Consider the following 288,358-nt stretch of genomic DNA (forward strand, 5'->3'; position numbering starts at 1 on the left):
GTCATGCCACTCGTGGAAACCGTGGTTCCGGCGCGCAGTCCACCGCCGGAACATTCTTGGACCACGCCTGGCGAAGCGGCATCCTTTAAGGCTTGCACAGTGGGTTTAGTAGAGGCGAGCCCCAAGGTCCAGACTGGAGAGATAGATGGCGCTTGCGGCAGCATCATACGCAAGCCCGTCATCAACCACGCTCTGCTTTTAAGTAGATAGTGTCGCCCGTTAGAGCCACCTCGATTTTTCTTGCGGCGCAGTGCCCTGTTAGGCGCCAGATAAGCTCTTCGCGTTAGCGGGCAGTAGCGCTACTGGCACCGAGGTATTTTATTTGGTTCTTCTTTCAATCGGTTTGTTACAGCTGCCAGCTTTGATGTTCTGAAAGGAATGAACTGGTGTTTTGACCTGGGCAAGTGGCACATTATTTTCAGGACGAGATTAATGACGCACGCACATTTTTTATGAGAAGGCTTTGTCTTCAAGTTGTCGTGTGGCTACATACGAAGCGCTGACAAGAAAATCTATGTCCGCAAAGTTTCTGCATCTGTACTAAAATGCGTAAAAGCTTATCGAGGGCAATATATTCAATAGGGGGGCACTAAAATTTGTAGGAACTTCGTCTTCATGCAGAAAAGTGAACCAAAACTATATATTATGGTTGAGGAAGTTGACAGCTTGAAGAATGGGTCAAGGAAAAACCACTTCGCAAAAAAGGCGTTGTTCAAATAGGCAGGCTCTAAAATGAACAGCCATTCATAAGTTGCTGACTAGATAAGAAAACGTCAAAGGAACTAAAGACGATATATTACGGCGCAGTTCATCGTATACATTAGGAGCTTGCGCATTTCAGGGTAAATCTGTGCATACGCGAAGCTAAGACCATGATGTTTCGCGACTGTTCATTCTGTGTTTTTATGCCTGTCCTGGCATCTTCTGGTTCTCTCTGGCCGTTTAATGACTTCCATAAGGCTAAACCATTTCTTTTAGGCCGCACTATATTTCACACGTTTTATGCTGACTGCAGGTGTACCTACATGAAGGAAGCCAAACAGTCACCGAAACCAAAAAGCATGCCGGCTGTCTTTTTATATTGTTTTAAATGGCTTTGACAACACATTTGAATTGCCGTGAAGCGCTTTTTATGTTTTGCCTTTTTATTTGCTGGTGTTCTATCTTTATAACCGTCGGGAGGTGGCTGGCTCATTCTTTTTACCCACAGGATACTCGCCCAGATTGCTCTGGAAAAACTGAGCTCTTTGGGACTGACTCCATGTAATGAGATGTTTTTGCCTTTTTGTGAGGCCGCTTAGTTTGAAAGTTTGAATCTGAATTTCAATAAAGCGCGGCTGACAGGCACTGATCGTAATCGCCTTCAAGTGCCGCGATCACTTCAAGCTATCACCGCCGATTATATCAATTTTATTTGTATGCAAAGACCGCCTATTGAATATAATTAGGATTTGGCACTGTCCTCATCGCATTCCTTCTGGATCGCCTGCCGTGATCTCTACGAGACATTTTGTGACCCTTATGTAAAAGGGAAGTAAGATGGGCCTCGTACAACATCTCTGAAAGATATGCCGTCGAGCCTGCTTATAACTCCCAGAGTTACAGCAAACGCTCCTTATTACGTGCTAGGCCTGTACTCCAGTCAAAATGTGTGTTGTGGCTATGGCGTCGCATCGAAAATAAAACGAACAATTCGGACGCACAACTCGGTTATAACGAACGAGAGGCCGCAGAAAACTCTCCAGGAAGAAAAAAAGCTCTTGCTTCCCACAACACCGCAGGTCTAAGGCCTTTTCTAAACTCCCGTGAGCTCCCCAAGAAAAAGCGCCGACCAAAAAAGAACAATAAAAATGCGGCATTGAAATTGAGTTAACCACAGGCCAAGCGCGCCTAGACAGGCTATAAGGTGAATCGGTGTGTGCGTGTGCCCATCGTTCGAGGCTTTATGGAAGCGGAAGCAGAAGTGTGCTAACAGCGACACTGGTGCTGCGTTAACAGCGAAACCATTACATACGGCCGGGGGACAACCTGTGAAAATGAAAATGAAAATTGGTTTTGGGGGAAAGGAAATGGCGCAATATCTATCTTACATATCGGCGGACACCTGAACCGCGCCGTAAAAGAAGCAATGAAGGAATGACAGAGCGAAAAAAGGAAGAAAGAGGTGCCGTAGTGGAGGGCTCCGGAATAATTTTGACCACCTGGGGATCTTTTGCGTGCACTGACATCGCACGGAACAAGGGCGCCTTTTAACGCGACAGCGTGAAGGTGCTCGTGTCGCAGAAAAGCCGGTGTCGTCGTTGTCGGCGTCTTTGGCCGTGAGCGAAAAATGGCGCATCTCGGTGGACACCTGAACCGCGCCATAATAAGTAATAATTGGTTTTTGGGGAAAGAAAATGGCGCAGTGTCTCATACATCGGCGGACCCCTGAACCGCGCCGTAAGGGAAGGGATAAAGGAGAGAGTGAAAGAAGAAAGGAAGAAAGGTGCCGTAGTGAAGGGTTTCGGAACAATTTCGACCACCTGGGGATCTTTATCGTGGGGATCTTTAACGATCTTTAACATAAACGACATGGTAAAACTAGACGAAGAATGCGAGTTCATTATTCAGGCGGACGATTGTACTATTTTTTCTCTGGGAAGGACATGGCAGAAATTGAAAGTAAAGCACGGGCTTTTTGTTGTAATCTGAAAGATTGGTGACAAAACAATTCATTGATTCTGAACGAATCGAAAACGAAATGCGTGCTTTTTCGGGCTCGTGGCTTATCAGTTGATGTTCCGAAGACCGTTGTTTTGGGACCGTATGTAGTAGAAATAGAAAAATATGTTAAATCACTTGGGGTGATTTTTTCGGAACATATGTCATGGAATGATCATGTTAACTATCTTTCATCAAAATTATGCAGGGCTGTAGGAATGATAAACCGGTGCCGCCATTTCCTTCCAACTAAAGTAAAACGCGTGATTTATTTTGCTCTATTCCAATTCCAACCTGTGTTATTGTGTTTTCGTGTGGGGCAACACAACTCTAACGAATTTGCAGAAAATTACCGTTCTCCAGAAACGAGCCCTCCGAGCAGTTGAAAACGTGTCGTTCTCAGAACACACAGCACCATTTTCTCACAAGCACAAGATCATTAAGGCGCAAGACATGTACGTGCATAAATTACTCTGCTCATACAAAAGTGCCAATGCAGGTACCTTAGATATATTATTTTGATTTAGCGCAACTAAAAAGACCTTTCATTAACTACTGCTTTCGTCATCAATCACCTTGGCTAGTTCCATCATCACGAACTAATTACGGTAAAATGATGACTCAACATACGTTACCAACAATATTAAATCACTATTCGGATGCTTCACAAATAGACATTGAAAAACTATCCCTTAAACGTATTACCGAGCTGTTCATATAAATTTTGTATACTGCTACCACTACATATTGCACTACATGCCTTGTTTGTTTGTTTGCTTTTTGCTGTTTTTTTGTTTTGTTTTTTAGTTCCAGTATTTTTTTATGTATGCTTCTCTTTTTTTCTCTCTCTCTTTCCGCTGTCTATTTTTTCATATAAGAGCATTGTTCGTCGCTGCTAATGGGTGATGGGTGACTGGAGCTTAGTCAAGCCGCAACAAAGCGGCTTTTTCTTCAGTCACCTTTTTTTCGCTGTATTTTTTCATTCGAAAAATAAATTGATTGGCTGATTGATTGATTGATTGATTGATTGATTGATTGATTGATTGATTGATTGATTGATCTTTAACGTGTACTGACATCGCACAGCACGCGGGCGAATTAGTGTTTTCCCTCTATAAAAACGCAGCCGCCGCGGTCGGGTTCGAACCCGGGAACTCCGGATCAGTAGCCGAGCGCGCTAACCACTGAGCCTCCGCGGCGCGTAAGGGAAGGAACTTTAGCGCGAAAGCGTTAAGGATAGATGGATTGATCGGTCGATTAATTGATTGACTGATTGACCTATGGATTGGTTGATTGATCGATCGATTTTTTCTTCCCTTACAGCGCGATCTCGGTGTCTAGCGAGGAATTTGAGACAGGCGTCGTTACCTTTCCTTAAAAGCAATTGTTCATTTCATTTTCGTTTCTTTACGGCCCAGTTTAGGTGTCCGACGAGATATGTGAGACAAGCGTGCTTTCCTTAAATTGCCCAGCGGGCCACGCGTGGTGCCGGACGGGCGATGGCGTACTCCTCGGCAACACTGCGACACGCTGTCGAGTCTCACTCCTAAAGACGAAGCTTAAGTGTCCTCCAATTTTTGCGTTTCGCCTGCATCGAAAAGCGGCCGCCGCGGTCGGGAGCGAACACGGGTACTCTGGCTCAGTAGGCGAGCGCTAGCTAGTGGCAGCAAGCGATATGAGAACTTAGAATACCAGCTGGGAGGTGTGTGTGCTGGCGCATTCCTTTACGTGGCTGCGTCAGTTATGGAAACGGATTCTCACCTGCTGCGCTGCTGCCGCATGCAGGCAACACGCAGGTAGAAACTAGTAAGCCTCACGCTTTTGTAGAACGGTGAAGGAGGCCGCACCTATCAACGAAAACTGAAATCATAGAACACGCAATGTTATTCAGGTAAGGCGCTAGTTACCTCCTGGTTTGCAGTTATATGAAGCCTCCACGCTAAGGTTGCTTCAAGAGCCTAGTAACTGCAGCGAAGTTAAGCTTTATTTAAGATCCATTGTTGCGGTTTGATCAAGGTTGGCGCACACTGTATGTTCTGTTCACACGCGTGCTGTGATCGCTTTGTCGCTGCAGCCTTAGAACTTTGTTGACGACTGAAGATATGATTGGCGCCCTACCACTAGTTGTCGGGAAGGTCTCAATCGCTGTCGGCATTATCGCGCCCCTAAGCACCCCGACCGGACCTAGGGTCTCGGCCAGGTGCACTTGTTCTCTGGAGAGCTTGGAAATCTGCTTGACACGGCCTTCTTTGTTGAAAGAGGCTTGCATAACGAATATTTTAAATAAATATGCGAAACACTTGTCTAAGTATACTCTGACAGGTTCCAAAACTCTATCAGAGCTCTTGAGCCCTGTAACGCAGTAAATCACGTGCAACCGTTCTTTGCGACAAGCATAATGTGGGTCTCTTGTATCAAGAGGAAATGACAGCAGCTGAAGATGACAGCGCGAACTGTGAGGACACAGAAATCGCCAATGATTCCGATGGTCCGCTAGTTATCTCAGGTATGAAACCTAGTGCGAAAAAAATCACTGGATGTTGATTGGAGGGCATTGGTGTGATAAGAAACGGTAGGCGGCTTATCTTGGAGTTTCTGCAGCCTACGGGGCTCTGCACCACTGACAATAACGGGTGTACCATAGTTAACATCAACTGTCTGTGAGTACATGTTGATAGTCTATGGGCTTTAAGTCTTAAAAGCGACGCAGGCTATGGGGAACTTGCGATGAAGTTCGCGGTGCTGATTGCAGTACCATACCACACTGCCTAGTGAGAAGAGCAAGCAGATTTAGGTTGTACTCTTAGTACTTTTCTGCGCCACCTTCAGGCGCTTACTGGAGAGTGCCTCCGCGCTCTGTCGAAGGCGCACATGCCGCGTGTCAGATATCTGGGCTACGCTGAAAGCAGCTAGGCAATGAATGCTGTCAGCCAAACGCTGGTATCTAGTCGCGCAGAATGTGTTCTCGCGTTTGCAGCGGCCCAAGTGGCAGACAAAAGCAGTTTTGAGTCACCGAATGGAACAATTGCAGTGCCACCTTGGCAGCGCAGGTTCCTCATGAGGGACCCGAGAACATGTAGAGACACAGATTAACCCTGACAGCAATTTGAATATACTTGCTAGGGAAGCATTCAAGTCGATTGTGTGTTTCTTAAACTGTTTCTGTTTTGTGGAAGCATGCTTATTGGGAGATCTCTGAAGCCATCACAAAATCTCCACAGGGTCCATGAGCAACAATTATGTATACGGGCTCTACATAAGGCAAGTTAACGCTTTCGCTGCATACAATTACAAAAATGTCTTTAGGCAGTCTATAGACTGCCCATACACTTTTTTCTGTAAAGTCTATAGACAAATTCTATAGACTAGTCTATCAGTACTAGAATTCCTACAGTCTATAGACAATCGATCGATTTTTGTCCCCAACCATTTAGTGGACAATAGACAGTCTATAAACTGATAAACGCAAATATCTATTTGAAGGGAATGGAGCCTTTAAGAAGTCATTAGACTGTTGTCGTAAGTGTGGTACGGAGATTTTGTTACGTGACGGCAAGCCGATGAAGAGAGGACTGCATGACAATTGCGATAGAATGATTTAATGGCCGTGGGCCTAGCGCGAGCGCTCCGTGCCGCGCAACTGCTTACTTTGTCGTCTTCTTCTACGGGACACTACCCGGCGCAGCCGAGCAATCGTCCCGATCGTGCGACCAAGAGATTGCAGTGAAGATGAAACGTAAGACGTGGCGATGGTCGTGGTAGAAATTAAGAACAGAAAAGAGAAGATGAAGGGCTTGCCGTCACGATAAAAGAGGTGAGCCGATGATGAGCGAATGAAGCCAGGAACACGAAGTCTGGGGAGCCACCGGTATCCGGAAGTCAACGCCGAGGCCCGTGTACGCACCCAACAGCAGGGGCAGGGAACTGTGTTCTCATGTGTGGTTGGGTGGTTAGTGGGGTCTCTGGTCAGTAGCGGCGGTCTCGGTTGAGTCGGGTCGTAGGTCGTAGGTGTGTGCGCGGTCAGTGGGGTCTTTGATGGCATTCGCTTCTTAAAATTATGAAGACGGGAAGCGGTGAAGTCTAAGTACAGTAGTCACGCGCGGTCCTGCGGTGTCTCCAATTAACTTTGCGCCAAATTTGAACGGTTAGTATTGGTATCTATATGACTTCGGTAGCAAACTGGTAAAAAATGTACGAAATTTTGTAAAAAGCGGCATTGCCAGGCGTTCCACATGGTATCGAAGTTTAATGCTAGCCACTAAGCATGCGCAAGTCAGAATGCTTTCCTTCCTGGATAGGAATCCTTTCATAGGGATTAGTGCCCTTCTCACATACGATATGACAATATACGACATATTAAACGAGCAATTAACGAGCAATTAAAATTGTACAATGCCTAGCTGCGGCAGACACCTCTTTTTAAACTAACATTATTTCTCTCTGCTATATTTTGGTGCCTAAACTCCTCACACCATGGTTAATTACTGCCTGCCGTAGTACTATCGTAGTCACAGCCTGTCGTAGTACTGACCTGTTCTAGCAGCTTTAGGCTGTGTTTTCGTGGCCTTAAGGGAAACTTCTAGACAGTGAAAGTGTATTTTTTCTTGTACGCGTTGCTCCGGATTTAGTACTGTGAGATTGTCCTTATTTTTTCGCCACATCAAAAAGGTATATCGTGCCTATAAAAGAAAGCTGAGTAACCACCTGTCCTAGCCCAGAAATATATCTCCTGCATTTTTTAACAAAACAAAACGAAGTTCTACTGGTTTGTGCACTTTATCATTCGTAACGTTACTAATCACGTAGCATCTGTTATCATCAAGAAATTCAAAGACACCGCAGACATGAGTGCGATAAGGCCAAGCCTGCTGTACACGTCTCCTCTGGCCCATTAGTCTTGCTCTCTGTTCCGACTGCTTCCAAATTTTTTGGCTCAGCATGTCGGCCCATAACGTATCTTAGAGCGTACGTCCCCTGTCAACTACAGAACCGGTAATGCCTTCGGACCATCGCCGCCGTGGCCGCGACGTCGTTGTTGTTGTTGTTTGCATCACAAAATGGTACATACGCACAAGGGGCATTGGCCATAACCAGGCGGTGATGTCGTACACGTCAGCCTCCTCAAACCTTATTACAAACACGTCGTCGTTTCCTCGCCTTCAATCGCCATGATGGCTGCCTCTTTTCGCCGGGGAAGTTGGAATGAAGAAGACCATGTGCCGACGACAACGAAGCTCTGGAGGCGGCCTGCTGACGCTCGTGCAGGAGAACTGCTCTTTGTGACCTTGCCTCTTACCCCGAAGCTTCCCCTACTGCGTGTGCCCGAGTCATCGCTGCCGGCGCGGCTCACGTTCCCAAAAACCAGGCTTTAAACCATCCTTTCCTATTTCTCTTGATGGCGGTTTGTGCGCCTTCATGCCCGAGTGGTCGAAAAAGTTTTACAGTAAAATACTAGGTGAGAAACCTAGGCGCTCTTAGCCCCTGGCTAAGAAAAAAACCCGCAAATACAACCAGGAACCAAGGTACAAAAAAGTCAGTGCCATAGTCTTACTGTCCGTGCGCTCCAGGGTGAGCGCTGCTTTAAACCCCAAAGACTCTCCCCCCTGAGCCTCATCTAGGCGCGTCTCATTTCATACCAACGACAAATACGTGACATCATTATTTACTTCGTCGCAAGCTTGCAGAAGCAAGTCCGTGTGCTTTCAGCAGGCATACAGAAAGGAATGAAAGGTAATTCCAAAGAAGTGCTTTTTATCGCCGCCCAGAAGTCGCGTGCGTCTTCTAAGCTAGCTATGAAATTGCTCTACTGCGGCGGCTTGCTCGATTTTATATATATATATATATATATATATATATATATATATATATATATATATATATATATATATAAAAAAGTTTCATCCTTCCGTCTGTTCCTGAGAGAGCGCATAATCATACACGGAATGCTCGCTTCAATTCTGTACACTACCACGCAGCAAGAAAGAGCGCCAACGTATTTTGCTCAGCCTATATTTTTGCAACCACACTGCGTACACCTTCAAGTAAAGCTCATCTATTTTCTTGTAGTACGGCCGTAGGCGTAACACAAGTAATCGCAAGCGCCCCCCCCCCCCCCCCCTCCCCAAGCAGATACATCGCATTCTTGGCATACTTCATGGTTTTACACCACTTATACTTCACTTTTATGGGAGGCCTTTTGTGAAGGCAGGTAAGAGTCTTTTGGTGAGTGTCGCATATTGCAGTACTTTCCTTTCTCCTCCGCGGTAGCCTAAGGGCTTTGGTGTTCGGCTGCTGATCCCAAGGTCGCGTCTCTGATGCTGGCCATGGCAGTCGTATTTCTGTGCAAGCGCAGTGCAAAAAAATAAAACGCCTCTGTGCTGTGTGATGGCAGCGAACGTTGAAGAACCTGTGATAGAAATTAATGCTGAGTCCTTCAGTATAGTGCCCCTCACAGCTTTGCTCGTCTCGGAGGTTAGAACTTGACAATTCATAATCCTTTTCGTTGCAGACACGGCGGTGTTTTCATTTCGCGTTTCGCACAACACTGGTCGCGGCCACTGAAATTGTACTTCAAGAAAACTATACAGCCAAATATTTCTAACATACAAAAATATTTCCACGCTTACAAATTTATACCATTCTAAATATTAGATTTATTATGAATTTTTTAAATATTTCCGCTCATAAGTTTCATTGTGTGTGGTAGGCTGTATGCAAAATAATTATACTTTGAATGCTTCACACTGCATTTAAAGTTGCCGAATTTTTCAACGAATAGCAACATTTCGGCTGTGCGTCTATAGTAAACTACCTTTATATATTGTAGGGTATAAATTTTCATACGATTGCAACACAGTATACCTTGCCATTACCGTTCGACCAGCCGCTTATCATATTACTTGGAGAACGCCCTTTGAAGATTTTTGACGCAGATTCCTAGAAGATCCACCTAACAAGCCTGTTACGATCCAAACATTTCTACATTTCAGACAAGCTAAAACGAGGGAGACACGGTCCATGGCTTGACCCCTTACTTATCTAGCCTTTGGTTAGCTTCGCGTCTGGAAGTCACGATTGTGAGAAATCTGCGCAGACTGGGCTATGACGTGAGATTTGCTTACTCTGGGCAAATGCGCGTGGTCCTAGTGTTTCTTAGATTGCTTTCGTGCACCGTCGTGTGAAATTTGAAGGGTTAATATTGAAGAATACCAGAATTTTCTGCTCGCAAACTAGGCAGAACATATGCAGTTCGCCGAAACTCTGTTTCAAGATGTTCTCATTATGCCTAAGTTTCACGTTCCCTTATATGTATACCTCGGCAAGATAGCTATACTTCCTGGATTGGAATCCATTCAAAGAGACCAGTGTAGTTACGACAGATATTGTAATGGTATGTCCGAGAAGAGAAATTTTAATTGCAGAAGTGATGAGCTGCGATTGGCAGCTGTTTCTCAAACTCACGTACGCTTCTCTGTGCAGCATGTTTCTTTGCATAACTCGTCACTGATTTCTTGTTTTCAAACTGCGTCAGAAGCGGTTGCAAAGAATACTCGTAGGGCTTGATGGGCCTAACAGCTTTATACTTTGTTTTCATAGCTTCGAAAGAAAATACTTGACTGTAAAAGTCTATTATCTCGTGTGTTGGTTGCTGTGGATTTGATACTGTGATTGGATTTTTATTTTGTCTCAGAAGGGTTTGTTTTGAGGCTATCTTCATATTTCTTTCGCATCTAGACAATTCATTGATGATTCTTCTATTTTTCCTGATTTTTACTTTTGGCCAGCTCAGGAACATTTAGTGTCTTAGTAAGATGATTAATTTTAACTGAGAAGTTTTCTGCTTCATTCTGCTTGGTGTCATGAAACTCTTGATTCAACCTTCGCTTCCTCTACTCGAGTTAATTTACGTGTTTTTACATAGCTTTTACGCCAGGTTTTCTTCGTGGTCAAATACTTGCATCTTTGTCTTTGAATTGAATTGAAAATTTATTTCTCCACACACAATACAGTGGAAAAAGGGGACAATGGGCAAAAAGCTGCAAAATGCAGCTTGAAGTAGCACCCAGTGCCCCATGAATACAACGACAGCAGTGTGTTTCGCGAACATCAGGCTGAAGTTGAGCTGAATATCCCCATCAAAACAAACGAAGAAAAAGGACAACAATAGTGTAACCCTGACCGCGTACACAACAGAGATGCACATAAACAATAGGAACAATAGACAATATAATACACCAAACCTATTTACATTGATGCCATAATAGATTCGAAAATGCACATGACAGATAATAACTGTTTCTTTGAGATGTCTTCTATACAAACATTATTCTCTGCCAATGTGTTGAGGTAATTTCCTAGGTTATAGGATAAGGACTGTTTACGGTATAAAGTACGGCAAAAGGGTAGAAGCCAAGGTAAAAGACATCGGGTATTGTACACTGGTGTGTATTGATGTAGATTAAAGGCTGCAAGGAACAGTTGATTGTTTGTTTTAAATGCATTTTTTATGCACATAACAATATGAACGGGTGCAATATATAAACAGACAAAATACCATATTGTTTATAGTAAGGAAACGCATGGGAATGCCATTGTATATTTGCAATCAATCTGACGGCACGCTTCTGTGCAACTAAGATCTTGTGTTTGTTATGTTTCGTTATAGTACCCCAGACACTTATACAGTAGGTAATGATTGGAAGTATGCATTATATATAAGAATCTTTATCTTTGTTGGAAGTGTGTATCTATGTCAACACAGGGCACCATTGACTTGGTTCATTTTCTTGCGGATAGTGTTTATATGTTTGTCCCAACTCAGGGTTTCCGTGAGCACCACACCAAGGCATTTTATAGTGTCTAATAATAATAATAATAATTGGTTTTGGGGGGAAAGGAAAATGGCGCAGTATCTGTCTCATATATCGTTGGACACCTGAACCGTGCCGTAAGGGAAGGGTAAAGGAGGGAGTGAAAGAAGAAAGGAAGAGAGAGGTGCCGTAGTGGAGGGCTCCGGAATAATTTCGACCACCTGGGGATCTTTAACGTGCACTGACATCGCACAGCACACGGGCGCCTTAGCGTTTTGCCTCCATAAAAACGCAGCCGCCGCGGTCGGGTTCGAACCCGGGAACTCCGGATCAGTAGTCGAGCACCCTAACCACTGAGCCACCGCGGCGGGGTTTTTTTATACAATTTCAATTCTAGTGTCACCCAGCATGAGGTCAAAACTCATTGAGATAGGCTTGTTCTTTGGACGGAAGATAATGGCATTAGTTTTCTTAGCATTTAATCTTAAGCAATTCTTTCTCGACCATTCGCACAAATATTCTAAGAATTGGTTTCCATACAGTAATAGATTTCTTTCATTATCACCGGGCAAAAGCATTGTGAGATCATCGGCGTAAGCTATTAAAGTCACAGGTAAGGGCATGTAAAATATATCATTAATATAGATATTGAAGAGTAAGGGGCCTAAAATGCTGCCCTGTGGGACTGCAGAAAAAATAGGTTTTAATGTTGACGATGTGCGGTCATTGACAACCATTTGCATGTGGTTTTATAGGTAGGATTCCATTAGGAATAAACCTATTCCTCTGATTCCATAATGGGGTAGCTTATGCAGTAGTAGACGATGGTGGACTAAGTCAAACGCCTTTGTAAAATCAATATAAATTCCAAGAACAATTTTTCGGTCCTCAAAAGAATCTGTGATCAGTTCCTTTTGTTTATTAGGCGCGATCTCTGTTTACCTCCCTTGCCTGAATACGTATTGACAGTCAGAAAGCACGGAGTGTTTTCCTAAAAATTTGGTTATTCTGGTATAAATAATTTTTTCTAGGCCCTTGGATAGTACAGGAAGAACTGAAATGGGTCTATAATTGGACAGTTCTGTTTTCGCACCACACTTATATATAGCCACAACCTTAGCGATTTTCATTTGGTCTGGAAAAGTTCCGGTGGAAAGAGCAAGATTGTAAATGCCTACCAGTACCGGTGCGAGTAAGTTAATCACATACTTAAAGGGCCTGATTTGAAAGCCGTCTTTGTCCTCTGCTTTACTAGTTTTTAGGTTTGTGAATACTGTTATTATTTCGTGCTCTGTTACAGGCTCAAAAAACATCGACTCAGGAACACTTGGCGTTTGATAATCATACCCTGTGGCACCAGTAAAAGGACCGCAAAGGTCCTTGATCTTGATCTTGTTATTAACATAAGCGCTACACTGAGATCACGGAGAACATATCTTGCTAGAATGCATACCCCTCGAGATGAAACCATCATATCTATAGGTTATCACTTCAAAGTTGCTGTACCGCTACAGCAAAAGTTCAATGCCCACTTGCTCAACGTTCTGTAATGCTAGCCCACCACAACTGCAAAAAATGCGTGACGGTTCGGTCATTTCGTTGACAGCCTGTTATGTCAGTAAGTTTGAAATTAGTTTAAAGAAAGTCAGCCCGCAAGAAGCAGTGAATAGATAAGATCTGGGACAAGTTCCTGGCTATACACGAGCATCATCGTTCGCTGTACTTGTTTACAAAGGGGTGCTACAAAACACGTGACCGCTACGGGAGACGAGAAAAGGGTCCAGTAGCCTTCATGGCAAAGGAGATAAAGGTAAAGGTACCGTAAGAAGAGTTTGGCGAGAGCTGTGGTGCGATGTCTTCGCGCCAACCGTGCTAAGGAACGCTGCGCCCTTCAAGAGTTTGTAGAGTGCGTGCACTGAAGGCGGGCTGCCGATGACTGCAGCCGTACGAGGTGTGTGTGGCTGCATCGCCCCTCTTCTGTCATCGACACACTGTATTTTCACAAGTTACCGTCACCCGCAGGATTCGCCCCCGATTCTTTCTTTGCATTGCATAGACCTAGTAGGAAAAGAATAAGCTCTCCGCGTTGGTAGGCTTTAGGGCTTCCCTCACTGTGTTAATTTATTTGGTTTCTCGCAATAAACTTGTGTTTTAAGCAGGGAAAGTTGCATATTTGTTCTTTGCCGAGACCATGGCTGGCGAAATCTTCCAGTTAGCGGGTTTCTCGTTTAAAGTAAGGCGCCAGACCTATCGGAGTAATCGGATATATAGATCTATGGCGTCGCTCCAATGTGCATAGAATGCAGCATATCAAGTTGAAACGCCTGAGCGCTTGCGGCGTGCAGCATTTTTCAGCAAGACGACAAAGAAATTTGGGGAGAATATTGCTCAGCACATAGTTATAGCCATAGTTTATGAAAAATTATGGCATGTAGAATGGACCGAGAGACAACCACTTTCCTTACAACACCTGCTCCTAAAAAGCCGATTTAAAAAGAACACAGAGCCAAAATTCAGAACAAACGCTTGTTTTCAAAATAACTTTTGCTTGTGAATGCCGTTTGATCGCATTCCATTAGATTGCACAATAACAATTCATATACCCGATTATCCCACTTAAGGGCCCCATTTGTTTTCTTGTGTTTATTGTGAAAATTGGTTGCATGGACGATTTCACTTGTAGGTGCAAACGAAGGTAACACTTTAAAAAGAAATTAGCTGAAGGTTTAAGATGGCTAAGCGCGGTAGCGTGTAACAGCAAAATGTATTGTGGGCTCTTAAATTCCTTACGTTTTAAAGGCATCTCACTTAAAGAGCTTTACCATAAAGGCATTTACCCTGGCGGCATTTGTCTCCCACTAAGGTGTACCTTTCACTAGATCTCCAGCCAGGTGAAGTCTGTCAGGTGTGCACATCTGGTGGGTATAGCCCACATCCCAGTGGGTAGGTGGGCCACGTGCCACAAAGCTGGCTTTAGGGACGTACTGTACATGCGTTAACGAAAAATCGGAAGTTGCGCCCAGCAATGCTACGTCACTAAAAATTGGAGGCGATACTTAAGCTTCGTTTTCAGGTTATGACGCGACAGCGTTAATGGGTAATTGCCCATATATGCGGAATTGGTTATTCACGAATTTATATTCATAAATCCCTGTGAGTCCTCATACCACTGCTGACGAAGTGACGATGCGCCACTGCCCTGCGATAGCATGCGCTTCCACTGATGGGGCTTGTGCCACAAAGGTTGCTCTTCCAAAGAAACCTCGCGCGAGCAATCTTTAATTTAACTGCTACCTGCCACGGTCGTCAGTTTTTTCACAACCCGGTTGGTAGGCTGTGATGACGCCGCCAGGTCACGTGACAAAGGTGGCCTACCTACGTCGCTCACAACGCATCTTCTGCACAAAGAGAACTTTAACGCTATCGCATTAAGAGCAAGATTTTGCTTTCTGATCGGAAGATTAGGCTTCTCCCACATGTAGGTTCATTACTTTATCTGACGATATCACACAATCGTAAGAAATGACGCCAGAAACACACCCCATTGCTTCTGCTATGATGATGATGATGATGATTAAAATGATGAATATTTATGGCGCAAGGACAGCTTTAGCCAAAGAGCGCAATAGAACAACATAGATTTTAGTGCATAAGGAGGGGTCAAAAACCCATTTCCCGAGCATTTCACACTTAAGGAGCCGAGCACCAGACATGGGAAAGCATTTACCCATCGTATCTCCTGCGGGTACCCGGCGACACTGGGAATCGAACTCCGCACTTCCCGCATGCGAGCCGGATGCTAAAGCCACTAGACACCGCCGGGCTCCTACTGCTTCTGTATAGTTTCCTTAATTGCTCGGCGAGAGCACAGGAAAGATATTGTAAGTTGTTGGTGCCCTTCTAAAGATTAGACTATTCTCACCAATACGTTCTTAAAGGTATCTTACAATATTTTACAGTTTCCTCAAGATTAAAAGTGAAGTTAAAAAAGATGGACGTGCCCGTTTATGAAAGAAGGCCTTTCATAACGAGGAGACCAGAAAGCAACGTACTCATATGTTCAGATCCCATGAAGGTAGCGGGGCATCGTTTATGCATTATTATTCATTTATTGCTTGTGTTCATTCAAGGTCAAAGCTCTGCCCAGAACTTGCACGAATGATGACAGTCGAAGGTAATAGAGCGAAGAATTCTAAGAAATAAAGCAGCAATTAGATTGCCTTATATTACGGTATGGTCACTATATTGTGACTCTCTACAAGACGATGAAGCATGCAGTGGCGAGGTGAGGAGAACTGTGCTAGGCCCGCAGGCAATAAATCATGAAAGGGAGGATTGTTTTCGGCATTAATTAGATCATATCATCACCATCTGTCATAACATAAAGTTCTTCGGATTGCTGTCACGTAACAGTATGTAGCTTTGGCTAGCAGTATAATCGGGACGCCCGGTAATGAAAAAAATTGTCGCTATAAAACCTTCACATGGCAGTAGTGGCAAGAAACTTCTGCATCAAACCAAGAGCTAATCTTGCTGCCGGAGGACCACTGTACGTGACCTGCTTTCAAGTTGTTGACGTCTTGCTTTAGAGAACGCCGCAGGAAGCCGGCACAGGGGCGTCAGTGGACATTTCGGTGGCTGACTCAAAGTACACCTCGGCATGGTACAGATGAGTGAAGTTTCTAAGTGCACTTAACGAGACCTACTTTCAGAAGGAAAGAACCAGTGGCCTCGCTTGGCATTTATTTTGTGAGGGACTGCACGTAGAGCCCCAGTAGCTGCTTGTGACCGAAAACACTTTCAAGTCTAACTGTATTCTGGACGCGTTTGCGTCCTCGTGAAGTATTGCTCGAGGCAAGGATTAGCGAGCATTGGAGAAAACTACCAGCGAGAGGATTTGCGGTGATGTGACTAAACTTTGCTCGCACTTTCATCCGGCCGACACCGTAGTCTCGTCTTGAGGCCGGATGTTTTTTTTTTCTATGTCTCGCTTTTCAACTTTTGCTTCCATGGATAATCGCTAGCGAGGCTAAGCTCTTTCGATGGCATTCGAAAAATATGTAAAATTTCCGTTCACACTGCTTTTTGAGGTAAGTATTGATTTCAAACTCGGCAGCGATGAACGCTGTCTTTTCACATGCGCATTAAAGAACACAAAAGAAGCCTGTCCCGATATAAAACTACATCTATTGAGAAGGCCATGCCGCTTCTTCGGCGGCACTTGTATTGCGCTATAGTTGGCTACCAATGCTTTTCCAAGAAGGCTAAAATCTCTCCGCCTTTCGGCAAGCATTGCAAGAATTTCGCCTTTTGGCGATGTTCAAGCTATGCTGTTAGTTACGGTGCTTGATAAGGGATATATAAAAGCAGAAGAATCTCTCCGTCAAACAAGACTTCAAACATTTTTAATTAAAGGGGCACGCGTGAACACAACCGTTCATTACGCACGGCTAAGAAGCCTTTTTTAGTGTCGTCAGCGCTACAAAAGCACCGCAGTGAACAGCGTAAAGTGGCTCGTATATCGACCCGACCATAGCACTAGATAGCAATTCAGCCCACATCTGTGTTGCTCAATGTACTTTGGATTCCTTCTCCAGCGAGACTTATTACTCTCCGAAAGTCAGTGGCCAAGATCACAGGCAGCTTATTTGGCTTCTTTTTTCATGGCTGTTTAAGAAGCAGGCATTATTTCCAGTGCGTGGTGTACGCTGCTTTGCCGTTACCGTAATTTTTGGGCGTGCTAGCAGACCTCCCCCAGAAATGGCATTGTAAGGCAAGATGGAACTTTAGCTATCCTCGCTCGCTTGGCTATCACAAGGGGAATCTTTCGGTTGTAAAGCGTTTGGCAAACCATGGGGGCTAGGATTTTAATCGAATACATAAGGCAGATCTCTAAGGTAAATGGTTGAGGCGAAGCTTTTTGGTTTTTACTTGCAGCCTCACCATTATCATCAGCCTGACTAGACCCACAGCAGAACGAAGGCCTCTCCCATGTCTCTCCAATCAACCCAGTCCTGTGCCAGCTGCCGCGACCCTACCCCAGCAATCTTTTTGATCTAATCGCCCGTCTAACTTTCTGCCGCCCACCGCTACGCTTCCCTTCACCTGGAATCCAGCCTGTTACTCTTAAGAACCGGTGGGTATCTTTCCTTCCCATTACATGTCCCGCCGAATCCCATTTCTTCCTCTTGATTTTGACTAGGATATCGTTGACCTCTGTTTGATCTCTGAACCAATCTGCCCTCTTCCGGTCTCTTAACGTTACACCTATCATTTTCTTTCCATGGCCCGCTGAGCTGTCCTTAACTTAAGCTGAACTCTATGCGTTAGCCTCCACGTTTCTGTCCCATAGGCGAGTGCCAGCAAGATGCAGCTGTTATATGCGTTTCACTTGCAGCAACGTAGAATAAAATTAAATTTCCGCTTAAGGAGGTTCATGGGCCTTTAAATCGTCCGATGAAGTCATTATTGAATTAAAATATTCCAGCCGCCTCACCTCACTGTGCAATAATTGTTGAGCGCTAACTTGACTATAAAGCAAATACTACACTGATGAAGCCACGCGTGTCTGTCACTGCAACCTAACGCGCACCGACGTCACACAAATGGCCTCAGTAGCCTGTGAATTATTCTGCGAAACCACGGCTGAAGGGAAGTACTACGAACAAATCATTTTATATTCTGCAGAAAGCACAGATCTCGATAGGTCCAACGTTTCTCAAGCAGGTAAGTAAGCGCAAACGTCACGAAGGCTGAGAGCGGTTGACGTCCTGTCTTCTCTGCTTATATGTTCGCAACGTTTGCGTGCAGCCGTACAATTATTACTGTGAAGTAAGCCGTGGAGCGCATTTCAGGGTAGAGCCTTGGATCCAATTCGGTCGCCCTTGCTGTCTTTCGGCGGAAAATCTAGGTGAGCTCTCATAGCGGGAGGTTTGTATCATTTTCCAGGAGCCTTCCAATACTAATGCTTCATTGCTTTAGTAAATGGGGCAGTTTAACGGAACGGCAACGCCAAAGACAACGCGACAGTGCAGAGACAATTGTCTACAGCGAGTGCGACTAAATGATCCTGTAATGTCCTGATTAGTAGCCTCTGCGGCAACCTGATCAAGTGTGCACACCTGAATCAGCAGACCCAATGAAGACCTCATTATCGCACCAACGTTCCATAAAGGTGTCCGCAATTCAATGTTTACGTAAACAGTAAGACTCCTGTTCCCTAGGATCGGCAGGACAACAAGGTAACCAGCTGCTGGAGACAAACGGCTCGTATCAGGTTGCTCTTCCCGAGAAATCTCTAGCGATCAGTTGTTATTCATTTAACTACCACCTGCTACGGTGCGCAGTTTGATCACAATCCGGCGATCACGCTGGGATGGCGTCCCAAGGTCACATGACCTAGGCGGCCTACCTTCCCCTTAGCAAGATTTTCGAGGATTATCCGTGATTTTTTCGCTCAGAGTCGACGAGGCCGGCGCCCACTTTTCTTCGAGACGGGCGCTTCAACGCTGCTTCGTTAAAGATCTCCAAGAAACTATACGCTCTCACTACTTTTTTCTTCTTTATTACGTGTCCAGGGTAAAAACAATACCACCATAGCATGCCACGTGTTAAACTGTCAGTTTCTGGACCTGTGCATTCGATTTTGTACCCTTCATCAGGTTTCATCCCCTTCCAAATGCAATGTGTATAAACGGTGCGAACCACCGCAGCAGGGGGCATCAATCAAGCAACACTCAGGCCATGAAGTGCATGCTACTACGCTCGGTCGCATCAATTACACATAACGGCAGCTGATGTTTTTTGCCACCAAGTCTTTCTTGCCCGCTCACTAAGATATTCATTACCTCAAGATACTACCCACCATTTATTATTCCCCCTGTAAGCCATGTTAACATAAAATGCTTGCTTCGGTTTATCTATGCCTTTCGGCGCTGTGGTTCATTTACGCTTGAAAATTATTCCTTCGTTTCTTTGGCTATAAACTTACCAGAACAAAGAAGGAGAGGTGATATTCCAAGAAATGGAGTCAATTCCAACAGTGGACAGCAACAATAACAGCAATAAAGTACCTTTTTGGGCAATACGAGAAGCTCACTTGGAGTAGGTTCTTCCTTTATCTGAGAATCCCTATGCTCCGTTCGCTTCCAAGTGAATCGTACTTTCAAGGAAAAGAACCGTAATCCTGACGCGAGCGGCTGCATGAAAATAATGCCGAACACACGGTACAATCACAGGCAAGCAGTTGGAAAGAAAACCGCGAACGAAGTTCTTACTTCACCCTAGTGTAGCAATGCGTGTGGTGAGAACCGCGGAAAGCCCAACACTAGCCGCTGCGCAAGCGGGCACTGTCGCTAGTAGGAGTTTTCCGGGTCGCACTACACGCTCTTCTCGAGATCAGGGTCAGCAAGTCTGAGCAGCGAACATTCTCGCACTCTTGAAAGCTTTAAGCATGGTAAGGGCGGCAAGAATGGCAGCATGCGTGAGAATACAGCCTATAGAGTGAATAAGAAGCAAACAGCAGCTGTTAGGAGAGCAGTTCGCTGATTCCAGACGTGGGAAGTGCAAAGAAGATGGAATATGGGGGCAGGGTGTTGATGCGGAAAGACGCTGTGCGCTTGATAGCGGATTGCATTGTTGCTGTAGACCAGATAAATTTGAAGGGTTCGAACCTGACCGCGGCGGCTGCCTTTTTATGGAGGAAAAACGCTAAGGCGCACGTGTGCTGTGCGATGTCAGTGCACGTTAAAGATCCCCAGGTGATCGAAATTATTCGGGAGCCCTCCACTACGGCACCTCTTCCTTTCTTCTTTCCCTTCCTTCGTTATCCCTTCCCTTACTGCGTGGTTCAGGTGTCCAACGATATACGAGACAGATACTGCGCCATTTTCTCCCCCCCCCCCAAAAAAAAAACGATTATTAAGATGCAAGACTCGCAGGTCACCCGCACCGCAGCTGGTATGTAGGGAAGCCGCCATGAGAGAGAGGATTGCTGTCGAACTGCACTTCTCGCTTTGTGAGAAGCTGGCTTCAAATTATTTTATTTTTTGAAGCGAAACGCTTTGCTAAGAGCCAGTGTATTCTTATTGCAGTATATAATTGGCGTTCTGGTATATCTTGTCTTAGTATCTATTTTATATAGTAACCTTAAAAGTTTAGATTCTCTTTCGCGGCTTGCTATTCTTGAAAAGCTTAGGAGGTTTAGACAATTATACCTTGTAGCCTTATTATGCAAGAAAATGTTCATTGGAGCGAAACGTACCTGCAGGCTTGTCATTATTAAGGCATGTTTCTCTCCTTGAGAATACTGTTTGGGCCCTCTTTGTATGTACACCTCCTTATAGCTCGTAATATTATCATAGAGACACTTATAGGGCCCCCACAGGTTTAGAAATAAAAAATGTTTCATAAAATCGAGAAGGAGCAAATATTTCAAGCGTGAAGGTGACGTGTTTATTGAACAGGAAAGATGCTGTTCAACCGTTGTAAATTATTAATACATGGTCCAGTACTCCATCTTTGTACTTGATCCTGTGCTTGTGCTTGATGACTCTCCGCCTCTTCAGGCCGATGCTATCAATTAATGTACTCCAACGCCCAAGCCGACCTCCGATCACTTGTTTTTGCGATTTGTTGACGACCACATGTCACATGCTCAGTGCGATCGGCTTGTGGCGTTGATCCAGCGTTGCAGTGCTTCCTTCGACTTCACACTGACCTCCTTCAGCCGCACTTTCACCGTAACTAAGTGCATTGACACCGGCACGCACTCTTAATTGCGACTAAGCCTATATTGAGTGTCGGGCAGAGAACGCCAAGTGTTAAGAGAGCAGCTTCATCATGTACGTCACCGCCCCTGTGGTCCTGATTAAGAAGAAGGACGGATATACACTGTTCTCTGTAGACTATCGACGGCTTAAGATGATTACGTGGAAAGGTGTGTACCCTTACCAACGCATTGACGATCCTCTCGACTGCTTCCGAGAAGCGAAATTCTCTTCACGTCCTTGCCTTTCAATCTGCTACAGGCAGGTGCTGCTGCCGACCGCCAGAAAACCATATTTGTCACCCAAGATGCACTTTAGAAATCTTAATGTCATGCCGTTTTGCTTGAGCAACGCTCCTGCAACATTTTAGCGTATGATGGACACGGTTCCCTGGAGGCTAAAGTGGCCCAGTTCTATGAAGCATGCAGTAATATTGGATATGATAAATGAGGTATGGCGCGGTAGCTGGTTTTAATGAAAGCTGACACAGAACCTTCAACGCAGCGAGCGCATAAAGGATGGCGACAGAAGAGAATAAGCGCTGCACTGTAAACAAATGTATCATTGACTCCGAACGAAAATATGGCTCACATAGTCACTGTGGAAACGCAGATTGAGAACATGTTTCTCTCCATGCCGAGTGAGCCTACTGATGAGGCAGTGGTTGGGGGGAGTGGATGTCGTCTACATTCATGAAAAGGACACGTACAAAAGTCACGGTGATAAAGTCGGCTACCACAGCAAACGCAGAACACTACAGCATAAATCCTAAACAGCAATCAAGGAAATAATTAATGATTTATTTGTCACTACTGCGCGTATAAATAGGTACTGCAACGCTGTGCAGCTAAGTGTTTCGGTGAACTCCAACATCCGATGCGGCGTTGCGGCAGAGAATTTGTTGAAAGAGATCAACAGGTTTCCTTAATTTTCGGCTTCGATTTTCCTGCGCATGCTGCATTTAATCAAGCGAGTTTCTTTTCACGAAATTTGCATGAACAAAGCCAGAACTCGAACAACAGACCCAAACTCAATACTACATGACAAGGTGTCCCATCGCTCTTTGGGAACGTTTGTATAGGTGCCCACGCAGATGACTGATCAAATATTTATCCAGCGCACCGCCACTTCTGTTTACACAGCATCACTGATCTGTCATTCACTGCGCGCTCTCATTCTGCTCGTTCGGTATTCAGCACTTTGCCGCATTTGTTATTTGCACACTCAGAAAGGAAGGCTAAAAACGGGCAAACGGGGCAGACCGCGCCCGCCGCAGAGCACATGGTTGTCGCTGAGGGGCACAGTGATACGTGTCAGAGAGGGATGAAGCGCAAACAAGGGAGCTGGCTGACATGCTTTCGAATGCAGGACATGGCAGAGCGGCAGGAGGACCGCTAGTCCTGCTCTGTGTTCCTAATGCAGCCAAATCCAGTAATGGCTGCTATCTTTGTTATTAGCATGTATGAACGACGAATTTGGGAGCTGCGGCCGACCAGGCATCACAACACTTTAAATTAAGCTTCAATTCCCTAGTTGTTGGAATTAGTGGGGCGAAAGTATTGTAGATCACATATCATCCGTAGAACAGTGCAGAATGCAACTGTCATGTCATGAAACTGACCGCAGCTTTTGCACAAACTTGAAGGGCACTTAGATTCTTTCAGCTGATTGTGAGATCTTTAAACTCCTAACCAAAACATGCATTCCTGATATGGAACTGTCTTACAAGGTAACATTGTGCCGATCAGGACTCGTGCCACTGTACGCAATATGAGATTTTCAGTGATTTCTTCTTTACTGCCATGACTTGGGGTATATCCCTCCGCGAGCTTTCAGCTAGTATGCAAACTTTCACGGCAGAATCTTAGCTTTTATCAGCGCTCTTTTTATTGTGTTGTGTGTGTTCCTGTGGTGAACGCAATGACACTCGCTCGTTCTACTACCCTGTTTGGTATCCTTTAAAAAAGTAACGAAGCATTTCTATTACAATCAGAGATATAGAAAAAGAGCGGTAGAAAGTTGGTATCACGTATACTACTTTCCCAGTCTTCGGTAGCAAATTATTAACGAAGACTGATTCGGGCTTGGTGTTACGTACTGACCAACGAGCCCGTATCAGTCATAGCACTCTTACATCCTTTCTATCATTTGGTAGCAACTGTTCTCGACAAGCATTAGGGTTTCCCGATGACACGTATAATCCCGTCATAAGGAATATTGCAACTGCAGCTATGGTTTTGAGGAGGTTTTCAAGAAACACCCTTGGATGTGAGTTAAAAAAATACGTGCAAAAGTACCCGCGCGCAGGTTAGAATACGAAGTCTATTTTAACATTGTGCAACGGGTTTTAAATAGATAGTACCGGGGTAAAAAACTTGAGATGGGTAGAAGCATTTGACTAGCCGTCCTATTTTGCTACATTTGTTCAAAATGAATTGCAAGGCTATTTGGTTGGGACAATCCGCCTGCACGCAGTTCCCCCCGCATTAGTCACCCCCTTCAAGTTGCCCGGCCTCGTACGCGCATCACTACATTTTCATAGTCCTTATTTCCACGTTCAGCCACGGACTGGAACAGCCTTCCACACGGCATCGCCGCAATCACCTGTCCATCAACATTTGTGAATTGTTTAGCGAGTATATTTAAGAGCGAATAATCTATGTACCTTACTTGTTTTCTTTGTTCATTTGCCGCCGCGGTGGCTGATTGGTTATAGCGCTCGGCTGCTGGCCCGAAAGACGCGGGTTCGATCCCGGCCGCGGTAGTCGAATTTTGATGGAAGCGAAATTCTAGAGGCTCGTGTACTGTGCGATGTAAGTGCACGTTAAAGAACCCCAGGTGGTCGAAATTCCCGGAGCCTTTCACTACGCCGTCTCATAGCCTGGGTCGCTTTGGGACGTTAAACCCCCATAAACTAAACCAAACCAATCTTCGTTTTTAAACATGATTTATACATGTAACCCACCCCTTATGTAACACCCCCAATCCCGGGGGCCTTTAAGGTAATAAAGTGAAGTGACACAACAAGGCTGAGACGCAACAGCGCCAAATTGATGTCTTTTGCATTGCCGTTAGTCCTAGTTTCTTCATTGTAATCACCACAATCAGCTTCAGCCAGACTGCGCATACTGTAGGCGCTCTCGGATTTCTTTTTTCGGAAGGAACTAATGGCTTTTTGTTCACTCCAACATTTAGCCAAACCGGCACGTCATCCCATCTTTTCTTTTGGTCGGTGCCTTCTTCTTTCGTCCGGCATCATCAAGCGTGCCAGAAGCAGGAGCATTAAATGACGATGATACAGAAAGTACGACAGCAGGACCGCGTGTGGTTAACAACCATTGACGTTTTCGCGTCCAAAAAATGATCCATCCGGCCGACACTGAATATCGAGAAGCGCCTCAGCCCGTTTTAATCTGTGACAGTGCGGCCGGTTTTTCTAAAAACTTCAAAAATAATTATGAGAGCTTGCCACGCGTTTATGGCATGGTTGCGCTGAACACTGGCAGGTTAACCAACTCCAAAAAAGAAGCATCCCTCGGTAGCATCCGGTATTTTTGGCAAAACTAATGTTCAAGCATGTTTTTGTTTCTGCCGGTGATGTTCCACCACTCGACTGATACACGCCCCTGTGATCGCAGGCCCGGTTGATGCAATGTGACTGGTAACTTATCTGACTACTCGCATTCAGTGCACATCCTGTGCTGTGTTCTCAAGTACCAGATGTTTTAGGAAGTCCGCCACTAATATTCAAAAATAGAATTTTCAAGGTAAAGAGAAGCTTTTAGCGGCACGTTAGTGCAAGCGTCGGCACACGACCAAAATGACCGAATCATGTTAAATGCAAACGTGAATACCTGAAGTTCAGCAGTCAGCTTTCCAGCTATTATCGATAGGCACCAGACTGAAATTGAAGACTTGTAACAGGCCGTTAGTAATAGCCATACCAGGTTTTAGAATACCGAAAACGGAATTACCTCCCCGGTGTGGCTCAACTAATTTGGGCAATTTCTTGTGTTATTTGAAAACCGCGCGCCCGTCGAAGTGCCTATAGCGACGTCAATCAATTCGCGTCACTCCGTGATGCACATATCAAGCGGTAGTCTCGAATTTCTATGCTACTCCGTGCGACCATGTACCACGCTGTGCATTCCTGTTTACAAGAAAATTAGGTACTCATAAGGGTACGTAAAATGCCCCTCTCTCCGTATATCAAGACCTTTTTCTATAAGCTACATAGCAAGACATTGCCCTTTAACACATGGTAAGCAAAGAGGGCATTTTTGTGTCCATGGTAAACTGCCGCCTTTGTCATTCTCCAGAAATGATTGAGCCTTGTTTCATCTATTACAAAGATACTGTTACGAGTTCGCAAGCAAAGAGACGGGGCGACGTGATGACAGATGAAAATATGATGTCATGGCACAGAGCTTAGCGCAAACGCTCCGTCCCGTGCCACTGCCCTCTTCTTCGTCTTCGTAACATTACCCGGGTCCTTTAAGCGATCGTCCCGATCGATTACTTGAATTCTGAATGGTGAGGTGACGATGAGCATGATCAGCAAGGATATAAGAAGACGAAAGACTTGCCACCAAAATAATCGAGATAACCTGATGAACGGTTGACCCCGGAGCTTATCGTCCAGTGGTCGGTCGGCCACAGTCGAAGGTCAAGGGTTAAGGAATCAGCGGTTAGCTTGGGCGGGGGTGGCATCTTGGTTCGGGTCGTCGTCGGGTCATGGTGCGTCTGGTCCTGGTTGGCGTGTCTTGTGGTCGGGGCTGGGGATGGGGCGGGAGAATGCGGCTGTCGGTTCTGGTCAGGTCGAGCTGGGGTTGAGCCGGGCGGCGGAGTCCAGGTCCCCTCGCCCGACGACGCAAGCGAGCAGAAGGCAGCGATGCTCCAGGGACCAGGATGACGAGGAGGAAACCGCACCTCTACCAAATGTTACGAGGTGGCAAGCCAAGGGACGGGACGACTTGATGACAGCTGAAAATATGATTACATGATGATGATGATGTTCTCACTGCATGGCTCAGGGCATAGGGCGGGAGCTCCGTCCCGCGCCATAGCCCTCTTCTTCGTCTTCGTAACAATACAATACTCTTTTGGAGATCATGCGATGGACTTTGAAAAAAATATTTAATTTGACCCCGCATTCAGTACGACCTCTCTCTGCACTGCCATCTGTTAATGAACCTTTGTACATGTTCAGTTTGATTGGACTACACAGTCCAATCACCCATGATGGACCGGCATTGCGAATCTGTTGTTTCTGCAAAAGACCATTTCAGTAGAAAGATTGTTCATTTAAAGCACTTGTACAGTTTGAACCGGAGTGGCCCCACTTATGGCGATGTGGTCTGCACCGCCCTTTTTCTATTGCATAGTTGCTTCAGATTGTCGTATTATTTTGTAGTAGTGAAGTGCACTGTGTTGGTGTCTTTTCTCGTGCTTGGTTGGTTTGGTGCAGTATTATGTACTGTGTTGATTTGCGATTGTTTTCTCCATGGTTTGTACATAGTCCGTGTGTATAGAAAACTACATCACTGTAATAAATACCATGTCCACAAAAGAAAGCAGCGATAGCCTGTGAGGCAAAGATATCCGTTTTTTTGTTGTCTTTGGCAATGAAGTCAAAGTGCTTGCCTACGCCGCTGATTTGGCATTCATCTGCATTGATAATCCTAGTATTGACAAAACTATAACCACTATTCAGCAGTTTGGCATTGTCTCTGGCGCTCACAAGAATATCTCTAAATGTTCGGATCTGAAGTTCGGTTCATGGAGATCAATATGCCGACTCATTATGCTGGAACTGAATGGTCTCGTGTCCCGAAATACCTTTGAGTTCTCCTTCATGCATTCAAGTCTAATGGGCATTACTGGAGAGAGCGGCTCACGGCCCTTCAGAGCTATAGTCAGATTTTTGTAACGCACCGTCTATCAATTTTTGGCCGAGTGCCGGCCAGCTGCGTTTTTCTGTCACAAAAAATTGTTACGTTTTCCAAGTACTCTTCCCCGAGACACTGCACACAAAGCCTTCAACGAACATTTGCGACGTCCATATCGTCCTCCAGTTTCGAGCCGATGCGGCACGATAACCTGTTTCTACTGGCGGACTAGGTTTGACACATCTTTATGTGAGACAGTTAGTGGTACGTTTCTTCTTTTTGAGCAACAACTCCCATTCAATTATACGAGCATTCCTGCAAACTAAATTTGTGAACCTTCTTCCCAACTGAGTGGTCTCTTCTAATTTTATCGAGCGGCCCATATTGTTTCTTTTTTATGAAGCAAGTCGAGGGCTGAATGCGTTTTCTGGAAATTCGCTTTTCTTATCAGCATTTATTTTCTGCTTCACGTAAAATTTATATGAAGCATTCATATCTATGCTCTTTTCACCTCCATTTTATCGCTCTCTTTACTGTAATAGTATTGGCCATGGTGTGCTGAGACGAATGCTTAAAATGCTAATTTCTCGTTGTACTAAAGTGTTTTTCTTTAGACTTCAGCCGAAGTTCTACCTGTTAAAATGTGTATTCACAAAAAAAAGTATTTTTGTTTCTTTTTTTTAATTGTTGCCACTGTGATGCACCTGAAACCATCGAACATTGCTTTATTTATTAACGAAAAAGACGGGATATTATTGTGGCACGTTCTACAAAGGTCACTGAACAAACACTGTTTTGAATTCTCACCGTGTGCGTTACCTATTGGCCACCCAACATGACCACAAACCATATGACATACTTTTCCTCCTCGGACTGCATAGCCTGTTGAAAACGCGCCTGTTGGACCGGAATGCTGAGGCTGTCGACTGAGCCCACACACATTTCTGCCAGATGGTCCACTAACTGAAAGACACTTACGAATACAGTGACTATCAACAGGACTGGTTCCCATTATTAATGCCTTGTCTTTTCTTCCCACTGTTTTAGTTAAGTTGTGTTAGGCCGTGGGTTTTAGTTGTGTGGTGTCATGCTTCATTTAACTTGCTCAGCTACTGGCTGATTACATTTTAAAAATTGTATATAGCACTTTCCTGCATATATATGCGTGTAGTAAATAAATGCCATGTTGAAAAAAGGAAACAAAAACGGCGATTTCTGCCATTTCTGACCTTATTGCTCAGATATCTCCTTGGCCAGATGGTATCACTAGCGCATTAGCGAGTTCTATAAAACATTCTCTCTAAAAACAGTCTAAAAATAGTCTCTGAAAAAGTCGCATGATGAACCGCCACGCAGAATCGCCACGGTCGTCGAAATCTTTGTTTCGTGAAGAATGCGCTTCGGCGCGGGGAGTATATGCTGCCCTGCCATGGCGGCTTAGCTGGCTCCCCTGTCTGGATGCATATGTGTGCCTCCCAGGCTTTTGATGTTTTGGAAGGTGGGGTCATGCAGGAGTATGGTGACCAGGTGTTGTGTGGCGTAAGCATGCTTTGGTTTTTTTTTCTTTTCAGCACTATTTCCGTGCAATAAAGAAAACATAAAGCGGCGATAAACGTAGTGGACACGCGCTGCTGTAATATTCGTGCCGCAGCGGGTTCCATTCCCAGTCGTGGTCATGGATATAATTTTTTTTCCGTGCGCTGAGCCTCCGGACGTGAATCGGCAAGACGCAATTTTGCTAGGCTGTGAACCTCCAGATTAGAGCTTTCGCACTAAAGTGAATGTCTGGCATCTATCTATTCCATCTTCTGTGTGCTTGCTACTTCCTCAAACAGAGTTTACGACAGCAGCCTAATCTGTATTATTTGACCATGCCACTTGGCTAACAAAAATACGCAGCATCCTCACTGACAAGACAGCTCTACAAGCTGAGTGAATAGGCAAGAAGCTGAGTGAAATCAAATCTGGGCGCAGCTCTTCGCGTAATATGCTGATATTTCATGCGGAGTGGTGCTACTGCGACTATACTGAAACGCGCCATCGCCATCACCACATTAAAAAAGGAGTCCACCCACCAAACGCTACCCTCGATCCACCTCTTTATCTCACCTTGGATGGTTCGGTGGTGAAGGCCGTCCACAAGGCCTACATTTACTAGAAGCCAATGCAGTTGCGGAACAAAAAATTGAAGGCGAAATGAAATAATATTCGATTTCTAATGTGGACATCATGGGCAATATCTGCAGTATTGGAGGTCTTCTATACTTGAAGAAAGCGTGTTACCTAAAGTGCTATTATTGATAACATCCTCCAAGACACGTGAAAAGCAATCTAGGCGCATAGAAGCAATGTCCGCCGACGACCACCTGATTTCACAATCAAAAATTTGTGGTTATTAACACTCCTTTCGTCTCCACAGGTTCGGTATGAGCCACTGGCTATTAGCAAACATATCGGCTTTGCTTCCCTTCAGGCGTCCTGGAAACGTTGGCCTCCGACTCTACAATCCTTTATACTGACATTCACTGGAAAAATCTTATCGGTAAGAACGCACTGGGAGTTATGTATAGCTAAAAATGCTGAATGCAAAAGGATGAGAAGAGAGCTGGCCCCAACCAAGCACCATTCACGGCCATTCATCTCTCAGGAACATATTTACTCTGGCTGAGGGTCCCACTTTGTTCGCCAGTCTGCTCCAACGCGTCATTGCACACTACATCCTGTAGCTGGAGTGCAGAGTAAGCAGGGCTGGGAGGTGGGCATGCTTTTCGGAGTATTATCCGTTAGCTGCGCGGTAATGGACGGGGAATGCGAGAACACATTTCTTCCGTACTAAGAGAATAAATGCGCAGAGAGGGTGCTGAGGAACGGGCGCGCTGATCGCCATCTTGGAAAAGAAAAAAAGAGGTGGAAGGAAAACGCTGGGGAAGAAAGGCCGCTGTGTCCACCTGGGAATTGCTTTCTCGCTGCGGACAAGATGTATTCCGGCTTCCAGATCACAAGTCTTGTCACCGCGACTTATTATGAGGGATTGGTTGTTGCTATGCCTTCAGCTTGTGTCAGGACCGCCGACTTGTAGCTCCGCGAACTTTCCGCTCGGAGAGAAGTATGCACGTAATGAGCTCTGTCATTTGTCCTACGTTTTATTTAATTGTGTAACTAGTGTTTCGGTAGAGAAAATCTTTCACACTGGCTCGTTATATTCTCCTTGTTTGGTGCCTTTAAGAAGAGAAACAAAATCTTTTGATCCCATTGGGAAAGAATAAGGCAGTGTGGCAGTGGGTGGTATGACCGAATACCACTTGTCGATGCACTGCCTAGAAAGGTAGGGTTTCACGACAGCAAAAAATAACCATAACAATCCTGTCATCGGGAATCTAAACAAATGCAGGTAAGATTTTCAGAAGGTTTCAGCCACTGCATTTGGGGATTATTTACAGCGAATACGTGGAAATGTGTCTCTAAGAGGTGGTTAGGAGACCAAGTTGCTAAATGTCGGCAAGGAGGTTTAAAAGTAAGGTACGCAAAGAAAAATGTATAGATGCCCTGATGCATGCGATAAATGGTCTCGCGTTTTCACAATTGTACAAGACGAATTGCTGAGCTCGTTGGTTACACATGCTTCAATTCACCACAACGTCGTCAAGAACGGGAGAAAAGATAGTTGCACAGCCATGAAAAAGGAGTTGCTGTGGAAGCCTCTTGCTTCTCGAAGAAAAGTACGACTTAAGCTTTAGTACTTTATATTTGATGAAAAAACTGGAATTAACCGTGAATTATGGTTCATAACTGTTTTATATTTCGGTAGTTCGACAGCGGTGCACCTCTGTGCAAGGTCTCTTAATTTCATATCTGCTCTTGGCAGGTAAGCACTGCTCTTTGCTATCCTAAAACCATACCGGTTCACCGCTGCCGAATGCACCTGCCGAATGCACATGTGACCTAGTCTGTTGCTGGTTCATGTGTTGTAACTTTTTTATCTGCTTTTTCATCGCTGCAATATGCCAGCGGAGACGGCTAAAGTTATTGAGAACTAGCGGCGGGAGATGAGAGCTGAGCGCAGGGCAACCAAAGATAACTGGCAAGATGTAAAGACACTGAAAGATGACGTTCAGAACCTAACAACACTAAAAGATGGCATTCAGAATCTGCTTCAAGAAAATAAATATCTGAAAATTGACAAGGAGCGACTGTCACGTCGCATCGAGGAACTGGAGCAATACCAGAGGGGAAGTCACCTCGAAATCAAGGAAGTGCCACTTGATGGCGAGCCAGTGTTCATAATTACAAGGACTGGCGGGCTTGTGGAAGAAGAAATTACGGATGCCGACATTGATGCGTGCCACATTGTGCCGACTTCATGACATGATAAGACAAATATCATCGTTCGTTTTGTCCCACGCACAAAGCGCAACGCTGTCCTTTATAAGGCCAGGAAAATCAAGATTAACACCAAAAAATTGGATTTTGAAGAATCAGAGCCAGTATTCGTAAATTAGCATCTTAATCGTCATGGTAAGCAGCTTCTGGGTGCGGCGACAAAGAAAAAGCGTGAAGTAGGCTGGAAGTTTGTATGGACAAACGGGGGCAAAATCTTTGCTCGGAGGGACGAACAGTCTGCAACTTTGCGGGTACACGCTACGACTGATCTGTAAAAAATGTCTCGTGAAACTGAGTGAGAGTGATTAACCACGTGCCATAAATAGCAACAAGCTAGAGTATGGCGGCTTTAGACTCTTCTCACTACTGTACCATGAACACCTGCAATTCTTTGGCAGAGGCTACTAAGAACCAGTTGCGAATGTCCCACTTGAACGTGCGCAGTATAAAAAACAAACAAGAGGAATTACGCGACCTTTTCAAATAATTGTCCGTTAAATTTGATTTGATGTTTTTTCTCGGAAACGTGGTTAAGAGTACATGAACAACCTCTATTCTTTCAAGACTAACCTTATCAAGGTGCTGCTAAGATTCATAGATGGGGCGGTGGTGTAGCCACGTACATCAAACTACCCACGTCGCATGATGTTTTTCCTCATTTTTCGGTCGTACAGAATGATTTTCAATGCCTTACCATACGTGTAGAAAATATTATAGCAGCCGTTGTCAATAGGCCACCCACAGGTAACAAAACAAATTTCTCTGAGTTCCTAGACGTTCTACTGCGGCACCTTACTTGTACTGGTCTGTCTTTTGTGATCATGGGTGACGTCAACATAGACGTGCTATCGCACGATGCCACTTCAAGACAATTCACAGAATTAGTTACGTCTTACGCATGCTTAAACACTATCGTTGAAGCAACAAGAGAGACACCCAATACTGCATCTTTACTTGATGTATGCATTACGAACTTATACCCACCAAATTGTGCTGCCGGATTCCTGGCACTAGGAATTAGTGACCACCTTCCAGCATTTTTTTATCCCTTTCTTGCGTGGTAAACTTAGACATGAAGCAAAAGAGATCATCGCCAGAATAAATGATTAGTCGATGAAACTTTTCGCGTTATGGTTGCTGCCGTTGACTGTTCATGCGTGTAAAAAGAAGGCGACCCTAACAAGGCGCGCAACGTATTTCTTGATAAACTTATCATATGCTATAATCAAGCGTCTCCAATGGAACTGAGTAGCCAAGGCGTAAAAAAATACGGAAGCCCTTGAATATTATCTCGTTATTAAATAAAATAACAAAAAAGAACCGTTTGTTTGATGCATTTTTAAAAAAGCGAGAAGATGCTCTAATTACTTTCAAACAGTACAGAAACAAACTGAGCAGTGAAATTAAAAATGCTATGGTAGAATATTATGAGAAGGTTTTTGCCGAAATAGGAAAGGATCCCAGGAAAATATGGAATGAAAAAAAAATCTAACTGGGAAGAAAGAACTATGTACCGTTCTAAAGATTGTCACACCCACAGGCACACTAACCGGTCTCGAAGCAGCCAGTGCCCTGAACGCCTATTTTGCCACGAGCGCAGTGTACGATCAGGAAAATGAAAAACAAAACCTGTTTGATAACAGCGTGACGATAGTGAATTCTATGGTACTCGCACCAGTGACTCCCTACGAGATCAGCAAACTCATTAATGAGATTAGAAATGACGTTGCTTCTGATTTTGATACAATGAAAGCAATTCCAATTAAACATGTGTCTGAAATCTTATCCCCCATCATAGCAGACATAATAAATAAAATGTTTCAGACTGGAATCTTTCATGACTCGTTCACGATAGCTGGCATCTGTCCTATTCACAAGGTTGGTGCTGAAGGAGACGTAAGCAACTATAGGTCAATCTTGGTCCTGCCTGTTCTATCGAAAGTATTTGAAGGAGTCATAAGTAAAAGACTAGAAAAATTATTCGCAAAATATTGGGTAATAAGTGATATGCAGTTCGGATTTTAAAAACACAAATCTACCGAGGACGCGATCCTCACTATTAAGCATGATATTGTGTATAACTTTGAGCACAGCTTTTGAACGCTAGGATTGTTTGTCGATCTACGGAAAGCTTTTGACTGAGTATGTCGCGATGTGCTACTAATTAAAATAAAAAGATACTGTGTTCGCAGCGTTGTCCTTAAACTGAGATAAAGTTGCTTAAGAAATAGGCTTCAATATGTAAGCGTCCACCAAGAAACGACTGCAAACATATAATTAAACAAATTGTTCCCTAGGGTTCTATTCTTGGACCGTTATTATTCCTAGTCTATATCAACGATCATTGTAGCATCCACAATTATCTTAAATTAATAATGTACGCTGATGCCACGAATATTTTCTTCACTGCAAGCACCTTAGGGAGCTTCAGGAGATTGTTAATAAATGTATGGAGTCACATTCCGACTGGTTACCTGCCAACAGGTTACAGTTGAATACTAATAAAACCAAATATATCATACTCTCTCCAATTTATAAGCCAATGAAGAATAATATTCATATTACCTTTCGAGGCACTCAGTTCAAACAAGAGGTGAAGCAAGAATTTCTGGGAGTATGGTTTCAAGGAAACTTGTCTTTGAACACCCACACTGATAACCCAGCTCTGGAGCTGAGTAGATCGCTCGGCTGTCTGTATAGAATTAGTCCACTTACACCTTTGTGGCTTCAAATTTCACTTTATATACTCTCTTTTATTCCAGACTTTCCTACTGTATTCTGGTTTCCGGTGCAAGCTCTAGTAAAAATTACCTCGGAATACTAAAGTTACAGAAGCGCGTACTTCGGTTACTTGAAAGATATGCTGGACACCCACAAGACTTATCAACTGGTCCACTGAATGTAAACTATTCTCTGCTAAGAGCTGATGAGCTTTATTGTTTCAAGTTACTGCAGTATGTACAAAAACATAAACTTAACGTAAGTAGCAGTCCCGCTGAAACAGACACGCTCGCCCTTCGGAGGCAAGAGCGCAGAAAGCCTCGAACGCGCACCAATTATGACAAACAACATTTAAATTACCAAATTCCGGTGCTTCTGAACAAATTGCCAGACGATGTCAACCTAAACAAATCAATGACAAAAAGTGTGAAAACTCTGGTTACCGAGAAAGAAATTTGTTACCAGTGACTTAAGTCATGCGTAGCGTCTTTAAAACAGTGCTTTTTTACTGTGTTTTTAGGATGTCGCCTTTCCATTTTTTCTCTCCTTTTTATATGCACATATGTTCGCCACGATGACTGAGCTTTGCATCTATATTTATATTTTTTTCCTGTTGTATATACTTGTGCATTGTGATATGTTCTGCATCCTGCATAACATAGAACTATGTAGAGTCCAACAACTATTGTGTGTGTGTGTTTTTATGCAGTCGACACTGTATGCGGACGGAGAGCCTCGCCAGGCTAGTAGCCTTGAGCTTTACCTTCGCTTTTTCCTTGCATTGGAAAGAAATCAACCAATAATAATAATCACAATCACAATCAAACGGAACGATCATTCATGCAAAATTCCAGAGTACCATTCAAAGACGAACTTTTTTGCCAGTTATTTATTTGTTAAAAATGTGCGTCAATGGAAGTTGTTTCCAGATATTTGCGTGTGTGCTACAAATGAAGATGTGGCACCGAAAAACCACTGAAGTTACTGACAGCTGCGCTCGCAGAGCGCGCTGTGGTTCATCACGGCCTGGATTTTTTGATCTGCGCTAGGCACATTTGCTTTGTGCCCGAGCAACGTGGGCCTTTCACCTTCACCTAATTTTGTGTAGATATTCCAAATCCTAATAGGTGTCATCTATTTTGCTTAAAAGAAGAAAACAGAAAACATGAATGTAAAAGCAAGGCTCTGCAATTCATAGCGCTTAGGTGCAGAGGCTATCTGAAGCTACGCTTACTGGCACAGAGAGACTGCTCATGTCACAGAATATTTCCACAGGGAAAAGCCCTGACTTGTTGAGTATATCGGTTTAATAGCATATCAACGCTTCGTAAGAACTAAACGTCTGAGCGGTAGCGAAGCAATGCTTCCTATTCGGCAAACACTCGTAACATGAACATAGCAGTTCCGATGTGCAGCCCTCCATTCACTGGTGCTTATTAAGACAATGTGGAAGGGCATGATCGGTGCATATTCGTTGATACATTAAAGCACACTTTTCAAGGTGAATTCGCGATTCCAGCTAATAAAAGGGCCGTACGTTGCGAAGTGGCATAAGGTTGCTAGCAGAAACTTTTTTCCTCTGAAAGCTTTCTTTTTTTTTCTGAAACGAATTGCGTTACCTAGGAGACTGTTGTGAACCCTGTGCTTTTTACTGTGCAAACAGTGTTAAAATACCCGCCCCTGTCATTCCCTGGAATCTGTGACGCTTGCAGACTGTGGGAGGAGCCTTCCGGCTCCAGACACACCGCCCAGTACCCGTCACCTCACAGACCTTAAAGACCGCACTTTATCCACTAAGCAAACTTCACCCAAGGCCCGCCTCTCAAACCCACCTCAACCCCCTTCATCTCCGGTAGCCCCTCTCACCACGAACCTGCCTAAAATCATCCTCTAGGAAGCCTCCAACCAGCTAATCGAAGAGGCAAAGAAATCTACTAAGACAATGGGAAATTCAGCTCCTCCAGAAGCACAACAATTTCAGCAACCTCCGGCCTTTTGCTCACCCCTGTAATTAGCGGCCTGCCCACCAGCCCACCGCCACCCTCGCCCCGATTCCACCGGCGTTGACATTCCATAAAAAGCCTTTCACGTATGTGAATCCTGGGACTTTATTAAAAGAAATAAATGAAGCAAAAGGAATTGTTGATTGCTAGTCCAAATGCTTTTGCAGAATTGCTCAATTAGATAGCTCATAGCCGCGTAAGTTTTGTATTTTTATGGCTGCCTTAGGAAATTTACTGAACACCTGAAGGGGGACACGGCTTTCAGGAAAATGTAATGCGATAGTGTTAAAGGCCGCTTTCATCAGAAAATCCGCCGAAAGAATGGAGTAATTATTCACTGGCATCAACCCAAGCGCAGCCATGCGCCTACAGAGAGAAGCTATACAGCTATACCAGCTGTACAAGAAAGGTATATCAGTTATTAGAGCGAAAGCTCCGGTGAAGCGGTTATCCCGGGTTGGAACCCCGAACCAGGACGAATTTTCGTTCACCTGCGAAGTTTCTATGAAAGCTGTATAGCTTTCCTTTGCAGCAATATGGCGGCGCTTGGGTGGATTCCAATGAGTAATTACTCCCTTATTACAAATGTACTCCACCTTTGGGGATTCCCCTAAACATTTCACCATAATCCAATGTTGGCGTTATCGGCGTAGGCGTCAGCGTTGTGAGCGGAAAATCAAGGGCATAGCTCTGGCAGGTGGTATCCAGAGAGCAGCCTGAAAGCAGGTTTGTGTATGTATGTATGTATGTATGTATGTATGTATGTATGTATGTATGTATGTATGTATGTATGTATGTATGTATGTATGTATGTATGTATGTATGTATGTATGTATGTATGTATGTATGTATGTATGTATGTATGTATGTATGTATGTATGTATGTACGTACGTACGGACGGACGGACGGACGGACGGACGGATGGATGGACGGCCGGACGGACGGACGGATGGATGGTAGGCGCGTCTCCTTTCAAACGGGGTGATGGCAGTTGCCACCATGCTGTTTTTACTTTATTTTTGTTTAAATGTCTTGTAAGTTATTAAAATTCGCCATTTTCTTTAAAATACATCTTCTTACACTTTTAACCTTATGTCACCTCTCCGCTTTTGACCCACTAATCTTCCAATCGCTTTTTGCTAATTTCCCCCGTAGATTTATTTACATCGCTATTGTTATCTCTAAAGCCTAGGGCCTCAGGAAGAGTTACTGTGCCTGCACCGTCATCAGGATGGATACCATCACATTTTAGAATGAGGTGTTCTATTGTTTCTACCGATTTACCGCACACAGCACATGTGCCACCTTCTTCGTTAAATTTCTTTTTGTAGCTGCGCGCTGTAAGACATCCTGACCTAGCTTTAAAGACGAGGGCACTGCCTCTTGAGTTATCATAAAACGCTTCCTTCCTGATCTGCCTTTTCCAGCATCGGTATAGTTCTACACTATGCTTCTTTTCATTGACTCTATCCAATTTTTACCTTCGACGTTTTTAACTTTCTCCTTCCTCGTCTCTGGCAAACTTACTGGCCAGCTTTCTAGTTAGCTTCCGCCCCTGTGTGTCAACGCTCTTTCTGTACAGGTATTTAAATACCTTAGCTGCCCACCTGTTATCGTCCAATTTCCTCAGGCGTTCTTCGTATAGTACTTTACTCTGAGCTTCACGGTGGTCGAACTAGTTCACGTCACTTTGTGGCGACATCACAACCTACACAACGAATAATCAGCTAACTGCCAACCATGGCAAATGACAGTTAAATATTAATGATTGGTCCCTCGGGAAGACCCACCTGGGCCGCATAATACCCACTGCTTGGAGCACTTGCCATCGCAAGGCAGTGGCGCATCCCTTAAGCGTTGCCCTACTTGCGCCAGGAGGAGTATGAAGACTTCCAGTGATCTATGATTGTAATACAGATAATGACAAGTTCCCCATATATGGGAAATAAGTCATTATCGCTATCCGAAGAACTTCCTTCCATGAGCACGCAAGCCTTTCTCGGGATTGTCGAGGCGTTCGGAAATTTTTACAAATTTTATTTAGTCTCTGACCAACGAAAATTATAATGAACTTTAATGTTCCGTTGCGATTACTTGTTTCGCCTTGTTATCTGAGCAGAAGGTCGATACCTTCGAGCACAGCAAACACATTGTCAAACGGACATACCTTGCCACCACGCACAGAAAACGCAGGTTATACTGGACTAGGCGCTTGGGAACCACAGCGTGCTCAGAGTAAGCAGTAAGCTCAAAGTAGGCTTTGGCAACTGCAGAACTGAACCAAACCTGGGACGCCGCACCTACCGCTCTGCGCCGTATCGTTCACCGGGCCACGAACCTGACTTTCGGTGATGTAGGTTCAAACGTTTTTCGCGTTTTAACCGCAGTGATCGCATCGTGCGAAAAAATGCACTATGCGGGCCCCACTAGAGTTGAGTTCTGTGCAGTGCTCGACAATGGAAATTATGCGCTGCGGTTCGAGTTGCCCGCAATACTGCATTAAGAAATATATAGCGCCGTCTGAAATCAAGATATCCAGCACGAAGCCGCCAGTTGGTCCCCTTGATGCTCGTTATGGCCATGAAAAAAAAAAGTTTATTTCTTAGAGACGGAGAATGAAATGCATAGACTTCTGTGTGAGCTTTGATGAAATGGTAGTCATTGATTCCATTCATTCGTATGATCGATTATTTTGTTACGCAGGTTATGACTGCATATGTTATGTGCCGCCGTTGTGCTGAATGGATCGCCGAGGTTTTGCCTGCGACGTGGCGTCTCAGCAGTTACGTAATGACCGAGATCATCAAACAGCTCTAATTTCACCATCCTGCTAACCTGCCCACATTCCATTCATTAACTGCATCTGCTTTGGCAGAAAGCACTTGAGCTGTGTATGCACCAATCATAAACGCGAAGAACAACGCCAAGCTCATCATATTCATGGCACGGCGTCCCACCTGTCATTGGGAGGAGCAGTAGAGATATGCACGAAAATGACAAAGCAAACATTTAGCCGGCGCATGTTCTCTTAGGTAAAGGCTCCGCCTCTGTCGGACCTTTCGTCCCCTGTGCACTCTCACTCTGCTCGTTCTGTATTCACCGCAGCGCGGACGTTGTTATTTGCACATCCCGAGAGTAGTTTCTCGTGACCTGAGGTAAACAGTATGGCTGGACCTGCCTTGGCACGAGCATATGCCGCGTAGAGAATGAAAGCAGCAAGCGTGGCCGCTGTCGCTCGCACGGCCTGGGTACCGCACCCGCTGGTGAACGTGGCTGCCGCTAAGGATCTTCATGACATGCGTACAAAAGGGAGGAGATAAAAGTAAGGTAGCTGGCTGGCACGAAATTGTATGCAGGGAGGCACGGCCGAGCTGTACGCTTACCACGAGTCTTCTTTTTTTCCGTTAGGAAGCCCAGTGATTTATACAATAATTCCAGTTCAATTGTTCGACTCCACGAAAGCTTAGGTCTTCCTTCGGCATGGAAAAAATTTCAAATTTTCTAACAGCTGCAAAGGGCGCTGCTAAACTTTATAACTCATCATGTACTTCAGATATATCTTTATACAGTGCAATCCTAAATATGTAAAACAGGCCATAGTTTTAAACCAACCTGAAGAATGATTTCTGGTTCCTTGCAATATCCTGGAATCCATACGAAGAAATGTCCTTTCTTCGCTCATATGGGTTGTTCTTTGGAATGCATTTCTTCTTTTTGGCTGCTTGACGCTAGGCGGTCTTGGAAAAATTATTTGTATTATATTCCTGAAGCTTTGGAGCAGAAAATAGTTACAGAAGAAATTATTTAAACAGGTGTTATAATTACTAGAAAATTGTGATTTTTTGTACCCACATCGTTGGTGCCTTCTAATATACACGAAGTTTTCGTACTCAGCCTGGTGAGCTTTTGCGCCAGTGGCTAATGAGCACCAAATTATATGTTTCACGTTCTCTGTTCCCCCCCACCATTTCTTGTACTAGTGACAAATCCATGAACATTGTGCGCGGAAGAATTGCCTGATGGTGTGAGTACTTAGCTATCGGTAGTATACTACTCTATTTTGTTAACGGTAAGATTTCTGAGCCCATAGCGTTAAGTACTTTCAATTTTTCTCTTACTTCGACTCCACCCAGCAACTAAGGCAGTTATCAGTACTTGGAAATGTAGGCTGTTGTAATACCCACGTCGCGCCTGGGGTGAAGACACACTTCACTTTATCTCGAAAAATTGCTCTCTAAACATTGCATCTGAATTTGCTAACGCTCCAAATTCCAGGCCTTCATTTATTTCCATATGTGTACCTCCACCTTGACGGGAGCAACCGAATGCGGAGGGCCCGTGAGCAGGAGAAGTGAGAGAATCAGAAAGCCCACCCTTACCCAGCAGCGAGGAGATACTTAGCGCGCTACTGATTCTGTTGCTGGGGTACGTAAGAGCAAGGAGGTAGTGTGAGTTTTTCTGACCATGGCGGAAACGAGTATTGAGAAATAACTACACACACCCATCCAAGCCAGCTGTCATCCTCATTGCCAAGCCATCATACCATAGCGCAGTCGCCAGGTTATAAATCATCCTATGACTGCGAGAGAACTCTTGGCGATTGCTGAGAAGTTGGGAAAGCATCTGGAAGAAAGCTCTAACGACAATAGTGAAGTAAATTACAGGGGAGTTCACTAAATTTAACCAAAGTACGTCGAAAACACATCCCGCTCCTGCTGGTGCAGAACGCAGCACGTATCAGATACGGGGTCCTTAGCTTCGTATTTTTTTAAGAACTTATCTTCAATCGAGAGGATGCGCACAATTTGTGAAACGCCACAAATTTCACCGCAATAACAAGTGCAGACGCCGCATCTCTTCTGCTTGACTCATGGCATAAGAGGGCAGCATAGACGTGGCTTTCCTTCAAAACTCCACACGAAGTGGCGAGCAACCAGGTACGTTCTGTACCTCCTTCCAAGTCCAGCTTTCTACGAAGGCCAGAGGCGATAGTTGCTGGTCACTCAGTCTTTCAATGCACCCGCGCTTCCTTTTGTTCAAGAAAAATACTTGCCGCTATTATGATGGATAGCAGGAAGTTTCCGTTGTAAAGCCACCCATTGCTCCTCATCTGGTCACGCGCCTCGAATGATTTCACCATACCTACGCAGGCCACTTATGTTTCCGCGCCCGTGCCGCCTTCCCGTGATTTTTTCTGCCTGTCGTTGTCGGTCTATTGGCGGTGCGGGCTGGGCAACATTATTTTTCTTTCTTGTTCTCTGCCGACACTAATATATATGTCGTTGTCTGTCCCCACTCTAGTCATAAGCCTAGCGCTGTCATATTACGATTTCTGTGAACTCCACAGACTGCATGTACTCCCTGAGGAAGCGGGTAAAATAACATACTTTCACGTGTAGAGAGTAGAGGACGCCAGCATCTCCAAGGCATGCTTACACCCAGCAGCGGGCTGCACGTCACTGTTAACCCCTGTGCCTTGAAGTCGCAGCCCGTGGCACCTTGAATTCCTCACGACGAAAAGGTACTTCTCTTCTCAACATAATGGCCAGAGTAAGTTATTAAAAAATACCTTCCTATAACCTGCAGATATGAGTTCAGGCTTAAGTTATTTAGAAATACCTTTCTATAACCTGCAGATATGAGTTAAGGCCTAGGTACTGACATTTGAATGCTTAAGTATTGAATAAATGATGACGGTGATGGTATGGAACGAAAGCCTATCGCTTCAAAATAAGAGTGGAACGTATCGTTGCTGAATGGGTGAAAAAAAGTGCTGTGGGCACTTGCAGAAAAATAGAAATCTTGTGATAGAACACCAAGCGTGCTTTTCGATCTCGGCACATGGGAAAGGTTCGATTATACATGGCCTAATAAAGCGCATGTTGTCGAGCTTAGGCCAGTCTTGTCTAGTTGGATGTATTTTCTTTTGTATTAACAAGCAACTTAATATAGCCTGCGAAAATAAGGTCGGTGCTCTACTTTCTTTCGAACAGCCGCAAAATTGCATCACCTAGGCGTCAAAACAGACAGAACACCCATGCGCAAAGTAGAGGCTGCCAGGAATGTGCAATGGACTCTTCAACGTTGTCATATATTTTGGGACGAATTTTGAGGTTACCTGCCTTCATGTACTGTTGACCATAATGGTTGAAGACTAACATGAAAAAAACAGTTGCGAGAAAACTCTTCTAACTGATACTGTCTTAATGGGCACGTTGCGAACATTCAGATGGCGTCACTAATTAAAGGGCATTAGTAATTTTTATATGCAGTTTTCTTGGGGGCTGAAAAGAGCGTCTTAGTCTTCACTTCCCTAATGTTGTCGTCTCCGATGGCCATTTGCGAACAGCTAAAAGCAGTTAGCTAGAAAGCTGGTTGACTAAACAGCAGCGAAACATTTAAACTTTAAAGAAAACAGAAAACCTCGATGAAACAGCGGGATTCTGTAATCGACGCCGCTTCGAAATTACCACTATGCGTCGATAAACTTGCCGGGGCAGAAAGACAGGCCATGTCATGGAATTTAGTAAGGCAGAAACTTGGGCTAGTTGGATATTGTTTGAACTCATATTTTCTAGCGCTTAGTGAACACAAGGGACAAGAACACAAATACACAGAACGTACGCTAGTCTTAAACTGTCGTTTAATCGAAAAAACATTCAATATAAGACATCTCAAATGCTGATATTCACACACGCGCAGTAGCAACGCCACGTTTCAAGAACAACAATTCTTTTTTTGATAGATAAACAGATGGGGTGCTGACACATTTTGAACCTTCTTTATCAATGCACATAGCTTCGAAAATTTCCCGTTCCGATTGCGTTTTTAGTGTTCCTAGAATGCTTGTTTCATGCAAGATTGGTGTGCAGGGTACAGGGTCAGGGTCGCCAGGGTACCGATCGATGAGACAGCGTTTGCAGTGCACCGCGAGATTCCCCCCTGCCGATATGGATTCTGTTGCCAAGCGGTGCTCTCTAAGCCTTTCATTAACGCATCTTCCTGATTGCCCGATATAAGCTTTGCCACAAGTTAGCGGGATTTTATAGACAACACCCATTTTGCATGGTACGAACTTCTTTTGGTGGTTCTTAGTGCACATTGGCTTCCTTGCCTCGCTGTTCACGAGTGGGCACAAGCGCACTAGTTTCTTTGGGGCAGTCAAAACAAGATCGACGCCACACTTTTCCGCCACCTTTTTTAGACGGTGCGACATGTTGTGAACATACGGCACAGCCACAAGCTGAGTCCGCCGCTGGGGATCGTCACGGTTATGTTGCTTCCCAGTTCTCACTTCTTTCAGCAGCTTTTCCGCAACAGATGTCAGAGTTTCCTCTGGAAACCCGGCGTTCTCTAGGCGAAGCTTTTGCAGTCTCACACTTTCTGTGATGCAATGCTCGCACGACTTGTTGAGAGCAGCGCGGAAGGCATTCATGGCAATACCCCTTTTTACAAGTTTAGAGTGCGCCGATTGATAACTGAGAATTTCTTTTTTTGTTCTCGGCTGATACATCCAGCAAACACGTGCCTTTTCAAACCTAATGCATATATCAAGGAACTGCAGCCTCTCGTCGTTTAGGATTTCGGTTGTAAAGGCTAGACCCAGGCTACAGGAATTAAAAACATCAAGCACATTTTTCACCACATCGTTCGATTTGTCAGACTGTGTTAGATTCATTACTACAAAGTAGTCATCAACATATCTAAAAATGCGTTTAACTTTGTCAGTGTTAATCCGCGCGACAATGCGTTGGTCAATGTATGCTAAAAAGAAAGAACTAAGAACGGGGGCGATGCAGGACCCGATGCAAATGCCATCCTTTTGTACATATTCTGCACCTTCATGCTTTATGACAGTCGATGACAGGTAAAATGAAACAAAGTTTAAAAAGCTTTCAATTGACATTCCAGTAAAATTCTGAAATGACAAAGGGTTTCCACTTTCAATACAGTCGCGCAACGCAATCAAGATTTCCCCCTGCGGCATCGAGTAAAAAAGCTCTTTTACATCTACTGAAAAGGCAAAATTAACGTGCCTAGAATCTTCGTGTTTCTTAAAATAGTCCACTACTTCATTAGAATTACTAACCAGAAACGGGTCCTCAATTTTCAAGAGACGTAATTTCTCTTGCAAGAATCTAGAAAGGACGCCTTGCCATGACCCTTTCTCTGTTACAATTGTCCTCAGTGGCACGTCCGCCTTATGTGTTTTTGCGGAAAAGAAAACGCTTAATCCCACTTTCTTACTCGCCCCTATCTTTTTGCCTAAATTATCCAGTCCCTTCTCTTTACATAACCTTAATGCCTGTTTTTTCGCTTTCTGGCTGGACACCATCGGAGCTACAAAGTTCTTACTTAATGCAATTTTTACCTTTTCATTGTACACAGTGTTTGACATGACCACAAATCCTCCCTCCTTATCCGCTACTAAAAGCTTCAGATTGTTAGTTCTTAGATACTGAATAGCAGCTTTGATGGGTTCACTCACACTTTTTTGAGTTCCTTTTTGCCTTATAAGGCGATCGAGGCCTTCGGAAATGCACCATCCGTTGTCATCGTCCTGTGCTTTGCAGGAAATCCTTCTCACTACTGACAGTTGCTCGACAGAAGTCATCTTGGGCTCCGTGCAGAACTTGGGACCGTAGTTTAGGACTTTTTCCACTTCCTTGGGTACCGACGTACCGAGGCACAACACTTGCCCTTGCTGGCATCCCTTCTTTTGTTGGCGTCTCTTCCATTCACACAGTTGTGATACACATTTTCCCCAAAGGTACTGCGTCTTAGTAGATGCTTCATGGTTCCACGATTTGAATACATCTTCTCTTACCCCGGGGTATAAATCCTTTGTTGTCGCTTGCAATCGTAGTATACCTTGCAGGTGACGTACTTGCCTCCACAGTTCCCCTCGCATGATCTTCATAATCCTAATAGCATGCCTTGTAGAAGCAGTTGCCGGGTTGAAGAAGGAAGAAACCTCCGGAAGGATAATCCGATTCTTAAGCGTAAACGAGCACATTCTAGCGCGGCACATTGCTACGGCGATGTAGTTGGTGATCACAGCTGAAAAATTCTGAAGTAGGAGAGGATGAAAGAAAGGGCCCATTGTACTAGAAATGTCGCACCGTCTAAAAAAGGTGGCGAAAAAGTGTGGCGTCGATCTTGTTTTGACTGCCCCAAAGAAACTAGTGCGCTTGTGCCCACTCGTGAACAGCGAGGCAAGGAAGCCAATAGGCACTAAGAACCACCAAAGGAAGTTCGTATCATGCAAAATGGGTGTTGTCTATAAAATCCCGCTCACTTGTGGGAAAGCTTATATCGGGCAATCAGTAAGATGCGTTTGCTGGATATATCAGCCGAGAACAAAAAAAGAAATTCTCAGTTATCAATCGGCGCACTATAAACATGTAAAAAGGGGTATTGCCATGAATGCCTTCCGCGCTGTTCTCAATAAGTCGTGTGAGCATTGCATCACAGAAAGTGTGAGACTGCAAAAGCGTCGCCTAGAGAACGCCGGGTTTCCAGAGGAAACTCCGACATCTGTTGCAGAAAAGCTGCTGAAGGAAGTGAGAACTGGGAAGCAGCATAACCGTGACGATCCCCAGCGGCGGACTCAGCTTGTGGCTATGCCGTATTTTCACAACATGTCGCACCGTCTAAAAAGGTGGCGAAAAAGTGTGGCGTCGATCTTGTTTTGACTGCCCCGAAGAAACTAGTGCGCTTGTGCCCACTCGTGAACAGCGAGGCAAGGAAGCCAATGTGCACTAAGAACCACCAAAGGAAGTTCGTACCATGCAAAATGGGTGTTGTCTATAAAATTCCGCTCACTTGTGGCAAGGCTTATATCGGGCAATCAGGAAGATGCGTTAATGAAAGGCTGAGAGAGCACCGCTTGGCAGCAGAATCCATATCGGCGGGGGGGGGAATCTCGCGGTGCACTGCAAACGCTGTCTCATCGAACGGTACCCTGGCGACCCTGACCCTGTACCCTGCACACCAATCTTGCATGAAACAAGCATTCTAGGAACACTAAAAACGCAATCGGAACGGGAAATTTTCGAAGCTATGTGCATTGATAAAGAAGGTTCAAAATGTGTCAGCACCCCATCTGTTTATCTATCAAAAAAAGAATTGTTGTTCTTGAAACGTGGCGTTGCTACTGCGCGTGTGTGAATATCAGCATTTGAGATGTCTTATATTGAATGTTTTTTCGATTAAACGACAGTTGAAGCCTAGCGTACGTCCTGTGTATTTGTGTTCTTGTCCCTTGTGTTCACTAAGCGCTAGAAAATATGAGTTCAAGCAATATGATATCATGGAATATTTCCAAAGCCGAAAGTCACCATTTTCTAGCAGCATTGGGGACAAGTCAAAGAAACACAACCCGAGAACTATATGCTCGCGTGAGAGCGAGGCAGTGGTCGCAGTGACTGGGCATATACTTGCACCATGTACGTAGAAGCGCCGCTGTGCGGCACTTCAGGCACTCCTGTGAGGAACGGTGTGACCAATGGTGTTTCTAGAAACGACTGTGCATACTGGCACTAGCAATAATACATCACTTTGGAACAGAAATTGCGCTAATTAATCTTAAAAGAACTTAGCGAAGAAATTTACGGCACATTAGTGAGCTTTTTTATGCGGGAGCTAATATTGGAACCAATCTTCAGTTGCCGTGTTATTGAAGCTTTTTGTAGTTAATCATTCTTGGCTTTGCTTGCTTGGCTGTGTTGGTGCCCAAGATAATCGGCACATGGCGAAGGAAAGCAAAACGAAGGACCAAGGAAGAGTGCGCAGCACTAGAAAGAGTGATAAGGGGACAAATGAGAGATGGGAAAAAGAAAAGGTGATAAGGAGAAAGAGAAAGAAGAATATGAAGCAGAAGATGAAGGAAGAATCTAGAACAAAATAGTACGAAGAATTGTCAAACACGAGGAGTAAAGTGGTAGAAAATGAGGGGACGCCGTCGGCGAAAGAATGAAAGAAGAGAAAGAATGTTCCTGGCTAAACAACGCTACCCTTAATTCACGTAAACTTGCCAGAGAATCACTCAAGAATACTGTGTGGCTACATATACCATACCAAAAACTTTTGTAGAACGCTTTAACTAAGCGGTAGCCTACCTTTAATTGTTTTATTTCCTCAATGCTGTCTCTTTCTGAAAGGCACGCAATGTTTTTCTTATAATATAGCGGCCCCTTAATCATTTAATGTACCTAAACTTCATGTGAATTGTGGAATAGATTTAAATTCTGCAAGAATTGCTTGAGGCTTGCTAGGATTTCAGTAGGAAGCTACAGTCATGTGTACGAAAATACTTGGTACTTAATTTGTCGTCAGATAGATAAACACGTCACTATTACAGCCTTCATGTCGTGGCCTGAAGGGTTGCTCCCTTATGTTCGTGTTCATTATTGACTGTAAGCGTTTTTTCGACCTCTGTTTCGTGATATGAGACAAGCAGTGTATGTTGCAATGAAATTGCGTGGACATTTGTTTGACTTGTGTAGTCGTCAATCTGGTCATTTTTTGTGGTTGCGCAACAAAAAGCAGCGTATTCAAATTTTATGTGAAGCATTTCACTACTTGTCGATTTATACTACGCCACTGACGAATACATAGCTTCATGCGTCACATTTTTTCAAGTGGCCTAGCAAATTAATACATTTGCTCAGACAAGTTTTGCGTGAGCGCAGATGCCAGCCATCATACACATAAAAAATTTTGCCATTCCCCAAATAGTAATTTCCTTCAATTTTTTTTATTCCCTCAATGTTCATTTCATTCCCTGTGGGCCAAACTGGTTAATGGCATCGAATTTCTGTTTTTGGAGTCTCATGCTAGTTCACCTAAACTAACCATTCGTTGCAGTAATGCTCTGCTAACTTCCTTTCAAAAAGTAACTTTTTTGACTTACAGATTTGGTTAGAAATGATGGACTGAAAACAGAATTTGCTTCGCACCCGTCACGCCGGCAAATTTTCTAAACGCGCAATCCAAAGAGAGACAAACATTTTTGAACGCTTTGTGTTCAGCGTTTCGCAAACCACTTCCAAAAATAGGGGACCTCCGGGACACAGACTGAAAGGGCTTTTTATTTCCTGCAGGAGAACTGACACCTGTCTGAAAGAAGCTTCCAAATCCCACTGAGAAGAGAAGGACGGAGCAGCGTTAGAAGCAAGAATTGCTACTCCCCAGGAGCTTATATATAGTGGCAGCGATAAGGAAAGCAAGAAAGTTTCTCCGCCCCCACATGAATGACAGCCCATGAACATAAAAGGATGGGCATTACCCTGTACTGATGTGGCTCTGGATGGGAGTTCTTTCTTTTCGGCACCGAACCACTTGTAGATGGAAACAAAGATGTGACTGGATCAATATCTGAAAGCTTGCTCTTTTTTCCTGGTCCTCGTTGAAAACAAGAACGTTTGCTGTATTGTTTCAGCCAATTAATATAACGTTTGCACAGCAGTGTTAGCCCTGCCCCTTTGTTTTATTTTATAGAACGGTTATTATGGCCGATAACATATATTTCAGAGCACCAAAATTGACAGAGAAATATCGTTGTACGAACGCAGTTGATTTTCGTGTCTTAGGTACCCAGGCACCGAAAATGTCATACGTTTAAAATGATGACCTCTGTTCGGTCACAACTTTACCCCTGTTTTATTTTACGATGCGCTGAAAATTTTATTCGATATTATAGAGGGTGTACAAGTGTTGCTTTGTGCCTTGCAGCTCACCTTTTAACAGACTGCGCATCTGTCAACCTTAGCTGTTATTCCTCTGCCAGTAGGAGATGTGGGTGCACTAATTGTATGTATGCGTAATGCCGACGGTGGCAATATGCTTCCCTGTTCATTACAGAGCAGGTGTGGGAGCAGAAACGCAGCTCCATAAAAATTGCAATGAATTCTGAATGGCTATGCGGCGACCATTCAAACTATAACGACAGCACAATTTTACACCGAATTGATTTTTTAACCATGATTGCCCTGTGTGGGACCCAGGGTCTGGAATTAATTATTCCGGGCACTATCTATAACTCTGGGCAATAGAGCAATTGGCATCACTCAATACCCCTTAAAGTAAAGAATGGGGCCATTGTCGCCAATCAAACGTGCGTTCTGTTTCTTCATAAAGTGGGTATTTACGCCCGGACCAGTTTTTTTAAGCACTACCATGGGGTCCAGGCGTGAGCAAAGAAAGTTACTGAGCCACGAACTTGTTCACTTTCGTCCCTACAAATACAGAATAAATGTCTAGGCACCGAGTCGATAATTTATTCAGAGTTTGTAAGTGAAGCAGCGATGTAATGCGGATTACGACGAGAGTGATTCCTGGAAGCAATCCACCTGTTTAGCAAGGCCACTCTGCGCATGCACGCCTCTTCTCATCCAGCTTCACTGATTGAATATGAAATCGTGTGCTCTTACTGCGTATGCGCGGCTCATGTTAGTGACAGATACATGCGACAGATGGCGATAGCTGTCAAACACACACACACCCACACGCACACTCACACGCACACACACACACACACACACGCACACGCACACACGCACACACGCACACGCACACGCACACACGTACACACACGCACACTCACACACACAGGCACACTCACACACGCACACACACGCGCACGCGCACGCGCACACACACACGCACACGCACACACACACACACACACACGCACACGCTCACACACGCACACACACACACGCACACGCTCGCACACGCACACACATACGCACACACACACACACACACGCACGCGCACGCGCACACAAACACACACACGCACACCCACACACACGCACACAAACACACACACACACCCACACACGCACACGCGCACACGCACACACACGCACACACATACGCACACACACACACACACACACGCACGCGCACGCGCACACAAACACACACACGCACACCCACACACACGCATACAAACACACACACACCCACACACGCACACGCGCACACGCACACGCACGCACACACGCACGCACACACACGCACACACACACGCCCACACGCCCACACACACGCACACGCACACACACACGCACACACGCGCGCACACACGCGCACACGCACACGCACACGCACACACATACACGCACACGCACGCACACGCACAGACACGCACACGCACACACCTACACGCACACACACGCGCACACGCACACGCACACACACACACACGCACACACACACGCACACACGTGTATTTCTTTTCAACCAGTAGCAGACGGATTTTCGCCCCTCCCCAGAGGGCGCCACTTGTGGAAAAGGCGGAATCGTGTCTACTATTGGCGCCGCCCTATCCTCGTGTGCCTAATGTCATTCAGCACCGTAGGCTCGTCCTGAAATCGTGTATATTTCGATTATTGGTGCACAGATTTCGCATAACAGCACACAGAATCCAGGAACAAAACTTTTTTGTTAAATAACCGTGGAAAAAACAGGGCTGATCTGCCTAGAACGCATTCTGCATACATTGCGCGTCCGGCACAGCCTCCATGGTAGACGCGTGTAATCTATCGCGGCCCTCATGAATAATCCAGCCGACCAGGCCAACATACTCACCGCATGCGTTATGCGTATATCCGAGTGTAGAAAGCGAGAAGTCATTCAAAACCTTCCAGAGTATGCCAGTGGAAGCATGAGAGTAATCTCTATCTATGTGTTCGCCAGCCAATAAGCCAGACTGTTTGCTCCTAGGCTTTTATTTTTCGCTGCCGAGACGAAGTTTTCTGGGGCTGCAGTATTAGACGTTTTTAGCCTACCAGGAACGTGCTACCGCAGACGTATACCGGTTTACCGGACCCCTGCTGCGCATGCGCAGTGGCTCCGCCTGACCACATCATTGCCACTGCGCATGCGCGGCAGGCGCCCGATAAACACGTACATGTCTCCGGTATGCTAAGAACTCTACATTGCTGCAGGCTGCATCCGTTTAGTGCGCACGCCTAGACGCAGTACTATACTGCCTTCGGACGTATTTTTCATTTAGAATGTTTGAGTATATTTTTTTCGAGGTGGAGGGATGGCACTAGGCCATTGCTTCAAAATTAAGAAGGAAATGGATTATGATTTGAGGGGTTGTAGGCATTATGCAACTTCTTGTCTGTTATTTTCCTAGTCTCTGATCGGCAACTGCTAGATTTTAAACAGAAAATGCGTCATTTGGTTGAGTCGTCGCAGTAATTAGACCCCAAAATTTCTTGTTCCGACCTTTTTCGTCCCTGGAAGGGAGTTGTCGAATTGCGTGGTGGTCGTTGTTAACATTTTCTGTTGTTATCAAGGGGGCGTGGCCGGTACTTGTGGGCAGGTCCTCAGCTAAGGACTCCTGTAGCGGATGGTCTCCTGCGGGGGCCACACGTACTGCTTATAGAAGGTTTATAAAGGCTATAAAAACTCCGTTTTCAGTGGGCGTGGTTTTTTGCGATTAGAGAGCAGACCCTATCGATGCAGATCAATTTCAATTTCTCCTCAGTGACTTTATCAGTAAATGATGAAGCAGATAGATATTAGCCATTATTCTCCCATTTCAAGAGAGAACAAAAAACTGAAAATATTTAATTCAAAATTAGGCATACAAAAGCCAATAAAAGTGTTTGGAATAGCCTGGGTAAGATTTCAGAAATCACTTGTCGCCAACAAGCAACAATGAGCATCTTCTTCAATTTCTGAAGCTGATCTCAGTTCTGTGAAGGATGATATTGATGACCGCAACCCAAACGCTTAACCCAAGAGCTATATTGTGTTCGTTAAATGGCTTTCGATTCTCTATGAAACCTTTCTGAGGAACTCAAGGACGAGGATTTTTCGCCATTGTTTGGAGGTCTCATAGTTGACACGGCTTCCTCTCCAGCCAGGCTGCTCACAGTGACATCGAACAATCTGACGGGAAGGCGTCGGCTAGTCTGAAGTAGTGATTGGAAGCCTTTTATTAAAGCTTCATGCAGTAATAACTACACAGCACGCGAAGAGCATATCGCGAATTCGCAGCACTACAGGGTTAAAACACTAAACATACCCAATTTTTACGTTGTTATTTCCGAAAAACCCGCCGCGGTGAATCAGTGTTTAGGGCGCTCTGCTACTGATCCGGAGTTCCCGGGTTCGAACCCAACCGCGGCGGCTGCGTTTTTATGGAGGAAAAACGCTAAGGTGCCCGTGTGTTGTGCGATGTCAGTGCATGTGCACGGTAAAGATCCCCAGGTGGTAGAAATTATTCCGGAGCCCTCCACTACGGCCCCTCTTTCTTCCTTTCTTCTTTCACTCCCTCCTTTATCCCCTTCCTTACGGCGCGGTGCAGGTGTCCAAAATTATTATGACAGAGATACTGCGCCATTTCCTCCCCCTCCACCCGCCAAAAAAACCAGATTATTATTATTATTTTCTCCGACAGATATAACGCAGGTTCCTACATTATGTCGCCACTTTGCAGTTGTGTATCAGTGCACTTCAAGGCAACAAAAACGTGATGGGTCTTTTTTTCTTCAGTGCAAATCAGTAGGCCAGTACGTACGCATTGCTAAATTGCAGTGGTCCTGTCTTTTTCTTCTTGTTCTTTCTAAATGGGATAGAACTTCTACGTATTATTCTAACGTTCAGCGGTTGCTTGAGTTTCACAGCGATCTCAACTTCAGTTGTTTTGCATCTCAGGATAGGAGGAAGGCGCGTGAAAAAATGGCTATAGGAATAGGAAGTACATCGTTAGCGTTTTTCTCTTCTCCGGAACTGACTATTTTGTTTGGCGTAAGGCAAGATCCACTTCCTTATCTCTATTTTGTGAGCCCCCCTACTCTCTATTCTATATAAGTATTTTCGGTGGCGTGATCTGTTTGCGACATCGCTATGGCATGTTCCGGTCAACGCATTGTCGGGACGATAACCCTTGCGCTATAAATTGAGGCGCTAAGGTAGAGAACGAGGGATAACAAACTTTTTTAAATGAAAGAAACTGGGCTCAATATCAATCTCGATTATGCACTCCGCGAACAGCATTCGTCGTCATACCTAGCATGTTAATGATGCAGTTAACGAAAGCCATTCAAATTTTCCAGCGCAACACTAAGTTGTGATGTGCTTGTTAAGGCTCTAATTTCAATCTTGTGTTATTACTGTATGGTAGAGTTTGATACTGAAAGCAGTAGTAATCATATGCTTGTCAACTATGTACAGAGTACTGCATCTAATAAAAGTTGCATCTTTTAATGCCGATATAAACACTTAAACAATACGCGTAGAAATGCACAGTACAACGCCTGATATTCCCCGCGGCAAAAGTAAGCAATATTTTCCTGCCCCTCGAGGCAACACTCCTTTGCGGGAAGCGCCGCCGCACACTCTGTTCTGTATGGAAGGTGTGAGCCTGGGGATACAGATAGTTTATTGATCACCAAAGACTAGCGTAGGCTTCACGAACAACGCTACAGACGCGCGCACTGCGTTCGGCGAAGCGGGTTGCCCGACGGTCATTATTCCTGCCAGTGCAACGCCCCCTACTATCGACCGTCGGCCTTCCAGCGTTATATAGAGACCTCCACGTGGCGCTCTTACAAATGGCCGGGAGCGCCGAAGTTCGAAGTGCACCGAAATATAAAACACGGCGCACTTCAGTCTTCGCTGGTAGTCAAACAGAAGGTCACTCGAGTGCCGGTGTGCTTCCACTCAGACTGCACAGACATTGCGCTTACTCTGCAAAATAAAGTGGCGAGAAGGAACTTTCAGCAGCGAAAGAAGTGAAGAGATGGAATGTGAGAAAGCGAGAATAACGCAGAGAGCAGAAGAAAGACGTCAGGTGTCTCTGCGGTTACGTTTTAAAGTATGCAGGCCTACAATCAGGACCGACTGCTTTGCTTTCCGCGCCACCATTCAGAAAGGCGGCACCCGTGAAAATAAAGGGCTAGAGAGAGAGAGAAAAAAGTCGGCGTAACGAGTGAGGCGTGGGAGTGAAAGCAGACAATGAAGGCGATCCGTATTGAGCGAGAATAAATTGCAACTTATCAGGACGGAAGTGTCGCGTCTTGGCCGTCCAGCTAGATGTTTCATTGCAAAAGCTCTACTTCACGGCAAAAGCAGATTCATCACTGAAGCCTTTACGTTGAATAAATAAATAAATAAATAAATATTGCCTTGAGTGAGATAGGAACCCGCGGTGGGTCGAACAGAACAGCTTCGCTGGCCGCTGCACTGCAGCACTATGCTATCGCCAGATTTGTTTTCTTTATTGCATGGAAATAGTGCCCAAAAGAATAATCTTAGCATGCTTACGCCAGAAAACACCAGGTCACCGTGCCCCTGCACAGCCCCACCTTCCAAAATCGCTCAGGCCTCGTGTTAAACAAGAGCACATTCCCGCGCAGGGCATTGCACATCGTCATATTCATCAACTTCCATTTGCGGCACGAACAAGTAAGGTCAGCTTAACCTCTACCAGAGGTGAACCTGAGTCTAAAATCGTCATCAGATGTGCCCATGACCCAGCAAAGCAATACCATGAGCCAATCAAAGTAAGCACATGCTTTTCCATGTCCACTCGATTTAATTGCGCTCAAACCCTGCAATTTTACTTTTTTGCAGCAGCAGCAGCTTCTACTTTCTCGTTATTACCTTCATTTTTACAAATGTGCGCTTTCTTTGCATAGGCAGAATTTTTTTCCGGGTAACAATTCATTACAGTGAGCGTCGCGAAGAAAAAAGTACAACATTTAGCACTCGCTTTTAAGCTATAGAGATTTATTTTGTGTATCTGATAAGCAGGCACAGCCTGTAAAACTCGCCTAAATAGCTTATACCGCTTCACCTAAACTTGAAAGCGTAGCCATATTTTGCTGTATAGAGACTTCAGAAACGAGAACTGATTCCACGTACGAGAAGAGTAAAAGTAATTATTGCGGAGAGCACTTAAGTCTATATACTTAAGTGCTTTGAATGTAAAAGCAGTGCTACTCTTCATTTTCAATTTACTTTTTTATTATTTTTGTTGTTATCTTCCTTTTTAACGAATCACATGGTCGTTAGCATACAGTCGTCACGTCCTGTTCGCAGTCTGAATTTCCTGGGTGCGATTTTGCGCGCCTTCGGGTGATATTACGTATTTTATTTATTATTATCATTATTTATTTCATTCAATAAACCCCTAAAGGCACTCGGTCGTGGGCATAACATAGGGGGAGAGTTCACACAAGAATGCAAAACAAAAAATGTGCAAGCACCAAGGTGCAATAAATAAATACTGAACAAAGCACAATTAGAAAACAAAAAGAAATAACATGTAATATACATTATAATTCACACGAAAAGAGAACAGATAGTGCATTAGAGGCCTAACATAACCGCTGGAAGTAAACGAAATGAGAAAACAGCTCAATGAAGCATATGGTACAAACAATGAGTAATGCTAGACAGACATTTGGGTTAGTAGATCCTGAAACTTGTTAATGTTAATATATAGATATTTTTTTGCCTTTTGTCCTGGTCTTTGCAATGCCATTTTTCTTGTAGTCGGGTTTTGTTGCCGGTGAGATATAGAATGTTTTCGCGGAAATATGATCCGTTCACTGTTCTACTTTTGACATGCGGCCATCTACCGCAAGGCTGGGCTGTGCCTTTTGTTCATTTTGATTCGATAGCATTAGTGGGTACACACCAAAAACAAGGTGGAGTGTGTCCCGAATTTCACTGATTGCTCGAGAGAGGTGACATGACATTATGGCGTCATCACAGCCTAACCTCCGTAGCAAGTGGCAACCAGTCCACGTGATTAAGATGTCTCGTGATGTTGTGACGTCATCACAACCTGCCAGCCGGGCACTTGGCACACCGTGACTGATGGTAACTAATTTATTGATTTCTTGAGAGTGGTAGCGTGAACTTGTGATTTCATCCCATCCGGCCACAGAAGAAAAGAGAGAAGAAAGCGAAGCATAAAAAATGACATAAATCATCAAAGCAGCTATCATCAACATGTTGTCGTCAGCCTGACTACGCCTACTGCAGGACAAGCGCCTCTCCCATATCTCTCCAATTACCCTCTTCTGTGCCAGCTGCGGGCATCCTATCTTCACAAACTTCTTAGTCTCCTCCAACCCCCTGACTATAATTGGGATCAATGTGAACGATGCGTCCCCTATGTGCTTTCTAAATGTTCATAGAGAAAAACCTCAATAGAAATCGACGAATTAGCGAAAAGCATAGAGTGTTTTTCTGTCATTTCAGGCGGTTTAGAATGTGCACAGCGAGTTTAAAACGGGACATGCAACGTCCCAGAGTTCAGCAGAGACGACAAGGTGAGCGCTGCAGCTATGCATTTGGTGACCAAGATTCAATATGGTGAATTGCTTTCCGGAATGCAAGCATTGCTCGAAAGCGTGGGTGAAAGCGCTTGAGGTAGCGGCGCCTGAGCTGAAAAAAGTTTGTGCAATTTTTTCCTTCTCAACGTTTCATCGAGGTTACAAGACTGGTCTAATTATATTTTGCTACTCCTTGTAGGCTAATGTCTTTTTTTGCTTTGTTTCTTTTATCACTCATGAAGGACAGAGCTGAACTGTTTTCATACGTTACAAAACCTCAAAAGACATACACACTGCATCATTGCGTATCAACATTTAGAGATGAAAGTATCGTTCCTTAGTGCCACTTTCATATGCTAATAAATATCGGAAGCTTATAGAGAGCGGGTTTTTCTATTCGCTAAATTCTAAAGAAGGTAATGAATAATTGCTGTGTGCAAGCGAGAGTGATAAGGAAATAGAGTTCTCTAACATCTCTTGTTACGTCCCGAGAGATCTAGGAACTCCTGGGAATTAGCCGCAGAAAAGTCGCCACACTTCTCGTCGCCGTTGACTCGATGATCCAAAATGAGTCTTCAGGGACCACCAAGACCCGAAGCGCCGCTTCATTATTTCGAGCGCGCAGTTCATCGAACATCGATCCAGGTCCTCGCAGAGTTTCTCCATAGGCCCGGGGCACAGCCGTGACCGAAACAGATCGTCTAAGGCATCCAAGGGTGACAAAGCGCATGCCACACTATGCGCCCACATAAACCAGCCGGTGGTTTCAAATGAGATGCTTGTTTTGGCATGAGGTTTGCGAGTGAAATGCTTCCAGACATTAGTAGAGGGGAGTAAGATTAATTTTAAGGCGAGTCTATACACTTCAGATTAGTGCATAGTGTTCCATCACCTGCTGTGCTGCGGTGCTGGAGTAGACAAATTACTCCACTTCTTAGATGGGTGTAGCTACGTTACCTACACAGGTATGCTCGCGTTCTCCTCGCAAAAACAAATTATGTAATTAATGCTAAACCAGTCCCACAAATGAGGACACTTAAGTCCTTGTAAAGTTTTTTTTTTGAAAGTTTTTTTTTTAATCAAGCAATAGCTAGCTTTTTTTGCACAAAATAGATGAGAAGAGAGGACAAAAAGCTCACATGCTGGTCAGGTTTGTTCTCACCTTTCTCAACAAGTAATTACAGCAGAGAAATGGCAAACAAAATATATAAGAGCGAAAGCTCTACTTCCGGACTATAGCTGCAAAAGCCGGGCTATCGCTGGATCCTTGACATTGATCTTCATCTTTAATACATAAGTAAAATACATATTTCCGCGACCGTCATTCGAACCGGCGGCAACGTGAACATATCAGATTCGCTGGCCACTTCACGACAACGCTATGATATCGCCGCAGAGGATCACGCCTCGTATTTAACCACAAAATACTCTCCCGCTGTGCATTGCACATCGTTGCCCACATCAACAGATCAGGTCAGCTTAACATCAATCGCAGCTCAACCTGAGTCTGATATCGTCGCCAGACGTGCCGACGAAAAGAAAATTAACGGAAGTAAACATACTTACAGGCACTTGAATTAAAGGCGGTGTTATTTTGTAGCCTGTAACTGCGAAATGAAGTGTATTACCTGGGCTAAACCTACGGCAGAAACTGATTCGCGGCTTTGGAAGGACCATATATGCATGCCTTGATCAATTTGCCTAAGGCGAAGAAAGCCCTCAGGACCGATGTGTTCGCGTTGTAAGGCTTACGACGTAGAGATAGCTCGACAGACAGAAAATGCGATGCACGAAATGTCAGTCGCGGAACATACCAAACAGTTTAGCTCGGGATACTGAGGCTGACACAATAATGTTAAATTTCAGAGGTTATCGTTGCATACTTATCGAACATAAGAAAAAATATGCTGTTTCTTTGGGCGTCGACATTGGCGTAATGTAAAGCGAGGCGTGTTCAGCAGCTAGATCACATTGCACTTGTCGTGACAGCAGCTAAAGTAGCTGCAAAATCTTTTCTTCCACATCCGGCTCCCGACACCAAGAAATGGGCGACTGAATGTCCGGATAAGATGCTGTTTCTAGTGTTTTGCTAATCCTTTCTGGGGAAAAATATCGCGCCACTTTTGTAGGACTTGCTTCAGAAACAACGCCTCATTGGTCTGTATTTCGTTCTAGAACTGCAATTGGTCGATCGCTGGAAACATACTAGACCAAACAAAAAAAAAAGCTAAGCTTGCCTGCAGACTGAAATTCGCGACATTCTAACGCTTCTCACTTTGAAGCATCCTCCTATCTCAAATTCTGTCACCAGTCTTGGCAGGTATCCAAGCCCGGTCCGGGTAAATTATCGATGAGAGTGCACATACACCGCCGAGCCTGCTTGACGTCTCAACCAGCATTTGTTAGCGCAAAAAGGAAAGAAAAGCGGCTGCCCGGCCATGCTGCCGTGCGTCACTGTAAGAAGCCATTTTCTGTACGTATCTACGGAGGACAGCGGTAGGAAGTTCAGGGAGCCACCGTTTGCGCAGCTTGAAATATTCTTGGATACAGAGGCGATGCGGGCAGCGTTCGACGGACTTCGGCAGCGACGGAATATGCCTTCTTCGGGGCCATTGTTCAAAAACATGTCTTAATTTCGGGGTTACTAGAGTACTGGAAGCGAGAAGTGGGCCTCTAGGTAACTGCAGCCCATACTCGGCGGCCAAATGCCCGCGCCTCTGTACCGGCACAATAAGTGAATAGAAAAGAACGATAATGAGGCAAAACATACTGCTCACATACCTTTATTACGAGAGCACGACTCTGCACTTTTCCAGTATTTTACTCCAGAACTCATTTGTACCTCTCATATGTGATTCATCAAATGTGAGGCCCGGCATGGCTAAGAACGGCAGCTCTTTACTGGAACTACAGCCCATCCGGAGTTTTTATAGCGGTAACATGTTTTTGACTCACAACAGTATGCATGTGGACCACATTTATGTGCATTCGTGCGCAAAAGTCCTCGGCTATATGGTTTACTTTTGAGCCACAAGTTGAGCGCTCACAGCAGCCTTAATGACTAAGGAGGCCTTGAAAGCTTGAGACAAAGGCTCTTCAAGCCACCAAGAAGTTGACGGCTTTATGGGTGCCTTGAGTGTTTCACAGCATGACTTAAAAGCAAACCTTCCGCCCTGAAGGCTTGAGGCAGGTTTACAGACATTCGTTTAGAGTTTATTTAACACAGCGCTATAGTAGAGATCCATGGTAGACGTAGCTTTCACCATGTGCTGCCTCGGACATATTCACATATTTTGAGCATCAGCGACACTGCGTCAATGGGTTCACTGTCTGCGTTTTGATTGATCGCGAGAGCCGAATTAAAACTTTTTGCCGAGCGCATGGTTCCATCACTACTTTGGCATTCATATAACTTGAATGACCAATCTGATTTATGAAAGAGTACCATTACACACACGTTTTGTAAAACGCTTTCTGGAGATCAGTGACAAGAAGGTCAAACTTACCAGCAACACAAGGCTGCTCAAAATTATGCTCAGCATGTGACAAACTTCCACAAAAGAAGACATCCATGTTATGCTTAGCAGTGGTATCTAGAGGCCTTCTTCGTCACACAAAGTTGAGAAAGAACTGAAAACCATGCATGTGTAGATTGTTCTCCTAGGTCATATTTGAAACATAGATCAAACGTCGTAGAAATTACGAAGGAGGCTGGGTTTATATAGATTGCCAGGGCGTCCTTCTATGTCGTGCTGTGCACAAAAACGCAGTATGTTAGAAACCTTGGCGCAAGAAGCTTTGGGATCGCGGAACTTGAGGAAAACGCAGACAAAAAGCAAACAAGGCTTAACGAGGTCTGCGCTCCCTTACAAGGCATACAGTACAACAGGTACATTTGGTCATCACAATTCAAAGACGGTTCCCATAGAAGTTCATTGCATCTGACAAACACCCGGGTACGCTATACATATACTAAAATTTATGGTACAATGCAAACATACGAAAGCAGTCATACAGCTTGGAAGTGAACGGCCTTTCCTACGAATACGTGCAGCCCAACGCTCGACTCAGGCCTTCATTGAAACTGAAAGGGTGCGAAGAAGGTTTTGGATGTCGTGAGATACTATAGTGCCAGACAGCGCTGCTCGGGACAGTCTCTCGTCTTCCTCGGTTTATGTGTCCGTGGCCAGGTGTGAAAACTCTGCGCAATAAATGAGCGATATAAAGCTACTCAACCAGCTATACAATACATGTTTCTTACTGTGCCGTAGCCTCAGGCTGTTCGAGTTGTGCTGAACTGGCGTAACAACTTGCTTTCATTCACACTCGCATTGTTTTTCTTCGTTAATATTGTAATCCTGTGGAAAATAACTGTTTATTTTTTCTGCTCAACTCTAGCAACACGGTCCCTAAACATTTTTTGTTTTGTTTTTGTTTGGAATAGCATCGTCTTTAAGAACTATTTGACGGAATGGACGCACTTGGAGCGAGGAGTGCTTGAAGTGCAGCTCGTAGCTGGAATGCGGTTGAATGCGACGTCATGGCATTAGGCCGACACTATTGTTTGGAGGGGCTGCTTTAAGGGCAAATCGCTGCTTCGATTTTGAGTTTTATCAGACTACAGGTGGGTGACTTGCGAAAAGGACATTATGTGTCCTGATCAAGCCACTACCTGTCATCTGCCACCTTCCATGGTTGGCAGATAGCAATGCGGAGAGCGAGAAATACAAGCGGGAGAGGGGAGGCGAAGAGAGTCTGCCAGGCGACGGGTTGCAGGTGCAGAGTGGAGAGATAGGCATTTCCCATTCCTTTTCGGTATCTAGCACTTTGTGGGTCAGTAGCGAACAAGCCATTATGTGTCCTGGTGAAGCCTCGTGAGGTCCTGGTGAAGGATAAAATCCGGTTTCGCTGCAGCTGCTGCCACCTGGAAAGCATGGAACACGTTCACACCAGCTGCAGCCATTTGGAATGGAGGGCATCGCACCTGCTGCAACTTAATGGAAAGGAGGCAAAGCGGTACCGTGGCAGCTGCAGCCAAATGTAAAGGCAGAAATCGCGGCACGCATGCTGCCGTATACATTGTGAAACCTTCATAAGGAACCTAAGCAAAGTGTGCATGAATATTGAGCCTGCGCATCTATGTCACATTTAGTGAAGTCAATTATCGTTATCTGTTTGGTTCTAAAGGAACTAGGCTCAAAATGCATTTATGTTGTGCTCTCATCGAACAGCATTCATGAGCTAGATATTCTATGTTGCAGCTGCAATTAAACCACGGGCATCAAATTTTCCTGGCTCTCTGGCAACGCCAAACTAGGTTCGTTATGATGTACTAGTGTATTTCTTTTTTCATTCTTCTGTTCTTAAAATCTGGTGTTGTTTCATGGTGGAAGGAGAAGGAATCATAGCCCTTTCGTCTATGTACAGCAGTTATGAGTCCAAAATAAGGTCAGTCTTTTTACTGCAGATATCACCCCGTAAATAATACCCGGCAAAAGCCCATTAAGGTTATATATCAGGAGTTCATTAATTAATACACAGCATGACGGCACATATTCATTGGGAAAGGCAAGCAAAAGTTTCCTACCTCTCGACATATACAACGTCCACGCGAAGCACCGCACCTTGTCACGTTGAAGGGAGGTGGCAGAGGAGATATATATAGTTTACTGATCACGAAAGACTACAGCCTACGCTTAATGCACAACGCTACGGATGACCGTACACAGCATTTGGCGGAGACAGTGTACCGACGCTCATTATTCCTGCCAGTGCAACGCTCTATACTATCGACCTTCGGCCTTTAGAGCGTTAGAGGCCTCCACGTGTTGCTCCTACAAATGACTGGGTGCGGCAACGTTCCAAGTGCACCCCAACATAAAAAGGTGCGCAGTTCGGACTTTCCGGATACAAAGAAAAAGAAAGATGACTCGGGTGGTGATGTGCATGTGCATGCACTTAGACAGCACAGACATTGCGCTTATGCAGCAATGAAAGAGTGGCGGGAGCAGCAAAAACGATAATACAAAATGAGCGTTCAGTAACAAAAGAAAGAAAGAGAGAAAGAAAGAGAAAACGAAAGGAAGGAAGGAAAGGAAGAACGAAAGAGGGAAAGAAAGATAGAGAGAAAGAGAGGGGAAAGTTAAAAAGAAAGAAGGAAAGGAAGAAGGAAAGAAAGGAAGAGACAAAGAATGAAAGGAAGCAGGAACGAAAAAAAGAAAGAAAGCAAGAAGGACAGAAAGAAATGACGAAAGAGAGGAAGAAGGAAAGTGAGAAAGAAAGAAAGAGAGGAAGAAAGAAAGTAAGAAAGAAGAAAGGGAAGAAAGGAAGAAATGAAGAAAGAAAAAAGAAAAATAAAGAAAGGAAGAGACGGAATAAAGGGAGCATAATGCTCAGAGCTGGAATAAGGCTCCAGGTGTCTCTGTGGTCCCGTTTTAAAGCATGCGGCCGCACAAAGAGGACCTAGTGCATCGCTGTCCGTGCCATCATTCAGAGAGGCACCAACCGTGAAAACAGGGAGTTCGAAAAACTCGGGCTTAGCACGTGAGGCGCGTGGATGAAAGAAGAAATGAAAGACGAGCTTTTTTTAGCGACGTGAAATTGCCTCGCAGCAGTACGTAGAGACGGTTTCCGGCCGTCTAGGTTGAATGTGTTTCCCTGCGGCAACTTCCATTTACTCACCATTGTCTTATTTCACGAATATGTTCTTTGTTTGTAGCGTTACGCTTGTGTCTCTGTAACCCGAATTTCACTGTGGCTAAAAAGCTATGCAGGTGGGCGGCGAGAGGAAGGCGGAATTTTATTCTTTGGCATTCATTTTAGCCCTGTGTGTTCTGTGTTGCGGGTATGTTAAACGTCCAAAGTACGCAAACCTCCCTAAAATAGCTTCTCTCGCTCCACCTCAACCTTCGGGCACAGCCGTACTCCGCTGCCGTAGACTGAAGTACCGTAACGACTCCGCATGCAGGGGAAAGTCCTAAACTGAAAAATGTTGCGAAGGCATGCACGCTTCTGTATTAGACATATTAATACCTTCCACCGGTGTGGGCAGTGTGTTCAGGCCTATTAGCAAAATGCGCAAGACACCATGACAAACGAATACAGAAGGTGACCGTCTCTTTCGAATTCCCACAAGAAAAAAGAACTAGGCCTTTTTGTTTTTTAAACACTGAGATAGAAAAAACTCAATAAATGTCACAGAGTGAAGCAAAAATATTGCGATGAAATTTTACCACTTCATCTGGTTTGCAATCTTTATAGCAAATGAAAAGGAGATGTAACGTCACAAAGCTCCCCAAGGGCGATACGATCAGGTGAGAGCAGCTATATACAGCGGTATACTTCCCTGGCGGATGTTCGTGATAGCGATCAGAAAATGCAGCCCTTATCGCTTGCGCTAGCGTAAATCGCACAGCCAGCACATTCGTCGCAGCCCTGTCACCTTTTAAGTGGCAGCACACCGGGCTAAACGATCGCTTCGTTTGCAGGCGAGGCGTTTGAGAGCGCTGCAATCGCGCCGCGCGAGCGGCCAAGTCACGTGGTACTTTCTGTTTTTCGGTGCACCTGCAGCGAGAATAATAAAACAACTAATACGTAAAAGATTGTAAGTTAGAAACTGTCGAATCGGTTGTTTTTCGGACCGTTCTGCAATTTTCTCCTTGGAATTTTTCGCCTTACTTTGTCGCTTGCGAAGTTGGTGAATTAACGCACTCGAATGATGCAACTACGGAGAATCCAAAAACAGTGTGCCTTGTTCTATTAAATAGCCACCAACACGCATGTGCTTGCATCGTCTGAGATTCCCTTGGGATATTTTTTCTAAACCCTGGCTAAAGTAAACTGGGACAGCCTGTATATGTTGCTCCAGGGTCAACATGGGAAATATTTTCCAGAATCCAGGCTGTGCGGAGAAGCTGTAGCCAAATCTCTCGAGGTACTGGCGCTTACGCTGAAAAAAGAGGTAATGTATACTTGTATCCCTTCTCATATTTTTTTGGTAATAAACAAAACTATTGGTATTACATCTCACGGCTCCTTTTCTGCTAAATTTTCTTTTTTTTTGCATGCTTGTGCATCCCTCAGAAAGGACAGTGGTAAAGAAGTTCATGCCTCATAAACCGTCAGAAAGCCTACACAAGAACCGCACAGATGCAAGCCTATATATAAGGAAGAAAACAGCGCCTCTGAGTACCCTCTACTCGTGCTCATAAATAGCTGACCCTTCATGACGGAAAGTTCTTTTCTTTGCTCAACTGTAACCAAGTCAATATAGATGCGCTGCGGCCAAGGCAGGGAGAACAGGAAAGAAAATTTCGAAGTTCCCACTCTTACTTCTCGAGCGCACTCATAACGCCTGAGAAATAACCGCATAAGCACGTTGCACTTCACGCCGCCCCTGACTAGATGATCAAGAACGGGCCTTCGTGGGCCGCCAACTACCACAGCGCCCCTTCATCATTCGCAGCGCGCAGTTTTTCTAGGATTGATTCCAGCACTCGCAGAGTTTCTCTGTGGGTACGAGAAACAGCCGTGACGGAGCAAAACGTCGGAATAACCCAACGGTGCAGAGAAGCATCCCACTCTATGTGTCTTGGTTCAAATGAAGTACTTGTGTGCAGTAAGGTGCAAATGGGGTGCAAGTGTCTCTCTTCAAGAAGGCTGTCATAAATATGTGGGGGATTTAAGTTTATTCGTAAGGATGACCGTATATATTTCCGGGTTGCAGTGCCAAGATCATGCTTTCCTGTTCCCTATCTACAGTGCCTCGCTTTGCTCCGACGGTGGAGTAGACATACCACTTATCCAACGCGGTTGGAGGATGGTTGGGTGCATAGAAATATTGGGCTTCCCTCTATGAAACTAGATTATGCAATTAAGGCTAAAGCAGTCACCACAAATTAGCAGACATTAGCCCTTAGTGTATGCTTTATTTCTTTACGAGCTTGAATTTATTCCAAATTTATTTTCTCCAAAATAATGAAGGAGACAAGACTAAAATCCCGCAAGCTCAACAGAGGTCCTGTTGCTGTTTTCTTTCTGTCAGTAGAGCCGAGAAACAGCAAAAATAATTAATTATTGCAGAAACCGAGAGTAGACAAATCAGAAATTAGGGAACTTGCTAACAGAAGTGTTATACAGGACAAATAAAGACAAGCACGATATGTTAGTGGAGAGAGAAGAAAAAAAAACACAAAACGTGTTAAATTTATAAATCCATTCGATGTTATTCTGCGAACATGCTCAAGAAAAATTGTGAATTTACATGTATTGAGTTTTTCAAAGGGCCAAACATTTCTTTATCTAACTTATTGAGTATTCTTGCTCGCGACGGAGAGTCGGACGCTGTACGGGGGCACTGAAACGTTACTCAATAGTTTGAGATTGACAAATGCAATTTCTAAGAAAAATTTAGTTTTAAACAGCGCTGGAAGATAGGACACAAAAAAGAACGACAGGTATCACAAGCGCTGACTCCCAACTGATTTTTTATTCTGAGAAACGGATGGCATAACAATAAAAATCAGTCCATTGTTTAACAAAGATTCATTACCCACACGCACAACTCGCAGCATTAATTATTCTGAGGTAGATGTTGAAGTGAAGATTATTTTTTATGGCTTGGGAACAAATAGAATGAGAGATGCGAACAAAAAAAAGGAGGCCCCAGAGCTCGTTCGCCAGTGTGTACTCAAGCTGAAGCTCTTATCACTCTATCTGTCCCTCCCACGTCAAATATTCGAGAACAAAAATTTTGAAAATCGAGAAATTTAAAGTGTCTGGTATAAAAAGAATGAAGGTAATGGTCCATTCTTTCCATGTGTACCAAAACTTTTCTTTTACAGTGTTTCCGTCACTCGCATTGAGCAGTTAAAACTGACGTAGAAAACTCATGGGCAACGCTTTTGACGACGTAAAAAATGTCAATTGCAAAAAAATAGAAGACTGCCGCCGGAAATCCTGCGGATATATTGATTGTTATAGTGAAGGCTTACAACATATGAAAAAAAAAGTTGCGCTCATAGAGTTTTTCCCGTTCAAAAATGCTTTTGTCCTGATTTGTTGCGCACGAGGTGTCGGAAATTTTCATGCGTAGAAAGGGTCCTCGATTTGACGAATTTTTTTACTAAGATTTATATCTATAGAAACTTGGGCTGAAATGTATTCCGAAAAAAAAAACTAAAGTATGTTCACTGCTATCGGCACGGAACTTCCGTTTAGTTTACGGCAGGCAGGGAAGCATTCTTAGTAGCTACGGCATACAGCTACTACGGACAATAAAGAACGCAGATCCGAGTGGAGAGAGTGAAATAACTAAGATTACAAGGCTGAGAAGGAATAGCCTTTGACCGGCACTCTCAAGTGTATAATAACAGCTTACGAGTAATCCTGATGACAAAAATATAGAACTTATGTATACTGCTTACGGGACGAAATTGTGGGGCAGATATTTAGAAGTGAGCTGAAAGGGTTAAAATGAAATTGAAGACTGCGTGGCAGCAATGAAAAAAGGAAATGGTCAGGCATCAAACGCGAGTTAATGACACCATTGTCGAAACCACTGAGAAGGAATGGCCATTTATTTCCGGGGAAGAATGCTCGATGGTCCTGTAGAGCAACGGATAAGAGGAAGCAACCGCAAAAGAGGCGCCGCAGAAACATGCGTAGGATAAGTTTTTAGGGATACGACGGCTGTAGCTGGAACAGAACAGATTTAATTGGAGGCATGTGGAAGGGGCTTTATCCTAGAATGGGTACAGTTCGCGTTACACTAATAAAGATGGCGATGACAAAACCTGCAGTGATTCGTCTCTCTATTCCTTTGTTATTCGTGTGTTCCAGCGGTTCAGTGCACGTTATCTTATTGGGGTTCTGTTTCGGTTGGCAACATATCTTTGTTAATATTTTCAGCAATGGGCGAACTTTGATGTGACGGTAGTTTCCTCCAAGCACTAATTCAGATAGCAACGAACATTCGGACACGCTCACAAGAGCAGTGATAAAAGTGGTAAGAGGAACACAAGCATGTTTTTTTTTACGAAATCTGAATCCATTTTGTTTTCATTCAATTATTCATTATTAGATGGTGTCCATTCAAACCTTATTTTAGATATTTTAATTCATCGATAGGTGATATTTCAACCGTAGTGGTTTGTACTGTAAAGGTATACAAGCTTCCCGCGTCAACCAAAAAAAGGACACCCGCGAATTCCCATCAGTGAGACAGCTTGGTTGGCTTTTCCGTCTTTGGACGTCTGCAATGGAAAGGAGCCCGCTCCTCGCATCCCATGCGAAAGCAAAGAGGGCTTGTGGCTTTTTGCTGTGTGGTATCGCTTAGGAAAGTTCAGCATAAAAGAAGACGAAATGACCAAACATGTGAAAAAGCAGTTCACTGGACGGTACCATTGAAGACAAATGTAGTAGACCCTGCCTACTAGTTTCGAGCCTGTACCGCACAGTGTGCGGGCGCCACCTGACAATACAGTCCTGGTTCCGGTTGCCGGTCCACTGAGAGGGTTGTCAGAGACTTTCGTCCCCAATAGCACATAACATAATCCGGCAGGCTTCATGATTATGAGCCGGTCACATATCCGAGTGTAATGTTTGCTATTTATAGCCCTTGCTTATGAGCGAGCTTCATTTTTAACGACAGCACTGAGACTCCGTGCATGAGGTTTGATAATAATGAGAGCCGTAAGAAAATATCCGGGGCTAAAATTGAAGCTTCTATTCCCCAAAACAGCAGTTGCAGGAATCAGAAATTTTACTTCTTCACCTATACACTTAATCGCTGCTTTATGTGCTTACATAAGCAGTCTTCAACCATGATTGTATTTACGCTGCTTATGAAAGTAAGCCGATTTGCAATCGACAGCCTGGGGATTACGCGAAAAGTGAAACTAACGGGAGAAGATTATCTGGGAGACCGAAAGAAACGTCTGCGTAAACATGAGCTCTTTAAAATAGAGTTATCAGGAATTGAGAATGTACATAAATCAGCACTGGAGGTGCTCCAAGGTGGGAATCTGAGATAATATTGTCCTCGGTTAGCTCTCGATGCAGCCAATTTACACAGTGACGATATTTAGCAGAACTGTGCTATTTAAGGGCAGTGTAATCTCTCTATGTCCGCTTGCTAGCAAAAAACTAAAACTATCCCTTACAAATATTCCTTCAGACAGTCGATAGACTTTCCATAGACTTATGTCTATAAAATTTATAGACTCTCTTTGGATATACCCAAAAAAAGTTGGTATTTTAGCAAAACTCCATTTCTTCCTATTGCCGAAAATTAAGCTACATATCTATAACTCGTTATTCTTGTATCCACTAAAGTGCTGTTTCCGTGTATGGGGTACAACTACATAAACAAATTTAAATCGAATATATGCACTACAAAAGAAGGCTATTCGTCATATAGCTGAAAAAGACTTCTACACTCATACTGCACCGCTTTTTAATAATTTTCAAGTAATGTTAGTACACTATCTCTACTCGTATAGTTTAGCAGCTCGCTACAAACAGCACATAACTACTCTGTTAACCCTGTTAACTGTTTTCGCCAACATAAAGTTAATATTGAAAATATAAATAAGAAAACAATACATTCATTCTTTCTCTCGCAAATGTAATTATTGTAGTTTTCCTGCAGTGTGTTTTTCATGTGTCTGATTTTTTATGGGTTTGTTGCTATGTACAACTGCTGTTATTCGCTGATAATGTCTATCATTCATATTGTGCTTTTACCTTTAACAACAAAAAGACTGAGCTATGCGTAGCAAGAGCTACAATGTCTGTATATATGCTGGGATGTACTGCCTAAACTGTAAATGCACCAAATGTTATTACCGACACCTCGCTGTTTTTGGCAAGTAATGGGGCCCGAGCGCCGTCAAGTGAATTAACGTTCACTTTTTGTCTCCTGTTCCTCATTTCTTACTGAAATGGAAATAAACTTGAAACTTCGAATTGTAAAAAAACTTCAAAATTGAATTGAGAACTGTTTATATAGGCAATAGAAATCTTGTAGAAAATCTATAAATCATCAATAGATTTATGGCCATACACTTTTAGTACACTGTTGCCTATACACAGTCTATAGACTATTAATAGACAAAAAGAAATATATATATAGAAAGGCAATAGAGTCTATAGGAAGTCTGTAGGCTGTCTATGGACCATTTTTGAAAGGGTAAGCCCAGGTGCAGTAGGCAAAACCCTTGCGCAGAACACCCGAACTGCGTGCACTTAGCCGCTCTGGGCTAGACGCGTGACATTTAGCGAAAACGCCCGCTTCAAGACAGCTCTGTTGTGAGCATGGGCAGCCAAACTGAGAGCGTTGCCCTTTATTTTTGTGGGTCGCTGGCTGCCGTGTTTTTGCCACCTGCTTCCTTCGTCGGATACGTTCTCTGCTAACTTTTGAGTTCCCATGCAACCTAGAATAATGACATGGTTATTTCGGTACCTGGCGAAGGCCGCAAAGCGCTGCACGCAACCATGAACTATGACGCAATGAAACAACGCGTAGCAGAGCTCCCGCGCGTAAAAAAAAAAGAAGCAGAGGACTGGGTGTGCCCGGCCGCTTAGTGTTCGTTTCGCAATCGGCATCGCAGACACCGCTCCTGACCTTTCTAACGGCGAAAATAGGTGGCGAAGCCACGGCCTGATAAGACGGCCTATTCTATCATCTTGGCCGTGCATGATTACGCGGAGCCCATCTTAATCAGCCATTATCGCCAGATGTCACGCGCGTATCCCAGAGCACCTCGATGCGCGCAGTTCGTGCGTTCTAGACAAGAGTTTTGCCCTGAACAAGAGCGTTTGCAACGGACGTCATGCACAGGATGTTTCGTGTCATATTTTCTATTTTTTTTTTTCAAGATAGTGCTTTCGAGACAGAAGAGCGCTTTTTTTTCGACGTAGCATTCGCGGCGGTATAGCGCATCAGCTGAGAGCTTAAAATTGCTCACCAGTAGGCTGGTCAGCAATCCAATAGCTAACTTTTCGGCCATTACTGTTAGTCTCGTTATTTATTGAGTTAACTGAGGGGCGTGTAGCCCATTGCACTTAATATCCATATCAGTTTTTAGAATTTAGAAAATGAAATTGGTCATGGTGATGTGAGCGAACAAATTTTAGCTACATCGCCCCAAAATAAATGCGTTCTTGAGAAGCTTGCAGGCAAAACTACACCTTCAGTGCACGTAACAGATCGAAAAAGCCAAAATTTCATGGCCCACAGACCCAAAGGTAACCGAATTTCTCAAATTCTAAAAACTAATACGGATATTACTTGCGGCTGGCTACACCTTTACACAACCGCGCGTTTTTGCTGTGCTTGGCAAAAATATGTATAACAAGGAAAAATGAAACAGGGATTAAAGGACAATAACTTGCTCCATTTGTGGACTGCAGAGCAAACAATTTCAAAAATTCAACAGCCCTTCTGGGTCTTTGCCTGAGAAACTAACTGCCCAAGGGACGCAACCTATTTTCGACCATGTGCTGCGAAACGGTACGCACTGACTTATTGCACGGAACCAAGATGTGAAACGCAACCCTCCAGAGAGGCGGCCGATGTGTTTTCTTGTAACCTGCAATTGAAACAGCGTCCTGCTGTCGCCCAGCTTCCATACTCCCTGAACAATGGGGGGTGCGACACCCGCCTAGATGCACGAGCAGTCATTACTCGACGGACCAAGTAATTCCGGAAACCGAACACCCCGTGGCGGATGAAAATGGCACTGGCGTGCCTCCCAGCCTCCTCGCATAGCGTCATCCAGGTACCGCCATATTAACTGCGCGCTGCGGCAGCTCCACACGCCACGGCTTGCGAATCGTTTTCACTGCTGGGCCATGAACACGCACGCGCTGTGGCGTGTCCTATGCAGCTGGGTTCGCCAGCCTGGTGCCCTATTGTTGCTCGTGCTAGCTCCCCAGCCTGCCGTTAACATTGATCCTCGGCTTCGATAGGAAAAACTAGCTGCCGTGGCTGCCCACCACAACGCCCTTGCCCGCTTTCTCTCTGGAAGGAATTCGCTTTGCATGTACGGTGTTGGCTGCGCTTCCAATTTGGTGGGCCACTGAGTTCGTGTGGCGCGCTGATGCTGGCTTTGCCTGCTTTTCGTTTTTATCCTCCTCCACCTGATACTTCCCGTGATGCGTAGCGCAGAAGCTGCTTAACTTGGTTCACCAGGCGAGGAAAGAAGCGAATGCCCTGCCATTAGCAGGTCGCGAAAAGCTGGGCGTCGCTGCCTAAGCCTCCCCTGCCCATTGCAAAAAGCGTTGTGAGTGTTCTCCTGCCCTGTGTGAAACATCCGGAGAGCGAGTAGTGTCTTAAAGATCAAGTACGTTCCGGCCTCTAGGATTACAGAAAAAGATCGGAGTTTCGTATTTTTCACTGAGACAAGAAAAGAATAAAAAATTGGCGGTGGTTAAGCTCTGGTCAAACCTGGAGTAACGTGATAGCTACAGCTGGCCGAGTAGAACTTGCTCAGTTGAATTGCAAAGTCAGTCTTTGGCCACTCCGTGTCGCTGGGCGTTCCTTCTTCATCTTCATCACCCTTGACACGGCGCATGCGCACAGCTGTTGCAGCTCGGTTTCGCCGGCGCGCCGCGCCGCCGGCAGCAGCAGCTGTTCCGCACCACGTGGCTGGCCACGCGACCAACCACATGAGCAACCGCGTGACCACGTGGCGGTGGCGGCGCTGCAACGGCGTGGCTGCGCCGCCGTCATGTGCCGCCGCACAGGGTGACGTGCCGCCACCACGCTGAATGCTCGAAATGCTGCCGTAATGCAGTTATCGCTAAAAAAAGAGAAATCCTCACCAAAAAACTTGAAGAACATACCCTTTAAGAGTAGAACGCGATAGAGTGATAGTTCCGGCGCCGCTTATCGGCAGCCGCTATTGGCAGCAGCTATCGGCAGTCGCGCGCCGGTTGGCGAAGGGGTTGCCGGTTCCGTGTGTTGAGAGAGCAGTTCCCTAAGGCCTCCGCCGCTGGTGCTTCTGGGATATTTCAGGCACAAACGAAGCGAGGACGCCTCGTCAGCTTTAAACTGTGGCGACGGCAACGACGGCTGCAACGACGACGCTGGCTTTTCCTCCTCACAAGCTCCTTAACGCTCTCGCATTAAAAAGGCACTGCCTGTGGTGGTCGCGATCACATATCGTGAAATACTTCGCAGTACCGGGGTAGAATTCTAGGCAATGAAGTTCGTTGCAGAGCTCGTTGCTGTCACAGCCAAACAGAACAACCCGTGCGCTGCGTGAGAATGCGGTTGAGTGCACCATCCAGGACCGCTACCTTCCACTGCCCTTAATGTTTTCGGCGGTTTCCGCACAACGCTGAAGAATGGCGCTTTGACACCAGGAGGCAGACGAAAGGTTTCGGCAAAGTTCGTTTACGTTCGCCTCCGTGTCCTCCCTTGGGTTCGGCACCACGTTCTCTCTCCGTCATGGCGCTTAGCTCAGCCGCAGCGCAACGACCATGGGAGTTGAAGGTATTTCGTGCTTAAAAACGTGGTATTGGCACTGACCTGCATTTTTGTGAAAATGGCCTATGCCTTCGACTAGGGCATCAAAAATCATAAAATTTACAGCAACGCTTCATTTTGCACTGCGTTCGTAAAATTTAGTTTTGCACAGAGCATTTATAAGACTCTTTTTACAGCAAAAATATCTAGAGCTTTCTATGTTTTGTACATAATAATTTTCGAACAAGAAGTGCATTGCTCTCCAACCATCAACCCGCTCATGGTGGTCTGGAAGCTCATAGCAGTGAACGGTATTTCAAGTGTGAAGAAAATCGTTAAATATCTTTTTTATGACGGTAAAAAATTAGCAGGGGTGGACCTCTTTCAGCAGCCCCGTCTTTGTCATTTTACGGTCATGCAGAGCTAGAATGATTGCCGTTCGGCGCAGGGTTTACATTAGGAAAGAGCTAAACGTAGCACACGGCTGTCTGGCGAATATTGTTGGTGGTGAAGCACTGATATGTACGTGTCGGCCACGGGCGAGCTGCTTTAAGGGCAGAGCATTGCGAGCTAGGACATCATCATGATGAGGTTCAACTCACTCTCTTACCTTCGCCAGACGCTCATGTTAACCCTCATCTTTGACTTTCTAGCATAGTCGCACCGAATAAACCATCACCACGCAGTTGATATTTCGGAAGCTAGTTAGCATTGCATTCAATTTCGATTTCCTCATCGCTTTTTCATGTTCGTTGGGGTCGGAGCTTTTTGGTGCATCATTTGAACTTTTGTCTCCGGATTGTGTACTGAAATGTCCACATCCCGTAAAACGTGAAAACCTTTTCTAGCTATTCGGGTCAGCTGCGAGCCGTTGCATCAAGTGAGCACAATTGTTTTTTGTTTTTTTTGGGGGGTGGGGGGGGGGGGGTTTGTCTCTTCATTGAGGAAAAAGAAGCCATTTCAACACAGACTTTGCGCATGTTCAGTTGGTCGTGTAAATAATGTCAAATTGTCTCTTAATCAGTTTGTAGTACGTCTTATCATTCGTATGTTCACCCCGGTGATGCTTCAGCATCATCATGATTCTAAATCTGACGCCGAGCCTTGACATAATGCTAAAGTTTCAACGTGAATTATACACAGACCAGTGCTCTCAAAAACGAATACAAACGTTGGTTCTCACGAAAAGGTGAACTATGAGCTTTGCTGGGCGTGGAAGAGACATTCCTTCCGAGTTGCAAGTCCTAAAGCCTAGGAATTGCTCGAAAACTCGGTGATATAAAGCGATAGCCATGCAATGACTAACGGTCTCTAACCAACATACCTAGATTTAGCTCTTTGTGAAAGGTCTTTAACCTCCATTACCCCTCCTAGGGGCCCGGAAAGGAAAGAGGGGGGCCACCACGCCCGCGTTTTCCCCCTGCCTTTTGGGTATGTTGGAGCCGGCAGAGTGCTTTGTATCCCCTTAATTGTGTGAGGGTGGCTTTGCCGGGACTCCCTCTGAGGCGCAGCTAACCCCATGGTAGCTGCCAGCGAGCTATCCCTAACATTTAGGGCATCTTCTGCGCAAAAAAAAAATTGATGATAGGTACAGCAGGAGGCCCGGAGGAATCCAGGCCAGGTTTTCTGAGAATCTGGACTTTAAAAAGCAGAAGAAATTTAAAACCCTATGAAGTAAGCACAGCTAGAACTCGAGCTGCGCACGAAGTGTGTATTACCCACCTGCTGCTCATTGGTTCCGAGTTCCTTTGGAGGCCAGTACCTCGCGAGACCTTACTGCTGGGTGAACCAAGCTTGGGTACTGGCGATGACAACTCTTGCGGGAAGCGTTGGAAAAGGCTTATGCTAGTAGTTGGCCAGGTCGGCTTGTAAGTGCTGAAACTATGGTGGAGGCCGACTGTCGAAAGCGAGTGACAGCTAGTAGGCTTGGCAGATATCTGTCTACACGTGCCGTTTGGAGTTACCTAGGGGCTTCGTTGGCAAAAGTGTTAGAAGATGGACGGCGTAATTCAAAAATTGCTCCCTCTTCTTTATAGACTTGTCAGCTGTACTTTGTCAGGCTCAAAAACTGCTAGAATGTTTCCAAAAAAGGCGCGAGCACCTGTGTCCAAAATGCGGGCATCTAGTAACCGTACAGTGCTAGACGAGCAGCCCCTGGATTAGGAGAGGCGACCAAAAATTGCTGCCGCTTTGAGTTTTCCTGTCTCCAAAGTCGGAAACCCGGTAAGCATTCAATCTTGATTAGAGCACACCTCGAGGACGAGAGCTGAAAATCGGGCATAGTGCGAGTGCTCTCCCTCCTCAGAGGCTTTCCCCAGTTCCAATATCCCGGGTTCGAGCCCGACCGGGGCGGCTGCGTTTTTATGCAGGCAAAACGCTAAGGCGCCCATGTGCTGTGCGGTGCCAGTGCACGTTAAAGATCCCCAGGTGGTAGAAATTATTCCGGAGCCCTCCACAACGGCACCTCTTTCTTCGTGTCTTCTTTCATTTCCTCCTTTATCCCTTCCCTTACGGCGCGGTTCAAATGTCCACCGATATATGAGACAGATACTGCGCCATTTCCTTCCCCAAAAACCAATTAATATTATTATTATTTATTATTGTTATATTGTAACTCCCCTAACCATTTTCCTCACCTTGTGCGCCGGTGACATCAAGAATTATCGTAGCGTTGTGCACCAGTGACGTCATGAATATCAATTTGTGTCCGAATGCCATTTGTAGTAACCAAACAGTAGTTGACATACTATATACTCTTTATTCAGCAATAACAGCCTCATACAAAGTAAAACACAGGATTACATTGCAACAGCAATAACATCACCTCGGGAATAACAAAACCCGAGTTAAGTCAACACTTGCACTGCAGAGAGTGAGGACAATAGAGATATCAATGAAACTGTTTTATGAAGAAGGAGGACATTATGGCAAACGATTTCAAATAGTAGCGTGAAGTACATGGTGCGGCTGGTTCGCGGAAGCATGCCTTCTGAAAGTAGCGCGCAGATATGATTCAGTTTTCTTTTATATAACCTACAGGCCCGCCCCAGTCCTGAATTAGTTTCCGGCTTTCAAGCGCCCATATCTCTGTCAATCTCTTTTATCGAAACCGATAAAACCAGGGGCCTTTATTAAAACGAAAAGGAGCACATGTAGAACACATGCACTTGTTCGTTGGCGGATATGTATGCATGTGGCACCAGGCGTATCACCCTGTATTCTCATGACAACTGTACTATGAATCAAAACTAACTTTTTTTCTCAACAAAACAGCTTATTCGTGCGCTTTAGTCGTTGATAAATCATTTATCTCACCTCCCCCCCCCCCTTCCGCCTGCTGCGTCTCTCACTTCAAAGCCTACATCTAACCATGCTTTCTGCATACTCATTGTGTGACTGATGCAGGCTGAGCTACAGGGCAGCTCAATTAGGATAAGCGTGGAGAAGTCTGCAGAGAGATAAGAAGGCAAAGACACGAAAGAAGGTAACAGGCACTACACTTCATAAGAGCAGCCTATGAGTCTCTAGACCTGCCTGGGTACCATTTCTCTTTCTTGAAGAATTTCTAAGACTTTTCTAGCAAAATCGGTAATTGAGGTATACGCACAGACTCTGAAATCTTTCACACAAGTTGGTGGACTGAATAAGAGATATGCATTATCCCCTTTCAAAGAAGATATCCAACGCGTGGCCCGCCTTGCGCTGAATGGATGTCAGCAACAGAAGTGCTACCTTTTGCATATCTTGCTTACATCCTTTGTTGGTGGGCGAAATATCGGCAGCAATAAGAAGATATCCGCTTTCATAGTAATCTATTTACGGGCTGAGTTGTCGGCTGGTTTAAACTAGCAGTTAACACTGAAAATATCCGTGACTAAAGACTCCCACTCAGGCCTAATTCGGTGAGTAAAAGCCTCACGCCAGTGAGGAATTCTTTTTTCATTCAGGGATACTTTCACAATTGCGGCTTTGTGTTGTCAATAAAACTGGTCTGTTTTCTGGAGCGAGTTGGTGAAAATAATTTCTGTTTTGGTAAAGCCGAAATATGGAAATACAACTTATGAAAATCAGTGCGTACTACATCCCCAGACATACAGGCAAATGTAAGATGGATCGAAATAATTAGGTTTAGAAACTCTTGTAGTTTGCTGTATTTACAGAATCCGGATGCAACTGAAGCAAGAGCAACTAGAGAAAGAATCAAAGGGGTGTAGGAAGCGTACTTATGAGCGTCACTAATGCAGCTGCACAGACACGCAGGCCGTCTCATTTAGCCATGCCATTTTCGTGACTGCAAAATGGAACCGTACTTTATAAGGAAAAGAAAAATTTCTAGATTCCTTATCAAGATATTTTTACCACGTTCAAGACCATTATTCTACATCTTTCATGCGCGATCTCGCTGGTCCAAAACAAGACAACAAAATTTACAAAACCATTCACGTGATTCATGCGGTTACTACGTTTGATCTGGAGAGAGAAAAAAAATCACGAGCCTTTTTCTCCAAGCAATGTGATCTGGACAGCCGGTATCTTTAGATCTCACATAGACTTCAGATTTTACACTCATGCGAGTCCTTATAAATAGAATAATTACTGAGTCAGTCCCACTGAGCTTCATGATGGCAGAAGATGAGGTGCTGGCCGATTAGCGGTCACAATAAAAACTACCATGTGCATCTTTACACACCTCGCACGCGGACCAATAAAAACATCTTTTAGAGGTTTTCAGCATCTTCCTGCACTTACTAAATGCTTCCATTTATATACCTTGAGCTTCTATTACGCCTTTATAAAAATCTTTTACTCCTGGGTAGAGCATAGGAATCAATAGATCTATTCTTTACATTGGGAAAGTACAGGGCCTTTAAAGTGACTGGCAATTTTACCTTTATTTTTTCCTCCTCTCAAAGCTGCATTTCTTTTCTCAGATAGAAGACAAAGAGTAAAATATAGCTTGTCGCAAACCATGAAACCGCACAATTGCGAAAAAGTGCGCGCTTGTGGATATGTGGGCATCAGCTAATCTTCGCGTAATACTCTTTGAGATGTCTGGCTACCGCTTTGGAATTTAATGAATTCTGGACGGATTGCGGACTCTTCTTACGCGGTCATGATCATACTTGCTTAGCGCGAGAAATCGCGCATGCGCCCGTGGACGCACTGATATTCGCAGATGAAAACGCGAAAGTGCGCAAATGCGAACTTTTCACGAGCGTGTTCACTCGAACAGAGTTGTAACGCGGTGCTTTAGTAGCACAGCATGAGAACTTGACACCAACCTAACTTTATGATGTGTGCGTGTGCATGTGTCTGAAACGCTAAAGCATACTCGGTATGTCTACGGTGCTCACAACACCTTTTAAGCGTCTCTTGTCAATGGTATCACACGGAAAATATACCTTAGTGTACGCACATCCCGCTGCTTGTTCGTAAAGTTCAAGCGCATTTTAACGGCTTTCGACAAAATACTGGACGTGTTTGTTCTCATGACACTTGCAAATAGCAGCCATATTACGTAGGTGGAAGCCAGAAACTAAAGTTTCGTTTTCAAGGCGCCTAAAGAACCACCGTTACAGTGTGCGGAAGACACTCTAAAATCAACAATCATTACAAAGCTTCTCCTCCGATTTGTAGACATACAATTCATTTCGCGAAGGAAAATGCAGAGGATGTGAAATGTCTGTGTTCCTGTGTCGTGACGGCTTTCGAATCACGCAGCCTAAGTACAGTTGTTTCTGCCTGCCATCATTTTAACTACACAGAAAGATATGCATTTAAAAATACAAACTTAAAAAACAAATTCGAATGCTGTCCGGCTCCGCATTTTTAAACAGGGGTAACGATTGACATTTGTGCGTCTCGACGTAAGACTCGCAAAAGTTTGGTCATAGTCTACCCCTGCGGTCAGGTGCAATCTCGGGGTTGGAATTAGGTGGCGCGTTAGAAGATCTCAAACTGAATTTTGACACAAACGACACGGATAGCTGTGTGCGTGAGTGCTTCGATTACTTATTCATTGCAATTATTTGATGAGCTGGAACATCTAATAATGTATTTCTTGCTGCAATTTGTGGTTGGCTGTGCCAATAAAAATCCTCATTTAGAGCCAATTGATTCTAATTATGCGAAAGTGTACGAAAAAAATTTAATCCAACTGTAATCATTGCATAGATAAGGATGGTAACCAGCTTATGTGGTTTTGTTGCAGTCGAAATGCTACTTAATCATAAGATGCATAAAACCGATTAACGTTTCAAAACTGTACTATGAGGATATAAAGGAGAGGTAAGCGCAAAAAATACGCAAAACAAGAGCACTTTCATATCTGTGCTTTTTTGAACATGCAGGACGCAATATGGGCTGTTAATTTTACACCCGCCGCGATGGCTCAATGTGCTGTTTGACGGCTGTACGCGATAATGAACACCCCTCCCCCCCCCCCCCCCCCCCCCTCCTTGATATAATTTATTCCGAGCTCCACTACCACGACGCCACGCATAGCCGATATGTCACATCGAGATGTTAATCCCAGCAAATCACAAATCGTGTTCCTAAGTATAGACTTGCTGCTGCTTATTTCTCTAGATTATAAAACCATGATATATTTCGTTTATGGCGATAAACAGTGTCGCCAAGAAAATGCTATGTTTCAGGAGGCTGACAGTGTTGGTCGTCGGGGAGGCGCATTCCAGATCATTGACCGCAGAGAGTGTTACACTTTCTTTGAAAGGTTCGTCACCAATCTCAAATCTTAAAGCTCTTAAAAAACGCCTTTTTTGCAGTCAGCGAAATCAACCGGCAAACGAGCGCACTGGCCCAGCGTTCAGTTGTTTCGCTCCTGACCTTATAAGGCCCGGTTTCTTCCCCAACAGCAGTAGAATAGGCGGCGAAATATTAGTCATTGACACGTTTTGAACGATTATTTATTTAAAGAAAACAAGCGATATAGATATGGAGGTTTTGAGGTTTACAAACACTAATGTGCGGGGAAGTAATAGTACTCTAATCGGGGATGACGTTTGCGCTGGAAATATTGTTTGGAAATGAGTGGTAAAACAGAAATTCGCAAGAAAATAGTAGCAGTTTATTTATTTAAAAACGCAAATTAAGATTTTTGCAAGAATTTAAACTCTTGTCGAGAGATTTTACTAGTCAGATTGAGAAAGTCAATGATCGAACGTTTGCCACGTATGTCGCCTTCGGTCTACCAAGACGCCTTCATAACAACAGGTGTCAAAGGCTACTCCACAACGTATATAGCTAAGAGCTATGCTATCTTATGACACAAAGAATGAATTGTGTGAACGATACACGGACTGCGTTTGCGTGCCTCTTTGCCTCTTCGTTGTCCGTGTCGGGTTCCCGTAGTTCTTTTTTTGCATCTATAACGAACCAACTAGCTCGACAAGTTCTGCTGAACATTCTTATGATATCGTGCATCCATAAGCACCTGGCTATCCGCTAACAACAAATCATCTAGACTAGAACCTAGCCAAGCACGTACAACGAAACTTTTAAAATGAAATCAATTATTCTGGGTCCTGGGTTCGTCTAAGGTACACTTCCGCAGAATAATTTGAAAACTGCAAGGACCAACCGTGTGATATGAGTGTTCCAGAAGATAAAGCATAGTGGCGAGTACAAGTCTAGCGTGCAGTCTGAATAAATCCAGAGTGTACAAAAAGATTCTTGTCGAAAAAATTAATACTGAAGAGAAAACAAAATAGGAGGAAACACTTAAGCTATGCCTTGTGGGTATGACTCAAAAGCGTTGACAACCTAATTCCTATATATGCAGAATTGGTCATCCCAGATCTTACATTCATCGATCCCTGGGTGCCCTCATACCACTTCACGAGCAGTGGTGCAGCGGTTAACGATGCTTCCCTGCCCTGCGATGACAGGTGCTGCCACCGGTGAGCCTTGCGTGATCCATGTTGTTCTTGGTATCCTTAAAAACCAATCATTAATTTAACTGAACCCGCCGCGGTGGCTCAGTGGTTAGGGCGCTCGACTACTGATCCGGAGTTCCCGGGTTCGAACCCGACCGCGGCGGCTGCGTTTTTATGGAGGAAAAACGCTAAGGCGCCCGTGTGCTGTGCGTTGTCAGTGCACGTTAAAGATCCCCAGGTGGTCGAAATTATTCCGGAGCCCTCCACAACGGAACCTCTCTCTTCCCTTCTTCTTTCACTCCCTCCTTTATCCCTTCCCTTACGGCGCGGTTCGGGTGTCCAACGATATATGAGACAGATACTGCACCATTTCCTTTCCCCAAAAAACCAATTATTATTATTATTAATTTAACTGCCACATGCCTTAAAAATGTCGCAATAAAATGCGCAAATAAAAGTTGTCCTAAAATGGGACGTAGATTATGTATGGATTCCGCCCCCCCTCCACAAAAAAAAAGAAATTTCTCACTGTTTTTCACTGTTCGAATAACGATGTAGACTGTGCATTCCATGTATAATTCACCTTGGCCATCTTTCAGGAAGCAAGGATGTTTTTGTTGCTGAACTGATACTTTCGACTGTTTCCTGTTTGCCAGAGCGTAAGGAAACACTACGTTCCTAAGAAAACGCGACCAACACCAAGAAGGTTGCTTCTGCATTGACAACTAGTTTTCTTGGTTGCAGACGCCTACGTTATGGGTTTACGACCGATGTGCACAAAGCAGGTAGATATGCGAAAGGCACAGATTGAAAAAGAAAAAACGCCAGTTTACAGTGTTGCGTGCAATCCGCAGAGGTATGTAGATCCAGTGCGCAAGTTTCTGTGAGGCTAACTGCGCTGTGATGACAAGCGTCAGACAAGGAACGCGTAACAACAATGCGTCGTTTAAATTTGGACGGCGCGGAAGCTCATTCGCGATGATATGATGAAAGAACATTATGAAACGTCGGGAAGCGTGTTCTTCGCCTCAACTACCTTGACCTGCATTCTGTCATTCATTGGAAGGCCTTCTTTCAGGTGGGAGGCTCAAGTGTCACCAGCGTGCCTACCAGAATAGGTGTTTAATTTACAGTCGGGAAGCCCTTTGAGGCTTGCAGCAGTTTTCCTTTTCTCTTGGGTATCGCTCCAGTTACTCTCATTAATTTAGACCTTAAAGCCACTTAGGGGGGGATTAAGTATAATTTTTTTACCTTTTGTCTACAGTGGCCTGGCCTCATTTTATCGTACCGTATCAAAGCTGCTGCCGTTTCCTAATTTGGGCATGAAGAGAACGGTAAATATAGAGAATAGTGCTGAAGCCGGCTTTAAGGGTGAATATAATAAGGCGCAACTCATATTTAAAAACTTCTGCAAAAATAGTATGATACCAAGCCATTAAGCTGTATTCGCCATGTGTGTGCGTCCCAACACTGCATTAGATTTCCGAACACTCAGAAAGACAGTCGACACTTCCATGAAATAGAAAGGCAACAAGGTTCAAAGAGAAAGGATGCGTAAAAGAGACTGGCTAGGAGTGTATGAGGATCACCTAAGTGGTTTTGTAGAGGTCTTGAACCCACACCTTTTCTGTATATTGGGATTTCCGCTCCTAAATGATACGCCAGGATTCGGAGTCGTTTTCTTGATGGTATTTATTCTCAGGATTGTTCTCAAAATACGGCTTCTCGAAACTCTCCGTTCACTAATGCCTCGCGATCTTTAGTTAATCGAAATTCGCTGACTATGTTGCTTGACATCCTTTTCAGAAGAACAAACTTCACCGCGCCTCGCATCCTCCCACTATGCAAGCCTTCCCTGCCTTCTACTCGCGAAGGCGAAGTACGTCATTTGCCTCCTGCTCTCCACCAGACCTCCTTCCCTTACACTCCTGTCCAGAGTGAGGACTTTGTTAACCGCTGCCCTGTACGACTGCACATCTAGTCTCGCAAGTCTGTTGTCAAAACATTCATTTGTGAACTGAGGCTTCCAATCATCCCGTCATCCGGGTATTCCACTACGAGCTTGATTTTTCAAAACGACGTTCATATTCGACGTGTATTAAGTTCTCGAGTGCCTGGATTAGGAAAACACTCTGTGCCTTAAAGTCCTTCAGCCTCCATCAATCGTTTCTATAACAACTATCCATGCTTTGTTATGGCCTACAACAGACCTAGCTAAGCTTTAAACTTGTCAAAGCTTGAAAAACAAATATTTTTTTTTTCGGCTAGAAGATAGCCTCAAATTTGATTCTGGTGCTGAAAAGGCGGCAGTACTCTCGAAATATGACAAAAGAAGCCGTTGCCTTTTTAACAATACTGGAACGCATTGCAGAAAGTTGGTGAAATTGGTGGGCTCTAGATATACAGGAATGGTCAAACTTTGCCAGGCCACAAACCTGCTTTTGAGGAGGACAGTCCATAAGTTATGACACTTTAGAAGCTGAAAACCTCTGTTGCTGGTGCGAGAAGTGTCATGTTCTCCTCGGAGAACTTGACAGCTTTAACGGCATCTTAAGCGCCAGGATGTAACGCTGAAAAGCAGACCCTTCGGCCTGGGAACTTCTGACCGACCCTGTACATGCAACAATGGTGTTCTCGGTGCAATAGCATTCACGTTAGCAAGGGCGGAAGAAGTTATTTTGGAACATTGTTGATATCTCGCGAGTTGTTTCAATCATCTTGGCATTTACTGCCCAAGCTCCAGGCAATTAAGAATCCTCTCATCTATGAGAGAAATTTCGTGCATAAAACCAGTTTTTCTTTTGTTATGCGTTAGAGAAAAGTGGCTTTCGTTTTTAACGCCGGGGGAAATCTCAATAAGCTGCAACGGGGGTAGTCTAGCCTAGGTGGTGTAGCCTGGCCTATGCGGTGGTTTGTGTGAACAACAGAGCTTAATCATCGTGAACAGAGCTTCGGCTGAAAACCACCCCGATACCTGTTTTCATTACATGAAGGCTTCTCCCGAGAGTTAGTGAAAAATGGTTCCGAATAATAACGTATTCATCATGTGCTCCTGATAGACATGAACTTTGAGCAGCTCTTTTTTTGTGTCCCATTCTGATGTGGTATTTTAATGAAAAGGATGGATATCACATATACACTAATACCTTCTGGCGCAGTATCACACCAAATACTCCTATAATCGTGCTTGTCGGCATGAGCGCATTTCTGAGGCACCTGGCTTCGCATTGTGTCCACCGAGGCTGTTATTCATGACAGCACAATGAATTATTACGCTTTAAAACAGGTTCCTTTCATTACGTGGCATTGTATCGCACATGTTTTTGCGACTCATTGGAAACGTAGCCCTATCATGCTGCACGTGATCAAGTCATCACAGCTTTCGCAAACTTTTTCTTCGAACAGTAAAACATAAATTATAGCTCTTCTTAGAACGAGCCTCTCACATATATACTTCCGCACCGCTAATCGAAACTTGGTGAAGGTTCCCCCACATGCCTGGGAAGATTCTGTATGATTCGCATCGATGCACCTGCAATGCTTCCACCATCTTTCACTACAGTGACTATGGGATGAACTTTTCTCACTTTTCGTTCTACTTCCTCAAGATATCCCAAAATATACTATACCCGTCCTGCCGCTCAACAAGCCTAGTGGGTCAGAAACGTTGCAGGAAGCCAACCACAGGATGGATAATATCAAGTGCTGCCTGAGAAACTTAGAAATGTTCTGCAGGGTAACGTCATTCTAAGACTCGTTACGCACTCCCATCCAGAGCTACGAGACATCACGTTGCGTTATGCAGATATTGTCGCACTGCAGCCGCTGGCGGCTTCCTCTTCAACGAAACCCTGCGCGCAGCTTGGTCTTCGACTCAAGCAGCGCGTTTGTGGCCGCGCTGGGAGGTTGCTGCAGCGCCTGGCCCAGATTGCAGAGGCGCTCGAAGTCGGCCGCTTCTTTTTCCAGGGTTTCGATCAGCGACCTGGCAGACTTCTTTTCCGCTGCAGAAACGAGCACCACTCTGTTATTAACGTGCACAGCGCTCTAGCAGGCACATTCATATACCTTAGGTTGAGACAGAGCACATTTCGTGGTCCGCTTATATGCATGCTTAAGTTTACTTCATTGCGCTACTCAATAAGTGGGGAAAACATATCAGATTGAGTTGCACACTGATACTTATTTTTCCTCATGAAGTACCCGCTCACATCAATGTAAGAGTCCATACCAACCGTGCAAAATGTATAGGTATATTAACGCTTTAAATCGGTCATTGAGTCACTTCCGAGTGGAGTGGTAAATCCAGGTATACGGATTTATTTGGAGCTTCCCGAAAATTGAAAATATTTCAGAACTGCTTCTGGAATCTCTCCCTTCGTTAGGATTTACAGGGAAAGCACTTGCGACGTTTACTTCAATAACGATACCGACTAGAAATAGTAATGAGAGAAATAAGGCTAGAAGGGTGCAACAACCTACCTCGGGACAACCTTGACTGCAGCCTGCAGTTTTCTTTTCTCAGGGCCTGCATCGCATGATCCTGCTCCTGCAGCTGGAAGGAGCAGTGCATTGCTTGTGAAGCTTTCGGTAAGTGTGCCTCACGTTTTCTGTTGTGTGAACAGTGATCATATTGAAGCAAATAGAATAAAGAGAGAGAGATAGAAAGAGTTTAGTTCATGATGTGCGAGCGAGACAAACTCCCTCATTTGTTTTTGTTGCATCCGTTCACTCAAACATGTGGTCCTTAGTAGCGGCAACTACTCAGAATCAAATGCATTGGACAAGCGCTTTCAAACTACGGTTGTCCTACAGGAGGAACATGAATAGCATTGAACTCAGGCCACTGTACAAATAGTCTATAAGCACCTTTCTTAAGCGCTGCACCTAATGAATTTCATGTCTCTTCGCTAAAAGAGTAGCACTGAAATGAAAAGTCGGGGCTTTAAAAAAAAAAGAAGCGCTATCTTTTTCGTGGAAGTACAGGTAAGAAATTCAAGATCCTTAGTACCGCGCGCAGTTAAGCATTGCAAGTGGCAGGTTTTCTTTCGTTACGTTTCGGTTCATTGTGGTACGTTGAAAGCGTTGTCAAGCCTCTACCTGATTGGTGCTTTTGGACGTGAGGAATAGTGAATAAAGCAAAAAGAAAATGCAACTCATGCACGGTGTGAAACAAAGCACGGAAACCAAAGCGTGTAAGCTTCTTTCAGAGTAAGAATTTGCCAGTCGGCGAAAAGGAGTCCTCGCCCCGTGCACGTTGTCCAGGTTCAGATGTACCGCTTCGGCTTCGTAGGGAGCTTTTCATCGTAATTTTACGCATGTAAATATTGGACAATGAAGAGTTTTAGCATACCGGAGACGTATTAGTGGAGACGTATACCGGTATTACGCAACAGAGCTGTGCCTGCGCAGTGGCAAATGCATGGCCAGGTAGGACTACTGCGCGTGCTGAAACAGGCGTACGAGAAACCGGTATACGTCTCCGCTAGTACGTTTGCGGTATGCTAAATCTCCCTATTAAACGAATACAGGTCTATGTTGGGAGCATGAAACTAAACGGCAGCTATTAAGCCTGTGCACAGAGAAGCACGCTTCAGAAAATGAAGGGGTAGGCAGCAGGCCGAGCGAAACACCCACCAGTGCATGCAGCCGGTGCACCTCGTGCCGGAGCCTGACGAGGCATGTCACCTGGCACTGGTACGACTCCAGGCTCTTCTGCTTCCTGCGCATCAAAAGACGAACGCAGCTTTCGAATCTGGCCACCACTTTGCTACGCGCAGAGCCAATGTGGAAGGCGTGGTTTACCGTCAGGAGGCGTTTACTTTAGGAATAACTAAGTATGACAGGAAGTAAAGGCAGGGGCACATAAAGCTTCTGTCGCTGAGTAATGCTGAGGTCGACAGCACGAAGACTCTGAAGATATGTCACCGGTGCTTTCAGGTTATTGGACGTTAATAGTGTAAACAGCGGTTTACGGCACAGCTTAGACAAAGTGAAGACGAAATAAAAAGATAAAGTGCTGATTACGAGCTCTCATTTCCGCAAGCTGTTACAAATGTACGAAGGGGAAAAAATAGAGAAAGAAATAAGTGAAGCAAGAGCATTGTGATCAGAAAACATCATGGTGAACTATGGAGCTGATGAATGTTAAGTTCCGAATATCCGTTCGTGCAAAAGCCTTTCTCTAGGTGCATGGTAGTGAGGGCTTTATGGTGGCACTGTGACCAAAAACATTTCGCTATGTTTGAAATTCATATGTAAACTGCCTCACTTTTATATTATTTTCAGCATTGCAATAAAGCCTAAAGTGTATATCTACTTGCTCTTCGCCTTTCGCGTATATCTTTTGATTTGAATAAGCTACATGGCTTAATGTGTTAGCTTTGAAACAATGCTTAAACACTCGCATTCAGGAGGCCAGTGTCCGCATTTCTTGTTCCGTGCTTAAACGCCAATATGACGCTTCAATTTGTTCTTTCCCCTCCTCTCTTACCATCGTTCTACTTCATCCTCCATCGCAGCCAGCGCTTCCGGCCGGTTCCACTCCGGAGTGCCGGGTAGGGATGGGTAGTTACCTGTTGAATCCGAAAACACAGGCGGATTGGCGTTTATAAGCAGAACGACATGAAGGGTTCCTAATCAACTTAAATAGGCGTTAGAAAGAGGAATTTGTGCTTCCATATTTGCAAAGAAGAAATGGGGTTCTCGATTGTTCGAGGGACCGGTTTAACGTCATCTCGGCATGCATGGCAAGGGTGGCTGCACATTTGAAGATAGGTATGCACAAAACGCCGATTTTAAGTAAGCGGTATCAAATTTCGAAGCAGCATTTATAATAGTTTGATTTTTCTCTTTCAATATGGCGTCGCTGTAGAACAGCGCCCAAGGACAATGATGTGAGCTTAAGAAGCAAAACTTGATTTACGAAAGTAGTTTCTTTGCCAGCTTTGAACTCGTTGAATCTATTACAAAGCCTAGGATATCAGTCTAGTACGTACTGTGCGACAGTGATCATTTAACCAAGAAATAATTGTTGTCAGGAGAAACGTATGTGTGCATTCATATATCTATGAAAATGGAGATTCGCGCAAGCCTCCTTAGTGCTTGCCTAAAAGCTTGAATAATGGATGGTCTGAGCCAATGATTAATTTTTGTCTGTTTTTTTAACAGCCACACGACTCTGGCGACAAAAATTTTCGATGAACTTTGTGCAATGTAGTAATTGTGCGCCATCAGAGACCAGTTATGAAATACGCTTGTACACTGATAATGCAACCAAAAGAAGAACGTAGTGGGCGTGTGCAGTTTGAATTAGCAACGAGGCATTCGTGAAGGAGCCGAATGCAATACAGGCTTGCATTTTTTCCTCATTGCAAACAGAACTATGAAAAATCAATGTGCGCGCGCAACTATCAACTTCATGCTGTATATAGTACTTTTCAACGCACAATATATGAACAGGTAGGAGAGCTGGCTAAGCTCAAAAGCTAATTAACAGGCATTTTAGCACAGTGAAAACCTGGATAACGCTTCTGAAGCTACGCACTGTGCGCGTAGATTCAGAGGCATCCTTCAGAAAAGAGCACTTCAGAAAGCTCAGTGCTCAGAAATAAAATGTGGGCTCACCATCAAAAGGGGGCAAGTAGCAGAGTAGAGTGCCATCATACTCCGCTTCATCCCCATCCCTGCGAATCAGTTCCACAGGAAAATCAATTGGAAGAATTATTTCGTCCCGCAATCTATTAAATGAACACTGAGGACCACTCGCACCAATTATTGTTCTAATAAATATCTATTCTAATGCTCTTTGCGGGTATGTTCACGTTTTTTCGCGCTGCAAACTACGCATTTATTCGTTATAGAATATAGGTTTAAAAATTTTCCGACAAACTTCTTACGTATGCTCCAGATAGGATTATGAGTCCGTGATCTCGGTGTTGAATTGAATAGTCATGTACACTGGTCTATTTAACAAGAGACTGAAATTCTGTGTAGAAGCACTTGACGAATTGGCCGATGATAGCGACAGCATTATATGTTTTGTTGTTCTTATAAAAGCTCCACTTTCGGTGGTAAAACTCTATTTGCGATCAGATTGCGGTAATCTATGGATACAGCCGAACGGCAATAAATCCTCAGTGTCGTTTTAAATGGTTCGATTTCACGACATGAAGCAAGGTCAGACGACTACAGCTGACTGCATATCTTCGAGCGTTCATGCGAATTGCAAATATGTCACCTGATATATACGTTCACCTTCACGCTTTATGGCATATTCCTCCTGGTCGCGGCTGCATAATACTACTTTTTTATTCCTTAGAACTCTCTCCAGTACAGCACGCGACAGGATTTAAGTTATCTGTTTTAGGGACAGGCGAAAAGATTTGCCCACCTTGGAAACAATATAATAACTAAAGGGCAGAGCTTTTTTTCTTTTAATTATTTTTCTTTTTGTACTCTTAAACTTTTTGCGCCGTTATTAGGACTTCTAACCCTATTCCCTGTCATTTACGCTACTAACTCAGGAGGCATACTTTGCAGGTGCAACTAAAAGTTTACCAACGCTTTACATAAGTTACAGAAGCCAGTTTATAAAACGTTGGCGCACAGAATTTCATTCGTGCATGTTAAATTGCAGCCATCAGTGGAACTTAGTGCAAGACTGGAAAAAAAACCCAATGGTGAAAAAAAAGACATGTACCTAACCATTGGCCTTTTACGCTTCATCTTGGGGATGCATTTAGTGCATGAAATGAATGTTAGCCTTATTTTCTATAGCACCAATATAATCAGAAATCCCCACTGTGTACTCATTTTTTTACAAGAATAATATAAAGACAATTGGCGCTAAAAAGCAGGCGCTAATGGTCAGTTTAAAACTATTTATTTAAAGCATTCATTAATGCCTTTACGCATATGCTTTCGAGTTTACTCCTGCACTCATTAGTTCACGTATTTATTTAGTCGTTAAATCATGAAATCGCGGAAGAAAGCTGGTTTTTAAGGCAAACCAAGCATAGGGTGATTTCTTTGAAACAAATGGCAAGCTGGAGTTTAAAGTTGAGAGTGTCTGTCATTTTTTTTGGCTTTTCCCGCTGTCACGCAACACTTCATAGTCTACCTGTGCTGAATAGAAATAAATATAAGGGATTAGGTTTTGAAAACTGGTACCTCCGAATGCAACCATTAAAACTTATCGCAAAGTGTTAAACGCCCCACGACATTGGTTTTCTCCTCTTTTTTACATTTATACCACTCAAATTAATTAATGTTTTTCTGAGAGAACCTCGTAATCTGTGTGCCCCTATACTTTTTCACCACTTCGATATTGTGTCCGCATAGGGCGACAAAATAAAAGAAACGCAAAGGCGTCACAGTTGATTTAAAAATTGCTTTCGAAGCGACCGTGCAGGAAAGAAAAGGAAGAAACGATGGTGTCCTAGTTTCAGCGTAGTAGCGCAGGAAATGTTAAATGTAACGCGTTTTAAATTGAGCGGCGTTCAGGAAAAGCGCGAAACGCAATAAGGCAAAGCGCTCGTTTTAATTTCTCCTGGTTCGGCCGTCCCGCGTGGGAGCCCCTTTCCAAAGGGTGATGTAGAGCTAGCTCGAAATTGTTCCCGATGCATTATGCATGCGGAACTCGTCGCGTAAGTATATCAGACAGACTCAAACATGGCTTCGGTTCTTCGCTTTTGGCCCAAAAACTTGGCTTTTGAGTTTTGCTGGCACAGCTCTGTCCTCACTGTTTTGGGCTCATTCAGAAAATACCGGCTCGCTGATAGCGCTGCACCGTGGTGCCATTCGTACGTTGCCCTAAGCCATTACCTGGATCGATGTTACGATCTGGTATTACCAGTTTCTTTAGACTAGTAAACCTTTAGTTTTGGTTGCAGTTTTAGGAAACATGCCAATGTATTCCGCGGGTTCTTGCTGCTAGTGCTTTTGTCGCGTCTGCGAGTTTGATGTGGCCCTCAATATAGTGCGCACCGTTCTGTGGTGAATCAATAAAGGGGATTGGTTAGGCGAGGCTGGGAAACCGTTAATATCGCAGTGGTTTGTTTTGTGACAACGAACCCAAAGTTTCTGGAATCACCTTTAAAAATAATAACAGACGATGTTGTGCTTGCGTCTCACAAAAAAAGATATCCGTGATTGAGTTTGCCGTCTTGATTCATATATGACGGAGGTTCTGATTATTAAAAATTTTAAATATTTTTTATTTAAAACGTTTATTACAGTTCACGACTCAGAATCAACTTTTACTGGTTGAAATAGTTTTGTCAACACTGAATTTTGAGGCGTCCTAGAATGTAAGAGACTAGGCAAATTCGCTGACTGTTACGTGTGGTAAAACTTCAACATTTGACATCGCATTTAAAATCAGGTTTCTCATTACGCTCTTTGGCTTTTTTATGACGGTGTGCAAAATATTTTCCCTGCTTGCAGAATTCCAATGCAGTCGATGAGTTGGAATTTCAATGATGAGTTCAATGAATTTCAATGGGTGAGATGGTGATTGCACAAGATGAGATTAGACCCTTTGAACCTACAATAGTGGGTGCATGCTTTTGCACAATAAGCGTTCAGACTTGCTGCGCAAAACAGCGGTGTCCTACATGTTGGACGCCAGTCACATATGAGTTATTGTAGCAAAAGCAAATTATGAACACAATATCTGCCATTCAGTATGCAAGGAAATACAAGATAATCATTGGACAGCAGATAGGAAGAAAGGTATACCAATCAGGTATACACGACATTGGGAGGGGGGCATGGTAGCTCTTTAGAATTTATAGCGACTACTTTACGGGGTTTAGAAAGAAAAATTAAATGCGCGAGAAGATACCTTTCGATGTATTTGGATTCTGGCCTCATGTCTGCAAGAATATATGATGAAACAATAGAGAGGAGCAGCATTCAAAAAGTCCAGAACTCGAATTCTGTGCCCCGTGTCCCTTGAGGTTGAACAAAAGGCAAAAGCTTTGCCGGTATTCTTTTGCCCTATTACGATCAGCACAAATAAATCTAAATTATTGAGCCTCTACTTGATGTAGGAGCTAAAATAAATGGCAGTCGAGGTACGATGAACTGCGCAATGAATAACTACGCCCACTGCACGAAACCGCACCCAAAGATATTAATGTCCTCAGCGTATTAATATTGCATTAAGCGGCGCCCTCATTACACACTTGTTCAATCGTCTTGCTGCCATTTGACGTTAAATGACCCCTTACCTTTGCCAAATATTGAAAAATAGTACTTAAGAGGGACAGGTGTAAGCCTAGTTGACATGTCGAGATTTACCAAAAACGTTATGAATCTAGTGCCATTATTCTGGCTGCTATACACCAGGAATAAGGTTTGGTTTATGGTTTATGGCGGTTTAACGTCCCAAAGCGACTCAGGCTATGAGAGACGCCGTAGTGAAGAGCTTCGGAAATTTCGACCACCTGGGGGCTCTTTGACATCGCACAGCACTCGGGCCTCTAGAAATTCGCCTCCATCGAAATTCGACCGCCGCGGCCGGGATCGAACCCGCGTCTTTCGGGCCAGCAGCCGAGCGCCATAACCACTCAGCCACCGCGGCGCCCCTCCTGGAATAAGGATATCGGGAGTTATATGCTTGAATGCAATAACCCACTAGAGCACCGATAAAGCCCTCTACGAGACGTGGACGTATTTAGCGAAGCAAAAACTATTGGCCGGCTTAAAGGCGTTTGTTTATATGACGGCTGCCCTAGAGATGCCCTTGATTCGCCTTATTTTATCGAGAAACTTATGCGACACTCGTCTGCCCTCTGTTCCTAGTGACAAGAAATCCAACCGTAAGGCTACTCATTTGCATTTCTTGAAACGAAGGTTGTACCTTGAAGTAAAAGAAGATGGGAAATGCTGTATTTGCGCTCACATATAGATATCAAATGGAGAAATTATACGCTATGCCTTGTACAAGCCAGGGCTGCCAATGATATGTCAACAGTACAACGCTCGGCTTCAAGAAGCAAATCGCAATATTCCTGTTATACCCTTTGCGCTCTTTGCACTTGGGTGAACTCAGCACAACCTGTGTCACAAAAATTCGTACAACAACGAGGAGAAAAATTTGCCGCTGAGCACTTGTGCAGCTTCCATACACGATATCAGCGAACCATCGTCTTCTTCTCGTGTCCCGATCTTTTGTCAAAGCTTTTCTTTTCTCAGTCAGAAAGAAAGAAACTGCCCTATTTTTCTTTTTTGTGTATAATAAATTATGTGCAAAAGACGATCGCGATAGATGTTAAGCTATTCGGCAGCTGGTTCTCCCTAATCTTCAAATGCGAACTTTATATAAGGCTTACTAGCTGCATTCTACAATTGCTTTGCGCGGAAGAACTTTTTCTTTCGTCAGATGAAGAAATTGGTTGCGATGGCTTTGAATTTTTTTTTTAAATCGCGAAATGCAACATAGCAATTTCTGTCCATAACCGTTATTTTCATGAAAAAGGGCACAGCCTTGTTAACTTGATATGGCGCCACCACACACAAGTGATGTTTCCTGAAAATGGCTTTGGAAAGTGAACGTAAAAAACTTTGATATACTTTAGAGAGCCGACAGTACTTCCTGAAGCCTTGGGAATAATAGTCGTCATGCGCCGTGGAATAGGCTCTTTCTCACCTGAACCTGCTGCCCAGTATTACGTCGTCGGTGAAGCCCTGCTTGAGGAAGAAGCGACGACTTGTGGTCGGTGCTCTGACCAGCAGCGCGTCATACGGGCCGACCACTGACGGGTTCTTTACTTGCTGCAGTGGACCGGCGTGCCAAAAGTGGAGGCATTGGAAGGGACGGGGACAGACAACAAGCAGGCAGATATCTGTCAGGCATTCACACACGAAGTTCTTAACACAATCTCATTAGGCATGTTAACTTTCGACGCCAATATTGTTCCATAGCCATGGTTTCTAAAGAAAAATGCCGACCTCGCGGCAGTGGTGTAAAAACCAGCAGGAAATAAGCAGACGCCTTGGCAGGGTTTTTCTTTGGATGACTATAAAGTTCAGCCTGGCGGGGTTAGTTAATGCCCTGATTTTCAAGCAGCATTCTGACGTGCAAGAGATATGACAGTTAAACTTCGCTTGCTCTTCGAATGTCATAGCCAAGACCTTTTTCAATTAACAATGGCGATTTTAGCGTACACTCTGTTGAACTCCCAGTGCGGTCTGTGCGTTTAGCTGTGAGATGTATTTAGCTACGACTGGCTAGTCCTGCGTCGAAGTGCAAAATAACAGTATGTTTAGAACTTCCTATTCAGGCTGCAAATTACAATATGTACGCATGATATGAACAACTCTGCTTTTATTTGCGGCTCGATTACTGATTTTGGCTAGTAAATTCAACAACAGCTGATTTGAGGTCTATGGATTACTCAAGTAGATGGCCACTATGGCGGCGCATATGTCTTATGTGCAGATAGTAACAACAATGAGCTGCTTCTTTTACGGTACTGATGCCGACCAGAGCTTCGCATTCAGAGCCTACAGCGGATACGACTGGTATGTTACTGTCTTGTACAATCAATAGCTCCGCATATAAAGATGAGCGCCAAGATTCCCAGACACTTTCCTGTCTACAGTCACCTTCTGTGCACGCAATGTGCATTACTGATTCGAAAGTGATGACAGTCATTAGTGCTGCATTCTATGCCTTTCACGCATTTACAAATTTGCTATTTTAGCTGTTCCTTTAATGAGAACTGTTATGCATGCTCGTTAGGAGAGGTACCTGCGCTTATCCTTGAGCAAGTGGAAGACATTTTGTTACCTGTATAGTACGATGGTGCAGAAATACTAATTTGAATAGAAGAAAGGAGCAGAAGAGTAATTTGCTGAAAAATGTAACTGAACCTGTGGATTTCTGACATGAATTAACCTCTCCGTAGCGGCTAAGAAAGCTTCGGACTTGATTACCTTGAGCAAGTAGGTCCCGATGCCGTGCTGTCGGAAGCGTTTGCGCACAGCAAGCATGGAAAGGAAGCAAGCCCTGGTGCCCGGTATCCTGAAAAAAACAACGCAGTGCTTTAACAAGCAACAAAGGGCTCCCAGTTAGCGTGACAGTTCTTTTAACGGTAACTCTGCAGAGTGAGAATGATGCCTTTGGGCAAAAATAAAAAAAAAACACTCGCCTTGTGTTCTGCCTTCTACTTCCATGCCGGATTGAAAGGCGCTAAGTGACTGCGAGCAAAACAAAATAATTTGCCCTACTACTTTCGGCTAATGTACACAGTTAGAGTGATTCATGCTTCTCTGTAACGGACCAGTGAATTATAAACTCGTGGGGTTGCTAACGATTGTCTCCCAGCAGAGTAAAAAATACGGCATATACTTATTCCCCTTGCAATTTGTTCCGAAGTGTATTCAAATATTGGGTACTATTATGGCCACAATAATTTCTCCTGAATAAAGGAGAGATAGATACGTAGTGGTGACATAAGGCGGAAATCTTTGTCCACTAACTTAGGAATAATAGTAGCGAAACGTCTAATACATATGCTAAACGTATTTATACGGAGGATAGCTTTGCAACATAAGATCAATTTACAGCTATTTTTATCGACCTACAATTCCTTAGACTGCTCTACAAAACCAACTTAAATTTTGCATGCCGAAATATGAAGTAACAGGTTGGAGGTAAAAAAAAAAACTAATAATGAAGGATGAGCGCGACCTGGAAATGAAAACTTCCCTGTAATATAAAAGCACGCTCTGAATAAAACAAAATAATGCTCAAAATTATAAATGGTGCCCCTTTCCAAGACATTCTTGAAAACAGAGCGTGAACTGTGGCCGTGGCAAAAGCATGCATTAAATTTTGTTGCTTTCTACTGTTCCTAAAATTTTCTTGTATAGTAGTTGTTGCCTCAAATTTTGTTTCTACGCAGAGTTGTAGGTCGAGGTCATTTAGGCGCCCACTGAGAACTGCTGTTTCGCTAAAAAGCTTGCTGTCTGTTTCTATTAATCTGGCGCAGTTGTCTCGTAGAATTGTTTTCTATTATCACAGTCAAAGTATTATTCGGCCTATCGACCTTGGTGCTCAGCGAATGGAGATTGATAATGGGCCTAGCTAAGAAATAGCAGAAGAATCTATTTCTAATGGTGTCCGAAGAAACACTAAAAGGTCAGCTAGGTGGCTATTTCAAGTTCGAGAACTAACTAAAATGAATTCTCCTTTCATTTGAGCGAAGGTGTCAGTGCATGTTTTCTACATCTGAAAATGAATAAATGGCCGCTATGCATGCGCATATCTGCCTCACATATTGTGAATACTGTACTAATTGCACAATAGCCCGTTTCAAGCGTGAGCTTGACTACTTCGCAGCGATTGCGTCTTCCTATAAACTGCAAACACCTTCCTATAAAAGGTCTGCCTGTTGCCCCTATGACATCATCAAGGAGCTCAGGGAGCTGCAACGTGGCCGCCCCGCCCGCGGTAAAATAGATAGGGTGCTTAATACCCGTGAGGTCTACCACATCTGGTCGTACCGCATTCCATCATACGTGCTAACCTGTAGTTCTTGACGAAAGTCACGCAGCCTAGAAGCCGGTGCTCGGGCCCCACGTGTCGTGGCGCCAGGCTCCACGACGCGATCGCGCGCGCCCTCTCTCGTCGCCTGAAGGCCACGGCGCGCAGGAAGCGCTGCAGTCCTTCCTCTTCTGTTTCCTCTTCTTCTTCATCCATCTCACTGCAGCAAGAAGAAATTTAAGAAGGAAAACTTTTTTACTTCACCTTATTTAAGTGCATCTCCTAAAAACGTAATCTCAGGGCGGCGCCAAAATGAACGGCACGATTTTTCTTATTCATACAGGTTATAGAGGTTCGAAATGCTGAAGCATACAGCCTCTCCACCTGGATGGATGGATGGATACGGCTGAGCCCTTTAATCGGGCGGTGGGTCAAGCCACCTAGCCATGACATGAGATTTTACTCTTCTCTTGATTTCAGCCACCAATCAGATAACCTTTCCTTGGTTACTTCTACCCGCTTAAAATCTACTTTCCCTTCACGGTCCTTAAACCTCAATGCCTTGGATAAATCAGCCCCGCTGTATTCCACTGTAGAGTGAAGCCCTTTACAGAAAAGTATCAAGTGTTCAGCCGTCTCCTCCTCCTCTCCGCACGCAATGCACAACGTATCTATCTCGTGGTACCTGACTCTATATGTCTTAGTCCGCAAAACTCCCGTCCTGGCCTCAAAAAACAATGAGCTTCCCCTACAATTATCATAGATATTTTCTTTGGCAATTTCCTGCTGAAAAGTTCTGAATGTTCCCAGAGCAGATTTCGTCAGCATTCCTGTTTTCCACAGATCACAATGGCTTCAAGCGCATCTGAGCGGGTGTATTACGAAACGGTCAAGGTAAAACTTAGTAGTAGCAGGATGTCACTGAAACAACAACAATAGCAGCAACAACAAAAACGACGACAACAACAGCAACAACAAATATAATGCAGATAAAGAACGCGAAAGAAGCCTTGAAAACAATACTGAGGGCCAGAAAAATGGCATGTATAATAAATTTTAGGACGTTTCCTGCAAATATATATATTTGTGTTTTCTGATAACTATGTTGTATTCATTAAAATTAACTTCATAAAATTCTAACGTTAGGCTTCAGTTGCGCCGGGGCTCTAGACAGCGTTTTCAACGCGTACCTATTGCGTATGTGCAGCAGCTGGGCAGCCCTTGCTCCTCTAGAAAAATTGTTAGTGGAAAGAGTGTGCACACCTCCAGCATGCGAGGCGAGCGCAATTATTGGGCTACATACCTGTCCGAGTCTGAGAGGTCGCTGAAGACGTCAGAAAACGGGTCGGTGCGTGAAGCATCACGCGCCGTAGCCGAGCACGTGCTTCCGTGGCCACTGGTCGTGGACGTCTCGTCGCCACCGCCGCACAGCGTCAGCTCTACGCCGTCCTCTTCAACACTGCCTTCACCTGACGGAACGCGTCTGCATGCGCACGGAAAGGACGCTTGATGCACTTCTACTAGCAGTCATTAAAAGAGGAGGAGGGGATTGTTAACCAGAAGTTTATTTCGGGAGTTGATCGCAGTGCGGGAAGGGAAGTGGGAAGCTAAAGAGGAAAGAGATAGATGAAGTAATGTGAGTAGTTGATTATAATGCATATCTGAATTTAAACTGAGCAAAAAATGGAGGGAGGTAGAGGTTGTAACAAGCTACTGGTGCTGTTAGCCTTTCGTATTCTGCCGGCAATTGCTCCATGGTAGCGACTCTGAAATCTTAAATAAGGTACACAAATCAGGCACATACTGGGACCTGACTTATCTACATAGCTCTCAACATAATCAGCTATAACAGTGAATAGTCAGCTCCTGCTGTCCCCATCTGGAGTCCAAATACGTGTTCTGGAGGAATTTTAAATGAACGCGCGACACCTCCTATCTAAATGACTGTTTTCCGCTGAAAGAGGCGTTCATACTTCCTCCTCTTTGCTCGCTTGTTGGTTCGTTTCAGCAATGGCGGCGAGCGCCCCTCAGAGCAAGTGAAGCGCAATACATAGTTGCAAAGTAAGCCGCTGAAGGCCATTGAAGATCAATGCCGATAATAAGAGGACATCTTCGATGCCTTCTACACTCGCGTGTGGCCCAAAAGTTTGGCCCGCAATGCCGGTAATCGAACTTCAAGAGGGCACCACAGTTGCGGATTCCCCCGGATTTCGTATTGCGGAAGTTACTGACCGAAAGTTTCCTCTCGCGCCATCTGCCCTTCGTCCCTGAAAACCACCGCCGCCGCGAGTGAGAAGGGTCTATAACGAGCGGTTTGCCTTTTCTTTAGCGGAATAGACTTCCATAATTCCATACTAAAAACATTTTAGAGCTAGGCTTAAAGGCTTAGCGCACTAGCCAGCGAAAGCTTCTATAGCTTTCGTTTTTTCATATAGTACTGCATTTTGCCGTGAAATTGACTTCCGGTAGCGCAATCCTCCGCTCTCGCCATAACCTCCCTTGCCACTAGGCCGCACGTCACCTCAAACCCTCTCTCTCTTTCCTTTCATACTTCCATCTCACTGCTTTGCCCTAGACTTGAAGAGGGGCACACGGGCGCCTTAGAGTTATGCAGGCAAAACGCTAAGGCACCCGTGTGCTGTGCGCTGTCAGTGCACGTTAATGATCCCCAGGTGGTCGAAATCCTTCCGGATTCCTCCACTACGGCACCTCTTCCTTTTTTCTTTGACTTTTTCCTTTATACCTTTCTTTATGGTGCGGTTAAGGTGTCCGCCGAAATGTGAGACAGACACTGCGCCATTTCCTTTCCCCAAAAACCAATTTTCAATTTTCATTTTGTATCCTTCTGTTCAATCTGCGACCTTATCATTGTGGCGGGTGGAGCCCCTTTATCTTATGTGATGCTAATCTTAATAAACTTAGTACCTTAGTTTAGTTAAACTAAATTATTTCACTAATAATTCAACGTGTTACGACTTGCGCTGTAGATTCCCTGGTAGAATGCAGGGCTTTATCGCTGAAAAAAGCTCAATTTATAAGCGCAATATAGGCAGTCCGGCTTAACGGGTCAAAAGATGCTAGGCATGCCGACGGCCTGGGCAGAAACGCATAAACGGCCTATTTCGATGGCAATGACGATGGGGCTGTTCGTAGCTCGATTTCGATTTTACTTTCGATTGTAACCAGCAACCGTTTCGATGTTTGTGTTTGTAGCCATGTGGCTGCGATTGAATGGATGCAAAATAGTTATCACTTGTTCATGTCGAAATATTACCGCCACTGAATCGGGAAATCATATCCAGAAGATAAGTGCCGTCAGAGTAATACAAAATAATTTTTTCCGGGTCATATCACCTGAACGCTGCTTCCCCGCTCTTATTTCTCGGCACATTTTTGGTGCGCCGCTACGGTGGCTCAGTGCTGTTTTGCGCGGTCAGAACTTTCATTGAAGACGCCGGGCCTGTGGCTTTTCAGAATATGACAGGGTTATCTACCGACAATTTTCTAGAGCTTTTAAGATTTTATCTTTCATCCACCATTGTCACCTTCAATGATCGTTGCCTCATCCAAAAAGGAATGTGCATAGGCTCCTGCCTAGCACCGCTTTTAAGCGATATATTTTTATCCACCCTTGACAAGCGCATTCAGGCGTCCCTTTACAACGCCAGCGTGCTGAAAGTTTTTAGATACGTAGACGACTACCTTGTAGTAATGAACGCGACTGAGGCTCGGGATAGGGGTATTGTCGTGGACGACATTATTGACATTTTTGTTTGCAACGCCTTTGGCATGAAGTTCACGCACGAACTGCCGCAGGAAGGGCACATCCAGTATCTAGATGTGTGCTTTATTTTTCAGGAAACGCGCGTGTGCTGGCAGTACAAGCCACGGTCGAGAAAACAAATTAGTAACTACAAATCGGCTCATTCTAAGCTCGTGAAGAGAGCTATTGCAAAAAACTGCATCCGCTCTGCTCTAGCCAAGTCGTGTGAGCATCGTGTCCGGGAGAGTGTCCATGCCCAACTAAGGCGTCTGGAGAAGGCAGGTTTCCAGAGAGAAATCGTGGTCTCAGTGGTCGAAAGCCAGATTAGCGAAGTAAAATCTGGTGGACGGCACAGGCAGGTGGATAACACACGCCCGCAACAGCGACCTGTCGTTGTGCCTTACTGGCACAAGGTCTCGCACCGCCTCAAGATGGTCGGGGACAAGTGCGGCGTCCGTGTAGTGTTTTCAGCTCCGGAGAAGCTGGGACGCCTGTGCCGCCTAGTTAACGAACCCAAAAAGAGGTCTGCCTGCAAAATTAGGCACACCAAAGCCCTCGTCGACTGCAAGGTTGGCGTGGTGTATAACATCCCTCTCGCCTGTGGCAAACGCTACATTGGACAAACCGGGCGCTGTATCAACGAACGCTTGCTAGAGCATCGCAGGACAGTAACTTCGATTAGTGGCGGAGGTCATTTAGCTGACCACATTCGCCGTTGTTCGTATAAGCCAGCATGCAAGGCATTTTTGGAAGAAACAAGTGTGTTAAGAAAGTTCAGGACTCAGAAAAGCCGGGAAATTTTTGAAGCCCTCTGTATTGCCAATGATAAAGATCACTGCGTCAGTACTCCCTCTATTGTGCTTAGAACAAAGGAACTAGATTATCTGAAGGCTAACGGTGTTGATCGTGTCAGCTAGGCACAGAAATTGTGGGCGATTTGCATGAAGGCACGTGTGCGATATGGAACCTGTGTCTCTGGTTGATTGCCTTTTGGTTTTCCCGATTTTGTGCTTTTGATATCAGTTACCTGGTGGTCACATGTGTACATATAGGACTGGTTCCTGTGAATAAACTTCAGTTGATGTCCGGCGATTGTGTGTCTGTTCTTCCTTCGTCCGTGTTTTTCGTGCGCCAGAACGATGTATCATAATTCGACTGCTGACCCGGAAGATGCGCGTTCGATCCCGGCCGCGGCAATCGAATTTCGATGAAGGCGAAATTCTAAAGGCCCGTGTACTGTGCGATGTCAGTGCATGCTAATGAACCCCATGTGGTCGAAATTTCCGGAGCCCTTCCCTACGGTGTCCCTCATAGCCTGAGTCACCTTGGGACATTAAGCCCCCATAAACCCATGTATTTGTGGTGTTCTTTATATGTAAGGACGTATTCAGTTGAGTACTAATTTTGTGCGCTTCTGCAGCGTTTCACTGTGAGGTATTCCTCTTTTAGTAATGTTATATTAATGTATGCTTCGCGCCAACGATTACTGAACGAATCTTGCCAGACTCAGACCACAGCACGGGAATAGTGGAGACACGCTAGTTTATACACTTGTACCTCTATCTACTGACTGCAGCTTTCTCCTCCTGCCTAAGTTAAGGCGTCGAATAAGGCAACATCTTCTTTAGTCAGCCATGAGCGCCTACAATAAGGAAAATCCGTGCCACCGCCATCATAAAAAATATCCCTTACCACTTATTGTGCTTTGCGGTGTTTAGTAACCAGCGTACGGCAACGCAAACGACTCCATTGATGTTATTCAATCGTCACGTGATCAAATCAAACAATTAAAAGCTCGACACCCAATGACATACCACTATGTGGGTATTTTGCAGAAGAAATAAGAAAAGGGCACTATCCTTCTTTAGAATGCTTTGCAGGGCACTAGTGTGCACGAAATTATCTGCACGTGCTGGACAAATCAGTGGTCACGTCGAAAGTTTAATAGAGGTCCAAAGTTTTCATCGCGCTGCTGAGTATTAACTAAAAATTGGCAGTGGCCACTATTAAATGTGCTGATTTGTTGATTGCCGCTAGAGCAATGAAGACATGAAATGACAGGATTATTTAGGAAGTCCAATATATGCTAAACACTAGTTTGATTCTTGTTCAGATGGTTTCTTTTCTTCTTGTCAAATCAGTGCAGGAGCGAATCGGAACGATAAACTACAAGCGGAAGCATGCAACTGAGCTTGTTTTGTAAGCGGAACAACTTACGGCTGCTGTGCAACATACTGAAATTTTCAACTCGTGTTGTGACCAGAACTCGATCTTTAAGCAAACGCGCTTCATTTTGCGCGGTTCTCTTGAATGGCGCAATGAAGACGCGCAGCGCAAACTGAATCATGGCTTAGTACACAGTAACAGCGATGAGAAACATTCACCATTTCAAGAAATAAACGGACATCGTTGTAGAGAAGTCTAAATTTGTAGATATCTGTTTGGTGGTGCTTTATAAAAGAAATAAACCAAATTATATAGATTATAATTTCTTCGATGAGCAGAGAAACACTTCTAAAGAAGTCTGAGCAGTGTTTAACCAAGCCCTTCAAACAAAGAAGCAGGAGGAAACACAGACAAACAACTGCGCAAGATATTTTGGTACGTAACATTGAGAAATGGCTGTAGTACGAACGTACACACAAAAAACATCATTGCAAAATGCTTCTCCTCTCATTGACCATCTGCCCCCTACAGGCGCTCGCCGCCAGCCATCTGCATGGTAAATTTTTTTAACCCTTAACTTCCGTTCCCCTTCTTAATTCGAAATTCTCTGAGAACCTGGGTTAACGTGCTTGATGAACGCCCACCCGATGTGTTGCTATGAAAAGACGGGATGCCTGCCGCAGTCCTTCCGTCATCTATAACCAGCGTATCAGTAAATAAATAAACTGCAGCGAACACTTCATCTCCGCCTTACGGGTATGGCGAAATAGCATTGTAGGGTTATTGTGCATATATTCGGAATTTGTAATTCTGTAGTTTAATTTCATAGATCGCAAGGAGTCGTCACACCATGTGCACTCCGAATGAAGTGATGCGGCCATTAAGCAATGCGCCATACCCTGCAACACTGCCCTGAAGTGCGGCAATCTAAAGTGCGGCAAGGCGAAAGCCTTTGGCCGCACTTTAGACTGCGATTCTAGTGTTTGGCACCTTGGCACACTTTCGATCTAGACGACGTGGTTGGCGCTTGCCCGGTCTGCTTCTCTGGCTTCCTTCTTTTCTTCTCTGGCTTCTGGCTTCTCTGTTGGCGGCGCGCAAATGGCGCCACCAGCGCGCGAGCCGTTAGCATGACGACCCCGGGTGTGACGTCACCCTCTCCCGTCGCTATATCGACGTCTGTGCTATATGGACGCATTTGGTTGTTTCCTTTGTTTTTCTCTATAATTGGCTATAATTAACTACTCACTCTAGAGTCATCAAACTAGGCGTGGGGTTACATTTTGTCCCCTCTGTCTGATGCTACCATTCATTTTCTGCTATCCTGATTGTTTGCCACCTTATTCGTGGAAGACAGCGTTACACCGGACACGCGAGTATGAACCATTAAAGGCTTTCGCCTTAATATCGCTGCAGCACTGCACTGCGATGGCAGGTGCTGCCAAAGGTGGCATTTGTGTACCCCAAGCTGCTCTTCCCGAGCAATCCCTCGCGACCAATCCTTAATTAACTTTCACCTGTCACGGAGGTCCGTTTGATAATAATCCTTCGGGACTGTTGTAATGACGCCAAAGGGCACGTGACTAAGGCGACCCACCTAGGTTGCTACTCCGGGGACTTTTCGCTCACAATGCTGACGCCGTATTTTCTGCAGCGCCGGAACCATAACGCTAACGCGTTAAAAAGAATCTCTTCTAGAAAGAAAATTCCGAATCGGCAAACCTGGCCGACCAGGCGATCCAGACGCGGTCGTCCCGCTCCTCGTTGTCAGCGCGAACTCCTTCCTCCTCGCTCTCCGGCGTCACCTCGTCTTCTTCGGAACCTTGGCGAGGAGCACCGACGCCCTCAGCTGTCCGCTCGAGGGGCACGATTCTCTGCCACGGCTTGGCGGCCACGGGTGTCGCTTCACCCTTGGACTCCGGTGGGTTGTTGTTGATCTCTGTGAGTAGGCGCAGGCATCTTTTGACGACGCCTTCGAAGGAGCCGCTTAGTGAATAAGGACGCTGCCTAACCAAGAGGAAGTAGCCCCTAGTTGATGAAAAGAGAAATCGGGTTTTTTTCCCCTAGAAATTTACCTTGCGAGCTACTACTACAGGCTTTGTGAAAAATGTAGAGCCCACAAGGTTAGCTTCAAAGCTCAGTGGGGTCTTTTTGAGCGTCTTATGAACGCTAAAACTTTAGTGTTTGGGACGAGATTTCCGATGACTTTCATGGGATGTAGTCTACTAGACATGTCTAACAAGCCACAAAGCTTGGCACAGAGCATACGCCTGAATGTTTCCTATACATACTTTCCTATACAACTGCGTTCCCTACCTAGACAAAACTGCTTTCCTCTCGTATGCACGCAGCAAAACTGAAAGGGAGGTTATCGAAGCTTTGCTGATAGCCAAAAGGGGTGACGACTGCGTTAGCTCGCCCTCGCTGTCGCTATCGACACCAGAGCTAGAGTTTTTAGAAGGGCACGTTCGTGTTCACATCGGATCTGATTAACTTGTAAATTTCTGCTGATGTTTCTATCGTTGAACCCTATGGTGATAGTGTTTTTCTTATTTTTTCTTATGTTCTCTGGCCTTATTAACGATGTGTTTTTCACAAATAAAATCAGTTGGAAGTCTGCGCTTTGTTTGTCGATTTGTGTGCCTCTCGTCCCGTCTTGTTCGCGCAGTTTATACCCTTTCTGTACATACTTCCTACTTTTCCTTTTCCTAATTTGTCTCTTTTTCTTTCTCCAACCTGCATATTTCTTAAGGTATCATGGCAGTGTTTTTATATTTCAAGGCCTCTCTACGATTCCTTTTGGTTGATTGAGGTTAACGTTGTATTTCAAGAAAAAAAAACGTTTCAGGTGATGTCGTAACACTTGTGATGGAAGCTGGTGGAACCACTGCCGTTGTCTCAAGCATTTTAGGGCTCGAACTCTAGCTGGGAAGATTTTTCTTTGACCTGTCATTATATTTAAAACATTCCCCTTCCTCTCATGAGGGAGTAGGCGGCAACCCTTCACATTTAGTTTTTTCACAGGAGGCGCACGGACGGTTGATACGCCGTTCGTTCTATTCAAATAATGCTCAGGATATTTGAAAAACCTACCCCAGCTACGTGCTGGTGAGTGAAATGTGCTATCCCGATTTGCATACGCCTGATGTCTTCGTATGCGCTATAATACTACTATGACAAATTTTGTTGTTATGAGCGGGTATTTATTGAATTTAAAGCTGTACGAGGGAAATATTTCCAGAGATAAACTGTATTGTGAAGCGTCTTGCGAATGTCTATCGTCCGTTTTTTACTGCGGTAGAGCTCCTAAGAGATACAAAGCGTGTTATTTCCAATTTCATTCCCGTAACACAGTGTTATGATTGCTATTCGGCGCATACTTCTGCATAACTGTACCCTATTTGTCTCTCTTCGTCCTATATTATAACTACGGTAACTTTTCTTCCTTTTTCGTTCATTCTTTCGGCCTACTCATACTTTCAGGGCTCACTGTATGTAAAAAGTAAAAATTTCTAGCCTAAGATGTGCTGCACGGGCTGGTATTGACACGTCACGTAAAACAATGCAAGCCGTCATTCAAAAATTGATCGACTGGTATCTTTTCAAAACGGATAGCTTTCTTCACACTTCCGGAGCGTCGTCTTACTATCCGTACTTTTCGTTTCATTCGCCGCCAGCGGTACTTTTATACGAGTATCTTAAATGTTATCAAAGTACCCGGAGGGGAGGGGGGAGGGGGCTTGGATTTGTCGAGTCGCTGTCTGTTTGATTAGGACTTTTCGCTAAGGTTTCTAGGAAACTTATCGCACTCATTCCTCTCGGCTTAAAAAAAAAATCAGCATTGTTTACGTCATACCAGGGACGCCATTAGGTGTCGAGGCCGACAAAAAAAAAACAGAGAGCGTAAAGGGTAAGGATAAGCGCTTGGCCTATGGAGTTCAGGGCAGAAATACCTTGCCTTGTGGCAGTTTTAAAGCCTAGTGCTTTAGTCCACCAGTCAATGTTGCCAGTGAAATGGTATGCAACGTAAAATTGCTCTTCCCTAATTACTTTGGCGCTTACAAGGAAATTCCTATGTTCACTTATAGAACATATAACAATAATATTGAGATTGAGTACCACTAGCTCTTGCATCATGTGGTGCCCCATTCCCCAACTGCAAATGCCACCACCCGCTACGCGTACTAACCTGTGGAACCGTGCGGTGCACTTGGCGACAACTCAGGACTGCTTACTGCCTGGCCACGGCCGTTGGACTCCCACTCGTGAACGACCTCTGCATGGAAGATGGAATAGAGGGTAGCGAAAAGCGAAACGTTTCGTTGTAAATCCAACAAGTAGCATCATGCATTCAAAGTGATATATATCATGGAGCGCGACGAGCTGGGACATTGGGCATGCGGAAGTGGTCATATTTTTATCCCGAAACGCAGCTAACGCTGCCTTTAAGTTTAGGTTTAATTAAGCGAAACGGACACTCATGCTGCATAAGACGTAAATAGATGTGCAAATTAAAACTACACATTTTACAGATCAATCCAAAGAGGTTGTCTCCTGCGATATTGTTGTCAATGCGAGAGAGGAAATTTTGATACATACACATTCTCACTTAAAGAATGACAATGCGGTTGGAGTGAGTATTATAGTGGGCACACTTGGTGAACTTTCTGTATTAGAAGACTAGTCTCAGCCTGCAAATGTGATATAGTTGTACCAAAGTTCATGATTCTTGGGCAGTAATTTTAATTACGATGCAACTTTAGAATATTGTAAGCTACTGTCATAGAAAAATTGAAGACAACGATCCCTCCTTCCTATGCCTAGCAAAATATTTTAAAGTTTGCCCAATATATTTATCCAGCAGTTTAAACTGCTGTATAAAACCGATGGACAACGTTTATGACGACATCAGGAACGTTAATAGCAACAAAATGCAAACGTGATTCGGGAACGTATGCCGATATATTGATTGGTATTGTTGAATCTTAGAATATATAACATATTTTGTCCATAAAAAGTTCCAGTTGACACAGTGCGCCTGTCCAGAGTTCGTTGGGATGGCTGGTTTTACATGAAGTTTATAAACAGTCCTGACAAAAATCACGATATAACACGAGAACACTCAAACGCCAGGATGGCCATGATCACACAAGTGACCAGGAGAATATTCATGGCCGAGTAGATATATTACCTGAAACACGAACATCCGCAATGAATGTCATGGCAGATAGCCGCGTTTGATACTTGATGTTGCAGAACAACAAACATGCAGAAAACTTCTCAAAATGCACTTACAGACTAGCTCATTTTTAAAGCTTAAGCAAGAGCTGTAGCTACAGCGAAAACGTGTTCACAAATGGACAAACGAAAAATATTTTGCAACTGCGTCTGATATCATGCAAAAGGATATCTGAGTCAATCAGAGCATAATTGGGCTTTTAAACACTGTCTTGAATGCATGTAGCTGGACATTGGAATGAAGCTTCTTATAGAAATTGAAAGTTATGTTGTAAATCATTTGAAAAATTGAAGTGTGACAAGAATCCCCATTTACCTTTTCGGTTTCGCACCGTATGGCTTACGATAACGTGATGATCTCAATGACCGGCAATAAAAAAATTCTCGCATAAAAGCTCTCCAAAAGAGCGGCAACATACCTTGACGACGCCAACTCTATAACTGGTGGCTGGAAAGACCCGACAACGTGACTCTATTTTGAACTCTTCACATCATGCTTTATTTACGCCACCAGAAGCGGCGCAAATGTGTGAGCGAACATTTCGGCGGCTGACTCGATGTATACATCGCGGGGCACTGTCGGTGAGCCATGTCACAAAATGCACTTAACAAGATCTACAAACACACAAAAAACTAGAGACCATGTGCGGAGCCACAGCTGGTTTCACAACCAAAGAAAATTTCCCAACAAGCAGCGTACTGGGCACGCTTGCCACCTCAAGTAATGATCTCAATAGTACCACATTAACCTACAAAGGCGGGGGCTAAGAGTCATAGGATTTTGGAGTCCTCCAAGAGGTCGCAAAGATTTTTTATAGCCGTTGCAAGCTACGCCTATAACAAGGTAATCGCTTAGCCCCTTGAAATTCGGCATATCGTAGTTCAACCGTATGTGCAACGAGAACTCATATGAACTACCCGGAACGCTACACCACAAATGGTTGCTTCACAATTTAGGTACGAATATCACCAAATGAATGCTGCCAGATGGAGGTCGGCCAGTGGTGGTTATATGTAGACGAATGTCATGACGTCGCCCCATTTTTCTTCACATTGCTAGGACTTTCTGTACCATCTGCGAGCACACACACATGCCGCCGGCCTCTGTCGTTAAGGGACTAGCAGTTCATTCGCATTAAAACAGAACCATGTGCCACCGGTGTGATCCCTACACACCACCTCCGAACTTCCCTTCCGGTGCTCTACCAACTGAGCTACGACGCCGGCTGTCCCATCTATTCCTTTGGGAAGTATTTGCGTTACGTGCAACCAAATCTCTAAAGCGTTCAAAAATGACATCGCAAGTAAGGTGCAACACTGAATCGCTCACAATGAATGGAACATTCCACACGGGATCATTGCATGACTTTCGGTTTAGTAGCTGTGGTGATCATCCCGATTGTTCGCTCAGGAAATGCCGGCGCCCCAGCTCCTTTCATGCGGCTAGTTTTTTTCTGTGCCCTCTCCTGCGCCCTGCGATGTAAAGTCAGTGGCGAATGAGAGCCAATTCTAAGATACCGCAATATTCAGGTGGTAAAGACTGGCAGTTCACATTTGTCTTGGAGTGCTAGGTGTTTAATCTTAAGACACGATAAATATTTGGTACTGTTGCTTGGGGCCATCACACCAAGAGCCCTCGAAATGAGAACAGCTTCCAGATGATTAAAATTTGACTGCGTGAAGCGTTGCGAGGTGCATATACCAGCTCGCTTTGAGCGCTAATCAAGTTTTTGCAGGAATGAAACGAAATTCTAGACTACATCACTGGGCTTATAAACTGGCTTGCATCGGGGGTCTTCAGTCATGCTAGGTAAGTAACAGCTAGTATTGTATGGTATGTGTGCGCCTTGTAGACCGTTTCAAAGCAGCAAGAGCCGATGTCATGTGGCGCTGATAAAATGAGCACGGCACTGAGCATGAGGACATAAACAACAAGCTCTTTACTTAAAGGGACCTAAGGTCGAGTACACGCGTTACATTCAAGTTTATATGTATCTCTGTTTCTTCGGTACCTTTCACACTTCTTGAAAGCAACACGGGTATCAAGCATAGACCTCTGTGTGTATCACATCTTATCTGTCTGATCTGGATTCTCATTTGAGAATGCACAACCGGAGGATTCTGTGTCTGATCTGGATTCTCATTTGAGAATGCACAACCGGAGGATTCTGTGTCTGATCTGGATTCTCATTTGAGAATGTGTAACCGGAAGATTCAGTGTCGGTTGGCAAAATATTGATATACAATGAATGCGCTAATATATATAAAGCAAGTGTTTTAAAGTACAAGAAATGATGACTGATAACGGCACTTTCGAGTGTGCTTTTCTCTTTTATGTGTTATTTCCACTGAAAATGTTTTATTCCGTTTCGCTTTATCTATTTGGAGTATGACTTTTTTTTTCAGGTAATAAACTCGATTTTTTGCCCACAGAACCTTGTCGAAAAAAAACTTTCGTCCTCACAAGCACTATGTTTTAAGTGGTGACAGTACGGTCTTGAAAAAAGTGAAACTTTATTCAGAATTCTAGCGAACGGTCTGATCGTTTTGATAGCGCAGTGCGCAGGAACTGTATTGCGCCTTTCCAGTTAAAAACTGGCAACAGCACAACAAAAATATGATCGGGAGCAAACACGTTCAACTTAGAAAATGCTGCCCGCTGCTCAAAGAAGGATAAAATATGCAGAATCTGCCCCCTTTCCACGTGAAATTTTTACCTAGTTTTTTTTTTGCGTGAAAAAAAAACACTATATTATACTGCGCAAGGGGGGTTTCTGCTTCCGGAAAAGTAATTCTTTCAATTTTCTTACCAAACTACGCTCACAGAAAATTTCGGAAATGTAATGCGATAGTCAACTTGGTTTTATAGCAGATACTCTAAATGAATACATGTTCACAACCCATATCTCGTTTCGAATGGCTAAGCACGTTTGGCCCCCAGCTAAGGAAAGACGCGCAACAACACAGGAAATTTTTGTAGCAAAAAGCGAGTCGTGGGCTACAGCCAGAGCCATAACCACAACACGCTGCAGAGTGCACGCATCTTTAAAGAGCCACAAATCTCCCCGTGAGGAGGTCCTTATAGGCACGCATGGTATCACAATGACCAAGACGTGACAGAAGAAAAAAAATACGACCCCATTCATCATCATTTATTTCGCTGACAGATTAGACGAGATAGAAAGCGAGCGTTTAGATGCAGAAAAGAAGATGCGAAAACTCCTAAGAAGTAGTTTCATCACCGTCCAGAAATCAGGCACGGGTTCTGAACTGGAAAATGTCTGTTCTACGGTGGCTGATTCGCTTTCATTATAAGAAGAAAAGTTTCAGTCTTTCTCTTCTTCTTGGAGAACGCTACCGCCATGAAATGCCCGTTACATCTGCGTAAATTACTGCTTCGTAATAAAATGCGTTAGGATATTTTTAGTAAGGCTCCAGTTTCGTAGCTATCATATGTACACTCCGACTTTTTACGAAAAGACGTCGAAAAGAAAGAACACGTAGAAGAGAACGCAGGCAACATATCCGTAGGCGCTACGTAGCCCACTCGTCCATCAGTGCGTGTGAACCCCAAGGTGATGGTGACCGCAAAAATTACTTGTCATAATTGTTCCATTTGTTACACCAGTGGTCGCAAGTACCTCACACATATAACAAAACGAATACTTCGTTTAGGGCTATAATATTTGGTAGTGAGCGCAGAACTTTTTTGGCGTGCTTGATAATTGCTCAAAAGAACTTCATGATGGCAAGAAGTGCGTAAGGAAGGCGACCAACACAGAGAAACATGAGGACAAGGGCAAAGTCGCAACACGTATGTCTTGCACAATGAAGAAATAAACAACAAACCGATTAACCTTCTATTACTGTTTGTCTATAGTTTTTCCTACTCTCAAGTTTTCTTCATAAAAGTTTAGCAACTTCGCGAATTTTTATATTGGTCATTTGGAGATCGCTATCGCCGGCGACGTTGGTACGTTGATTTCATATGTTCACGGAGAGTAGTGTTCAATCATCAATCATTCTTGGCTTACGTGGTGGCGATTTTCCGCGTTTCTTGGATCTCTCGTCACGTTCAATTATATATTTATGAGGGAAACTCTTTAAAGTGTAAAACATTTCTTTCAAAATACATAGCTGGTCCGCATTTCAATGCCAGCAACGAGGGACGCAGGAAGGAGAGCCAGAACAATGTGAAGACTTAAGCATAGCTTTACTTCACTTGTACATCACGTGGGCACAAAGCAGATGACGTACCGCGTTTACCAAAAGTAACCGAGCAACAAGTTTTTGCTTCTCAACCATACTACGGAACCTTTACGGCACCACTAAATAACGAAAGGTGTCAGAACGCAAGGACGAGCGCTCATTTTACTTTAGAGAGATTCAGATCTTAAGGTCTGCCATAAATGTTCCACTACGCGGCTAACAAGCAAACCACTGTTGCTCGGTTATCTTCGGCAAAATCGCTACGTGCCCCCAGATTTACAAAAAACATCACAGTGTCTTTTGTGGTGTCAGTCACGGATTCATCCATCAAGATGTCTGCGCTCTTATTTCTTGACGAGAAGGGTGCTTTGCTCACATGTTTAACGACTTCATTCTTAAGAGAGCAGGCATCACAGCTTTCTCTACGTACCCTGGAAATGCATGTTTTAAAGTTGCGAACCAGGAGAAACAGAGGCCTCCAAAAATGGCACTGGTCACAATAATCACCTCAAGGCCACCTCTCGCATATTTGCCCACTGCTACATAGTGCTACCGTCTGGCCAAGAGAGCAACTGCAGCTGGAAAAGAGTATTTTGAACAGAGCAGAGCTTTCGCAGGTGACAAATTTGACGGCGTGTTTTTTGAGCTCTAGCGTTTTCCTTACCCTAAAAGAAACGGAGACCTAATGATACAGAATTAACTTCACTAATGCTGACTTCGTGCTAAGATTTAACGCGGAACCACCCCGTTTCAGTGCTCACGCCTTACGTTGCAAGTTCAAAAAGGCGGGAACAACAGGGTGGCCTTTCATTCAAGAAACACCGATCCAAATAAATGCAATGACAAGTAAACTAATTTGCTTCAATCTTATTTTACATTTTTTTCACACGAACCAAACATTACTAAAAAGTGAGTGCCTGTGACACCATTTGAGTGCCGCTAAGTTTTATTCTTTTTACAGCAGTGCCACCTGCAAAACTGAAATCATTGTTGAGTATCATAGAAAGAACTTTTTTGCAAGGCCTATTCTTTAAGCAACGTTACTCGTATTGCTCGGTCTTAGATTCATATGCATCCCCCCCCCCCCCCGAAAAAAAAAATAGCTGAATTAGGATTAGCCCATGCAAGGAGAGTCTCTTCCCTAAATTATTTATTACAATGCCACCCAAATTTCTGAAAATGTTGCCTCAAAGAACTGCTATGCATTGCATATATGCAGCTCACAAAGTGCACAGTACGAAAGCCGCAGGCAATTACGTCGGAAATAGACAGAGGGAAATGAGAGGGTGGTCCTCACCATGGGCGTCTCTCAGCAAGAGCAGAGTTCGTGCCCCGTCGGCGCAAAGAGCCCGGTACAGCGCCTGTGGCTGCACCGCGGCTCCTGTGGTGTTGCCATTGCCGTTTCCGTTGCCGCTGCCACCGCGCAAGCAGCTGGCGTAGAGGGCCACGGCCGCGTGTAAGAGGGCTCCCTGGTCATCATCTGCTGACGTTGTTGACGCTGGCTGCAGTAAAAGAAATCAGGCGAGGGACGGGATCTATAAATCATCGTGATTACTTGTGACTAAGCTTCACTACAAAAATATTTACGAAAGCTTACGGAGGTCATATCGCTCGCTAAATTGCCATTATTTCGCCGTGTTCGCTCAAGAGCGTAGCTTGTTCGGCTGCTCAACCCTTGGGTGCGGGAGAAAGCTTCGGCTCAAAGCAAAACAAGTTTAATGCAGAATGCAACACATAGGTGAAAGGCTAATCACTCCCGTATGATGCGAGTTTTTAGCGCCAGTTGTAGAAACCCATGTGGTCGATATAATTCGGGGGACCTCCACTAGGGTCTCTATTTTCCCATTTCGTTCTTTACCTTGCTCCTTTATCACCACAGCCCGAGCGCGCTTCAGGTGGCCACCCTTAGTAAGGAAGTTGTTGGGCCTTTCGTAGTGCCAGGAGACGTGCCAGTGTTTGGAAGAAGATATAGTCGGACACAAAATTCATGAAGTACTGGGCGCGGTTTCGCAGTATCCGGCTCAGCTTAAGCGTCTGTCAGCTGTCCGACGCTTCTTCACTTGCTTCCTGAGGTCACTACAATTATTACGGATAATTCTGCGTATTTTCCTCTCCTCTAAGTTACAAATTAGTATTAGTATTTATCTTGAATACAGTTTAACCCTCGTCCTCCTAAAAGCAGAAATGAAAAAGTTAAGTTACAGTGATTCGTTTTTTTTTTCATTAGCAGAAGGACAATTTTCACTAGAAGCAAAATTTAAAAACGCGCTCTTTCTCTTTCCTTTGCGTTGTTACGAAATTTCCAGCCTTGTGAGGAATAAATAATTTAAGGCACAGAGCCCAGCTTAAACGAGAGGTTAGTCCTTGAAAAAAACTATTTTTGTTAGGTTTGTAACGCTCTCCTGCCTTTTCTTGACTGAAGCAGCAGATAGAAGTGTTTCATTAGTTCGTAACCATGGAAACCCCGGTGTCTTTCTGCAGAGTTCATGTTTACGCTCTCTCTTATCATGCTTGATAAGACCCACGTTAATTTAGGGCGAACTTTCCAGGAAGCGGGTGTTCAAAACTTTTAAGTGCAAGTGGTGCATTGGAAGGAACCACCCGGCCTGCATCACGCACTGCGATAAGGCACTACTCACCGTCTCCAGCACACACAAAAAGCACAGCAGTGGACAGCGCTCAGTGGGGCGTATATCGACCCGACTACAGCCCTACACTGCACTTCAGTATTATTTTCTTATTTTTCATTAACTCTGGACGTCTCTTCCGCTAGAGTTATTACTCTCCGGAAATTAGCGACGATGTTTTCCTTGTTTGTTTTTGAATGTTCCCTGGTAGCCTGTTTACGACGCACACATGATTTACAGAGCTCACTAGACGCCTGTCCCCCTCCACTTAAACTTTCGGGAGTTGCGACGGCTTTTCCCCCGGAAATCGCGTCCTAAAACAAGCCGGCACATTTTCTTTTCCCTCCTGCTGGGCTTGCGCAAAGCGAAGTTTTCCATCGTAACGCCTTCGGCGAATCCCCCGAACTAGGCCTCTAATATATGGCAAAAAGCGTTTGATTGAAACCTGTGATTTAGGTGGGGCTGCCTTGGTTGTCGCTCGCAGTAGTGATATAAAAGTGGAAATGGCGCTTGACGGACCGTATGCGCCTGGAATCTCGCCAAAGAACATCACGAAACTATTAAAATTGCATCCTTCGTATCAACAGACTTGTGATGCGCTGGGCCGATGGGCGGCCATAAACTAATTAAAAAAAAAGAACTGAGTTTCAAGCCATTGAAGTTTCTTTGTGTGCATTGTGCAATAATATGCGAAGTAGATGGAGAGCAGGAACTCCCGGGACCAAGCAATGAGAAGCTTATTCCTCCGTTTCATCCAGTTTCGAAGCGAATCCCAAATTCTGGAGCAATTGTTAATGATATTGCTATTAAAAACGACGAAGAAACGGGAAGTGGCTTTAGACCAAGTTGTTGTCCTAGCCTTTATCCAAGAATCTTGGCACAATGGTGGGTTATGTTTCCCTGTGCTTTTCACTTACTACAACAAAGCAATACCAACAATGGTGTGAAAATAGTACTAAACACGCAAAGAAACGCGAAACGAAAAGCGCCAGAGAAGTTCTGATGGCGGAGCACACCAGAAAATAAGAAGGAAGACCCCTTGACCTATACTAAAAGGTGTCACCGAAAACGAAAAAAGCAACACTGTGCCTTCGCTCGCCTCTGCGCAAACGAGCTTCGCCTTGGGTAAGGGCTGTCAGCACGAGGGTACATGCTTCTCGTTATTGGAGTAAGCAGCAAGTCTGCTTTCCGAGCTATGTCCAAGGCTCAGGGCAATAAAGACTGTATGTGTGAGACTGCCGGCGACAGGGTTCATAAGAACCGAACAGCAGCTGTTGGGTGCGGGATGGGCTGACTGCTGGCCTGGGAAATAGGTAGAGGGATATAACAACGGGGGCAAGAGACCGAGGGGGTGGGGGGTGGGGGGGGGGGGGGGGGTGGGGGGGGGGGACAAGTTGCTTATTTGTCGGATGATAACGTCATTACAGCAGTCAAGATGAGTCGATGCTGCTTAATGACGCAGGCCTACCGCAGCTCCATTTTATGACACCGCCAAGTGGCATTGACTTGCTTCTGAACTGTATTCAATATTGAGGGAAAAACAACGCACCTTAAGACAAGGCTAGAGGAAGATATACCGACACAGCGCTGCGTCGTTATATCTTAATCTGTCCTTGTCTTAAGGTGCACTGTTTTTTTGTAATATGAACTACCAGCTAGCCCGTTTGACCGCCCTTGCAAGTTACTGTATTCAATACTTCTGTCTTCTCCAGCAGCCAGCTCCGAGAGTCATTTTTCGTGTTGCTTTAAGCGCCTTTGAATGTGTTATTTCTTTCGTCACGAGCACTGTCTATTTTGCAGCCGAACCAGTCTCCATCATATCAGGTCACCGCTTCTATTTTTACTATCATCACTGTGTAATATAATCCTCGTTTTCCTATCCGCGCTGCGTAGTGGGAATGAAGCTTCAATTTAACATGCTGACCTGTAAATGTCTGTCTTTTAAATATTGTTACTTTTATTGAGAGTGGTGTTTCTGCCTTAGCTATCGTGGGCATCTACCATAGCTACTCATATTCTCACCGACCAATATATCTGTCCTGTGCAACTTTGAATGGATAATACCCTTCGGATAACAGAGTAGCTGTAGCAGCTGCCCATCTCAAAACGATAAGTTCTTTAACCGAAGTGGACGCGATATTGCATGTCTTGCCCCCACCCGTCTGTTTGCTCAAATGAGAGATGCTCATTGCATTCGGTGGTGTGACAGGAGGCGACTACTGAGAAGCTTGTAAAACTACAGTCCTAATTGATCTTAAATTGCTTGTGAGTGATGGTTACAAGGAACGCCAGCAAGCGTATGTTACTTGCATAGCGGAATAGTTTTTTATATTGCCTCGAAAGTTACATCCCTGTTAACAATCCATGAAAGTAAAGGGGTTACGTCGATATGCGCATTTCCTATTAGGCGCTTGTACTAACATGAATATTTATTTATTTATTTGAGATACTCTAAGAGCCCTGCAGGGCATTACATACGGAGGGGGAGGGGGGCTGGACTAAGGAAAACATGAACATGATCACAGAAAACGAAAAATAAAGAAAAATGAAGCAGTGAGGTACAGCTTATTTATAGAATTGTAAGCGTAGCAATCGTCGAATTGTATGAAATCTAGGCCATGAGCTTGCATGAAGTTGTTCACGTAAATTGATTGGTCCTTTTCAGTTGATCAGTTCAATATTTGTTACAACATGGCAAGTCGAAAAATAGGAGAGAAAAAAAAACACAAGCGTGACCTACACGCTTTCTCTGTGTTTGTTTGTTCGAGGAGGATTTAACAAAGGGACTATGAGCGATTACAAACGCTTCCCTGCATTACGAGATCATAACCACACATCCTAACGACGCTCGCGCGTCAGGCAATGAGCGATGAAATTGGAGTGATCCCAAATGCAACCAAGAAATTTTGGCCCGCCAAAAGCGTTACAAATATCACAAAATATAAGGAAGAAAAGAGAGCAGCGGCTCAGCAACTTAATTTTGCACAACTAGAATGTTAGTGGCGCAACTAAAATCAATAATAATGGCCCGAAGCTGAACTTTTGGTCAACGCTGTGGGTGGCCTTTGCTTAAAAGCATTTATTCCCAGCAAAGGATCGAATCCGGCGCAAGTTTTCCTTTCTGCTGTTTCCTGAAAGGTTTTACAATTTTACCCCTCATGTAAAGCCGTCAACCAAGGGCCCTTGAGGAATCTGTAATAAATAAAAACTATTGCTAAAGGGCGAGTTGGTTTTACATTCTTGAAGGCAACAGCGCGAACGACGGGAATGACATAGGAACGAACACATGACGCGCGGTTTACAGTTTTCCAAGGTAGCAGACGCTAAATAGGCAGAGCGGCGACAACTGCCTTGAAAGAATTGAGCCTACATGCTACACATCCAAACCTATTCAAAAATTGGCGGCTGCAAAACCTCCTATTGTTGTTGAAAAAGAAAATGAAATTTTGGCGACTAGACACAGGAGTGATTCGATTTCTTGCTTAGATCAATACATTTTCTCTATTTCTACATACGTCGTTCTAGTGCCTATATTTCAAAGCCTAAAACAACTTTCCGTCCTTTCGAAAATATTAGTGGTTTTATTTGATTTTCCCTATTCCCATTACCAACGCTGTACAGAAGAAGCTACGGAGTACGAGGCAGCCTGCAAATTCCTTCAGCAAACAACGTTGATGAGCTTTTCGAATAATTTCTCACAACGGAGGCGCAAATATCTGAATAAAATAATTGCGCTGGAGAAAGTTCCCAATTCACTATGTAACGAACCATGATTTTATTTGAATAAATCTGAGAGATATGAGTAGTATCTGACGACACGTGCGGCCAGGATCCCACGCATTCGTTGAGCCGATGTATAAAGCTCTCTTGTTTTCCCATGTATAGTGCAGTAAAATATGACCATTTTTCAAACGTACAACCTTGCCAAAAGTAGCCAGGCTACATGGTGTGCTTCTCATTCGAATAGTAGAGGCTTTACGGCGTCCTTAAATATGAAAATGTGCTCGGAAGGTGAGGAGAAGCGTTATCCTTACCATACATAGATTTAGAGCTTGAGCGCTGGCATAACAGCTCCAATATACGCATGAGAAGCAAACCGTCCAGCCTAATTAGCTTTGGCAAAGACTGTACATCAGCATGGGTCCGTAGTGAAATGGATCGACGAGCGTGCTATATAACGTTGCTACTCGGAGTTTCTTTGTGAGACGAACAAGTTTATTTGGCATCGTTGCTTATTGTGCGCATACTCGACGCGATCATAGCTTCACAGAAGCAGGCTCACGACGTAAAAGAAATAGCGTTTCATGGCTGTTTTGCGAGTGCTACTAGAACTACTTGCGTCGATAGTTACGCAAACGTTTAGCTGGCACAACGTCACTTCAGCCTACGCTCTCCCTTGCAGTTTCGCCCCATCATGCGCTCGCCAGCTGGTCGCTCTGTAGTCGGCATCAGGCTTCCTCGGTTATTTGCGCAAGGCCAGCAGAAGGCTAATTGAGCAGAGGTAGACTGGGTGGCCGAACCCGCTTTCAAGCAAGCAGCATCTGTCAGCGACCGGCGCGTTACAGAATGGAACCAGCCCACGTGGGCGGAGTCGCTCGCACGGAGCAGAGACCGCGCCCGCCTGGGTTCGGGGTCGTCGCTGTGGAGCATGCTTTGAAACGTGCTCCAAGGGATGAGATGAAAGCGAGAAGGGCTAGCCGACATGATTTCGCATGCAGAGCATGGCAAAGGCTGTGCGCGTACTGCTATTTTTTGTTTATTACGCAGTGAAGGTCAGCAATTATCCCAATGAATGAGGCTTCGATGTATCAGTGGCGGATTCAGAGACTGGGACAGCACCCCTTCGAAAGTAAGTTCAATTTTCGTAATTGCTGACACGTGTGCGCTGAAGGGGCAAAAGAAATGTACCCCGGGCAGAACGAACTTGAAATAAATGATCGTTATTATAAAACGGCCACTTAATGTCGAATAATATCTTGGAGAGATTAAAAAATGCAGGGTCTACCACCGGTGACAGTGAAAGATCTTACGCGTACACATGTCATTTCAGATTCTTCTGCTGATTTTCGAAGCTGGAAAATTGCTTTTTTTGCGTTTGTAGATATTTACGGCGATGCAATGGCCACGTTGCTAAACTACGTAGGCATTCAATAGATTTAGTGGTACGTGAAGCTAAGCGATTCATTTCTGCTGTGTACCAGAACATTCGTATTCTGTATTCTCCTTTTCGCCAGACCTGCCATATATGAAATGTACATCTTTTTATCAGACGAATTCGTAGTCAGGAGGTGCTTAGGCTGGCGAGAGTATCATTTTGTCGGCAGAAAATACTGCTAAGCACATACCACTAGAAATTTACTCTTTGTTTTAATTTTGTACGCTTAGAAAGACTTTGAAGTATCCGAAAAATCAGACCCTGCGTCTTTAACGCTTTGTGCGCAGGATTTAGGTTGACTTCACCTTTGAAAATATAAAGGTAATTTCAAATATCACATGCGAGTGCCATGGCCTTACGAACTGCCAATTTTCTGTTTATTCTACATTGGTAGCTGCATGTTCTAGATGTTTGCCATTTTGATTGGGCGCGTCCTTCTAATCTGCTGCATAGGTTCCTAGATGTGCGCATTTCTTTTCCCTGCACTGCTCATGCCTCTATTGGCTACACGCGATCATCTGTATGTGGAAAAGAATTCATGCATTATGGAGAAGCCAACTTCGTTGCATCGTTTATCACTAGGCCCTTGGTGGAAGTTCGTTCTATTTTGTGCGAGTGCAAATGTTCACTGCAAATGACGTTTGCTTATGAATAATACGCAATTTTTTCACATAGGGTCGCTGGTTGTTTAAAAAATGTTTGTGATTTGTGGCGCTTACAACCGAAGGCGCCACCTATCCACATGGCTAGTATTTCGTTCGTAACTCATTGAGATAAAGCTTGCAGCAGCGAACGCACTAATAGCAAGCTGTGTCACTCCATTCAGCTGTAATCTACATAGAATAAAGCAAGTTCGGCAGATAGAATAAAGCGTATTGGGCCTGTACTCGCTCTAATCACTTCACCAAGTCTGCCTCCTGCATGCAAGGGTTGCGGCTTTCACTTTGAAGTTGGATTATTGGAAGGACGATTTGGCGGACCTACGTGCAACTCTGGGAACCAGTACAGTAACCCTACATCCTGCAAACCTGCACTGGCCTTAGCGCTAATGCCGCAGGCTATCGAAGCTGGAGTAGCGGTGAGCCAAAAGAAGGATAAGGGTAGGGCAGAAGAAGCAGAGCAGACCTTGACGCAGCAGCTGGTAAAAGCGCAGCGCGCGCTGGCATTGTGCCTAGAGTAAGGTCACGCACAGACAAGAGCTTCTAGCATTCGTCGGCAGGCACACATTTGCTGCTATTATTTACAAGAGAAGAAAGGCGTGTAATTAAAAAATTTGCGCGGAATAACACAGGACGGGAGGGAGAAACACGCACACACACACATACACAAACGGTCGCGCGCGCGTTTGTGTGTGTGTGTGTGTGTGTGTGTGTGTGTGTGTGTGTGTGTGTGTGTGTGTGTGTGTGTGTGTGTGTGTGTGCGTGTGTGTGTGTGTGTGTGTGTGTGTGTGTGTGCGTGTGTGCGTGTGCGTGTGCGTGTGTGCGTGTGCGTGCGTGTGTGCGTGTGCGTGTGCGTGTGTGCGTGTGCGTGCGTGTGTGTGTGTGTGTGTGTGTGTGTGTGTGTGTGTGTGTGTGTGTGTGTGTGTGTGTGTGTGTGTGTGTGTGTGTGTGTGTGTGTGTGTGTGTGCGTGCGCGCGCGTGCGTGCGTGCGTGCGTGTTTCTCCCTCCCGTCCTGTGTTATTCCGCGCGAAGTTTTAATTATGTCGCTACACCAACTGGCCCAACGTTCTACCCTATTAAGATAGGGGTGAACGTATTCTTGTTAAGTGCAAGACTTTCAAAACGACGAGTGCACAACGTCGCCGTAGGAATTCAAGAAACTCTAGGCTTACGAAACAGCCATGGCCTTTAAAGTTTTCAAAAATTAAGAAAGAGTTAAGAGGCGCCTAGAGGATTGGAGCAGAAGGTGAAAAGAGTAGCGTAGAAATGCGAAAATGGAAACTGGCCCTTAATCGGAAGATATTGAGCACGCTAGGAATTGATAGCTAGTTGACTTTTCACTACACCGATACAAAGTTGAGGCTCATAACTACTTCTTTATTAAGTGTCGGTGACAAAAGCAGACTCTCTACATTAGCAAAAACAAGCAGGCCCATCAATGAAAACACCCCCCCCCCCCCCTGGAAACTGTTTCTTAGCTATGTTATTATGTAATCTCAATAGTTACCCTGAAAGCCGTGAAGCGAATGCTTCGTGACTGCTGAAGATAGATGTCTTAAAGACGGTCCACAGAGGCGCCTCAGTGAAGAAAAAGCATCTCGGGATGGACCTGTTTCGACAATATCTGAAAAATAGGCCACAAGTTGTCCCCCCCCCCCCCCCCCCCCCCTTGATGCACGCTATGCGGGTAACGTCCAACACTGTATCACACTACATGGGCTTGCCAAATCATGCAGGAAGAGCCAAAAATCCCAAACCCAAAACTTCAGCAGTGGGAGGTTGCCCTGTCGATTTGTCGGGCATGGTGTCGAGAAGAAAACAAGAGGCTGTAGAAGCCCTGTACTTAGCGCCCCCGACTGGAAAGAGGGCGCAATGATGTGTATTCAAAAAAATGTTTACCGTTGTCGTAATTTTCAGAAGAGATTCCAGAGGAGTTACAATAGTGCAGAGAAAGAAATTCCCGCTACTTTCACTTTAGGGCGTCTTACATGCTATTTTAGGAGTCCCTAATTTCGTACGAAAAAATCTCCGCACACGCGAACCAGCTTCAACCGAGTGCTCATACAGCTTGTTAAGAGCTACAGGCTTGGACGAAGTAGTTCTTTTCTTCAGGAGGCCTGCTATTTGGCGTGCTGCGTAAAGATGCCTAAGGCACGGGGCTTCCTTTTAATGCTCCCTCTGAAGTGGCATGCAAAGAGGCACGTTCCGCGCCACCCGCCCACGGTCGACTCGCCTCCAAGGTCGGAGCCGGTCGATGCTGCCCATTCAGCGCGTGCCTGCGTCCTTTAGCTCAGCTGAGACTACTCTAACAGGAGAGGAGTCCTCCATCCAGGCGCTCGATAACTTCTTTATGCCTGGATGCAGAAGAACTGAAAGAAGAAAATCGGCATGGGCCTTCCTACGTTTTAAAGGTTGGATTTGGCGCTGAAGTTGTGACATCCCTAGCAGTTGTGGAAAGAAGATTTTTTGAGCTGGAAACCACTTATGAACACAATTTTTTCGTATAATAGAAAATTTCACTACAAGAATCAATATACCGACAGATCACATGACAGTAGTTTTGTATTCTTTTTCTATAGACGCTTTTGCTGCCATCAAAAGCTTTCTCTCTTGGCTTTCTATGGCAGTGTTAACTGTTCGATGCGATCGATGGAAACACTTTAAGAGAAAGAGTTTGCTAAATATCAGAAGTACGGACTATTATCTTCAATATTTCGAGAGCAGTATCTTACAATTTTCTAATTTTCAAAATTTTTGCCCGAGAATTCTCGACATGGTTGTGTGACAGCATCGCAGTGCGCAAGGCATGGTTTTACCTGCATTATTATCCAAGGGTAATTAGTTGTTATTTGTGTGATTTTGAAAAACTCGAAGCCTGTATGAAGGAGCTGCGCGTCCATATATGGGTCTTCGGTAGCGCTCGTAAGGTTCAAGGTCACTGTAAGGGCAGTGACGCATGATTCAGCCTCTTGCCAACGAATTAGGTATACTGCTAATGAATGTGATCTTCCCATGAAAACCCAGTCTTGTAGTAGGAACATCACTGTGATAAAGTATAAATGCGGTTTACTTCGTTGCACACAAGTGAACTCTGCAGTTCATGAGCAACGAACAACATAAAATGTGTTCAAGGAGAAGAAAAACAGAGAAAGAGCCCTGGCAGCAGCTGCAGTTGAACAAATTACATCCAGTTTTCGTCATAAGGGCATGTGACAGCATAAACCTACACCTGATCATCGCCGATCTCATTCATGTTTTTACCAACCTACAGGACCTAGGTATGCGTGTTGTTCGAAGAGGACTTGTTCCTTTCTAGTGATGGCCGGGCACAGATTCGCGCGGGGATGTAGAATAGACAGCAGCACAGATCAAAAGAGGTGAAATGTTTTCAGGCAGATGGCATGTGCGTACGGTTAACAATGAAAAGCAACAGAAAATGCTTTTTGCTTTAGCACAACGAAACCGCTGCCTGCATGCAGTAACAAAGAAATACGTATTCAAATAAATATCTTCGTCAGTTTCCGCTTAATTGATTTTCTTTGTATGTTTGCCTTTTAAGAGACTGACAAAATGTCAGCGGCGATGTTTCAATTCTTTTATTTCGTAACCCATTTCTTACGCCCCGATGGATCGAGGGCAGTTTACTGTGCAATGTGTTAATTTGTCACGACGCCCGAAGCCTTTGTAGCGAACTGCACCCCCTGCAAAAAAACCGACTTATTCCATTTGTGCTAAAATTTCATAATTAATTCGCAATTTTTTGTGCCGCGAATTTTCTAGGATTGGGAGACCACGCCCCGCGCAATAAATTAAAAAAATTCTACCGGTAGCTGACATCGTTGGCCGAAATTTTTAAGCGCAGTTTCTATGGTTCGGTGACAATGGCGCTGTAGTCAACTGGTTTCACACCGTAAGAACAAATTGTGAGGAGAAGATTAAGCATCTCGCCTTGACCTGTCCTAGATTTTGTCAGCATACGGGTGCCACTTCCTGATATATCTTGACGAAAACGTAAAAACTTGACTGTCGGCCATCTTGATGAGACCTTGGTAACGCAACATAGCCAGGAATCCTTTCAGTGGGAGTACAGCACGAACAGAGTCCAGCCGTGGTAGCACACAAATTTCTTTCAAGTATAGATGTTCCGACAGCTCAGCTCACAATGTCGTTGGTATTTTCCTTTTATCAGAAGGTGTTTACTTCTTTCGTCTAAGCTAATTATGACTGCGAATTTCCCAGCGCAAGGACAACTGAAGAAACAGTACTATGGTCACTATCTTCTAATGTACTGACCATGCGTGTTGGACCATTAGAAACGCAATTATTGTACAGCAGTGCGATGAAGAAAAACTCTTTAGTTATCGACACGTGACACTGTGGCACATGACACACAATACATGCTAAAAATATTACCATATGGAGAACCACGTCATAATAATCATAATCACTGAAAAGGAGTTTCAGTTCTTACAATTGTAAAGTTTCCCACACTTTGTCCAAATTGTGAGCTTGCGCAGGAAGAATGTATTAACGTGGCTGAATTCCTTGCAACAAATCAGCTGTAAGTTCAGCGGTGTTGTGTGCCTCCTTTTTCTTGTCCTCCACCTGTTTCGCTGCTTCCACCATTGCGCACTATGAACCAACTATCACGGCAATCTACTCTATTGAACTCATGAGCAACAATTCACGGGAACAATACGCTGCTAAAAGGGCACAATGAGAAAGGCAGAGCACGACAGCTGGCCCAAACCATGTTCTACTAACAGCCATTCGTCTTTCGCCAGTATACGGTCTGTGACTAAGTGTGGAAGTGCGACAACCCAGGCCGCCCGCCCGACTACTCCCCGGCACACGCTACTTCCTGTCCCAAGCGACCAGAGTAAGCAGGGCTGCGTAGTGGACATGCTCTCTGGGGTATTGTTCGCACGCTCCACGGTAATGGACGTGAAAGACGCCGAGACACACATGCCCTCGAGACAAAGTGGATAAAGGCGCGGAACAGGTGCTGAGGTGCGGACACGCCGATTGCCGTCTTGGGAAAGCGGGAAAGAAGGAAGAAAACGCTCGGGGAGGAATGACGCTGCTTCCAAGGCGAATTGCTTTCTGGCCGCGGGCTAGACGAAGCCAGGCTGCCGATGGGAAGTCTTGTCATCCCGACATAATATGGGGCACTGTAGTTGGGTGCTGTCTCTTCCCTAGTTTCTTAGATTTGTCGCTGTGCGAGCCTTTTTCTCTGAGAGAGGCTTTGCACAAGGAGCCTTTCGGCTCTGAAGGTAAGGTCTGTGTTCTGATGAGGACTGCCAATATTGTATCTAGCCGACACAATGCAAAATTGTGTTCGCCCGCTCTAATATTGGTATTCGTTCGTGTTCAAAATAGTAGCAAAACTCTCCCATTAAAATAAGGAAGAACAAAAATACAAAAGCCGCAGGAGTAGGCACATATTTATACTACTTGTGAATTATTATTAAGTAAGCATTCTACCCAGTAACACAGTTTCATAAAGAAAGTAAAAATTGTTGCAGTGAAATAAAAAGTAAATCAATAAATTGTGACACGTACAGTTTCGGATATAAATTTTCATGTTAAAAATAATAAATAAAGAAGAGGTTACTAAATGTAGAGGCCTAGATACTGTAACGGGCTATGAAAAGGCAGCGTAGTCGTGAACAAATGAGAGGTAGGCAAATGCAAGCAATCAACACGTTTACGTTGTCGTTATCGGTATTTATAGCATCATACTAATGCCGCAAAGCTGTTGGCGTAATAAACTGCCAAGCGTGGAGAAATTCTGACTCTGTTTGCCTTTCCAGAAGCTATCCTCTTAACCCATGTAATCATGTCCTCTGCCATTCCGAGCTAACGCGGGGTCGTTAGCCAGCAGTAATTGCTTTCCTAACCCATTTTATCGCCCTCAAAACCAAAAACTCTGAGTGCAACTTAATTCTGCGTATTTGTTGCCAAGTGACCTCGGCCAGTCTAGATTCGGGATATCCGAATGGCGCTCATTTAGCAGGAATGTGGCAACACTTGGACTTCGCTAACATTGTGATCAGGCTTTGTTTCAGGGGACTCATTGTCATTATCACTGTGGACAGCGAAGTTCAATCGAAAGCAGGACACAGGCCTCTTGCAAGGACATTTGATATCTCCTGCCTTGCACCTCCCACTGCAATGTCGCATCGTGAAACTCCCCAAGTGCTTCACTTCATGACACTCCTGGGAATGCTTCGGTGCTTTCTTTCAGATGGTATCCCTTCACTCGCTTTTACAGCATATCGGTAGTGATATAAATGACAAAAAATGATTAGTCACTAATTGATATTTTTCTTTACAATTTATCGCCAGTGAATCTTGAGCGATTCGCATTTGCTTTTACTGATGCTCCAATTGATATCTGCTCATAACCTACGCACAATCCGTCATCCATGTCAACCAAGCTCCAATGTTGTAAAATAATATACTTAATTCCTTCATCCGGCGGTCATCGTAGAAAATATGACTATTACTTTTGTTGTATGCAGACACATTCCTACCTTCTTGTGCAATTTACGCGCCACTGATGAAGTCAAAACCAAGTCAAGTACTAGCTATAATTGATAAAGAACTTAATAATGTCACATGAATAAAACTCAGCGAATGCAGAGATTAATACTTGAAGAAAAGTGATCTGGTGTCAAATATGCCGGCTTAAGTCTTTAGTCATAGCGGACCAATAGTTTCCCAAAGTCTGATATTGGTGGGAAAAAAAAACAACTGGCGTCCATTGCAAATGCACAAAAACTGTGTGTTCCGTAAACAAAAAAAAAACGAACAAAACTTTCATAAGAGCACATGCGTCCAAAATCAATCTGAATTGGGAAAGAGAATGAGGAGCTCAAGAACAGATCTAATCTCTCAATTAAAAAATAACATATGGGCGGTATCTTGGAATGCTGCGGCTAAAGGAAAATTTTATTATCAGCAAACAGAAACACAGGAAGAAATTGTAGATCTTCTAGACGTGCTCTTCACTTGAAGGCAATAAGCCGCCTAGAAAAACAACCCATTTAAACAATCAAGCAACATGGTACTATATAATTAAATTGAGCAAAAAATAAAGAATAAAGACGAGAAAGAACTTTTTTTTAAGCGCTGCTCTTATGCGTCCGTTCTTGCCTTGCGCGTCGTCATCGGCGTTGTCGGCGACGAAGTTTTTATGTGTTATGTTTATTTACGTTCGTGTTTTTTTGTTTTTATGCTTTTATGTTTGTGTTTTATGTTTATGTTTGCGTTTTTTATGTTTATGGCGTAACACGCCGCTTGCCAACACTGGCAGGTTGTGTGTGAAGACCTCAACCCAAATTTTGCATTGTGGACTGTCGTAATCGTCATGATACAGCAATCTGTATTTAAAAACATAAAAAAAAACACGTTCAATGATTGGACATTTCGTTGCATTTTTAACGGTTGTTTTGACCGCATGTACGAATTGTCAATGGGCACTTTCGACTTTAAAACATTTCTCCAAAGTTCTGCGTTTAAAAGATTATTATTGCCTCTAAAGCAGCGTACAGGTTCTGAGTGTAGCGTAGTTTCTCAACATTCAGTACACATGCCGTTTTTATTAAACACGAACTGTTACGAAACCTCTCTCATGGCTTGGGGTGCTAAGCCTACGCTCAAATATTCTCCATTTGTGCATGTGCTCCACTAGAAGGTTCGCCTAGCTTCTCTAACATTTACTAATTAGCCCTCGTTATTTACAAATGTGCCGTAGCGTTCTACATCCTAGTTGAAGTTTTTCAGTGCTTACCTACGTTGCAAGCGTGGAGAATGTGTGTTTGTAGCGCATTTTTCCACAGGAATCTCTCCACTTATAAAGCTGCCAAGTATTCATTTGAACTGAGAGTCCATGTTACCGGCTCCAACGTAAAATAAAGGCCTTCCATGTATGTCTCTGTTTCTTCCTTTTCGTTCTTCAGATTTTCTATAGGTTTCCTTGATTAAAAAAAGAAAGCAGAGTGTAAACACTTCTCCCCGCTATGATAATTCTGTTACGTGCTTCACGGTTCAGTTTGGTGAAAGATGCTCAGTTCGGTAGAAGATACTCTTGAGCCACGTAGTCTTACTATTTAAATGTTCTCGGATTAAAAACGTCTTTTCCACAAACCTGTATGTGAATGAAAACAGAGCTTGCTTCGAACTCATGATAAAGTCCTGTACTCAGTCCCGAAAAACAGAGCACGGCACACCCCTTTCCTCAAGTTTTGCGGTTTCTCGTTGGGATGCTGTTATAAATTTTAGGAAGCTAACCTGAAGACAGTATACGACAGTTCTGCTTCCTGGGAAAACTAGAAAGAGCGCATTTTGAAAGAGGGTTTAAAATCGACAAAGAGGAAGCAAGAAACCGAAGCATGGCAAGTGAGAACTCCTACTCGCCGGAAACTTATATGCAGCGGAGAGATAAGAGAGGCGAGAGGACTGGTTTCCCCCAGCGCCTCCTCTTTCCTCCATCTGCAATGACAGCGCCTGAACACAAATGGACGGTCGTCGCACCACACTGATCTTCGGGCGGCGGATGGGCGTGCCCTCAGCCTGCACCACTTCCTTCAAAAGTGGTGGAAAAGATGCGAACGGTTCTTTCTCTGAAGATCTCTTTTTTTCGTCTTTGTGCCATTGTTCACTCCTTGAAGCCTTTTCCTCAGGAGCTCTGCACTTCTGATGATTCAGTGGCGCAGTAACTCTTCAAGGAGCGTAGAAGGGACGATACGAGTGGGAGTCGCATGTCTCTGGTGACTGCCAGAGTGGCATGAAAGAAGAGTTCCTTGTCATGTTCTGCACGTGGGCCTGTTTTTTGCAGCGTCTGGTTCCTGCTGCTCTTCGTACGGCAGAAGATTGATAGCGTTCTTTTTGCGAAAAAATCGAATGTTTACATGGCAGAGTTGAGTCAACAGTTGTCGTATATTTTCCAGAAGCCGGTTGTTATAGCCGAAGACATATATTTAAAAGCCTCGCACTTGACAAAGGAATATCGATGTACGGGCGAAGTGCGTTTCGCTGTCGGAGGCACGCACATGCCGAAGACAGTATGCAAAAAGAATGATGGCTTCTATTCGATCGCAGTTTGGTCCCTGCTTTATTTTACGTAGTCATGAAAAACCTACTTCTTTACCTAGTGCATGCGTATGTGTCGTTTTCCGCCAAATGTCTTGCTTGCAGACCGCACACTGATGAGGCATGGCTGTTTTTTCATACACGAGGCTGGAACAGGAGTGAATTTCATTTAGTTATGTCGTCAAGAAAAGAACCCACGGCATTACAATAATTCCTTTCGAACTCTGAACGCGGCTTGCGAAATCACACGGATTGGCACGTTACTTTCAATAAATTTGAATGGTTGTTATGATGCCCCTGAAAATTTAACGACACCGTAATTTTACATGGCAATACTGTCATGTCCAGGACTTAGCACAGAATACCAAATAGCTGCGGGATCCGGTATCTCCTCTGCGTACTGACATATGGAAGGTGCACTATACTATCAGCTTAAATTGAGCAGATCATGAAATAAGGAATAGCGCACGCGGCATAAAAAAAGAGCTTTTTTTTTCGTCGGAAGGTGCGAATCACCAGTGGCCCAGAGTCCTGGGGAAGCCTTGATATTGGATCCACGCACGAAAACCAAACATCCTAGAAGGAAGATAGCATGTGATCATTTGCCCCTCTAGGAAAAACCTTGGTAAGCACTTCCTGGGCTATCAGTACGTGGGACAGCGTGGCAGTACTCTTGAAACTACTGCAACAAGAAAGCAACTCGTCACTATTGTGAGCCTCTAACTCTGGGTGCCGAACGTGCGTCCTGAAGACGTGAGCAAGGTACAGACGCTGCGCGTCGCCCTGCATTAGTAGGCTCGCTGACATGCAGGCAAGTTGTGAATACTTCGGTTACTGTTGCACAGATTACGCCTAACGGAACGCAGAATCCGGGCCCTAACCTTTTCCACTAATTAACTGGCGCCAACCCGCTCTGATCCGTCTACGGTGCAGTCTGCATGCCTTGCGCGTCCGGCGCAGCCGGCACAGAAGCCGGCTTCCGATCGATCGCGGCCCGCATGAATAATCCAGCTGCCCTGGCCAAGATGCACAGCGCATGCATTATGCGCTCACCTAGGCGGAGAGAGCGAGACGTCATTGAAAGCTCTGCCGAGTGTACCTAAGCAGTGCTGCAGGTCATGCTTTTATGAGCGCTCCCCAGATATTTATGGTACAGAGTGCGATTGGTCTAAGGCATTGTTTTTCGAAGCGAAAAGCTTCACTACGCTAGGTAAAGCAGGCGTCGCCTAGGCCAGAAAATGACCTTGAACGGCCTTCAGCTCAACCACGTTAGCCGTGTATGACCATATGTCGTAGTTATGGTGTAGAGCCCTTGACTCCTGACATTGACTCATGGCCTCGAGTTGATCTTTGACCTCTTGCATTGAGTTGACATTTGATCTTTGACGTTGAGTGACATTTTGGTTGACCTTTGGCCTTAAGGACATCCGATGGGGGTGTCCGAAGACCATCTGATACCAGGTCATAGCGACGTGATGGTGTGGGTGCATACACAACGGCTTTCGCGAGCGTATAGCCATGGACGAGCCTGAGACGCTTAGCAAGCGTGTTTGCTTTTCGCTGAATTCGTAGTTAGCCAGCTTAAGCCACTGGCAATTTTCTTGTCGGCTGCGATCATGAAAGAGAAGACGAAGCAGCGCGGAAAAGACACGGATGTCTCCTTCCTGCGATGTGTCTTCGTCCATGAACGGTCTACAAGCACAGACATTCGAATTATCACTAAAAGACCATGAAACAGGAATGTAATTTCATTCCTTCGTCCCGCGTTTTGCGCTGGTTTACCTTTCTCTACAATGTTGTACCAAGTTGCCCGAGGTCCTGCCTAGTGATAGAAATTGAAGATGACCGCTATTGACAGGCTACTGTAGACCAATGATACGGACGCCACCTTTCCCAAAAACGACAATTTTATAAACAGCACGAGGACAAAAAAATGAATCAATGCTGACCTTTCCGCGGGCAACTGACAGAAACAAATGCCTTCAAACGGCCTTCGTTTAAGACAGATTTTTGTGCTTGAATTTCTGAGCCTACGCGGAACTTGCGTTTACTCCCAAAATGTAATCACGGGGCTTGTTTTCGGTCTTGAAGTCACAGACTTGTATCGATTGGCAGGAAACGTTTTCAATTGAATTTTCGAAAGAAGTCCGCCTTTAGCTGCCAGACTACATCAACACAGCGAGAAAAAGGCAAAGTATCGATTCATACTGAGAACGAAAATGTGATGGAGTTGTCAGTTTCTGTCAGAAACGCACCTAGAGAAGCCATGATAACAGCCATATTGATGATTTGGCGTTGTTAACATCAAGTTTCTCAGAAGTGAATGGAAACAATACGGTAATTTTCTGTTAAACCTGATGACACGAGCTAAATGAAAATTCTAGGGTGTCCTTTTCTGTAATCTGCAGTAGTAATCTTTTCCGAAACTTAGCGAGAGAGAACAAGGGTAGCTTGCCAAGATGCTTGATCATATATTGTGAGCACATTTTGCAGAGTTCTGCGTGTGTTCCGCACTCTACGCTGCGTCTAGTTGAAATGCGTTGACAAAATTCATTCACGCTACAACAACATATCAGCGCGTCTTTCTACTTGAACATATATGCCGAGATGCACGGCTTTGACTTCCCATACCAGCGAATGCATGCCCATTTTATTATAAAGGCTCAACATTTACATAAATGTTGGATGAGCAGAGCCGCAGGCGGTGGTCGACGTTCTCTTTCCAGAAACACATCTCAGTTTACCCTTTTGCAGCGGAGGAGAAGGAAAGAGATGACGAATATCAGAGTCAACCCGTCTACCATGGGCTCACTGTTCCTTTTTTTTTTTTTTGCTGTGCCTATCCCAAGTGCATTCAAGTGCTCGTTAGCCTTTCACCAGGAGCTGTGGCTGCGCAATTGAGTCGGATGAGACCGCAGACAGGTGCGTTCGAAAGTGTAGCCAACGAAAGTTTTAAATAGTCCCACGAAACGGTTGCAAGGCGGCGAAGACAGTAGAATGCATAACTGCGTCTAAAGGATGGTTGTTCAGTGCACGGGGCGTAAAGTAGAGAAATCAATGAGGGATAACATGTGAGATGGCATATATTTCAAAAATCTGCGGCATGCGCAGTCTCAGGTAACTCATGTTTATGATTACTCTTTTAAGGCCCCGTCAATATTGCCACGCGCGCAAGCCATTATTAGCTCTGACAGATTCGTATATACCTTTTCCTTAGCACTAAACAAGGAGGTAAAGCCACTTATACCCCTGACGGACGGTATCTCTGGAAGGTCTTCAATGTAAAGGCGCCTCTTTACCTTCAAGAGGCAGCACCACCCCATAGGAGCAGCAGCGCACTGACATAATACAGCCCGACGGTGGTCATCGACCTTTAGCGTTCGCTGCAGTGCAAAAAGTGGGTGAAGTGAGAGCTTTAAAATAAAGCGGTGCATGTAATTCACTCCTCAAGCTTCGACATTTATTTCAGCTTTATTCTTCCATAAACGAACTACCGTCAGTTTCTCTAAATAGCAGCAGCAGGCTTTGGCTGCCATGTCCAACATGGGCAGCCGGTGCTGCTGCAACATTTTTACCGTCGCGAGATCTGAGCATTTTATCTGAGCAAACAAATGTAAATACTCATCCAAAAGTAACAGCACATAAACATTTTTTTATATTTATAATAAGTTTTCTGTCATTTTTAGTTGCCTCAAATTTTCTTGTTTGCTTTCACTTAATACGCTGCATGTCGCTGCGATCGTACTTTCTCGACTGCCGCTCTTTTTTGGCTGCAAAGGGCTAGGACGGGCGCCTTCAATTCTAAGACTCTTAGCATAACACGCGCAAAACTTGTTCCGTGTAGCTGCGCGCATTTGCGTTTGAATACATGGACATGGTCCTCAAACGCGTTTGAAATTCCCACGTGACAAAATTTAAAAGCCCAGCGACAGTATGAGCGTGTGACACGGCTTTTAGAAATCAATTTGGGCTTTCTGCGGAAGCCTCTGCTTCCAGTCCAATTTGTATAAACCCACAAAGTGGTTCTATTGAAAAACATTTTGATTGTAGCGCCCTGTTTTCATGTAAATGTTTATTGCCGCCCGGTTGGTGTTATGTAAACTAGCTATTCCGAACTGTTGTTTTGCAAGAATTGGCGGGGCACCCTACAATTCAAAAGTCAATGTTCGCATCGGCCAACACGAAGGAAATAGTCGCAATATAGCTGAATATACTGTACAAATGAATGGAAGAGTTGAGTACGACAAGGAATTGAAGCACAGAGCAGAAGTTAGGTTCAGCTCCTGTTACGTCATCCTACTTCCAAGAATGCTGGAGCAAATAGTTACGCACAGTTTTTTGTTCAATGTTTTGCAGACAGCTTTTAAATCGGGAAAATTTTGAAATGGCATAATTTTGAAAGCCAGTTAAAATGGCAACGCTGAAACTCATTTTGTAAGCTTCCGTGTTATTAAACAGCAGGTGTGTCAAGATACTGATCTCCTTGTATTTGGTCCAAAGAAAAAGTGTGTGTGGGGGGGGGGGGCATCAAGTGCAAATTGTGCTGCGGTCTTCTTAAAAACAGCGAGAATGTGCGCGGTTTCGTCAACGTTCCTGGATTTGCACCACTCGCTTGAGTCAGCGCAAGCTTTCATCTGAGGCAATGTTCTAAAGGATAGCAAACTATAGTTGTGAAATATTTCTAAACTACATTTTTCTGTCCGTTAGAAAAATGTAGTTAAAAAATAAAACCCATGGTAGTGGCTCAGTGGTTATGGCGCTCGGCTGCTGACCCAAAAGATGCGGGTCCGATCCCGGCCGCGTCGGTCAAATTCCGATGGAGGCGCAATTCTAGAGGCCCGTGTACTGTGCGATGACAGCGCACGTTAAAAAACCGCTGGCGGTCAAAATTTCCGGGGCCCTTTTCTACGGCGTCCCTCATGGCCTATGTCACTTTTAGACGTTAAACCCTCATAAACCGTCGTTGAGAAATAATCTTAATGTATCTTATTACGAAACATCTGAATTCTACGTTCACCATAGCGGTTAGTTTGACATCATACGAGTTTGAAAAGCATGAACACTGCTGTAATTATTGGCGGTAGAATTTTTAAGGGACAATGTTTAGGATTTTTTCTAAGCCAGAACAAAACAAAAATTAAACCGTTGCTATATGAGCCAAAATGTTATAAGTGTTTTGTATTAAGCGGCTGGGTCTAACATAGGCTGCATCATAGATACCGCTACAGTGTGAGTTTTAAGGCGGCCAAAACGTGACCGAGGAAGTGTGAGCCTATTACGCTTCAGGGGAATTTCTATGCGACTGAAGGCGAAGGTATATTACACAGTCGTTGCTAACGCAGTCGCAACGTGAACCAAGCTAGGTGATTCGTTACAAGATTTGTTGACATTTTCCCGTTCCCTTCAGGACACCTCTTAGGTCACTCACACACTACAAAAAACATGAGTTCGAATTTCTGCTGTCAATACTATGAAGAGATCTTTCACTACGACTGCAATGACCTCTCTCGGGACCCTCTGACGCTGCGAACAATTCAAGAGAGCACGCTATTACTAATGATAATAGTGGCTCGAAAAGCAATGGCTCTATATTGTTAACCAACGGACCGCGCTCACCTATGCTTACGCCCACTCGTAGTTTTTCTTTACTTTTTCCTGAGACATGTCAATGGCTCATTTTTCTCATACAATGGACAACACTTTCGCAATTGCGGTAGCCTTGGAGAGAGCTTTGAAGCAGTATGATGATGTCTGGGGTTACGTCTAGAGGCTATGCTTTTACCTAGATAGTATCAGGAAATTCGCATCATTTCACTCCTCTTATGGTGTCTCTAAATGGCAGGAGCCCGCGTGAGGAAAGTTTGTGGTGAAGGAAAAAGCGTAAGGGATAACACGTGCCATTCAACACAACTTGCCATGTTAAGCACTTTTTAGTACTCTTAACAGTGCAGCGAACACACTCCAAAATATTTTTGAGCGAAGAAGGCTCTAATATACCTGCATAAACTGGAAGTTTGACGATATCATATTATACCATGCTCCAACGAAGGAACGCACATTTCGAGGCTTGTGTCTGCTTGGGAACACCCCACATATGCTAGTTGCTATGATCGAGAAAAACACCTGCAATGTTCTCCGATTGTTCCAGGTTCAGTTCGATGTTCCAAGGGCCAAGAATCACAAGGCACGCCAAGAATCACAAGACACCACCTAGAATGTACCGATATTAGTCCTTGTCGGCTTAGATCAGTCTATTTATAGATATGTTCTAAAAGCTGAATGCGAAAAGAAACATTGAAATTTCACTTCAGTTATCATTCATATAATGCAGGGTGCGACGCGCATACTCGCAGAGACAGGTAGTTACGAGCAAGCCACGCCCTGAAGGAGCCTACGCCTGAGCGAAGTTCCTCGCATTGTCACCTTCACCTCCAAGGTATGCGCCTACAGGCAGTCGGCGGAGGAGTGGCTCGATGGTCATTATACCCGGCGGCGCAACGGCTTTCCCGACCGTCCGAGGGCTTTGCATCGGCAGGTACCTACAGAGGGTTCTATTGATGGCCGGTCGCAGCAACGTCGCCGCTGCACTGAAGCATGAAACATAGCACAGTTGCTCAGTTGAGGCGCCAAGGTAAAAAAGAAAATAGAGAAATGAAGAGAAGACTGCAGCGCCTCAGGTGGTGGTTTGTGTTTGCGCGCGCGAATGACCGAGACTGTGCAGACGTCGAGCGCATGGGGCAACGAAAAAATTGCGACCGTCGTAAAACGTAGGCGCCAGCGGGCGCGGCCGGGAAAAGGGGAGATGGTAAGCGAGACAACATTAGGCCCGCCATGAAGGAACTGGGAGCCTCTGCGGTCGCATTTTAGAGCATGCGGGTGCGCAAACAGGCCCGACTGCTCGGAGACGCGCCACGGGCGAAACAGACAGAAACATAAAAATAAGGCAAGAAAGCTCGGGAAGGGCGTGGATGGAAGACGGGAGAGAAATGCGCGCCTTCTCTTGGCGAGATGAAATTGGCGCGCAGCTGGCGGTAGCGGCGTTACCCGGCCATCCAGCCTCGATGCCTTTCTCCACTCAAGGATTCCACTTTCCCGGCGTTCGCTTTATCCCTTGGAGAGTGCGCGCTGTTGGGAGCGGTGCGCTCGTGCAACCATTAGTAGCATTTGTCTTTGACAGAACACTGCTGCCGAAAAGTGGCTAAAGGATAAAGAAATTTATGTCATCTTCATTTCGTTCTACACTGTAGTGAGCAACTTGCGAATGAAATAAAAGTCGGTATTTTACCGTATCGGCTGATAATGCGTTATTAATCAAAGTCATTCACAACAACGCAACTGCATTCTGTTCTGCAGAGAGTTAAGATAAGACTCTCGTATGATTCGCTGAAGTTATGTTGAGATTAAACCTCTAAATGGTGATCAGTAAGGTAGATTAAAGCTCGCGAACATGTCGTACGTTACTTTAATTTTAACATTTTATTACCAGCTGTCAGGTTCGGCATTGTTTGGAGCCGATTAGCATAAAGTGAACTACAATGCCAAGACATCATGCATATTATTTGGCCGTCTTACAAACAGTGCGCATAAAGGAGCAGTAGTTGGCAGTGGTTCAATTTCAATTTAGTTTGACTTTAAACAGGTCCAGGTATAGTCATGAAAGGAAGAATAGTAGGGGTATGCTTGGCTGTCATGCCAGCAGATTTGCAGGGTGCAAGGAAACTTCAAAAGTGTATCTTCAGGATCGTCTGACGAATCTCAGCACGGACGATGAGCTGAATGCAGTGCTGCGCAGTTAGCTCCAGACCAGTTTGGAATCTAAGCAGTGGCGAAGCGTTGCAGTGCACGCGTCGAAGGTTTTGCGCGTATGTTAAATAAGAGTAAATATTTTCTACATGACGCGGTATTTAACATAAATAAGATAGGGTTACTTCGCAATTACATTTAATGTTTGTCTCCATTTTTGCGTTTCGTTCAAGACGAATGCCGGAGTGAGCTTACTTATAAAGGAAAAATGTTCTCCCCTGATTACTTCCTCCATCTCTCCTTAAACAAGTGACGCTTAATGTGGGCCAGCTCCTTTCTGTAATGAAGTTGAAAGAATAAGAATTAAGATGCGTTGAGTAGAAGCTTAGGCCGATAAGTACCGAAACTTAAGAAACTTCCTCTGTTCCATCTTTTGGACACCCGGGATTCCTAATAAATGACGGGAGTAACACGAGTCCACTTTTCGCCGCCATTGTTTCGATGAGGACAAACGGGTCTTCACGGGCCACCGCGTCCCGAGGCAGTACTTTATAACTTCGAGGGCGTCTTCTTCCCGCCATCGATCCTAACCCCGAGCGAGTTTCGATGTGGGCCCCCGGCACTGCCGTGACCGAAAAAGTGGGCTCTACCAGTCTAAGGGTGTAAAGACTTGCACGGAACGCCCGCACTGAATTTCAGGTGGTTACGGATGAGAAGCAGATTTTGGCAAGTGTTTCACTACAGACAGGCTTGTACGCAATAAGATTTTACTTATTAATACTGTCTACCATTATTTGAGGGTATCAGCAGGAAGAGATGAAAGGAAAAATAAAATATACTGAATACTATGCATCACACAGTTGTAATACGGAATTCACGGTAATACAAAAATCTTCAAAGCAGTCAAAGCAGTCTTCAGGTAACTGATACATGAAATAAACCTTCAACATTCAGTTATGTTAATATCAACACCATCTGCCAGGCTAGTTGGTTGCATGCGATTCATGTGTATCAGCGGCGCGAACACAAAAAAGTATGAGATGCAGACAGGACAGAGCGCTATTCCCTGTTGTGCTTTTACGTGGTGTGTGTATATAAGTGCAGGTTCAGTTTATGTTCAAATAAGTTGAAAGTTGAGCGCTCTGTTCTATCTGCATCTTCTTCCTCTTTGTATTCGCGCTGCCGATAGATATGTTCATATCAGCAAGGATCTCATTTGCAGAAATTTTCCTTAATTACATTAACAAATGCTGTTGCACTTGAAGGCTCAGTGCTATGAGTTGGCAGTTTGTTCCTTAGCTCTAATAGTGTACAGGGAAAAAACGACTAACGAACGACGTTAGCTCGGGTCACGTATGCTGGCACTGAGGCGGAGTTTAGTCTGCCTGGAGGTTGAAAATATATAATATATATATTGCCACGCTGCTAACCCCTCTAGTTGCGCCATACCGCGACTTAACTGTAGTTCCTGGCACATGGCAAGCCTTGGGCACTCTAGGAGCTAGATGATTTGTCGCCTTCCTGTCTCGAGCTCCATGCTGTCTTGTGCGTCCTAGCGCGTCTAAGTAAATCTGCCCTGTGTACGTCAACCGTTTGTCGGCGAATTATTTGGTAGAGGTGCTGGGTGGCGTCCCATGTACGCTGATATCGAGGACACCCTAGCTGAACCCGAAAACGATTCTGCTTTTCTTGAGGCAATCCCTACATACATCCATTCTCACTAGACACCAAAGAGACGAGAATAAAATCCCTCATTGAGTACCTCGAAGGAAGAGCTATCTCCTCCGCGAATCTTCTCGCGCAGGCTGTCGTTGTTCTGACTATGCGACGATATTTTGTATAAGAAAAACTACATCCCGTCGTAAGCTGTCTACTCGTCGTATCTACGGCCTTTAACGCCGAAGTCCTGCAGGCGTTCCATGATGACCCAACTTCTAGTCACCTTGGTTTTTGCCGAAATTTGGCACGAATACGGCAAAAGTACTACTGGCCCAGAGTTGCTGCAGCTGTGAAGTGAGAAATCAGAACTTGCCGCTAGTGCCAACGTCGCAAGACGCCGCAGACTGAGCCAGCCGGACTACTGCTGCCTATTGATCCGACACATGCCCCCTTCCACCAAGTCGGCATGGACATACTCGGCGCATTTCTGGAGTCCTCGCTGGGTGACCGCAACATTGTAGTCGCCACCGACTACCTCAGCCGATACTGTGAGACTAAAGCTCTTCTCCGTTGTATCGTTGACAAAGTTGCGAACTTTCTAATTCAAGACATAGTGCTTCGTCACGGTGCATTCACCATCGTTATGATTGACAGGGGAACGGCGTCCACCTCGGCCTTTACGCAGGAGGTTATGCGCCTGAGCGGCACAATTCACCGCAAAACAGCTTACCACCCTCAAACGAACGGCCTCACCGAACGGCTCAACAAGACGATCGCCGACATGATTTCCACGTATGTTGACGCGGACCACCGAAACTGGGACACCATATTCCCTTACGTCACATTAGCCTACAACACTGCTCTACAAGAAACGACGCGCCTAACTCCATTTCGTTTAGTGCATGGTCGCGAAGCCACAATCATGCTGGACGCAATGCTGCTTCCAACTAGTACTACCTCCTATGTTATGGGTGCTGCCCGATTCGTTAGTCACTGCGAGGCCGCCCGCTATCTCGCTCGGCAGCACATCCCGCAGCAGCAAGCTCACGACGTTCGCAGCTATAATCTCCGCCACAAAGATGTGCGTACCAGCGCGGCGAAACACTCTGGGTGTGGCGCCCAATCCGCATGCGAGGACGCTCTGAAAATCTCTTCCCGGGCGAAGTGCACAACTTCGGAGGTCGGCCGTCTAGAGGAGCGGACTGTTCCTTGGGGGAGAACTTTGTAGTTGACCTCCCCGGTTGGCGGAGCATCTTGTAGGTGCCAAAGTATCAGCGTTTGGCTACATCGCGCCATAATGCACGTGCTTTCCAAAAGCGTGCAGGCAAAGCAACCTTTCCAGTAGAAGTAACTAGTCAAAAAAGCCAAATTTTGTCGAGCCGCAGAGCCAAGGGTAATCGCGTTTTCTATATTCTGAAAACTGACAAGGCTGTTAATAAAGATCGGCTGCAAATCTCTAATTGCAACTAGGCAATTAAGTCTGATATCTTTATGTTATTATTAAAAACTAGTTAACGAGCTTACGATTTAAAGCGATCCGCGGTTTTTCTGGTGTTCGCCAACACTGGCAATATTATGCCAAAAAAGCCATTGTTTTGCATCAAAAACCTTTCTTTTGAGAATTAGTGGTAGGCTTCTCTGAAACCTCTGGTATTCAGCACACTTGCCCAGCATAAGGAAATTACCACAATGCTGAGAAAATTCCTTTCTGACATTATCGGTTCTACTCAGTGCATTAGCGCCCCTTTCGGGCTTACAAGATTTAGGCATAAGTTCACAACTACGCAAGTCTACGAGTCGGATGGGATTACCGCCATAATGCACCTCCATGTATGTGGTCTATATGGTACAAAGCACAATTTTCTGAACAGCAGGTAAGAACGCATCACAATATCTTGTTTACACCGCCATCCGATTCTAGAAAAAAAAAATCAGCGACTGAGTACTCAGAAGAAACACCGGATTTCGTGATCCACCGGCGAAAGAAAATTTGCTTGGCTTTTCTTGTAATTGCTTGAAGAATAACTGAAAATCTCTGCGCATTTTGTTCCCAAAGGAGCAAGTGGTTGACGGAAATTATTTGTATATAAAAAATTCTGTCATGAATTCTGACAAAGTTCTCACTTGTCCTACTCAATTTTGTTTAAAGTGTATGTTCTTTTCCTTTGCTGCAAGCAGCTAGCAGACCGCAATCCGCAACACAGCAGACGTTCCCACTTTCAAGCCTTATCCTACTTCCACTTCCGTCGCCCCAGAATTGGCAAGTATCCAAGCCAGGCGTTGGTACAATATTGATGAGGGAGTCTGTACAGCGCCGTGCCTTCCTTCTCTCGTAGCCATCAATCTCGGTATGGCCCAAAAAAGGAAAGAGGCCGAGGTTACAGGTCAACAGATGTTCCATCAGTAGTCAAGGCAGAAAACAAGACCGAAGACCCGACTCCCTTTCGTGGTTGGCCTGTGAAAAAAAAAAAAAGCCTGCGTAGGAGCCACGACCTGCCTCGCAGCTTTTGCCATGGGACTCTGCTCACTGACGCGTTAAGAGCAAGCAACTGAAGAGCCTAATGCGCGATAGAACAGCTGAGTGCCAGACTTCGTCCGCCGAAGCATACACTCCCTGTAGACACGGACGTCCGGCACCCTCCTAAATGCAGGGCCACTCATTACGCGACAGACCGATGAACTCCGGAATGTGAGCGTCGCGTGACGGTTACAAATGACACTACTCTTCCCCTCACCTCCAGGCATAACGTCCCCCTTGTGCCGTCACAGCAGCTCCGCAGAAATACGCCGCGCGTCGCTGCGCCCACCGCGTCTGGCACGTCGTTTGCACTGCCGGACCATCGACGTGCGCGTACATTGCGTACCGTACGCAGGCAGGCGAGCCTCTGCCTGGGACTCTTTTGTTGCTCCTGCTGGTCCCCCAGCCGGCCGTTAATATTGATTCTCAGCTTAGCGATGGAAAGGCTGGCACGGCTACCCGCCGTCACACTCTTTCACTCCCTCTATGGAGAGAGCTGGCGTTGCATCCACCACGCTGGCCGTGCTTCCAATTTTACGGGCCACTGACTTCGTGGGGCCTGCAGAGACTGGCCGCGACGCGTCACGCGAGCGACCGTACTTGGAGCATCGGGCGAGGAAAACAAGAGTGTTCGGCCATTTCAAGCTAGCGAATGCCTGACCTTCACTTTTGTAACGATTTTTCCAGTTGGGAATACAGTTGCTCGCTTCTGCGGTTGCTACATAACACACTAGGAAAGCGTGGAATGTCCGGCAGATCAGATGTATTCGATGCTCCAGTAGTAGAGAAGTACGGGCAAGTTTGTTAGAATGCCCTGGGAGATGGAAAAAGCGAACAAAGCAGACAAATGCGGGAAGAAGCGTGTGGTAGGCGCTGTGTAGCAATGCAGTGAAAACGGCTTATGTACTGCCACAGGTGGGCTGCAAAAACATCAGTGATAAATACAACGTTATGTATTCCACTGGGCATTTATGCAGCGTTTTGAAAGTCGTCTTTGCACCAACGGCTTATTGAGCTGTCTTCACCGAGAAAACTGGAATTCAGCGTTACATTGGCGAAAAAAAAGTCGCACTTGGAAGGTGCGGGTGCTTGGATGCACCTCCTCCGTAGGAACCCGAGCATGGTGCCTGCTTCGCTTAAAGGTAGATTAAAATCGCGACGAACGCTTCTTTGCTAGGGCGTCCGGAGCAAAGAAGGCCGACATCTCCAACCCGAACGCTAAGAACCATTAGTTTTCCCAGCTGCTCAAAGCAAATCGATGGGCCAGATCCTTCTCCTTCGCGCATACTTTGCGCAAACTAAGAACGAAAAAGAAATGCAAACACTCCCCCCCCCCTTCAAACGATTTTTCAAAGAGCGGAGCAGCGGCAAACGAAAACAAAGCAACTTTGAATCCAAGGCACATAAAACGATATATAACGTCCTTTGGCTGCTGAAAACGCAAGGTAATGACTTATGTTCTCCGCGAGAGCTCAGTTGTTTAGAAGCTCATTCGATTCAAAACTACCGTTTGAAAGTACGCTAAGCGAATGCGAGCCATCAAAACTGTACCGAGCATATACGCACATTATTCAGGATACGTACTGCATCATATTTATGAATGGCAGTTTTTTTTTGTGCCACTTAAGCGCTTCTCTTTTGAAGGGTGATGGACTGTCGTCGGAGATGTTCCGTCATGGATACAGTAGAAAACATGGCAGAGCACAATTTCGTAGTGTTTTGGGCTCAAGGTACTCTGAAAGTAGTATAGTAGTTTGCCCAACCCTTCCTTCTCTGCTAATCCTTTGTTTATGAGAAGAAGGCGAAGCACATTTAAGACGCCCTTTCTTCTTATGCAGCTTAAATGTCTAGAAATATTTTTGGTAAAAATCAAGAACCCTAGCCAGTGACCCTCAGGGTATGTTCTGCTATACAAGAGGCGAACACAAAAAGTGACTGTGTGTATTAGAAGAGGTATATATGTATATGAATATAGGCAACATACTGTGATGTTGAAAAAACTGAAATGTAATTCGAAGAATTCTATGCTTTTATACCCTCACAAGTGCGCATGGCTATCTGAGCTCGTATACGTAATGCTGAGCGTACGGACAGGTTTGGTATCGTGACCAATAGGGCCGGAAAAGAATAATTGGTATTCAATAAAATGGCAACTTAGATACCATTCTAAACACTGCAATGAGCAACCAGGGAACCACTTGTTTGGGAGTGTTTTGTGGTAGTAAGAGAGAAATAATTATAACCCAAGTTTCTCAAGAAGTGGAAACATGTGAGAAAGTTAAGAACTTGTAGTACTTTGCGGAATTAAGTTTAAATGCTACATCTACCACGTCTTCCTCTGTCCACTATTTTTCTCCCCACGTCTGCTTATTGGTCCACATCCTGTGGTGTTTCTAGTTCGCATTTCTGGTTCTCTAAAACATTTGCTGTTCATGTGACGTGGTTCGTTTGATTCGAAAGTGTCTCTTTACGTAATTATTCACAGCTTACACATTCCTAAGTAATATTTCGGTGCAACACAGATCTATTAACATTGCCCCCCCCCCCCATTTTGGAGTACTCGATAGAAGTTAATATTAGAAGGCACCACAGTGTTTATTGTCTCTTTGTCTTTTCGGCAGTGCAGTGCAGACAACTTACGTAGACCACAGGTTGTATAGCGGACGCTCTGCATTTCTTTGAAATCTGTTCTCCCATTTACTGTTGTTCATGCTTCCTCTATTCTGTCTTTCTCTGCACAAAAACCTCAACGCATCGGCGACTTTATGTGCTCTGTGCCTCTATTATTAGAGGGTGCCGCAGTAAGTGTCAACATAAAAAATTCTAGTGAAAAACGAGTACTATGAAGAAGCCAAGAACGAACGCTGGCTTACAACTGAACTTTTAGTCAGAGTTTGGTGTCTGTTCTCTTTGTACGAATCCGTACATTGTTTTGACTTTTTTCGCATGGTGTAGAGAAATGCGGAATGTGAAACCCGCAATACGCCGAACAGAAAGGTAAGTGGTACTACCACCTGGACTGCTGCATCTCTGGCGGTTCGCGCTTTCATCGTGCTTGTACAAAGATGTTGGAAGCGGACACTTCCGCAGATATGCGACGAATTTGCATTACTCTGCAAGCATAGATGAAACTGTTAATAAATTCGCTTTCTGTGTCATACACGATACTGCAGAGATTCTATATATGTTTAAAAGTGCGGTGGCAAAAGAAGAAAGCCATGCAATTACCTAAAGCTCTTAAACTCCTTCGATTTCTTTCTAGGGGAAAAGAAAGGCCATTGTTCTGAATTAGCGCACTTTCGGGTCTGATAGTGGCAAGCTGAAGCCAAAGTATCAGTGATTCAGTACAGAGTGAACCAAGAAATTGTTTTGCCGATCTGATCCTAACGTGCTCCTGTCGGCTAGCTCTCCGCACTAACAATCGACGCGATGAATATCAGACACTATTTATGAGTGCAGCGAGTTTGTTTTGGCTGGAAAAGGGGGGGGGGGGAAGCATAGGGAGATCTAGGAACATACTTAAATGAAAACAGCTGGGAAGAGCCTCATTCATCAAGGCTGAGACGATTACGGACAGCTACACGCAAAAAAAAAAATAATGTCAATCTAAGTTATGCTAAGAGCGTAGAGATATATGCTAGAGAAATTTGCTACCCTTTACACCTAATTCTTTTAAGACTTCAAAAGCATCGAATGCACGGCAGTCTGGTAACGTCATATAGACATGTGGATATGAAACACGAGTAATTCTACAATAGACCTCACTGTTCTTTTCAGACGTCGCCTTTACTAAGCTGATCGATAATAAAAACTGGAACTTTACACTGTATGCAACGAATGAAATAAGTTGGTTTTCTGAGAGTGCTCTCTGTTAGGATGGTGGCCGGGAGGAGACTGAGAAGCTGTTGTTGTGACTTCTTGGTAATTCGGAACAAAGAAAAAATCGGACTATATTTTTTTTCTTTTGTACCTGCGCCCGCTGCTGTTCTATCAGGAAGTCAGAGCGCAAGAAGATGTTAGAGATGAGGTCAGAAAAAGAAGAACGCAAAAAGGAAACGAGGATGCCGTCGACAGCCGTTTTACTCCAGCGTCATATGTACGGAGAAATACAACCGATAAACAGCCCTGAAATGAATAGAAAAATGAGTGAAGGCGGCGTATTGTTCGACATTGAGGGCCAGAAGGCGAGGCTTATACTATAATAATCTGAAAAGCACTCCGTACACAAAGGGTACACTAAAACGCTTCAGTAAATCTATGCGCCTCGTGAGTTTCTTTTGTTCAATGTATCTGGCGTTCTTACTCATTTTCTGCTGCTCATCTACGCCTAGGTAAGACGTGTAAACACTGCATCACAGGGAGGAATAAATGCCGGGATATGTGCGAATGATTCAAGTAATATGATTATTGTACATGCGGAGAAACCAAGAGACCGTATACACGTTCTTTTTTCATTTATGAAGGGCTGCAAACATAGTTCTGGACTCATGCGGAAAGCCATCTCAAGGAAAGTTCTGGGACACTTCAAACAAGCCACGAATTACAAACCCCGCTGACCCACAGCCCGTAAGTGAATTGGGTATCTTTCTTTTCTTTTACCTTACTTAATATATTCGTTCCTTCCGTCATTGCTTTTGCATAACACCATCTCATCCAGATCTAGTCTCTATCTTGATACTTTACATTTCCCTAACGTTTTTCTGCGGACTCTATTGCTTCCAGCCGCTCTTTCTGCGTCGCCAATTGCGTCACATGAAGAAGCTGTCTGGGTGCCACGAATACAGTCACAGTTGTCTCGGGCGAAGAGCTCCTTGCATGCACACGTGGCTTAGTAAGCCGAGCTGAGCAATGAAACTTAGCAAGCCACTCTAACCAACCGTCTTAAACTAGACGAGTTACGCAAACACTGTCAGGAACGCTGAAAGCCATCTCCATCCAGCTTACTCCCGAAGGCTAATGAACTGTGCGCTCTGCCAGGGCACCAGAACTAGAACCTATTCCCTATTACCCTATATCTGCGCAGGCGGGATTCATACTCTGTCAAAGGAAACGTACTGCTTATCGCTCCTGCAGTGCCATTATTAATTGGGAAGTCTTATGTTTTTGTTTTTGGTTTTTAAACAAAGGAAATGACGCAGCAACTGTCTCACGTATCTCGGTGGACTTGCAAAGCGCGCCGTAAGAGAAGAAAGGAAGAAAGATAGAGAAGAAAGGAAGAGAGAGAGTGAAAGAAGAAAGGAAGAAAGAGGATGCGTAGTGGAGGGCTCCGGAATAATTTCGACCACCTGGGGATCTTTAACGTCTTTAAAGTGCACTGACATCACACAGCACACGAGCGCTTTTTGCGTTTTGCCTACATCGAAACGTAGCCGCCCCGGTCAGCTTTTTTCCTCCATGGATCTGCCAAATGCTGGCTTTAGCTGTAAATTAGCACATTTTTAATACCTAGAATTCTTTCTTTGATTTTTTTCTTCGTTTTCAGAACATTGTCATCATCCTCGTTTCGCTGTTATTACGTCTAGATTACGCTTTGCTACCCGTTTTAATATGTTCTTCCCTGCACGTTGCCTAAGAACGAAGAAATTGCACACTCGCCCCAATCCCAGATAATAAAACAGTCGGCGATGGCGATAGTTTGAACTGTTCTTGTTTTTAGCTCACATTTTTGCATGCAAATGCTGCCGAGAATTCTGTTAGGCAGTCTGTATGGAGGGTTTCAGGCTGATTTTGACCGTGCGTTGTTGCGTAATGCGCACACAAGTAGAGTACGTGGTTGTTTTTATGTTTTGCCTCAATCAGAATACCAAAGGCAGATAAGTTCGTAACTCTAAAATGCTCAGCATTTTGACAGAAAATATAGTAAGAAGTTTTTCTGCCGATAATAAACCACTTGAATTGCACCCTTCTGTGCGCTGCTCTGAAATTTTGCGGAAAGCTGCATTGCTTAGACATTCGTCGGCACACAACAGATGTACTGTATATCGTGATCACTTTGAGCTTCACTGCGAGATCTCCAAATTGAGGTTGCTTTGCAGAGAGTGTAGAAACGTTCTTTTATGCCTTGAGGAAGTAACACGACTGAATTTTAGACTCGCCGCGGCGAATTTTCTGCTTACGTCTCCCCTGTACTGGTTTGTTTGCGACTCCACGGATTAAAAAACTGCGAAACGGCTAATCAGCTAATATAGTTTTTTTTCGCGTAATATGGGCAGATTGTGCAACACGCATTGAACATGTTGCTGCGGGCGTGTACAAATCAACTGTAAAAACAAAACAAAATCGAAACATGACAAGAGTTAACCTAAAGCTTAGATTATTACTTTATGCCCTGGAACAATAGCTGATCGAGTTGTGTAAACATATGAATGATAAGCGGAAGACAATTATTATCACTGCGCGAAATGTCCACTTATGATGGACATAATTGCATAGGAGGTGTACACACTGGTGTCATCGCTCACCATTAAATATTGATTTTAATCTTGCACGGGTACACACTTCTTATTGATTTTTTTTATTCAGTAACAATGACGGTCTATTTAGTTATGTTTATCATCTACTTGCCGTCCTTTTGAACTTAACTTACTCCTGTACATTAATGAGCAGACCCAACTAGCTCTTTATAAGGAATTATTTGGACTTGTGCTCCGTCTCCTAATGCGGTACAAATTACGAGTCAACAGCAGAGGCAGCGAAGATCACATGTGCTCTGCCTATGCAGTGCAAGACGGTTTTAGCGGCGAGAATTTCAGGAAGGAGAAACATTTCTATTGGTGTATATTTTTCTTCTCTGCGTTGCTTTCATATTATTTCCTTGCGACGGTATTTAGGAGATGAGCTGTATTCCTTCTGTAATGTGCCTCAGCATAACGGCCATGCTACATAGTACCATGAAGCAATTAGGGTCTTGGTGCCTACGAAAGGAAGAGATAGAGCTTACCAAATATTGGACCAAACTGATTAAATGAAAAAAGTGGCCTTTTGCTCGAGAACAACAGTCCGCTCCGCTTATGCCTCCAAACTAATTAGTGCATGGACATATGGGGCGAAAAGCTTTCGTCCAGCAGATTCTACAACCCAAGAATGCCAATAATACTCTGTGCAGCAGATCAACACATGTAAGTGAATTAAATCAGCAACGCGCCTAACACCAAGATAGGCACACAAATTCACGAGGGCGAATCGACACTGCATTAACCACAGGAAGGCCACGAGTACAATCCTTGTTGGTTAGGTTATCATGAAAGCGTGCGCAGCATATGCACAACTGTGTTCCGCAAAACAGACAAGGAGTTTGATTCAGAATTACTTTAGTAGAAAGTGCGCATCCGGTAATATTGGAAGATAAATAGGCGGGTATATTTCCAATGCGAGGAATGCCATAAAAGGAAACTCGATAAAGCAAATCGTGTAGCAGGCCGTGAATTTCTAATGCCAGGATGGATCAGGTTATTTAGAACCCAGCGTTTCAAAGCAGAGAATATGGTTTCGTATCCAGAACAACGAATAAAATGAAGCAGATTAAACAAGTACATTAACTCCCACATGCGATTTCAATGCACATATGTTCAAGCCAGTGACTTAAACAATCAGATTACAGAAAATTAAGTCGAAAATAAATGAGTGGACTCCCTTGACAAATCCGATTTCCCTTCGTGGCCTTTACCTAATTTGCTTCATTGGCGAACATTCACATTGCTTTGTAAATTGGAAAACAGGTTTCACAGAGTGGGGACGACCATAATGCGGTGGCTCAGCACAGCGTCAATATTTAACCAGCATTATTTTTCAGGTATTGTAGCCCACCCTTTCATCTATTAGTCGAGGAACACTAAAAGCAGCGCAGCACGATAAAATGTCACAAAGTCTGGTGATACGCTCGCAAAATGATTTATTTGAAGGGGCAGAAAAGCTCACGTGCTCCACACAGCGGGTGCATCCAATTTTGTAAACGTTTTCAATCATATAGTAAAAATACATTAGAATTAGGAAGTGAGTATTGCAATGTTGATTTTAAACTTGTTTAGAGATTTTAAAAAACTCTCAGTAGATTTGGGAAATTGCCTAGATGCGGATATGTACGCTAGCATGACGTCAATTGTTGTTTGGAGCTAAGTGGTACCAGGCTACCACCTAATTACCACGTCAACTTCATCCGTTTAGCCACTGTGCAAGCAGCATTCGAATCGCGTTCTTCTTCAGACCACCGCTGTTCATTTCGCCTAGCACGGTGCGCCTAGGGCCTGTGCCGCCTGATTAGCGCCCCAGGCTCTCGCCTGGTGACCACCGGCTGCACCTTGGCAAGTAAGCCACCCGGTGGACAGGTGTGCAGTGGCGCATTTGGGTTGGGTTGGGACCCGAGTTGCTCTTCCCGAACAGCTTCTTATGATTAAATGAGCCGCCGCTTGACATGGTGGGCAGTTGCCAACCACCCTGTGGGCAGGTGAGCAGCATGCCTCGAAACCAGCTTCAAGGAGACAGACAAGCACACAGTGCCCATAATTACGGAATGGCCACAAAGTGCTAGCACACTAAAAGAAGTGAAAAATTTTGAGAGTTTTGCACTTTTTATGTGAGAAAAGCTATCCGTTAGGCTTAGGTATGAGGGGTGGGATGCGTGGTGTCTTGATTAGGCCAAGCAGAAATAATTTCCCCAATAACGACCGCTCACAAAGAAGAGAAATTACTCGTTCGTTATTCAACGCTGTCGTCATGCTCTTCAAAGAGCTTACTTCCTTCTAGGTTCTTTCATTAGACTAAACTTTATATTTTTTTAGCGGCAAGAGATGTGTTCTCCCAAAAAAGTAAACTCTGTCTGTAGAAGGTGGCTGCCTTTGCACGTTCCCTGAACATCTCAGAGCACACATGAAAGAAAGTGTGGGCTCAAGAAAGTAAAGCTTAAAAAAATACCGCAGCCCTTAATGTTATTTTTAAAACTCAATAATCGTGCACGAGGAGGCTTGACTGAATATACCATCATTTTATGAAAATCATAATATTCTTTATGCAACAGGTAGATAAATGCACTATAGCTTCTGTATTGCTTGTAGAAGGCCGTAAAATCTGTTTTTGTTATTTATTTATTTCGTTTTAAAATATGCGAGAGACATCACAGGAGGAGGAGGAGGAGGAAAACTTTTATTTCTATTTACAGTGAGAGGTCGATGGGGCGAGCCGGAAGGGCCCGTCCCTTACAAACACTAGGAGGGAGCCCTAGTCCGGGATCCCTGTAGCTTCCGCAGCGGCTCGGGCTCTAGCTACCAATGCCTGTTGGGCATGGAGTTCGGAGCAGCCGCGCAGGGCAGCTTCCCAGGCCTCTCGAGTGGGGTGGAGGTGGGGTGGGTAGGCAGGATTGGAAGGGCATGCCCACACCATGTGGTAGGTGTCCGAAAACTCCTCCTCACAGTGTGGGCACGCGCCCGAGAAAGAAGAATTGAAGTGCTTAAGTACTGCCGGGCACAGTACAGTATTGGTATAGAGGCGGAGAAGCCAGCGCTCCTCCACCCTGGTGAGGCCTTTACAGGGAGGGGGATAGAGACCATGAAAATTTTGATAAAGAGAGGTGATCTCTTTAAAGGTGATGGCCGGATTGAAATTGAATTCCGGATCAGGCTGCGGAGGGGCGGGCAGACAAAACGAGTTTTAGCATGTATACTATTCGATTGTGGAAGTGAAGTGAACGGGAAGGATAATAGTCGTCACTTCGTATGGAAGCATATTTCAGTCGCTGGATGTCAAAAAAAAAACGTGATGAACTTGAGAACTTGATGAAATGATGAAGCATAAGTAGGAAAATTATGATTGAGGCATGCATGCATATCCTGAAAACAAGAGAATAAGCGTGTCACATGAAAGACGTTTAGAGAAGCCGTGTTGATTGGAATGGAAGGTTATGCGACGATAAAAGAAGCAGTATATGAATATTTTGCATACTTAGAAATTTTACTAAAACACGGCTTTATGAAACTGGCCTATAGCTAAGTGTGGAAGATAGATTACCTTGCTTAAGGACTGGAATTTTATTCGCGATCCGCCAGACATGTGGTAATGAGCCCGAAGATAGTGACTGCTGAAAAATGAGACATAACATAGTACTGCAAATGTTTTTGGTGTTTTTGATGATTTTGACGCAGACGCTGTCAACACCAACGGTTGAGTTTTTGTATGCCTCAAAAATATTAGCAATGCCGCGAGGCTTAATGACAACGGTTTCTATCGCTGCGTAAGGAAAATAGGGGGCTTCGGAAAGGTTGTCAAGAGGTTCGTGTGTGAATACAGAACAAAATGTGCCATTTAGGATATTTGGAAAATTTGATTAGTAAACAGAACCACAAAATGATCCTCGAGCGAAATTACGGTAGAAGTAGACGCGCGAATAGTTTATCACGCCGCGTGTTAGTTACGGTTTTATAACAGGTATTCGTAGTTTAGGATACCTCTGTAATAGAGTTAGATCCCGAAGTTTAATATTTGTCGCAGGCGTGAGCCATGTATGTAGGTTTAGCTGCACAAAATAAACACTTTATAAGTGTTCTGTTAGACCATAGAGACCCAGGTCGGTGTGTTACTGTGGTGGTGAAAACATGTGTTCTTATTAGGCGTTACATCCCATGCCTAACAAATAACCAGTTAGATTCGAGAGAGCGAAGCGAAAAACTAGACGTACAATTTTACTGTTCTCGTGTTCCTTGTTGCTGGTACGAATGTGACATTTGTTTGCTTACGAAGTGCCTTTTATTTTAAAGTGTAAAGGTTAACGAAACTCTTCGACTGCTCTCTCAACGGTCTTGTACTTTTTGTGCTAAATCAATAAAGAAAGATTACGACCATCGAGAACATGCATTTAAAGAGCGGTTTGTTTTCCGATCATTTCCAATAAATGCACATCAAAATCTCATATGTATGAGGCAGGCCGTTTTCCTTTCTTTATAAACCTCTAGCCAGCATTAAAGATGCGCACGTTGCAAGCTGAGGACGATAAGGAGCTAAACTTCCCAAACTCCGAACGTTTCCACCCCATGCGCCCTATGCAGAAACGCAGACACACTGCTCATCGAACTTGTCTCGATGGAAACAAAAGGGTCTTCACGGGCCGCCGCGTCCCGGGGCAAAGCTTTATAACTCAGAACGCGCTTTCTTTCCGCCATCGATCTCAATCCCCGGCGAGTCTCGCTGGGGGCCCCCGGCACTGCCGTGACCGAAGGGGAACAGCCGAGCCACCCAGGGCTGCAGAGACATGCACCGCACGCGATACGCTCGCATAGACTTGCCGGTGGTTACGATTGAGAAGCCGGTTTTTCGCACGTGTTTCACAACGAAAGGCCACTACAGAAACCAGAGAGAGGCATCTTCATTAGAAAATGAGGTCCTATTAGAGGATTTCGAATATGGAGAGCCCGTTAAGTTTTGCCTACTCAGCAGCCACTGGCCTCATTCTGCGATAGAGTAGACAAACCACACCTCCTACCTGTTAAGACAAGGGAAAGGCCTGACATTTTCTAGGCAGCACAAGAAGTTTTGGGTGTCCGTTCAGGTGTCTCCGAAAGTGGTGTAAACTTTGTGCCCTCTCACAATTTCTTTTCTTTGGTTATTTGCGCTGTAGTTTTGAGTACGAAATGGAAGGAGCAATATGACGTCGTTAGCTTCACGCCACACATCTTGGACAAAATGGCTGGAGATGTAGCGGTAAGTATGACTTTTATGGAAAACGTAACTACTGAGAGTACATTCACGGGCGATTGGATAACACTTGAAATAGGCAGGCAGAAACGACTCAGGACCCACTCTTCGTATTCGAGTCGAACCGAAAGCTGAAGCGCTACCCCCGGTTATTTTCCCCTCCTGGGTCTCGATTACTGGCTTTTGACCCGAAGGATTCGATTTGCCACATCTCGCCCAAAGAATAGCTTATGAAACGGACGCTGATTTGTCTGATCGGTGCAGTCCACGATGCTCTCTCTTCTGATTAGGCCCCACGCCCCTACTTGATATCCCTTACTTCATGTTTTGTCTCCGGACAGTTCTTGCTATTTACCCTCGCCGCCCTTGGACGAACTACGAATTTCCCATTTTCTTCGCCAATAAGCTCACGTGCGGCTGTTAGTGCATGATGACCGCTGTATGATGCTCCTCAAAACGCGTAAGATGCTGCTCAAGTCTGATTTAAAAATCCCGCAGTTTTTTTATGGCAGCTCGCTTATGGACCTATTCGGTCTACGGAAGGACGACATTCACCAAAACAGCGTTATACATTGCCGCGTACATTCTGCCGCTGCTTTCCTGCAGAGATTAAAAACAAAAATGAATGGACGCATGCTCCGAACACTGTTAACACAAACAGAAATGCCCTATTTGCGCCAAAGCAAGGCCGGAAACACAATTTCGACTAAATAACGCCTTTTATCGGTATACACGTGTTTTAAACTGTGTTTCCATGGTCAAAAGCGGCATTAGAAATGAAGTGTTCGCTGCACACCGCACACTGACACAGTGAGGCGCCAATTTTTAGTAACATCTGTTGCTCTAATCTTCGAAGCTGTTCTTTCGACGGACAGTGCGTTTTCATACTTCCGTGAATTTAGTGTAACATAATAAATATTTTTTTTATTTGGTCGGCCGTCAGAATCGACATAATCCACCGTCTTGCGGTTTAGTTCAGTACTACACAGGAAACTTATGAAAACGGTATCCAAGAACACATAACACTCTTCAGTTGGTTTTATGTCCCGGTCGTAGCCAAAAAAGCAGCAACTAATCTGTTCAATGGTACCACTCTGGTTTGTACTTTACTTTTTTTCTTTGCGAAATAAAATCTTGCGTCACTTTCCAAGGGTTTGCCTGAGAAGTTACGAGTATTTTATTTCATTTCTTTCAGAAAAGAAGCATTAGTTGTAGAAAACGAAGCTTCAGCAAAAAGATGAACCTTTCGCCTTCTATCAGTCCCTGTTTACATTATTTCGTGCCACCCACTGCACCTTTACCACGCAGCTTGCATAGCACAGATCGGGACAGTGTAGCTGTCCTCATTTTCCAGCACCCTCCTGTTTTCGCTCGTGTCGCCCCAGAATTGGCAAGTATCCAAGCCTGGCCATGTCACTCGATCGAGGACAGTGCTTCTACCCCACCGTGCGTTTCTTCTATCAATGCCATCAATCTCACTAAGGAGCAAAAAGGAAACGGGCCGTGGTTACAGGTCAAGACCTGTACCATCACTAGTAAGGGCGACAAAGAAGCATTGATGTCCAACACCTTTCTCGACGGAACCTGCCTTCGAACTTATGTGGGTCTGTTCGGAATGACCAGCAAGCAACTGATGAAAGCAATGTACTAGAGTGGAGCCGACTTTGTCCACCGTGGCACATATTTCCTATCGACACGAGTGTTCGGGATTCACCGAATGACCCCCGCACTCATTACCCGTGCTCTGTCCTGTTGGTATCTTCCTCGTCTCTTGTCTTTTTTGCGCGGTTTCAAGATGCATTCTTCTGAATACCCGCCGGTCAGATGAACTCCAACCAGTGAGCACCACGTGTCGGATACAGATGACACTAGTGTTCCCTTCACCTCCACGCTTAACGTCAGCCTTGTGCCATCGCAGTAGCTCTGGAAAAAATACTCTGCACATCGCTGCCCCAACCGCGGCTCGCAGATCATTTTCACTGTTGCTCTATTGATGCGCGCGTGCAGTGCGCACCGAGTAATAAGGGACATGCGGCCGTGGCTCAGTGACTACGGTGCTGAGCTGCTGATCCGAAAGACGCGGGCTCGATCCCGGCCGCTGCGGTTGAATTTCGATGGAGGCAGATTTTTAGAGGCCCGTGTACTGTGCGATGTCAATGCACGTTAAAGAACCCGAGGCTGTCGAAATTTGCGGAGCCCTTCACCATGGAGTCCCTCATAGCCTGAGTCGTTTTGGGAGGTTAAGCCCCCTAAACCAAACTACACCAATAGGGGGAATGCGCGCATGTGTGGCGCCCTTTTTTATGTCGTGGTCGCTCGCTAACAGACCATTATCGTTGCTTCTTGGCTCAGCGAAGGCAAAAGTTATCATCGATGACCAAAGAAGCACTCTTTCAGTCTTCAGCGAGAGCGTGCATTGAATGTACCGTGCTGGCCGCGCTTCCAATTTGGCGCGCCACAGCTTAGCGTTGTGTGGAGATGAAGCTGCCAGTCGAGCGTCACACTGAATTCCTTCCTTCGAAAGCTAGCCGAGCCTACGCTTTGCCGCTATAACACCTTTACCATGGCCGGTAGAGTAGCTTATGTCTGGGGTCTCTCCGTAATTCGCACGAAGAGGTTCTAATAGCCATTTCAAGAAATTTATGACGTTACAAAAGAGGACGAAAATGCGGTTCAGTTTGTAACGATACACTGATGCAAGGAAACATCAGTGATGGGCGAGAAACTTTTCGTAAAGGTATGGCATAGGAAATGACTAACCGTAGCGTTCTAATGCACTGAAATAGGTCTGTCTATTGCCGTATTAGCAACGCGGTTGCGAAAATCACCAAACAGAGTACAATCTACCATTTAGCACAGAGAATTTTTGGGTATTTTAGGCGGTAATTCTGTGGTCATCTTCGCAAACACGTGGAAGTTCAAAGTTTTCTCCACAAAATGTCGCCTTCGAGTTGCGTGTTCACCTTCACACGTTCCGCCCTTTAAACCTGCCTTCGAATCCGAGCCCTAATGACTGTAGCGATCTATCTTTGAACTTGCGCAGCTAAAGAATAAAACATTATATACTTTTCTTTCAACGCACCTAAAAATTTACTGCGGCTCCCAAAAGTGGGCCAAGAGTCTCATCGAGAGTATGTTTTTTCTTTCCTTCATCGCTATTGCTCAGGCCTCCTTTTCTTCGGAAATTTTCACTTGAATGAAGATGAAAGATTCGGTTTGTTTTGGCTTTTTGGGTTTAACGCCCCAAACTAAATCAGTTTATGAGGGATGAAGCAGTGGAGGACAATTTCAAACACCAGGGCTCTTTATCTTTATTTATTTATTTGTTTGGTCATACTGTTAACCCTTCATTGAGGATCGTTACAGGAAGGGAACAAAGACAAATACATTTCATAAGCACTTCAATGACCGACCATGTATCAGAATTAAATATTTGTACGCCATTTCTTAAAAACATACCGACACCTAGCTAAAATTGTTGCACGTTCACACTCTACACAACACCACTTGGCAGTTTGTTCCATATTTCTATTACATCAGTGAAAAAGGAATGCCGGTAAACATCCGTGCGTGTGTTAATAGGTTGCAGTACCCTGCTGCGGTTTTTTCGGGACCACGTTTCAGAGGCGCTTAAACATAATTTTCGTGATTTATTTTTAATGCCCCTTTTATAATCTGGCAAAAAAACGTTTGAGCCGATGTTGTATTCTTCTAATTTCCAGCGTTTCCAATTCGCACCGCTGTATCGTCACTGTAGCCAAGTCAGTACGGCGATACTTGGAACATATAAAACGTGCTGAAACACACTGCATTCTGCACGCCTTCTTTTTTAAGCATTTTTGGTGGTGGCTCCACACAACGTTCGCATATTCCAGAACTGGTCATATAATCGCTTTGTAGGCGACCAGATTAACTTCTTTAGTCGCATTTGGATGCGTTCTCCTACAAAAACAGAGCTTTTGGTAGGCTTTTGAATAGATATTCTCAATGTGAATACGCCAGTCTAGATGCGTCTCTGTAACCCCTAAGTATTGGAAACTCTGTACCTCGGCCAAGGCATTTTCTCCTATATTATATTCAAATCTGGTAAGGTTTTGTTTTTACCATACCTGAGTGCACGTAGATTTTTGTAGTTAATTACCATGCACCAACTTTTGCGCCATGAGCTTAATGATGGGCACCTATTAGATTTAATTTTACCTTCCACGCAGGCTACACGCGTATAAATGAAACAATCATCGGCGAATAGTTTAATTTTTACAGGCGGATCAACATTACAAGGAATATCATTCAGAGGAAATTAAAACAATATCGTACCTACAACAAACCCCTGCGGCACTCCAGACACAACTTCACACTTTTCCGATTTACTTTTACCGATTATGGCCCTTTGATAACGGTTTTTTAAATCTGCCTGAATCCACAACATTATATTTTCACTAATTCTTAGGCTTCTCGATTTGGAAAGTAGTTTATGATGTACAACTGTATGAAATGCCTTCGCAAAGCCTATACATACAACGTCTATCTGTTGGCATTATCTGTAGATCTACAATGATCATGTACAGTTTCAGTTGACTGTGTCACTGTCGAAAGCCCTGATCGGAAACTGTGCTGAACTGGGCATAATAAATCGTTTTTTTTTTCTACAAAATACAGAATATATTTTCCTATTGCATGCTCTAGGACTTTACAGCACACAGAAGTGAGAAAGACTGGACTATAGGTGTTTACACATAGCCTATCGCCACGTTTAAATATCGGAACGACGGTGGCATCGCGCTAGTCCTGAGGTACTGAATCATCCTGCAAGGATTTTCCGAATAAAAACTGCAAATAATACGACATTCATTCAGCGTACCGTTGAAGAAATGCCGTTGGTATTTCATCTGAGCCACACGATTTTTTTGCGTCCACCGTAAGCAAATGCTGGAACACGCCATGGACTGACTTCGCACAGGACACGGGCGTCTAACATAGCATCCGCCTAAGCCGAAATACGACAGCCGCGGCCGGGATCGAGCCCGCGTCTTTCCGGCCACAAGGAGGAGGAGGAGTAAGAAGAAGAGGAGAGGAGGAGGAGGAGGTGGTGGAGGAGGAGGAGGAGGAGGAGGAGGAGGAGGAGGAGGAGGAGGAGGAGGAGGAGGGACTTTATTGGAATAGGGGAGGTCTTCCGGCCACAAGTTATGGTCCATAACCATTTAGCTACCGCGGCGCTGGAGGTGAATGCTGGGATGCTGCTCAGTCGGAGGCACGAGTCCTAATAATACATAAGCACACTTTCTGTCTGCTTCTTGTAGGTCGGTCACCTACTCTAGCTCGTTTAGAGTGCATTTCACGAGTGAAAAGTGCACAGTGTGATTGTAGGAGTCTGAAAACGATGTCTCCTTCAACAGCGCTGCTGTTGCCTCGGCTTGCTACAAACTATAGTTCAAAGAATAGAGCCTGCAAGAAAAATATTTGCGCAACAGGACAATCGTGCGCATCAACGAGGAGACCTTATCTCTAATCTGACTTAGGGCGAAGTTTACATTTCGAGTGATGCATTTATATATGCAGTAAGGCAGGACCTCATCCTTATACATACATTATACACGGCAAATATTTGACACCAGATAAACACGAGCCAGGTGGCTTGTTTTTCTTTATTTTGGATTGCAACATGGTTCAACAAACAAACAAGCTGATCACAGTAGTTAGACAAAAACACACTTGAGCTAATGTATTATAGAGTGATTTCAGACATTATAATCGCAAGCGTAGAGTATGTTGACATGAAAATGCACCGTCATTTATATTAGCATCTCAGAATAGCCATAATCTCGAGGCAACATTTTGCGAAATAGAAAAAAAAAGTACCGCTGAGAGGGTCATTTGCCTGCGAGCTGTTCCTCAGACTTCCTACACCTATCACACCCTAATATAAATAAATCATGAGCAACATGCGGCTATTGTGAAGAAGAAATGGAAAGAAATGCCACCGTGTGCAACGCGCTGCTTTCGTAGCACTAGGAAATTCAAGAGTTCATAGCGTGACACATACCTATATGAATGGCTAGTGGGTACGTCACTGCTGTTTCAAAATGTTGGCTCGTATGGGTTATAGACCCAAAGGTACAGGGAAAGAGGTCAGCATGCATGAAGTAGTTCACTTGAGGTGCAATATATGAACCATGAACCGCAGGTTGTCTATGTGGTCCGAAAAAGGAAACCACTAGCTCGTAACAATCACTTTGCTGTTTGAACTCATATTTTCTAGCGCTTAGTGAACACAAGGGACAAGGACACAAATACACAGGACGTACAGGGCGTACGTCCTGTGTATTTGTGTTCTTGTCCCTTGTGTTCACTAAGCGCTAGAAAATATGAGTTCAAACAATATCCAACTAGCCCAAGTTTCTGCCTTACTAAATACACTTTGCTGTGCATGACGTCTTGACTCATTGAATGTATGTTACACGATGCAGGACTTTCCCGCTTTCATATATATATATATATATACAGATCAAAAATATAAATTGAGAGAATTTGAATACAATTAGCTTGCCGTATCGTGTACAGTTTTTAAAGTCGTTATGTTTTAAACATAACCCTGAATGCCCACTTCAATTCATACGTTACGTCAGGAAAGCCACATAATAGTGCCCCGTTAGGGTTTAGACGTAATCGTGAACAAGTTCTGAGTAGTTAGTGAAATACGTGCGCTCCATGCACATTTTTCAACCAGGAAAACTAGTGCAAACAATGCTGACTTCTCGAAGTGGAACGCTGAAAACCATTCAATTTGCCTGCCGGAGAAAGCAAATTGGTTCAACGCATTCTTCTTTTTCGCTAGTACTTTGAGCAAACTCGGGAACGGGCAGAGCAAACAGCTTCCGAAAAATCAATTTCCGAAAGACAGAAGCAGAGCAGCGAATGAAAAATCAATAGAAAGCAATTTTCGAGGCAAGAGAAGTGGCAAGGGGAAAGGTTTTGCTTAGGTGCTCAAAAACACAAAGTATTAGCTTGTGCTATCGGCACTACCACAGCTGTTTATACATGCTTTCGATTGAATACTGTAAGACAATGCGAGTCATGGAAGTTGTACCGAACATACTGTAGCCAGGGGAACATTTTACCGAATTTTGTTTTTGATGGCGGAAAAAAATGGAGGAAATGACGCATGGCAGAGTGTCCTAGTAAAAAAGACACGAGGATGCCTGCAGTGGCATTTTTCTTGCAGCCCGACTGGATGGGTAAATACAATTTATATGTTCGTGGCGTAAAGTGAAATATCAGTGAAAGAGGCACATTGAGTTGTAGCGAGCCAGGAACCACAAGGTGATGCTTGTAACTTGATGCCAATGACCTAAGTGCTCAAAACCGCCTCGGATATCAAGTCAGCTGCAGTATGCATCATCGTGGCGGCACTGGGCGTAGAAACCGAAGGGTAAAAAATAATTCTTTTTTTAATGACGCCAGCGTTTCCTACATAGTACCGTTTCTAAATTATATTTCTCTTGTGTTCCTGGATAGTGGTTTTTAGTATTCCTGCTCAGAAGCTAACAAAAAAACACGAAAATAACACCAATGGGAAGGCATCATAAACGCTGAAGAAAAATAAACCACCTTAGGAAATCATAGCAATGGCTCCAACACATGCAATTTACATAATACAGGCGCAACCAAAGCAACAATGCACTACTTAAGTTGCCATTTTCGAAGTTCGGAAAAAATTCTATCTTTCACCCCTGTGCGAAGCATGTGAAGCAGAGAATCTTGCCTAGAATTCTGAGCCTTGCTACGATCGAACAATTGATTTACGTGTCTGGATGACCAGTGGTCGTAAAGTAAATTAGACACCATTTTTTTTTTCACTCACTCACTCCCTGTTACCATTCCGTAGCTGCTTTTCGGTCCCCCTGTGTCTTCGGGATGCGTGTCTCACTCAATTTCTTTTCCTTTCCAAACCTGTTGTTTCATGCTAGACTACGGCCACAAGGTATTACCACACGGCCAACTGCATCACCAGGGACGACTGTTGGAGTTTCTCCAACGCCTGCGCTGTGTGGGACAGTCATGGCCTCGAGCACTCGGCTTACGTAGTGCTCTCGTGAAATTAAGACGCCCACTTTACTAACCGCCCGAAACTACACGAATTGCGCAAACATTTGGACCAACTTGAGCCTCAAAGATGGTTACCTTTAGCTTATTAAGCCCGACGGTTGCATGGATCGTGCGCAGAGCAAGAGCCCCATTCCTCTAACACTTTCCCCACCTTTTGCACCATCTGTAGAATCGTGTTCCACTTAAGTCGAAGGAGACGGTCTGCTTTCTGCTTTGCCATCTTCATTATTAACGATGACAATCCGAAATTAACATTTTTTTCTCTTCCTGGCTGCCAGCAAACTTTCACTTTTTTTAAAAAATTAGACAATGTTTCATCAGCATCTTTCTCTTACTTAAAGACTTTGTTACGAACCACGTGTTTCTGTACTTGCATCTCATTAACGTTGTTACCTCCTTGGATCCGCCGCGGTGGCTCAGTGGTTAGGGCGCTCGACTACTGATCCGGAGTTCCCGGGTTCGAACCCGACCGCGGCGGCTGCGTTTTATGCAGGAAAAACGCTAAGGCGCCCGTGTGCTGTGCGATGTCAGTGCACGTTAAAGATCCTCAGGTGGTCGAAATTATTCCGGAGCCCTCCACTACGGCACCTCTTCCTTCCTTCTTTCACTCCCTCCTTTATCCCTTTCCTTACGGCGCGGTTCAGGTGTCCAACGATGTACAAGACAGATACTGCGCCATTTCCTTTCCCCCCAAAACCAATTATTATTATTATTACCTCCTCTTCGATTTTTTTTCTCCTGAAATATTGTAATAAAACACACAAGTAAGCTGCCGAGCAACCCTGCCCCTATTACTTAAAATCATCTGTCGGTGGCCGACAAACTTGCGATAGTAGCTGAAATGATAACGTTTGGGTTTATATTTTTATACGCGGATATTCTGAGAAATGTAAGAGGACACCTGAGTGAAGCGTTTCTGGTCAATGTCGTCCAAGAGAGATCTCATAACACGTGCATACGCCCTATTAGGGGTCATTTTTATCTTTCGATTACAGCCGAAGGCTGAAGCGAGATATTTAGTGTCCTCTACTAAACCCAGCTGTGCAACAGCACTTCTATGAACATGCTAATTCACAAAGAAAATCCCTCCAACTACAGACTTTCCGCGTTGGATTGGAAATTTTCTCAAACTTTAACACCTTAGATGTTCGAATGCTGCGCTGTGGCAAACAACTTTAAACTTCACCTCAAATTATCCCAATTTGCCTAAAATCAATGTCCTAAAATCAATGTAGAATCGTTATTTATGTTTTCAGGCGGGAAAATGCTTGAATTTTATTTCCGTCAGTGCCATTTTTCCTGATTTCGATGCACCGAAGAAGGGCCGCTTAACTCTCAGCGGATTTAAAGACATCTCATTCTAATATTACAAAACTGATCTGCCAACTATTCTTAGCGGGAACTCTGTCCCAATTTTTTCAATGATCTCAAAGTTTCATGTACTAGGCTTCCATAAACAACGCCAAAATAACACAAACGTAATAAAGCTGGCTTCCGGCTTTCAATATTAAAGTATGGATAGCAAAAAATAAATAGGAGCTAATTTATGCGAATTAATTGGGTAATAAAGAGATACAACTAATATCGCTGAACAAGCTACCTACATAGGATTTTATAGAAGGCGTTTTCTTCGCTGTCGGAGCTTGTTTGATATAATATTTGCAATCGTACGCGTGAGCGCAGTCATGCTTATTGTTTTATGGTGAGTAAGCACAAAAAAGGATCTTCCAATTTTCTGTGCCGCAATGAGGTACGCTCAGTTGTTCGTAACTTAGTGCACCCCAGTAGAATAACATGCAGAAATTGCAAGCGCCGGGTCAAGAGCTATTTACGCATAAGTCCTTTCCTCTTACTCCTCATTCTAATGATGTGGCACATATTAAAAGCGAAAAGTACAAGCAGCGAAGAATCAAAATTGCCTCTACCTTACAGTTCCACGAAGTTCTATCGGCTAGGGTTTCTCTGAGAAGAGCCATTTCCATTAGGTTGACACTTCTTTCTGCTTTGTGCTCTTTCGATCCTATTTCCTAAGGACGTTATTTTGATGTGAGCAGCTTTCGTCCAGCTAAGAGACTCAGAGTAGCGGTGCTTCCCAGTGCAGCCATGGAGTAATTAAGGTCCCACTCCCTAATAAAGAGAGATAATAGGTCTGACAAGCTTTTCGATACAAATGAACAAAAAGAATGACGACCTTTAGTCTGAAAACCTCTGATCTGGAGAGCAATATGTTGACGAACCAATTACTCCACGGGTATGCGGGATTATAGGCTTGTGTCCAGCAGTTAATACCATGAGTACTCTCTGCTGCGGGTCAACATATAATTGAATGAGCTACAAGCGCAACACAAAGTACGCCAGGAAAATTAGCGTTGACTACTAAACATCACGCCGTACATCAAGAAAGCCTGGGGAATGATTCCTGTCAGTAAGCTTCTGATGAAAATGTGTGCAAAATTTTCCCATTATACCACGGTTATTTACTTGAAGAGATGTTCGAGTGATTCCACTACATATTGTAAATTGCAAAAGGGCGCAGTTGGTAAGGCAGGCGAATTCATAAGGTGGGATAACTCCAGTGAAGGGAATACTTAAAAGTGAATGCGATGCACACGATGTAATTTCTTACTTCAGCCGGAGCAAGGTTAATTCGAAACAAGTGTTTCATAACACAGAATAATGTTCTGTCTCCAAAACAACAAAGAATAGTCCGGAGATTTTTTTCAATTCTTTTATTCTCAGCGCCGAGTTTAAGGTATATAAATATGCTTACATTCCGGAATTGGGATACGGACCATAGAAAACCACTAGAAATCAACCCTCCTCTTAGACAACCCCAATAGACAGCATGTTCACTTACTTTTCATCACCATACGGTTTAGGACATTCTTCAATTGTTCTTCATTGGGGCGCCTGATTGTATAACGCCAGTTGGAAGACTTATTTTGTCATTATGTGCTTGAAAATACGGGTGGCTGTGCAGGGAATAAATATTTTCAGCCCGTTTATTTCAGGCCAGTGTTGTTATCTACCTCCAAATATCCTTTTGCGAAGCGGTAAAAGTGACGCTCTCAGAGAAAATTTCTCTTTGTTGCCCATATGGCCATAAGAGAATGTAATTCTTGGGTGATAAGACATGCCATGCTGCATCACAGGCTGTTTAAAATGATTATCATTGTTAAGCTGTAGGGTAAAAACAGAAAAAGCGCAATCCTATAACATTTCTAAAATTCGTTTGGAGATGCAAAAAAAAAACGGGTGAATAACACCAACTTTACTTTTTTTTACTACAGTAAAATTAACCTTTCCGCTGAGGAGTGAGGGACTGCAACGCACGGTGTATTGATTTAGAGGCAGATGAAGATCATCATCATCAGCCTGATTACACTCACTGCAGGGCAAAGGCCTCTTCCATGCCTCTCCAATTAATCCAGTCATTTGCGAGCTGCACCCACCCTACGCCCGCAAATTTCTTAATCTCATCCGCCCACCTGACCTTCTGCCGCCCCCCGCTGCGCTTGCCTTATCTTGGAATCCACTCCGTTACCCTAAATGGTCCGCGGTTATCTTGCCTTCGCATCGGATGCCCAGCCCAAGTCCATTTCTTCCTCTTGATTCAAAAGGAATCAAGAGAAAAAAATACCTCTAAAAAAATGCACAAAAAGTAAATATTTAGCTACTCACAAACTTCGCCATTTGTTTTTTTTCCTGCCCTGTTTTTTCTGCTGATGAATGAATTTGTCTTCTCTGTCATGTTGGGAAGTAGTGCTCTTGATATTTTTAAATTCCATATTTAAATCTCATTTAACTATACCCTGTCTCCTTTTTTAGCTATTAGGCATGGGTCTTGGTAACTAGTGTCTACTGTCGGTTGAAGAATGCTTTTTTCATAGTGAGTGAATCAGTCAGAAGACGTATACACTAATAGGTACGCTCAGGAAAATAAAGACTCAGTAAAAGCTTAATGCTTCAAGCTTAATGTCTAAAGCGCAGAATCCGGCAGGAGCAGGAGTGTTGCTTTTAAATTTGATTGAGACATTTTATTAACAAATATATGACTCTGGACCTCATAACAACGACGCAAATATGTATATAATATTTCGGGTCCTTCTAGATAGCTCTAAGACTCGTTGATATCGAATAGCCAGCAGATCATTTAAGGCACCAAAATAACGCAGCAACCATAGCACGCTTATCCTCTACCGACTGAAGAGTGCATGCGACCGATGTACGAGGCGCTCTCGTTTAGCTTCTACAGCGCTCTAAGCCCTCAGTGTGGGCAGGCAGAAATTTTCTGATAAAGTATATTCGTGCGAGTGTTTGAGCGGCCACAACCTCATTATCCCGAAACACATTTTGAACGTGTTGTAAGTGCCGTTATTTGTTGAAACGAAGGCATGTCTAAAAACGTGAGGAAACGTTTGTAGGCAGGGAACAATCAGTGCTCTAAATGTGGACGAATCGAGTCATCGTGAAGCACCAGTAGCATTGAAGAAAAAAATTGGCCAGCTGCCGGCGATGGCGGTGTTTTCGGGCCATCCAGGCATGACGCCTTTCTCTTTTCCAGGGTTCAGCGTTCAAAACTTTCGCTGTATGTTATGAAGGATATTTTGATGTTAAGAGATCTGCGCTTGCGCTGCTTTAGCATACATTGTCTGACCAAGACAAGCTCTACAGACTAGTGGCGAGGCGCATCATAAATTTTAGTTGTCTGTACTTATTTTTACGGTACAGCACAGACGTTCTGGGTGCAATAAAAGGCGAAACCTTTTTATATAGCGCTATCGGTTAGTCTGAACTGCGCTACCCAACCACATTCGTCTATGTAGAGGTTGAAGTCTCGCCACTGCTGAAGCGAACAGTATGCTCTTTTCGGACGATGTTGCGATAAGTTAATAGCATGGCAGGAATTGGCGACAAACTAGGGAAAAGTGCACACTCGGTTTCTGCATTCGTCAGAAATACCGCCCCCGTATTCTTGAGTTCATATGACTTCCCGCCTAGAACTTTTCATGCTATCCGCGTGTTGCAGATTCAATGCTTAGAATGACAGCATAATTTTGTTTATACTGAGAACGCCTCCGGCTATTCATGCCTCCTCTTCATAAGTGCAACAATCGGCAAGAAATTTGAGTGAGTTGCGCGAGAAAACAACAAACAGAACTCCGGTTCGTCTAGTTGAATGTATGATGGAAGTCCCCGAGAACGTTGAGCAGTTTGTTTGCCGTCGACCAATTTTTGCTGTGCCCCAGACCTGGGCCGCACTAGAACTGCTGTGCATGGCCAGAAAATCTCAGGGATTATCACTTGGGGAAATGTGAACCTTTCTTTAACAAACTGTCGAACTAAGGTTACTACCAGCCCTATTATAGATGGTCTGCAGGCTAACAAGAAGGTAGAGAAAGCCACATGAGCTACGATGGACAGAAGTCTCATCCCTTTGGAGTGACATCTGGGGTTCCCCAGAGATACAACTTGGGGACTGTTGAATTCAGCCTCTTCATCAGTGACTTTTGCAGGTTGTCTCTCGCTCGCAGATGCCTTATTACTCGACGACTTAGTTATTCCACACATTCCACTCCTTCCTACACTACAGCATAATCAAAGATGGCATGAAGTCTGGCCACGTGTGGTGTTTGTCAAACAAGTTGAACTTGAATATATATAAGACTATCGTCTACGCTTAAGACCTACGTCATTGAGTGTTGTTGCGCTCTCAACAATAAAACCACTATGAGAGTATCGGTTTTTCGCACCCTAGGGTTTCACTTGCATGCCAAAATGCGTTTTTAGCCCTACATTCTCGCGGCCAAAAAAGAAATCTTCAAGTGCTTGGCTTGGTGACGGGCACATTCATGGTCCTATGCAGTACTGCATGCCATCTTGCCCTGTACCGAAGCCCTGTTCTGAGGGTTAGGTATACTGCCTTTGTAGGGAATTCTACAAGTTCAAAATGCCACGAAAACCCTACAAAATGTACCGAAAGCTTTTGTGCAGAATGCTATGGGTCATGCGCTTCATTCATCTGCTCCCCCAGACGATTACATGATTACCTTGCGCTCTCTGCAGAAAGCCAACTAGGACACTAGAGGGCAGTCGCGAGATCTTGCCTTCCTCTTCAAGTCCTTGTATGGACACGTTGACTGTATGCGCCTAGACACTTCTATCAAGCGTAGGACGCCAGTATCGTCCCCGTCACCTCTCATACTAAGGCCCATTGTGCTAATGTTGCGTATAGAGCCGATCACACTTGTCTAGGGCGCTAGTGCCGTGTCGCCCGATGGAAACGAAGCGACATTATAAAGTTCGTATTTATTTTTACCGATAATACTTGCGCTGGAGAGCAGGCAAATACACATGTGAACAGCATAGGCACAAGCACCGTACCCCCCGCAAAACAGCTATTGCTATTGGTCACCTGGCAATAAATAAATAAGGAAATATAAATAAATAAATATATAAGCTGATAAATAAATACTAACCGATCTATTGCAGGAGTCGTAGACATGGTTATTGCTGCGCAATGCGACAGAGAAAAAGTTTCCGTTGAGCTCTTCGCTCTGTGATTCTCGTAGCTCCCTTCATGGTCTTTTGTGCTGGTTCAAAAGTGTTTTTTGTATGTTTACGAAGCACTTCTTGAACTAAAAAAATCAAGGCAATTTTTTTGAGTGCGCCATGTATGTAACTCTTCTTTTTTTCTGCTTTGGAACCAAAACACCCTATAGGCAAGAATATGTCTATCAGCAGCAAAGTTTCTGCTCCGATCGTCTCCTTCATGTGCACATCAAAACTTGACATTCAATACGAACGTGTTACTTCTGCCAGTAAACTTCTAAGGCAGCAATAAAAATGCAGAAGGGGCACGCTGAGGCCGATAAAGCACGAAAGTTCCAAAATTATTACTTTTCCTTCCCAACAGCTCTTGCAACGCCCGAGGAATGACGGCAGAAATACGGCCCCACTACCAGTTGGAGTTGTCCCGATGAGAAGAAACTGGGCTTCACGGGCTGCCGCGTCCCGAGGCACCACTTTATAACTTATGGCGCGTTTTTTTCCGCCATCGATCCCATCCCCGGCGAGCATCCCTGAGGGGCCCCGGGCACTGCAGAGAACTAAAGAGAACATCCGAGCATCCTTGATGTGCATAGATATAGATCGCACCCTAACGGCCCGTGCAGACTTGGCGGTTGTTAAGGATAAGAAAGCAGTTTCGTCATATTTTTCACAACGGAAAGGCCGCTACAGACATCTGCAGGCAAGAAACCTTAATAGTAAGGATGGGCCTATTTTAGGATTTCCCATATGAACCGCAGGGCAAGCTTTGCTCATGAGCCACCGCCATTCTCCTTGTGCGATGCAGTAGGCAAGCGCCGCTTCTTTTTTACGTAGAAAAGGAAAGTTCTGGGCTTTTCTAGGCTGCACAACTTGTCCCGAATAATCCGTCAAAATTCTCCACAAGCGGGGGTATTTCGACCTTTTCCACAGTATTTTTCTTTAGACGCGATTGGGAAAATAGGATGCCGTTCAGAGTACGGCACAAATCATAGCCGAAATTGCCGAACTGGCAGTGGGGAATACGGCTTCCATAGAAAACGTCACACTGCGAGTACATTATTTAAGCGAGTGTAAAATGGTTAAAATTGAAGGCGCAAAGATGGCACCCCACTGCCCGCGATGGAGTGCGAACGACCGCTGTAGTTCGCATCTCGAATTTTTCCGCATCCTAGACAACGCTTACTGTCTTTAGACCTGCAGGGCGCGATTCGCCACATTTCACATGAGGATTAGAATATGTAGACGGCCTCTGATTTGTATGAACGGTGTTGCCCACAATGCTTTCTTCTCACGATACATTTTTTCCGGAACACTGCTAGTTATTTATTGCTACTACTTTTGGACAATCTACTGATTTAGTGTCTACTTCTTAGCGAGAGTACACGTCTTCCCGACTGGTGCAGGTCATCCGTGGATAGAGTCCCACACCGAAACAGCGGGAAGCCGTGCTTCCAAGCGAAGAACTTGAAGGCCAGTTGCGGTTGGTTGACCAAGCATGCGCTGCCGACGTGTGTACTGGAGCTCTGGACCAAAAGATCCGCCCGCTGGACTCCACGCTCATTACTGTCTAGAAGCAATAGAGTTTTGTAGCGATAGCTATATTACGGTAGCATTTCAAGCCTTCCGCGTAGCGGCGTTGCCACCCTGTGGCAGCGCCGCGACGCCGTGGCTGCGCCGCCACGCTGTCACGTGGTTGATCACGTGGTGCGGAGCAGCTGCCGGCGGCGCGGCGCCGTGGCTTATCACGTGGTTCGTCATGTGGTTGGTCACGTGACAAGCCACGTGGTGCGGAGCAGCTGCTGCTGCTGGCGGCGCGGCGCGGCGCGCCGGTGAAACCGAGCTGCCACAGCTCTGCGCATGCGCCGCGTCAAGTCGGCAAATATGAAGAAGGAACGCTTAGCGAAACGGAGCGGAGGAAGACTGACTTTGCAATTCAACTGAGCAAGTTCCACTCGGCCAGCTGTAGCTATCGCGGCACTCCAGGTTTAACCAGAGCTAAACCACCGCCAATTTTTTCACTCTCTCGATCACTCCACACTGTACGCACTCAAGTAGCTGGAGATTTTAAAGAACAACCGATTTCCTTTCCATCTCAGCCACTACCACCATCATCAGGAGCCTCACTGCACTCTACTCTAAGACAGACCACTCTCCTAATTTCTCTAATCAATCCTGTACTTCACAAACCGTGGCTACGTAATCTTCACAAACTTATTCACCCACTTAACTTTCTGCCGCTCTGTGATAAGCTTGAGTTCTCTTACAATTCAATCCAGATTGCTTAAATACCATCGGTTGTGTTGCCTTTGTATTACTTATTCTGCCCAACAACGCACTCGCTCACTACAGCAGCATCTGACCACCCTGGTGTAGTACTCGGCCACAATCTTTTAAGAGGAAGGAATGGGCTTTGGATGGACCTGTAATGCAACGGCAAGATAACCGTTGGTCCTTAAGGGCAACGGAGTGGGTTCCAAAAGAAGGCAAGCGTAGTATAGGGTGCGGCAGAAAGTTAGGTGGGGCGCAGCTGGCAAAGGGCAGGGTTAGTTGGAGAGGCGAAGGAGAGGCCTTAGCCCTGCAGTGGGTGTAGTCAGGCTGATGATGATGATGATGATGATGATGATGATGATGATGATGATGATGATGATGAGCAATTCATTACCCGCGTTCTCTTCGTGAGCAATTCTGTTACCCGCGGAGAGGTAACAGAAGGGTTGTGCTTAAGGAAGGCAGCTGGCTTTCACACTGCGTAGCTGAATTCGATCGCGCAGTGCCATTACCGTTCCGCTGATGCGCGGGCTTCAAGTGGGTGGAGGCCTTGTGACGGGGTGGTTGAACGTGGGTTATTGGTGGGTAGCGCTTCTGGAGGGTAGAGTTGGGGCAAGGGTAGTGCTGCATTCCTGCAGAGTGTGCAAGTAGGCGATGGTGCAGAAAGGAGGTAGATCGAGGGTGGCGCTGGTTAAGTAGAAAGTGGGAGGCTGCTGGTGGGTTGTTCTTCATCAGTGTTGTTCTGTCTTCATCAATGTCCATCAGATCTTGAGCTGCAAGCTTCACTTCAAGAGACATCTTATACAAAGGTGGAGGAGAGATTATCACTGCTCTCGCAGTAAAATAACTTTTTTCCCGCGTGCATTTAGTTAATCGCTGCTCATAGTGCTCGGCTCTGAGTCTCCAACTTCGATGTCGCTGTCGCTGCTTGTGATTGTGAAGCCGTGTGTACTAAAAACCCGTGGGGTCATGCATATGTAGTGTCTAACGGGGTGAATGCGCCTGCATGTGGTGAGCGGATACCCGTAAAACAAACTGCGGACAAACGGCAGAAGAAGATAGAGGAATTTACTGTTCAGGATGCGAGGAAGGACCTATATGATGGCCTTCGAGCTCGTGTAATGTTGCGTGAGTCGGAGTTAAAAAAGGCACGCAGTTTGATTTGATGTACATGGACTTATATTCTATTCCGAAAAACAACACTCGCAGTAACGGCGCTACGAAGTGCGATCTAGCATCCCTTCCTAGCAGAAAAACGAGTAAGAAACTAACGACTTTGAAGAGCTCCTAATCGATACACATGTGTGATTCTATAGTGAAGACCGGCATTAGATAATATGTGCTGGTGGAGAAAAGCTTGTCGTTTTTCCAGTGGTGAAGTGGCAGTAACTACGGTCCATACAGTGAAAATATCGGCACATAATAAAGAAACTAGTTCGGCCAATACAAGTTGACACAATGAGGTCAAAGTTACTGGTGGCATAGGTGGCTGTAATATTCGGATCTACTCGGTCCCTGGACAGCGCATCTTGCACATATCTAAGAATTTAGGCATAACAGAGCGCATAACATTGTGTTTTGGTTGGTAGTCCACATCAATATAATGAAACCGTCTTGTGGTTTTATTTGATTATACACAGGAAACATAAGCGTAAGTATAGGTAGATCATGGGGTTTATTTTATACAGCGTCCGGCTCCGAAGCAAACAACCAGTGGCTGAATTGCTGGATGGCAGAGTCTTTGATTTGTGTTAGCGGTTTTGTCTGGAAATTAAAAGGTTGTGCCACTCTGGTGTAACTTTATTCAGGAATGCCTGCTAATCGCTTAAACTTCTTTCTGAAAAGGACAAACTGTTAATGTAGGAAATAAAATCGATATCAAAAAGGTCAACTTTTTCTTGTATTTCTGTGCATTTATCCTCATAGAGTTTGGTCTTGTCCTTGTAACATTACGAAGGAGCTCACGCTTTTCATCATTTTCCAACCTTCACTTCTGTCGAGCGAGCAATGGCAAGCATACATGCGCGGCTGGGTTACAATATCAATGAGAGGGTCTTTACAAGGCCCTGCGTCTCTGCTGTGTCAGTCATCAATATCAATGGGCAGAAAGGAAAAAAAAATCAGGCAGAGGTTACCGGCCCAAAGCTCTTCTGTTTGTAGTCAGGGCAGCAAAGTAGCATGAAGGTCCGCCTGTCTTTCGCGACTGGCTTTTGAGAAATCATACAACCTGGCTGGATAACCTGGCTGTCTTGGATATTGTACTTTGAAGCAGTTCGCACTGACATGTTAAGAGCAAGCAGGAGAGTTGCCCCGAGTGTTAACCTTCGTTCACCAAAGGCCATGTAACTTATAGACATGGTCGTCTGGCAGTCGCATAAATGCCCGTGCGCTTATTATGCGACTCCCCGATGGACTGCTACAAGCCAGAACCACGTGGCGGTTGCAATCGAAACTTGTGTTCTCCTCACTTTCAATAATAACGCCTTTGAAGTACCGTCGAGATAGCTCAGCGGGCGCGTATGCCTGGGACTCTTTCTTGTTTTCTTTTGTTCCATGACCGGCCGTAAATATTGGTTCACGGATTTGGGATAGAAAGGCTTCCATGGCTTCCCACTGCGTCATCCTTTCATTCTCTCTCTGGCGAGTCCTGATGTTGCATCTACACCGGTAGCCACGCTTCCAGTCTGACGGGCCATTGGCCTCGTACGGCGGGCAGATGTTACCACTCGCGGAGTGTCTCCTTAAAGCTCCATACTGGGCTCAACCAGTGTGAAAACCTAAAGTACCCGAACACTTTAAGCTATAGAGGAACTACTCTTCGCCGCTATGAAGCCTTTCTTGGTTATGAACAAAGTTGGCGGCGTCTGCGGTCACTACATAACTCACAATAAGAGCGTGGAAGTCCACCAGACCAGATGTGTTGAGTTCTCCCAGGGGAACAAAATTCAGGTTGTTTCCTTTGGAAACGCTGGCAAATGGAAACAGCGAAAATGCCCGAGGAACGACCGAACGAGCACGGGGAAGGACCTTCCAGCCGTCCTGTTTTATTGCACTAAATGTATAGGTGAAAAAAACGAATGCAGCTGAACCAAAGGCACGACTCGGGGTTAATTATAGTTAAAGTTTCTGCGAGGTTGTTTCATATCCGGTCCTATTCCGGCTAGCATGTACCGCGTCGTACGCAGTGAAGAGTCCGCGATGCGTTCGAAGAAGGCTTACGGCAGTGTCTCCTTCTAGGAAGACACTGCCACTCGCCCACTGATAGCGATAGCTTGAAATGCTTAAAATAGCTTAAAATAGGCTGCGGCAAGTCATGTAATGCGAAGACGAGATAAAATTTGGTCCTTAAGGTTAAATGAGTTAAATCCAAGAGATGACAAGCGTAGCAGGGGGCGGCTGAAGGTTAGGTGGGCGGATGAGATTAGGAAGTTTGCAGGCATAAGGTGGGCGCAGCGCGCAAAGGACAGGGTTAATTGCACAGACATGAGAGAGGCCTTTGCCATGCAGTGGGTGTAGACAGGCTGATGATTATGATAATGATGGTGGCTGCCAAGCGGTTCAAACATATGTTATTGAATTCGCAGTCTTCTATCTACTTACGCATGTGATAACATATTGTTACGTGACGGCAAGCAGGTGAAGACAGGACTACATGACAGATGGCGATGGGCCTTGCACGAGTGCTCCGTGCCGCGCCACTGCCAACATTGTCGTCTTTTAGTGCGTGACAATATGTTATCTAATTTGCTGTTGAGTAAGCAGTAAATTCGCTTACTCAAAGGAGTTTGCCATTGATAGCCGCTTTCAAATTATTAATGTTTATTAGAGAGTTTGAGCATTTTGCTTTATTGCGAACTTGTCGGAATATATATATATATATATATATATATATATATATATATATATATATATATATATATATATATATATATATATATACAGGTGGCACGCGGTGAACGCTTAAGACAAAATAGAACTAGCGCACTCATGATTGCGCAGATACTGTGGCCGCACATGGCAAAGGACGGGGTTAATTGTTGAGACATGGGAGAGGCCTTTCCCCTTTAGTGGGTGTTGTCAGGCAGCTGCTGATGATGAAAATGCGAACAAAACCGCCTACATGAGAAGGATTGCCGAAAATCTAAATTGTCGTATCCATCAACCCGTGACTGAGTTTTCGCTGTAAATATTTGAGAGAAAGTCAATATGCTTGAGGCGTGATTTATAATTCGAAGGAAACAGAATTCCGAGAGAAAAACTGAGACATGCTCATTACAAAAGTTACAGAAAGACACAGAACAAGAAGGTGATTGTGGCATGTTGTAGAACGCATGCATCGGATGTGATTAGTTGACCTCATGTAACTGCAATGCAAGTCCCACTAGCTCGAGACCACATTTTTGCGCATAGATAAAAATGTCATTATTCTAAACGTTTAGCGCCGAGCTGCTGCCATTAACTCCCTGCAGACATTACATGTTCATACAGACGGGTCATTTCCTCTTTCTGGCTTTAGTAAACAAGGAAGTAAAGGAAATGGCACTATGTGTACAGCTTTTGTTTTGATAACTTATGCAGTTCAATAGAACATAGAGTTAAACATAGACATATCTTGCCGTTGTGTATGTCATTGCTGTTTTGAAATAGTAGCGCTAATAGATTAAAATTGAAGGATACATGGGACGAGAAAAACCCGCATGAGGCCGGTCTCTTGAGGTTCAATCGGAACATGAGTTTTGTGAACACACATGGTCGTTGTCCCACACATGGGAAGTGATTAGCTCGCAATACAATTTTTACTGCTTATGACGTCTTGACTCACTTGATCCTGTGCCAAATGATGGCACCCTCTCCATTCTATAACTATGCGCTTCGGCTGCATTTTAAAATTGAGAATGCAAATCGGGCTCCGTGCCGTTAAGTTTTATAACGTCTGTTTTTTTTCTCAACATAGCCGTGAAACGCCCAGTTGGACCCGCTTTTAGTCTGCAATATGGTTTAGTTTGGTTTATGGGGATTTAACGTCCCAAAGCGACTCAGGCTATGAGGGACGCCGTTGTGAAGGGGTCCGGAAATTTTGACCACCTGGGGTTCTTTAACGTGCACTGACATCGCACAGCACACGGGCCTCTAGAATTTCGCCTCAATTTAAATTCGACCACCGCGGCCGGGATCGAACCCGCATCTTTCGGACAGGCAGCCGAGCGCCATACCCACTCAGCCACCGCGGCGGCTCAGCCTTCAACATGACATAGTGGTCGCTGTAATAGAGGTACTTAATATTTTGACGAGGAATGCATATTTTGCAGCAAAAGTTCTTTCCAGGAGCATATCGGAAACGAGCCAATGGGAGCAGTAAAGGCCGACTTCTCAAAGTCTAGCGGTAGAAACCACTCAGTTTACCAGCAGCCGAAAGCAAATCGATGCGCCCTTCACCTTCTCCGGCACTTTGAGACAACTCTGAAACGAGAAGTGCAAACAACCCCTCAAAAATTTATTTCCCAAACACATTATCTTCCTTTAGCAGCTGAACAACTCAAAGTAATGGCTTATGCTGTGAGCGCTAGCCACGCTGTTTACACTTTCTGTCGACTTAAAATCAGGTTTCCAAGTACGCTAAGGCGATGCGAGCCATGGAAGATGTACGGCACATATAGGGAAGTGAATTAAGACGTGCCAATATATTTTGAACCTAGTTCTTCGCTATAAATGGTGATTGACTGTCATGACAGCTGACTCGCCCAGCACACTGGAAAGCTGGACAGGCATTTCCTGCATCGTTTACACCAATGACTCAGTGTTTTGCGCTCAAAATTCGAAAGAAACTGTAATTTTAATCCTATTTAAAGAACAACGCTGTGTTTGGTTATTTTTTGTTAAGGCCAGTAAAAGCCAGCTTATACACCTCAGCTGTCTTGTGAACTTCAGTTAGAGCTCCAGTATGGTTTCTTGGAAATCATCTCCAAGCAGGTGAATCCTTTTCTGGGATAGGTGCCGTTGCAGGTGAGACCAAAGAGCCAAACAGCCAAACAGCGCATCTCAAAGTATCTAACATGGTCCGGACGTGATAGTGCAAGATACGTATTTTGAAGAACATCATCCTTTCATGCCGTCACAACTGTATATAACTGAAGGAGCTGTCACGTATTGTCAAACATATAAACGTATCATGTATCAAGCACCGAAAACGAATACAAACTTTATCATTCATGAAAAAATTTGCATACAAAAAAAAAAAGAAGGATAAGACAGAGATCTGTTTCCTTTTGGGAATTTTTCTAATTTTTTTTTCTCTTCTGCTGCTTAATATTTCAGTCAAAGAGATGAGAGGCAACCTAGTCGAGCTGCCAGATCAAAAACCAATATGACAGGGCGTAAATGTATTACAGTTATTCAGATAGTTATCTAAGCGATGAACAATGAATTTCTCGATGATCTTAGTGCGAGATGATAAGATAGATAAGGGTGATAGTTAGAAATTAGTTTTAAGTCCCCTTTATTTAACAATGGGATAGCGTTCTCTGTTTTAGGGCAAGTGGGAAAAGCACCAGTCTTTAAGGTGAGATTAATAATCTGAGAGATTTGTTCAAAAACTATATCGGCTACAAGTTTCATGTGCCGGGAGGATAACTCATCTCGTTCTGGGGTAGTGTCCTTCAGGCTAGTGATCATCAATTATATTCCGCCAGGGGAAACCGCAAAAATAAAAATAGATTGGTAACAACATTTTATGTTCATTTCTGAGATAACTTGACTATTTTGAGGAGTAGAAATGAAGTCACAGAAAGCATTCGAATTTTCTTATGGCTGAGTGCAGACTATACCATTAAATTATTTCCAGTAAGCGGACTATTTGCACCGCGTAAGTTGAAAAATTCACTTAAAATTACCCATTGCTTTTTAGTGTTATTAGCACTTTTTATAGTTCTTGCTCATAGCAAGGTTTTTGAGTATGTTTCAGCAGGTTATTTAGAACAGCAGAGTATCCTCGTTAGCGTCCTCCTGTTGTTGAATACGCATAACTTTATAATGAATTCTCTAGAGTTTAGGCTTCTGCTCTCTCCTCTAATGTGACACAAATTACAATCCATGAGCACAAAAAAAGCTTCCTGTCCTTACAGTGCCAATCAGCACGGTCGGCTAGAGTTTCTCCGAAAAGAGGAATTTCCATTCAGCTTTCATTTTTTCTTGTGTGTGTTCCATCGATATCATTTCCTCGAGACGGTAATTCGGAGACGAGCTTCATTCGTTCAGTAATGAGTCTGAACGTAGCGGCTTTGCCCCGTCCAGCCATGAAGTAATTAGTGTCGGACAGCCAACGAAAAGAAAAAAGTAGGTCTCATGAGCTCTTGGATCAAGCTGAGTAAAGAACAATGGTGACCTTTCGTCCGTGGACCTCTGGTACAGTCAGCTTATGTCCGCAGACTAATTACTTCATGGGCGTGTGGGCCAAAGGATTGTGTCCGACAGGTTTTGCAAAGCAGAAATACCATGAGCACTCTGTGGTGCAGACTACTCATGTCGGTAATTTAATTAGCCACGCAGGCCACACGAAGAACGCCGGACGTATCGCGTGGGCGACGAAACATTGCACCGTACCGCATGGAAGCCAGAGGAATAATTCTTAATGGTTAGGTAAGGATGAAATCGTGAGCTCATATTGTCTTTCTATGCCATTGTTGCTGCGCTGATAAGAGAAGGTCGAGTGATTTTAAGAAGTATTCTAAACTTTAAAAGGCGCATCGAGTAGGATCGGAGATTGAATAAGTCTATATTTCCAGTGAAGGAATTATTCAAAGGATGCAGACCATATAATTTGTGCCATCAGCATGAATCAGGTTACTTCGAGGCCACTGTTTTAGAGCAGAACATATTACTCTGAGTCTAAAATAACGAACGAAATGCCGCAGAGACTCTCAAGTACTAATTTTTTTAAAATATTTTTTTATGTACGCCTGGTCTCACACACTGTACTTTTACAAAAAGGGTTATGAAGAATGAATTCGCTGGGAAAATAAATGGCCTCACTTGAGAAGCTTCATTAACCTCTAGTATTTTAACTTATATGGCCTTCACTGTGTGCAATTTGTACAATGCTACGTACTTGCAAATAGTCTTTGTGTTCGCCTAAACGAGAGACTTGTTTCAGACGATGCGATCATGGATTGAGGCAGTTAAACGTAACATACACGTTTTCCTGCTGCTTTTTTCAGGCCTATGTTGTAGCCCAGCTTCTCGTCTGCTTTTGGAAGACCGCTAAAAGCAACGATGCCCATGCAAGTCTTAACTACATGCGTTATGTTTTGGTAAAATACTTTTGTTTTGTGATGCAGAAAACCTGACATTCTCATCCCACTGTATGTGTCCAACTTATGTTAAACAGAAAGCAAGGTTTACAATTTTACTTTCAGATGCTTTCTGGAGAGGCAAAAATAATTCGGATAATTCATGGTACCTTTGCTTTTTAGCATACTAAAATTAACCTTTCGGATCCGATGCCAAGCGCTTGGATGATTGGTGTCTCACTCTGGGAATAAAATTGATGACCTCAAATATAACTACTCTCATGCTCCTCAATTACGCAGCCCAGTTTTTCGTCTCTTCAAAGAAAACAACTTTATTCTCAAAGTGAAAAAAAAAATGCTCACCGTATCTTTTGGCTTCCTGTGTGTATTCAAGTTGTGTCTTTGTTTAGCGGTGAGGCTTGTGGTCTGGCTGCTAGTGTCATACGTCGGTTGTTGGAGGCCACTTATGCCCGCGCTGCGAAAGGCTGAATATATATAAAGCAACGAGTGCGCTCAGGTACCCAAAAGCTTGAACAAACACTGACTGCTTCAAAGTTGTTATAAAATACACTTCGACAGTTATGGTGGACGAACCCTGGAGTTTTTGAAACCAATGGTGACTTCGTATTAGCAATTTACTACGGCTGAAGTTGTAACAAGGACGTAGATTGGTAATAACACTTAGAGCCGTTATAGAAGGCTGCAAACTTGATTATCTATACACCTAAATCGCTATCTAGCAACCTGTTTAATGGAAGAATACAAAGTTGGAAGCCTAGCACATTGATGTACGATGGCTGATGAGGACGTGAGGTAATCGGTATACATGGAGCAGATTCCAAGATTATTAAAACATAGCAGATGGTGCCAAAATCTTTGGTGGTCGGATGAGATAAAGAATTTTGCGGGGATAAGGTAGGCGCAGGTGGCACAGGGCAGGGTTAATTGGAGAAATGTGGGAAATCCATTGTCCTGCACTGGTCATAGTCGGGCTGTTATTGGTGCAGATGATGATGATTGTGTTTTAACCTGTAACAAAGAGCCTGTGCGTGCAATAAAAGAACATTCTCATAATGTACTACCTCATATTACGCTTTCAGTCAATCTGAACCGCCACACGCAACTACATTGCTCTACAATCAGACTGAAGTATCGAAAATGAGAAAACCAGTGGTGTTGCAATTTAAAACGCGATCGTGATATCGCAAGCATCATGGCAGGATTGGGTTAGAAACGAGGCAACAGTGCACCCTCGGTTTGAGCATTAGGAATGGGTGAGTATCGAGGCAACAGTGCACCCTCGGTTTGAGCATTCGTCATAAATTACTGTTCCCCTAGCTCTTTTGGGCTCGTTTCGGTTCTAGGCTAAGACTGGCCATGCTGTCCGCGTGTTCAATGTTCAGTGAATCCCTCTGCCAGCTAGTTCTTGTAAACCTGCGCACGCTCATGCCAATAAGAAGGCAAAAATACGGTTCGTCTCGTTAGAGCTCTACGGATATCCCTGAGGATGTTGAACGGTTTTTTAGCCATGGGCTAATCTTGCAGTGGAACTAAGGTGGACTGCACGGAAACTTCTGTCCATGGTCAGGCAAGTCTCCAGGTTGCTGACCCGGCTCATGCGCTGTAATATCACAGCAAAACAAGTTTTCGTTCAGTTTTCGTGTGCACCGCTCTCGCATTGTTCCTCGTGTCCGTTCATGCTGCTACGGTAACGATATTGTTTGCTCATCAAACATCTTTTGTAGGAAAAGTGTAAGTGTATAGTCCGACTGCGTCTTTAATATTTTCCGTCCATTTTGTGCGCTTGAACCGAAGAACATTACCGGGAGCAATATGTATATCGGAACAAAAGTTTCTTCCTCAATCGCCTCCTTCATGAGCACATCAAAACTTCACAATTATGCGGACGGGATGCGTTCCTTCTTCAAATAGACGTCTAAGTCAGCAATTCAGATGGCAAGCCGAAGGCGGTAAGGAACAAAGCTTTCGAAATTTCAATTGTTCTCTCTCGAGCGCTCTCAGAATGCCCCGAGCAAAACCGGCAGAATGCGGGCCCAACTTCTTGTCTGCGTTTTCTCTTCTTTTTTTTTGGATGACGACAAAGTGGTCTATACGGGCCGCCGCATCCCGGGGCACCGCTTCATAACTGAGAGCACGCTTCTTTTTTCGTAGTCGATTTCAATTCCCGGCGAGTTTTCCCGTGGGCTCAGGGCACTGCAGAGACCTAAAGAGAACATCCGAGCCTTGTGGGGGTGCTGAGACATGCACCGCACGTGATGTGCCCGCGCAGACTTCCGGGCGGTTGCGGATGAGAAGCCGCTTTCCGTGCGTTTCACAACAAAAATGCCGCCGCAGACAGCAAGAGTTATTTAACTTTATACTCTATTTTACGATTTCCAGAATGAAGGGTTGGTTACGTTTCTCTCCTTCAGTCACCATTGTTCTCATTCTGTGATAGAGTAGACAAAGCACACCTCTTTCATAATGAAGGAAGGGAAAGGTTAAGCTTTTTCTTTGGAGCACAGCAGGTTTTGTATAATCTATAAGGGGTCCACGAAAGCGGAGGCGAGTGTGTTTGTTCTAAAATTTCTATTTTGCGTTTGTTTTTGGAGCGACAATTTTAGTAGGAAAAGGAAGGGCGAATAAGGCGTCGTCAATTTACTACACCGTGAATCGTAGACGGAATAGTTGAACATGTTGTGGCAAGTAAGCCTTCCGTGGAAAACACCACACTTGACAGTAAACATAGGAGCGAGTGGACAACGATACACAGCAAGGAACAAGAAACAGATCCCACAATTTATCTTATTCGACTGACAACGACATCTGGTGCCCTACCTCGATTATTTACACCTCCCGGACCAACCTTTGTGGCTTTTGAGCCGAAGGGTTTTTTGCCGCATTTAACACAAGTGGTAGAATTGAGTAGACTGACATTCATTATTCTCATCAGAGCAGTCAATAATGCTGTATCCTTAGATTATGCCAGGCGCCTTTTGGTCAAGCATAGTTTACATTGCTCCGCCAAAACTTTGTGCCAGAACAATTGTTGTTATTCTCCAACGCAGGACGAACTACGAATTTCCTGCCTGCTTCGCTAATTAGTACATATCCGGTTCACAGCGCCACATGAGATCCATCTAAAAGTTGAGAAAAAACTCAAAATCGTAGAGAACTTTCAAATTCACTTCCATCCCAGCCATATTTTATCATGAGTTATTAAAGGAATTGCGTCGAACTTTCGGCTTTTTTCAGTAAAATTTTGTGTAATGGAGCATAAAAGTTTGACTCTGCTGACAAAAACATCATGAAAGGCTCAGAAAATGCGTTCATGTGACTGAATTTCTTGCAAATATGTCGGTTATCTTTGCTGCGCCGAATATCTGCGGTGTCATCGCAGTTCGAATCAGTTGCAATACAAAAAAAGAGCACTGCTTAATTAATCGGTGGTGTATCTTAAAGAAGCAAAGTTGAGATGACGAAATCAAGACAGTTATGAGAGCAAATCGGCCATTACAAAATGCAATACTTTGCAGTGTAGGCTTTGCGATTGTGAAGCGGCTGTATAACCAAGTCAACGGCTGGCGCTTTACACCTGCGTTTCCTTGTCAATTTTGCTGGTCTACGGAATATCGACGCCCATTTCAGCTGGGAGACGATGTTTTTTAAGTGGTAGTCTGAAGGGAAATATCGGGATATATTTAAAAATCTGGGAGCAGATTGATGAAGGGAAGTAAAAAGCACCTTGTCGTTCCGAGCGTATTTAGTTAATTTTTTCTTTGAAGGCTTTCCTCACAGTTCGCACTAATCCAAGAATAGAGTGAGCGGGAGAAGAGCCGAATGCCGTTGTTCGTCCACCAAAGCACATAGTACCAATAATCGTGGGCTTCAGGTTCTCGTCTAAATGCCCGAGCACTGATTATGCGATGGCCCGATGGACTACGACATGTGAGCACTGCGTGACAGTCACAAATTACGGAAGTGTTCCCCTCGCTTCCACACATAACGTCAGCCCTGTGCTGTCAAGGGAGCTCTGGGAAAATGCGCTGTGCTCCGCTGCAACCGCCACGGCTTTCACTTCGTTTTCACAGCCGGTCTACTGACACGCGCAAACTGCGTACCCTATAGAGAAGTGGGTGCGTCTGCCCGGAGCTGCATTCTTGTTTCGACTCGGTTCATAGCCGGCCGTTAATATTTATTGTCAGCTGAGCGATGCTAAACCAACTATGGCTGCCCGACGAGGCACCCTTTCATTCTCTCTCTGATAAGTCCTTACGTTGCATGTTGCGCGCTGCTCGCGCTTCGGATTTGACGGAGCACTGAATATGCACGGCAGACTGATGCTGCTTCACGATGAGCATCACGGGAACGTTGCGTACCTGACGGAACCGGCGAGAAAATAGGCACGCCCGGCTGCTCCAAGGTAGCGAAGGCCTGCGCTTCGCGGCTATTACGCATTTTACCGTTGCGAATAGTCCTTGGCGCATGTGGGGTCTGCAAGATTCACACGCAGAGTGTGGAATTTCAGGCGGATCAGATATGCCCCTTGCTATAGGAGGACGGAATTACGGTTGAATTGGTAGTTATACACTCAGGAGACTATCGTCAAGTTTATTACCGCAAACGTATTAAGTATTGGTTATGCTGCATGGAATGGCACAAGAAAAAGCAAAGCTGGATATAACGTCATGGTCTGCACAGCGTTTTTGTTGGGTTCTGTTTGCATACCGCGCTCATGATGCGCATGCCGCGCAATCTTGATCAGAAATCCGGAAGCTTCCTATTTTTTACAGAAAGTTTCGCCCTTCACATTAGCGGATGTCGTCACGTTCACTCCCCCCCCTCCCCCCCCCCCCCCCCCCGGGCCTTTAAACCGCAAAACCGCATACTGGGCACTAGGGTCTGCCGTGAAGTATTTTAGAAGATGTGAAGGATAAGAACTGTGAGCGCGTTTTCATCTTAAGGAGGGCAAAAAATAATCGGAGGGGGGTGAGTACAGGAGGCTCTATACTTGTAATCTAGCTCTAGCGGCGACGTCTGATATCTTAGATTTGGGCACGGAGCTGTAGAAATGCACCAGGCTATGTCCTTTGGCCCTGCTTTCCGAGGCCATCTTCTACCACGGTTGTCTCACAATAAATGGAGCTGCAAAGAGAACTTGTCGTATCTGAGTTGGTTGGTACATAGCCTGGGTAGCACCAGCACGGGAATAGAAACAAGCACAAGAAAGACGAAGCACAACGTAGACACACAACTGCGATGTCCAACTTGATGCATATCTAGTCTTTCATTTGTCTGTCTATTCGCACACAAATCGCTTGCCGTTCTGGTACATTTCATCATGTCTTTTCTTTCTAACATAACCCTTAAACTTATTATCATTTTGGTACATTCAGTTTGCTACGCAGCATAGTGGTTCCTCGCATGCAGTCTGAAGGAACTTTCAGTGAGCTGTGTGTAATGGAGCATTTAGGACTTCTAAAATTCTTAATATTCTTCTTAGGACTTCTAAGATTCGAGCCCTAAGAGCATTTAGGCTTCTCAGCCGCTGAAAGGAAACTAATGCGTCAGAACCTTCTCTTTGTAGATATTTTTTTGTGGAAAACTAGGCACCATGCAGTGCAAGCAGCCGCCAAATATATTCAGTTCCTAAAGACGGGAGGAGTGACGAAAAGTAAACATACAAACAATTTTTGAGGCAACAGAAATGAGAGGAGGAAAATAAATATTTACGAGCTGCAAGACGGGAGATGATGGCTTATGCTGTCAGCGGTAGCCAAGCTGTTGACATGTTCTTACGATGGAAAATATAATTTGAAATCGCCACGGTGGCTCAGTGGTTATGGCGCTCGGCTGCTCACCCGAAAGACGAGGGTTCGATCCTGGCCGTGGTGGTCGAATTTCGATGGTGGCGAAATTCTAGAGGCCCGTGTACTGTGCGATGTCAGTGCACGTTAATGAACTCCAGGGGTCAAAATTTCTGGAGCCCTCCGAAAATAATACATACATCCGGAAGAATAGATAAATATTTGCGTATAGAAGTGAAAACTGTTCCCGCATTTATAGCCAGTGTCGCAATGCACTGTCAATAACAAAGCTAAAAGTGAAGTTGGTAAAGGTGCGAATCTTGAAGTACCTAAAGCTCATAACTTTAGGTCGTCACTTCAGGTTTTAAAATATGCCTAAGTTTTAGGCAATAAAAATACTTGAAAAATATATGTAACATGGCCAAATGTTTTCAAATTCTCTTTAGCCGACCCCTAAAGGACGCTCGTCTCCATAGCCGCTGCTTTTGGTCAAATAATTTTACGCAGCGAATATAATGACTCCTAATCACAAACTTTCAGAATGTGAAAACTGTAACACTTTGCCGCTTTCTATCTAGCGTGCTGTTCTATTCAACACAATAATGGGCACACTGTGTAATTCCAGCAGTTTTTCAGGAACGTCCAGATGTATAAGGTGTGGCTCCGGAAAATCACATATCATGATTCCGGCGCGTCACATGACGGGTAAGTAGGAGAAGAAAAAAGGAAATACTTAACTACATACGTGTTCAGAATGCGATAACATTAAAACCTAAAGCCCGTTTCACCTGCTCCTCCTCCTCCATAACTGTTGCTCGGCATATGCGTTCAGCCTGTATAGCCGCCGATAATCCGTCTTCATCAGCATATTTGCGCGGCAACACGCGGCAGTAATTGTGGTCCCTTCCAACCTAAAACGCGGAGCTGTCTGGACACGTCTGCACACAACCAAGCCCGGCAGCCAACCGGTGACAAGCCCGCAAAGCCCGAAACCGCGCTCAGCCATGTCCGGCAACGAGCGCTCCTTCAAGCTCTGCCAACTGATGTGAAAACTGTCTCAACAAGTGAGCGAGTTTGATGACTAAGCTTTGTATTTCCAGCGCACCTGCCGACTCGGCCACGTCAAGATCTCTCATGATATTCACACACCCCGTCGGTGAACCAGTGCTTTCTATGTGAACTGACGCTGTTACGTCGCCACTGGTTTGACCGATCGGTGATTTTTATGACCAACGACGCAGGTTTTATTCAGCACACCTTAAAACTAGACCAAGTCAGGTGGTCCCTTCACGTCCCACGCCGCGTCGAACAATCAGTGTTCTACCACGTCACTTGACCCTGGCGCGCCGTCACTGTCTTACAATACAATACAACGTTCATTCAACATCTCAGGGATGTTTGGAGCAAAGGCAAAAACCAGAAGGCTTGACTAAGGCCAGTATTCCAATACATGGCAAGCAGTGTGCAGCTACATGATTCAATGGTTAAAATAAAGGTTAAAAAAAATGAGTGCGATAGGAGAATGCAAACACCAAGTCAAACGTGAGCGTACATGAAAATAAACTGCATTGTAATGAAATTATTAGTTTACATGGTGAAGCGTATATATGTTTACCCGTACATACCATGTATATATGTGTGTGTGTGTGTGTGTGTGTGTGTGTGTGTGTGTGTGTGTGTGTGTGTGTGTGTGTGTGTGTGTGTGTGTGTGTGTGTGTGTGTGTGTGTGTGTGTGTGTGTGTGTGTGTGTGTGTGTGTGTGTGTGTGTGTGTGTGTGTGTGTGTGTGTGTGTGTGTGTGTGTGTGTGTGTGTGTGTGTGTGTGTGTGTGTGTGTGTGTGTGTGTGTGTGTGTGTGTGTGTGTGTGTGTGTGTGTGTGTGTGTGTGTGTGTGTGTGTGTGTGTGTGTGTGTGTGTGTGTGTGTGTGTGTGTGTGTGTGTGTGTGTGTGTGTGTGTGTGTGTGTGTGTGTGTGTGTGTGTGTGTGTGTGTGTGTGTGTGTGTGTGTGTGTGTGTGTGTGTGTGTGTGTGTGTGTGTGTGTGTGTGTGTGTGTGTGTGTGTGTGTGTGTGTGTGTGTGTGTGTGTGTGTGTGTGTGTGTGTGTGTGTGTGTGTGTGTGTGTGTGTGTGTGTGTGTGTGTGTGTGTGTGTGTGTGTGTGTGTGTGTGTGTGTGTGTGTGTGTGTGTGTGTGTGTGTGTGTGTGTGTGTGTGTGTGTGTGTGTGTGTGTGTGTGTGTGTGTGTGTGTGTGTGTGTGTGTGTGTGTGTGTGTGTGTGTGTGTGTGTGTGTGTGTGTGTGTGTGTGTGTGTGTGTGTGTGTGTGTGTGTGTGTGTGTGTGTGTGTGTGTGTGTGTGTGTGTGTGTGTGTGTGTGTGTGTGTGTGTGTGTGTGTGTGTGTGTGTGTGTGTGTGTGTGTGTGTGTGTGTGTGTGTGTGTGTGTGTGTGTGTGTGTGTGTGTGTGTGTGTGTGTGTGTGTGTGTGTGTGTGTGTGTGTGTGTGTGTGTGTGTGTGTGTGTGTGTGTGTGTGTGTGTGTGTGTGTGTGTGTGTGTGTGTGTGTGTGTGTGTGTGTGTGTGTGTGTGTGTGTGTGTGTGTGTGTGTGTGTGTGTGTGTGTGTGTGTGTGTGTGTGTGTGTGTGTGTGTGTGTGTGTGTGTGTGTGTGTGTGTGTGTGTGTGTGTGTGTGTGTGTGTGTGTGTGTGTGTGTGTGTGTGTGTGTGTGTGTGTGTGTGTGTGTGTGTGTGTGTGTGTGTGTGTGTGTGTGTGTGTGTGTGTGTGTGTGTGTGTGTGTGTGTGTGTGTGTGTGTGTGTGTGTGTGTGTGTGTGTGTGTGTGTGTGTGTGTGTGTGTGTGTGTGTGTGTGTGTGTGTGTGTGTGTGTGTGTGTGTGTGTATGTATGTATGTTTACCCATACTTAACTATTAAGCCAATCTAGCGACTAAGTGTGCCGTTATTTTTGTGATTATGTTTGAGTGGTGCGCCATTCAAAAGTTAGTCACCCTATATTATCCTTCTACGGTAAGACACTGCGGCCGAAAAAACTAGACTAGGCGCAATGCACCTTTTTGCCACGCGACAATACGGTATATCTACATTCAATCCAAATGTCTAGCAAGCGTATCATCTATGACAGATGCTTGCTGCATTTTTCAGGCAAGCTCGAAATGAACAACTGATTTTTGCACTTGCCTCACCCGTGGTCATAAATTAGGTTAGTCATTTCGTTTTCTCCCACTAAATCCCATTCACCATTGCGCTGATGCTTTTCGGTGCCACTGTCTCATCGAGATTTCCTCTCTATCCTAACTTCACATTTACGTAATATTCTCTTCCGCGCTGTATTACGGCTGCCAAGTCTTACCGCACTGCCATTTGCGTCACGAGAGGAAGCTGTTAGAGAGCCGCCGACAACGCCTACGCTGTCTGGGACGGTCGTGTCCTACAACGCGTGGCTTGTGCAGTGCCGTCGTCAAATCTAGTCGCCCACTCTGACTGCCTGAAAGCAGACGAACATCGCAAACAGTTCAATCTACTTAAGCCCGAAAGCTGGTTCGTGTTAACTTAAACCTGGCAGCTGCATGAATCGTGGGGAGAGCAACAACCTGGAATTGTCGAACTCCCTCAACAGACTTTCGCTCTTTCATGAGAGGTTGGGTTCATTTCCCGCTGGAGTCATCGTCATCCTCATCATCATCAGCCTGTCTAAACCCACTGCAGGGCAAAGGCCCCTCCCATGTCTCTCCACAAAACCCTATCCTTTGTCAGCTGCGCCCACCCTGTGTCTGCAAATTTCCTAATCTCTTCCGCCCACCTAACCTTTTGCCGCCCCCTGCTACGCTTGCTTCTCTTGGAATCCACTCCGTCACAATTAAGGACCAGCGGTTAGCTTGCCTTCGCATTACATGCCCTGCCCAAGCACACTTCTTCCTCTTGATTCCGACTAGGATATCATTAACACGCTTTTGTTCCCTCACCCACTCTGCCCGCTTACGGTCTCTTAACGTTACACCTACCATTTTTCTTTCCATGGCTCGCTCCGTTGTCTTTGACTTAAGCTAAACCCTTTTCGTTAGCATCCACGTTCCGAATTCTTGGTCAGTACTGGTAAGATACATCTGTTGTATACATTTCTGTAGAGCGATTTGGTAATCTGCTATTCATGATCTGAGAAAACCTGCCATATGCGCTCAACCCCATTCTTGTCCCTCTAGTTATTTCCCTCCCATGATCCGGATCCGCTGTCACTACCTGCCCTAATTAGACGTATTCATTTACCACTCCCTGCACCTCGTTGCCAAAAGTGAACTACTGTTTCCTTGCTAGACTATTGAACATTGCTTTGGTTTTCTGCATGTTAATTTTTAGACCCACCATACTGCTCTGCCTGCTTAACTCATTCATCATGATTTGAAGTTCATCTCCTGAATGAATAAGCAAGGCAATGTCATCAGCGAATCACAGATTATTCAGGTATTCTCCATTAACTCTTATCCCCAGCGGATCCAAATTCAGGCCTGGGAATACCTCCTGTAAACAGGCGGTGAATAGAATTGGCAAGATCATGTCCCCTTGCCTGACGCCCTTCCTTATTGAAATTTTATTTATTCCGCTGGAGTACACCGGGTCTTGTCCCTTGTTGAGTTCCATTATCATTGGAGTAACGATGATGATGATGATGTCCTCAGGCTTAATACAGGCATTACTAAACTTCTTTTTGTCCTCCATACATCTTTATTACAAAGACCTGTCTGTCAGTTAACTGGCTTCTTTTAAAACCGAGTCCACTTTCTGTCAACGTCTCTTTGCCTCTAATGAAGACTTAGTTACGGTCCTAGTGTTGCGCTAATTACGTCTAATTTACGCTCTTTTAGCGTCTTCAATGCATTTGGTTTTCTGTACAAGTAGCCTAATAATAAAAAACTCAGCTGTGTGTCGTCGAAGCAGGATTTAATAGGAACGAGCGATCAGTGTTCCATACACTTTATTCAATGTTTTTGCGAATGAGTCATTTTCGCTTGAGAGTTTTGCGTGAAAATATTACCGGGAAATCTAAGAGGCAAGCTGCATGGGAGTTTAAGTTTAATTTTAACCATCTTGAGTTACCCAATCTGCACCGAGGTCTTAGTGCGGGGTCGATTTTGAATTTTGCCGTCATCCGAAAGCCGAAGCGTGATAAGTACGTAGTTCTAGTAAGCTCCACGTTGTGAACGAACTTTACAGCCCAATTCATGGAGGAGAAAAAAATTCTTCCATCTGCACAGCTGTCAACGTTGAATTAGGACATTTTGAATACCTGATTGCTTTTGAAGTTCGCCTGCGTTCAGCAGATGCATATCGCTTTGAACTCACGGCCTTAGAATTAGAGTACCTAGAAACAAACAGGAGCCGCAGCTTTATGCTTTGTGGCAGGATAACGCGTGAATTTTAAATTAGCCGGTACTAATCTGCTGCATTTTGATATCCGGAGTAAAGTGGGCTGCAGCTGAGCGCATTCAGTTAAATATTTTTGAATATCGAAAAAATTTAATCCGGAAAATATTTTGTCGCGGCCAGTTTCACAACGTTTACCAAACCCTCCAAGTCTCGAGCACTATGTTTAACCCACAACACCAAAAGGAAGAAACATCCAAAAACACGAAGAGCTGCTTTTAATCTTCCATTATTACTTTAGGCCAAGCAAAAAATGAATACGATGTTATTCACGCAAAGATAATATTTAACAGAGAAACAAATTATTTTCACTGCGCATACTTTCTAAATAGCACCGTACCGAAGGTGTTGTCTTTGTTTTCAAAAGCGGCTTTAAATAAAATTTGCACATCGCACCCACGCTTCTGGTTAGTGTTTTGCCTTTTTCTAGGCACGAATAAGATCGTTCCATTTTTCAATCTACATCTGCTGACTTCCAACTAAGCCTCGTTCTTAACTAAGCTTACTCCTGTAGAATAATACGCTGAGCTTACTAGCGCCTTCTGAATAATAATTGTCGATTCCACTGTGCGCACCTTCTGCTGGTTTCTGATGCGGCACAAATCACAGGTAAAGAGCACATAGAGCGAGGATTAGAACAGAGCTCATTCGGCTGTGGCCCGCAGTTTTATTGGGCAGGGTTTTTCTAAGAAAAGGAACTGCCACTTGGCTGCCATTTTTTTTTCTCTGTGCTCCGTCGGTCTCACTTCATCGCGACGGTATTCGGTAGGATAGTACCATTCATCTGCTAATGTGCCGGAGTGTAGCAGCCGTCCCACTTTAAACCATGATGTAATTGCGGTCTGACCTCGTACTACAGGGAGAAAATAGGCCTCATGAGCTTTTCTAGAGAACTGAGTGAATAGGAGTGGTGACCTTTTGCCTGAGAGCTTGCGTCTAAAATCTATTTAATGCACAACTATGCTGAGGCCAGACTTGTGTCCGGCAGTAAATTCCATAAGTACTTTCTGCAGCGGTTGCACACATTTAAGTAAATTTAGTCAAGTGTGTGGGCCAAACAAGGACGCGATGCAAATTCAGGTGGGCTACTGCACGTCGTACAGCCATTCAGGAAAGCTTTGAGAGTATTTATTGTCGGTTAGATGACGGTATCCTAGTGTGGAGTTTTTGTCCCAGTGGGTGAGATGACAAGGCGTGTTCGAAAGATTATCAAATTATTCAAGATTGTGAATGGTGCGCACGGTAGGATTGGAGAATGTATGAGGCGGTATGTTTGCAATCAATAATAATAATAGATAATAATAATAATTGTTTTTTTGGGGAAAGGAAATAGCGCAGTATCTGTCTCATATATCGTTGGACACCTGAACCGCGCCGTAAGGGGAAGGGGATAAAGGAGGGAGTGGAAAGAGAGAAATCAAGAGAAAATTAAAAAATTATTATCAAATTATTCAAGATTGTGAATGGTGCGCACGGTAGGATTGGAGAATGTATGAGGCGGTATGTTTGCAATCAATAATAATAATAATAATAATAATAATTGTTTTTTTGGGGGAAAGGAAATAGCGCAGTATCTGTCTCATATATCGTTGGACACCTGAACCGCGCCGTAAGGGAAGGGATAAAGGAGGGAGTGAAAGAAGAAATCAAGAGAAAATTAAAAAATTATGCGATGCACCAGATGTATTTTCGGGCTTGAACCTTAATCCGCCTACATCGCAGGTACTCTTTCATAACAGAGAATAATATTTCGTTTCGAAAACATGGAGTAAAATACCATAAATTTGGGAGTATAGCACCTCTCACTACTGAATTTAATGTTCGCAGAATCTTAGACGCTGCACTTGTCTTCGACAATTGGTTTGAGGTTAATTGAAATGCAATAAATATGGAAGGTTTCGTTTCACACGTATGATATATTACAGGTTCAATTAATAAATAGGTTTCCGCTTTGGGCTAATATTCAATTCTCTCAAATTGCATAGAGTCCGTGTATTGTCCCGACGCCAAGACGTTTTTGCAGAATGCGCTTATGAATAAGGCCTGCTGAGCACAGCCAAGTATTTTAGTGCTGTTTGTTCAGGCTCATGTCGTAGCCTGCCTTCTGAGCACTGCTAGAAGCAACGCTTCCTGATAAAGTGTAGGTTACTTCGGTATATGGTGGTCCAGCAATTTATTTTTCTGGCGTTGAAAACCTGACTTGCTGCGCCTACTGGATATCTTGAATTTTTTAACATTTGTAACATTACTTTCAGAACAGATACAAATGATGTTAATGTGAGGACTACAATGATCTCTTCAAAAATTCTCTTGAGATCTAAAGAGAGTAGAATATTTCATGCCAAATCGTTGCTGTGCCATTGTTGTAAAAATAATCTTTCAGGTTAGGGTGAGGTAGTGCGGCGAAATATTCCATGATTTAGAATGAACAGTAATATCGCCTCTAAATATATCTAATCTGAAAAGATAGCAAGTGGACGACAATTCAACAGCCATGTTTTTCGACTATAAAAAGCTTACCTATATTTTCTAGATGGTAATAATTCTCAGGACATCTTCGAGGCTCCCAATTTAATCTGAACATCGTCGTTTTTGGCGGTAAGGTAAGCAATCTGCTCACTACATTCCCCGCTTGGTTGAGGAAAGAAACTTTTTCAGGTTCCGGAAAGGGCTCAGAAACATACCAAATGAGTTAATGCAAAAGAAATACAGTAAGAAGCGAAGCACATTTATACACGACTCGCTGATTTGTGCGGAATATCAGCATGATGCACTGAGTGTACTCTTTTAACTTCTACGATGAAGTCATCAACGAATGGGTGGGGCACTAGAAACTGCAAAGAAATTAAATTCGTTTGTATCTCTTCAAAACTAGATATTACAATTCTGACACTAAAATGTTACCAGCAATCTCATTTCATTGAATCTTCATTATTGCCGCTTTGTACTTCATCACAAGCTACATTTTGGGCGAAAATGCACAGTACAAATCGTTTTTTTACGATGTGTTTGATGATCCTTTTACTGCCATTACTAGTTAAAGGGAAGCGGCATCTGCAAGCGTTGGTGCCAGCCCGTAGCTGGGGAACGTAATAATATTGCTCTATAGTGGACAAAAAGAGTAATTTTAAAGCACTGATTATGTGAAAGAAAACAAGTTCGCTGGTAGCTCGAGGTAGCTTTGAATTTCGGAGGTTCAGACTAGGCGGCCTTCCCTGCTCCAGACTTCCTGTTTCAGCTTTCGCTTTGTGCTCTGGAGTTGATGTCATGTTAAGGAAGTACCAGTGTTGCTGCTTCGGTAGGTTTTTTTTTTCTGTGGGATGGAAGCGAAGTAAAATATTGGCAAGGTCATTCAGAAACCTAAGCCATCTGTATTTGGTTTTACTGGTTGCAGCTAAAATGCAGCCTCATAAAGCGCTAGCGGTTGATCTGAACTGCTGAAAGCAACCGTATACCTCAATATTGGTGCAGAAGACTCGAAAATGACAAACAGGTTAACTTCCCAGTAATACGTCGTTGCAATAAAGTTAACATGATTGGATCGAGGAGAAAACTCCATACGGTTTCAGTATTCTTCATAAAATACTCCCCCAGTTATCCTACTTGAGCGGGTCCCAGACCAGGAGTTGTCATGTTGCCACCTGTTGAGGATTCAACAATCTGAATGACAGCATAAATCTTCCTTACAACGGGAACACCTACTGGCTGCTCGTGTGCGTATCCTCATCAGTGCAGTGCGCGACAGAGAAATCCCATGACCACTTCACTGTTGTTGACTTGACCACAGAATTCCCATCAGGGAATTATTCTAAATGTGTGTGCGGCTGTGACTATTAAGGACAATAATACCATAAGTCCTGTTCGTTTCGCGCGAGGTTTCGCAGATGTCCACAAGAATTTCAGCGATTTGTTCCCTGTTGACGAACTTTTGCAGGGGAACCAACGCGAGCTGCGCCGGAACTGCTGTTCATGGCCAGGCAAGCCAAAAATATGATAGACGCACGCATGAAAAATGGTATATGCTTCTTTCAGGAACATGTTATGCCCATCAAGTGATCCCAAACACCATGCCAAAGCTATTATTTTTTTTTGTAAATTTTGGTATTGGCATCAAAACCTTAGCACCATCGAAGCTCATCTCTCTTCTGAAAATATAATTTAAATCACCTTGGTGTACTGTAAGCATGTTTTCGTACGTTTTTCTCAAAGTAGTTAAATTCCATCGGTCCACCCATTTGTAACGGGGACACCACACATGTAGCAAAACTGGATTTAAACTTGGCCTCCTCAATTTGCCTGTAAATTGGCCAAAATATATGAAATGAATAAAATGAATGTCTCCAGGATAGCCCTTGAGGGGATGCCGACCGATGTGTTGCGGCCGGTGTAGATGGGGTTCGTGTGAAGCAATGCTAGAGAGGAAATTCAATTCAGCTCTCTCATGTGTTGATCGCGCATTTGTCCTTGTGTTTCTTTGCGCTGGTACATAAGTAATATTTACATGCTTATCGAAGCATCTAATAGAAATAGCTAAGTTACTTTTAATTGCGTCTTGAATATATTACTCTCCTTATTTGCGCGTTTCAACCAAAGAAAACCACTGCCGACGGGAGAATAAATATAAGTCAAAAATTCGTTCTGCGATCCTTTCCGATGTTCTCCCAGCATCAGATATCTAAAGCTGCGCACTGTATATTATTTAAATAAATTTTCATGCCAGAAATAAAGATGTGAAGAATGAAAGGAAAGGGCAGCAAGAAACGAAACTTCCCAAATTAAAACTCTTCTGCGTCGTGCTTTTAACGAATGTCCGAGATATGGCGGCCTAAACAGCGCCCCACTTCTCGGCGCAGTAACCTCGATGTGCGCAAACTACTCGTTACGGGCCATCGCGTCCCGGTGCACCCGTTCATAACCGAGAACGAGCTTTTTTTCCGCCATCGATCCCAATCCCCCGGCGCGTTTAACTCTGTGCGCCCCGCACTGCCGTGACCGGGGGGGAACAGCCGAGCCATCCGGAGCTGCACAGATATGCACGGCACGCTATGTGCCAACAAAGAGATGCTGGATAACGGAAGAGAAGCCTGTTTCGGCGAGTATTTCACAACGGAAAGGCCGCTACTGACGACAGCTAGAGTGAACCAACTTAATTAATAATGGTCCTCCTTTTTTAGGATTCCCTATTTGAAGTGACGGGCATGCTTTGCCCACCCATCCTCCATCGTGCTGCTTCTGCGATGCAGCAGAGAAACCACAACTCCTACGTACTCATAGAAGAAAAAGGGGTCGGGCTTTTTCGAAGGCACGGCAAATTTTGTTTAATCTTTTATGGACCTCCAGAATTCAGGCTGAGGGGGGGATGGAGTGTTTGGTTTTCCGTATATATTTGTGTGGTATAGTTGCGTGAGAGAATACCGGACAAATCGTACGCGGTTAAGCGAATGCCATTGGTATCAGTGAAAACAATTCTACTTGTTGTGTCAAGCCTTGGTTTCTATGGAAAACGTCACATTTGAGAGTGGATGCCGGGGCACGTGGACAAGAATAAGAAGGGGCAGGAACTAAAAGAGGTTCACCGCTGACGTATTTGAGTGAAAACGACAGCTGAAGCTCTTACCTCAGTTCTTTCGGCCCCCTGGTACATCCTCACTCGCATTTTACCCGAAAGGCTCTATTTGCCACATCTCACCAAAGGCGGGTTAGAATTTTGTAGACTGGCGCTGGCTTGTCTCATCGGTGCTGTTCATAATACTCTCTCCTTTCGTTATCCTACCTGATATTTGGCAGCTTAATGTATTTCAGAACACTTTTTTATTTACTTTCGCCATTCTTGTGTGAAATACGAATTTCTTGACTTAATCCTTAAGCCCACCTCCAGTCGTATGTGCTACACGACATCCACGAGAAAAGTCAATAGGAAAAGCAAGGGATCATATATAGATGCAAGTTTAATTTCATCCTCAGTTGTCATGTTTGTTATATTATTGCTTAATAAAGGATTGCTACCATTTGTAACCCATTGCTAACCCATTTGTAACCATTTGCTACCAGATCTAACCCGTGTAACTCCTGGGGTAGAAATATATCATGAAAGGAGCAGGAAATGCGCTCACGCGCATGGACAGCGTTCAAATATATCTGTTATCCTCGCCCTTTCCGAATGTCAGCCTTGCCAAACAATTCACTGTCTTTGCGTCACATGCGTAAAGAATGAGCGGTGCCTCTGATTTACGTTGCGGCATATTCAGGCCAAACCCAGCTTCAGATAATGTGAACATGCCTATCTTGCGACGAATCGTCCCGTACAAAATGTTCGAATTTAAAAGTAGGATTTCAGATTACGGAGTGGGCATAATCAGATGAAGCGGTTTCTCTTCTTTGCTTTTAGTTTTTTGCAGTTTTTCTCATCTAGGATATATCAACGACTATTTGTCTTCAGAGACGGCGTTTGCTAAGTCAACTGTTGCACAGAGAAATATCAGGAGAATAATTTTCCCACTGGTAACACCGTATTGACGGAAATAAAAGCACATAATCTGCATCATACACAATTATTTATTCTCTCCTCTCAGTGCACGACTAAGTCTCCCGCTTCGATGTCGTGTTCACCGCTTACAAAAGTCAGGCCGTTTGTACTCTCTTGCTTCAAGTTACACAACAGTTGAAACTAAAGGGGAATTTTTCACAATGAAGAATCAGAGTGACGTCATTGGGCGAGCAGAGAAAGAAAAAAATGCACATTGAAACTGGAATCAACTATTTAGAGTACGCAAAATGCACTACATGATTCTCATCAGACCTGGTGGAATGTTGGGGGACTCTGAGTTCAAAAAACACGCAGAATATTTTTGTTGCTGCATGTTTACTAGGTTACATTCTCTCCGAAGAGACGGTGTCTATCGAAATGGAGCGATTTCAAGCTACCAATCCACCGTTGCTCCCTAGCAGAGGTAAAATCTTGGAAGGCCCGTGTGTTCAGCATCTTGTATGTGCCATCAGAAGTGGATTATCTCCGTCAAAGGAAACGCAGGAATCGACTGGCGATACCGGACTGCTCTTTTTTGTTTATGATAGTGAATTTTTATGGCGCGGAGGGATCTGCGGCTAAAAAGCGCCATGGCACAAGGTATTTTTGCTTGCTTAAGGTGGGGTCGAAGGCCCATTTCCGAAGGTTTTTTTATCCTGATTGAGCCGAGCATCAGGCTAGGGGAAGTTTGTGCCCATTAAATCCCCGGTGGGTACCCTGCGGCACTGGGGATCGAACCGCGCACCTCCCGCATGCGATGCGGCTGTTCAACCACTTGGCCACCACTGCAGTGAGTGCTCTTTTTAAACACACGCATGTCTTGAACACTTTTTAGACGGTGAAGAATGCCATTAGAAAAGATGTGTTCTTGAATGCAAGCTCATTCAACTTTGACATCCGCTACAGTGAAAAAAAACTATAATATCGAAAATAAAAATGACGGGCCAATAAAAAATTCTACCGCGACCAACAGAGAATGGCACAAAGAGATTACAATGTCTAGTAACATAAGTAGCACTGATCTTCATAGCTGCTGTGCCTATGTACAGCGCCGTTTGAATATTTCCAATTACTTAGAAGTAAGTAAACGGATGTCTGTGCGAGCTCGTCGGCCATCAAACACCAGTATAATGCATCTCATTGCGGTTTCTAAAGGTACTACACAGGGAACTTATCAGAACTGAAACTAACGGCGCCTCATACTGCATAGTTGGTAGCACGTCCGGCTCACGCCCAAGGTGTCAGCGACTGAATTGCCATATTAGACACTGCTTCGTGTGTTTGACTAGTCCTCTAAAAAAAGTAAACGCTCGTATACTCTCGCATGACTTGCTTCTGGAATGGCGGTAAGGAAGAAATGGTCTTGGCAAATTTACATCCTCATCAACAGGTTTACTTTATTGCACTATTTTTGCCCATTTTCCTTTACGGTGCTTCATTTTGTTCTTTGAAACCTTATGAAGGAGCTTGCAGGCCACAAATTGGATTACTGTGGTTGTCTCTACTTTTCAGCCCCATAATTGGCAGAAAGTCCGAGTCTGGTAACGCTACTCGAACTACGAGAGTGATTCTTCCCTGCCATGTGTTCCTGCTGTCTTAGCTGACAATCTCAGTTGTAGTCTGGGCGCTAAAAAAGCACAAATAACCAACCCCTTCCTGGACTTGCCTCTAAGAAATAAGTCTCAACTCACATCATACCTGGATACTGGTTCCATGGGACATGGCATTTTTCTGGGCCAGTTGGTATGAATCCATGATTTGGGCCAGCATGAACTCTGGGACACAAACGAAGAGAGACACGTGGAACACAGAACCCACTGCTGTTCTCGACGTCAGGCAGCTTTTCGGTCTCATCAACCCGTCTCTTGGCCATGGCAAAAGGGTCATGAAGATAGCAAGATCGGAAATGTGGCGGCAAGTGCGCTTGCTGAATGATTTTCTGCGTGTCAAGTCCGCATCCTTCAGCGCCTTTCAACACCTTTTAGCACTAGCCAAGCACTCAACGGAGCTCCTATGGACAAGAAGGTACATCCCTGTCCTAAAGCAGGGCAGACCGAAGAACACACCTGCCAACCAAGGCAAGATCCCCGTAGTAACCCTCGGGGAAGTTCAACTCACTTCCAAGTCAAGACAGGTATTGGAAAATGGCCCAAAATACGCAGTTCAGCCTCGGCTGGACCGAGTCGACAAGGTAGCAATTGTTCGGCGCATTGCGGGAAAAGATCCGACGGAAGATGCGCCACGGATCATCAGCGAAAGCCTGGACAGCATTTCCCGGGAAAAGGCCAACGTCATGCCTCAGGTGGGATTCCGTTCCACGGTACTAGAACTTCGCCGTAAGAACCTCAAGCTTTGTATCTCTGACAAAGAGGGAGGTTTCGTCGTTTTCGACCTCCGGACGTACCAAGTGAAGACCAACGAAGCCATAGAAAAAAACTTTCGGCCTGTAAACCTCAAGAAGGTCAAAGAAGCAAAAAGGAAAGCCCTCTCCATTCTAGACAGGGAAGGCCTCAGCAGTTTATGCGCGTAAATCAAAGGAACAAAGAATTCAGAGCTTGCGGTTTTTTTCACTGCAAAAACGCACAAGGACTGCGTTCCTTTTCGTGCCATAATTTCTGAGAGGGCCACATGGCAGATCAATCTATCTGATTTCCTGGCAAAGCAGCTGAAACGTCTGCGGCTCGATGATCCTTACAGGATCCCAAACTCGCTCGCCTTGACCGCCTTTCTTAAAGAAAAAAGCAGTCATATATCGTACAGCTTTAAAACAGCAGGGTGTTCTGTGTTCCACGTGTCTCTCTTCATTTGTGTCCCAAAGTTTATGCTGGCCCAAATCCATGGGACAGATCGCAGTAAGCCCGTTACCGGGAAGCAACTGAAAAACATAACGAGCGAATGGGCAACTGAGTGGCAGTCTGCGGTCAAAAAACCCCATTGTGCCCTTGAACGTGAGCGTCCGGCACTCACCTAAATTCCCGAGCACTCATTACGCCGATTGAATCTGACAAGCAAGCACTGCGTGACGGTTACAAACGACACTATAACGTCACCCTTCCGCTGTCAAGACAGCTCTGCCGGTACAATCTCCGCTCCACTGCCCCCACCATGGTTCGCACTATGTTTTCTCTGCTGCTTTATCGACGCAAGCAGACATCGCGTACCTTATAATGCGGGGTGCGTCTGCCTGCGGCTCTTTCCTTGTTTGAGCTCGCTCGCTAGGCAGCCGTTTTTATTGATTCCCAGCTTAGCGATGGAAACGCTATACTAGGCTACCCGCTTCGGCATTCTTCCAGTTTCACTATGTCGAGTTCTGACGTAGCATGTTCTGCGCTGGTGACCTTTCCTATTTGACGGGCCACTGATTTTGTGAGACAGGCTGATGTTACTACCCGTACAGCATCGCGAGAACGCTCAGTACTCTGCGGAACCGGCGAGAAAACAGGATTTCGCGGCCGCCGCAGACTTGCGAAGGCCCATGCTTCGCCGCTCTAACACCTTTCCTCGTTGCACATAGAGGCGTTCGAGAATATGGGCCGTACATGATTCACAGCAAGAGCGTGAAACGTCCGGCGGATCAGATATGCTTCTCGCTACAGGAGGACGCAAATACCGGTAGTTAGTTGCTAAGTTGATAGGAATGCACTGAGACAAGGAAACCTCGAATATAGGCGACGAACTAACCTAAAGAACATAAGGGGGTGAATACAGCAAAAATAGCTTACGTACTGCGGTACTAGCGCAGCTTATCGCTAAAAACAGAAAGAATATGGCGTCACAACCTGCATGTAGTGTTTGGTACGTTTTGCGTTTCTTGTGCGTTTCTTGAGCAGTCTTGATAAAAAAAAAATCCGGAGATATTTAGACTTTCATATTTAGACTTTCGCCTTTGACATGCGCGTTGGCCGCCACCCGCCCTTCATCCCGCACATTGAATTCGAGGCACTGGGTGTAAAGGAAAATGAAAATTGGTTTTTAAGGAAAGGAAATGGCGCAGTATCTGTCTTCACATTTCGGCGGACACCTGAACCGCGCCCAAGGGAAGGGATAAAGGAGGGAGTGAGAGAAGAAAGGAAGAAAGACATGCCGTAGTGGAGGGTTCGGGAATAATTTCGACCACCTGGGGATCGTTAACGTGCACTGACATCGCACAGCACACGAGCGCCTTAGCGTTTCGCCTCTATCGAAACGCTGCCTCCTTGGTCGGGTTTGAATCCAGGAACTCCGGATCAGTAGCCGAGTGCGCTGGTTTCAGTAAGCTAATTTATAACATGTGGAGGAAAAAATCAAAGCATATGTGTTCTGATTTAACCAGGCTTAAAAATGTGTCCAAATAGTTGAGCGTTGCAGCCTACGAAATGGAGACCACTAGTGGCGTCGCCGAACGTCTCAGAACTGGCCTGTGAACTGTCACAGAGCATTAGGCTTTGTTTTTCAACCATCGACTCCCGGGGCCATCTTTTCCTCTAGCAGTACCACTAGAGATTTAAATGTAAGGTGGAAATCCAAGGCAAGACTCGCGGCTAAATAAAAGCAAAGTTTGTGGCTGTTCCTGTAAGATGCGGCCCCTGGTCTGGGTTGTTTACACTGCGTCATGTGGGACGAAAAGTGGGCAAAGTGTTTGAACAGGCTCAAGGCTGCGTCTTCATAAAAAAATGGCTATGGTTTAGCTCTGAATAAACCTGGAGTGACGCTATAGCTACACCTGGCCGAGTGGTACTCACTCAGTCGAAATGCGAAGTCAGTCATTCGCCGCTGTGTTTGGCTGGGCGTTCCTTCTTCAGCTTCACCCCTGGACGTGGATTCACTCTCTCCCCCTCTGCACTCCTCCCGCATTCAGTTTCGCCGGCGCGCCGCTCCACCGGCAGCTGCCACGGTGTCCACGGCGCCGCCACGATGAAGGCTCGAAATACTAACGTATATAGGCGCGCGGCGTGTACACCACCTGCGTGGTCTGACGTCACTCCGCGCATGCGCACAACTGACCAGGCGGGCGGCGTCTGCTCCGCCGTCGGCGCAGCGCGAGGCGCGCGGCGCGCACTTCAGCTGCGGGCTATGACGTCACTGCGCGCATGCGCACAGCTGGCGGAGCGGTGGTCGCACGGCTCAGCGCGTAGCAACGCTGACCTCGCGAAATGGCTGGCGTAGTGTAGCTATCGCTACAAAAGACGCTGGCACCCAGCTCGCTAATATATAAACCTTAGAACGCGAGCAACACAGTTTACAAGAGAAATATTACAAATCATCGGCGTTGCGCACCCGAAGGACAACTTACCTGCCTGCTCGTACCGGGAGTAGTTGACATATCGAGCGATGGGTCAACGGTTGCCACACGCAACGCCATTATAGAGCTTACACGGTAAATACCTGGCAGCGAATGAATTTTGTACGGCGGCCTTTTTTTCTTTTTCTTGAGTAGAAATATGTTTAAAATTCAAAAATATCAGCTCATCACAAAAGTTATAGTAAAGCAGAGAGGAGCAAGTTGATTTTCGGTTGTTATAAGAGTACTAAATTGCATTTGCAACTGCAGTCGCAGCGCCAGTCCATGCCTACAACAACCTTATTCGGGAGACCAGGTATTCTCACATCGAGAAAAGTGGTTTCTGAGGGCAAATTGGTGGCGAGCTGTCACCAACAATTACCTATAGGTTGCAAGTCATATAAACGGGCCATAATTCACTTTTTGGTATTGTACAGAAGGAATGGGAAAAATACCTTAATGTGTAAAGCATTTCTTCCTGCGCTTGATCCAGTTGAAAAGTGCATAGAGTTAGACGTAACTAAATGGTTCGCAACGGTGTACTTTATCGCTGGTATGAAATTACGCTTACAAATCGCAGGAGATAAGGCGAGAAGTTACCCTATTTGAAGTATTTCATTTGAGGCACAGTCTGACTACTCAGTTTTGTAAAGACAGGTTGCTAATGTACTACTAAAAGCAAACCACCAGCTCGCAATGCTCTTCTTTTTTGTTTGTGACGTCTTGGCTGATTGTGTCCTGTCTCAAGCAATGCCGCCCTCTCACTTGATGTTATCTTTAGGTCTCAACTACATTTAGACACTGAATACAATGCGCTTGTCGTGCCGATAAATTTCATCATCTGTTTTTTTTCCTCAACAGAACTATGAAATGCCAACTTGGATGTATTTGCAGTATGCAAAGTGGCATGTAATTTCTGACGTCCAATGCGTATTTTGCTGCAGCCGTTCGTTGCTGGAGGATATCGAAACATGTGCAACGGGAGCAGGCAAGACTGACTTCTTAAAGTCAAACGCTAAGAGCCATTAAGTTTGCCAGGAGGCGAAAGCAAATCGATGCGCCAGATCCTCCTCCTTCGCGGGCACTTTGAGCAAACTCTGGAACGAGCAGTGCAAACAACCCTCAACTCCCCCCCCCCCCCCCCCCCAAATCGATTTTCCAAAGACAGGAGCAGTGGTGAATAATAAACATACAAAAAATTTCCGAGGCAAGAGAAATGAAGAAAAGCTTCCTTTAAGCGCTGAACAACGCAAGGAAATGGCTTAAGCTGTCAGCGCTAGCCAAGCTGTTTACTCGTGCATTCGATTGAAAACTAGAGTTTCCAAGTGCGCTAAGACAATGCGAGCCATAGAAGATTTACGGAACATATAGGCAAGTGAACTATGAGCCACCTTTCTTTTTCGACAGAGCACTTCGCCTTATATGTTGATGCAGTGTCGTGGCGTCTGATTCGTCCAGCAATGTGTGAAAAGCACGGAAGGAAATTTATTGCCTCGTTTACGGAGATGACTCCCCGTTTTACGCAGAAAGTGAACAGAAACTGTAATGTTCTTTTTTCACGAAAACGTCATTTTCTGCTAATTGTTTCGTTACCCGAGAAAGCGACAACTGATATAGCGCGCTAGTTTTGTAACGAGTATTTAAATTTGGAATAGTTTTTTTTTAAACGGCCACTAAACCTTCGCAAATCCTGCTCAGAGATATGTGGCATTATATTAGAGACCAAAGAGCTAACGGGCCAACAACACTGACGATTGCACCTATATGAAGATAGATTCGCGGTACCTCAAAATAGGCAACAGGCATTGGTCGTGACAGTGCCAGAAAGATATCATGAAGAACAGGATATTTTGATGCGCTCCGAATTGCTCATAACTCAGGGAGCCTTGCTTTATTGCCAAACGTATTAGCGTGTCTGTTTTGATGCTGAATGCTGACGAAAAATGATACAAATATAGTTACCGATGAAGAAGAAATATTCATATCATACTAATCATTGGAAAGAAAACGATGCAAGCAGTTGCTTTTTAGCTGCCGCTTTAGCGCGAAGGCCACGATATATCCTGCAATTCATATGCAGGAAAAACAGGGGATATAAAGTTATTAACATTCGATATTTTGTCAATAGCAATTCCTGCACTGGAAAAATGAAAAAATTGGTATATTAACACAACAAAGGCATATTAACAAAATCAAGAGCTCTGCGCAACCTAACCAGCTATTTATGTTGATTTTACATCGCTTAGGAATAGTAATAGAGCACGCAGACGCATGCAGCAAATGCTTGTTAATATTTGAAACTGTTGCATCACCTGCAAGGGTAGCAGTTCGAACTGGTAAATTCTGTGTTGCCTCGCCATTTGGGTTAGGTTTTGGAGCGATTTTATTTCTTGCAGGCTTTCAAAACGTACGGAGATTGCGACTTCCAGATTTATTTACCATATCTATTGTATAAGGTTCTTTCCTAAATAATGTGATTGATTCATATTCTTTTGCACGATTAAATGAACGCTGTTGATGCATTTACAACAAGTGTCGCACGTTTGGCGCTGGCCATTACAGCGTCAAAAGTGCGATGACCAAAACCGAGAAGCGTAAAAATACGTACATGCACTTACTTTCGTTCAGCCAAAAGCCGGACGCCTATGTTCTTTATTGCTGTTGTCCGGGTCCGATATATTAAGGCTGGGTGATATACAGAGACGGAGTCATGGACTATCAGAGTGGGGAGAAGAGTAAGATATGGTCATCTTCGTCCCAGTGCGCTCTTGCCGCTCAGTCTCAGGCTTTACAATTGAAGGCGACCGTGATCACACTACCTGCCTTATTAGTTTAGCGGTATGATTTTGGGCTGGTTAGGAAAGTTCTAAAGTAGAAACTCCGGCTGCAATGCCTCACGCTTCGAGGTCATGCTTATGGCAAGTAATACAACAGAAAAGCTAGGCACGGTTTGGTTTATGATTTATGGGAGTTTAACGTCCCAAAGCGACTCAGGTTATGAGGGACGGCGTAGTAAAGGGATCCAGAAATTTCGACCACCTGGGGTTCTTCAACGTGCTCTGACATCGCACAGTGCATGGGCCTCTGAAATTTCGCCTACATCGAAATTCGACTGCCGCGGCAGGGATCGAATCCGCATCTTTCGGGTCAGCAGCCGAGCGCCATAACCACTTAGTCACTGCTGCGGCTCTAAAGCTAGGCACAAGCTATATTATAATTGCATAATTGCACAAATATCCGACTCACTGCTGCGGCTCTAAAGCTAGGCACAAGCTATATCATAATTGCATAACTGCACAAATATCCGACATACAATACAGTATATCTATTAGAAAAGGAAGGCCAAAGATTTATGCAGTTACAGAACAATTAGCGTACTGTATCTTAGCATAGAAGGCATTTACTGAGATAATCGCTATTAGGAACAAGAGCCTTGCGCTTTAATTAACCAAAGTTACAGGCTGATTATCTAAGAGTGCACTTGGCTATGCAGGTAGGTTGGGAGAGAGGAGAGCACAGCCGGTGAAGTCAGTGCTCGGCTGTGGGGGAGAACGAAATGTTTGAGAGTTTTTTTGGGGGAGGAAATACCTAACAATGGTGCCCTATAACCAGAAAGAGGACGGAAGTGATAAGAGGAAATGACGCATTGAAAAGGTGCATTGTGAAAGCGACATGACGCCTTGGGTGGAGCTTTTTCCATTCAGTTCGACCGCAAGGATAAATGTATTAGATGTATTCCTGGAGTCGGAGCAGTACGAGCAAGTGCGGAAGATTGAGTGGTAGAGAACCGAAAAACCACAAGCCTATGCTAGCATCTTTATGCCGTTCACGCACAAGGTACAGAAGTTATTCTTGCATACGGAGCAGTTGTAGTATACGTCATTGCGGCGCCTCTTAGCGTGCAAATACAAGTGAAAGGGATCAATATATCAATTTCTTCCTCCATGGAGTAAGCCCCTGTCTGAGCGCTTTTCTAGTTTTTATTTCTCTTCTATTTATAGATATCGTTTAGTGAGATTCCGGCGCAGAAACGAACAAAAGCAAGAACAAAATAATGATCTGGTAGAGTACACTGCGCTCAGAATAAATATACGAACTACGGGTGGAGTAGCAATGCTTCCGGCCCGTGCAATCTAATACATGAACAACCCAAGCGATAAAATATTACATATGCGTTTATTCTAGAAGTCCAGAAACTTATCATCCACCCCAGACGTATACAGCCTGCGAAGCAAAGAATTCTGCTTAGAATTTTGAAGCATGGTACAAATGAAAAACTGATGTACGTATTCGTCTGCCCTTAATCCTACAGTACGTTCGGCATGATTTTCGTTTTTCTAACTCGATTCCTTTGACCTTTCAGCAGTTTCTTCCAATCCCACTTCGTGTGTATCCTGATTTCCTCTCGGTTCCCTATTCTTGTCCTGTGCGCAGCACTACGGCCTCCTCGTCTTACTGCACTGACATTTTCATCACGAAAGAAGTCTGTCGTATAGCTGCTGACGACGCCTACGCTGTCTGGAACGGTCATGTCCTCCAACGCGCGGCTAACATAGTACCGTTGTGAAATCTAGACGCCCACTTTAACTAGCTGTACGAAACCAGACGAATTGTGCAAACAGACGGACGTACTTGGGCCGGAAAGCTGGTTCCTTTTAGCTTGTACCCGGCGGCAGCAGGGATCGTCTGCACAGCGAGAATCCAAATCTTAGAACTTTATTCTCCCACTTGCCAGTCTTCAGTGGTGGGCTTCACTTTCCGTCGACGGACACGGTCTGCTTGACGCTTTGCTAGCTGTATCGTGATTGGTGGCACTCCGGGATTCAAAAGACTATTTCCTTCACCTCCTTCCTGATCTTTCTTATTCTGGTCTCTATGTAAGCACAAGTGCTGCTTTTTCAAGACCAAATAATTTTCTACCAAGGTTTTTTTTTTCTTTCTTCACAAGATTTAGTTGAAGCAGTTATGGCGTAAAGTTATTGCAGGTTTAGCCTCTTCAACATGTTAAGTTCTACCACCCCGCGTTGCAGATTATGCACAGAATTTTAGCGCGGACACATTTTTTCTCATGTCTTCAGCTGAATGGTGAATCTGATTACGTAACTCTATTAAGCCCAGCGTTGTAACAGCAATTCTACCAACAAGTCCATGCGCGAAAGCAAATTGCCGGAATGCAGACTTCAAAGTGCAATTCTGCTCAGCGCAGCTAAGCTGAATTGCCTTGATGTTCACCTCCATGTGGGAGAGTCATATCAGTTTGAGCTTCATTGCACAATTTCCGAATCCTGGTAGTCCTGGAAGTCAAGTGGAGCAGTGCCTTTCTGTTTTTAGCGAGAATTGCGTCGGTTGTAATTTTCTCTAGAGGATTTTATGCATTCGGGTAGTCGGCGGAAAGTCGATTCCACTTTACCGCCTTCGAAGGTATATCGGTAGAATATTGCGAATGTATCTGCGTGGTTTCCTCACAAGTTGTGGTTTAGAACCGTTGTGTGTGTCTCAGCTTAGAAAACGCTTCTAAGAGAGGTGGAGTTTGGGAAAACACAACAGTTCACACAACCTAAACAACAGAAAAGAAACAAAAACAGCCGTTAAGCCTCCAATGACCCTGCATCCCTGGGGAAGAAAGATGTAGAGGTCGTTCATGGGGCTAAGGTTATTAAATATTGAAGGAAATTGCTTGTTATCTGGTTAGGTCATTCCCAAAAGTCAATTAAAAACAAACGAAATATAGACATTTAGAATAGATATAGCAGCCACGGAAATTTTATGCACTGCGCGTGTTTAAAGGGTGTTCCTTGTGGTGTCAGAGTCGCTTTAATTAATATTGATAATGGTATTCCTACCTATTCCAACTCCTCTTGGTGAGCGGACATCCGCTTACTGATTTAAATAATTTCAAAAAACATGGAAGGCACTGTGTTTTTCTATGTAAATATTTTCGCGAAGTCCGAATCGTTGTTTTTAACCTAGTACACTCGCTTAAGTTAAAAAGTCGAAATTAGTTGCTTATTTTCAAGTTGAGCTCACAATTCTTCTCTCGCAGTTTTTTACTTCATGTATGTGGCACTGTTACCAGACGTATTACCTTGCGCCGGCCAGATTTTCTATGAGAAGGCAAGTTTTCATTAGGCTTTCATTTTTTCTTCTCAGGGCCACATTTATTTGATCTCATTTCGTCGCAAGAGTACTTGGAGATGAACTTACTCGTTCGGTAGAGTCAGGGCCAAGCTTCCCTCCACCGTCCAACCATGCGATAATTAAGCTCTTATTGCCGACGAAAGGCAGAAAACTAGCCCTGATGAGCTCTCGAGCCAAAGTGAGGAAAGAGAACATCTTTCGTCCGAGAACATCTGGTCCGGTGAGCTAATGTCGCGAAACTAATTACTCCTTGGGATGCATATGGGGTCCAACACTAGAGTCCTTCAGCTTTCGCAATCCAGCAGTGCCATGAGTACTGTGCGCATTGGAGGCACGCATGTAAGAAAACTAAATCAACCAGGCAAGGACCATGGAAACGAGAGTCCATCAATTATTCCTAATCGCAGTCCACAGTGGCCCTAAATATCATTAAGAACAGAAAACGGGGCAAGCTTCTGGCGGTTCATGTTCACACAACGCTAAAAAGGCGACAACAGGCACAGACGTGTACAACATAGGTGCTGAAGAATAATGTAGAACTATTGAAAATCAACGGCAATATTTTGTTTTCCTATTCAGCCATTATAGAAGGATCTACAGATTGAGTCAGTCTTTACGACTGTGGCTGTGGTAACGCAGTAAATTTGAATTATTCCATAGTTATCGAAACGAGGACGTCAGGAACGTAAAAGAAAGAATGCAGTACACTGGCGGTGCATATAGCAACTTGAATCAATGTGTGATACTGCAAAATACGATGGAGACTATGTGATACTTAACATGACTAAATGAAGTTGGCTTTAAATGTCCATCTTTCCTGAACTTCACTTTTATTGCGGCGCAACTCTAGAATGTGTTAAGATGCAGCTATGAGCACATTGTTGCCAATGGTCCAGTCTTCTTATGAGAGCGGTGCAATTATGACCTGGACTGCGCATATAATTTCATTGCGTTTTTTTTATTTTCTCTTCTGTAGATATTTTGTGTCCCAATAAATTTTTTCACATGATAGTGCTCACTTGTTCAGTCCTTTTTCTTCGTACTTGTTCGCTCAGTGCCGCAACAACATGGACCCATACCAAGTTGCCCATTTTTCTAGCCTTTTATAAAAAAAAATATCCGTTTAAAGTTTGCACTGCACTTGCATCGAGCAGTGAAGGCTCACTGTAGAAAACCAATGGGGTGTGTTTCTGCAATAAATATCAGAACATTACGAGAGCCAAAGGCAGAATACGAAAATATACTGATTGTTGTGGTGCAGCCTTACGATACGAGAACAATTTCGTACATAAATGCCTTCAAGTTGAAAAATGCTCTTCTCCTCTTTTTCTGGTTATGAGTAGCTGCAACAAATTATACAACATTGCTGTTTCTGTATAAGCACGCATATATGATATAGAAATTGATCAGATTGTTCCTTATTGTTCCCCCACACATGACTTTTTTTTAAATATGAAATCCTGTCAATGTACAGTTTAAACAATTATAGACTTTTAATGATATATAAACGCTCTTCACAAAGTGATGAACATTATATTAGTTATCTGGCAAAACTTGAGAAAAACACGCATATCCTGCTGACTAGACATAAAGAACTTTGGTTATCGCCGACGCCTAGGGCATATTATACAGAGCACTCTCTTTCTTAGACTGTTCCAGTATTATTAAATAAATTAAACAAAGAATTGTTTGACCCCTTTCAGCATTCAAGTGTTGTTATTAAGCGATTTTTCTTAGCAAGACTACGTAATATTGCACTCAGTTTAAACCTATACCTGTTATTATTTTTTTTCGTTTCACCATGACCAGTTATTTGTTTTTATAATACCTATGTTTGTGCTGCAATGCATAGAGCTGCTTTTTTACAAAGTGTTTTGTTATTTTGTTTCAGTGTTTATTTGGAAAATTGGAAATCTCTGCCTGTGTACTGTACTGCCAAGTTGATAAAGGGGGCAGGACCTCTGTCAAGCTTACGAGCTTTCAGTCCTGTCTCCTTCTCTGTCCAAGAGAAAAAAATAAAGACTGAATGAATGAATGAATGTTATTCAGAAGATATGATTCTCCCGCCATGATAATGCCTAACACTGAATAACAGACTATATTTCGAGGGATTGGCTGGGGAGAATGGAAATGCAGTAGAAATAAACTGTCCACTCGGAAAGACTGTCATAACTAAGGTTCATTGTCTATTATGTCTCGTTGCTTAATCTTCTTTAATGATCTTCTTTCCATTGGAGCTTACATGATGCCTCGTGCGTTTCGAAATCGGAACCACAATTCCGCCTGAATATTTCCAAGTTATGCGTTTTTTAAAGCGCTTATTACATTCCTTACAGCAATTCGTCGCTGGAGACGAATTAAAGGGGCACTGAGGAACAACTGATAAGTGCCATCATCGACATGCTACCTCGTAATAATAAAAAAATACCGTCTCTCATAGTAAACGTAGCTTTTAAAAGCTAGTAAAAACCAAAAAATAAAATACAGTTACCTCCACGAACGATTGACCCGCCGCGGTGGCTCAGTGGTTAGGGCGCTCGACTACTGATCCGCAGTACCCGGGTTCGAACCCGACCGCGGCGGCTGCGTTTTTATGGAGGAAAAACGCTAAGGATCCCGTGTGCTGTGCGATGTCAGTGCACGTTAAAGGTCCCCAGGTGGTCGAAATTATTCCGGAGCCCTCCACTATGGCACCTTCTTCTTCGTTTCCTCTTTCACTCCCTCCCTTATCCCTCCGCTTACGGCGCGGTTCAGGTGTCCAATGATATATGAGACAGATACTGCGCCATTTCCTTTCCCCCCCAAAAAAACAATTATTATTATATCCAAGAGCGATCTTGTTTACAAGTAAAATGCATACACATCCACAGCGATGTTTTGCGCCCGGATACCAGAGGCTAAGCTAGAGTCTTCTTCACATCAAAACCGTGGCAACGCTTCCATTTTGACGCAGACGTCACGAATTTTATTCTAGAAGCGCGAAAATTGCTTTAATTCAACTGTCGCGAACATAAATGCCTCTTTTACTACAGAGGAATCTTCAGCATAGCCGGAAAAGGTTCCAGAATCAGTTTTTACCTAGAACAGTAATTGTGTGATGTTTTATTCAGTGTCCCTTCAAAGAAAACAGCATGGCGTGAACTGGGAAGATACTTCTGTTGGAAACTGTAGAAAGCCTTACGTACGGCACACACTAGTTTTTCATCTTTTTTACGCTTTGAGTAATACCTAAAAACAGATGTGCAAACACTAAGAGGGTGAACAACAACGGTAAGTGGAAAACGCAAGTTCCAAAATAAAAAAGATCGTAATTGGTGCCGGCACCTCTGCTTCCTCGATGAGACAAAACTCCGGTGTCATCAGCACGGGGAAGGGTTGTTAGTTCACTTGGCTAACCATTAGCACGCCTGGAACAACGATGCTCAAACAAGAGCAATTCCGCTTTTACCTTGGTGTGGTGTTTTCGGTATCATTAGAAATTTTATGAAGTTTTATATCTCTTGAAGACAGGCTGAATCCTCTGGATGACAGCTATGCTAATAATTTGCATCAGACGGTGTCGTAGTTTCACGGCAAAGCGTGTGCTGATATGACAAAAGTCTTCGTTAGGTTTAAAGGAGTGCTTTCTTAATTCGCGTCAATATTTTCGCATGCACAGTTAAGAGCAAGCAAACGAGGTTGCAGTGTTAAAAATGACCCGTTATTTAAATCGTCAGTAAAATGTGAAAACATAGACCGAATTTCATTAAAATACCATATCGTGGCTTTCACATTTTGGAGATGAAAGGAACGCATTGAGATTCAGTATAATACAATTTGACAGATACGAAATAAGGATATTTGAGCATTCTACTAAGGAAGGAATTTTAAAGAAAATTCATAACGCATTTCTAACATCTGACAGCGCCGGAAAGGAAGGCAAACAAGCTACGACACGTTGACCTAATGCTGGCTTCGGAGAGCATGAGATGACCCCGATCAGCCCGGGCGTTGTGCTATACCTTCCAGCGAGGTATCTCTACTAGGAGTTGTAGTAGAACACGTTCTTGGGCAACTTGGTTCATAGCTTGAGTGGATGAAGCGCAGAAAAGACACGGCACATAGGCAAAGACGGACACGACACAGGCGCTACTTGCAACTGTTTATTGGATACACGCACGGCTTATTTATAGCCAAGAGGTAGGGGTGATGGAAAAATACACAAGCAAACGGTAAAAGTTTATGGCGATGGTATGGATACTGCATTGTAGGGAACAAAAGTGACTCAAATCTTTCTAAACTTATCTAAAAATATACTCTCATTCTTATGTATGACTAGCGATGGGGTGCTGATGCTGGAACTCCCACCGGATTAAAAAAGGCGGGAGTTCCTGCATCAGCACCCCATCGCTAGTCATACATAAGAATGAGAGCATGTTTTTAGATAAGTTTAGAAAGATTTGAGTCACTTTTGTTCCCTACAATGCAGTATACATACCATCGCCAGTATCTTTTATCCTTTGCTTGTGTTTTTTTCCATCACCCCTACCTCTTGGCTATAAATAAACGTGCGTGTATCCAATAAACAGTTGCAAGTAGCGCCTGTGTCGTGTCCGTCTTTGCCTATGTGCCGTGTCTTTTGTGCGCTTCATCCACTCAAACTCTACTAGGAGAAGGAACAAAAGGCCTAGAGATGACAAGACAATATTCGTGGGGTCTTTTTGGGCTCCAAAGAGGGTGCGGTGCTTTCACAAAGCGCATTAAATATTCTGATTTCCTTTATGCTGCCGATCGAGAATTTGCACACTATTCAGATCGCTCATGTCTTCTTATGTAACACACAAAAATGGCATTCTTTCCCATCTTTTCGCACATTTTTACTGCCCGTAGAAAAGGCACGCCTTACAACGACGGGATAGGTAAGTGGGCGGGGTTCGAGCCGGCGTTGCACTAGAATTGTGTGAAGAGATCGAGTGTTTCGTACCAGTCCACAGAGAAAAAACTAATCACAACAGGTGCCCGGAAAGTTTCTGTTGCTACACAGAAAGAAAAATGAACATCACACGAAGCCTACCACAAGTATGCTGCTCTAATGCGCTCTCTAGTAAGCCAGGCGGACAAAGTGCAAGAGCGGCTGCAAGAACTAAAGTATTTTCTGAATTCGGGGGCCGACCACCCATTTTAGGCCCTATTAAAATGTTTCCATCTTGATGCAGCGTAATGGCCAACTAGTATACCATGCAAAGATGCGTACGAAATAAACCTATGCAATATGTGCGGACCACATGTTAGGCGCCGAAACGTTGACATTGCCAACGTGGACCTCAGCTTGCGTTGCCACGCGGTCAGTGCTACCCCAACACTCACCGCTGTGGCTTGCTTCCTTCGACGTTGACCTGCAGAGGCAAGCTTGCCGAACTCGACCAGCACCGGCGAGGCTGTCACGTGGGGTCGTGACGCCTTGCGGCTTCGGAAGCGCAGCGGTTCCGCCGTGCCCCCGTCCAGGCAGGCGCTCCGGAATGACGACAGCATGGCGACCACACACCCGGTCCAGGCCGCAGAGCGCGGCGCACTACTACAGCGCGTTCGACCGGCGCGTTAACCCGGAGCCCCTCTCCTTCGATCAGACGCGAGAGGGCAGCGACGCCGGCGCGCGCAGGTCGGACTGAGACGCGCGGGGTTTTTGAAATTGTGAACAAGGCTAAGGTTGGTTGGTTGGTCATGGGGTTTAACGTGCAAAAGCAACTCGGACTTTGAGAGACGCTGTAGTGAAGGGCTCCAGAAATTTCCACCACCTGGGGTTCTTTAACGTGCACTGACATCGCACAGCACACGGGCTTCCAGAATTTCGCCTCCATCGAAATTCGGCCTCCGCGGCCGTTATCGAACCCGCGTCTTTCGGGCCAACAGCCGAGCGCCATAGCCACTCAGCCACCGCGGCGACTAAAGATAACTTTGGGGGGAAAATTCTAATTATGCATTTATTTCCTTGTCACACACTTACGCAATCTGCGAAAAGTGTCCACAGAGAACGATTTTTGACTACAATTTTAGTACACTTCTCCTGAACACTAAACAGCGGTTTGCAAGAGAAAAATCCCCACAAGATTAAGCGATTGAGCTTTATACAAGTTATAAATGTATGAAATTTTTCCAGTTATTCTAGTACTTGTGAGACGAAGATTTTCAGGAATCATATGAATTCTAATTCAGAAATGCGGCGTTAACTGATGCAGCGGATAACATACAAAACTTAAGTTTGGTTAGCTGCAAAGGGAAAACGAGGAGGACTGTATTGTGATGATGCTACATCATTAATAAAAAATATAATGACAAGAGCACTTGAGCGAATTCTAAAGACGGAAATGACTTCTGCTTGAAGGATCTTTTAATGTAGCGTGAATGAAATAAAAGGCACTACGAACGACGAAAAGGTGGCTTCAATTGAAAAATGAGTGTAAGTATGCCCAGAGTTATGCGCCAAAAAAAGCCACAGGTGCCAATAAATTTTCATTCCAGGGAAAATGCGAGCACGGCATAAATATTGATTTCGAAATAAAAGGATTTAAAAAAACAAAACAAGCCCCAATCCCAAACAGCTCTGTCAAGAACCCCTGCCTCGGAGAACACCCTAAAAGCGTTGAACATTTTCAGCAGCTGAATAATAGATAAAAACTGCGGGTTTCTTTATTTAATGCACCTGCACGCTTCGCTCTATTCATCATTCGGAGAGAGAGAGAGAGAGAGAGAGCCCCGTTGTGTGGAGTGAACGTCAGCAAGCGCTATGTCAAGGCTTACACAAGGTAGAGGAAATGATGAAAAAACATGGTTTATAAAGAAAAATACGTGTTGTGCTCGCCTTGTATAATTCCCTCCGAGCCACGAAGACAAGTAAAATAAATAAATAAAATTAACTGTGAACTTCACGGAAGTAAAAAATTCGCTGATCCGACTAAAGTTTCTGCTTTTTCCGACCATTTACCATCAAAATCTCATGGCATGCGAAGGTCCGTGGAATAAAAAAATGAATGTATGTGAAGCACAGAAACTCCGCCTGTAAAATAATTATTGAATTCCAAGATAGCTCAAATAAAAAAACACAATAAAAAGAACTAATGATCCCTTTCCTCTTACACTGTTTAGATCACCGCTCAGAAAAACAAGAGCCAAGAGTTATAAATTTAACCTATCGTCTTGTCATACCACTTACGGTCAAATGCTATTAGTGTACTATGGTGCTCAGATATGGAATTGGATTCCCGATGACATCAAACTCAAACATAATTTTTCGGCCTTATTGAAAATCTTTTTCTTGTCTGTCCGGAATTCTGGGACTAAACACGTTTGTGTTGTGGATTCGTACAATTAAAAACCTATTTTTTCTTGTTTTTCAGAATATGTATGTGCTTTACATATTTGCAATGCCGCTATTGTAGCATCTCACGTCTTTTCGTACATGTAGTTTGAATGTCTGCAATTTCTTTAGTGAATATCTTGTATTTGGACCTTTCACTAGCCGAGCTGGCTATGGGTCCAATATAGGTTCGATTTATTGGTTTCACAAAATAAAATGATGATGATGATGATTATGATGATGATGATGATTATGATGAAAAAGAAAAGAATTAACCTTCCAGCGAACGCCATAGAGACGGTAGTTTAGAAGAAGCGATTGAGGAATTGTTTCCAAACGTTGATCCTACATCGTGACGATTATCGAAGAACATATAACTGACACAGAAGGTGAAAACAAATTGTGGCTTTGAGCAATTATGTCGCCTGCATCCTAAAGGAACTAAGCCGCCGAGGTGGCTCAGTGATTATGGTGCTCGGCTGCTGACCCGAAAGACGCGGTTTTGATCTCCACCGCGGCGGTAGAATTTTGATGGCGGCAAAATTATAGAGGCCCATGTACTGTGAGATGCCAGTGCACGTTAAGGAATGCCAGGCAGCCAAAATTATTCGGAGCCCTTTACTACGACGCCCCTCATAGCTTGAGTCGCTTCGGTACGTTAAACTCCCATAAACCATAAAACATAAAGGAACTCCTGAACCGCTTGTCTTAAGTATAGAGAGCACGCAACGAATGTGGTAACAGCGAAAACTGGATTCACGACACCCACCGAAACTGGAGCGACAATTTGTCCTCAGTCACGTGACAGTAACCTGCACGTGCCTCGCACTATCTTTGTCCAAAATGACATCGACAAATGCTTTTAACGGCAAAGCGGGCAACGGACGTCCGGAAGGAAAGCAGTACGCGTTATCACACTAATTCAGGATTGGTCGATAGGCTAGTGATGTCACACGTTGAGCTCTGAAATGAAAATTATTACAATTCGAGTTTAATTACGATTGTTATACAGTTACGTAACTCCAATGTCATTATGACACTTAAGATTGTAGAGTGAGTTCCAATCCATGACACCTGAGCTTCCAGTCAGACACGCTACTAGGCCATTGAGGACGTTCGTGCGGCTTGGTTAAAGGAAGGCCTTGTGTGCCTTGTGGCGCATCACGTGGTGCAATGTGCGATCAGGTGTATGCTAATGACTGTTTGCAGTTATAAAAATGGAATAATTAGAAAAGAAAGCAGGACCGCCATATCCTTAAGGCAGAGCTTAGCTGTCCCACTAATTCTGATACACCTACCGGACGCTGGTTTCTGCAAAGTTGCGTCATGAGAGAAATTCAGAAATAGAATTATTACCGAAAGGTGTTTACAGCGCAGACAGACAAACACAAGAAGAATCGAACTAACAGAACAGAGCGCTCTGTTCTGTCACTTTGCTGACTGCGCTGTAAGCCTCTGTCAGTATGCACCAACTAGCCTGCAAAAACGTCATCGCAAGAAGTTTTACCTGTCCGTGCTTGCGTTGCTTTATACTTAATTACTTGCAGGCCTCGAAGAAACTATGTCTTCGTTGTATGAAGCCCCGGAAAGTGAGCATCTGTGTATGGCTTAGAAGCTGCTTTAAGGAAAATCACGGGGGAATTGTTAGACCGACTAAACACTTGTACTATATTCTGAAGGAAAGGTTGAGGGAAGGATTAAAGATTAAGCCAGCTATGGAAAGAAAAATCAGGTGTGTAGCGTTAAGAGACAGGAGGAGAGAGTCGGTCAGAGAATGAACGCGGGTTAATGACATCTTAGTCAAAATCAGTAAGATTTGTTCATTTTAAGTTTGTAGGGTTCAACGTCGTAAAGTAACTTAGGCCAGGAGGAACGCCGTAGTGAAGGGATGCGGATAATTTCGACCACCTGGAATTAGCCCCGAAGAAGTTTCGCACCAATATGGTTGGTTCACCGTCGGTGAATCGAAACGCTCCGGTCACGAACGCCAAAGGAATAACCCCGCGGCACACAATGGAACCGATCGCGCCCAGGGACAGGACAGCATGCGGCACTCTGCCGACTCCTCTGCGAAAAAGCTTGGCCGACGACTTGCTGGACAATCGGTGGCGTCGAACCTACCTCGGCTACCCAAGGGCCTAACCAAGGTGATATTCCGGCCATCGGGCGGCCTCCGTATACTCGAGAGCTGTGGCCAACTCGGCATCTTTCAACTCATCCGGGACGCCGCGGCCCTCACCTTTGTAGAATCATCTGAAGACTGCATGCTACTCAACTTCAAGCAACACACCATACTGGTGGCCACCCATTCCGCGGTACGAGTGGAACGCTACTTAAACATCAAGGAGCTCATCTACGGCGCGAACAAGATCGCCATCACCTCGTATGTCGTCACGCCAGATGGCAGTGGTAAAGGAGTGATCCAAGGCGTTCCGAAACATCTATCGGACGCTGACATCCTTGCGAACCTTCAGCCTCCAAGGAATCCTCCAATATGTGGAGTCTGGCGCATGGGTACGCAGTCGCAGACGGTCCTCATTCTCTTCAACGGTGAGCGAGTTCCCCGTTGGATCAGCTTCGGTGGTGGCATGATTCGCTGCTGCCTCTACAAAAAAAAATACGAAGTGTGTTCTTTGTGCGGACAACTCGGACATCGCAGAGACGTTTGCCCGGACCCGAAAAACGCTCGCTGCCGCGGATGCGGCGTGGCCAATCCTCCTGAGACACATAGCTGCGAGCCTGAGTGTGCCTTGTGCGGTAAGGGCCATGAACTGGGCACCAACAAATGCCGCGAAATCTACCGCACTCCATACATTGTCAGCAAACGCCGCTGGAAGAACGCCAACATCTGACCCAGCATAGCCAAGAGTCGCCGCAGTCTAAAGAGCGACGCAGCAGCTCCAAAAGCAGGGGACGAACAAATTATGGACATCGATCCAGCTCCTTTCCACGACTGGAACCGAGAGGCCGGTCCGCCTCCAAATCCAGGACTCCTTCACACCAGCCACGGAACCCCGGTTTGAACCAGGACGCCGTCGGCACGCAAAAGGTAGGCTGGGCAGATAAAGCCTCCCAGAAATCTAACTCCAACCCCTCTGAGCTAGCAGACCTGAAAGTGCTGGTAGGGAAATTACTTCGTGAGGTCGAGGACCTAAAGAAAGAAAATGCCGCTCTAAAACAGCAACAAATGCAGGCTGGGTCACCGCCTACGACCGATGGCGCCAATAACCCTACCCCCTCTACCTCCGCCGGAGCGGACATGCATGCTGAATCAACGCGGGCACCCCCGCCTAAGCGAAAAGCAGGCGATTCCCTGTCCGAAGGCCAAACACTAGCCGACACCATTCACAAAATTGAAGAAGCGCAAACGCAGACTAACAGCACCCTCATTCAAGTGCAGCTTACAATGACTTCCATCATGGAAGAATTATGCAGACACCGGCAGGAATTAATTAACTTAGGCAGCTGGCAGCAGGAAGCAGAGAGCAGGCTCCTTCCTCACAAAATTCGCAAACCCGCTTCTTCTGAAGCGGTATCCGACTAGCAACCACATGGCGCCACAACCCAATTACACCATCTGGCAGTGGAACTGCCGAGGATTTAGCCGCAAACGAGCTGTACTCCAACAATCCCTCAACAATAGAAACGGACCGGACTTAATCGCACTACAAGAGACACAAACTAATAGCAAGCTAGCTGGGTATCAATCCTTTTCATCGGGGGGGGGAACGCTTGGAGTCACGACTCTGGTCAAACGAAATATTACGGTAGTACAGCACGATACCCCAGTCACAAATGTCACACACGTGCTAGTCGAATTAATTCCGCCTAGGAAACCCGACCACATTCTGTTTGTGCTGAATGTCTATAGCAGCCCAAAGTTACGGAAAGCAAGCTTCGGCCCGCTTTTTCAGGCGACCCTGAAGCTCGCAGGCAATCACCCCGTCATTTTCACGGGAGACTTTAATGCCCAACACCCGGCTTGGGGTTACGCACAGGAGGACATTAAAGGTAGAAAACTGTGGCTCACCGCACAACAGTGTGGGTTGACTCTTCTTACAGATCCACTAGTCCCCACCCGCTGCGGTAACAGTGTTTCCAGGGATACGTCTCCCGATCTGACTTTAGCGAAAAATTCGGGCACTCCAACATGAATAAACATTCAACAAAATTTCGGCAGCGATCACTACATATTGGAAATAGTGACCTCAACTGGCCCCAAACGTCGTAGCGCTCGAGCCCCCACCCTTATCGATTGGGACACGTTCCGCGCTAAAAGAGCCGCCCGAGAAGCTGATACCCCCGAAATACTAGACATAGATATCTGGGCGCAGGATCTCTGTCAAGATGCCAAAGCAGTCACCCATACGTTAGACCAGGCTGACCACCTGGAGATTGCGGACAGCTGGCTTCTTCACCTATGGGAGGCAAAGAGAGGACTCGAGAACCGACTCAAACGACAGCGGTGGAACCGCAATCTGCGCAGAAGAATAGCTACGCTAAACAAGGAGATCGAGGATCATGCAGCTAAACTTACTCAAGAAAACTCGGATGACATATGCAACCAAATGGATCGCAATATGGGAGTCTCTAAGACATGGCACTTGCTCCGTCATCTACTTGACCCTACAGGTAGCAGAACCACCCAGAGGCAGAACCTGCAGAAGCTTGTGCATGAGTATGCAGGCCCACCAGAGGACCTTTTCCTTGAACTTAAAGATAGATATATTGGCAATGCTCCTATCCAAGCCTTCCAAGATTACGCTGGTCCGGAAAACACGCAGCTCGACTCCCCCATTACTGTGGATGAGGTTAGGGCAGAGATTGCCAGGCTAAACTGCAAATCCGCCACTGGCCCAGATGCAGTATCCAACAAGATCCTCCGCAACCTGGATGAAGTGTCGCTACAATCACTGAGTATATGCAGAAATGCTGGTCGGAAAGCTCCATCCCACAAATATGGAAAACGGCAGAGATCATTCTCATCCCAAAGCCAGGGAAGGCACTCAGCCTTGAGAACCTCAGGCCGATTTCGCTCACGTCTTGTGTAGGTAAGCTCATGGAGAACGTAGTTCATACCCGCCTCAACCGGTTTATGGAGGATAACGAGCTGTACCCTCCAACCATGATTGGATTTCGACGAAAACTTTCTACGCAGCATGTAATGCTTCAGCTCAAACATCAGAATCTTGAGGCAAAAACGCGGGACACCAGAATAATTCTTGGACTTGACCTGGAAAAGGCCTTTGACAATATCAGACATGATGCGATCTTGGAGAACCTTCATGAACTCGGGGTGGGAGCCCGCACCTTCAACTATATCCTCAACTTTCTCTCAGGTAGAATGGCGCATTTTCAAGTAGGAGGTCTCCACTCGCATGACTTCCCCCTCGGCAACAAGGGCACCCCGAAGGGTTCGGTCCTATCACCATTTCTCTTCAACGTTGCAATGTTGAAACTTCCACACCAATTAGCGCAGGTTCCGCAACTTCCCCACAGCCTCTATGCTGACGATATCACCTTGTGGACAGCCGAGGGCAATGATGCCAAAATCGAGGAGAGACTACAGCATGCAATAGATACCGTGGGGAACTATGTAGACCCTATGGGGCTGCGGTGCTCTCCAGCCAAATCTGAATTTCTCATATTCCGCAACATCAGATCCCTTGCGCAAACCCCACCGGCCATCGAACTCAGTATTCGCGGAGTCCCCATTCCTCGAGTGCCCAAAATTAAAATCTTGGGCCTAATTCTACAAGAACACGGCTTCAATGGTGACGTAATTCGGAAGCTTCAGGAAACCTCGCAGCAAATTACGCGACTCATTCGCCGCATTAGTAACCGCCACTCGGGCATTTAGGAAAGCAATACTCTCCGTTTAGTACAAGCCTTTGTGATAAGCCGCATAGCTTACGTATGCCCTTACCTACATCTCAAGTCAGCTGAAAAAGAAAAAGTGGAGGCCATAATCAGAAAATGCGCCAAACAGGCAGTTGGGCTACCCATGCACACAGCGACTGAGAAAGTGTTAGGTCTCGGTCTTCATAACACCCTAAACGAGATTATTGAAGCAGTAACCGTCTCTCAGTACGAACGACTATCGGCCACACCAACTGGCAGACACATTCTGTCCACACTAGGCATAAAATACGAACGACAAGGCGGACCCACAACTTACCTTCCCAAACATATACGCCAGCTTCTGGTCATTCCTCCCCCACCTCGGAACATGCACCCAGATTTCCATGCTGAACGTCGTACAGAGAGAGCCAAATCATTAGGCAAACGCTTTATTAATGATACCTCTGTGGTATATGTAGATGCGGCCGATTCTTCGGCTGACAAGATGGTAGCTGTGGTCACCACGGAACGTGGTACACTCATAACTGGGGGCACTACACGCACTCAGCACACACATGTTGGAGAAGAAACAGCCATCGCTCTAGCCATTGTGGGATTCTCGGCAGAAACCATTGTCAGCGACTCAAAATTGGCTATACGTAACTACACGTTTGGAAGAATCTCCCCACAAGCAGCACGGATTCTGCTAAAGTATCAGCCCACGCGGCGCAATCGCCTAATCTGGACGCCTGCTCATGCTTCCCTTGCTGGTAATGAGGCGGCTCATAACCTAGCTCGAGAACTGTCCCGCCGAGCTGGGTCGTGCAGCCCACCCGCCCTATACTCTGGCAAGGACAGGTTGTTTTCTTACAGAGAAATCCTGCAGCACTACAGGCTTGCAAGACTCAGATTCCCCCCAGCAGATAAATCGCTCTCCAAGCAACAGGCCAAAGCCTGGCGTAAACTTCAAACTAAGACCTATCCAAATCCCCCAATTGTGTACCTTCTATTCGGAATGACTCTACTCAAACAAATGCAAAAATTGTGATGCGAAAGCCGATCTAAATCATATGATCTGGAACTGCCCGCAGTCCCTACCCGCGAATCACTTCATTACCGACTCTGCTCATTGGGAGGCTCTATTGCTCAGCCCCGACCCGGGGATGCAGATCAAGCTCCTCCAGCTGGCTGAAGACGCCGCCGCTGCCCAAGGGATAGCGGCCGCCGTTTAAGCGGGGGGCGACTTCGTGTCGCTCCTCTATATCCGCTGGAAATAAAGTTTCACAACCAACCAACCTGGAATTCGTTAACGTGCGCTCACATCGCACAGCCCACGGGTCTCTAAAATGTTGCGTCCATGGAAATGCCACAGCCGCGGCCAGTATCGAACCCCCGTCTTTCGGGTCCGCAGCCGAGCACCATAACCACTGAGCCACCACTGTGGAATCGAAATCAAGAAGGAAAAACATGTAAGGGCAGAGGGTTAGGAAGGCAAGATTACCCATGTTCGTTAAGGACAACGGATTGGATTCAAAAGTGAAGAAAAGAGTAGTAGGGGGCGGCAGAATGTTAGGTGGGTGGATGAGAACAGGAAATTCGCAGGGATAAGATGGCTGCAGTGGACATAGTACTGGTTTGATGGAGAAAAATGGTTGAAGCCTTTGACCAGCACTGGGTAAAGATAAGCAGATGATGGAGGTCATGAAAAGGGCATGGATTAAAATAAAATTAAAGCATTCACGCTGACTCTCTCTGACTTTCGCGATTTATGCAAAAAGTCTCAGCGTCCCATATTTTTTCTTTCTCCGGCTACTTCATTTTATTCGACAAAATGGATGCCACACGTTTCCGCCCTATTGCCACCGATAATAACATTACCACGTAAGCTGTGACATTAATGCTCCTGCAGCAACCGAGCTATTGCCGAGCAGGAACGGCGGCAAGAACAACGGCGTTCTTTTGGACCCTTTGAGTTGAAGGGCCCACTTGCTGATGATATTTAAACAGTGCGTCTCTTCTCCCCCATATTTTCTCACTCCCTCCTTGGCTTTCCATCTGTGCCTAACGGAAGGAACACCTGAAAGGTTTAGTGTCACTACTTTCAGACAGGATTGATGAGTTTTATAAATGCCAGAAAGCTTAGTTATAAATACCAAAAAAATTCTAAGGTAGTTGACTCTTCAAATAATATTGCTCAAAAAAACTTGAAGTCGGCAGCCTAGAGAGACGTAAGCGTCGCTGAAGTTTTTAAACTCTACGGTGTCTCTTAGTGCACGAGTCCGAAGTTGGAGGAGTTGGAAAAGCGGGGAGGCTAACCAGTGTATGAAGCCAGTTTGCTACCTTGCACTGGGGGAAAGGGATGAGGGCATATAAATGTCAGGGAGTAAAGGAAGGGATAGGAAAAAGCAGAAGGAGAAAAGGCTTCGGCAAAGTCACAGCTTTTCGTGCAGGCCGCAAACTCTTAAGAACCGCACGAGTGCCTCAAGGCCCTCACAGGTAATGATCGCTGCGGCCAGTGTCCAAGATTCTTCTTGGAAAACTATAAAATGACTACCACATTTATTTTCCCGCAAATCATAGGAAAGGATATAGGTTGCATCTGTGAAAATATATGGCGTCTCTCATGCACACGGCTGTCCTCAACAAAGGATTGGACTCAAGAAAGGGCTACGCATAAGTTTGGCATGCTCACCGAAATGTTCTGGTTTAAAATCAGAGCTAGGAACCAGCGATGATTATTCGCAATGGGCAGGATCTTAGAGGCTTAAGAGGTGGGCTCTGATTGCGCGTGATGAAGTATTGTATCTTTACTCTCTCGCGCGCAAGCTTACGCATTCAGGTTTTGGTTTGTCTTGCTAGCTTACAATCTCAAAAAGAAATTTGCCGTTTCATTCATTAAGAATTATTCTGAAGGTTAAAAACTGAAGTTAAGAGAGAGGTCAACCTCAAGAATAAACGGTTTGCTACCCGGCACGAGGCGAAAGGGGTGAGCGGATAAAAAAGTTGGCGGTGGTTCAGCTCTGGTTAAACCTGGAATGACTTGATAGCTACAGCTGGCCGGGTGGAACTTGCTCAGTTGAATTGCAAAGACAGTCTTTCGCCGCTCCGTTTCGCTGGGCGTTCCTTCTTCATCTTCGTCCCACTTCACACGGCGCATGAGCACAGCTGTTGCAGCTCGGTTTCGCCGGCGCGCCGCGCCGCCAGCAGCACCAAATGCTCCGCACCACGTGGCTGGTCACGTGACCAACCACCTGAACAACCACGTGATCAGCCACGACGCCGAGCCAGCGTCAGCTGCTCCGCACCACGTGCCCAACCACGTGACAGCATGGCGGCACAGCCACGGCGTGGCAGCGCAGTTACAGGGTGGCGGTGCAGCCACAGGGTGGCGGCGCCGCCACACTGAAGGCTCGAAATGCTACCGTAATGTAGTACAAATGAGGGTGACGCGGGAGTATCAGATAATTTAAGTTACTATGCAAAATCTGGAAGCGTTCGGTAAAGTCACAGCCTATCTTGCAGGCCAGAAGTTGTGACAATTTATTAGGGATGTTTTATCGCCCGCAGTCTGCATCCTTTCAATCTCATTGCAGTTGTTGAATCGTAGCCTCGAATAAAAGCGGTGGTGCGCTTTTATTGGTGACTCTAATCAAAGTGCTCCATCAAATAGTACAGACTACTTGCGACTGCGAGAGCTTTTTGTCTGTGGACAAAGAGAGCTGTTAGTGGTGTAAGATAGCACCGCTAGAGGCCAACCAGAATAAATGCTAAGTCTAAAAATATATCAGGTAATTATTTAGTACATTATTATTTCCGATATTACACACAGTACCTTGTCTCCATGCAGATAAAAAAGGGTAGTTACAAATATCATAATCAATTAACCTTAAGATGCAATCTAAACATACTCTAATCGCTCTCTAGCATTTAAAGTGTTAAGGTCTTTCTTATTACTGAACTCTGCATATAATTTGTTAATTGTTATAGGTCAACTGAATGCTGATAAGTCTGTCCTTTATATCGCCTAAGAATTATAGCTATCAATGCCCATGGCATGCCTCTCTTGTTTACTTTGGTTGTACATTGTTTTGCTCATTTTACTTTATTTCACGCATTTATTTATTTCTTGCTACTCGGGCTAGTCAGGCAGCATGTGCCTTTCACCCAGTCGTCTTAGAAAATTCCTGTATTGTTTTTCAAATAGACTGCTAATGAAAGATGCCACGACAAAATACCGGACGGGCTCGTGCGCGGAACATCAAGTTATTCGCACCGTGTGTGGAGTCATTACTCACCAGCGGCATCCGTTAAAATGCTGAACTACGTTTTTCTCATTTAACCAACTATCCATCAGGTTTTGAATGCCTAGCACAAAGCCGAACTTCTCCGATTTTTCTACACTTTGTGCAGTAATTTTGGAGGCAACAACCGCACCTGGTTTATCTTATCCAGTGCATGACTGCATGTCTGTGTTAACTACGATTCGGAAAGTGGTGTTTGTTATAAATTATAATTCTACATTGGGCTTTATTGCTTGGTATCTATCAAAAAATGTGCCCGACAATCAAGTTCAATCTTCTGGAAAGCCATAGAGGGCACTTAAAACGTTGGCAGGTACGTAATGGATTACACTCCAAATGAAAACTGACTTGAAAAATGAATCGCCTAATGACCACGCCACTTTTGGATTTTTGACATGCGTCATCTACAATTACTAGCACCAAGAAGGATTTGTTACCGGATTGAATGCGATTCTATGAGACTTCTTTTTCATTGCGTAAAATAGCAATTCAGTCAAGATCTTAAATATGATGGTCTTTTTAAGTATCAGGGGCTTCAAGGAATTCGGGATCCACGTAGTATGTTTTGCAAGAAGAAAAAAAAATTACATGCTTCTTACCAGGTACGACTCTCTGAGGCTCCACTTCTTTCTATTGGTACGCCTAAGCTTCAGCATTTTGTACTTAGCGGTGTTATTGGCACAGTAGGCTGAGTGTCGGAAATAAAGCAAGTGACCCGCCTGAGTGCAGTCCCGAGACAGAAGCCATGGACGCATGTTAAACATACTGCACAAGGAATCTGACACGGGTAAGCCGCTTCTTTCGCACGGCAACTAAAACTACATTTTTTGCAATGTAAGCCACGACTCTATTCCCTTCAAGGCACCGAGTGTTGCTTGCAGGCCAAAGAAATTGGTACTGTGCGAATTTTCCGCAATCGTGACCTATGTCGCTCAGGACGTGACGCGCCTTGAAAAGAAAATTCGTTCGTGAAGAGCGCAACAAAGGTGGGACGAAGACAAGGCAAGCGCTTGTGAAGCGCTAGTCCTTAAGGGAATCGCTCTTGGAAGACACCACTGAGCAGAAGGAAAAAAAGGAATTATAGTGTGGAATTCAGAACGAGTACTTCGTTCGTTTGTGCCGCAGCTCACTGCGTGTACCTCCGGCACTTTTTATGGCTGCTTCATTTTGGAGGAACTTATTAACAATGGCTTCCGACTTGACAGAAAGAGCCGTGTCATGCGGAAATGCGGGAAATTGGGAATCTTTTGCGTGTTAAATATTGTTTTTTTCTGTCATAGTTAGCCTCAACGACTTGCCCAATTTTCTTTTGAACCAAATAAATGAAATAAGAAACGTGAAATCACCGGACAAAATCTAAGTTCCACTTCCTTGTGTCTACTGGTGTTTCACGTTGTTTGAAGAGGCGGTGCGGGCTGCGTAGTTCGACTTTGTATTTCATTTTTTAACAAGTTTAGCATATGCCTTGTGTTAGAAACGTAACTAAATCAAACCGTGCCTACTTACAACGGTCGGCTCGCCGTGAAACAAGAAACGGAGTGTGCCGACTCTTCGTGTGTACAAAAACCAAGACAAAAGTGGCAGATCATCTTGAAGCAACATTTTAATTCAATCGAAGACATAAGTACGTTGCTTCTTCTATCGATGTGCTTATTAAGCCTGTTGGCACAACAATCTGACTGGACCATAAATCCTAAACGCAAATGTTTAGCGACAAGTGCAACGCAAATGTTATCTAACTGCACTTTTTTAAAGCCTCATTTCTTATTTTAGCGATGGCACACAGACTTTTCCAGGAAAGATCATGAACACGCGAGACGGAGTAAAAGTTTATAGAAACAGCAGGATGGGCATATACTGATTCGAGGTGTTGAAAGCTCACGTATGTAAATAACGACAGTGAGATTGATCGGCCTGTAGTGAATAAGCAAAAACACACACACGCGTGCGCAAACTGAGTCCCGCGGACTTTCTAGTGCGCACGCAAATACTGCTCCCATTATATCTCTTCAGGCGCTGAGCGAACGAGAAATGAGACTATTAATCACTTCCTGCCTGTAATCGGACCAGCCAGAAGAACGTTCCTGTTTACCGTCAGTAAACATAGGCGACGATGCCGAGATTACTTCGGCCGTTATAGCTGCCACCGCCTCTATTCATTTCCTCTGCAGGAAGTATCACTGCAAACACGTAGCCCGGCAGTACATCTCAAAGCTTGCTCTCATGCTTCGACAATATTCTCTGGAGACCCTGAGGGACTCTGCTAAGGGCAGAAGGCATCCGGTGGTCAATGTCGTCTTATATGGGAGGTGATATCATTACCCGGCAGCTTAGATGATTCAGCCGCTGCCGGCAACTAGCAACATTCTCAGTGTTTTGTTCAGAAACTCGAAATTCAATATGGCGTTTCTTATACAATTATTAGAGCCTTTGCAGTAGCTCCGGTTTACCTCCGCCCTTTTCCTTTCAAGAGGTGTCTTTTTACTAACATTCATAGAAACCTATTCAATCTGGATGGGGACGGTTCCCATTCATATCTGTGGCGTATAAGGTTTGAGAAGACCCCAGACTGCGATATTTGCAACTGCCCCTATTGATGTTGCGTTACACGCTGAGGTTAAATCAAGAAGTACAAGGATGGAAAGTGAAAAATTCTTGGTATACTCCGTTATGCTTTTTGCACCTCTGTGGCTTGCCTGAAAAGCGAGGACTATGTGACAGTCCTAGTTATAAGCGCATGTTGCTAGCTGGTCTATTCGGCCTGTCTTTTGCTTGTCCAGTATTCTCTCCTGCTCCCTGTGGCAGCGTAAACCATATGTGCATGTTTTAAAGCCTGCTCTATTCGTTTGGTGGTTATCTAGAGCTAGGTCGCTACGAGTTATCAATAATAATAAAGAACTCTAAAACAAGTGTATTATTAATGCGAATGCATTGCAAGCCCACAGGGAAAAACAGTCCATCGTCAGTCACATAGCGCTCAGGACCGAAGGTCACGTCACCAAACCGGAAGTGACAACTTTACGTTTCGATGTATCACTATTGCGTTCGTGTAGCAGCCTCTAGACACTTTCGGGGAAACCCACGACCTTCGACATTAGGTGACCATTGAGTTACCAAAGATTAGTTTGGTTTCGTGCATGGAGAAGTGCAGAGGTCAGGAAGAAAACACATGAAAGAATGGCACAATGCTTCATATAAAGGCATCAACAGCTTCTAAATCATTCGTATTTCCAACAAATAATTTAAATTGGTGTCCCTGAGAAAATATTTCATTTATGAAGAATCCGCCTATTACTCAAGTTTCACAAACATTGCTTCTGAGCACATTTTAGTTAGTTCCCTGATGAAAATAGCTCTATGGTGCAATAGCCACATAAAAGCTTATGCATAAAATATCATTCGGGCATAATACAAAGATAATGCAGTGTCTACATTGTTATACAGTTCGCATAATATTTTATGACTGTGCTATTTTCATTACAATACCTGTAGAGGTTATGATGTAGTTTTTTAAATAGGAATATTTTGTTGTCTAGAGGTGGCAATAGGAGTTTGAAGTCGCGAAGCGACGCACTCTCTATGAAGGACGTGGTAGTTGAGAACCACGGATTAATTTACACCACTTTGGGTTGTTGAAGCTGCACGGACATCGCACAGCCCAAGTCCGTTTTTATATTCAACCTACATCAAAATACGACTGCCGCAGCCCGGCTGCAATCCCGGGAACTTGTATCAGCAGCCGGACGCCATTGAATCATCGCGCATCATGCCGACAGTTCTTGCAATATTCGATGAGGACCATTTTAAGGCTCCCCTTCCCCCCCCCCCCCCCCTACTCTCCTTACTCTTGTATCCAGGTGTATTATGTTCGTACAAACTCCTCCCCACGGCGTCACGGTTGCGGTGTGGCAGAACGGCTGTCAAAAAGAAATGAACGAGGACGCCGATGACATTGCTTGAGCAGGTATCTAAAGAGACACACCATGAACGTATCCATGAGTGGCTATCAGACAGCTGAGGAATGCATATCTAACAGACGTAAACGCAGCGAACAGCGGCCGTAATACCAGCCGATTTCAACTTCACGACATATCTGCATATAATAACCAAATTTTTGGGCGTGCAAGCAGTGGACGACGAAAAATGAATTGAAGAAATATAGGTAGCTTCGCAGCTCAATTCAGGTGCACGTCTCTCGATATGCCACAAACAACTGCAAGCGCTGAAGCTGCCACCAAACACTCCGATGGTTTCATTACAGAGATGAAGCTGAACAGCATTTCGCGGCACGCTTTCGGCAGACGTTGACCATTTCAAATTGTTCTAAGCCCCACTGGGTGTTCTAACCTGCCCTGGACGCTTTGGTATAATCGCGCGTCTTGACCGCTACTTATTTGTGGTTAGCGCGCACACAGTACACGAATAGCCAAATGGTCCAGTCGAGTCCTGGTTGCGAAATCGATCGATGTAGATCTGCGCGACTAGTGTTGAGTGCAATCCAAGCCTCTATGGCAAGGAAAGACCAAACCGCATTCAAAATAACAAACCGAAGGACTGGAGGTCTCACCACTTTTAATATGCTTTCGCGAGCAGGCGCACCCAGAGAACTGGGGCGCATCGCTCGTAAAACACTGAGAACCCTAGCTTTTGTCTCCAGCCTGTTGGCTCGATTACAGCTGGGAACATACGCGAGCTTCCCTACGTGCTCGCCAGGGTGGCGTTAATGTTGCATGTTTGCTGGATCCACCGATCTCCAGACCTCTAAGCGAGCATGAGTAACGGTTCGAGGACTGAATCATTTGTCACACGCCAGCGTTCTACTCCGCTAGAGGAGGAGGCGAGCCTGCATAAGCAGCACGAGCACCGCACCTTACTTGCTGGTCGATAACAGGCCTTTACTAGCGTCGTGGGTTGAGACCAGGAATCTGTAGTGCCTCATCTGATAAATGCGTGTGCTGCCCTCTTTAGGCGACCTCGCGCAAAGATCAAGCGCTGTCCTTAAAAGCCCTTTATTAATTAATTCGATTCGCTAATCATTCAACGCGCGCCTCATAGTGTAAGGCCGAGCTGCAAGGCGGAATGAAAAGCATGAGATTTCTTTTCAGTTTTTGACGCGAAGATTTGAGGCTTATGTTCCATCATTGCAGCTTAGAACCGACCGTTTGAAAAGAACGAGCCAGGCTGATCTTGCGAAAGTGTTTCAAGCTTGCAGATAAAATTGTGGCAGGTCGTCCCTTGCTTTTGTTAGGGCATTTAGCTGTAGTCCTTCGCTTCAGATAAATTACTGGCATGCTGTTGTTTTTGTTGCGTTCGTTAGCGCACCGGCGCTCTATTTTCGTGCATAGTACCTTGTCGTCCTTTTGTGACGTTTATCCCCGCCTTTTGTTTTTAGTTTATTTCGTAGCATTTAATGCGATGGCATTTCGTTTAGTTTGTCGTCTAGCAAATGCCATCCGATTTCTCTGCGGAGAACTGCCTGATTGGTCGAGAGGGTCGTGGCGCCATCAGCACCGCCGAATTTGAAAATCTGAACTCTAGATTCCGACTGCCGACTATCAGATTACAATGCAGGATTTTACAAACCCGACCCACTCTTCCGCTTTAATTCACTCACTGATCGGTACAAATCTGCTTTCTACCTTAATCCACCCATTAATCCATATTATCCCGCGCACCAATGCCCACAAATAGGCCTTTTCCGCCCGGAAATCCCCCAAAATCATTTCATGGGGTGGGTCTACTTTCAAACAATTCAAAGGCCTATATTTGCGATCGGGCCAACTTCCAAATGCTATGACATTTTCTTCTGAAACAATGTGACTAAGAAAGAACCAAGTTCTTCATTAGCTTATGATTTTTTTATTTGATCAATGTGTCATTAGAATAAGTAAATGCCGCACGGGAGTGCGCGGAGCTAAAATGTAACAACGAATGCGGAACATTTCACGAAGAAACAAAAAAAAACGGTTGTCGCAATGGATTTCTAATGCTCAGCAAATTGACTTGACCTCAGGATTCCTTAATATGCCGACCTCCGTGAGAGAGATTGAGAGGAGGAACTCATATTTGTAAATAATGAGCTTCCTTGAACGAAGGTGAGGCGCCTTAGCTACCGATTTCAATGAATACGGCGCCTTCCCAGCTTACCGGCTTAGTTCACACTGAACTGCCGAACGCTCGCCTTAGAAAGGGTGCACGCACAAAAGCTGCCCCAGCACCATTCCTTGCACGCAAAGATACTCGTCGCGGTGACTCAGTGGTTAGGGCGCTCGCATACAGATCCGGAGTTCCCGGGTTGGAACCCGATCGCGGCGGGAGCGTTTCGATGCAGGCGAAACGCAAAATGCCCCCTGTGCTGTGTGATGTCAGTGCACACTAAACATCCCCAGGAGGTCGAAATCATTACCAGCCCAACACTACGGCGCCTCTCTCTTCCTTTCTTCTTTCCCTCCTTCCTTTATTCCTTCTTTTACGGCGAGGTTCAGGTGTCCACCGAGATAAGTGAGACAGTTACTGCGTCACTTCATTTCCTTGAAAACCAATTTTAATAATAATCATAATTGGTTTTTTGGGGGAAAGCAAATGGCGCAGTATCTGTCTCATATATCGTTGGACACCTGAACCGCGCCGTAAGGTAAGGGTAAAGGAGGGAGTGAAAGAAGAAAGGAAGAGAGAGGTGCCGTAGTGGAGGGCTCCGGAATAATTTCGACCACCTGGGGATCTTTAACGTGCACTGACATCGCACAGCACACGGGCGCCTTAGCGTTTTTCCTCCATAAAAACGCAGCCGCCGCGGCCGGGTTCGAACCCGGGAACTCCGGATCAGTAGTCGAGCGTCCTAACCACTGAGCCACCGCGGAGGGGCCGAAAACTAATTTTCATTCTCAGTTTTCGCAGATACCTCTTTCCGAGCAAGACTGCCTAAGCAGGGTTGCTAGCGTTTTGGAATTACTGAGCGTGCTTATGGCGCACGACATGCGATTGTTGGATGTGGGTTGCAGTGGATCTGGGGTAAATATCGAGAGCGGTGGGTCGTCTGTTACATCAAGGCGTGTAAAAATATCTGCATGGATACTATAAGCAGGTCTTTTTGGCTGTTCTTAGAGTTGATGCAGTTCGTGAGTACAAATCTACTTATTACTGTTCAGGTGGTGATGTATTTTGATATAAAGGAAGCAAGAAGGAAGAAAGGAAGGAAAAATCAGTTGTCAGTTAAACGTTCTTTCCTGTATCATTCTTGTTTCACCCTCGGACACCTTCATTCACGCTGCTTTACCTATATCTTAACATGCTAACTGTATTGTGGTTCACTGGTTGGCCACTCCGTGCATCCTTGCTGTGCGGTGCGAATTCCCAGTGGCGAGGCGATGCCGTGCCTCAGCTCGTGATTTGCAAAGTGTCTGCGAAAAAAAAAAACACTCACGCCAGGTTGTTGCTGCAGTTAATTGTCGGTTCCAATACGTTGTCGTCGTCGGTGGCTCTCAGGATGGTCAGACCGCACCCAATAAATTTTAAAGGTGACCCACTGGTTGGCCATGACGCAGAGGGATTAGGGTTCCGAAAATCGCTGCCGCGGTCGAAGTGTTAAAAGGAGAGGATTAGAAATCTAAGGAATTAATAGATTAGAAGAGGAACGCGGAACAGCTAAGGGATTAGAAGAGGAACGCGAAAACAAGAAAACAAAACAGTGAGTGAATGGCAATAGGGCAAAAAGCTGCATTGCAGGGCAACAAAACTAGTAGACAGAAGAAAGTGGAAGTTTTCACTACAACCTTTTTCTCAGCGTTGGATGCAAGCACGCTGATTTTCTTTTCTGTTTTTTTTGCTAACAACTAATGGTGTTTCTCAGAACCTGTTGCACATGACTATCCCGAGCACGTAGGTTATAGTATTTTTTTTTTGCGAAGTGTCATGTTCTTTATTCGGGGAGAGATCTCGAAGCTCTTCCGCGGCATAAATAATTTCTTTGCTCGCTTCAGCAACAGGATGTGATTGCTGCACATTTGCTGAATGCTGAAAGAATAGACACTTGAAAGCCTCTTCCAAGAAAGCGTCAGCGACTTCACAGCCGTGGAGAGACTGTGCTGGCCCTGTTTCTTGTGTTGATTGAGGGAAATGAGAAAGGGCGTAGAGATGTTTTAGTAACGGACTTTAGCCAATCTTATAATCGTCTGATACATACGAATAATTAATAACTAGCAATGAATGTTGCCTATGAAGAGGGTCCCATGTGACTAATATTTTTTCTTGATGTTCGAAATGAAACACCCGACAGTTACAAACCCGGCTGTAGCGAGACCTACCTTACTTATGAATATGTAAAGAATTGTTCGGTAAGAATACCATAATAACTGACAATCCCCTTTAAAGTTAATTGCGTGTGCTCTGGATATCAGTCAGTTTTCTGCTTAATATAGTGTGTGTTGAGCTACTAGTGCAATTAATAATTACGATGACAAAGTATATTTTTCGCAAGTGCATCAAAAATTAATATTGATACCATTTTAGAGCAGTGATTGAGGAGACAACTTACATTTTTCTGGGTGACAAGTGCAAACTCCGTATACTGATTACATTTTTTGTAAATTATATTTGCCTATTCTATATACAACTATATAAAAGTATCTGTCCGTGCAGAAGTCGTGCCTACGTAGTTTATACTAATCATTAATGACGTAAACTGCTCGTTAAACATAGCCGCCGCGGTGGCTCAGTGGTTATGGCACTCGGCTGCTGACCCGAAAGGCGCGTGTTCGATGCCAGACGTGGTGGTCGAATTTAGATCGACCCGTAATTCTAGAGGCCCGTGTATTGTGCGATATCTGTGCCCGTTGAAGAACCCCAGGTGGTCGATATTTCTGGCCCTTTACTACGGCATCTCTCATAGCCTAAGTCACCTTGGAACGTTAAACCCTCATAAACCATAAACGAAGCTTTCTAACGAGAGTGCTAAAGTATTTTACAACTATTTAATTTAGCGATATCAACTAAGGAGGCAAGAGCACTTAAGTTAGACGTTTTCTGTCACGTGGCAGTGCTATTGCAATACACATTTTGGTTTAACTTCTCTTACCAGGGAGTTGTATTGTGTCCGCTTTTTGGTGGTCTTCTGTGTATTCACATCAGTCGTGATCGCCAGCTATGCCGAGCTGCTTAGGTGGTATTGCATGTAACAGGAATTTTGGCAGTACTTCGACTTAAGCTGACACTTTTAGATCACGCCTTCCGCCTGAAACTTCGGCCGATTTTGTACTCACGTTTCAAACCCTTGGATCCTGACCTGAAGCTTCGGCTTCCATCCGGCCCACCACGAAGTGAAGAAACTTTTCTGTGTCACCTGAGGGTTGGTGTTGCTTTCACCACCATTACACCTTTGTAATAGGTATGGATAATAATCCTGAATGCGCCATCTGCGTGAGGGCCGAGACTATAGCCCGCAATTTTTGTGAATGCCTTCGTACAGTGCCGAAAGGCAGTCTCTCAGCTGTGCACTGGAGCGTGTGGATCCACGTCCGCTGACGGAAATGGAGATTCTAGGCCACCGTTCGCGGCGGCAGTCGGCTGTGCAGGTCTCCCTTGCAGTGCTCCGCTTCTTGTACCATTAAGAGCATTCAGGCAAAGTAAAGATTATTAGAAATATGGAGTATGATCTGTAGAGCGCTATGATCAGACATTTGTCCCACATTATCTGTCAATATTCGGCACAGCTATCGCCTGTAACTTCTGCAGATTATTCACGATGCTCGGATTTCCATTCACCGCTTGTATAGAGTTTTTGCAAACTTTGGGGGGATATTCTATGGAGCTGATTAGACCTTATTATCTTTTTCTACCTGTCAACGCAGGTGGCCTACGTTTGATACATATTTACGTGCGGCAGATTGTTGGCCGCATATGTGTTTTCGTGACACTAATTACACGATACTTCGAGCATTTTTGCAGACAAATTTAGTTCATGCTTTGCCTGCATTCAGTGTGGCTTCAATCTTAACTGACCGGCGTGGCTTTTGAGGGGCCTATGCATAATGTATATTTTGCTGTGCGTTTACTGGCGAAGCTTTTTTGAATAGAATTCTTATTTTATGTGTCACGAAAACGCATGTACAATGGCTTGATTCTGATGCTTTTCCGCCCTCTCATATACAACTCAATCTACTTTATATTACCAAGGTGTGATGCCCTTAAGTGGTCGCGAAAAATGTTACTTTGTCTTTGCACTTTGTCTTTCTTCTACAAGTTATATACGGAAATAATGCCCAGGAAGACTTCGCATCAGAAAAAGGGCATTTTTGTGTCTTCTGTGTACTGCCGTCCCTGCGATGTCCGTGAAACAATTGAACGTTGCTTCATCAATTCTAAGTACGCAATTCTGATCTGGGGTGTTTTGCAGCGAACTCTGAAAAAGTGAATTTAATTGATTTACAGCATTCGATGCCTCGCCGGACAGCAATTTGTTGATCAACATCTTGGTATGTTTACTTATTCTGATTGGACTACACAGCTTACAGAAAACTAGAATGATGTATCGATACTGTAAATCAGTTCTTCCGACAAACTCTCATTTCTGCGAAATGATTGTTTTTCCGACGGAAGTGTATTAGCGGACCGACTTAAATCCAGAGACTGGTCATGTGGGCGGCCTTACCTCCCGTATAGTGCTGCGTTGGTAGGCGATTTTTGAAATGTTTTTCGTTTCGTTTCCTAAAAATCTTTCGTACTTGTTCATGTAAACAGAACAGTTTTTCAGCGTAATAAATACATTTTATTAAAAGAGCGGTTTTAAAGCTATCGGCTTGCCTTAACGCTTCGAAATCTGAAGGTCGCTGGTTCATTGCCCCGCACCTTTGTAATAAATTTTTTTTCTTTGTGGGTTACATAATGGGGTTTTTTTTGTGCCACTTTTCCTGAACGACGAGAGTGACGCCGGCTTTCGTTTCCAAAATGGTTTTGCCTTAGAATTAGCCTCTATTAATAAAGTAAAATTTCTAGGCATGCGTCCAGAAGACGGAATGAGTTCATCCATTATGGAGACTTTAGAAGTCTTGATCTCATCTTAATGTGCTAAGCCCTAAGATGAACTCTTTCCAGTTCATATCACGCGCGTGGCATGATGCGATATGAGACTGCCGCACAATGACAGGCCTGTACAGTATAGTAATGGGACACGACCGAAAGTATAAGAGTTGAGGCACTGTTAGGCACTCTCTATGCAACGCGTGCATCTGGTCGGAATAAGCGTGCCCCACGATCAGCATCACCGAATGATCATCGATAAGTAAGAGACAATAGTCCTGGCTCTGATCTCTAACAATGAAACGTATTGCAATAAGAGCTCTTAATCCTAAAAACAGTGGAGTCCAAAGTGAGTGGCCCCATTCCGCTTCTTCCATGGCACACTTTCGACCATGCTAAATGTAGGTATGCGTGTGAGTTGCTGGATAGCATTTACCTGTCCTATCTTCACACTGCGCTCGAGACAATTAGGCAAGTAATTGGCGCCCGGGCATGAGCTTTAAAGAAAAATATTTTGTTGGTAAGTTCAGTGCTGTCAAAGTTTGCTTATAATTTTTGAAGAATATTACCAACATAAGTTATCTCGAGTCGCTATAGTGACAATGAATTTCTTGATACTTTGTCCGCAGTTTACATGTAACTTAAATTTTATTTCTTCTGTGCGTGCTAGCTTTATGATTTTCCCTACAACCGTATCGAAGATATATCTGTTGTTCTGCGCTTATCTTTTTTTCTTGCGTTCATCCTTCATGCGAACTTTTTAAGTTTCTTCACATCCTCCTGCTAGGACCAGACGGAAGGTCGACACTATCGTAAAAATAAATAAAACGCACAGCACGGATAAGAAAAAAAGCTCGCTGGTGGCTATAGAGTATACCTGGAGGCATGCTGCGCGGGCCCACCTGGTGCAACATATCATTTTTTGTTACGAAACCCCAATCGATACTCCCCCAAGAGCGCCCTGCGAATGGAACCAACATGGGCGATGGCTCCAGCGCCACCGAGCCCTACGCATCAGAGCACGCCTGAGCGTCAGCGCTGTTCGACCGCGCAGACCGAGCGCGAACAAGGCCTGTCTGGTCAGTCTTCCTTTTTTTTTTTTTTCCTCGAAGGAGGAGAGGCGCTGGCGAGGAGCAATGGAGCAGCCCCTTACCCGTGGGCAGCGTTGGAGGCTTTGTTTGAGGGCGTGCACTGCTGCTCGACAGCGACGCCATCTGGCGGCGCTGGCATCGAGGCACCCTAGCTGCTGCTCGACAGCGACGCCATCTGGCGAGGTCGCGACCAAGTTACGCCCCTCGGGAGACAAATGAAAAGAAAGGAAAAGCGTATCGAACAGCCTGCGCGCGTCGGGCGCTCGCTTCCCCACGTCCCTTCCTCTGTCCCTCTATTTCTTCCTTTATTTTATTTTTACCCTTTCCGGCGCCGCTATTGTTTTGAAAGTTCTGATGGGTTTTCATTTGTTGTTTTCTTGTAGTTTTTCCGCATGCATTAGCTTTAAGTCGCACAACTTAGAATTGCGCCGAGTCAAGGAGATCTCTTCGGAGAGCTCCAAATAGGCTTCGCAGTTGAGTTTAATTTTGGGTGCTCTTTGATAGCCACATAGGCGACGCAAGGAGCGGTGGTTAGTTACATTTGGTGATGTGACACCTACCGGGATCTATCTCGTTAAGGGCGTTTTAGCACCGGGACGAGGAGGTTTATGAAGAAAGTGCAAGAGAATATTCCGTATAGAATATTCCGTATAGAGTCATCTCATGGACATAAAGAAATGCGTGACAAACTAGAGAAAATAAAACTCAACACGTGAATGGATGTGGACGCTAGTAAGATGATAGTTTCAGGCTTAGTAGCATACACCTTGATAAAAAAAAAGAAAGTGGAAACTATCAGGCTCGAGTTTCCGGCGAATACCTTAGATGAAAATAACCTACGGAAGATACCAGAATATGTTGTTGATTACATAGAGAAAGACATGATGACAAAACACTAAGTTGTGCAGTTTTCTTTGTAATATATTTGTCACATACAGGAAGTATTATATACATGCCACATATAATCGAATAATATATTTTCTTTTCCGACAGATAAAATGACAGGATTGCGCTTAAGTCTACTTAAGGGCGGAAATGTGAAAGCCTTTCGCTTTGCTGTTTTCCTCGCTCCATTTTATTATTTTTATTTTTTGTTTTTAATATCTGAAATTTTCTCCTTTTATTTTATTTATTCTGATTTTTAGTCTTATTCTTTCGTAATTTTATTTTGTTTTTTAATGCTTTTGGAGCCTTCTCACGCATTTACATCGTTTTTCATCGAATCAGTTACACAAAACCTGCTTCAAACACAGCATTTGTTTTCATTAATTCAACTTAAATACCCAATTACAGTACACCAACCAAACTTTTCCCATTTACACATCTACTCATGCACTACCTAGCACAATCAGACTTTTGCACATTTATCCCTACAGAAGGACATAATCGTGCGGACAAGATTTGCGGACACTTTTTGCGCACGGGACATAACCATATATTGCTTTTGCATTCATAAATGCTACAACATCTGACCTGTCGCAGTCGGTCAGTGGCTTTTCAGTTTGGCTGCTCATCACATGGTCACAAGTTAGATCTCTTCCGCGGCGGCCGTCTTTCGAGAATACGCGTAGTAGAAAAACTAAACTTGGTTGTGTGTACTACGATGAACGCCAGGTGGGCGCAAATAATCCTAACCGCCCACTCCGGCGCCCCTTAAAGCTCTTGTGTCGATTAGGGACCTTGAAGGCCATAATTTACAATCAGTAACTGTTTCTACAAGCGACGATTTTTTATTTTATTTTGGTTGGCACGAGGCCTAGGTTGCGATGCATGCTTTCATTTTGTATGCTGATACACCGTTTATACGAAAATATTGATAAATACTCCGCCTTGGTGCAATTCTTCAAGGTGCATTCTTCACCGCCACAGTATTTCAAATTTTCGCCCGCCACAGTAATAGTGAGCTGCATCTCAGTTCTGAAGAATCATAGTCGGCTATGTCACTTTGGCACGGCAAAATAAAATAAACATTTAGGTATGTTTGAAGCCCTACCGCAGCAATTTGATGCTTGCCTTATGGGGCACGTGATATATATTGAACCCTTCCTTCATACGCACATTTTCGGCACTGCTGGCCGAAGTAGCCGAAGTTGTCTTCCATAGAATGTTTAGACTTCATAACACCTTAATACCTAATATCCGTTCTATCTTTTAGCTTAGGGAGGGGGGAACACGGGGTGGGGAAGAGGAAAGCTGAAGTAAGGATTTAGACATCGGTTTCCGGGTACTTATTAGTTACAGTGCAGATGAAATTTATGCAGACTCCAGCTAGTGCAACCAGCCCCAATTTTACTGTCAACACGAAAAGAAACCTCGACCAGCCTAATATTGAAAATGTTTAGTGCGGCACCCACCTCCGCTTTCACAACGACGTCCGACATAAAGATAGTTGCAACGGCCATAACTATTGCAGCCCCTGCTCCGTCGAAATCACTGTGCACTGCCACCAAAAACATGCGATCCCCAGACAGATTACTGAAAACATTATCCGGATTTTAGCCCGGTGTCCGACACTGCCGTCACTTTCACAGTTTCCAAGGGCACGCAAGCGAAGGACAGTGCTGAGACTCAACGCTCCTCTGAGAAAAGAAAAGTAACTTTATACGACGAGCAAAGCATAAGCAACAAGTTCACTGGAGCAAAAGAAGTTTAAAATCCGTACAAAAGGATAAAAAAAAACGGTGGTCTCCAACTGGTGGCTTTTAGAATCTTTTTAAGGCGGAAGGCTTTCTTGCCTCATCAGTGTGCACAAGACCTGCCCACAGGAAACGTGTACAAGAAGTGTCCGCTCCACCTTTCAATGAAATAAAATTCGACGAGGATGGGATTCGAACCCACACGGGCAGAGCCCAACGGATTAGCAGTCCATCGCCTTAACCACTCGGCCACCTCGTCCTACGGAATGAGGGCGTTTTAGAAGGCATATGTCGCAACTTGAAGTCGTATATAGCGAACAGATCGGATATAACGAAGGTGAAGTATGTCGTAACTTGAAGCCGGATATTCTGACCACACCCGTTATGTCGTAACTTGAAACCTAAATCAAATTGAGAAGTGTGAGGCGATCATGTTGAGCTGGAAAGCTCAACATGACGACACAAATGCTTTCGCCTTGATGCACGTAAGGTGACTTGAGTGCCCCCTGAATTTTTAATCAACCAAATAATATTTGCCACCTGCGCCAACTAAACTATTATCGACGTGAAATTACTCTGGCATAGCTAGAACAGACACAGTTGATTGCGTTTTCAAGAGCTAGCAGGCGTTTGGGAAGCGCGGTTTTAGACATGGATGAACATAGACATTGAAAGAAGGAGGTATTAATCTACTTGCAGCTGACGGATGCAGGGTCGCGGTAGTGCTGGAAAACAACGTGGTACAATAAGCTATAAAAACAATATCAAGGTTTCCTTGCAGTACAGTGCCTGCGGGAGAATTCTTCAGCCAATCCGGAGAGTGGACACATAATGAAAGAGTTGTACGGGTATTAAAGTCGAGCTCCAAAGGTGCGCGATATTCCAATAGTGAGCGAGTTTGCATGAATTTGCTGACCAACAGCATCCAGTTTAAATGTGTTTTTGAAACTCTGCAAACTGAAATTGAATAAGCAATGGGTTCTTACTGTCTTTCTATATAACTTTATTCAGCAGCTTTATGACGTCCACCACTGCTGTTTCCAGTAAGCCTCTCGAACCTGCTTTTATCTAAAAAAAAACCATAATTCCTTGTTCCAGGGCGGGTGTTTCGCTGAAAGCCTCGATTATAACGCGCTTCCTTTAAATCAATTCCTTTTCGCTTTCCTCATTATCGGCCCTTCATGATAAATTTTAGATCTCGGCAGCGCCACCCTTACCTCTTTACTCGATACATATACTGCATCGATTTGAGTAAGCCTACTTTAGTTGCCTTTTTCAACTATGGGGGCTTTCCCACTCTTATTATCTTCGAAGCGCTTACAGCACACGCGATCCTTTACTCGGCGCTCCAATCAAGTATAGATGAAAGACGAGACTATTGATTGTTGTATATCTACAAGGCTTTATAGTTCCAACGAGTATCTTTCGCACTGTCAGCATTTTGCCTTTTTTCCCTGTCAGATCTCGCGTTTTAGTTCCCCATGATGTGGAGAAAACAACAAGAGTAAGCGTTTTTCTCCTTAATTATGGATCTGCTGGGGAAATGAAACGGGAAACAAATTTTTCGAAGCGAATGTGGGTGGCCAAGAGATTGAAATGTGGGCGACTGAAACGACGCCTCAAGAGAAACAAAAATAAAACGAAGTAACCATTCTTGTATGTTTAGCGTTTTCAGTGAGATTGTTAACCCTTGCGGGAAAAGTTCGGAATAGTGGCGGGTAAGCGCAGAACCATACAGGAGAAAAAAATCACAAGGGGCGTTGTAATTTGAGGAGCAGGGAGATAACTGCTATTTCGAGCCGTTAAATGCCAGCAATGAAATAAAAGATGAAAAAAAAACACGGATGTACGCGTAAGTGGTAACAGGAATAAGAATCGGCTGTGGACAACGCGTGGGCTGCGTTCTGTGGTCTTTTCAAAGTCGGAATATTTTCGCGCACTGACATCTGAAATAAAACAACAAATCAGATGTAAGCTTTTGCTCATCCCACGCATCTTTCAACTGTATTTGTACCTTATACCGCTAACCGTTTTTTTATTTTTATTTTCCTCGCTCTTGAGGGCACGCCCATCCAGGAATTGTGTTCTCAAACTCCTTCTTGTCCGCTTTCCTTTCCGTGAGCGAGAAGTATGGAGTTCAAGGAAAAGATGTAAGCAGAAAAATGATGCCGGGAGGGCATCAATCTATGTTCGACAGATGGCGACATTGCGGGTGTGTCTGAAAAATGAACCAAGCCCGGAAAAAAAATGATAGTGAGAATGGAGCATAAAAAAACGTATATATAAGGTATAAATTCAGCGACATACAATCTCAGCAAAATTATTTCCTTAACTATACAAGTTCACAACCGCACTTCGGAATGAACGTATCATTAATTGGTCGAGGTTTCAGTTGACAGAGATTCTCACCCAAGTGGAAAGCACTTGATCGGACATATACATTGAGAGGAAACAAATAATCCAGTAGAGTCCAGCTAACTTTTAGTTTTAATTAAGCCTCCAAATGACTCACGACTGCTATTGAAATTTTAAACTAGGGCGGTTATTGAAAGCGGAATCTTCCTATGTAGGCGCATAACCTATACATGCAAATGACCAGTAGTGAACGAGGTGGAAGTGTTGTGACCAATATAGAAAGGAAAGGAGAGAGAAAGGCCGAGAGAAAGATGATTCACTGACTTGCTTGATCCCCGCTGAGGCTAGCCAGACTTAATGGTCGTTCTAAACGAGAGTTTTAACTCATGTCTCCCTCGGAAGACGAAATAAAGAGGCCTGCTCGTTATGGGAAAGCCTCAAATAAGAATAAAAAGCTATGCAATTTACAGCCGGTGTAAAGAAAGCGGCGCCTGATGGGATATGAAGACGCTGATTGCCTGCACTGAGATGCACAGGAGGTCTTCTAGTTGCCCCGGAAACGCAGCGGATAACTTAGGAGCCCGCTACCCTTTCATGCGGCGCAGTCTTGAAGATTTGTGCTGGTCGGCTTTCTAAATAAATGTGGGTCTGCACCCGGAAGCGCTCGGAAAACATCCGGGTAAATGTCGCCCCCGGATGTCGCCCCCAAGGCCATAAATCTCGGGGCTGCGTTAAGGGCTGTAATGACTGCAACAGGAACAAGTAAGGTGTGGAACCATGAGCCATTTTATGGTCTTTGGTGTTGTAGCAACAGCAGTTAAAGGCCCGTTATTTGCGTTTAGCGGCGGCGCTACAGTTGCAGTAGTCGGTGTAAACGGAGGGCTGAAACCACGGTAACCACCTGGAGCCGGAAGATTGGACTGACTTCACTCATGACGTCACTCCGACGAGTCATCGGAACGCACAAAACTCAGTGGTTTTAATAAAGAGATGTCACGTGTGACAACGTAGTTCCTCTCCTTTGTAGCTTCCTCCGCTTCTGTAAGGACGCGCCTAAACTGATGCATACGCTTGCTGTTTCAAAATAAGACAGGGTCCAATACCTGTAACACGTATAGTGCTACTTCTCAGGTAAGCCTATTTTCATGTGCATTACTCTTAAATAAGATACCTAAAATGATACGGAATAAAAATGCCCCAACAGCAGCCGCTGAATCGCATCTCGCACAGTGGTAGTTGTCTTGTGACTGTTTTTTTCTACACTGTGTTCGGAGACCGGAAGCCACAGGAATAACTCACTGAGCAATTGCATACTATGCCATGGTCACTGTAGAATACTGGTGTAAATGCAAATGCTCTGTCAGGGTAATGATAGTCCCGCAACAGTCGTGATTCTCCCACGCGATACCTTTAGGAAAGCTTGTGCGTTTATCACGTTTTTGGCTTTTGTGTTCGTCCATGATCAGGTGACCCTCTCGTACATACAGCTGATTTTTCGAGGCTCGTGCCCGGACAGCCATCAGGTGAGGCGTTCAGTCGCAAATAGATGCCGCAAAACGCCTTTATAAGGCAACTGCGGTGTTTTTTACGCGTCCTGTCATTTTACTGAGACGTTGAATGTACGTTGTTGGCAGTTTTTTATCCGTTGTGCGAAATTACGCAGCGAGGAAGTGTTTTGTTACTGCGCGAACAAATTTTGAAATTTCAAATTTCGTAGCCTCAACTGGGAATATTTCTACGGACAACCTTGCGTGTGTGACGTCACTGAACTCAGTGCCATCGATATTAGCTCTGCGTTTGCTGAAGGACAAGATTTCGAGCTGGCTCTCAGTCATTTGTTACAAATAATGACCGGCGCTTTCACTTACAGTCGTAAGTACTGGCCAACCATCACTCACGGCATACGTTTTTTAACATTACCTGTGCCTTCATAGAACGGTCTGTCATGACGTCATCGTTTCGAAGAAACCCAGTTTCAATTCTGCTTTCCTGGTTTTTACTTTTCGAAAATAATTTTTGGTATTCTCAAAAACATGTTTGTACTGCAGAGAGGGGACTCAGACTGTACTGTACTGCAGAGAGAGGAATGTGTTGTGAGTATCAACTCAAAATGTTCGAACGATCCCCGGCGTTGACCTTTAAACGCCACTCAAGAAAATGTCCTCAAATATGTGGATGACGTAGCATCGTGCACATCTGCGCAATAGCCATCACCACTGTTACGATGCTCACGCTGGTGCCGACGTGGCACAGAAGTTGCGCTGCGAGATCGCAATGGGCGCAGAGTTAGCTAGGAGTTAACTATTTAATTGTAAGAGCTAAAAGCACGACGTGTATGGGGGAGGCCAGCTTCACAAACGTGATGCATGGCGTCCAGAGAACGAACGCTCAGAGGACGAATTGCATTTTGCGGTCAATTCTTTAGTACTTGACCTCTGATGAGTCCAACTGCTTCATGCGTTTGTGGCTGGAAATGAATAGAGGGAATTAAAAAAACGCATGCTCGTGATAGGACACTAAGTGTTAAAATTTTAAAAACGACACTTGAAATGAAAACATTGAATATTATAGTTCTAAATATTGTATTTAGCAATTAGCACGCACATTATGCCACGATAACTACTGCGCATGGGAATCGGCAATGCCCTGTCCGTCTTGTCGACTTAAAGACCAAAACCTTCGCCAAGTGGCTGCGGGATACAGCTGCCGAGGGCAAGTTTGTCGTTTAGATTTCAGCCGCAGAGGCATATTTCTACGAATCTGAAATGCACAGCATCCCGTGAGAGCAGAGAAAGAACCACTTCTAATCTCGGGTGGCATAAATTATTTCAGAGCTTTCCTGTACGGCATCCCTCGATCAGAGCATTTAGAGCTGCTTTTGCGCGATTTAGAATTAATTGTTACTTGAAACACAAACCAACATCTGGTGTGCGAATCTGTAGCGCATGCTTCATACCGCTAGCAATCAGAAAACAGGGCTCGGCAAGGCTGCGCAGGTATGCACAAGCCAGTATCACCGACGGCAACCAAAGATCCTTTTTGCCGGTCTCACAAAGTGCATGATACTGTCATGTTGCTCTGCGTAGAGTCGTAGAGCAACGTGAGAGCATCGTATACTTTGTGAGACCGGGAAAGAGCACGACACCCTAAGCCAATGGCTGGTCCAAGTATAGACGCGAGACATGTTAAAGGGGCTCTGAAACGACTTCCGAGGAGATTACATTAACTCACTTAATCACTGCACTGTGTTGCCATGAAAACCGGAGCCAAATAATACTCTTCTACACGCATCAGACGACCCACAATCGCGCGTCAAAGTTGACGAGAACTTCCCGGCGACTTTCTCATGCTCGCACCCTCCTTCGTCCCCCGCATCTGCGTAGACAAGGTGAGAGGTGGCCATTGCTTAGATTCTTTCAGACGTCAGGCAGCTACCGTGGCCGTGGCCAATAAGCCGCTGATCTCCGGCGGGTCGGGAAGCTCCGCTCCCAGAGGGGGGTCGGCGAAGGATCGCCTGCCTTCCAGCGTGCAAAAAGTGACGAGAGGAGAGGGAAAGGCGCGCAGACGCCTTTCCCCAGCTTCTACAAAGCGCATTTAAAATATTTTTGATGGACACTATTCGTGAAGTGGCGTGCTTCAATATCCCAGGCATGCCGCAACTTTATTAGCGCCCCTTCACAGCCCCTTTAAGGGCTAAAGGAAATAAAAGCCAGTGTATACGCAACGGCAACTCCCATCGTCTCAACACTGGATGTTTTACCAGACAGGCCCACCACTTTCCCACGCTGCGCTTGCATTCTAAAGCGGCAATGAATATTAAAGGCGGGCAGGAAAGCCAGCGCCGGCAATAATACAGCAAGTGCCGGCCGTGTGGTTGAAACAAGGTGCACCGTGCTGTGATGGGATGGCACAGGGAACGAGGCACGAGACGTGGTGCTTGCCGGGGTTCGCAGTGCTTATCGTCTTGAACACTGTGGCTGCCAGGCGGCGGCGACGTGTCCCGACAGGATAACACTGCATGTCTCGCATGGCATGAAATATGGAGTAATCTTCACTCAGCCGTTGGGTTTTTTATTTTTGTAACCTTTCCTATAGATTGAGTGGCTTTCTTGTGAAACGGACTTCATCTCAGTGATTAAACCGAGTTCAAATTTTCCTATGCTAGCGCTTCAATGGAGGAGGTTTGTATATATTATGCCTATGTTTTCGTACACAAAAATTGGCAGTTGGCTGGGTTTAAAAAAAGACTTTTCGTTATTTTTTTAATAATGCAAAAGCAGTTATGTTGCGGTCTCTCTAGAGAGCTCACGGGACCTTTGGACGTCATCACAAACTGTGCCAGTTGTAGTACGAGGACTCCATGCGATTTATGAATCCGTTTGACTACATCGTGAAGTCTTTCACATCACATGACCACAAGTGGACCGATCATAGGGCACCACTGAATATGAAAATCTGCGATGAAAGAAAACTTTGAACTTGTCCCGGCTGCGAAAATTCTAAACAGTCTCCGAAATTTTTTTTGTTGGTTCACCTCATAAAATGAATTAAACTGGATTAGTGGGTCGCATCAGTACGTTCACATATGAATAGTGCTGGAACACACTAGAAGGTAGTCACTCAAGCATACCACGTGAAGGCAATGTAGCCAGCTTCAACTGGTGGTGTGGCAGGAAAATCGCAGTAGGAACTCCAGTCAGTCATTGCTTGCACAATAGCAAAAAACCCAAATGATCAGGTATTTTAACACGGTGGCGTTAAAGGCCTCGTTGTCCGCAAAATTCGGTGTCGGCTTTGTGAGCGAAAAATGACGGGCATGGCTCTGGCAGGCAGCGTCTTAGGAAGCAGGTGGGTCACCTAGGTCCCGTGACTATTTGGGCGTCATCACAATCTTCCCACCGCATTGAGAGAAAACTGCCCATGGTTGCAGGTGACAGATAAATTAATGATTGGACGCTCGGGAAGACTGACCGGGGCCGCACTTGTCGCACCGGTGGGGCACCTGCCATCGCAGGGCAGTGCGCATCACTTAACCGCTGCACCACTGCGCCAGGAGGGGTAGAAGGACTCCCAGGGATCTATGAATGTAAAGTAAAGAATGGCCTTGAGCACATATGGGAATGAACTCATATAACGCTATCCATTCATAGCTTTATAAGGCGGAGCTTAAGCGTATCGCCCATTTTTTTCTTCATTCTCGAAATTAATTTTCATGAAAAAATATGGTCATAATATTTTAAAACCTTTCTGAGTGGCTGTAGAAGATTTCTGCGTTAAGTCTTTGTGTAACACTTGAGAAATGAATAGCAATAATGATGATTATATTGTACGAACGCCTGCTAGGACCCGCCGGGTGTCGTCATCGCTGGCGTTACGACATTAGGGCATTCAAACCCGCGGAAGATGTTACTACTTAGACTACCACTGGCTTTCTGTATTGCCACAGGTGGTAATGACCGTGTTCAGAGAAATCTCACGGCGCTCTTGCGCTCTTCCTCCGTCAGCCCCGTCACTCTTATTACCACAGTGTTCAGCGCGCAATGGCGGACGGATTTTGAGCATCCGCCTCCCATGCGGGAGGTGCGGGGTTCGATCCCCAGTGCCGCCTAGTACACACCGGTGACAAAGTTGGCACAGGCTTTCCCCTGGCCTGATGCTCAGCTTATACCTGGTGAAATTCTTGAAACATTGGTCTTTGATCACACCTTGAATAGATGAGTAGGCTATACCTTGCGCCATGGCGCTCTTCCGACAAAGTTGCCCTTGCGCCAAAAAAAAGCACAATCACCTATATCATGGGAGTGGTTTGAAGGACCAGCGGGTATCTTCGGTGGATCTGGCTTAATCCTTTATAGCAGAATCATTGCCAAATGTAGTCGTTGTCTGTTTTGTCAGATGGCTTCGCGACACATCGTCGCTATCTCTGTAGTTTGGTTTGGATACTTGGAAAGCTACCGTGAGAGGTGTGGCGTCTTATGGACACAGAAGAGTTCGGTCGCTACAATTATCCGTCGTCTAACTCGCGACTGGCTTCAGCACTTGAAAATTTAGACAATGGAGTGGTATAATATGAGGCAGCTAGATCGGTGATGCCTATTCCTACCTATTCCTAAAAAATATGAAGCCCGATGAAATATTGCGCGCCTGTTAGTGCTTCACTACTTACGCTCACTTTAAAATGTTTTGCCCTAGTGCTTACGGCTCTTTTCTGCAGCTAGCTGACACGCCGACCAATCCTGTTTTCTATACGCCTTCTGAATGTGAAACAGCCAACAAACGTTTTCAGACCACAGAATCTACTAATACAGAAAGATGAAATTTCGTAATGCCCTTGATGAGCAGCTTCACATTTAAGGGCACGTTGCTAAGGCCTCTCGAGGATGTACAGGGCGCAAGCTTCGGCTACTGAAAGGACGCTAGGATTAATGGGCAATTAATGGTTTTTTGCTTTTCCGCGTAATGAAAACTTTTCGGACTTCTACAATTTGTGAACACAGCGTGCTAACAGTTACAGTGAGAATTTCAGGCGGACAAAAATTAGGCTGGGAAAGAGTACAAAATGCTTCAGACCAAGGTCCTCGCACGGCAGGGCTTACAGGTGAATGGCAGGCTCCATTGTTTTGAGGTGGTCGTAACCAGCGTGCTGTTGATACTTTAAACAAAACATGAAGCCAAAGACACCATTCATTTTACGTGTCCTCACGATCGTACTTTTCTTTTCATTCTTAACAGCACCTGCTCGCAATCCAAAAAAGTAACTTACAAATAATCACTGTTTTAAAGAGGGATTCGGGGCGGACACGGCAGTTTTTAAACACCCGAAAAGAAACATAGAATTCTTAGAGCTTCTCTCTCCTAACGGCATAACGCATATAAATTTTAATCTCGTATCTTTAACTGAAAAATGTTGTTAGCAACAAGACAGCAAAATGTGCCTGCCAGTTTAAAACGCTGCTCCTTTTTCGGCGTATATGCTTCGCGAGAGAAGCCTCAGGCTGTAGTTATTTTGCAGTCGTACTTTATTATGACAGTTGCCTTTGAATATGGAACAACTTCCAGGGACTTTCTTTGCTATCACTGTGACTCGAAAATTTCAGTTTTTACCGCAAAAACTAAATAGTTGAGCACGATAAGTAACGTCATTTTATACATGCAAATTTCCGGTCCAGGATATAGCTTGAAAGAAAAATCGTGTTTATGCAATATTTTTTCTAAATCTGCACTGCTATAATTTTATTTGACGAATTTTTTCGGAATTAAGCGCTCATGTTCCCTAGGTGGCCACAGAATTTTCCAGAACACGAAGTCTAATAAAATTCAGAGAGAAACTCACTCACTGATTACATGTAACAAAGCGAGAACATAAAGCCGCGCTAGCCGCCTTCTTGGTTTAGCACATAGCAGATATTTCACTGAGAATTTACAGTATGAAAGTCATTGTCATGACTTGTCTAATCGTGACCTGTCATCATGCTTATGAGGTGTCGAGACACGCTCTCTCGGGCATGATGTAACCCGCGAAGGGGCGCCGACTGGCAGGGCCGAGCAGCTTAAATGGACGGTTGACGGTTGCCCTCTTGATTGATTGCTGTCTCAGGCTTCGACCAGTAGTTCTGGGCTAATCTCACACGAATTCGAATGTTGCCAGTCTAGAACTTGTGTAACGATCCTTGGTTGCTAAGATTCTTGCGCCATAAATAGCTCATCGAAGAATGTGGGGCTTTCGTATATACACATATAACGAAGGTGGTTTTGGTTGCTTCCGCAGGGAAAAGGTTGAATAAAGCAGGCATTTCTCAAAGACATGTTTATGGTCGACGTTTCGACCGGAGTCCATTCTTCTTGAAGACTTCGTTTCCATGACCAACCCAAGTACTATCAGGGTTGTTATTGGTGAAACCAACTGAACTCCGCTTTCTAGTTCCATTTCAATTGTATTTTACTTCTTCCGCGAATCTTAAGTTGTGACTGAGACGACAACAGCAGACGCCGGGTTTTCTGCTTGGGCAAGGCTTCTATACTATCGTATGGCACAGAAAACCTGAATTCCGTCTTTGCTTGGGCGTGCGGCTTGATAAAAGTGGGTGATATTGATGTCTTGCAGGGAAGAGCAGAGCACAGGCTTCATCGCAGCTGTACTGCTCAGTCACAACTCTTGAAGATTGTGTCGTTGCTGTTTCTTTCGTCGAAGGGTGAGGTGGCTTTTCCGCCGTTTTTAAACTCGGAAACAAAAACATTAATCAAGAAGAAATAAATCGTCTAGCAGACAGGACAGAAAAAGTGGCAAGAAAAATAGGCAGAATCACCAACAGGCGAATATTCACGAAATAGAAAGGCACCCTGCAAATAATACAGGCGTTTCTAATAAGCAGAATTATGTACATCGCGCCGTATCTCAGTTTGGAAACCGCAGACAAGGCAATAACCGCACACTGATAAGGGGGGCATAAAAGAGAGCCAGCATTTCGATGAGCACGTCAATAGATGGCTGGGATTTTACAACACTCTCCCTGAAATAATTGAACTCATTTAACACTGCAGATGCCGCCTAGGAAGGAACAGCAGCACAACCAGAACAGTGTTGGACATATTGAAAGTGGCATGCATAAGTAGCACAAACACGCAAGACCAACATGAAACCTCCGAAAAGCTGAAAAATACATCTTACAACAAAGCCCATTGTTAGGAACATGCACCCGGTGCAGCCCGAAAGGGGTAGAGATACCAGAGTTCGAGGCATTGAAAAACAAATGTTGCAACGACAAAAAAAAAACAATACAGAAAGGCTCTGCAGGGCCGGCCAGAGGCATCATTGCGATAGACGTCCCATTTTCGGACGGCAACCTGAGCGATAACGCACCTATGAGGTACAGAGACCCAACCCATCGCTTTAATAACAACACGGCCATGATAGGGTAAGGAGCCATAAGTGTATTGAAGAAGGTAAATTAAGCCGAAGGGCAAGGAAAGCTCATTTAGACAAGAGCGCATCAGTCCGAAGAGGGAAACAAAGGCGCACGCAACGCAGTCCAGACACACTTGCTCCGGGCAGCTAAGCACACGGACGAGCACAACTTCTCAAAAGTGCTGAGAAATCCTACTAAATAATGTGCAAGGCAGCAGGGCATACTTGCCACCGCATGACGGTTGTACAGAAGGAACAATAAATAAGAATGAGAAGGATACAAAACAACAAACTCAAGCCAGAAACTACATAGGATACTTGACGCTACTTACGTGCTTTCAAGGCGAAAGCATTATTTTGACTCATATTTCTTCCGTTCCTTTCTAATCACACACCTACTCATTAACATACAGTCATAAGGCAACTCGCACACAATTCTAGCCTATATTTCCTAAGAAGCAATGCGGTTTTGTGGCATATGGTGTGCCGTATGATATGCAAATTAGATTAGGTTTCGCATAGTATGCTTTCACTATATAAAATGCTAACTATCTAAAAATTTACTCCGTTTTATACTCGTTTCGAAACACCTTTCCACTGGCATTCCCAATTCAGACAGCGAAGGATAAAGAGAGAAGATTATCGAGCGAATTGGATATGCACTGGCATCTTACTTGAGATCATTTAAACCCTCTTGACCCCACGCCTTCAATTTTCGACTAAAAGAAGAGTTGTCTTAGTTGCCTATCACCTTTTTCCAGATAATAACAATATCCAGTGTTCAAAACAACATCACGAAAATACTCCAGCTTTTCGTGATGTTTATGAGATATATTTTTGAGAGGCCAACCCAATCGAACGCTCCACGCAAAGCGCACAATTCGAAAGACGTACTGAAATCCAAAAAAAAAAAAACAGATGTATGAAGGGCATAAGGCGATGAAGCCCTACGACTTCCACCAGAATCGGGCCAATTTCAACTCCTGCAAACATGCTGGCCTTTCTTTTAGCGTTAAATCTGCGCCAATATTTTGTTTCTTTCTCTCTTACGAATGTTTTCTCCGTACCGCTCAACTCCATTTCCAAGGCTGGCACAAGAGGAAGAGCAGTCGTCCTGTTTGCATTAAAACGAGACCGCAGCTGCTCCACGCGTCACTTTATGGGCTCGTGTGAACCCACCTCAGGCTCACTTTCTTCTCCTATGTTTCACCCTTGCGCATGCGTCTTCGGTCCTGCTTTGTGGCGCTGTTATTACTTCTTTTTTTCTTCCGTAAGCTCAATCTCTGCGCTGCCGCATGGAGGACACGGCACGATTGAGCAATGCTTTGGGGCAAACCGTGTGAAGAGGAAATCGGGCGTTTTTGTCGTTTTCTTTAAGAAATAATAATAATATAATAATAATTGGTTTTGGGGGGAAAGGAAATGGCGCAGTATCTGTCTCATATATCGTTGGACGCCTGAACCGCGCCGTAAGGGAAGGGTAAAGGAGGGAGTGAAAGAAGAAAGGAAGAGAGAGGTGCCGTAGTGGAGGGCTCCGGAATAATTTGGACCACCTGGGGTGGCTTAACGTGCACTGACATCGCACAGCACACGGGCGCCTGAGCGTTTTTCCTCCATAAAAACGTAGCCGCCGCGGTCAGGTTCGAACCCGCGAACTCCGGATCAGTAGTCGAGCGCCCTAACCACTGAACCACCGCGGCGGGGTTTAAGAAAACCTCCCTTTTCTCTCTTAGCGTCATTTCCTTCGCGACTCTCTAACAGCGCATCGTGTTGTCATGTTTGATTTAGCGAGGGCATCGCTGGTGTAGGCCATGTTTTCAAAAAAACCTGAAAATGGCATGGACACTCGCAGGCCCACGTTCAGTGTCGTAGGACGTCACATCGTATTGTATAATGGCGTCGAACTCATCTGCAGTGAACCACCGCTTGTTGAGATCCCTTCTGCCTCGGCTTTTACCTGAACTGTAGTGGCTATAAAGCGCTGTTTTTTTCTACCGCTTTGCGTTAATATATTGTGTTGTTGTATTCCGAGGAGTACAAGCGTAATAATTTGCACATTACGCACGACCGCGCCCAGAAACATGTTTTACATAAAACGATTACAGAGCGACATAAATTGAAATAAAAATGCCCTGAAAACGTTTTTTTTTCTATTAAAGAACATTCAGGGATAATGTGCTGGGTGGAGAGATAAGAAAATGAAAGAAGGCACTGGAGGTTTGATCACGTGACACGCACTTTCTGGGCCGCCCGCAAAGCCCACGGGATGACATCCAAGTGATCATGCTAGAGCAACTCTAAATAAGGCAGTGAAACTGGAGGTGTGCTAAGTTCTGAATTTTTCGTCTTTATGCCTTTAGTTCATTCATCTGAGCGCGTCGCAGGAGCTTAATAAGATCCCCGGCCATGCTGAGCTGAGGCTATCTTGCATAGCGCCCCCGGGTGGCAAGAGAAGTGGAGACGGAATGAATTTATTTGCAGCGCTGTGGCGTGAGCTTACGACCAGACAAGCAAAATTAGCGTATATTTGTTCTCCCGGCTCTACGTTACGCCGGTCACTTTTATTCTTTCATCGTCGTCGTCATCATCATCATCATCATCATCATCATCATCATCATCATCATCATCATCGTCGTCGTCGTCGTCGTCGTCGTCGTCGTCGTCGTCATCATCATCATCATTTTATTTTATAAAACCAATACATCCAAACTTGATTGGACTCATAGCCAGCTCTGCTAGTGAAAGGTCCAAATACATGCTATTCACTAAAGAAATGGCAGACATTCAAATACATGTACAAAAAGACGTGAGATGTGACCATAGCGGAATTGTTGCCGCGTTGTTTTGTGTTTGCTGCTGTGTCGTAGAACTCCATACAGCCTTTGACAAAGGAAAGGAGACCAAGTCGAATCCTTCTAGACCACGCAGTGGGGCGCTTCTTTGCATCAGTGTTTTCTATGTATCTAGATGCTCAAAGAAACCGTCAAGCCCCACTTTCGAGAGTAAGAACTTGCGCCGTTGCTACAAGTCCCTTGTACATAAATATAAAGCCAACAGCTCGGCCTCTTAACACTCGACAAATGTGTTTCTGCCTGTTTCGACATTATGAAATTAACTGCAAGCCTGATTCACCTTCGAAGCTGTGCTCATTCAACTCTTTATGAACTGGTAGAGATAGAGAGAGAGAAATAACATTTATCAGCACCTGTAAAAATGTAGACGGTGATCTGAGACGTAGCTCGGTCCCAGCCATGTACTCCCCCTCAGCCGTCGACCGGTATCTACAGGATCTCAGCAGCGGCCAGGGCGATACGGATGACTTTGCGTTGTCTTTTTACTTCATTTTGGCAGTAAATTCAGCGCGGAGGGACGAAGGACGCAGAAAGCGGACGAAAGAAGCGCTGTCTCGCAACTAAGTTTTATTAAGAAGGAACGCAAATACATACATACCGAAAAACGGCATAGGTGCGATAGGCACGTAGTACAAAGATAGCGTAGAGGGCACTATCACCTCCAAAGTTCAAAAACTAAATACACTGCGCCACAGATCAAAAAGATCACACGTGATGAGGCATCTGAAAATCATATTCCTCTTTCAAATAACGCGACCGAGGGAGTGCTGACATAGACATCTTTTTCTTTCCGAGAAAATACGCCTCCATAATCTCTCGAGTGCGCTGGTCGCGATGCCGGTACAACACGGTGGTTTCTTTAAAAACAGCTTTGCATACCTTTTTATTTTTCTTGGTGCACTCTGCACAGAGTTGAGCGATACTTGAACGAACGGTGTCTGAAGAAAGGTTATCATGTTCCATGTTCAAAGAGAGATAGGATTTTTAGATGCCTCGTGACCTGTCATCATTTTGATCTGTGGCGCAGTGTATTTAGTTTTTGAAATTTCCAGGTGATGGCGCCCGGTACGCTATCTTTGTACTACGTGCCCACTGCACCTATTTAGTTTTTCTGTATGTATATATTTGCGTTTCTTCTTAATAAATCTTAGTTGAGAGACAGCGCTTGTTTTGTATCCTTTCTGTGTCCTTCGTCCCTCCACGCTGAATCTACCGCCAAAATGAACTACACTCAACTCGCCCAACTCACCATTCTTCGGTCGGTTTATTTACTGTTTGAGAATCAGTGCTTCCCAGGACTTATTTGTTCCGTCAGGTTCTCCAAAGCTAGGGCACATCCATGTCATATGGATCATGTCCGCTATGCCCTCGCAACGTTGGCACCTTTGGCTGAAAATCTCCTGGTGCCACTTGCTATAAAGGCGGGGGTTTGGGAATACTCCGTTTTGTAGCTTACGACACCGAACCTTTTCGCTTTTGGCGAGCTGCTTACACGTTTTTGGGAGCACCGCTAGCTAACTGTTTTTAAGGTGCAACTCTAGCACCGGGAAAAATAATTTTCGCGAACTATAAGAAATACCGCTCGGAGGGAGAACGGCCAATGGGCTCCTGAAGCATCTGATGCAATATTGGAGCATATGAGGCCAATAGCGCGCCTGCGGCACAGCCATTTATAAAAGGCAGGCAACATCAAATATGACATCTGCTACAAGCGTAAATCTGTGCACAATATAGCCTTTGAAAGAGGTTCCCTGAAGTTGAAGTCACCTTAAACGCAGGTAACATGCGTTTGAGTAGCTTCATATTGTCACATTGTGGTTACTGCAATCCGGAGAGCAGAAATATGGCGAAAATGGCGTGTAAATAAAACTTTATTTGGGCTGATTTGCGCCCACTATGGAATGAATCACTCGACGGAGACGTAGCAGTAAGCGTGCTCAGCGGTCAGCGAACTGAATGCCCGCCGCTCTTGGCCCTGCTCAATTTAAAGCTGAAAAAGAACTTCCAAGATAAAGCGTGCAAAGTTGGTAAAACATTATGGAACTACGTAGAATCGGCTCCGGCTAGATACGATCAATCGAGATAAATCTGGTCGCGACTTGCATCGCAATAATAATAATAATAATTAGTGTTTGGGAACAGAAATGGCGCACTATCTGTCTCCAGAACCACGCCGTAAGGGAAGAGATAAAGGAGAGAAAGAAGAAAGGAAACCTGCATTGCAAACAAAAAGATAAAGCAGCGTGGCGGCCGTGTTGAAGAACGAACAAACAAAACAAAGATTCGCGGCCATATTTTTAATTGTAATCAGTGCATTAATTTGTGACTGTGCGAAAGTGCGCTCGGTTTATGCGAGCATAAATTGACTTGCTTACTTCAAATAAAATCCAGTGTTAAGTTATGCGCCGTTTTCATCACTTCTTGTTCCATGTCCTGCTGTCTAGCGCTGTTGAAAAAAAAATGGCAGCGGCCCAGCTCAGGTATGCCAGGTTATACGTAGCGAGAAATTGATGTTCTCCTGTCGATACCACCGCTGAACAGCGGCCGGACTCTCCCTCTCGTCACCCATGAGAAACGAATGTGATAGGGCCGATGTTGTTGTTGCGACTGCAGGAAGAATGAAAAGGAAAGTGCATAGGCCTGCCCAGTGGCTCAAGCTGAGCCACAATCGCTGCCACGAGCAGACAGTATACATAACAGAGGTGAAAGAGATGTGAGGGGAAAGATTGAAAGAAAAGACGCGCGTCGCAACAGCCGCAGCGATGACGACGGTTTGGCAACAGATGCCCCCGGTGACAAGGAGCCCTCGCCACACGTGCGAGAGTCCCGAGATTCCAGACCCGTAAGGCCAGGAAGCCACCATCCGCCCCCCCCTCCCCCCCCCCCTCCCCTGTGATACGGCCGCCGTGTCACGTCTGCATTTTATGTACTCGGCTGTGCATGCACAGTTATGCGCATAGCTAGCACGTGGCATCCACGTGTGTCATGCGGCGCCCCAGAAGCGAAGGCCGGCCAGCTGCTCCTCTCTGGTTGCCACGCATGCGCACAACCGCTCTTCAATGTGACGTCACGCGCGGCTGACCTGCTGCTCCTCACCGGCCAGCGCGCATGCGCACAACTGTCCTCTCCGGACCACGGTGAAATGCTCGACTGGTAGCGACGTGTAGCTCTCGCTACAAAAGATCCTTACAGATCTCTTTCTATAGTAGCGCAGTTCAGGAAAGAAAGTGGCACCCGTCAAGAAGTCTACTCACCGCCCCCGCAATCTGTTGCGAACAAAGTGCGAAGTGATTTATCGAACGCCACGAAGGACGAATCGAGTTCTGTGCCCGTCCCAGAAGTATCGGTTAGACGAAAGGCCACATGGTGCGCTGATTGAACTGGATCGACCGCCTCCAACCTTGGCGGCGGGGGAAGGGGCGGAGCGCGCCTGACAACAGCCTGTCTGAAAGGGTACGCTAAATTGAAGCCGTATTTTCCTAGTTTTATCCCAGTCAGCACAGAAACGACCAGCAATAACATCACGGCAGCCATTTTCTCCGGAACTGGTTGCGTTCAGGACCGCACATCCGCTATGTATGCTTCATAACTTGTCAGTGGCTTAACTAGGCTAACCCTAAAATTCAGTGAAAACCAAGGACGCTTGCTAAGCGCCTGATGCTCGTCCATGACAGCTCCGCTGCACGCTGTCTGTCTGTCTGTTGTTGCCAGGAAGAAATAAAAGGAAAGTGCACAGGCCTGCTCACTGGCTCAAGCCGAGCCACAATCGCTACCATGTGCAGATAGTAGGAGAGTTGAAAGATGGGATAGAAAGACAGGATAGCAACGACGCGCTAAAGACAAGGCCGATCCCGGATGTAGTGCAATACCGGGCCAACTGGTGGCGGCAGTGAAGCATCCTTCAAACTCTCCGCCCCATTTCCTAAAATATGTCCAATTCGACCCGTAACAGATACTCTACGGGGTCCGGACATTTACACGCTGGCGACAGCAGTTCTATATATACCCACACGATCACGTGGCTATGACGTGGTATCACATGGTCTTGCGACACCCCCATCGGATGTCATCACGTGGCTTCACACCACCCCATCGGATGTTCTTAATGTCAAATTTTTCTCTTCTAAATGTTTATTATTTTTCATTCCTTTCTAGCTGCAGAGCATCCAGCCAAAGCTTCTTTTGAGAGGCGAGTAATGGAACCAATGTTTGTGTTTGCGAAGTGAACGTTTCACGAAAGTCGTAGGTTTTGTAACTGGCACAAGGTGCGAGTGTTGGTTTGGGCTTCGGTGAGTGGTTTTTTGCCCACATTTGGCGGGAATTTTGAGGCGCAGGCTGCCCTTCCCACGTGGTGCACCCCTGGAGAGCCGGGCACTGGGCGGGGGGACCGCCTGTTCCCATTCGATTGACCGGCTGGGTGGACCGGCGGCCGCGGGAATCGAACCCGCGACCTTCCGTAGCCCAGGCGAGCACTCAAGCACAAGGCCACGACTTGTTTATTTGTTGACGCTAAAAGCCGGTAGCACACAGCTTTATTATTTGCCTGGGACGTGACATGCCGCCAGATCTGTATCAGACGGCTACAGTCGTGTGGTTCACTATATTCCATATTGTAGTAGCTGCTTCGTAAACTTACCTCGATGGTTCCTTGCCAGCTTTAAATTGAGCGCGGCCGAGAGCGACGGGAATTCTTCTCGACGACTGCCTAGCACGCTTGTTGGTATCGCTGCTGCCGAGTCATTCAGTTTTTGTGGACAGAAATGAGCTCAATAAACTGTTTCATTCGGAAGCACTTTTCACTGCCTTCATTAACGCCGAACTACCGTCACCATAACTCGCCTATAAATTTCCGAAACAAAGTGCCGAACAAAGCAGGGCGATCTTGTGAATGTGGATGAAGGGAACAAAGTAGCATAATTTTTTAAAGAGAAAGCTTCTCTGCTCCCCTCTGTAACTTCTTCGCCGTGTGCGCAAGTTTGACTTCGAACCGAGGAGAAACCACGTGACAGCTATAACCTCCCTCAGCCGCCGCCACCGAAACCGAGCGCTCGCTTCTGTTTCTTCATTGTGTTCATTGGAGTTGGCGTTGACAACTTTCTAGACTCGATGATTTTGAGGAAACGAAGGGCGCATAACAGTATCACTGAGTGAGTGGACGCCGCTGAGGCGGTGGTGAGAGATATAGGCTGCATGCATCAGAGCTGAAAAAGTTGCAGACACGTGGCACTGCAGCAATAGGGCGCAGCGTTCATTGGGTTGCCAACCTCTGGTGACCAACCATTAACTGCCACCTGGCAGGGTGCCAGGGTGGGCGCGCTGTCTATCCAATGTGCGGAAAGCACTCACGTTACAGATGCCAAGCCGCGTCTAGTTGCCGGACGCATCTCAGCTTTCGCTCTCTAAATCAAGGTTCAACTGTAGTTAAACCGCAGGTATTTTTTTAGCCTCTTTTGTTTTTGATTTTCGCAACTTTTCTGAAGATCACCTAAGCGTGAACAATTTCTTTTAACGGGATACATTACATATTTCGAAACCTTGGTGGTGACCAATAGTGCTTTTCCTTGCCTTGAGTTTGGCGCATGATGGCCTGAGTCGCCTATGTGCCATAAAACTTGACACAGCACATAGTGCTTTGTTTTACACATAAGTTGGACGCGTAACTCTGGAGGGTTTTAAAAATTACCCATACATGTGAAATGAATTTCTCCAGGTTTTACGTGTTATGGAGGAAAAACGCTAAGGCGCCCGTGTGCTGTGCGATGTCAGTGCACGTTAAAGATCCCCAGGTGGTCGAAATTAATCCGGAGCCCTCCACTACGGCACCTCTTCTTCCTTTCTTCTTTCACTCGCTCCTTTATCCCTTCCCTTACGGCGCGGTTCAGGTGTCCAACGATATATGAGACAGATACTGCACCATTTCCTTTCCCCCAAAACCAATTATTATTATTATTATTATTATTATTATTATTTACGTGTTTGTCAGTGCTTCTCTGAAAGCAGAGAAAACATCCCTATATTTTCTTTCCAGGTAAATTGAGCTCCAGACGCCTAGTGATTTGCACGAAGCGTACTGCTTACTCTTGCGTTTTTTCAGCGCGATTTCACGGTCAATATTGTTTCTTTTTTTGGTTTCGGGCTCAAGTTTAAACGTTATTGAAGCCACTAACGACGAAGTGGGGGTACTTGAAGGAATTAGTATGCGCTAGTCAGCTTGTGATTGATATCATGGCGCTTCATTCTAGCAACACCTCCTGACGCAGGGCGCACCAACTAGATTTTCAGTAGCACTTTGCCACGAATCATTATTCCTGAAAACTACGTCTGTGTGCAGGCCAGACGGCCGACAAAGATTGACTTACAGACCGCGGCTCAAGGTGGGGTCAAAGACCCATGTCCCAAGCATTTCACCCTAGAGAAGCCGAGCTTCAGACAAGGGGAAAGCTTGTATCCGTTGTATCGCCGGTGGGTACCCGGCGGCACTGGGGATCGATCACCGTGCCTCCCGCATGCGAGGCGGACGCCCATGCGAGGCGGACCACTGGTTGAGGAAGCAAGAGAAATACCTTCGTGCGAAGACAGAAAAAGCAGATAAGTCTTCAGCAATTAATTTGGGGAGCGTCCTTTGAATGTTCTTATTACGTAGCATGTACTCTGTGGTGTTAACTATGCTTATTTAGTTGTTCTGTTTTCCTGCAGTAAGCGGAGAGGGGGGAGGGGTAGTCACGCAGAATACCATGTAGCTTTTTCCTTCTCTCCTGAACGGCTGTAGTTTCTAGATCTATACATGTCTGGTGAAATCCACTGAAACTATAAGAGGCGCCAGTAGGCTAATGCGCAGGTTAAAGTATGCCTGCGTTAGCACGATTATCACGTCATGCAGAATGGATAGGAAAGCTTTTTGGAGGCAGGAAAACGGTGGCTCCGCCTTGGAGCTACGCACTCTGCAGTTGATGACTTATCTCGGATTTTTGACAGTGCACACTACCACTCTTTCAGGTATGTCCCAACCGGTAAGTGGAATGTCCACAATTTCGCGGCACTTTCTATACATATATAACTGTAGGCAGAGAAAAAGAAAGAGAAATAATGTTGCCCAGGCACTTCCTATACAATAAGAACCGTTAGGAAAATCATAATAGGAGACTTAGACATGTAGGTCATATCTAAAGCGTCGAAACTGGCCTCACTAGTAGGCATAAGTCGTCTAGTGACTACCAAATTCCCTGGTATTCGAGTAGTTTTTACCACTTGAATTCTTCTTGTTCACCTTTCTCAAGTCTTCGATAGTCGCATCCAGTAGTCAACCACTGCTGTTCGCATCGTGTTGGTGATGTTGTACTGCATCTATCTCTGAATACCACTCGTCCCAGATCCGTGAGAGGAATTTCGGAGAATACTTTTTCTTACTGTGGCTGGGAAAGACAGAAAGCGCACACCGAACCTGCTGCGCATGTGTATACCGAAGCCCACCCAGACAGCATAAATTTTGCAGAGGGAAGAACGCGCCTTAATGCAGCGGGGATTTTGTGCAATGACTCTTCGTAGTCAGTTCTTCTTTTCCTTTCATAGTTGTGCTACCTTGCAGAGCATTATCTGTGTCACAGTGCTTTTTTTTCTTTTGCTACCTCATCTTCCCTTTTCGCTTGCCCTTTCTTCATCTGAGCATTTGCGGAGTACGTAGAGGTTTAACACAGAGTAAAAGGTAAGAACAAGTTTATTAAAGAGTGGCTTAAACACAGTGGTTTAAACACATTTGGAACCAAATAGAATCTGATTGGCTCCAACTGGTTTCCGGTTGGCTCCAACCGGTTTGCGATTGGGTGCAGATGTGTTGCCCACCTGCTATTACACTTTGGTATCTGGTATCCCCTCTAGGGGGGCTCGCAACCTAATGCTGTCGCTTTTTTCATTCGCGCCATTATCTGCAAATTCGAAATTTTCAAGTGTTTATAACTGTTTTTTAATGCCCTTCACTCGTTCTTGGCACCAATACAATTGCCCCCTTCCCACGATACCTTCCTAAAAAACTCTTGTCGATATTGCAGTCAAGGCACTGACTCTTCTGCTTTTAGTGGAAGCATAACGGACCTTACGTGTTCTAGTTCCTAAGCCAGCGTATTAAGTTACACGATTCTCTCAGCGTATAGAACACGCATTTTTTTATAAACTGAGAGCCGAAAGACGAATATTGTAGCTTTTTTGTTGAGATTTGGTGAACGATTGCGCTTGCAAGAACAAATATTGTTACAGTATGGTAAGGTAAGAATATGGTAAGGTATATATAGACCATAATGACTGAAAAGGAAATAGTAGCTCTTAGGAGACGCACGAATATTTGCAATGTTGCGAGTAATAGTCACTGCTCACTCATCCTTCTGTAATATTCAACGCCCCCCGACACAATGGGTACCAAATTTTCGGATCTCTAGCGCCACTAAGAGTGTACCAAGCTGGCTTTGATATTTTTTTTTGTGTGTACACTTCTGCAAGTGGAATAATAGCCTACACGCTAGCGAATTTCTCAGCACACATTTACTCATCACTAAAGCTATGACGCCTTGCCAGCACACCCTGTCTAGTAAAATGGCGTATTTGCCCTATGTTCCTGACCTCGAAAAAAGAGGAAGTTGTCATTACCTAGCAGCCGACCCACCAAAATTTTAGTGTAACGAATTGTTAGGGGCTGACCGAAAATATTCAAGCACTAAAGCTTCGACGCGCGGTTTCCCACTCTAAAATTATTAAAAAGGAAAGCAAAAGGCTTTCATGTTAAAAGAGGCCAGCTTGCCGCATGATTTATTCTGGTTCATCAATATGCTATAAAAAGGCCCAGGTATTAACTTTAGGACTTTGTTTGCCATAGAAAATAAAGGTATAGAGAAGAAAAGTAGAGCAGAAATAGCGCGGATAACTTCCTGAGAGCGACAAACGTCGCTTCCAAGGAATGTACAGCAAGAAGAAAACAAGAGCACTATATCTTTATAGACATAGGTTCTATTGGGCGGTGTCTGCGGCTGCGTTTCGTTCTTGTTCTGCAGAAGAAAAATCCCCCCACAGAGTGCATCATCGATGCCGGCTCAACGAACGCTCCGCTTTGTAAAAACTTATTGGTTCTGCCTTTACGAAAGTTCCCCTGGCTTTCTTTGTGCAGACGGTTGTTGTGCCCATACATCGCGGCGAATGACTGCAATGTCCTGAAGTGGAGTAAACCTGATGGTTTTAGCAATCTTTCCGTCATATGGAAGGCTGGCTTCCTGCCTGACATCAATTGTTAACTTCTCAATACTGTGTTTTGTATTATATATTTAGCAATTTTCGGTTATATAGTCTGATGCCTCTAAGTAGTAAAATTTAATAATAATAATAATTGGTTTTTTGGGAAAGGAAATGGCGCAGTATCTGTCTCATATGTCGTTGGACACCTGAACCGCGCCGCAAGGGAAGGGATAAAGGAGGGAGGGAAAGAAGAAAGGAAGGAAGGTGCCGTGGTGGAGGGCTCCGGAATTATTTCGACCACCTGGGGATCTTTAACGTGCACTGACATCGCACAGTACACGGGCGCCTTGGCGTTTTTCCTACATAAAAACACAGATGCCGCGGTCTGGTTCGAACCCGCTAACTCCGGATCAGTAGTCGACCGCCATAACCACTGAGCCACCGCGGCGGGTAGTAAAATTTCCATATGCGCTTTTCCGGACCGCTAGCGGTTGGCTTTCTTGTTGTCGCTGTGTACTGAAGTGCTGATGATGAGAAATATATTCGCATTTGAAGGAGAATAGACACCTAATTTTTGTTTGCATGTTCTGTTTTTCCAAATGATGCGTTCAACATTAAGATACACAGTTCGCCACTTGGTATTCGCCTACGACCACTAAACATTTTATAATTAAATTTTTTTCTGATGCTGTTTTCGTTTTCGTTTCATCAACCGAACGATTGGTGTGATGAGTTCACAGACAAAACTGCTATAGAGGCACAAATGCGTCGTTTGTTGTCATTCCAACTGTTAAAGCCTGCTTTGAAAGGATTGTAGTAAAGTAAAAATACGTTTCCGAGGCTATATTGCAATTTTTTTTCTGTGCCTCACGTGAACGAAATGCTCACAATGTGTGAAACTCATCGGCCGTCTCTTGCTGCGAAGACAGCTTCAAGAAAAAATTTTATAATGCATCGTCTAGCAGTCGTAGGCAAATACCATGTGGTGAACCTGTATCCTAATGTATAAAACATCATTTAAATAGAGGAAACAGGCCACTAAAATTGCGTATCTAAATTGCCTTAGTGACGCCTTATATATTGTCAACGAAACCTAACGACTAGATATCTCAACACAACACCGCTATAACAACGGCAGGGACATATATTGCTGGAAAGCTTCCTACTTTGTTCGTGCTCAAAGCAGCCGGCACGCGGTTTTATCACTTTGTGACGAGAGCTGCTGGCACGCAATTGGTTCTACATCGTTCGAGATTGTTGTAACGTTCATTGGTTCTTTACAGAGGAGGGCAAATACCCTCATTTTTACTTTTCTTCGCTCGCCCTCGCTTTTGAATCCATGGCCCTTCCTCACCCTCGCCCTCATTTTGCCATGGATTCAAAAGCGAGGGCGAGCGAAGAAAAGTAAAAATGAGGGTATTTGCCCTCCTCTGTAAAGAACCAATGAACGTTACAACAATCTCGAACGATGTAGAACCAATTGCGTGCCAGCAGCTCTCGTCACAAAGTGATAAAACCGCGTGCCGGCTGCTTTGAGCACGAAGACAGTAGAAAGCTTTCCGGCAATATGTGTTCCTGCTGTTATAGCAGTGTCATGTAGAGATAGCTACTTATTAGGTTTCATTGACAACATATAAGGCGTCATTAAGGCAATTTAAACACGCAATTTTAGTTACCTGTTTCCTCTTTTTAAATGATGCTTTAAACGTTTAAGTACAGGTTCACCACATGGCATTCGCCTACGACTGCTGAATGACTGACGACATTTTGAAAAGTTATCGGACCCTCCCTCACCCTTACTCGCCGCGGTGGCTCAGTAGTTACGGCGCTCGGCTGCTGATCCGGAGTTCCCGTGTTCGAACCCGACCGCGGCGGCTGCGTTTTTGTGGAGGAAAAACGCTAAGGCAGCCGTGGGCTGTGCGATGTCAGTGAACGATAAAGATCCCCAGGTGGTCGAAATTATTCCTGAGCCCTCCACTACGGCACCTCTTTCTTCCTGCCTTCTTGCACTCCCTCCTTTATCCATTCCCTTACGGCGCGGTTCAAGTGTCCAACGACATATGGACAGATACTGCGTCATTGCTTTCCTAAAAACCAATTATTATTATTATTACTCCTTCACCCTCAACCTCACTTCTAAAAATTTGCTGTCCCTTCCTCGCCCCCGTCCTCACAGCGTCGGCCCTCCCTCAATCTTACCCTCATGAACCGTTGTTTTAAATGATTGGTGTAACGTTCAGAGACCGGAAGCTGGCAGAGTGGATGAGGGAACAAACACGGGTTAATGGCATCCTAATCGAAATCGAGAGGAAGAATAGGGCTTGGGCAGGGCATGCAATGCGAATGCAAGATAACCGCTGGCCGTTAAGGGTACTGGAGTAGATTCCAAGAAAAGCCATGCGTACCAAGAGGCGGCAGATGGTTAGTTGAGCGGATGAGATTAAGAACTTTGCAGGTGTTGGTTAAGTGCAGCTGGCAAAAGACAGGGTTAATGGGGAGACATGGGAGAGAAATTTGTCCTCCAGTGGGTGTATTCAGGTTGATCATGATGATGATGATGATGATGAATTCGGGCGGTATTACGGAGTAATAAACATATAAGACAAGCCTTCATGTCCCTACTGGACGAGAGGCTAGATCCTTATATTGTGTGTCGGTGTACATGTGTGTGTATTGTTTGAGCTAATACGTGAGCAAAAACCGAGAGAGCTACGAGTCGAGCCCCAAAATATCACTCTGTCTTTAATTCCGGCACAACACTGCCTGCATAATTGAGCCCTGCACTTATAGCATTTCATTGTTATCTATATGCACTACTAAAATTAATTAGCGCGCTATGATCGTTGTACAGAAACTAATGAATGCGAATAATATTTAGAAAATGCTGCAGTAGCCTTTACCACTACAATAAGAATACGTGCTGAGCACATAATAGGCTGAGAACAAGGGAAGTTTGTAGGTCGCCTACTTACCATTACCCGATGACATTGCAATAGCAGTGGGTCTTATGAATTTCACTGCTCCTAATCTCCCGCCATTTCGTGCGGTTTGCTGCATGATCGTCTGATGACGCTTCCACGCACACGCATGGAAGATGATGAAGACCACACTTTCAACCTACGTGCCTTTCAGCCTGAGGACATCAGCATCATCATTACAGCCTGAGAGACTGGCAGTTTAACACACGTGAACGCGGGTACGTAACAAAGACGACGACACTGCAAGCACAGCTCAAGAGATTGGCAGTTCATATAGGCAGGATGTTAAGATTTCTTCCAACTGATCGTTCATCTGCGGGAAGTGTATGAACCGACCGACTTTAAATCGAAGTGGCATTCCATCTTGGTGATGGTGATGTGCTCAGCCTTACCTAGCGTCTACTACTACTCTGCTGTTTGTGTTTTTGCGATGTGTTTCGTAGCATTTCCTAAAATATTTGTAAATAATTTAGTTAATGTAGATAGAATACATTCCCCAAAGTAATAAATAGACGATTAAAAAAGCTGTGGCAATGGCGTAGTAGTATAAAGCAGCGGCCAGCGAAACTGATATTTAGCGCCGCCGCGGGTTCGGATTCCGCTTGCCCAGCTATGCAGTTTTTTTATTGTTTCTTTATTGTCTTCCCTCAGTGCGATGCCGCCTTTCCGATGCAGTGAGGCTCTTATGCTGTCACTTAAAATAAAGCATTATTCATGCCACTTGAAAATCAAACGGGTCGCTCAAATGCAGCATTTGGGCTGAATAACGGTAATCCCTGAATATCACGCAAACTCACATTACATGATTTATCAACCGAAGGAATACATTTCAGGTCAAGCAAAGACATAGAAAGTCAAGATAAACAATGCAAAAACAGGGCGGTGCTACCGGACGCTAATTCGTGGATAATCCCAAGCCCGTGATTTTTTTTTGCTTGCACATCTCCGCACTACACAAACACTGAGTGTTAATTCCCTATCATGCCTGCAAGAAATTTGGTTCATGAAATCATGCGCGCGATTATGAGGTCACACGTCTCACCAGGGACAGAAATAAACCAAGGGATGTTCCTGAGAGTAGTACACCTTATCCTTTTTTAGTACATCGCACATTAGAAGGGGGAGCGAGCGATGATACAGACCGTTGTGGTTAAGCTGCTGCTTTATTTCCATGGTAAGACTACAGTGGCTGGCTTTGCCCACCACACTGCTGCACCGCTTTCCTATAAAGCAATTCCAGCAAAAATAGAGATACGGCTGTACATAGCTATTTACTGTGTGAGTGAAAAAATTTCACACCAACGCCGCCAACTGGCTTTATTTGGTAGCAGAAATTCGTAGTAGTATTTTTCCCCTGCAGCCAGTTCTTTTAAACCTCATTAAGCTGAAATAAGACTTCGTTTAGGGAAACAAGGCTTATTAGAATTTGGGAATTCAATAGCCTTACTAATTATAATTTCTACATGCTTTACTCTACATCAGATCCGACAGCCTCTGGGCTGACAAGGAAAATGCTAACTGTGGTACTACGGTTCCCGTTGGACCGACGGCTACCCGCACAGCCCGACAAGTGCCCCCTTGTTAACGCACTATACAGGGTGTGAAACACCTAAATATATACTGAATTTTCAAATATAAGCTTTTTAGTTAGAAGGGCACTTTTTTCGGCGTAGCATTCAGAGCTGTGTAGTACATTGTGGCGACGTTCTCGTAAAGGTGTTTATCTCCCCGCCTTTCTTGTTCGCCCCGTGTGCCCCCAGACTGTAGAAACTATGTCTTCCCTGGTAACCTTCACCCTAAGGACTGTCGCTCGAAAACAGGAATTCATAACTGGCTGTACAGAAAAAAGCGTTAGCCCGGTGTACGGTTCGAGCCATCAACCTCGCCTTCAGACCGTGCATCTTGCCCTCTCTTGCCCTTATCTCATCACGTCTTCCCTCCCTCACCCTCACCTCATCATGTATTTACTCGCTCTCCCTCGCCTCATCATGTCTGTACTCCTTCACACTCGTCCTCACGAATTTTCATGCACCATTACTCCCTCGCACGCCAGTTTAACCTTGTGATGGGAATATAATAATTGGTTTTTGGGGAAAGGAAATGGCGCAGTATCTGTCTCATATATCGTTGGACACCTGAACCGCGCCGTAAGGGAAGGAATAAAGGAGGGAGTGAAAGAATAAAGGAAGAAGAGGTGCCGTAGTGGAGGGCTGCGGAATAATTTCGACCACCTGGGGATCTTTACCGTGCACTATATATGAGACAGATACTGCGCCATTTCCTTTCCCCCATAACCAATTATTATTATTTTTATTATTACTCCCTCGCCCTCACCGAGTGAAATGCTCATGAGGTGAGGGGGAGGACGCCCTCATGAGGGCTCGCCCTCCTGAGGATGCCAATATCTGGTCGTTTATATAGATGCCTTGCACCGACGTCACATCCTGTGGCCACCATATGCCAGTCGGCCATGCTGTCGAACCACCGCCGCCTTTCCGCTCGTACCTTACCGCCGGTGTGAAAGCATTTGTCAGCTGGCGTCGTTTTTGTCTGCATCTCTCTACAGCTTCAGTATGGTTTTGTGCGCTATAGTTGGCTGCTCATACCGTAGCGACAGCTCAAGGAGAAAGAAGAAGCCGACGAACACAAATTTCAACCGAATTCCGAGGATCATAGCAGGCAAGTGCGAGCGTTCAAAGACGCTTAGTACAAATCGGCGCACACTGTGGCTGTCACGAATTAAGCGAGCCGACTTGGACCCGGACAACGCCAACTTACGTGTGTGCGGAGCGCACTTCACCACAGGTAAGAGGCTTGTGCTGTGAAGTAAATGTTAGTGAAAACGTGGGAAGCAAGGACTACAACCTGATTTTGATTTGCAGGGGCGCAAGCCGATTTCTTTGACAACACGAACCCAGACTGGGCCCCGTCATTGCATCTCGGCTACAGCACTAGGCGAGTCGGCTCGGATCGCCACGATCGCAGACAGCAACGACGGCAGCGAAAACGATGTGCTGAGACCGAGATGACCGGGTCGGAAGAGCCGTGCGGCGTCGCCGCACCCGTGCTCGATGTTCCCCCATCGCCGCATCAGGCTTAGGAGGTCGACGCCGGAGAAGAAACAGATGAGTCGGCCTTTCACCAGGCCGTCATAGCCTTAACTTAAATAATTACGCGGTCGTCCTGCAGTCTGGCTCTTTCTTTCACACGACCGCTTAACGATGAAAGTTCTCTTCCAGGTGTTTAAGTGCAGACAGACATGGGCATGAGCGACATTGAAGCATTACAACAAGAATGCATCAGACTCAACGACTGCGTGTACACTACACGTTCCGAAAAGGTGCAGCTTGAGATGACCGAAGAATCATTGAGAAGTTCAGAGCCCAAGGCAGTAATCTACACAGGTATGACAAGCTTCACAATGCTTCTTGCAATTTTAAAAATGCTAGAGCCATTTGTTTCACACAGTGTGAACAACAGCCTGGCAAAGTTTCAAGAATTTGTGCTCTTCCTGATGAAGATCAAGCTAAATCTTCAGAATGCTGACCTGGCCTTCAGATTCAGTGTGTCTGAATCTACTGTCTCACGCATTTTTGGTAAATGGCTTCATGTTGCTCACTGCCGCTTGAAGTCCCAAGTTATGTGGCCCGAACGAAGTGCGCTGCAGCGCACCATGCCGCAAGCATTCTAAGATTCATTCGGCAGTGATGTGGCCGTCATCATAGACTGTTTTGAAATCAAGATTGAGAGACCGTCCTCATACTTGCCGGGGAGTGAAACGTGGTCGACTTACAAGGGCAGCAACACTGCAAAGTAGTTGATAGGGATTGCCCCACAGGGTATTGTTACGTTCATCTCGGAGGGCTGGGGAGGCCGAGTAAGTGACCAACATATCACGGAACACTGCGGGCTCCTAGACAACTTGCTTCCTGGAGACGTTGTTCTAGCAGATCGAGGGTTTAACATCGCAGACAATGTTGGTTTCTACCGTGCCCGGCTACATCTGCCAGCATACACAAAAGGCAAGAAACAGCTGTTGGCTGCAGAAGTGGAAAGCACAAGGAAGCTTGCTAATGTACTTATCCACGTGGAAAGAGTAATTGGACTCATAAGGAACAAGTTTCTGATGCTGAAGTCTCTCCTTCCGATTGACTCTGTGATATGTCGACAAGGTGACAGCATCACTCCACTCGACAAAATTGTGACCGTGTGCTGCGCACTGTCCAATTTATGCCCTTCGATTGTCGCAGCATTGAAGGAACCGAGCAAAGAGAATGTGCCCGAATCTATTGATGGGTGCCCACCATAACTGGGGATTTATGCACGATTGCAAGAATGTGGTCATGGACAGAGAAGTTTGTGGGATGCAGATTAGCAGGAAATAATTTATTTGTGCCTTCTCTCACTAGCCAATGAAATGGTATTTTCTCATGGTATGGAACATACATATCTCTTCATGATTTTTGCCTGAATACACAAACCTAAATTTTTCGGGAATTTGGCATCCTAAAAACTTTTGTTATCACTGTGCCTACTTTTAGAGGTGTGGGCGTAAGCAAGTACAGCACACTATAATGCTCTGGTTTGATATAGTTTGCAGTTTGTACGAGGAATGCATGTGTATACTGATTTCTGGTGGTATATGTGGTTCTTCCCTGCCCTTATATTTTTGTCAGCTGCAGATCAGGTGTTTAGAATTAATTTTAGCAGTTGCCATGACCAACAAGTACCCTTTCCTTCTGTATTTACAATTTTGTATTTGTAATAAACTACTACATCCTCAAACATTCCTTTCTTTCCGTATTTGCATTTCTGTATTTGTAATAAACCATTCAATCGTCAAACATTGCCATGTGTGTACAGTTCATATGTGAGAACTTCAATGAGTTCAATAGGTTCTGCTCAGAGTGGTAGCCAAGCTGGTGCAAGACTTCAAAGCTTTTTATTACACAGACTTTGGGTCAACTGAACAGTTGGATGCCAGTGGTTGGCATGGATAACACACAAATATGCCCGTGTGCTGTTCAGTGTACGTTAAAGGAAACCTCGGGTATGACAAGTTGTACTGTCAAGAATGTTGGGTGGGCTAATGCACTAAAAACCGTGTTTGCTGTTCAGTGCATGTTAAAGGACGCTTCAGGACATGACAAGTTATACTGTCAAGAACAATGCTCAAAGTCCAAAGCAAACATCATTTGATAATGTATCATACCTGCCCTTTTCTTACCGTACATGGAGTTGCGGAATCAGTGGGTAGCTCTTTGATGCAAGAAGTGATAGGCGACGAACCTACATATTTGCTTGTTTTGGCAGCAGTTTCAAAACACTTATAGACAGCAACTGTTGTACGGTACTGGTATGGTTAGGCTTGCACTGATCTGCTATGAACAGCTCCATAAACACAGACAGTATTTCCCATACAAAGCAGCACATGGGAAGTGCAACTGGGCACAGGGTATAAAGCACTGAGCTTTTGTAATAACAGTACACATATGTATTACAGAGGAAAGCAGAACTAAACATCCGCTGTAGAGATGCATAGAAGTTGGACGCAGTTTGAAGCACACTGAAGCATCTGCTACCACCACTACCCTATGCAATAAAACCAAAATTAAGCATGCTGTTTCTCTTCACCTCCTCTGCACTGTGGGCAGTACCACTGCTTAGTTTTAGGTGCTCGGGTCAGTCCGACGCAAGAAAAATGGAGCCATTTGTACACGCAGGCTTCACTGTCGCAAGCAACCATTTTGCCAGTCTCTGGTCCATTACAATAACAATACGCCTGTTTACACAATGCAGTTGTGCCAATACTGTCTTCTGCCTGGTGAAATACTTGGCATACAGTTCAGGGAGCACTGCATTCACAAAGAACCTTTCTGAAATTGAGATGATGTTTTCACAGAAATCTTCATCCCACTTGATGCGTTCTATGTGAAAACTCCGTGCCCAAACTACAATGTCGCAATACTTCACTTGGCACACAGCCATCTGTGTCTCCACTTTATAATATTATGCATGGCTTTTCTGAAGCTTCATGATCCCATTAACTTCAGTCAGGCACGTGTTTTCATCAATGAATGCAGTTGCATTCCTAAGCACGTATGGGCATTTAAACTCTGCCACACCTTTTCCGCAGCAGCTACACGAGACCAGAGCATCTGGTGTAGCCCCAGCAAAAGGGTACCTAGTGCTGAGGTGCAGGCCTGACCTTGACAATTTGAAATTGTCATGTTTTGTGCCTTCACTATTTGCATAAGCTGCTAAGACATCCTTCTCATGATTCCTACCTCACATGATAGCTGGCACTTTCATAGTTTGGGCTTCTGGATAGCAAATCTCTTTGATTAGGGACACACTAGGATTTGCTACTTTAGTGGGGCATGCTTTCTTCATTAAAGAAGCAGTTATTCTTCCTGCTCTGTAAAGGAACCAATGTGGAGAGTCACTCTGCTGCTTCGTTAATGACTCTACTTCCTTTACAGTGCCCTCTGAAATGGTTAAGTAGACATGAGCTCTCTTGCTTTGTTCACGAGCACGTCGTAGCTGTCGCCTAACGCATCGTCTGTGAACAGATTTCTTAGGTGTGCTGCTGGCTTTTTAACCGGTTCCTGGAACACATCACATCTATCATCAAGCACAGACAAAAGCGCTGGCACGGCACCATCTTTTCCGATCTCATCATAAAGTGCGTTCAACTCTTATGGAGAAGGTCCTGGGATTTCCAACCTCCTCCTCTTGTGCTGACCTTCAGCACGTGTGCCATCAATCTGCTCTTTACGCCCTCTCGACGAAGTTGATATCACTCAGCCGTTTAAACTGTACCTTTTCAACATAGGCTGGCAGCCAGATGTTTTCTTTCTGGGTGCATGAAACTGAGTTAATGATACGCACTGCAGTTTCCGCAGCAAAGAGCCAAGCTGCAACATGCGAGCATGTCTCGCCTGTACCTGCCATGCAGGTGCAATGGGCAACAAGCACAGTGCCATTTGTCATGCATAAGATCCAGGCTTTAAGTGGGTGGTCGCTGAGCCGTTGGGAATGGTTGACCTGCGAAAATGTTGTGAAGTTGTACATAACAGTGCACACTTTTTGTTTGCACAAAATGGGCATATGCACACCAGACAAAGTGGTCTAGGACAGAACAAATTTTCAGTGCTCCAGCATTGTAAGCGGACAGGCATAGTTTATCTTCTTCATCACTGCATTTTTTCCAGTGAAACATCTACTAACCGCCATGCTCCGCAAATTTCCCTACGCGGACGTCTGAAATTTTTCTGTCACTAAGCGCTGCCGCCACAGGCAGAAGCACGGTTTATTTTTCATTTGCATAAATTCTAATGGTCATTTTTTTTTTTTGCGTATGCTCACTGAGAAACATGCCAGAAAGGTTCCTTGAGCTTACCACTCCGAGCAGAAGCACCTTCTCGTCTTGTAGGCGCACCGCATATAGGCTTCTCACCTACCCGCTGGTGAAATAGGTATGCGCCTCTAATGATTTAAATGCTTTCATTTCTTCTAATGTAACAAAACTAGAGGAGTGCACTAAATACTTCGCGATATTCTCGTGAATCACTGCGGGTAACACATCAGCGTCCATCGTTGTATCAACACCCAGTCTCAGCGTGCACGGGTCCCTACCGTCGCACATTTGCACTTTTCTTTAGCGTACGCGCGCAGATCCAACAAGTTCAGAGAAATAACTCGCACTGACCGGCTCATTCCTCTGAGGAGGAGGCATCGCGTCCGAATATGTAAGAACAATTCCAAGCGTCTCGGGAGCGGTCCGGTGTCACGGGTCTACGGAGCGGACGCACGCGCGCGGACGAAGCGAATGGTTCTGCAGCATGACCGCTAGCTGTTGATGTGGCCGGAAGTGACGACACGTGCAAGGCGTCTATTGAAGATGAATATCAAGCATTAAATTTAGAACGGTGAAGAGCGGTGGTTGCCCCGCCGCGGTGGCTCAGTGGTTAGGGCGCTCGACTACTGATCCGGAGTTCCCGGGTTCGAACCCGACCACGGCGGCTGCGTTTTTATGGAGGAAAAACGCTAAGGCGCCCGTGTGCTGTGCGATGTCAGTGCACGTTAAAGATCCCCAGGTGGTCGAAATTATTCCGGAGCCCTCCACTACGGCACCTCTTCTTCCTTTCTTCTTTCACTCCCTCCTTTATCCCTTCCCTTACGGCGCGGTTCAGGTGTCCAACGATATATGAGACAGATACTGCGCCATTTCCTTTCCCTCCAAAAACCAATTATTATTATTATGAAGAGCGGTGGTGACTGTCGACGACTGCCGACCACTGCCGAGCATGCTTGGTATCTTTTTTTTAGTTCTTCCTTTATTTTTGTGCGCTTCAGATATAATGAAAAATTTTTTTGAGGAAAGGAAATACCGCAGTAACTGTCCTACGTACCTAGGTGCACACCCTAACCGTTCCGTTAGGGACGGGATAAAAGAAGGAGTGAACGAAGAAAGGAAGAAAGAGGTGCCGCATTGGAGGGCTCCGAAATAATTTCGACCACCGGGTGATTTTAACGCGACAGCGTTAATGAGCTCGTGTCGCACAAAAGCCGGTGTCATCGGTGGCGTTGCCCGTGAGCAAAAATGGCGCATCTCGATGGAAACCTGAACCGCGCCGTAAGGGAAAGAATTTTCCTTCCCTTACGGCGCGGTACGGGTGTCCAGCGAGAATTGTGAGACAGGCGTAATTTCGTTTCCTTAAAACCAATTTTCATTTCATTTTCCTTTCTGTACCGCCCGGTTTGGTTGTCCACCGAGATATGTGAGCCAGGCGTCCTTTCCTTAAATTGTCCAACGGGCCACGCGTAGCGCCGAACGCGCGATGGCGTTCCGTGCACCCCTCTGTAATTAACGCTGCAACACGCTGTCGCGCCTCACTTTTAAAGGTGACGCTTAAGCGTCCTCCAAATTTTTTAACGTGCACTATAATCGCACAGCACACAGGCGTCTTTTGAGTTTTGCCTCCTTAGAAACGCAGCCACCGCGGTCGGGTTCGAACCCAGGATCTCCAGCTCAGTGCCGGGTAAGGGCTCTTCAGCATATTAAAGAGTTTGAAGTCCACGCCATTTTAGACTGCACATCAATTGTCCACGAAGGGACATCTAGTAGAGATGCTTTCCTGCGTTTGCTGTCCTTCGGTTTTGCTATGCCGCAAATATTGACATTGGGGCACAAGCAACGACCTTAGTTCTGCGCCGACCTCGGGAGTGGCCAATATTGCACAGCCAACCCATGAAGACACGTAAGAACGGCTTGATGTATTCGACCTTGTGGCTGTGCTAAGCACCCGGGACAACGACGCCAAGCTTCGGCATGTCTTCTTTGCATTCAATGGCTCAGCAAGAGCGTCGTTTGAAATCTACGAAAACTCCCTGGCTACCTTAGAGCATCGAGAAACAACTGCTCGTCATGTTCGGCGGCGGCGTCGTCTGGAACGCTTAAGCAAAGCTTGCGCTGCAATCACGAATGCAACACCGAAATGGGACTGTGACTGCGTACGTCGAAGGAATGAAACACCTTATTCGGCGCGCAGTTCCAAGCATGAGCGAAGTGTACAAAATGGGCTATTTAATGCGAGGTTATCAAGAAGAACCTTTCGCTTGTCTATTCGGCAGCCCACCAAAAACAGTCATACATTTAACCACGGGAAGGGGCCACCATGAAGAAGGCTCTAATGCCAGATCTCGCCAGCACGACCAGCAGCTAGACGTCTTCTCCGACAGACAACCGAATAGTATGTCACCGACTAACAGAAATCAATGGGAAGTGACCCCTGAGATTGTCAGGGAGGCGCTTCGCCACCTAGTTCGGGAAGAAGACCACCAAGCTTTGGATGTCTCTGAAGCGACAACCACGGTCAGAAAATCCTAGCTGGATTATGAAATACTAATCCGCAGTAACTAAACAAAGGCGCATCGCTAGCCCTCGCCTGAAGCCCTATTCGCTGATCCGTGCACCAAAGTCCTCCACCAACCAACTAAATTTTAACTGGCTACGTCCAGTAAATAAAAGTGTTTCCAATGCGATGAGCCCAGCCACATTCTCCGGCATTGCCCATAATAAAGAATGGGCCTAGAGTTTCGCCTTAACCTCCTTACAAAAGGCGGTGAACTTCCTTCAATAGTTCCTACGTGAAGTGAGAGCCCCGGTTACTAAAAATTTCCATTGGGAACGCACAAGGCGAGAGAATCTCCATGAGACCCTCCGCCACTTGGGTATTGTCAATATTCTTCAATGGAATATCGTCAGGATGACGTCAACCAGGTTATGCAAATATCTATTGCCTCTGGCGGGTACTGGAGAGATTGGCCCTGCAATGCCAATAGCCACTCTTTGAAACGGTAGGTCGATGGCTGGCATCTTGCCCAGATGTCCGGGACCAGGTCTTCCCTTTGGAACAGTGCGCTGGCACAAGTAATACGAGCGAACAAAGCGGTTGTTGTCACTCTGGACGCTTGGCAAGAAGTCCTCGGCGATTCTAGAAACCGTTTTTTGAACACGCTAGTGTCCGGCCATAATGGCGTTATGTCCTAAGCGTAACACTGTCTCTCGCAAATCTTTCGGTAACACCAGCTGTTGGAGCCGCCTTCCCGAGCTAAATGTGCATTCCCTGTGCAGAAGACCGTTTACCAATTGATATTCGAATGTCGTATTTCTCTTTCTTTTTACCCTTTCCCCAACTTTCTCGAAGCAGGCTTTCAGGCTCGGGTCTTCTCGTTGCCTAATTGCAATTTAGCCTGGTGTTACGCTCCGACATATCGTAACGGGAGTAGAGAGCGGACGCTGCGTTTCTCGGGCTGTCGCTTGAGCTCTTGTCTCCACTGCCGACGGGAAACTGACTGCACCCGTCTGATCTGTCGCGGGCCTTTCCTCCTTTGGATGTTCTTCAACGTCGATCATCCTCCACTCGGGACTGGGCTCCACGGCCCTCCTTGCACCCGTATTGCTTCCCAAAATAAGATCGTAGATTGGTTGTTTTACGCATTATGCCACTACCTGCCCAGTATAATATAGCGCGTACACTAGAATCCTGGCTTTAGGAAGCTACCTGGCTGTGCTATCTACTGGAGTGACGACCGACGCTTCCCCTGTAAGATCCTTCTCCTTCACCTGGCTTCTCCGAACCAAGGCGAGAATGCGAGCGGACGCATGCCAAATCGGCTCCTTCAAGTGTCGCTATTTCTCACGGCGTATCAATTCGGCCTCTCTTGAAAATTGATCGAGTGGGTCCCTAACATCCCCAGGACTCTGCCGCCACCAAATTGTACCAGGTGGGCCCAATTTTCGCTTTGCAAGGGGAGATTTTCACTTCGCAACGAGGAGCGGGCGCTAGGCTTAACGGCTGCGTCGTTCCCGCGGCGGTGACACCCTAGCCACCTCTCAAGATGGCTTCTCAGGCCCCTCTAAGGGGCTACGACCCTCCCGAAATGGCGTGGACTACTGTTTCGGCTCCTCAGGCTGAAGCTCCCGTAGAACCTGCACGTTTCGAGCACGAGGAGCTTTTTCAACTTGTTAACCGGCGCGGCAGAGCCGGCTCAAACATGGCGGCTGCCACATCGCCGGCCTCCCAAGCCAAGCAGGAAGCCCTCGCACACGGGCCTGCCTGATCGCACAGAAACCAAGCTCAGTCGCGTCTGTGGAAGCCCCGTCCTATGCCACAGATGCACCCTCGAGACTACGTGGTCATCACAAGCCCAGGGTCACCGCCGACCTAAGGAATACGTTCCGGCGTGGTGAGTTAATCAAAGCCCTGAAGCCGTAGAAATGACGCACCTCGGCGTTTCTACTGCGGAGAACATTCTCAACATCGTCCCCGCCTGGGAGCAGAACCTGCTCGTTGTGGGCGCACGGAATCCGCACCTCGCCGACCGCCTGCTCGGCGAATTCAACTTGTCCACAAGCAAAGGCACCCTGTCCGTAGACGGGCATTTGAAACAAGCCGGGGACGTGTGCCACGGTGTCATTGAAGGCATCGCCGACGAAGAAACCAGCGCAACGCTCACCGCCCAAACTGCCTGGCGAGGCGGCCAGATTGCCAGCATTCGACGGCTTGGAAAATCTTTCACCCGCCGCGGTGGCTCAGTGGTTAGAGCGCTGGGCTACTGATGCGGAGTTCCCGGGTTCGAACCCAACCGCGGCGGCTGCGTTTTTATGGAGGAAAAACGCTAAGGCGCACCTGTGCTGTGTGATGTCAGCGCAAGCTAAAGATCCCCAGGGGGTCGAAATTATTCCGGAGCCCACCACTATGGCACCACTTTCTTGCTTTCTTCTTTCACTCCCTCCTTTATCCCTTCCCTTACGGCGCGGTTCAGGTGTCCAACGATATATGAGACAGATACTGCGCCATTTCCTTTCCCAAAAAACCAACTATTATTATTCGACCGCGAAAGGAGGCTAATGAAGGTGCACTGACGTTACCCACCACGGTAACTAAGTGGTTAGCATGCTTTGCTAGTCAGGCGGTGTGCCCGTGTTCAAACTCGGCCGCAGTGCCGCGGCAAGCAAAAGACGGCCGTTTGCTTTACGATGTCAGTACGCGCTAATGGCCCCCAGGGGGTGGAAGCTTTCCGATGCCTTCCAGTACGCTAACTCTCCCCCTCCTTCTTTCAAATTCTCCTTTCAAAACGGGGAGAAGAGGTGTCGACCGAGTTGCGAGGCAGTTAAGGGCGACCCAAATGGATCGTTTTTCTTGCGGAAAACTGGCGTCCGTCGGCTGGAGGCAGGCAGCCGGGCGGCCGTTCGGTGCCGATCAAGCCGGGCTAGACTGTTTCATACATCATTTGCAACGCTGTCAAAGTTAGCGCTCTTATTTCCACTGCCTGTATCCGCGACCAAAAAGTACTGCGCTCCTTGTGGCGAGCGAAATATATTAAAGGCTTTGTCTGCAGGCTTACTACGTGACACATATCTCACGAGCTTGAATAAATGCACTGTTACTGCTGGCGACAAGCCGTCGCTTTCTCGTGCCTTAGACCATTCGGCGACAAAACAGGCGCGGAGTAACATGCCTGCCTTTATTTCTCCTTGCGGGCTACTTCTGTATCCTTTACAGTGTTGCACCTGATGTATGAAACGGAGTATAGATATGTCCGCCCGACGGTTAGCCGCTGGCCGCAAGCGGCCAACGTGGGCTGTCGGCGCGGACCAATCAGGGCGCGACCGCGTCTGACTTCCGCCTGCTTCTACAACATGGCCGCGCCTGCCGAAGCGCTCTCTCGCTTCACTACGACCTCGTCGTCGCCGCTACACTGTGCCTCATGTTCACGGCAAACAAAAGTAGCACGAAGCTTTCGCTTTGTCTGAAGATGCCCGCACCACAAAATTTTAGCGATGAAACACGCCACATTTTCAGAATGCTTCAGGATTTTGAAAGCTGCTAGGCATAGCCACTACGCGTTGGTTGACGCCAGGAAGCGCAGGAGATTAAAAGAGGATAACTATTCTGGCTCAGGAAGGGGTCACAAAGAAAGATTCGTTCTCGTTGTCGTCTTTGAATAAATAATAGCTTAATTGCAAATGCACATCTGCTATTCTCAGCATTTTACTAAACATATGGATTCGCGCCACTTCTAAATCCTGGCGGCAGCGGTCTGGCGGCAGCCGAACGTTCTCAGCTGCGCCGCTCAAAATCCACAGCGCGAGTTCGCTCCATGTGGTCGCCATTTAATGTTCTCCTATCTTCCCTCAAAACGTGCTTGCTCAGAGGTTAGGGCTCTAGGCTACTGAGGTGCTGGTGGTGGTTACAACTTTACTGCCAGAAAATGGAAGGGAATAGTTGGGGCTGGGGCGAGTCTAGGGTCGCCTCCACTCTGCGCGAACTCTTGAGCTCGTGTGATGAGGGCCAGCTGCGTTTGGTGGCAATGGTGGCAGCTGCGTCTGGTGGCAATATCCCTGCGACTGGTGGCAAGGTGGTGGTGTAAACTTGGGCAGCGGCAGCGGCGGCGAGTGCACGAATATCAACACTCTGTTACTTTGTCTAGCTATCTTCGCTTCGCGCGACAACTTTAAGGCCCGCCTGGAGGGAAACCTGCCTAACAACCAGCCACTCCGAGTCCTGTGCCGGCTGTGTCCTTTTTGCGGACACTTTGGCCTGGGTGCATTGCGCCTGGGTTTCAACGGCCGCTGCTAGCGTCACCAAGCAGTGATTCCAGGCAACCCTACTCGGAAAAGTGACGCCCACCGTCGTGCACTTCAGCAGCGGCTGCGGCGGCGAGTGCACGAATATCAACACTCTGTTACTTTGTGCAGGTTGGCGTTCTTTCTTTCAAGCAGTGTCCTGATATTGTACAGTCAATTTTGTAACTGCCGTTTCCCTGCCGAATTCCTTAGTTTTAAGTCCATGCTGTGTTTATGCAATTTACTGACTAGTGTTTTATTACCTTTCTTTTGTTGATTTAAGTGACTTGCAGAGTGAAATATGACTAAAGACGCGCCAAAGCAATAGGAAGATGTGAAGGCTTACTTTGCCAGATTAAAAGAGGAACTTAAGCAAGAATTCAGGTTGCAACGTGAGACACTGGAGCGAGATATGCGCAGTGAAATCGGGGAGCTAAAACTGGGGCAACAAAACATTACCAAAAGCCTTGAGGTTGCCTTCAGCACTACTGAAGAATTGAAATCTCAACTAAAAATTGAAGCTGCAGAACACAAAAAGCTGTCAAGTGAAAATGAGGACTTGCATGCTAAGTGCATTAGCCTTGAAAAAAAAATCGAGATATTGAAATCCGGCTGGTAAACTCAGAGCAGTATTCAAGAAACTGCAATCTCGAGGTACGTGGAGTAGAAAGGCACGAAGATGAAAGCGTTTTCAGCGTCGCCTCCCAAATCGGCTGGCTCATAAATGAAAGCATATCTGAGTCTGACCTAGAAGCCTGCCACCGCGTGCCTACGCGATATGTTGATAAAAGCCATATCATCATTCAGTTCAAATCATGTGCGAAGCGCGACAAGGCCTGAAAAGGCTAGGAAACTTCCTCTTAAAAACACTGATCTTGGATTTTACGGGACCACTGGTATATACATAAATGAACACCTTTGCCCCACGCTTAAACTGCTTTTGGGAAAGGCTATCAGCAGAAAGAAATTGCACAAATGGAAGGCTGTATGGATACAAAATGAAAAAATCCTTGCCCGGAAGACCGATGAAGCGCCGATCATTCAAATCAGACATGAGGATGAGCTTGACAGAATATGCTGAACGCTTTCGATATTGCTGCTTGCGCCTCAAACATGGAATACTTTGAGTTTGTGTTGCCCCATAATCTTAAACTGCAAAACACCTTGCAAACATCAGTTCTGCATATCAATGCTCGGCCTGCATCTAACAAGGGTGATGATATATCATACTTTCTAGATCATTTTTCATTTAAATTTGATTACATACTCATATCTGAAACATGGTACAACAGTGACAGTAAAATAGTCGATATTATTGGTTATAACCGGTTTGTTCAAAATCGGCCTTGTGGGCGTGGAGGTGGCGTCGCATTTTATGCTAAGAATAGCCTAACTTGTGAAATAATCTCCGATTTCACTGTGACAACAGATGACTATGAGCTTATCACCTTGCGTTATTATAATGAAGTTGTTTCCGTCTTGTACCGTCCTCCACAAGGAAATATAAAAGCGTTTCTAAATAAATTTGGGGAGTTATTTGAATATGCCAGCAGAAACAAAATTTGTTTATTGTTTGAGGTGACTTTAATATTAACGTTTTATCAGATAGCAATCATGCAAATGAACTCAAAAATATGATTCAAGCTTCTGGCTTTACAAACCTGATCACCTCGCCAACCCGTGTTACAGTGTCAAGCTGCTCTGCCCTTCACCTTCTAATTATCACAAACACATGTATTGTTACCAGTGCTGGCACTATTACCAGTGACATCAGTGACCACTGTCCTGTTCTTATGACATATGTCAAAAACACAAAATTAAGCCAAACTCTCTCAGAATCATTCAGTTCTCAGCATATCTCAAACGACTCGCTCGAGTCGTTTAAAAACAGTATCAGTACGTGTGACTAGAGCCCTTTGTTTAAGTCAACTGATGTTAACGAAGCATACTTCGAATTCATAGACATACTTACGAGAGTGTATACAGCACATTTCCCATTTAGAACACTAAAACGTTCTAAAAAGACGAAGAAACCTTGGGTGACACGCGGGCATCTGAAACAAATCAAACAGAAAAACCGTCTGTACTTTCAGTTTCTTCGCACACGGACAAAGGATAACCTTAAAGAATTTAAAACCTTTAGAAATAAGCTAAATACTACGCTTAGGCAGGCAAAGAAAGCTTATTACGAGCATCTTTTTTCCAACATAGGCAAAAAACGGCCAGATATTACTGGGAAAACAATAAATAATGTACTCAGCAGAGGTAAAGGCGATTCGTCTTCTGAAACATTAACGGTCAACGGCATCGACCTAATTGGTGAAGCTCTTGCTGATCATTTTAATCACCACTTTACCAATGTCTCAAATCATTACAACTACAGCTCAACATTGCCCAAAATTAGCATCAGTACCCCTGAAACCATCTTCCTTCGCCCTACTGACGAAACTGTGGTACACAGGACATTGTTATGTTTAAAAAACAGCAAGGCCCTTGATTTTGAAAACATACAAATAAAACCAATAAAGTACGCGATTGAATTTCTGTGTCCAGACCTGTCTTATACATTTAATTTAGCAATATAATCGGGTACCTTTCCTGAGGGCATGAAGCGAGCAAGAGTTGCTGTAATCTTTAAAGGTGGAAACAGAAATGAAGCAACTAATTATCGACCGATTTCTATATTACCGGTTTTCTCCAAAGGACTAGAAAAGATCATTTACTCACGCCTAATAAAATTTTTAGATACAACTAGGGCGCTGACCGATTGTCAGTTAGGATTTAGAAAAGGTAAATCTATGGAAACGTTGCTGCTTGGAATAAAACAAAATATACTACAGAGCATTGAAAAGGGAACATATACGCTCGGTCTTTTTGTTGATTTCAGCAAAGCTTTTGACTGTCTCGTCCAAAACATACTTCTTAAAAAATTCACTTCATATGGCATCCGCGGAAAATCTCACGATTTGCTTAACTCGTACCTCAGCAATAGAATCCAGTGTGTCTGTATTAGCAACCACCAGTCATCCTTACTTCCAATATCTTGTGGTGTACCACAGGGGAGTGCATTAGGAACGCTTCTGTTGAACCTATACATAAATGGCATAGTTCTTATTGACAACAGTGTACAATTCATTATATATGCTGATGACAGTACTGTGCTTATTTCTGGTAATGATCCCAATGCCCTTGTGTCGCATTGTAATGATGTACTTGAAAAATTGTCTGTCTGGTCCCAATTAAATCGCATAGAAATGAAGACCCAGAAAACTAATGCTATTTTATTTCGAGCCAGAAATAAGAAATTCATTCCAGAAAATTCCCTAATGATTCAAGATAAAAATATTGACCTTGTCGATACTCACAAAATGCTCGGTGTCTATTTTTTGTGCCATTTGAGTTGGGACACTCATGTCAACTATGTTGCAAGAAAAATCTCTTCAGTGACTGGAGCTATGTCGCGATGTCGTACTGTTCTGCCGCAAGAAGTTGAACTTCAGTTATATAACGCATTATTCGCCCTGCACGTGAGCTACTGCAGTTTGGTGTGGGCAAGCACCACAAGAGCAAATACTGAGAAGAGAATAGTTCTGCAAAATAGGTACCTTCGCTACTTAGCCAATATTGATCATCACTCTACGACAAGACATCTGTTTGCAAAATAAAGAATTATTAGTTTTGACTATCAATATGAACACCCGATTGCTACATGCTTTCTATTTTTCTCAGCATGACAGCCAGATTTTCCTTCATTCGATGGCATTGCTGGAACCTAGAGCTACTCCCTCTTTAACTGGAATTTCCGAACCCTGTTAGTCCAATACTTTCGAACTTAGTACAAATTGCAATCTTTAAAACACAATATGCCGGTCTTATTAAATCAACACAAACAGGTAGCCTTCAAATCACCAAAAGAGCTACGAGTACACTTTTCTCAATTGTAATTGATAAGAATCTATTGTGACAAATCATTCAGCAGGTCTGTATTTTTTGATGCCTTCTGCTACACAGTGTTTGTAATTAATGTTAGCGTACTCTGCACCATTGTCCGCTGCCACTTTGTAAACGGCTCCAGGGCCCCAGTCAAGTTGTAGGCAGCAAATTTTAGCCCTGGAGACCGTCCAGTTTTCTGGTGAATAAAAAATTTAATTAATTGAATTATTACATACAGGGGAGTTTAGGACGCACAGGGTCCTTGGGCCCCCGCCACGGCCCCACTGCACTCAAAATTTCATGTCCCGGAGGCTCATGACGCTGGAAGCCCGGCCTGTGGCGATGGCTTGCTTGGCCGGGGTCCTCGAGCGCAGTAGGGTCTCCCAAGCCTCCAAAGTGGTAAGGTGCTCCAGGCCCCGCGGGGGAGGATCCGCCGGGTAGAGGAAAAGGATATGATCAAGAGTGGCTTTTGGGTGGTTGGCAGAGGGTACATGCGCCTCACCAGACCGCCTCATTGGTGGTCGCCGTGACGCGTAGCCGGCGCATCACCTCATTGCTTTGAGTATTACTCTGAAACAACATGCCAAGAACCCTGGTTGTGGCTAGCCAGGAGTATTGCATGGTGGTCGATTTGCAACTCGTTGGGTTCACGAGGGGCCGGCTGCTGCCTGTGAGGCATGTCTGTTCCTGACAACTATAACTGTTCCGATTTATCTGATGAACACGCAAGGCCGTTTCCCCTGCTCGAAGAGTGTACTGTGTCGATAGCTCGTTGTAATGATTGTGCGATCTCTCTGTCGGATCCGCAGATGGCCCATATGGCCTGTCGTCGGCTTATATAGAATAAAGTATATGTGGGATAGCATCTGACAGACTCGGGGAAATGCCACTCATAATAATGTTAGAGAAAATGTGAAAGTAGAGCGCCAAGCAGGGTTCCTCTGGTGCCTAGTGTAAATTTGTCCGGGGCAAAAGACTGACCAGCCAAACATTTGGCATGGAAAAAGCCGCTTACCTAACATACACTCACATCCGACAGCACACGGGCGCCTTTGCGTTTCGCCTCCATAGAAATGCTAAGGCGTCTTTGTGCTGCGCGATGTCTGCGCGGTAAAGGTCCCCAGGTGATCGAAATGATTCTGGAGACTATGACACCTCTTTCTTATTTTCTTATCCCACCCTCTCATTTATTCCTTTTCTGAGCGCTGTTGAGGTGTCCGCCGAGATGCAAGACAGATACTATGCCATTTACTTTCCCCAAAAACCGATTTTCAATTTTCATTTTTCAATGCCAAGCAACGCCAACGAGTAATCGGTCCAGAGGTAAGGCAGCTAACAGAGTCACTCCAGCAACTTCAACAACACTTAGCGCAGTCAAACGCTAAAATGAAACAGTTAGAAACTGCGAACGCGCAATCCAAAAATAATCACAAGTGGACAGAGGGTTGAGCTCGCGTCGAGGTCACCCACATGAAAGTGGATCAAACCCGCCGTAACAAATGAAAGACATCTCTTGTACCTCGCCCACATCCAGATCAGCTAGGCAAGAAATACGAACAAAGGTTTGCACGCGGCGGCTGCGTTTTTATGGAATAATAATAATTATAATTGGTTTTTTGGGGAAAGGAAATGGCGCAGTATCTGTCTCATATATCGCTGGACACCTGAACCGCGCCGTAAGGGAAGGGATAAAGGAGGGAGTGAAAGAAGAAAGAAAGAAAGAAAGAGGTGCCCGTAGTGGAGGGCTCCGGAATAATTTCGACCACCTAGGGATCTTTAGCGTGCACTGACATCGCACAGCACACGGGCGCCTTAGCGTTTTTCCCCCATAAAAACGCAGCCGCCACGGTCGGGTTCGAACCCGGGAACTCCGGATCAGTAGCCGCGGTGGCTCAGTGGTTTGGGCGCTCGACTACTGATCCGGAGTTCCCGGGTTCGAACCCGACCGCTGCGGCTGCGTTTTTATGGAGGAAAAATGCTAAGGCGCCCGTGTGCTGTGCGATGTCAGTGCACGTTAAAGATCCCCAGGAGGTCGAAATTATTCCGGAGCCCTCCACTACGGCACCTATTCTTCCTTTCTTTCACTCCCTCCTTTATCCCTTCCCTTACGGCGCGGTTCAGGTGTCCAAAGATATATGAGACAGATACTGCGCCATTTCCTTTCCCAAAAAACCAATTATTATTATTATTAGCCGAGCGCCCTAACCACTGAGCCACCACGTTTTTAAGGAGGAAAAACACTAATTCGCCCGTATGCCGTGCGATGTCAATACACGTTAAAGATGCCCAGGTGGTCGAAATTATTCCGGAGCCCCCCACTACGGCTCCACTTTCTTCCTTTCTTCTTTCAATCCCTCCTTTATCTCTTCCCTTACGGCGGGGTGCAGGTGTCCAACGATATGTGAGACAGATACTGCGACATTTCGATTCCCAAAAAAAACTATTAATATTCTTATTATTATTATTATGACAAAATTACCGAAAGGCGACACGCAAAGGCACTCTGCGCTGTGCGGTGACAGTGTATGTTAAAGATCCCCGTTTGGTCAAAATTATTCCGGAGGCTTCAACTTACGGCACCTCTTTCTTCGTTTCTTCTGGTGTCCAACGATATATTATACAGATAGTGCGCCATTTCCTTTCCCTCAAAACCAATTATTGTTACTATTATTAATATAACAAAATTACCGAAAGGCGAAACGCAAAGGCACTCGTGTGCTGTGCGGTGTAAGTGTACGTTAAAGATCCCCGTTTGGTCAAAATTATTCCGGAGGATTCAACTTACGGCATCTCTTTCTTCGTTTCTTCTCTCACTCGCTCTTTTATCTCTCCCTTTACCGCGCTGTTAAGCCCGGAATACATGGAGCGTTTTTGAGGCGATTTTCGCCCGACGGCGCAGATTTGACGCCCGGCGTCAAGAAAAACGCCCGCCGCCTCCGATCAGGAACGGCTAGATTTTGACGCGGCATGCGCGCGTCAGACGCTACCGGAAGTGCCTGCCGGACTCACTTCCGTCTGTATTCGGCGGCAGCGGCCAGCCGTCTCAGCGTCCCTTGAGCACTTCGCGCGCGTTATTCACCCTCCTCCTTTTTTACTTGCCAGATGGGGTGCACCCAGAATTTCCTCTTTATTTTCTGCTTGTCTTCTATGTCCCTCATCTTCATGAGCAATAATCTTTTCTTTAACAACAGAAGACGCCGATCGGCCCCCATGGACACTGGCCTTGGTCACAAGAATAGAAGCGGCGTGTTCTCCCTCGCAGTAATGCTTCCTGCTTGCCGTCCGCTCGAAGTAAATGAAAACTCTTTTCAAAACTGGTTTTCAGCAACGAGAGCCACAAGCAATGCACAGAACGAAGCTCACATGTAGTGTCTGCCCAATCCGCCCCGCCATTTCAGTCGCACAGGGTCGCCAGACGAAACAGTTCTGGCCAACTCTCTCCGCTGAACATCCACAAAAATATCGAGACAATACTAAACATACCTGAAAATGTGTATAGACATAAGTGTAGGACATTTATTGCCTAATTTAATAATTATAAAACAAGCAAACAACATATAAGCATTGATCGTTCATTTAGTGGTGGCCAAAACATTTTTGCCTTGTCTGGCCACACTGCGGCGGCGTTCGCCGCTCGTACGCCTCATGTAGCCTAGCCAGCGTCCCTCCGGCGCGTTTTTTTGTCTACGCGCGATAATCGCAGGAGAAAAACGCCTCATGTAGCCCCCGCCTTAGGCGTCCACTAAAATGTGAAAAAGATAATGCCCTATTTCCTTTCCACAAAAATCAATTTTCAATCTACCAATTTTTGCCGCACAGCACAGGTATTTATTTTTCTGGCAGCGTTTCGTGAACAGAATACAGCACAATTGAGACGAAACTTAATAAGAAGTTTCCGCCCAAATAACATTGTGTCGTTTAGCCTGATTAACAATTCGATGCAGTGTTTGTAGGACAGCATCACGGATGGGTTCAAGCAAGGGTTTCGATCATTTGTTGAAGTTAGGTTAGCAAAACTGCTTTCTCAATCTGTACTTTTGTGTGACCTGTATATAATGGCTAGCGGCACCTCAACAGGTAATCATTGCCTCCGATAGCACTGGGATTGCTCTGTTTGGTTTCCGTTCTCCGGTAAAGTTTGTGCGATCAGTTTCAGTCCATTCACTCCATTCTTAACGATTTGTATCCATGCATCTGTGGTGTAATGGTGACGCTGTAACCAATCGGGCACTGCCGCTTTTAGTGCGGATGCACGTCTACCCGTACTCCCTGGGATTCAGAGATGTGCGCCTGTGTATGTGTGTGAAGTTCCTCATTAGCAAGTATAACTCCGACCGTCAAGCATGGTGTGCGCCATTCGTTTTACTAAACACGCGGAGGTATTAGACTACATACATTTTGAGCCAATGAAAGCCGCATAACTGGATCCATGGGTTAGTGGACATTTCAGTT

General features: G+C 44.9%; 1 protein-coding gene and 1 non-coding gene across 2 annotated transcripts; both read right to left on the reverse strand.

Annotated features, from left to right (window-relative positions):
* Nucleotides 1-75,794: 75,794 nt before the first annotated feature.
* On the reverse strand, nt 75,795-212,865 carry LOC144111109 (uncharacterized). The gene is made up of 14 exons (XM_077644247.1): nt 212,662-212,865; nt 113,115-113,319; nt 106,560-106,646; nt 104,093-104,309; nt 97,748-97,927; nt 96,488-96,664; nt 94,893-94,980; nt 93,604-93,728; nt 88,575-88,633; nt 87,442-87,523; nt 86,586-86,670; nt 85,431-85,503; nt 81,365-84,952; nt 75,795-81,034 (listed from the first exon to the last, which is right to left on the reverse strand). Exons 1-13 carry the CDS (start codon nt 212,824-212,826, stop codon nt 84,792-84,794), a joined length of 1,704 nt encoding a protein of 567 aa, XP_077500373.1. The 5' UTR covers nt 212,827-212,865; the 3' UTR covers nt 75,795-81,034; nt 81,365-84,791.
* A 26,842-nt stretch (nt 212,866-239,707) lies between these two features.
* Nucleotides 239,708-239,789, reverse strand: TRNAS-GCU (transfer RNA serine (anticodon GCU)). Its single transcript has one exon. It is a non-coding gene; the product is annotated as a tRNA-Ser (tRNA).
* Nucleotides 239,790-288,358: the final 48,569 nt, after the last annotated feature.

This window comes from Amblyomma americanum, chromosome 11, assembly GCF_052857255.1.
Source record: "Amblyomma americanum isolate KBUSLIRL-KWMA chromosome 11, ASM5285725v1, whole genome shotgun sequence".
Taxonomy (NCBI): Eukaryota; Metazoa; Arthropoda; class Arachnida; order Ixodida; family Ixodidae; genus Amblyomma; species Amblyomma americanum.

Coding starts and splice junctions, on each gene's coding strand:
- LOC144111109 (XM_077644247.1), bottom strand. CDS start 212,826: ATGCTGTCGTCATTCCGGAGCGCCTGCCTGGACGGGGGCACGGCGGAA. Junction 104,310..106,559: donor TGCACCGCACGGTTCCACAG/GTTAGTACGCGT, acceptor GCCTACTCACAG/AGATCAACAACAACCCACCG. Junction 87,524..88,574: donor CTACTTGCCCCCTTTTGATG/GTGAGCCCACAT, acceptor CGGATTCAACAG/GTAACTACCCATCCCTACCC.